Here is a 288,358-nt window from a genome sequence, read left to right as displayed (position 1 = left end):
GTTAAGGGTAACCAAGGGTTATACAGGGGGTGACTGGGCTGCTTCCAGGGTACAGGCTCATCAAGGATTAATGCTGAGACATGAAGTCAGCAGCCAGGGGTTAGGGGATGGTTGGTACTCAGCCATTTTTCAGGGCCATGTGGCCTCTCTTCAGGGTGCAGCTCCCATGTGTCTCATTGCAGACCAGGAATCCAAGAGAGAGCATGTCTGCCCTGCTGGGGGCTTTATAGCACAAAAGCAGCCCCCCTCCTCCTTCTTCAACAGGAGGGTGATGACATCATCGTGGGGTCGTGTGACGGAATGCTAGAGCTGAAACAAAGGACTTCCTGCACAAGCTGTAAGCCCCCAGCTGCCACATAACATCACACACTCTCACGTCATAAACGAACCAGGCTGATCTATATATATATATATGTACACACACACATACTACCCAACCTGGGGGCACTTAGGTATATTCACCCATATAGATGTTTGGGGCACATCTACATGCATGTCCATATACACAATATCATAAATGGGCAGTAATAAGCCCACCTGCATATGGATATATTATACATAGAGATGTATGCTGACAAGGGGGCATACATACATCTCTATGTATACACCCATACCACCTGGACCGGCCCATGCAAAAGGGCCAATATACATGCATATATGTATGGGCATATATACATATATATTTAAATCCAAACTTCCCTCAACAATCCCCCTGTTGTCGCAATTCGACAATAAACTTTGGGGAAGTGTTGGGATATATTTGCCCCCTCAACCCCCCTCTTGGTAACAGTTCAAGAAGGACTGAAGTAATATGGCCCTTAGGTACCTAGTCATCACCCATCGTGCACTAACACCTCCGACCTGCCCTTCAACGTAACCAGGCGTCTCCATCCACAGAATACACAGTCTTCTTCTCTGGAATTTACTTGCATCTTACATTATGATCCTCAGGTGTCAGCCACTCCCTATGTAGTCTATTTCTGACTCGGGAATGGCTTCACCTTCGCCGTTTTTATCACGCCACTCAGCGACCGTGTTCTTTCTCTTTGCCAGTGTTGTTCTTCTGGCGTCCGTCACCCCCAATGTCAGTGCCAGTCTTTCGGTGTCAGTCACTCCCAATGATTCCAGATTGACTTTACCCTTAATCCATGTAGCACCTCCTTATGGGGTACGGACGGCCGTAGGCTGACCTTTTAACACAAGTACAACTTTAGGCTCAGTTGTTGGAGAGGTTCTCCCATGGACAGATACGTAGGTCTTTACAAGGCAGGTCAGAATTTCTGGTAAGAGGTGATGTCATAGTACCTAAATTCTAACTGCGGGAAAGAACACCGCACTCACTGACATTCAGTCCAACCCTTACAAACGTCACCGTTCTTGGGGTTAAAGTGGCAAATGAACTTGGTAAAGGAGGGGGGGGGCCTGTCCCTAAGGAATCTACTCTTCCCCATTCACACAGAAACAGGTCACATCTCTCCCAACACCACCAAATTCCATTAAATGTGTGTACCCATAGAGACTCATGCAACCTGGCATATCTCTACACCTCCAAAGACACAGGTAGGTTGCAGACCCCTGTGTCAATGGGAAATGACTATAGGATGCAAATGTGTACAGCCAAATAATAACTCACCACAGTGTGTTGGGAGAGTTTCCTTGGGTGTGGGCTGTCACACATTTGTACCTAGAGTGTCTATGGGTACACCATCGAACAACAAACACAATCAATAAATGTACAATACAATGTGCTATGGGGTTTCAGGGTAGTACAAGTTATACGTCCCGAACCCTCATAGGAAACAAAGTGTGTCCATACAATATTTGGCTACAGGAACAATGTTTGAGTTATGTCCTGAGCCTCCCCCTCCGGATAGTTCTGTAAAGTTCTGTCTGGTTCTGTTGTATTTGGTCAATAAGTCCCTTGACCCTCCGATGACGATGACCAGAACCAGAAGAAGTTTCACTGGGTGAAACAAGTGATAGTAGGTTCTTCCACCCGAACGTCTCCCAAGTCTTCCTCCAGAGCCTTAAATAATGCTCCCGCTGGATTGTGGCAGTCTTCCATCTCTAGAACACCTCTAGGCAGAGCTCGCTTAGTAGCCAAAATCCAGTGGGATCCTCTGGAGCTTCACAACAGTGTCAGGGGGAATAGCTGGTCTCTGTGGCGTCATCTGGGTTTTTCCTCTGCTCCATATAAACACACCTATGGCAGAAGAAAATACCAGGCGCTCCTGGGGGATTTCTCCCCTCACGGTGCAATTAAATGTCAAAAATCCCAGCACCAATACCTTTGACCCATGAGTAGAGAAAGGTATTGGGCTGCCCATTATCTCACAGGACCCCTCGTCATCCTAACACTGGTGTCTGAACACCCTACCTTCAGAGGATTGCGTCCTCTGCTATACATCCCTCTGCACCAACAGATAAGGATGGCCACCCTACTAGGTTAGGATAACTGAAGTGCTGTGGACAAAGCACCATCTTGTTATTGATGGCACCGCATCCCCGTCCACCCATGTGTACCCAGGCTGATTTCCCCCTGTGATCCCGTCTTGTGGGGGCCCGCAGAACCAATGGCATAATCATGCCCTGGCTCCCAAGGACCCCACAACACAAGAACACAGTCCACACTCTGCTGCCAAACACTCTGCGTCCAATCCCTATCAGAGCTGTGCTACCTGACCGGACTAGAATCAAGTGCGCAGCACAACATTACACCAATGTTGTCTGTCCGCCCCAGTCCCCAGCGCAACACAGCCCTACCAAAAACCTTGAGCACAACAGCGCTATCTGTATCGATCCGAGACCCTGGCTGCCCAGAATAATATCACATCATCCTTTGTGTAGGATTTCCCGTGTGAAATTATCTGCTCGCGAGCCTATACGTTCTCGATCCACAGTATAACACTGTTCCACTGCAAGGGGACACAGAATGAAACAAACACAGCAGCGACTGGACTTACAGCAAGGAATGTAAACTACAAAAATCAGCATGGTGGAACACATCCGTAGACAAGGACTACCACCACCAACATCAAGAAAAACTTACAAACAGATAACAAAAACACACAACATGGACATACACAGGGAACAAACGGTGTAACAAATCGTACAGGGGTGTCAAATGTTGCCTAGCCTAGCTTGGCCACTCTGACCCCTCAGCAGCTGGTGATGCTGCCGAGAGGTAACCCCGTTATGGCCAGGCTGACTAGACCCCACTGCACAATTTGTTACCTGGCTGATACTGTTGGACACATTGCAATTACTTGCACAAGGGCAATTCCTTGCAATGTGTCCTTTGTTCCCACACCTGAAACACGTGACTTGGTTTCCTGTCCTGTGTGTTATGTTCCTATCTGTTTTGCAGTGTCTCGCTATGTGACCTAGGCCACCACATGCAAAACATCTGATGTTTGCTCTGCATGGCCCAGGTCCATCTACACTGCAGCCGTGCTCCCTTCTCCTGAATTGTTCCATCCTCAGGGACGCACTCTTCACCACAGTTCTTTTTCCCAAAGTCAGGGAAAAATCTCTGTTAGTCTGGACCGGCTTGACCTGATGATTAGACTGGTCACAGACTACTCTCCCCCCTTGTGGCCCTGCACAGGACAACATTTTGGGAGATTCCGACCCTGGCTTTATGGAAAAAGAAAGGGCCGGCACCAACTTGGTGATAACCTGTTGCATGCCAGACATTAGCTGGGACCTTACAGCAACCTCAGCCTTCAATTTGGCTACTGTCACGTCAGTAGAGGCAGTCCGCTCCTTGAAGGCCTTGACCTCAGTATAAGACTGAGTCAACTTAGCCTCAATTTCCTCCTTCTGCCTCTGCAGCTCTACTAACAGTGACTCTATCCTAGCCACCTGCGCATCTCGGTCAACAGTAGACTGCACATTCTCTGCCAGCTGTGCCCGCAATGCCGAAACCTGGTCCGAATTACTGGTACAGCACTGGCAGTGAATGGCCGGAGGAATTGTCTCCATTGACTGAGACACCAGCGCCACTTCCTTTGGCTTACAGATGCTAGCCTCAAACGTATGAATGAGTTTGGCCAGCATCCGAAGCCGTTTGGTGGCCTTGTTCAAAACCGTCCGTTTGTTAACACATAGCTTGTCGTAACTACAAGCCTGTGCTAACAAATCAGACCACAGCATTTCTGCTGACTTGTAAGTGGTGGAAAGGATGGGGTTAAATGTGCTGTGTTTAGCTAGCTGGTGTAGTGTGGAGAAGTCCATACTCACGTTTTGATGAGAGGCCATCTTCCTTGGTGCTGTCCTTTGTTGTCCCTTGTGTGCTGCGTAGAGGAGGTCCTGTAGTATCAGGAACGCCTTCTCCCGCTCAGCCGGACTTCTCTGTTCAGCTCCAACGGCGATGGTCCTCTCTTCAGTGACGTATGCGACGACTTCTCTCCAGTGTTCAGTGGGCGTGCAAGGCAATCAGAAAATCGTTAATACACAAATCAGAAAGATTTAAATTCTCTGCTGTAGAGATTGCTCTGTGTTTGGTTCTGATTGAACAAAATGCCTTACCTGTACGAACTATCAGACAATGGACGCTCAGAATCCACTGAACGCGTCCCTCCCGCCTGACTAGTTCACAGCGTAAACAATTTTTTTCACCAAAAACAAACACAGAAAACAAATTCCTAGCAGTGGGCCTGGCTCGCCAATGTTATGGGGGAATATTAATCACCAATATTTATGCAAATATCGATAGTTAATATTCATAAATGGGAGGAGCCGTCTATTGATGACTCCGCCCATTTATACCTAAATAAACATAAAACACTACTGATTACTTCTGATTGCCTATACACTACACTGAACTACACTACCACATTCCCAAGTCCTCCCCAACATCTAACTACAATTGTACTAATACACATGCATACACTTTACCAGCAGCCCACCCAATCCTGACAATATACTATCCCTACGGGGAATAACCAGGGGTTATCACGGAACAGGGGATATGAGGGATCTACAATCCTGGGGGAACACAGGGGATATATGATTATAGGGGGACTCAGGGCAGGAGAGGTTAAGGGTAACCAAGGGTTATACAGGGGGTGACTGGGCTGCTTCCAGGGTACAGGCTCATCAAGGATTAATGCTGAGACATGAAGTCAGCAGCCAGGGGTTATGGGATGGTTGGTACTCAGCCATTTTTCAGGGCCATGTGGCCTCTCTTCAGGGTGCAGCTCCCATGTGTCTCATTGCAGACCAGGAATCCAAGAGAGAGCATGTCTGCCCTGCTGGGGGCTTTATAGCACAAAAGCAGCCCCCCTCCTCCTTCTTCACAGTCTTCTTCTCTGGAATTTACTTGCATCTTACATTATGATCCTCAGGTGTCAGCCACTCCCTATGTAGTCTATTTCTGACTCGGGAATGGCTTCACCTTCGCCGTTTTTATCACTCCACTCAGCGACCGTGTTCTTTCTCTTTGCCAGTGTTGTTCTTCTGGCGTCCGTCACCCCCAATGTCAGTGCCAGTCTTTCGGTGTCAGTCACTCCCAATGATTCCAGAATGACTTTACCCTTAATCCATGTAGCACCTCCTTATGGGGTACGGACGGCCGTAGGCTGACCTTTTAACACAAGTACAACTTTAGGCTCAGTTGTTGGAGAGGTTCTCCCATGGACAGATACGTAGGTCATCGTGGGGTCGTGTGACAGAATGCTAGAGCTGAAACAAAGGACTTCCTGCACAAGCTGTAAGCCCCCAGCTGCCACATAACATCACACACTCTCACGTCATAAAGGAACCAGGCTGATCTATATATATATATATATATGTACACACACACATACTACCCAACCTGGGGGCACTTAGGTATATTCACCCATATAGATGTTTGGGGCACATCTACATGCATGTCCATATACACAATATCATAAATGGGCAGTGATAAGCCCACCTGCATATGGATATATTATACATAGAGATGTATGCTGACAAGGGGGCATACATACATCTCTATGTATACACCCATACCACCTGGACCGGCCCATGCAAAAGGGCCAATATACATGCATATATGTAAGGGCATATATACATATATATTTAAATCCAAACTTCCCTCAACATCCTCCAAGAATCTATCTCTCAAGGTAACTTCTAAAAAATTTGCTCCTCGTTTTATTGGACCATATAAGATCACGGAAGTGATTAACCCGGTATCTTTTAGGTTGGAGCTGCCCGAGTCATTCCACATTCATAATGTGTTCCATAAATCTCTGCTTAAAAAATATTTTGAACCGGTAGTACCATCAAAAGCCTCGCCTCCGCCGGTTCTTGTTAATGATGCTGTCGAGTATGTGGTGTCTAAAATAGTGGATGTCCGGAAGGTGCGTAATTCCTTGCAGTACCTGATTCACTGGAAGGGGTATGGACCTGAAGAGAGATCTTGGGTACCTGCCAGGGAGGTTCATGCTCCTAGACTTGTTCGTAAATTTAATTTAGAACACCCTGAAAAGCCATCGCCTGAAGTCTTGTGGCCCCTCGTAAAAGGGGGGGTACTGTCACGGGGTTCCGAAGGTGCACTCGGTCCCCCATCGCCCGCAGACCTGTTGCTTAGCTTTGGGAATGAGGATTTGTGTTTGACCTCATTCCCAGGGCAGCTTTACTAGCTAGTTGGCTCCCTGCTCCTAAGTCTGCCTTGAGCGCCGAGCTGATCACTCAGTGCTCGACTGGTTGGTCTGTCGGTCATGTGACGCTGGCCACGTCACATGACCCTCACTCCCCACTATAAATACAGGCAGCCTGCTGGCTACAGGTTGCCTGTTAATTTCTAGGTTCCTGGCTATCTGTTGGACTGCTGAATACTTACCTGATCCTGTTCCTTGACCATCCTTTTGCCTGATCCTCCTGTACTGCGCATCCGTCCTGGTATTGTGACCTCGGCTCCCACCTGACTACTCTCTTAGGACTCCTCTTGTACTTCTCTGCTCTCCTGGTATTTGACCCCGGCTTCTCCTGACCATTCTTTGCTTAATCCTTTGTACTTTGTAGCTTTCCTGGTATTGACTCGGTCTGTTCACGTCCTGTTGTTTGTCTGTCTGTCATCCCTGCACTTATTCCAAGTTAGGGATTGCCGTCCAGTTGTCCCCTGTCATTAGGACTCGCGAGGCAAGTAGGCAGGGCCAGGGGTAAGGGTGGAGCGCAGTGGTCACTTCCCTCCCCCCCTGTGTGTGTGTGTGTACGTGACCGTTACAGTTACGTCCCATATCAGGGATTGCTTTTTGTGAAAAAAATAAATAAAATGGCCGGGTACCTTCGACTGCCTTCACAGTGACACCAAACTGAATTGATTTTACGAACCGGGAGATGGAAAAAGCAGCTTGGTCGGTCCTCTTACTCCCAAGTTGGGGCGCTGCACGTAAACGGAGCAATGTGCTGTGACACCCTATATGAGTGGTGTCTTAACTAGTACTATTCCTATCAGTTTAATCCCTGTTACGTCCCCTATCTGGGGAAGTGTGTCGAATTGATTAACCATTGTCGAATTAACGAACCATTACGACATCCTGAAATAATTTAGTTCTGAGCTCTGTACTTGCTTTGTATTGGAATTGATGGGGATTTTTAAAATTGTCTGCATTATTTCTAATAAACTATTAAGAGACTTTATTATGATTTTTTCATTTTATGTATTAAAAACCCATACAACGCAAAAAAATAAATAAATTAGGGGGGCGTGGTTTGCCAGCCGAGAGAGATGGCCGCTCGAGCTGTGAGCTCCCGAGCCCTACCAAGCGACTTGCAAGCTACAACAAGCTGACACCCGACTTATTCATTCGGTACCGGAGCAGAAGTCTCCCGCTTCACACCCATGATGAAAAGGGGGAAAATATCCGTCAAGAAGCAAGGGAAACTAGACTTCTTTGTAGAGAGACTGAGAGACCAAGATGGCGCGGGCTCGCCTGCCTCCACGCGCTCCTCAAGCTCCGCGGAGCATGTCTCCCCAGCGACTACTCCACTCCAGCAAAGAAGCTCTCCTGCCTCCCGTCCTCTACTTACACATCCTGCTTCGCCGGCTGAGTCTCACCTTACCATGCCTATGACGATTACACCGGACCGATGCAGCCCTCCTGATCTCCAGGCCCGTGCTCTTGAATCCCCCAGCCAAAGCCTGCTAAAGCAGAGACCTCGACTTCAGGAAGACGTGCAGGTACAAGCGGGGGTGAGCGATCGGGGTACCCCATCTCTTGCGAACTTTCCCACCACAGATGACCTAGCCACAGGCAACATGATTAAAGAGATGTTGGTGGTGTTTAGCCGCTCCATGCATAATGAGATTGCGGCCCTCCTGTCAACCCTGCAGGCCTCAATTACTGAGGCAGACAAACGGCTCACCCATGTTGAAACTAAAATGGGAGACTTCGCGGCATCTCATAATCATCTAGTGGATGCGCATGAGGAATTATCCTCTGAAGTGGAGAGGCTCAAGAACAAAGTGGTGGACCAAGAAGATAGGTCTCGCCGCAATAACATTAAGCTACGGGGCATACCTGAAGAAATATCGCCAAAGGAGCTAGAAGCTTACATACTGGACCTTATGCGATCACTTTTACCAAACATGAGCGAAAAGGATCTCACCCTAGACAGGGCACACAGAGTGGCCAGACCGAAACATCTCCCAGACGCAATTCCCAGAGATGTACTTGCTAGAGTCCACTTTTTCCATATTAAAGAGCTGCTCATGAATGCCTCCAGGAAGAAAGGCCCCCTGCCGGCTCCACATGAAGGGGTTAAAATCTTTGCAGATCTGTCTGCCCCTACTCTCCAGCAAAGAAGAAACCTGGCCCCTTTTACTGCAGCCCTACGGGACCATAACATACCATATCGCTGGGGTTTTCCTACTAAAGTGCTAATTCATCACCTGGGCACTCTACATGCAGTTCACTCCCTGGACTCAGGAAAAAAGCTACTAGCAGATTGGAACATTCCCATCAAAGAAACCCCTGATCTTCAATCAAGAGGTCCGGTCCAGATTGTATCAGACTGGCAGACGGTCCCACCCAGGCATAAACCTCAACATTGACCGGTGAACTGTCAGAGTACTCAATAGTATTTTCATTTGTGTAGGGCTCGAGTGGTCAGTCGGGCAGAAACTGCCTCGTAAGCCCACACCATAGTGCCTGATGGCTATCAGGTGCCTTTTCACTGTGTTAGTTCTACTATCCCTTTTACGTTTATTCCTTATGTTTTTCTTTTGCTGTTACTTTAATATGTCCTGTATTTGTCCTCCTCATGTACCTTTGGGGTAAATTCCAAAGAGATATGAACTAGGGTTTAGACATGCTGAAACCTTGAATTGCCCTTTCAGTATATGTAGATTTGATCTTGCAGATTCACCATTCCTCCCACAAACATGGTTCTCAAAATTTCTGCTCTAAATGTTAAAGGGCTGAATAGATCTATGCTGTGGAAGTAAATTTGTGAACTGAAATGTGACATCTTTTGCACCACTGAAACTCATTTACTCCAATCTGATGGTCATAGAATTCATCACCCTAAGTTCCCACATATCTTTCAATCCCACCATGTTAAAAAACAGAGAGGTGTATTAGTGGCCATAAGCCATTCAGTAGCCTTTGCTTTGAAATCCTCGGTCCTAGACCCTGGAGGTAGATATGTTATCCTAGTGTGCTCTATTAATAATGTTGATTATACGTTAGTTTTTCTATATGCTCCTAATAAGCATCAGCTATCCTTCTTTAGGCATCTGGCTTCTAAGGTACGAGGGTTACGATCTGGCCATGTGATCTGGAGTGGCGACTTCAATTCTATTATGGACCCAAGCGTAGACTCCACAAATCCCTCCAGAGATACTCCGGGAGCTATCTCTTCTCTTTTCCTACAAGAAGATCTGTATGACATCTGGAGGATCCAACACGGTACAGAAAGGGACTACTCCTTTTTTTCACCAACAGGCCAGTCCTATTCTAGAATTGACATGTTTTTAACTAGCAGGTCAGTGATTGTTAACGCGATTGTATCATCCATTCATACGATCACATGGTCAGATCACGCCCCGATTTCCCTATCCCTGAAGGAGTCCCATGTAACCAAACCGTATTCTCCTTGGCGAAACAACACGTATGTTATAGATCACCCTCAACTATTTCAGGAACTTAAAGCCGCATTGAAAGAGTTCTTCTTTTTAAATGACGGTTCTGTCACCAATCCTTCCACCCTTTGGTGTGCCCATAAGGCGTATATCAGAGGTGTATTTATAAAGATAGGTAGTAGACTCCAGAGAGAACGTAAGGAAAAAATAGGGGAATTATTAAACAAGATCCAGAGAATTGAGACCCTTAATAAAGCTTCTGTATCCCCTTCCTACTCAGAGGATCTCAAGTCTCTCAGATCTCAACTATCCGCCTGTCTCCTGTATAAACACGAATTAAGATTGAAACGGACACAGGCCTCTTTCTATTCTCAAGATAACAAAGCAGGTAAACTGTTAGCTAACCATTTAAAACAAAGAGCAGCAAAGTCTAAGATTCCCGTTCTCTGGGACTCATCATCAGGGAAGAAATTAATATCCCCAACAGACATAGCAGACGCTTTTGGTGATTTCTATGCCTCCCTCTATAACCTGTCTCCAAACAAGGTGGTCATACCACCACAACCAGAACTTATTGATGCCTTCTTGGACAGATTAGGTCTCTCACAGTTGACTGCTGCCCAATTACAAACCGTCAATGCCCCCCTGACCGTTGAAGAACTCCACGCCATTGTTAAAAAATTACCCCCAAATAAAGCCCCAAGTCCAGATGGCCTGTCCAATTCTTATTATAGGGCGTTCTTTGACCAGCTCTCCAGCTGCATGCTACAATCCTTCCGATCCGCCAGAGAAACGGGTTCATTCCCCAGAGAAATGCTTGAAGCTTTAATAGTGACCATTCCCAAACCCAATAAGCCGACAGATGACCCGAAACACTTCCGTCCCTTATTCCTTCTGAATACAGATATAAAGATATTTGCCAGAATCTTATCAACTAGACTAGCCACCCTCATTCCCTCGCTAATACACTCTGACCAGGTCGGCTTTGTTAAAGGCCGTCAAATTCAGGAAAACTCTAGAAGGATTCTAAATATACTCTCTCATCTTCAACGTAAAAAAAAAAACAGAGCTTTTTGTGACGCTAGATGCCGAAAAAGCGTTCGGCCGCATTTGCTGGTCCTTTTCCTTCTCGGTTCTCTCTAAGATGGGAATAAGTGGCCCTGTACTAGCCTCTATCCAGGCACTCTATAAAGATCCTTCTGCCAGAGTCTGGGTAAACGGGTCCCTGTCCAAGTCATTCGACATATCCAACGGGACCAGACAGGGATGCCCCTTCTCCCCTCTCATGTTTATTCTATCTATTGAACCCCTTGCCCAAGCCTTGCGATTAGATAGTAAAGTGTCCGGGGTCCAGATCGCTGATCACACCCACACTCTGAGCCTATATGCAGACGACGTGATACTCACACTCACTGACCCTACATCCTCTCTATCCTCAGCCTTAGACATTATCGCCCAATTTGGCCAACTTTCCTATTATAAGCTGAACTCATCTAAATCCCAGGCCCTGCCCCTAAACCTTGCCCCCTCAACAATTAAACCCCTCCAAGATAAATTCACGTTAGATTGGCAATCTGAACAAATCCAGTACTTAGGCATTAACCTCACCTCCTCAATCCATAAGCTATATCTAGCCAATTACCCTCCTTTACTCTCAGGTCTGAAAAAAGAACTGGAACAATATAATAAGTTTGAAATTTCCTGGCTTGGTAGACTAGCTACTTTCCAGATGTTTGCTCTACCTAAACTTCTCTACCTTTTTAGAGTTCTCCCCATAAAGCTTCCAGTGTCATACTTCTCTACTACTAAACACCTTTCTCTGGCGGGGTAAGAAACCCAGAATTGCTACAAAAATCTTGCAGGTCAAGAAACAATTAGGTGGTATCAGTTTACCAAATGTCTATGACTATTACCTGGCGACACAAATAGCCCAGCTGGAGAGCTGGTGGAGGATGGACCTTTCCAAACAATGGACCCATATTGACTCCTTGGAAATCTCAGGGGGCAATCTTAGAGCATTATTGATAGCCTCTCTAGGGAAGACATTTGTAAAACCAAGCTTATCCTTCCTGGCCTCCAATGCCTTAGATTGTTGGATTAAGTATCACACTCTCACGGTCAATGGAACTCTTCCTTCTCGGGGCCCCATCCCGTTAGCTGTCCTAGATCACCTTATCCCAGACCTAGGAGTGGAAGCTTGGAGTAAATATAGTATCACAAAAACTGTACAACTTTTTCAAAAGGATAGCTTAGTCACTTTTGAAAGCCTTCACCTTACCTTTAAGGTCCCCAATGTGGACTTTTATAAATACCTTAGGATAAGACACTACCTAGGGGAAAACCCATCCATTCCTGCAATTAACGGACGGCTATTAGAGATGTGATCACCACCAAAACAGACTACTTAAACCCTTCGTCCCTTATATTCTCAGCTTAATTGTAAAGACACTTTCACTTTGTCTGCACCGCTGTTATCTTGGGAACGAGATCTAAAAGCAAAGTTTACACCTCTACAATGGCAGACAGCTTTTAAGTTTGTCACAAAAAATATTACCTGTGTAACTTAATATGAATCATTTGTCAAAACCACATTAAGGTGGTATTTCACCCCTGAAAGGCTACATCTCATATACCCGTCCGTTTCCCCCCTTTGCTGGAGGAATTGCTGTCACAAAGGCACGTTGTTCCATGTCCTGTGGGATTGCCCAATAGTCAAACCCTTTTGGGTAGAAGTCTTCTCCCTAATTGCTCAGTTCTCGGGTTCACAACCGACTCTGTGCTCCCCCTCTCCCTCGTTGGCATTGCTTATGATTGGGATTTCTAATTTACCCGTAGCATGTAGGGGTTTGGTTTGTTATATCCTCCTATCAGCTAAACTAGCCATCACCTCAAAGTGGAAATCCCTGCACCCACCTACGATATTAGAGGTAATCCAAAGGATTAACAGAACCTGTCTCTTTGAACAAATTATGGCTTCTGCATCTGGTAATGCAACCTGCAATACCGCAAAATATGAGAAAACATGGAGATTATGGAAGTCCTCAAGATATATATCCCCTTCCTAATTTTTACAGCTGAAACAAGGCTTATAATAACCTATACCCATGTACTCCCCCCTCTTTCCTTCCTCTCCCCTATTGGTACACTTTGAGGAATTGCTAATGTATTGTGTTCTATTATTTGTCATTTTACTTTACCATTTGCTTTGATCCTTGTTTTAAACTCCCCTGTTTGGGAGATTTCATTCTATGCATGCCTGTGCTCACCTGCGTGTGTTGTACAGCATTATTTGCCTTTATGATACACTTCAATAAAAATTTATTGACTCTAAAAAAATGAAAATTAATGTTTTTTCTATGAAAAATTATACAGCCGATCGCTTTTAGTCTGATCATAATGAAGCAACGGCCTTATCATATGGGGTGCCAACACACTCATAGAGGTGATGATCGCTTCATTGTGATAACCCCTTCACCACGTCAAGGTAACGATCACGAAGGGGAATTGACACATGTATGTGCCTTTTTTTTGTTTTGTTTTTGCAGCCACAGTGCAGCACCAGAGGCCAGAAAAATTAGGCATGTCCACAAGCGTGAAAAATAATGGTATTGTTGCAGCTGCTGTTGTAGCAGCGGCCGGAAAAATTTATGTTTTCCAGGCAGAAAGGTGACTAAAACATTGCGGCTTGAACCCTAGTTGGTGGCGGAGAATTCACGAAAGTCATCCGGTATGCAGACATTAAATACAGCAGCGTGGGGACCATTTTGAGGCCAAGGCATGTCATCAGGCCTTTTGTTAGTCAAACGTAACCCCCACTGTCAGTCCCTTCGGGATCCATGCCTCATTCATCTTAATGAAGGTGAGGTAACCAACACTTTTTTGACCGAGGCGACTTCTCTTGTCAGTGACAATGCCTCCTGCTGCACTAAAGGTCCTTTCTGACAGGACACTTGAAGCAGGGCAGGCCAGAAGTTCTATCGCAAACTGGGATAGCTCAGGCCACAGGTCAAGCCTGCACACCAAGGGGTTCATCGCTCCTCAGAGTGTCGATATCTGCAGTTAAGGCAAGGTAGTCTGCTACCTGTCGGTCGAGTCGTTCTCTAAGGCTGGATCCCAAAGGGCTGTGGCGATGTGTAGGACTGAAAAAGCTCTGCATGTCCTCCATCAACAACACATCTGTAAAGCGTCCTGTCCTTGCCGCCGTGGTAGGAGGAGGATTACTTTCACCTATTCCCCAGTTAGATTCCCGTTGTGCTGTGACATCCCCCTTATAAGCTGTGTAAAACTTGTTTTGGAACTGCTGCATCCTTTCCGACTTCCGGTAATTCGGTAACATTTCTGGCACTTTCTGCTTTTACCAGGGGTCTAGTAGCGTGGCCACCCAGTACAGGTCGTTCTCCTACATCCTTTTTATACGAGGGACCCTCAACAGACATGACAGCATGAAAGACCCCATTTGCACAAGGTTGGATGCCGAGCTACTCATTTCCCGTTCCTCGTCCTCACTGATGTCATTGACGGTCTGTTCTTCCCCCCAGCCACGTACAACACCACGGGTCCCAGATAGATGACAACAATGAGCACCCTGGGTTGCCTGCTGTGGTTGGTCTTCCTCCTCCTCAAAGCCACATTCCTCCTCTGACTCCTCTTCCACATACTCCTCTTGCAGCGTTGCCGCAGGTCCGGCAAGCGATGATGACAAGGCTGTTTCTGGTGGTGATGGTTACCGCAACTCTTCCTCTTCCTCTTCACGCTCATCTACAGCCTGATCCAGCACCCTTCGCAGGGCACACTCCAGGAAGAAAACAAATGGGATGAGGTCGCTGATGGTGCCTTCGGTGCGACTGACTAGGTTTGTCACCTCCTCAAAAGGACGCATGAGCCTACAGGCATTGCGCATGAGCGTCCAGTAACGTGGCAAAAAAAATTCCCAGCTCCGCAGAGGCTGTCCTAGCACCCCAGTCATACAAATACTCGTTGACGGCTTTTTCTTGTTGGAGCAGGCGGTCGAACATTAGGAGTGTTGAATTCCAACGTGTCGGGCTGTCGCAAATAAAGCGCCTCACTGGCATGTTGTTTCGCCGCTGGAGATCTGAAAAGTGCGCCATGGCCGTGTAGGAACGCATGAAATGGCCACACACCTTCCTGGCCTGCTTGAAGACGTCCTGTAAGCCTGGGTACTTAGACACAAAGCGATGTACGATGAGATTCAACACATGTGCCATGCACGGCACATGTGACAACTTGCCCAAATTCAATGCCGCCAACAATTTGCTTCCATTGTCACACACCACTTTGCCGATCTCCAGTTGGTGCGGGGTCAGCCACTGATCCACCTGTGCGTTCAGGGCGGACAGGAGTGCTGGTCCGGTGTGACTCTCTGCTTTCAGGCAAGTCAACCCCAAGACATCGTGACACTGTCGTATCCGGGATGTGGAATAGCCCCTGGGGAGCTGGGGGGATTCAGTTGATGTGCAGCCAGACGCCGCAGCAGAAGAGGACTCAGCCGAGGAGGTTATCGAAGAGGATGGAGTAGGAGGAGTAGAGGAGGTGGCAGTAGGCCTGCCTGCAAGTCGTGGCGGTGTCACCAACTCCGCTGCAGAGCCACGCATTCCATGCTTGTCAGCAGGTTGACCCAATGCGCAGTGTAGGTGATATACCTGCCCTGACCGTGCTTTGCAGACCAGGTATCAGTGGTCAGATGGACCCTTGCCCCAACCCCAGAGATGCCATGACTTCCTTTTCAATTTCAGAGTAGAGGTTTGGGATTGCCTTTTTTGAAAAAAAAATTTGTCCGGGTACCTTCCACTGTGGTGTCCCAATAGCGACAAATTTTTTGAAGGCCTCAGACTCCACCAGTTGGTATGGTAAAAGCTGGCGGGCTAAGAGTTCTGTCAAGCCAGCTGTCAGACGCCGGGCAAGGGGGTGACTTTGTGACATTGGCTTCTTATGCTCAAACATGTCCTTGACAAACACCTGACTGTGGGCAGATGAGCAGGAACTGCTCAAGGTGAGAGACAGAGTGGCGGATGGTTGAGAGGGGGCAAGGAGGACAGGTTGACGTGGCTGAAGATGCTGGATCAAAAGGAGGATGGCGGCTTTGAGTTTGTGTGCTGCTTGTACTCATGTGTTGATCCCATAGGCGTTTGTGATGTGCGATCATGTGCCTTCACAAAGCAGTTGTACCGAGGTGGGTGTTGGACTTCCCACGACTCAGTTTCTTTTGGCACAGGTTGCAAATGGCATTGCTGTTATCAGAGGCAGACACACAAAAAAATGGTGGCAACAGCATGCGTTGATTGGCGTGCTGTCTGGCTGACCCCGGGTGCCGATACATGCTGTCTGACTCTGCCACTAGCTCCTTGCGATGACCTCCCCCTGCTTCCAACTTGTCTCCTCCTTCTCTTTGTCTCCCCTTCTGAACTTTCCCCCTCTTCTTCTATTCTTCGAGCAGGCACCCACGTGGCATCCACGGACACATCGTCATCATCAACCACTTCACTTGTATCTGACACCTCAGCAAAGGAAGCAGCAGCGGGTACAACATCATCATCATCATCATCACACTGTACGTCCATGTGTGTAATCCTGCCTGACTGAGACATATCCCTGTTATCTACATCCTCTGGCAATAATGGTTGCGCATCACTAATTTCATCCAACTGATGTGTAAATAACTCCTCTGAGGGATCCATTGAAGCGGCCGTGGTGGCTGTGGTGGTAGTGGTGGTGGTGGCGGCGGGCGGGAGAGTGGTAACTTGAGACCAGGTGACCGAAGCTGAGCTGTAAGAGGATGGTGCGTCAAGGTTCTTAGCGGAAGCTGTTGAAGATTGGGTGTCCTGTGTAAGCCAGTTAACTATTTTCTCCGAATTTTTCGGATTCAGGGTACGTGGCCTCTGAACACTGGGCATTATTCCACTGCCTCTGCCTGTCATTTTTTTTTAGATACGTGGTACTATGTGTGCAAGGTACTGTGCCACCCTATATAAGTGGTGGGCAGTGGGCACAGTACAGTCTTTGTGGACCTGACACACACTGGCTTGCAACTGCGATTATATTTATTACAGAAAAATAATACATTGACTTTAGTTTTATCTGCAAGGTATTGTGACACCCTGTAACGGTATGAGTGGTGCCCTGCCCAGTGGACACAGTACAGTCTGTGAGCCTGCAGCCTCTCACTGTCTGGCAACTGCGATTATATCACAGAGAAAAAATAAAGTGGCTTTTTTTTATCTGCCAGGTATTGTGAGTGTGACACCCTGTAACGGTATGAGTGGTGGCCTGGCCAGTGGACACAGTACAGTCTGTGAGCCTGCAGCCTCTCACTGTCTGGCAACTGCGATTATATAAAAAAAAAAAAAAGAATTTACTTTTTTTTCTGCAAAGTACTGTCTGTGACACCCTGTATGAATGGTGTGCACACAGTACAGTCTGTGAGCCTGCAGCCTCTCACACACGGGCAGGCAACTGCAATATATATATATATATATATATATATATATATACAGTACAGACCAAAAGTTTGGACACACCTTCTCATTCAAAGAGTTTTCTTTATTTTCATGACTATAAAGGCATCAAAACTATGAATTAACACATGTTGAATTATATACATAACAAACAAGTGTGAAACAACTGAAAATATGTCATATTCTAGGTTCTTCAAAGTAGCCACCTTTTGCTTTGATTACTGCTTTGCACACTCTTGGCATTCTCTTGATGAGCTTCAAGAGGTAGTCCCCTGAAATGGTCTTCCAACAGTCTTGAAGGAGTTCCCAGAGATGCTTAGCACTTGTTGGCCCTTTTGCCTTCACTCTGCGGTCCAGCTCACCCCAAACCATCTCGATTGGGTTCAGGTCCGGTGACTGTGGAGGCCAGGTCATCTGGCGCAGCACTCCATCACTCTCCTTCATGGTCAAATAGCCCTTACTTTCAAAGTTTTCCCAATTTTTCGGCTGACTGACTGACCTTCATTTCTTAAAGTAATGATGGCCACTCGTTTTTTCTTTAGTTACCTGCTTTTTGCTTGCCATAATACAAATTCTAACAGTCTATTCAGTAGGACTATCAGCTGTGTATCCACCTAACTTCTCCTCAACGCAACTGATGGTCCCAACCCCATTTATAAGGCAAGAAATCTCACTTATTAAACCTGACAGGGCACACCTGTGAAGTGAAAACCATTTCAGGGGACTACCTCTTGAAGCTCATCAAGAGAATGCCAAGAGTGTGCAAAGCAGTAATCAAAGCAAAAGGTGGCTACTTTGAAGAACCTAGAATATGACATATTTTCAGTTGTTTCACACTTGTTTGTTATGTATATAATTCCACATGTGTTAATTCATAGTTTTGATGCCTTCATAGTCATGAAAATAAAGAAAACTCTTTGAATGAGAAGGTGTGTCCAAACTTTTGGTCTGTACTGTATATATATATATGAAAAAGCAGACTGATGTACCAGCCCTAAAAAGGGCTTTTTGGGGTGCTGTCAGGACGCTGTACTTACAGCAGATGAGTCTGCGGACACAGAACACTGCCCTAGCTAACGCTTTCCCTATTAAATCAGCAGCAGCAGCACTGTCCCTCCTCTCACTAAGAATGCAGCTTCCGAATGAATCTAAAATGGATGCTGTCCAGGAGGTGGGAGGGTCTGGGTGGGAGGGTCTGCTGCTGATTGGCTGGAATGTGTCTGCTGACTGAGGTACAGGATCAAAGTTTACACAATGATGACGAATAGGGGGCGGACCGAACATAGCATATGTTCGCCCGCCGCGGCGAACGCGAACAAGCTATGTTCGCCGGGAACTATTCGCCGGCGAACTGTTCGGGACATCTCTACTTCCCACATGCCTATTTTAATAGCTTAATGCATTCTGCATGTTATAACAATTCTGGAGTATCTATTCTTATGGCTCTATGATGTGCCAATCCTTTATTATTTCTACTAGAAGTTATGAATGAATTGCTAGCAGTCTGCAGTAAGGGTACAGAGGGGTGGTAACCATTTGGGGGGGGGTGTAACTGCATAGTCTAAAAATGACAGCACTGATTGGATAGAGTCAGTCTGTGCAGGTACACCCCCCCCAACTTGTTGATATTTTGATCAACACACATCTGTGCCCGCCTACCAAGCGCCAAGGTGATCTCAGGTCAGGCGGGTCCTACGCTAAACCTACCTAAGCCATTGGGCTTCTATGTTCAGGAGTGCAGATCCCGCACATATGGTGTGCTGCTCCTAGTCACCTCCATGTGCATCAAGCAACCACTGCTAGGAGAAGCAAGCACACCTATATGTACCACCTAATCAAAGCGGTCTATTAGATAGGAAGGGCAAAAGTGCAAAGGAATGCTCCTCCCAAGATAAAGTAGGAGCGCATTCACACTTGAAGGTGACACTCCCTCAAGCATATACTTCATAAGCAACGAACAAAAACAAAGGCCTGACCTGAGACCACCTTGGCACTGGCTAAGTGTCTCAGATTTTATCACATCAGAGTGAGGACTTTGTCCATATACAGTTACAAGAAAAAGTATGTGAACCCTTTGGAATTATATGGATTTCTACACAAATTGGTCATAAAATGTGATCTGATCCAAGTCACAACAATAGACAATCACAGTCTGCTTAAACTGATAACACACAGAATTAAATGTTACCATGTTTTTATTGAACACACCATGTAAACATTCACAGTGCAAGTGGAAAAAATATGTGAACCCTTGGATTTAATAACTGGTTGAACCTCCTTTGGCAGCAATAACTTCAACCAAACGTTTTCAGTAGTTGCAGATCAGACGTGCACAACGGTCAGGAGTAATTCTTGACCATTCCTCTTTACGGAACTGTTTCAGTTCAGCAATATTCTTGGGATGTCTGGTGTGAATCGCTTTCTTGAGTTAATGCCACAGCATCTCAATCGGGTTGAGGTCAGGACTCTGACTGGGACAATCCAGAAGGCGTATTTTCTTCTGTTTAAGCCATTCTGCTGTTGATTTACTTCCATGCTTTGGGTCATTGTCCTATTGCAACACCAATCTTCTGTTGAGCTTCAGCTGGTGGACAGATGGCCTTAAGTTCTCCTGCAAAATGTCTTGATAAACTTGGGAATTTATTTTTCCTTCGATGATAGCAATCCTTCTAGGCCCTGAAGCAGCAAAGCAGCCCCAAACCATGATGCCCCCACCACCATACTTCACAGTTGGGATGAGGTTTTGATGTTGGTGTGCTGTGCCTCTTTTTCTCCACACATAGTGTTGTGTGTTTCTTCCAAACAACTCAACTTTGGTTTCATCTGTCCACAGAATATTTTGGCAGTACTGTTGTGGAACATCCAGGTGCTCTTGTGCAGCAATGTTTTTTTTTGGACAGCAGTGGCTTCCTCTGTGGTATCCTCCCATGAAATCCATTCTTGTTTAGTGTTTTACGTATCGTAGATTCGCTAACATGGATTTTAGCATATGCCAGAGACATTTGTAAGTCTTTAGCTGACACTCTAGGATTCTTCTTCACCTCACTGCGCTGTGCTCTTGCAGTTATCTTTACAGAACGGCCACTCCTAGGGAGAGTAGCAGCAGTGCTGAACTTTCTCCATATATAGACAGTTTGTCTTATCGTGGACTGATGAACAGCAAGGCTTTTGGAGATGCTTTTAAAACCCTTTCCAGCTTTATGCAAGTCAACAATTCTTAATCGTAGGTCTTCTGAGAGCTCTTTTGTGTGAGGCATCATTCACATCAAGCAATGCTTCTTGTGAAAAGCAAACCCAGAACCGGTGTGTGATTTTTATAGGGCAGGGCAGCTGTAACCAAAACCTCCAATCTCATCTCATTGATTGGACTTCAGTTGGCTGACACCTCACTCCAATTAGCTCTTGGAGATGTCATTAGTCTAGGGGTTCACATACTTTTTCCACCTGCTCTGTGAATGTTTACATGGTGTGTTCAATAAAAACATGGCAACATTTAATTCTTTGTGTGTTATTAGTTTAAGCAGACTGTGAGTGTCTATTGTTGTGACTTAGATGAAGATCAGATCACATTTTATGACAAATTTGTGCAGAAATCCATATAATTCCAAAGGGTTCACATACTTTTTCTTGCAACTGTATAATGCTTGCAGCTATTTTATTAAGTGCATTATTACCTTATTTCTGTTTATTTCGTGAATGTGGCCAGGCACATTCGCACATTTATTTATCATACCGTGCAGGATGTTTTTTCTGTGATATTTTTTGTTTATGTAGTACAGTCCTGATCAAAAGTTTAAGACCACTTGAAAAATGGCAAAAAATCATATTTAGCATGGCTGGACCTTAGCAAGGTTCCAAGTAAAGCTTCAACATGCAACAAGAAGAAATGGGAGTGAGACAAAACATTTTTTGAGCATTTAATTTAATGAAAACAATGAATAAACTGAAACAGGCTGTTTTTCAGCTGATCAAAAGTTTAGGACCACACCTCCAAAAAAAAAGAAACCCCCCCCAAAACAGAAATCCAACTTCCAAACATGAACTCAGTAATGAGTAGCTCCGCCGTTATTGTTTATCACTTCCAAAATTCATTTCGGCATGCTTGATGCAAGCGTTTCCATGAGGTGAGTGGGAACATTTCTCCAAGTGGTGAAGACGGCCACACGAAGGCCATCTACTGTCTGGAACTGTTGTCCATTTTTGTAAACTTCCCTTGCCATCCATCCCAAAGGTTCTCAATTGGATTTAGATCAGGGGAACACGCAGGATGGGCCAAAAGAGTGATGTTATTCTCGTGGAAGAAGTCCCTTGTCCTGCGGGCATTGTGTACTGTAGCGTTGTCCTGTTGAAAAACCCAGTCGTTACCACACAGACGAGGGCCCTCATTCATGAGAAATGCTCTCTGCAACATCTGGACATAGCCAGCGGCCGTCTGACGCCCCTGCACTTCCTGAAGCTCCATTGTTCCACTGAAGAAAAAAGCACCCCAGAAGATTATGGCGCCCCCTCCACTGTGGCGCGTAGAAAACCTCTCAGGTGGGATCTGCTTGTCATGCCAGTAACATTGGAAACCATCAGGACCATCAAGGTAAAAAAAATTCTCAGAGAATAAAACTTTCTTCCACCTTTGAATGTCCCATGTTTGGTGCTCTCTTGCAAAGTCCAAACGAGCAGTTCTGTGGCGTTCAAGGAGACGAGGTCTTTGAAGACGTTTTTTGTTTTTGAAGCCCTTCAGTCTCAGATGCCGCCTGATGGTTATGGGGCTGCAGTCAGCACCAGTAAGGGCCTTAATTTGGGTTGAGGATCGTCCAGTGTCTTGACGGACAGCCAATTGGATCCTCCGGCTCAGTGCTGATGAAATTCTTTTGGGTCCTCCTCTTGACTTTTTTGTTCCATAACCCTCAGGATCATTTAAGAAATTCCAAATGACTGTCTTACTGCGTCCCACCTCAGCAGTGATGGCGCGCTGTGAGAGACCCTGCTTATGCAGTTCAACAACCCGACCACGTTCAAAAAGGGAGAGTTTTTTTGCCTTTGCCATCACAACGTGTGACTACCTGACAGAAAATGACAATCAATCCACATCTTTGCACAGATTTGGCCTTTTAACGGCATGTAGTCCTAAAATTTGGATCAGCTGAAAAACAGCCTGTTTCAGTTTAATCGTTATGTTCAATTAATTAAATGCTCAAAAAATGTTTTGTCTCACTCTCATTTCTTCTTGTTGCATGTTGCAAGCTCTACTTGGAACCTTGTTAAGATCCAACAATGTAAAATATGATTTTTTATGCCATTTTTCAAGTGGTCTTAAACTTTTGATCAGGACTGTATATGCTTGAGGGAGTGGCACCTTCAAGTGTGAATGCACTCCTATTTTATCTTGGGAGTAGCATTCCTTTGCACTTTTGCCCTTCCTATCTAATAGACCGCCTTGATTAGGTGGTACATATAGGTGTACTTGCTCCTCCTCCCATTTGTTGCTTGATGCACATGGAGGTGACTAGAAGCAGCACACCATATGTGCGGGGTCTGCGTTCCTGAACATAGAAGCCCAATGGCTTAGGTAGGTTAAGCGTAGGACCCGCCTGAGTTGAGACCACCTTGGCGCTTGGTAGGCGGGCACAGATGTGTTTTGATCAAAATATATTGGCTAAATGTCTCAGATTTTATCTCATCAGAGTGAGGACTTTGTCCATATATAATGCTTGCATCTATTTTATTAAGTGCATTATTACCTTATTTCAGTTTTTTTCATGAATGTGGCCAGGGACATCCGCACATTTATTTATCATACCGTGCAGGATGTTTTTTCTGTGATTTTTTTTTTCCCTATGATAGAAATACCTATTCTTGTCTGGGATTGCGAACAAGAATAGGACATGCTCTATCTTTTTTGACGGGCCGTGGAACGTAACTAAGGATTCGGACAGCACACCGTGTGATGTCCGCTTCTTTTGTTGCCCCATTGAAATGAAATGGGTCCGCACCTGTTCCACAAAATTGAAACCTCTCCTGACATGTCGGTTTAGTAATTACTTGCATTCCCCATGTAATAAAAATTCTGGAACATTTATTCATAGGTTGTGTACGTTGTTCCATTCCTCAGTTATTGCTTTTAGAACAGGTCATCTTTAAAAAGGTGGCATTCCATTGCTAAGGACTTGGACTAAGACTGTCATTTGAGAATTTTTTTTTACAAAACACTTCTATATGTGGGGCCAGCAGACCCGACACATTTATCTTAATTTACGCCAGTTTTCTGACAGAAATCTAGACAGAAATCTAAAGCAGCTCTGCCTAGGTGGGCTCATGGACTACAGGAGATGTGCCTAATTTATGCTGAGGCCTGTGTCTGATACTTTAGGCATATCTTCTGGCAGCACAGGGGAGATCATAGACCGGTGTAAAATTAGGGTTGCCACCTTTTCTTCAAGCCAAACCCGAACACTTTAGCACCTCGCGGCAATTTTTTGGTATGCATATTTTTTTGTAAGTATACACTATGCACATATTTTGTAATGAAATAATAGATGCCCCCCACAAAAGATGTTACTGGTTACCTGTGGCATTTTTTTATGGGGGCATATTTTATGTGCAATAATAACAAGTGCCTTGCTCGGGGCGGGCAAGGCACTTGTTAGTATTGCACCTAAAACATGCCCCCATAAGAAAATGCCACAGGTAACCAGTGACATGTTTTGTGGGGGGCATCTTATATGTGCAATAATACATATCATCCAATACAGACATCCAAATTTCATGTTAGTGCAAAATTCATTTTATTGATAGTTGTCGTCCAATCAATTAATATTTTTTATTAAAGGGTTTCTGTCATCAGAAAAAAACGTTATGTTATGTAGCTGACTGACATTAGTGATGTGCTGATGTCAGCAGTACATAACTCCCTGCCTGCCGCCGTTCTATTAAAATAAAGACGTATAATATGCTTATGAGCCTCTAGGTGCTATGAGGGCGTTGCTGCAGCACCTAGAAGCTCCGTCTATTCACCCTTTGGCAGTGGCACCCCCATGTCCAGTTGATTGACGTCCGAGTTCTCCTCTTCGTCCCGTAAATCCCGCGCCTGCACCGAATACTAAACGGGACGGCGCAGGCGTGGGATTTACGGGATGAAGAGGAGAACTCGGACGTCAATCAACTGGACATGGGCGTGCCACTGCCAAAGGGTGAATAGATGGAGCTTCTAGGTGCTGCAGCAACGCCCTCATAGCACCTAGAGGCTCATTAGCATATTATAAGTCTTTATTTTAATAGAACGGCGGCAGGCAGGGAGTTATGTACTGCTGACATCAGCACATCACTAATGTCAGTCAGCTACATAACATAACGTTTTTTCTGATGATCGACAGATTCTGAATCAGAAACCTGTTTAAACACTGTTACATTACACACTTCAAATGTTTTATATTTATACCTTTTTAGAAGTGACAGACTAGGACAGGTGTCAGCACACAGGAGTCAGGACTGTCTTCTTGGTCACAGTTGAAAAACGAAAAACCACTGTGCAAGCACTGTCTGCAGGCAGGGCACAGGGCTGGGCAGTGGGCACTACTGTCTACTTGGGCAGGCTGCTGGACAGGACTAGTCTGGAGAAGAAGAATGATTTCAATTCTCCCACGGAGCTCTGCTCCCTGCCTCTCTCTCTGATGTCACTTCCTGTGGACCTGACTTCCTTATCAGAGAGAAGGAGGGAGGGACTGGGAGGCAGAGGAGGAGCGAGGGAGACTGAAGTGAACTGAAGCTGCTGAACAGCGAGTGAACACAGGCAGCGCTCTGACTGACTGACTCTGAGGCTGCGCAGTGCGCACGCTGCCTGGCATCACTCAGGGAGCTCTGCGCTCAGCTGATCACCCGGCCGCCGCAGTGAGTGACAGCTTATGCGATCGGACACACTGCAGTTTGAATGAATCCTGTGCCCGGGTCTAAGAAAGGCTTGTACCCGGGCACAGGATTACAAACCCGGACTGTCCGGGTGAATCCCGGACGGGTGGCAACCCTATGTAAAATGCTGGTCTATGATAACTATCCCCCTATAATTTTATTATCCAGAACGTTGGGGGATGTGCATGCCCACAGTTGCTAGTGGTTGGGAGAGATTTCTGTTCAAAGTAGGGGCATAGCAGTCACTAAGACCCATGGAGGAACTGGGTAAGTATAAACAAAGTGGATAATGTGACCCAAAGAGAAACACCACGCTGGGGCAGGTAGTTTGAGTGGATAGCCCCCGAGGTCCACAGTGGCACTGTAGGAAGGGCAAAAGCAAGCAGCCACTTTGATCAGAACCTGAGTATCGGTGGACCAGTGGAATACCAAACAGTTCCCCAGCCCTGGAGGCGAACCACTCAGAACTGACATATTGCAACCTTCAAGTGTTTGTATCACTAGTACCTTGTAAATACAAAACATATTTTGCCACCTAGTATGATATGTAACCGTCAAGTGTGTGTAAAACAAACAGTAGTGTCAGCTCAACACTTTTGCTGCAAAATATCCATGTGCATGGCAAGCTGGACATACAGGCACCACATGCAGTATAGCAAACAGAGATCCAGCACCAAAGGGGTCTTATCTTGACGAAATGTCCAATTTTATTTATCATCCCTTACAAATCATCCCTTACAAATCGCACACAGAAGACCCGGGCAGCAGGCTTACGTGCTTTAAAATAGCTTCTCACTCATGGCCTGTGTGCCTCTGTCATGCAAAGTCATCTGTTTAACCGTTTTTTGTTTCATATAGTGGAGCGCACCTTACAGGTTCTTCTCAGTCATTACACAGTGCTATGTGACGTATTAGACAAGAAGCAGCTACAAGATTAATGGCTAGAGAGAACAGTCTATGCTGGGGTGCGGAAGGGAAACATCCTATTTGCCTGTTATTACTGTATATACAATATATAAGCCAATTGGAAGAGCAGAGCAGTGGTGCACTGCAAAAGGGTTAACAGGTGTGTTTTACATGGTATAATGCGTTTCATGTATTTCTGCACACATTGTATTAATAGGCCATATTAACAGCCACTGCTAGATGGGGCTGGTGTCACCCTCTCTACATACAGATGAGGAACATTCTAGAGACAGTTCAGTCTAGTCAGTGACAGCAACGAAAACAGAAGAAAATTTGCAGAAGCTGACAAAGGAGCTAGCCAGGGCCAGGCCAAAAAAGAACTTTACTGTAGGCAGAGGAAAAAGAAAGAAAGAGAGGTGCAGAGTAAATGTTCTGTAGAGGTGAACTGCATTACACGAAGCTTATATACTCTTCAGCCATATTGTTTAGTAGTGTAAAGGCTTCCAGCCCTGGCCAAGTATCAGAGACAGAAATCCGGATCTGCCCACTGTTCCAGCCGAGGACACAGTGGAAACCTAAAAAGTCTGACATTTAGGGTCCGCCCTATGGTACTAGAAAAAGGTTGCAGCCTCGTTCCTGGATGCTTATGTCAAAGTAAACTAGAGAAGCGCAGTGTAAGGAAGATAGATCCAAACAGACACGTTGGCCTATTAGCTACCTGTGCAGCCGTGTCACCTGTGAGATTTGTGAAATTACATTTTGTGAAAGAACTGACAGTCCATTGCACGCTGAGAACTGTAACTGATGTGCTTCAACTTAAAAAGGTTTTGTGGAATTATTACGTTGATGACCCCTCCTCAGGATAGGTAATCAATATGATATCGGCAAGGTCATACTCCTGGGACCCCCACTGATAAGCTGTTTGCACTGTGCCGTCCATTTGATAGTGGCTGTGCTTGGTATCGCAGCTCAGCACATTAAGGCCTCTTTAACACAACAGTATGTCTTTTTCAGTGTTTTGTGGTCCGTTTTAAACGGATCCGTTGTTCCGTTTTTTGTTTCCGTTGTGTTTCCGTTTCCGTTCCGTTTTTCCGTTCCGTTTTTCCGTATGGCAAATACAGTATACAGTAATTTCATAGAAAAAATTGGGCTGGGCATAACATTTTCAATAGATGGATCCGCAAAAAACGGAACGGATACGGAAGACATACGGATGCACTTCCGTATGCATTCAGTTTTTTTGCGGACCCATAGACTTTAAGGAGCCACGGAACGTGATTTGCGGCCAAATATAGGACATGTTCTATGTTAAAACGGAACGGAAAAACGGAAATACGGAAACGGAATGCATACGGAGTACATTCCGTTTTTTTTGCGGAACCATTGAAATCAATGGTTCCGTATACGGACCGCAAAAAACGGCCCGCAAAACGGGAAAAAAAAACGGCCGTGTGAAAGAGGCCTAACTTGAATGGGACTGAGCTGCTCCTAAACCATGTAATCTATGAACGTGGTGTCACATCGCCTAGGAAGAGGACAAATTGCTAACTAAGGGCTCATGCACACGACCGTATGTATTTTTCTGTCCGCAAAAAACGATCCGCAAAAAACTCGGATGACGTCCGTGTGCAGTCTGTATTTTGCAGAATTAAACAGCTGGCCCCTAATAGAACAGTACTATCCTTGTCCATAATGCAGACAATAATAGAACATGTTCTATTTTTTTGCGGAACGGAAATACGGACATATGGAAACGGAATGTACACGGAGTAACTTCCATTTTTTTTGCAGACACATTGAAATGAATGGTTCTGCAAAAAAAAACGGAATGGACACGAAAGAAAATATGTTTGTGTGCATGAGGCCTAAGTGCCACAGTCTCTGCACACTGATTGCCAGGGGGAGATGGACCCGGCCAATCTCATATTGGTGACCTATCCGGAGAGGATAGGTCACCGATGATTGTTTCAATTCTCGGCCCATGTAAAGGGCCCATTAGATTGAGGCCTCAAAATTATTTTACTGGGGAATTTCTTTAAGCCTCTATTAGGGCTCATGCACACGGCCGTTGTGCAGCCATTCCTTGCATTAGGGACCGCAATGCACAGGCAACATCTGTGCGACGGCCAGGACGGATCGAGACCAATTCAACTTGAATGGATCTGTGATCCGTCTGCACCATAAAAAAATAGAACATTTTTAGGGTTGTGCGAACCTGAACTGTAAAGTTCGGGTTCGTACCGAACTTTAGGATTTTGAGACCCCGGACCCGAACCCAAACATTTCCGTAAAAGTTCGGGTTCGGGTTCGGTGTTCGCCGCTTTCTTGGCGCTTTTTGAAAGGCTGCACAGCAGCCAATCAACAAGCGTCATACTACTTGCCCCAAGAGGCCATCACAGCCATGCCTACTAATGGCATGGCTGTGATTGGCCAGAGCAGCATGTGACCCAGCCTCTATATAAGCTTGAGTCACGTAGCACTGCATGTCACTCTGCTGTTACAAGTGTAGGGAGAGGATGCTGCAGGACTTGTGATTTCAGGGAGAGCATAGGAGAGAATCTAACTCAGCGATCTACAGACAAATAGTTGTGTGGGTGTAGGGCACTATCGTTTTACTCTGCCCTGAGCTCATTGACCATAAATACTAACTTTTAGAATTCTGTTAGATGGGTGGCGGCAGCGGCGGCCATTTTATGCATGCTCAGTGCACCAGCACTGCATCTGAGCTTTTGGGACATTGCAAATCACCATTTTTTGGGGGCAAACTACAACATCTGTATTAGTCAATGTGCAATTTAAGGAAGAAATACACCCATCATTTTCTGGGGTTTTAAAAACACAATTTTTTTCAAAAAACAGTACAAACCGGATTCCAAAAAAGTTGGGACACTATACAAATCGTGAATAAAAACTGAATGCAATGATGTGGAGGTGCCAACTTCTAATATTTTATTCAGAATAGAACATAAATCACGGAACAAATGTTTAAACTGAGAAAATGTACCATTTTAAGGTAAAAATATGTTGAATCAGAATTTCATGGTGTCAACAAATCCCCAAAAAGTTGGGACAAGGCCATTTTCACCACTGTGTGGCATCTCCCCTTCTTCTTACAACACTCAACAGACGTCTGGGGACCGAGGAGACCAGTTTCTCAAGTTTAGAAATAGGAATGCTCTCCCATTCTTGTCTAATACAGGCCTCTAACTGTTCAATCGTCTTGGGCCTTCTTTGTTGCACCTTCCTCTTTATGATGCGCCAAATGTTCTCTATAGGTGAAAGATCTGGACTGCAGACTGGCCATTTCAGTACCCGGATCCTTCTCCTACGCAGCCATGATGTTGTGATTGATGCAGAATGTGGTCTGGCATTATCTTGTTGAAAAATGCAGGGTCTTCCCTGAAATAGATGACGTCTGGATGGGAGCATATGTTGTTCTAGAACCTGAATATATTTTTCTGCATTGATGGTGCCTTTCCAGACATGCAAGCTGCCCATGCCACACGCACTCATGCAACCCCATACCATCAGAGATGCAGGCTTCTGAACTGAGCGTTGATAACAACTTGGGTTGTCCTTGTCCTCTTTGGTCCGGATGACATGGCGTCCCAGATTTCCAAAAAGAACTTCGAATCGTGACTCGTCTGACCGCAGAACAGTCTTCCATTTTGCCACACTCCATTTTAAATGATCCCTGGCCCAGTGAAAACGCCTGAGCTTGTGGATCTTGCTTAGAAATGGCTTCTTCTTTGCACTGTAGAGTTTCAGCTGGCAACGGCGGATGGCACGGTGGATTGTGTTCACTGACAATGGTTTCTGGAAGTATTCCTGAGCCCATTCTGTGATTTCCTTTACAGTAGCCTTCCTGTTTGTTGTGCAGTGTCGTTTAAGGGCCCGGAGATCACGGGCATCCAGTATGGTTTTACGGCCTTGACCCTTACGCACAGAGATTGTTCCAGATTCTCTGAATCTTCGGATGATGTTATGCACAGTTGATGATGATAGATGCAAAGTCCTTGCAATTTTTCGCTGGGTAACACCTTTCTGATATTGCTCCACTATCTTTCTGCGCAACATTGTGGTAATTTGTGATCCTCTACCCTTCTTGGCTTCTGAGAGACACTGCCACTCTGAGAAGCTCTTTTTTACCCAATCATGTTGCCAATTGACCTAATTAGTGTTAATTGGTCTTCCAGCTCTTCGTTATGCTCAAATTTACTTTTTCCAGCCTCTTATTGCTACTTGTCCCAAATTTTTGGGATTTGTTGACACCGTGAAAATTGGAATCAACGTATTTTTCCTTTAAAATTATACATTTACTCGGATTAAACGTTTGATCTGTCATCTACGTTCTATTACAAATAAAATATTGACATTCACCATCTCCACATCATTGCATTCAGTTTTTATTCACAATTTGTTTAGTGTCCCAACTTTTTTGGAATCTGGTTTGTATTTTCCAGATCTGCAAGTGTTAAATTTAAGTTTAATATACACTCACCTAAAGAATTATTAGGAACACCTGTTCTATTTCTCATTAATGCAATTATCTAGTCAACCAATCACATGGCAGTTGCTTCAATACATTTAGGGGGGTGGTCCTGGTCAAGACAATCTCCTGAACTCCAAACTGAATGTCAGAATGGGAAAGAAAGGTGATTTAAGCAATTTTGAGCGTGGCATGGTTGTTGGTGCCAGACGGCCGGTCTGAGTATTTCACAATCTGCTCAGTTACTGGGATTTTCATGCACAACCATTTCTAGGGTTTACAAAGAATGGTGTGAAAAGGGAAAAACATCCAGTATGCAGCAGTCCTGTGGGCAAAAATGCCTTGTGGATGCTAGAGGTCAGAGGAGAATGGGCCGACTGATTCAAGCTGATAGAAGAGCAGCGTTGATTGAAATAACCACTCGTTACAACCGAGGTATGCAGCATAGCATTTGTGAAGCCACAACATGCACAACCTTGAGGCGGATGGGCTACAACAGCAGAAGACCCCACCGGGTACCACTCATCTCCACTACAAATAGGAAAAAGAGGCTACAATTTGCACAAGCTCACCAAAATTGGACTGTTGAAGACTGGAAAAATGTTGCCAGGTCTGATGAGTCTCGATTTCTGTTGAGACATTCAAATGGTAGAGTCCGAATTTGGCGTAAACAGAATGAGAACATGTATCCATCCTCTGATAGCTACTTCCAGCAGGATAATGCACCATGTCACAAAGCTCGAATCATTTCAAATTGGTTTCTTGAACATGACAATGAGTTCACTGTACTAAAATGGCCCCCACAGTCACCAGATCTCAACCCAATAGAGCATCTTTGGGATGTGGTGGAACGGGAGCTTCGTGCCCTGGATGTCAAATCTCCATCAACTGCAAGATGCTATCCTATCAATATGGGCCAACATTTCTAAAGAATGCTATCAGCACCTTGTGGAATCAATGCCACGTAGAATTAAGGCAGTTCTGAAGGCAAAAGGGGGTCCAACACCGTATTAGTATGGTGTTCCTAATAATTCTTTAGGTGAGTGTATACAGCTTTCATATTCTGTTAGCAAAAAAAGACTTTTTTGGCAATCTACAACATCTGTATTAGTCAGTGTGCAATTTAAGGTAGAAATACACCCATCATTTTCTGGGGTTTGAAAAACACACTTTTTTTTTTCTTCAAAAAAAAGTATTTTCCAGATCTGCAAGTGTTAAATTCAAGTTTAATATATACAGCTTTCATATTCTGTTAGCAAAAAAAGACTTTTTTGGCAATCTACAACATCTGTATTAGTCAGTGTGCAATTTAAGGTAGAAATACACCCATTATTTTCTGGGGTTTGAAAAACACACTCTTTTGACAAAAAACACTATTTTCAGGCCTTGCAGCATCAGCACGTGTGAAATTACAGGCTTATATACTGCTGTCAAATTCAGTTTTTAAACAAACACTCATTTGGGCACAAAATTTTTTGTTGCCAGCCTTTGATGCAGATGTCATTGTCAGATACACCCTTAATACATTTGGGTTACATTCAGAGATTTGAAATACCGCCATTTGGTGCACCAATATTGAATTCAGGCCCTGTGAGATACCCCCTCTACATACAGGGGTATGAATTAGGCATTTGAAATACAGCCATTTGAAATACAGCCATTTGAAATACAGCCATTTTGTGCAAAGATATACACACTACTGAGCCTCATTTTGACTTGTTTTAAGGACATTATATCAAAGTTGGATCAGCCTGTAGTGTGTTTTTCCACTTTAATCCAGACCTCCATGGGTTGAAAAATTTGATTTCCATTTTTTAATTTTTGTGTGATTTTGTTGTCAGCACATTCAACTATGTAAAGAACAAAGTATTTCAGAAGAATATTAAATTAATTCAGATCTAGGATGTGTTATTTTTGTGTTCCCTTTATTTTTTTGAGCAGTGTACACTGGTTCAGAGCGTGTGTGATCCCCCCTATACATACAGGGGTTTGAATTAGGCATTTGAAATACAGCCATTTGGTGCAAAGATATATTTACTTCAGGCCTACAGAGGTTCAGGCCCTCTGAGATACCACCTCTACATACAGGGGTTTGAATTTGGCATTTGAAATACAGCCATTTGAAATACAGCCATTTTGTGCAAAGATATATTTACTTCAGGCCTACACTGATTCAGGGCGTGTGTGATCCCCCCTATACATACAGGGGTTTGATTCAGCCATTTGAAATACAGCCATTTTGTGCAAAGAAATCTTTACTTCAGGCCTACACTGATTCAGGGCGTGTGTGATCCCCCCTATACATATGTAACATCCCAGAGTATGTCACTAAACTCTTTCGCCCTGCTGCATCATGTCAGGTGTATATTGATTGCCATCTTGTGTATTCTAACAATGCATTTTCTATTTTATGCATTTTCCAGGCCTGTATAATGTATTTGCTGTAATTTCTATGTACACCAGCAGGTGGCAGCAATATGTTCAGCAGACTTTAGCCAGTTTAGTATTGCTAGATTGGAATAGTTCATTCCAGTCTAGCTCCCCCCCCCTCTTTGAGGAGGAGTGGAATGTTCCCACATCCTACCTCATGGGAAGGAGAGGAAGTTAGATCGAGTGTGTTCAAGCCCCCTGCTTGGGGAAGGCTGTGTTAGTAGGAGCTCCCAGAAACAGGGATCCCAACCTAGGATCCAGCCTCGGCTGAGGCCAAGGATCATTCTTCCCAGCCTGAGTCATCTACCTCAGCTGGTGACAAGCAAGCAGCACCTCCAAGACTACAGATCTCCAGGAAGCCATTCCCTGCGAGCAGTCCTGTGAGTACTTATCCAGAGTCCAGGAGAAGCCAAATACCTCATCAGCTAGTCAGGCCCATATCAAGCAGACTACAGACAGAGCAGAAGATAGATACCTGCCAGATTCACTAGGCATATAAATAGAAGCAGAATACATATTGATTCCTGCCACATATTGCCAATACCTGCTGGGAGCCAAGAGTATTGCTGTAACTTGTATGGATCAATGCTGCCATTCACTAAGTAAAGACAAGTTGGATTATATTCCCTGTTTGGATCTCAATCATTCCTCAATTACTCCTACTGACCACACTCAATTTATTGCAAGTGAGCCAGGATCCAGGAGTCCAGCCATACCAAGGTAGGAGACACCGTGGACACAATACCTACTATACAGAGACATTATCCCCAATGGCATTCCTCACCTGGTACGAGAGTTATAACATCTTAAAGGGCCCTGCTACAGTACCTGCGCAAGCTGCAATTGGCGCCACAAACTACTACATATATATCCTGACCCACTGCATAGCTGAACCACTGTACCAGTGTCCTGCTCATTGCATTAAGTGGCGTCACGAACAGGATCGGATTGAATTGTGTGTCCATCCCTGACAACAGAACCGGATCCAATTGTGCGCTGAAACGGACTTAATCGCATGTTCCACAGTATTGCCAGAGCTGCAGATTGTGCAAAAACCATTGAAAATGGATCTTATTACTTTTATTGCTGGACCAGAAAACACTGCATTGTGCACATCGGCACTACAAGCGTTAATCGGCCATGTTTTCCTCATGGCGCAGCAGCTCATCCATGATTTCCAAGATGGCGAAGCTAGCGAATCCACGCCCCCTCAAGAGCGCAAAACTATCGAATACGCCCCCCAGAAGCGGGAAAACTTAGTAACTCCCCCTCAAAGGCGCGAAGATGTCAAATACGCCCCCCTGGGAGCGGGAAAAATAGAGACTGCCCCCAGTGAACTTTCTATCATGAGCCGAGGGGATAAAGACTCCTCCCTCTGGGCTACACCCCTAGAACTGGCAGTCTGCTGGATGGAAGAGGTAGTCAAGATGGCATTTCCCCAACCCCGGTGGAGCCAGATGTCGTTTGATGATGAGCCAGTCTATGAAGAGCGCCCATCGGAGATCTATGTCTCCCAAGTCCTGAAGAAGAGTGGGCCTTCTCTATCTGCTACTATGCCGGAGGCTGTGGATTCCTCCCTGAGCAAGAGGTCTGTGCCACCTACCTTGGCCAGCGTCCCGGAGGTGCCAGAAGAGACCACTGCTGAGATCCCGGTTCCTGCGTCAAAGAGCCCGGACTTGATGGAGTTCCCGGAGGCCGTGGATCCCTCCGCCTTGTCAAGTTCCCCCGCGGAAGATGACGCGCCTGTGAAAATGGAGGTTGACGTCAAGTCTGTTCCCATGGAGGACGCTGCTGACGCACTCACCTCAGCCATGGATGAGCCAGTGACACTGATGGCGCCATTGTCCCATGATGACCACCAGGTGGCACTGGAACCGGCTGCTCGGCCGCGACAACAGGTAGGAGCTGTCGCGCTCCCTGAGGCCCCAGCCCGGTCTGTTTCCGCCCCTGCACCGCATCCTGAGACCCCAGCACCTGTCACCAGGCCTAGGTCGGCACCGCGACCGTCACCTACTGGTGCGGCAGAGGCGGCCAGTGTTTCCACTCCGCCGCCCAGCTACACTCAGCTTAAGAGCCTGAACCCCGACGTCCCCCACGAGATCACTGCATTTGCCCAGACGGCCTGGGAGTATAAATCAGCCGTCGAGGAGTGGGTGAAGCAGGTGATTGATGATCCCCAGCCAGGGGACCCCACATTAACCAGACGCATCGGGACTGTATTGTGGTTTTCCGTGGAGCTAAGAGTCGGATTCCTGCAGGACAGCAGCAGCAATTTAAGGTAGAAATACACCCATTATTTTCTGGGGTTTGAAAAACACACTCTTTTGACAAAAAACACTATTTTCAGGCCTTGCAGCATCAGCACGTGTGAAATTACAGGCTTATATACTGCTGTCAAATTCAGTTTTTAAACAAACACTCATTTGGGCACAAAATTTTTTGTTGCCAGCCTTTGATGCAGATGTCATTGTCAGATACACCCTTAATACATTTGGGTTACATTCAGAGATTTGAAATACCGCCATTTGGTGCACCAATATTGAATTCAGGCCCTGTGAGATACCCCCTCTACATACAGGGGTATGAATTAGGCATTTGAAATACAGCCATTTGAAATACAGCTTTTTGAAATACAGCCATTTTGTGCAAAGATATACACACTACTGAGCCTCATTTTGACTTGTTTTAAGGACATTATATCAAAGTTGGATCAGCCTGTAGTGTGTTTTTCCACTTTAATCCAGACCTCCATGGGTTGAAAAATTTGATTTCCATTTTTTAATTTTTGTGTGATTTTGTTGTCAGCACATTCAACTATGTAATGAACAAAGTATTTCAGAAGAATATTAAATTAATTCAGATCTAGGATGTGTTATTTTTGTGTTCCCTTTATTTTTTTGAGCAGTGTACACTGGTTCAGAGCGTGTGTGATCCCCCCTATACATACAGGGGTTTGAATTAGGCATTTGAAATACAGCCATTTGGTGCATATATTTACTTCAGGCCTACAGAGGTTCAGGCCCTCTGAGATACCACCTCTACATACAGGGGTTTGAATTAAGCATTTGAAATACAGCCATTTAAAATACAGCCATTTTGTGCAAAGATATATTTACTTCAGGCCACACTGGTTCAGGGTGTGTGTGATCCCCCCTATACATACAGGGGTTTGAATTAGGCATTTGAAATACAGCCATTTGAAATACAGCCATTTGAAATACAGCCATTTTGTGTGTGCAAATATATATTTACTTCAAGCCTACACTGATTCAGGGCATGTGTGATCCCCCCTATACATACAAAGGTTTGATTCAGCCATTTGAATTACAGCCATTTTGTGCAAAGAAATCTTTACTTCAGGCCTACACTGATTCAGGGCGTGTGTGATCCCCCCTATACATACAGGGGTTTGAATTAGGCATTTGAAATACAGCCATTTGAAATACAGCCATTTTGTGCAAAGATATATTTACTGCAGGCCTACACTGATTCAGGGAGTGTGTGATCCCCCCTATACATACAGTTGTTTGAATTAGGCATTTGAAATACAGCCATTTGAAATACAGCCATTTTTTGCAAAGATATATTTACTTCAGGCCTACAGAGGTTCAGGCCCTCTGAGATACCACCTCTACATACAGGGGTTTGAATTTGGCATTTGAAATACAGCCATTTGAAATACAGCCATTTTGTGCAAAGATATACTTCAGGCCTACACTGATTCAGGGCGTGTGTGATCCCCCCTATACATACAGGGGTTTGATTCAGCCATTTGAAATACAGCCATTTTGTGCAAAGAAATCTTTACTTCAGGCCTACACTGATTCAGGGCGTGTGTGATCCCCCCTATACATATGTAACATCCCAGAGTATGTCACTAAACTCTTTCGCCCTGCTGCATCATGTCAGGTGTATATTGATTGCCATCTTGTGTAATCTAACAATGCATTTTCTATTTTATGCATTTTCCAGGCCTATATAATGTATTTGCTGTAATTTCTATGTACACCAGCAGGTGGCAGCAATATGTTCAGCAGACTTTAGCCAGTTTAGTATTGCTAGATTGGAATAGTTCATTCCAGTCTAGCTCCCCCCTACCTCATGAGAAGGAGAGGAAGTTAGATCGAGTGTGTTCCAGCCCCCTGCTTGGGGAAGGCTGTGTTAGTAGGAGCTCCCAGAAACAGGGATCCCAACCTAGGATCCAGCCTCGGCTGAGGCCAAGGATCATTCTTCCCAGCCTGAGTCATCTACCTCAGCTGGTGACAAGCAAGCAGCACCTCTAAGACTACAGATCTCCAGGAAGCTATTCCCTGCGAGCAGTCCTGTGAGTACTTATCCAGAGTCCAGGAGAAGCCAAATACCTCCTCAGCTAGTCAGGCCCATATCAAGCAGACTACAGACAGAGCAGAAGATAGATACCTGCCAGATTCACTAGGCATATGAATAGAAGCAGAATACATATTGATTACTGCCACATATTGCCAATAACTGCTGGGACCCAAGACTATTGCTGTAACTTGTATGGATCAAGGGCGCTGACCTGGTGCAGCGTATCTGGGATAACCAGGATAGTCCATAATGATAATAATAGAAGATGCAAATATAACATAAGTTCCTGGAGGCTCAAAATAACAAAATGAGTCCGTACCCGGGTCTTGTAAATAGTTAAACAGGGGTTTCCCGGGAGGGGCTACTTTGGCCCACAATGTAGTCTCCGAATCTCACAGGTGGGTTCCCCTTAGTAGACCGTGTGGACCTTCTTACTGGCAGAAGTTCTTCCTGCCTTGGTTCAGGAGGGTCAGAGGAGTCCACAGGCTCTGGAGCTCTTTCAGGTACACTCTGGGACAAGTCGTCCTGGGGTTGAGGACTAGCAGGAACTGGAGCTGGTACCACCAAGTTCAGCCAGGGTGTGAGGAACCAATGAAGTGGCTCTTTGTCATATATCAGGTTCTCAACAGCCTGCATAGGATCAGCAGGTTGGGCTGGCAACCCGGGCTCAGGAGACTCTGTCTCAATGTCTTCTGCTGCAATTTCTCCTTCTATGCAGGGTTTTAAACAATTCCTGTGTACAATTTGGGAGCCTTTATCTTCTTTGGAAATTTGATAAATGTGGGCCTCAGCATTAGGGATAGCAGAAATGACATAGGGAATCCTTTCCCACTTACTGTCCAATTTACTGGTTCGGTGGTTATTTTTCAACCACACCATGTCTCCAAAAGCTAGAGGTTCCGCATGAGCAGCCAGGTCATAGTCTCTCTTCTGTCGCTCTCGGGCATTTTCCATGCGCTGCTGACCAATCTCCTTAGCATTAAGGAGACGTCTTTGATGCTCCACCACCCAATCAGTTTTTGGTAGTGGATTGATGACATCAGGCACCTGTACATCCAGGGAGTGGTCAGCAGGTAGCCTCCCTTGACGGCCGAACATCAGATAGAAGGGCGTGTACCCGGTGGAGCAGTGAATTGTATTGTTATAGGTATACATGAGTTGTGGCAGCAGAGTAGGCCAATTACCTATTGTCTCAAGGGGCACTGCTGTCAACCTTTCAATGAGAGTTTGATTCATCTTTTCGCAGAGTCCATTACCTTGCGGATGATAGGCGGTGGTCCGGACTTTCTGGCAATTATGCAGCAGGCACATCTCTTGGAACAACTGTGATTCAAATGCAGACCCCTGGTCAGTGAGGATCCTCTCTGGGCAGCCGTACGGCATTAGAAAATGCTTCCAGAACGCCTCCGCCGCAGTCTTGGCTGTCAGGTCTTTCACAGGCACTGCTACGACAAACTTAGTGAAGTGATCAATAATGGTCATGGCATAAGTATACCCTGAGCGACTTGGCTCCAACTTCACATGATCAATAGCAACAAGTTCTAAGGGAGTTTTACTCACGATAGGATGGAGAGGCACCCTCTGGTTATGGCGTTCACTTCTCCCCATGGCACAGGCAGTACATTCCCGGCACCATTTCTCAATGTCTTCTCTCATCCCGATCCAATAGAACCTCCTGCGAATGGTGGCCTCAGTTTTCTGCACACCGAAGTGTCCGGACTGGTTATGATACATCTCTAACACCAGACTGGCGTCTTGACATGGTATGAGGATCTGGTATACCCTCTCGCAGGACACTGGATCCAGGCTCCTTCTAAGCAACAGGCATTTTTGAAGGAAGAGTTGGTGGCGATGTCTCCACAGTCTCAATAGCTCTAGGTCTGCACTCTTCCTGCGGACTCTCTCAGGAGTTCTCCCACTAGTAAGGAAGTCGAGCAGTTCACCGAGGACTCTACTTTCTGACTGGAGCTTAATCCACCTTTCTTGTTCGCCCCTGGACTCAGGAATATTTGATGAAGAGGAATCAGCAGCTGAGTGATTTTCAGTGCGAACATTATCTTGCTGAGCAAATTTGTTGTTAAACGCCAGCATCTCCACTTATTCCCAGGCATCTTTTGCTTCATCTGGTGCTTCTGTAGTGGGGAGCCGAGACAGGGCATCAGGTTCTTTGGGGTATGCATCTTTATATGCAGGCGGGAGCCTTTGAGGAAGGGGGCTTTCATCTTCTAGTAACAATGGTCTCTCTCATTCCTCTATTTTCCTGCACACCTTCTCCAAGCTCTTAGTGAGATGGTTTACTTGCTCCATTAATGCCGCCACCACATCTGTTACTGGAGCCTGAGTGGCTTGGCTGGCTCCAGCCGGCCTCACATTAACAGTTTTTGACTGGCAGGCCTGAGGTTCAAGGGAGGCCGCTGGCCCCGTGGCCGGGTTTTGGCCTAAGATACTGATGGCCAGCTTCTTAAAGTCCAAAAACGCACAATTGGGGTGTTGGGCCGACAGCATCCTCAGCTGGCCCTTTAAATGCTCAGTGTTTACACCCGCAAGGAACTGCTCTCTTAGAGTCCGGTCCTGGTCCTCAGCCTCCCGGGAGTCCACTTGGACCACAGCCCTCAGGGTCTCTTGCAGGGACAAAGCAAAATCACTGAGTGACTCACCAGGCTGTTGTTTCCTGCTGAAAAATTGCATCTTAACTTCAGACACTGTTCTGGCCTCAAACGTGGTGCCGAGGCGATCAAAGATCTGTTCCAGGCTATTCTTTTCAGAGCTGGGCTAAGACATGATTTCCCTGCGGGCGGCCCCTTTTAACTGTGCTAAGAGGATCTCCATTTGTTGCTCAGTGGAGATGGGGTAGAGCCGAAACAGGGCCAGTATCTGGTCCCTAAAGTCTTTTAGCTTGTGGCTCTCCCCGGAATATCGCGGGAACCAGGGGGCCCTGAAATAATATGGCATGGTCAGTGGCATCAGGCTACATGCTGCCGCAGCGGCGGGTGCCCTGTTATCAGTGACGTACATTTCAGGAGGCACATCGGGGACCGCCCGCTCCGCTTCTTCAGGTGCGGAAATTGCCTGGTCTCTGGTGGCCAGGACTATAGGCAGACACACGCTGGCCTTTGCTTGCTTAAACGTTGCTAAGGGCACCAACGGAGTGGGTATGGCCCTTTAAGGAGCGACGGAGCACGTCGGATCTAAGTTGGGCGTACTTCCCCCCCGGGTTAAGTCTTTTGCTAATAATGAGGGACCTCTCCCAGTCTCTTTGCAAGGATCGGAACCTCCCTGGTGCTGATATATAAAGGGGCCAGTGAATACGAAAGTTTTTACTTACTCCGGCGATGCTCGGTCCAAATCTCGCGAGGAACGTGGTTACGTCGTGCGGAGGTCCCACGCGCAGAGTCAGAAGATAGGCGTGGCCTCTTGGAGCTCCGAGATTCAAGGTAGGTGGTATCTTCCTTACAGACAGGGCGGTGTCTCTCCTTTTTCTTCTTCGCGCCAAACCGACACAACGAGGCGCACCAATAATCCAGTCACTTAGGCGGCCATCTTTGAGCAAAACGCTGTCTATTCACAGACAGCAAGCGGTGACTTAAATAAGCGGCAAACAGTCCACAAAATACGATTTTAACACTGCAGTTTTTACAGTTCTTTGACCCAGCAATTTTCCAAATAAACGGATAGGGCTTTATCAATTTATGGGCAATATTGGCACACAGTTTATATTCCACAATGGCGCAGGAATGATCGCATCCTGTTCGTGATGCCAAAATATGCAGTATGCAGCCCTGCAGGGTATTGCGATAGTGAGGTCACGGTTACTAGGCAAACGAGGGTTGCTCTTGGTTACTCACAGTTTATAGGATGACCCTGGGCAGGCATACAGCAGTGATGGAGAGGCTGGCACAGGGGTCCTCTGGGGCACTCTCTGTGTATAGGGACCAGGCCGGTGGTAGGTGAGGTGCCCTGGGTGTTGCAGGATTAATGTGCCGGCGGCAAGATACCTTTAAGATTTGTGCCGTTAACGGTGGCACACCTATTTATAATAGGAATAAGTCAGGAACACAGTTTGCAGTGAACCAAAACTTTCTTTACTGGAACAGTTAACTATTTACAGTTCTTTTAGGTTCAGTTCCATATGACAGAAGCAGTCTTAAGCAGGCTTATACAATGATGGCAGGCAACAATGTTCTTGCAAGATACTCAGAGGGTTAAATACACTCACATATCAGGCTGCACCTTTTCCTCAGAAATCCTGTGCACTATTCCTCAGAACTCCTGTCTGTCTTAATCCCAAGGCCCGTATGCCCTATTGTTGGCTTTATCCTTGGTAAAGAAACTTCCTCTCGTATATATCTCCTTGCATTGAATAGACTCTTCTGCCCTTCAGCTCTCTTGTTTGGCTGGAAACACTTCTGCTCTGCTCTGTACTGTACTTTGTAGGAACTGCAGGTTTCTCAGGAGGTAACTCTTCCCCTGGTAACAAACTTCTGAGCTAACTCTGGCTCAAGAACCTCTGGCAGGCTAGACTGCACTCACTAGCCTCCTGGACTACACTGCCCTTTTCCTGTCTGGGCCTAACTATATATATTAGGGGTTTCCTAACTCCCTCTACTGTCTAGGAGGAGGAACTACACCCTAACAGGCCTGATACACAGATAAACAGGAAAATGCACATAAAACATCATATAAATTACAATGGTCATATTAGCCCTTGTGTAGTGCCCACATTTACCTAGTGGGACACTACACATGAACCCCCTTTTGCCGTGAATGAACTCCTGCTGTGCGTGGGTGACATGGGCCTAAATCTCTCAAAATCCTCAGTTCTATTGCTGGGTGACATGAACCCCCTTTTGCCGTGAATGAACCCCTGCTGTGCCTGGGTGACATGGACATAAATCTCTCAAAATCCTCTGTTCTATTGCTGGGTGACAAGAACCCCCTTTTGCCGTGAATAAACTCCTGCTGTGCCTGGGTGACAGGGGTCTAAATCTCTCAAAATCCTCTGTTCTATTGCTGGGTGACATGAACCCCCTTTTGCCGTGAATGAACCCCTGCTGTGCCTGGGTGAAATGGGCCTAAATCTCTCAAAATCCTCTGTTCTATTGCTCGGTGACATGAACCCCCTTTTGCCGTAAATGAACCCCTGCTGTGTCTGGGTGACAGGGGCCTAAATCTCTCAAAATCCTCTGTTCTATTGCTGGGTGACATGAACCCCCTTTTGCCGTGAATGAACCCCTGCTGTGCCTGGGTGACATGGGCCTAAATCTCTCAAAATCCACTGTTCTGTTGCTGGGTGACATGAACCCCCTTTTGCCGTGAATGAACCCCTGCTGTGCCTGGGTGACATGGGTCTCGTTCTCTCAAAATCCTCTGTTCTATTGCTGGGTGACATAAACCCCCTTTTGCCGTGAATGAACCCCTGCTCTGCATTGCTGACAGGGAACTAAATTTAGTGAAATCATCTGTTACTGATCACAAGCGCACGCTGATGATGGCATTCCCACCTGACAGCGGGGGCACAGTGGAAGCACAAGGCAAAGGCAGAGGAGGAGGAAGAGGTCGCCAATGCAGCTAGGGCACCGCCAGCACCTGAGAAGGAAGGGGTTAGCATGGGCAAAATGTGGAAAAGCTTTGTCAGCCTTGGAGGTGCTGACCTGCCCTGCAGCCAGTGTATAGTGTGAACTTGTGTTTAGCACGGCAGAGAGCATTATCACAGGCCGCAGCCAATGTGGACAAGCTTACGTTTATTAAAATGAACCAGGCATGGATCCCACAGGACTTGTCCGTACCTTGTGCAGAATAGACATTTATACCAGCCTCAACCATCCATTCTTGTACTCAAGTGCACTTATTCTTTGTTTTATTTTGTTATATGTCCCAATATTTGGGGGGATACCCCAATTTAAAAAAAAATAATAACACAAATCAGTGTTGGCTACCTATTCCTCCTTTACCGCCGCTTCCACCTACACCGCCACATCAACCTACACCGCCACATCCACCCTTCCACTGCCTCCTCAACCTCCTACTCCTAGATCCAGATTGTTATTTTAAATTTTTCTGTATTTTATGTTATTTTAAGTCATTTCCCTATCCACATGTGTTTGCAGACCAGTTGCCATGCTCTTGTAATGACCGGCGTCACGCACAGGGAGGGAAAAGGGAAAGCCCTGCCCAAGGGAGAGGGAAAGGTGGTGACTCACCTTGCGGCTGGCACCTGACTGCCCTGACGTCCCTAGACGGGTTCCTCACCCGTGCGGCGATCACGTGCCTAAACCCTGGCTTTCCCTAAAATGAGCCCTAGATAGTGAACGGGTCGGTGGGATCGCTAGTCCGCACCACTGACACTAAGAGGGAAACACCAGGGAGAGGACAGACAATACAGACAAACACATACACCCAGGTGGGCGACCACAGCAGACCACAAAGGTCCAACAGGGATCCGGAGGGTAGCGTTCTGGACCAACAACCAGAGAACGCAGCAACACAGCTCCAGAGGGTCAGAATAGATGTCCAGGCAGGAAGCTCTATATCTGGCAACCAGAGAAGAGTGAGAGGGGAATATAAGGGGGTTGGGAGTGCTGGACAAGGAACAGCTGAGGAGAAAGAGCTACGGATCCCTGAGTGAGCCAAAAGGGTTGCAAAGCAAACCCAGAAAGCTACCATAAGAAAACAGCCCTATCTTACATAGAGCACGCAGCCAACCGCTGCGACTTCCTGACCCCGGGTATAACGGAGTCAGACGTGGTTCTGACACCCTCGTGACAGTACCCCCCTCTCTACGAGGGGCCTCCGGACACTCAGGACCAGGTCTATCAGGATGAGAGGCATGAAAATCCCGAACTAGCCTGTCGGCGTTTACCTCAGACGCAGGAACCCACATTCTTTCCTCGGGACCGTAACCTCTCCAATGCACCAGATATTGAAGAGAGCGGCGGACCCGACGAGAATTAACAATTTTGGATATCTGAAATTCTAGATTACCATCCACAACAACAGGAGGGGGTGGCAGCAATGACGGTTCTAGAGATGGAACATATTTTTTGAGTAACGACTTATGAAAAACATTATGGATTTTAAAAGTCTGAGGTAACTCCAGGCGAAAAGCCACGGTGTTGATGATGGCTACAATTTTGTAAGGACCAATAAACCTAGGACCCAGTTTCCAAGAGGGAACCTTCAATTTAATATTCCTAGTAGACAACCACACATAGTCATTCACTCCTAGGTACGGACCTGGCGACCGTCTCTTATCAGCCTTGCATTTGTATTTACCTCCCATATTTTTCAAGTTAGCTTGCACCTTCTGCCATACTGATGAAAGAGATGACGAAAACTGTTCCTCTTCGGGAACCCCAGAAGACCCCCCCTCTTTGAAAGTACAGAATTGGGGATGAAAACCATATGCACCAAGAAATGGTGACTTGCCAGTGGACTCCTGACGACAATTATTTATGGCAAACTCAGCTAACGGTAAATATGATGATCACAACTCTTGGTTTTCAGACACAAAACATCTTAGATATGTCTCCAGGTTTTGGTTGGTACGCTCAGTCTGTCCATTCGACTGAGGATGGAAAACTGAGGAAAAGGACAAGTGTACCCCCAAACGGGAACAAAAAGCTTTCCAAAATTTAGAAATAAACTGGGTACCCCAATCCGAAACAACATCGGAGGGGACCCCGTGAAGCTTCACGATTTCACTGACAAATACCTGAGCAAGAGTCTTAGCATTAGGTAGTGCGGGTAACGCAATGAAGTGTACCATTTTGATAAACCTGTCCACTACTACCAAAATAACTGTTTTACCCGCAGACAAAGGTAATTCAGTGATAAAATCCATAGACAGATGTGTCCATGGTCTATTGGGAATGACGAGTGGTAATAGAGACCCTGCAGGACAAGTATGTGAAACTTTTGCGCGCGCACAGGTAGAACAAAAAGACACAAAATCCAATACATCCTGACGCAACCTTGGCCACCAAAAACGCCGAGAAAATAGCTCCAAGGTTGCTTTACTACCCGGGTGCCCAGCAAGTGCCGAATTATGATGTTCCTTTAATAACTCGAAACGCAGGTTCAACGGTACAAACAATTTCTCTGAGGGGCAAGGGACCGGGGCGTCCCCCTGGGCCTCTAACACCTTCCCCTCCAGAACAGAGTGTACCGCAGAAACAACCACTCCTCTTTGAAGAATGGGCACCGGATCACTCACATTACCCCCTCCAGGGAAACAACGAGATAGTGCATCAGCCTTGGTATTCTTTGCCCCAGGATGATAGGTAATCACAAAGTTAAACCTGGTAAAAAATAGCGACCACCTAGCTTGTCTAGGGGTGAGACGCTTAGCTGATTCGAGGTACAGAAGATTTTTGTGGTCCGTAATCACAATGACGGGGGTGGACTGCCCCCTCCAAAAAGTGACGCCATTCTTCAAACGCTAGTTTAATAGCTAATAGTTCCCTATTGCCAGAATCGTAGTTCTTTTCTGCTGCAGATAGTTTTTTAGAAAAGAAAGCACAAGGACGCCATTTGCCAGGAGACGGACCCTGAGACAGCACCGCCCCCACTCCCACCTCTGACGCATCGACTTCAACAATAAAAGGCTGAGAGACATCAGGTTGGACTATTACAGGTGCTGAGGTAAACCTCTCTTTTAGAGAGGAAAAAGCAACTTTAGCGGCGTCAGACCATTTAGAAAAATCAGTCCCCTTCCTAGTCATGTCAGTAAAGGGTTTTACAATCACCGAATAATTTTTAATGAATTTCCTATAGAAATTCGCGAAGCCCAAGAACCGTTGCAGTGCTTTGAGGTTCTCAGGAAGATCCCAATCTAAAATTGCCTGGACCTTCCTGGGATCCATACGTAAACCTGAAGCAGATAAAAAATAACCTAGGAATTGTATCTCCTGAACGGCGAAGACACATTTTTCAATTTTAGCATATAATTTATTCGTCCGTAGGACCTGCAGTACTTGTCTGACATGCACCTCATGTGTTCTCAGATCAGACGAATAAATTCAAATATCATCTAGGTATATTACCACAAACCTGCCGATTAGATGACTAAAAATGTCATTAACGAAATGTTGAAAGACGGCAGGAGCATTGGTCAGACCGAAAGGCATAACTAGATTTTCATAATGCCCCTCAGGGGTGTTAAAAGCTGTCTTCCACTCATCCCCCTCCTTAATACGAATCAGATTGTAGGCCCCCCTAAGATCAAGCTTGGAGAACCACCTAGCACCCGCAATCTGGTTAAACAGGTCAGGAATGAGAGGAAGAGGGTATGGGTCTCGGATGGTTATCCGATTTAATTCGCGAAAATCTAGGCAAGGACGCAGGCCCCCATCTTTCTTTTTAACGAAGAAAAACCCTGCAGCCACGGGTGAAGAAGAGGGTCTGATGTGTCCCTCGGAGATATAATCTTTCATGGCTTGTCTCTCTAGACCTGAAAGATTATATAACCTGGTCTTGGGTAATTTTGCGCCGGGAATAAGGTTAACCGGGCAATCATAAGGACGATGAGGTGGTAACTTATGACAACCCTTTTCAGAAAAAACATCCTCAAAATCCGAAATAAATGTAGGTAGGGTAGTTATGGAGGCGACTAAGCAATTGCTATTTAAGCAATTTTCTCTGCACTGCTCACTCCACTCCAATATCTCCCTGGCCTGCCAATCCACCACTGGATTGTGCGCTACCAACCAGGGAAGACCCAGCACTACCGGAGTGGGAAGCCCCTCCAGAACATAACATGAAAGCATCTCGTTATGGTGGTCCCCTACCCGAAGGTGTAAATTATGAACAATGTGGGTGAGGTTTCTCTGAGACAGAGGAGCAGAATCAATAGCAAATATGGGAATAGGTCTCTGTAGCGTACAGAGAGACAAACCCATAGTGCGGGCAAAATGGGCATCTATCAAATTTACCCCTGCTCCACTGTCTAGAAAGAAAGAAATAGTCTCAGTCTTATCACCAAAAACAATAACCGCTGGCAACACAAATTGCGATGTACGTATGGAGGAAAAAAGAAGGACAGACATTAATGAAATGACCCCTCTCCCCACAAAAAAAACAAACCCCACGCCTACGGCGAGCCTCAGTAGGACGGACCTGACGAGTAGCTCCTCCTAGCTGCATAGGCTCGTCTAAGTCCGTACAGACTAACTGCTGCTTGGGAGGGGTTACCAATTGCTCCGGTTTTTTCAACCTGTCCCTAAGGCGTCTATCTATTCGGATAGAAAGGGACATAACCGCGTCAAGGGAAAAGGGGGTCTCATATAATGCAAGCGCATCCTTAACCCTTTCGGATAACCCAGAGCAGAACTGACTCCTGAGAGCCGGGTCGTTCCATTGGGTATCCGTAGCCCACCTACGGAAGTCAGAGCAATACTCCTCTAACGGCCGCTCTCCTTGTAGGAGTCTCCGTAATCTTGATTCAGCCAGTGCGACTCGGTCAGGGTCGTCATATATGAGACCCAAGGCCCCGAAAAACTCATCCACTGACCGAAGAGCCTGGGAATCAGTAGGTAAAGAGAACGCCCAGGACTGCGGGTCCCCCTGCAGCAGGGAAATAACAACCCCCACCCGCTGTTCTTCATTACCAGAGGAGTAAGGGCGCAGTTTAAAATATAATTTACAGGCCTCACGGAATGTCAAAAACTTGTCCCTTCCCCCAGAAAATCTGTCAGGGAGAGGGACCTTGGGTTCCGCAACAACCTGGTTACCAGTAGCAACCGCTGGGCTTGCGGTCTGTTGTAATTGCTGCTGTTGCTGGAGGACCGACGCCTTCAATTCTGCCACCTCCAAAGACAGGCCATGAAATTGTTTGGTCAGAGCAGCAATTTGATCCATACTGGATTCTAAGTAGGTAAAAAAAATATATATATATTTTTTTTTTACCTACACAAAATAAGGGCCAGATACAATGTAATGACCGGCGTCACGCACAGGGAGGGAAAAGGGAAAGCCCTGCCCAAGGGAGAGGGAAAGGTGGTGACCCCTGACTCACCTTGCGGCTGGCACCTGACTGCCCTGACGTCCCTAGACGGGTTCATCACCCGTGCGGCGATCACGTGCCTAAACCCTGGCGTTCCCTAAAATGAGCCCTAGATAGTGAACGGGCTGGTGGGATCGCTAGTCCGCACCACTGACACTAAGAGGGAAACACCAGGGAGAGGACAGACAATAAAGACAAACACATACACCCAGGTGGGCGACCACAGCAGACCACAAAGGTCCAACAGGGATCCGGAGGGTAGCGTTCTGGACCAACAACCAGAGAACGCAGCAACACAGCTCCAGAGGGTCAGAATAGATGTCCAGGCAGGAAGCTCTATATCTGGCAACCAGAGAAGAGTGAGAGGGGAATATAAGGGGGTTGGAAGTGCTGGACAAGGAACAGCTGAGGAGAAAGAGCTACGGATCCCTGAGTGAGCCAAAAGGGTTGCAAAGTAAACCCAGAAAGCTACCATAAGAAAACAGCCCTATCTTACATAGAGCGCACAGCCAACCGCTGCGACTACCTGACCCCGGGTATAACGGAGTCAGACGTGGTTCTTAACACCCTCGTGACAGCTCTTAAGCACATTTTGATGCCTTTTGCAGCCCTCTAGCCCTTTCCAGGACTATTTTAGAGCCAATTTAGTGCCCAAAAGTTCAGGTCCCCATTGACTACAATCGAGTTCGGGTTCGGGGTCAAGTTCGGGTCCCGAACCCGAACTTTTTTTTTAAGTTCGGCCGAACTCGTCGAACCCGAACATTCAGGTGCCCGCTCAACTCTAAACATTTTCTATTTTTTTCCGATGCGGAAGCACAGACAGAAACACCACGAAAGCACTCCGTAGTACTTTTGTGGGCTTCCGATCCGTGCTTCCATTCCACACCGCACCACATCCCCCGGATTACAGACCCATTCAAGTCAATAGGTCCGCGGGGTACACACGACCGGTGCCCATGTTTTGCGGGCCGGGCAACGGCCATGTGCATGAGCCATTACACTGCACTATATTTGGGCCAGTTTCTGGTAACAAGTGTCCATAGGAGCACTGATTCCATATCTGGCCTGTATAATCCTGCCGCTTATCAGCCAATAAACGAGCAATCACTCGTTTGTTGGCTGATTTGCATATTTTATCAAAATGAGAGATGCATGATAACCGTCAGCACATCTCCCTGTGTAATCACGGATGTGCTACCGATAATGAGGGAACTGTGGTTTGAATGACTGTGGTAGTGACCATTCCTCAACCATTAATTTTGCATCGGCTTGTGTAATAGGCCAATGCAAACGAACGCCGATCAACATATATATTTTTTTGCAACCCTTTGAAATAGACCGATGTGACAATGCAGCCCTCAGACCAAAAAAGGTTGTGCACCCCTGCACTATAAGGTCTTTGAAAATCAATGGAGACAAGTGAAGGAGCACAGCTCATACTCAGGACTTCAAAGCTTTCAGAATGCATCATATAGTCCCCTATATACCATTTGGAGATGTTCTGCTCCCTCTTCCAAATTGCAATTGGTTAAGACTATTTGGTTCCTGCTACTTCAAATGTTCAAAGACATCTAGAAGAAGCTCTTGATTCACAGTGAAACAGTATAGTAATAAACTGCCTTGTATAAACCATACAATTCTTTTCAAAGTTCTTATGTTCCAAGAAACACACACACTTGAAATAATTAATAGAATAAAACTGCACTGTTCCTTGAAATACATTTTACTTTTGCTGAGTATGTTTGTATCGCCAACAAAACTCCTTGTTCTTGGTCCGCAGACCATCAAATATTCTCTGTGCAGGTGCTAGGACTCAATGCTTCCACAGAACAAATGAACGCTGCAGTAAAAATGTCCCCTCAAGTTCATTTTTATTTAATGTAATGGTGTTAGCAAGAAGAAAAAAACGTTATTTAACTGGTTCTTAAGCTTCTAAAATTGGCAAGTGACTAATGCATTATTTTATAAATGTTAAGACTAAGAAGGAACACATAATTCTGTAATATCCTTGAGTATATACTCTAAGCTGTAACATCCAGTTGATTAATATTCTCACGGTCTGCTGAGCAAGGCTATTTGGCTAAACAATTTAAGTTTCTTCTTTATGACTGTCTACAATGCAGATGCTCTTTTCTAAATTTATTTCTAAACACATATTAAACTGTTGTAAGGAAAGAGGTTACAGGCGAGGATTACAGAATGTTCACTTGAATCTGATACTTTTGGTTCTAGTATGGATATTAGGACCAATTCATAGGTCTATATTACAGATACGTGTGGTGCACAGATCCATTATATGGCTTCGATAGCCTGCTATTGTCCATCCTATACCACTGTTTTCTACAGCAACACACTGACTTTTTTTTTCATGGATTAATATGAAATAAAAGCATAATTATATATTCCTCTTCATAATTATTCTCTCTTTTCATTTCATTTAGAGAAGAATAAAATACCTCGCAGATTATGTATAAGGTTGGACATGAAGGCATACAGGCTCCATATGGTATCATGCAGCACATTTGCCCACAAATGTTGTAGCTGTACGTGAAGATCCTGCACACTTGTAGGTTGCAGAAGCTAGTGTCCCAGCTGGTCTCATAAATGCTTGATTGCTGAGAAATCTGGTGACCTGGCAGGTCAAGGATGTGCTGCAATCTGGTGGAGATATTCCTGGGAAACCCTTGATGTGTGTGGGCGAGCATTGTCCTGCTGAAAAATACTAGTTGATAGTCCTACCATGAGATCCAACACATGTGACTACAGGATTTCCCGCACATATTGCTGAGCTCTTTGTGTCCCTCATATCCCCACAAGGGGTGACTGATTGTTGCATGAGATGGCTCTCCAGATCACGAGCAGTTGGGGCAATGTGTCAGCCCATAGCAAAAGCACATTTAAGCGTTCACCATGAGGACTCTATACTAGTGTTGGATGAGCATGCTCGGCCGAACCCCATTTTGACTCTAGCATCGCGATGCTCGGCACATTGCGGTGTTCGGCCGAACACCCCGTATGCTCAAGCGCGATGCTCGAGTCTCCTCGAGCCATGTTGGTTACTCATGCAGTAGCCATGTTGGTTACTGGCATTACAGTGATTGGCTGGCCGGAACGCATCATTGGGTGCTATATAGCACGCGATGACACGTGGTTCGGTTCAGTCTTAGGCCTCATGCACACGACAGTTCAGTTTTTTTGAAGACCGCAAAAAACGGAAGCCTTCCGCAATTTGCAGAACAGAACGGGTGGCCCATTGTAGAAATACCGATTCTTGTCCGCAAAACGGACAAGAATAGGACATGCTATATTTTTTTTGCGGGGCCACTGAACGGAGCAACGGATGCGGACAGCACACCATTGAAGTGAATGGGTCCACACCCAAGACGCAAAAACTGCGGTTCGGATGCGGACCCGAACAATGGTCGTGTGGATGAGGCCTTAGGGTACTTTCACACTTGCGTCAAAGTTTTCCGGTATTGAGTTCCGTCCTAGGGGCTCAATACTGGGAAAAAACTGATCAGTTTTATCCTAATGCATTCTGAATAGAAAGCAATCCGATCAGGATGTCTTCAGTTCAGTCCTTTTACGGTATTTGGATGGAGAAAAAACTGCAGCATTCTGCATTTTTCTCTCCGGCCAAAAATCCTGAACATTTGCCGGAATGCTAGATCCGGCATTTTTTTCCCATTGGAATGTATTAGTGCTGCATTGACGGATCAGGACTTCCGGTCTGCGCATGAGCAGACCTGCAAAACTGTAAAATAAAGAAATACCTGATCCGTTTTTCCGGATGACACCAGAAAGCCGGATCCGGTATTGCAATGCATTTGTAAGACCGATCCGCATCCATCTACAATTGGTTTCTGTTTGCATACAGACTGCCTGCGGAATCCAGCAACGCAAGTGTGAAAATACCCTTAGGCGTCTTGTACACGACCATATGGCTTTTTCAGTATTTTGCGTCTGCAAAAAACAGATCCGCAAAAAATACGAATGACGTCCGTGTGCATTCCGTTTTTTGCGGAACGGAACAGCTGACTCCTGATAGAACAGTACTATCCTTGTCTGTTATGTGGACAATAATAGGACATGTTATATCTTTGAACAGAACGGAAAAATGAAATACACCATCGGAAGGCATACGGAGTACCTTCCGTTTTTTTTGTGGATCCATAGAAATGAATGGTTCCGTATACGGTCCGTATACGGAACGCAAAAAACGGAACGTAAATGGAAAAGATGCCTTAGTCAGGGAGAGCTGCAGCAGAAGGGGAAGATAGTGTAGGGACAGGAATAGCTTTTTTTTTTTAGGCAGGGTTTAGCTGCAATATATATTATTAGCGCAACCTGCGCTAAATTGTGTACAATTGTTTGGCCGCTGCTGACAGTGACACAACCGCTGCTACATCTGTTGTGGTACATTTGCGCATCCTAAATATCTGTGACATTCGGCACAATTTTTTGGCCGCTGCTAACAGTGACATTACCTGCGCTACATCTCCCGTATAACGTTTGCGCATCCTGAATATCTGTGACATTCAGTGTAATTTTTTCTTAGCCGCTGGTTACAGCGACATTACCTGCGCTACATCTCCTGTATAACGTTTGCGCATCCTATATATCTGTGACTTTCAGTGTCATTTTTTCACCACTGGTGAAAGCAACATTACCTGCGCTACATCTCCTGTATAACGTTTGCGCATCCTAAATATCTGTGACATTCAGTGTCATTTTTTCTTAGCCGCTGGTGACGACATTACCTGCGCTAAATCTCATGTATAACGTTAATGCATCCCAAATATCTGTGATATTTAGTGTCATTTTTTCTTAGCCGCTGGTGACAGCGACATTACCTGCGCTAAATCTCCTGTATAACATTTGCGCATCCTAAGTATCTGTGACATTCAGTGTAATTTTTTCGCCACTGGTGACAGCAACATTACATGTGCTACATCTCCTGTATAACGTTTGCGCATCCTAAATATCTGACATTCAGTGTAATTTTTTCACCACTGGTGACAACAACATTACCTGCGCTACATCTCCTGTATAACGTTTGCGCATCCTAAATATTTGCAACATTCAGTGTAATTTTTTCTTAGCCGCTGGTGACAACGACATTACCTGCGCTACATCTCTTGTATAACGTTAGTGCATCCCAAATATCTGTGACATTTAGTGTAATTTTTTCTTAGCCGCTGGTGACAGCGACATTACCTGCGCTAAATCTCCTGTATAACATTTGTGCATCCTAAATATCTGTGACATTCAGTGTAATTTTTTTGCCGCTGGTGACGGCGACTGTAACGGCACCCCGTGCATAAAAGGGGGTAAAAGCTGTTTAAGATATATTCCCTTTCCAGATGCAAAGGCAGCTACTAAAGACACCAATCTCCTGAACTGGAAACCACATGAATGCTGCATACAGCCGAATAGGAAAAACCATATGAAAGGTTTACACTCCTAGCAGTCGAATTGGAACAGCATACAATAAATCCCCCCAAGAACGAGACAAGGCGCCGTGTTGAGGGTCAAGCAGTGGAAAGCCAGAGCTGTGTGTTTATTGTTCTTATATACACATTCTTACACATTAGTACCACCCACAGTGTTTTGTAAAACAATCAGTAACCACGTACAATACACTCAGACACTCCCACACAGCATCCTCCCCTCTGCCTGTGATACAATTACCCTACACAATGGGTTAATGTAATTATCACAGGCAGGAGAATACACAGTTTTACACAATGTCTTCTGTCCTGGAGACAATTGGGAAGTAATCCAATTTATCTCCAAGGGCAGAGGCAAAACTCCATTAGCCACATGGTAGCAAAAGACAATAAAAGACATAAGAATATTTAACTCTGCAGCTATTGCATAATACATAGACATTTAACATATCCCCAGATAGCTCAGGTCTGAGTGCATTCAATTATTAGGTGAATGGCACTCAGACTACACGAATACAGTTCAATTGCCATGGAGCCAAATTCTTTCACATCATTTTTTGCAGGGGAAAATCAAGTGTTTCAACATATGGCCATAGTCTAAGGCCCCTTTCACACGGGCGAGTATTCCGCGTGGGTGCAATGCGTGAGTTGAACGCATTGTACCCGCACTGAATCCTGACCCATTCATTTCTATGGGGCTGTGCACACGAGCGGTGATTTTCACGCATCACTTGTGCGTTGCATGAAAATCGCAGCATGCTCCTCTTTGTGTGTTTTTCACGTAACGCAGGCCCCATAGAAATGAATGGGGTTGCGTGAAAATCGCAAGCATCCGCAAGCAAGTGCGGATGCGGTGATGATCGGGATGGGGACCCGATCATTATTATTTCCCCTTATAACATGGTTAAAAGGGAAAATAATAGCATTCTGAATACAGAATGCATAGTAAAATAGGGCTGGAGGGGTTAAAAAAAATCAAAAAATAATTTAACTCACCTTAATCCACTTGTTCGCGCAGCCGGCATCTCTTCTGTCTTCATCTGTGAGCAATAGGACCGCAGTGACGTCATCAAAGGTCCTATTGCTTACAGATGAAGACAGAAGAGAAGCCGAGCTGCGCGAACAAGTGGATTAAGGTGAGTTAAATAAATAAAAATTAACCTCTCCTGCCCTATTTTACTATGCATTCTGTATTCAGAATGCTATTATTTTCCCTTATAACCTTGTTATAAGGGGAAATAATACAATCTACACTACAACTAACCCAAACCTGAACTTCTGTGAAGAAGTTCAGGTCTGGGTGCCACAGTCGGTTTTTTATCACGCGCGTGCAAAACACATTGCACCCACGCGATAAAAACTGAACATCGGAACGCAATCGCAGTCAAAACTGACTGCAATTGCGTTCCTACTCGCTCGGGTTTGCCACAATGCACCGGGACGCATCCGGACCTAATCCGGACACGCCCGTGTGAAAGAGGCCTAAAGGAAGCAGGTGGGCAACCAGGCTTCTCCAATGCAATGTGGCGAGATTGGTCTCGTCACATCTCTCCCCTTTTCCAAACAGACTTAGGCCCCTTTCACACGGGTGAGTATTCCGCGCGGGTGCATTTTTCACGTAACGCAGGCTCCATAGAAATGAATAGGGTTGCGTGAAAATCGCAAACATCCGAAAGCAAGTGCGGATGCGGTGCGATTTTCACGCACGGTTGCTAGGTGACGATCGGGATGGGGACCCGATCATTATTATTTCCCCTAATAACATGGTTATAAGGGAAAATAATAGCATTCTAAATAAAGAATGCATAGAAACAATAGGGCTGGAGGGGTTAAAAAAATATATAATAATTTAACTCACCTTAATCCACTTGTTCGCGCAGCCGGCATCTCTTCTGTCTTCATCTGTGAGGAAAAGGACCTTTGATGACATCACTACGCTCATCAAATGATCCATCACCATGGTGATGGATCATGTGATGGACCATGTGATGAACGCAGTGACTTCATGAAAGGTCCTATTGCTCTCAGATGAAGACAGAAGAAAATCCGGGCTGCGCGAACAAGTGGATTAAGGTGAGTTAAATTATTTTTTTTATTTTTTTTAACCCCTCCAGCCCTATTTTACTATGCATTCTGTATTCAGAATGCTATTATTTTCCCTTATAACCATGTTATAAGGGGAAATAATACAATCTACACTACAACTAACCCAAACCTGAACTTCTGTGAAGAAGTTCGGGTCTGGGTACCACAGTCGGTTTTTTATCACGCGCGTGCAAAATACATTGCACCCACGCGATAAAAACTGAACATCGGAACGCAATCACAGTCAAACTGACTGCAATTGCGTTCCTACTCGCGCGGGATTGCCGCAATGCACCGGGACGCATCCGGACCTAATCCGGACACGCCCGTGTGAAAGAGGCCTAACAGGGTATCTGACTTCCTGCCAGTCAGTGCCCTTGTTAGTCCAGCAGCCCACCCACAAAACAGAAACAGCAGTACAGCCCACTCACAATAAATGGTTACTACACCTGAGCAAGGTAGAAACCTGTCCATGTCCATGTGCCTCACTACGGCTGTGGGGGGGACTGGTAGACTGCCTTGGTGGGTTGCTGAGTGGGCAGAGACCAGTGGTACTTTGCCCTGGTGCCAGCGCTACCACGGAAGAAGCCTGGTTGGAGCCTGATTGTTGGAGGGGGAGACCGACTGTCTCCCCTTTGGATACCCAGCTCTGCTGCTGGAGGGGGAGACCGACTGTCTTCCCTTTGGCTAGACAGCCCTGTTGCTGGGGGACAGGACCGACTGTCCCTACCCCCTGTGCTGTAAGTGCAGAGACCACGGTCCCATCTGCACTGTTGTGGGGCTTACTGTCTCCCCCTGGTACGTTAAGCTGCCTCTGGAAAGAGGGGGTAAAAATCTCCTCTCCCATACATACTTTCAGCCACTGTGGAGGGCGACCGACCATCTCCGCTCCCAATACAGTGTCCTGCTGCTGGGGAAAGGAGACTAGGCTCTCTATTCCCTGCTGGACACTCTGCCGCTGGGGTGGGAGGATAAAGCTCTCCTCTCCCAATAAAACACTCTGCTGCTGGGGGACAGGACCGACTGTCTCTACCCCCTGTAACTCAGCCTGCCGCTGGGGAATGGAGACTGGGCTCCCAATTCCCAATAAATCACATTGCCGCTGGGGAGAGGGGGTAGCAAGCTCCTCTCCCATACATACTTCCAGCCTCTGGGGAGGGAGACCGACTGTCTCTGCTCCCAATACAATGTCCTGTTGCTGGGGAAAGGAGACTGGGCTCTCTATTCCCTGTAGGACACTCTGCCGCTGGGGGACAGGACCGACTGTCTCTGCCCTCTGTAACTCAGCCTGCCGCTGGGGAATGGAGACTGGGCTCCCAATTCCCTGCAGGACTAGTGGAGAGACCTCGGTCCTATCTCCACCGGCCCACCGGGGTTCTTCCCAGTAAACCTCCACAATATCTTCCCAGCTGAAGGGGTCTGGCTCTGGGTCTGTCACTCTGCTCTCCTGCTAAGCATTCTTACTGGAGTGGAACAGCTGCTGGTTGCCCTGTTCCAGCTCCATCTCCCGGGTCACCAAGTGGAGCAGGTCCTGCTCAATCTCATGAGTGTCATCCCAGTCATACCTGCTCTCCCTCCATTCAAAGAGATCAATGAACCGGGCTTGAGTAGGGCTCCCAAACTCCAGCTCTGAAAAAGTCTCCCATAACAAGCGAGGACCATCAAACTCCTCTCCCTCTGGCTTGTCATGCTCAGCTGTCCTGGGTAGGTACTGTGCCCCATACCACCAGAGCGCCTGGTAGGCATCTTCCAGCCACAGCTCCTGCCATACTAGGTGTTCCAATTTCTTTACCCATTCCTCCCGGGGCTGCTCTCCCAGGAAGGTCATCCGCAGGGCTATTCGTTTCTAAAAACCGCTGGTCTTGCGTGGGGAGTCTCTCGTCCCGCAGATACTCCACAATACCCAGTGCCTGGTACCAGATGCCTTTGCGGACTGCATCTTGGTCATCCATGACACCCTCATCGTACTCCACTGCTGTTTCCATTCTGTTGATCTTAGGGTCGCTGTACTGGGACATGCGTTGCCCCCAACTTGTAAATCCACAAAATGGTGTCTCCTGTAGCTGTCCCTCTGGCTGTGGGAACGATCCCGCTGCTTGCCACCAATTGTAACGGCACCCCGTGCATAAAAGAGGGTAAAAGCCGTTTAAGAGATATTCCCTTTCCAGGTGCAAAGGCAGCTACTAAAGACACCAATCTCCCGAACTGGAAACCACATGAATGCTACATACAGCCGAATAGGAAAAGCCATATAAAAGGTTTACACTCCTAGCAGTCGAATTGGAACAGCATACAATAAATCCCCCCAAGAACGAGACAAGGCGCCGTGTTGAGGGTCAAGCAGTGGAAAGCCAGAGCTGTGTGTTTATTGTTCTTATATACACATTCTTACACATTAGTACCACCCACAAGGTTTTGTAAAACAACCAGTAACCACGTACAATACACTCAGACACTCCCACACAAAATCCTCCCCTCTGCCTGTGATACAATTACCCTACACAATGGGTTAATGTAATTATCACAGGCAGGAGAATACACAGTTTTACACAATGTCTTCTGTCCTGGAGACAATTGGGAAGTAAACCAATTTATCTCCAAGGGCAGAGGCAAAACTCCATTAGCCACATGGTAGCAAAAGACAATAAAAGACATAAGAATATTTAACTGTGCAGCTATTGCATAAAACATAGACATTTAACATATCCCCAGATAGCTCAGGTCTGAGTGCATTCAATTATTAGGTGAATGGCACTCAGACTACACGAATACAGTTCAATTGCCATGGAGCCAAATTCTTTCACATAGTCTTTGCAGGGGAAAATCAAGTGTTTCAACATGGGGCCATAGTCTAAAGGAAGCAGGCGGGCAACCAGGCTTCTCCAATTCAATGTGGCGAGATTGGTCTCGTCACAGCGACATTACCTGGGCTACATCTCCTGTATAACGTTTGCGCATCCTAAATATCTGTGACTTTCAGTGTAATTTTTTCTCCACTGGTGACAGCAACATTACCTGCGCTATATCTCCTGTATAATGTTTGCGCATCCTAAATATCTGTGACATTCAGTGTAATTTTTTCTTAGCCGCTGGTGACAACGACATTACCTGCGCTACATGTCGTGCATAACGTTAGCGCATCCCAAATATCTGTGACATTTAGTGTAGTTTTTCCTTAGCCGCTGGTGACAGCGACATTACCTGCTCTAAATCTCCTGTATAACATTTGCGCATCCTAAATATCTGTGACATTCAGTGTAATTTTTTTGCCGCTGGTGACAGCGACATTACTTGCGCTACATCTCCTGTATAATGTTTGCGCATCCTAAATATCTGTAACATTCAGTGAAATTTTTTCGCCACTGGTGACAGCAACATTACATGTGCTACATCTCCTGTATAACGTTTGCGCATCCTAAATATCTGTGACATTCACTGTAATTTTTTCGCCACTGGTGACAGTGACATTACCTGTGCTACATCTAACGTATAACGTTTGCTCATCCTAAATATCTGTGACATTCAGTGTCATTTTTTCTTAGCCGCTGGTGACAGCGACATTACCTGCGCTACATCTCCTGTATAACGTTTGCGCATCCTAAATATCTGTGACTTTCAGTGTAATTTTTTCTCCACTGGTGACAGCAACATTACCTGCGCTATATCTCCTGTATAATGTTTGTGCATCCTAAATATCTGTGACATTCAGTGTAATTTTTTCTTAGCCGCTGGTGACAACGACATTACCTGCGCTACATCTCGTGCATAACGTTAGCGCATCCCAAATATCTGTGACATTTAGTGTAGTTTTTCCTTAGCCGCTGGTGACAGCGACATTACCTGCTCTAAATCTCCTGTATAACATTTGCGCATCCTAAATATCTGTGACATTCAGTGTAATTTTTTTGCCGCTGGTGACAGCGACATTACTTGCGCTACATCTCCTGTATAATGTTTGCGCATCCTAAATATCTGTGACATTCAGTGAAATTTTTTCGCCACTGGTGACAGCAACATTATATGTGCTACATCTCCTGTATAACGTTTGCGCATCCTAAATATCTGTGACATTCACTGTAACTTTTTCGCCACTGGTGACAGCGACATTACCTGTGCTACATCTAACGTATAACGTTTGCTCATCCTAAATATCTGTGACATTCAGTGTCATTTTTTCTTAGCCGCTGGTGACAGCGACATTACCTGCGCTAGATCTCCTGTATAACGTTTGTGCATCCTAAATATCAGTGACATTCAGTTTAATTTATTTACGAATACACTTATAAAACCTTCGCTAATGTTCGTGTGACATACTTGAAAGTATATATATAGAGTTGAGAGGACACCTGGATGTTCGGGTTCGGCAGGTTTGGCGGAACTTGAAAAAAAAGTTTGGGTTTGGGACCCGAACTTCACCCCGAACCCGAACCCCATTAAAGTCAATGGGGACCCGAACTTTTGGGCACTAAAATGGCTCTAAATAGTCCTGGAAAGGGCTAGAGGGCTGCAAAAGGCATCAAAATGTGCTTAAGAGCATGACAACTGTTCTGCAAACAAATGTGGATAGGGAAATGACTTAAAATAACATAAAATACAGAAAAATTTAAAATAAAAATCTGGATCTAGGAGTAGGAAGTTGAGGAGGAGGTGGATGGGTGGATGTGGCGGTGAAGGAGGAATAGGTAGCCAACACTGATTTGTGTTATTTTTTATTTTTAAATTGGGGTATCCCCCAAAATATTGGGACATATAACAAAATAAAACAAAGAATAAGTGCACTTGAGTACAAGAATGGATGGTTGAGGCTGGTATAAATGTCTATTCTGCACAAGGTACAGACAAGTCCTGTGGGATCCATGCCTGGTTCATTTTAATAAACGTAAGCTTGTCCACGTTGGCTGCGGCCTGTGATAATGCTCTCTGCCGTACTAAACACACGTTCACACTATACACTGGCTGCAGGGCAGGTCAGCACCTCCAAGGCTGACAAAGTTTTTCCACATTTTGGCCATGCTAACCCTGCCTTCTCAGGTGCTGGTGGTGCCCCAGCTGTGTTGGCGACCTCTTTCTCCTCCTCTGCCTTCGCCTTGTGCTTCCACTGTGCCCCCGCTGTCTGGTGGGAATGCTATCATCAGCGTGCACTTATAGTCGAGCATCTTCCGATCAGTAACAGATGTTTTCACTAAATTTAGTTCCCTGTCAGCAATGCAGAGCAGGGGTTCATTCACGGCAAATGGGGGTTCATGTCACCCAGCAATACAACAGAGGATTTTGAGAGATTTAGGCCCCTGTCAGCAAGCAGAGCAGGGGTTCATTCACGGCAAAAGGGGGTTCATGTCACCCAGCAATACAACAGAGGATTTTGAGAGATTTAGGCCCCTGTCAGCAAGCAGAGCAGGGGTTCATTCACGGCAAAAGGGGGTTCATGTCACCCAGGAATAGAACAGAGGATTTTGAGAGATTTAGGCCCCTGTCACCTAGGCACAGCAGGGGTTCATTCACGGCAAAAGGGGGTTCATGTCACCCAGCAATACAACAGAGGATTTTGAGAGATTTAGACCCCTGTCAGCAATGCAGAGCAGGGTTTCATTCACGGCAAAAGGGGGTTCATGTCACCCAGCAATAGAACAGAGGATTTTGAGAGATTTAGGCCCCTGTCACCCAGGCACAGCAGGGGTTCATTCACGACAAAAGTGGGTTCTTGTCACCCAGCAATAGAACAGAGGATTTTGAGAGATTTAGGCCCCTGTCACCCAGGGACAGCAGGGGTTCATTCACGGCAAAAGGTGGTTCATGTCACCCAGCAATAGAACAGAGGATTTTGAGAGATTTAGGCCCCTGTCACCCAGGCACAGCAGGGGTTCATTCACGGCAAAAGGGGGTTCATGTCACCCAGCCATAGAACAGAGGATTTTGAGAGATTTAGGCCCCTGTCACCCAGGCACAGCAGGGGTTCATTCACGGCAAAAGGGGGTTCATGTCATCCAGCAAAAGAACAGAGGATTTTGAGAGATCTAGGCCCCTGTCACCCAGGCACAGCAGGGGTTCATTCACGGCAAAAGGGGGTTCATGTCACCCAGCCATAGAACAGAGGATTTTGAGAGATTTAGGCCCCTGTCACCCAGGCACAGCAGGGGTTCATTCACGGCAAAAGGGGGTTCATGTCATCCAGCAAAAGAACAGAGGATTTTGAGAGATTTAGGCCCCTGTCAACCAGGCACAGCAGGGGTTCTTTTACGGCAAAAGGGGGTTCATGTCACCCAGCAATAGAACAGAGGATTTTGAGAGATTTAGGCCCCTGTCACCCAGGCACAGCAGGGGTTCATTCACGGCAAAAGGGAGTTCATGTCACCCAGCAATAGAATAGACGATTTTGAGAGATTTAGGCCTCTGTCACCCAAGCACAGCAGGGGTTCATTCACGGCAAAAGTGGGTTCTTGTCCCTCAGCAATAGAACAGAGGATTTTGAGAGACTTAGGCCCCTGTCACCCAGGCACAGCAGGGGTTCATTCACGGCAAAAGGGCGTTCATGTCACCCAACAATAGAACAGACGATTTTGAGAGATTTAGGCCCCTGTCACTCAGGCATAGCAGGGGTTCATTCACGGCAAAAGTGGGTTCTTGTCACCTAGCAATAGAACAGAGGATTTTGAGAGAACAAGGCTCATGTCACCCAGGCACAGCAGGGGTTCATTCATGCCAAAAGGGGGTTCATGTCACTTAGCAATAGAACAGACGATTTTGAGAGATTTAAGCCCCTGTCACCCAGGCACAGCAGGGGTTCATTCATGGCAAAAGTGGGTTCATGTCACCCAGCAATACAACAGAGAATTTTGAGAGATTTAGGCTTCTGTCAGCAATGCAGAAAAGGGGTTAATTCACGGCAAAGTGGGTTCATGTCACCCAGCAATAGAACAGAGGATTTTGAGAGATTTAGGCCCCTGTCACCCAGGCACAGTAGGGGTTCTTTCACGGCAAAAGGGGGTTCATGTCACACAGCAATAGAGCAGACGATTTTGAGAGATTTAGGCCCATGTCACCCAGGCACAGCAGGGGTTCATTCACGGCAAAAGGGGGTTCATGTCACCCAGCAATAGAACAGAGGATTTTGAGAGATTTAGGCCCCTGTCACCCAGGCACAGTAGGGGTTCATTCACGGCAAAAGGGGTTCATGTCACCCAGCAATAGAACAGACGATTTTGAGAGATTTAGGCCCATGTCACCCAGGCACAGCAGGGGTTCATTCACGGCAAAAGGGGGTTCATGTCACCCAGCAATAGAACAGACGATTTTGAGAAATTTAGGAACCTGTCACCCAGGCACAGTAGGGGTTCATTCACGGCAAAAGGGGGTTCATGTCACCCAGCAATAGAACAGAGGATTTTGAGAGAATTAGGCCCATGTCACCCAGGCACAGCAGGGGTTCATTCACGGCAAAAGGGGGTTCATGTCACCCAGCAATAGACTAGAGGATTTCGAGAGATTTAGGCCACTGTCACCCAGGCACAGTAGGGGTTCTTTCACGGCAAAAGGGGGTTCATGTCACACAGTAATACAACAGAGGATTTTGAGAGAATTAGGCCCATGTCACCCAGACACAGCAGGGGTTCATTCACGGCAAAAGGGGGTTCATGTCACCCAGCAATAGACCATAGGATTTTGAGAGATTTAGGCCACTGTCACCCAGGCACAGCAGGTGTTCATTCACGGCAAAAGGGGGTTCTTGTCACCCAGCAATAGAACAGAGGATTTTGAGAGATTTAGGCCCATGTCACCCAGGCACAGCAGGGGTTCATTCACGGCAAAAGGGGGTTCATGTCACCCAGCAATAGACCAGAGGATTTCGAGAGATTTAGGCCACTGTCACCCAGGCACAGTAGGGGTTCTTTCACGGCAAAAGGGGGTTCATGTCACACAGCAATACAACAGAGGATTTTGAGAGATTTAGGACCCTGTCACCCAGGCACAGCAGGGGTTCATTCACGGCAAAAGGGGGTTCATGTCACCCAGCAATAGAACAGAGGATTTTGAGAGATTTAGGCCCATGTTACCCAGGCACAGCAGGGGTTCATTCACGGCAAAAGGGGGTTCATGTCTCCCAGCAATAGAACAGAGGATTTTGAGCGATTTAGGCCCATGTCACACAGGCACAGCAGAGGTTCATTCACGGCAAATGGGGGTTCATGCCACTCAGCAATAGAACAGAGGATTTTGAGAGATTTAGGACCCTGTCACCCAGGCACAGCAGGGGTTCCTTCACGGCAAAAGGGGGTTCATGTCACCCAGCAATAGAACAGACGATTTTGAGAGATTTAGGCCCCTGTCACCCAGGGGTTCATTCACAGCAAAATTGGGTTCTTGTCACCCAGCAATAGAACAGAGGATTTTGAGAGAACAAGGCTCATGTCACCCAGGCACAGCAGGGGTTCATTCACGGCAAAAGGGAGTTCATGTCACCCAGCAATAGAATAGACGATTTTGAGAGATTTAGGCCTCTGTCACCCAAGCACAGCAGGGGTTCATTCACGGCAAAAGTGGGTTCTTGTCCCTCAGCAATAGAACAGAGGATTTTGAGAGACTTAGGCCCCTGTCACCCAGGCACAGCAGGGGTTCATTCACGGCAAAAGGGCGTTCATGTCACCCAACAATAGAACAGACGATTTTGAGAGATTTAGGCCCCTGTCACTCAGGCATAGCAGGGGTTCATTCACGGCAAAAGTGGGTTCTTGTCACCTAGCAATAGAACAGAGGATTTTGAGAGAACAAGGCTCATGTCACCCAGGCACAGCAGGGGTTCATTCATGCCAAAAGGGGGTTCATGTCACTTAGCAATAGAACAGACGATTTTGAGAGATTTAAGCCCCTGTCACCCAGGCACAGCAGGGGTTCATTCATGGCAAAAGTGGGTTCATGTCACCCAGCAATACAACAGAGAATTTTGAGAGATTTAGGCTTCTGTCAGCAATGCAGAAAAGGGGTTAATTCACGGCAAAGTGGGTTCATGTCACCCAGCAATAGAACAGAGGATTTTGAGAGATTTAGGCCCCTGTCACCCAGGCACAGTAGGGGTTCTTTCACGGCAAAAGGGGGTTCATGTCACACAGCAATAGAGCAGACGATTTTGAGAGATTTAGGCCCATGTCACCCAGGCACAGCAGGGGTTCATTCACGGCAAAAGGGGGTTCATGTCACCCAGCAATAGAACAGAGGATTTTGAGAGATTTAGGCCCCTGTCACCCAGGCACAGTAGGGGTTCATTCACGGCAAAAGGGGTTCATGTCACCCAGCAATAGAACAGACGATTTTGAGAGATTTAGGCCCATGTCACCCAGGCACAGCAGGGGTTCATTCACGGCAAAAGGGGGTTCATGTCACCCAGCAATAGAACAGACGATTTTGAGAAATTTAGGAACCTGTCACCCAGGCACAGTAGGGGTTCATTCACGGCAAAAGGGGGTTCATGTCACCCAGCAATAGAACAGAGGATTTTGAGAGAATTAGGCCCATGTCACCCAGGCACAGCAGGGGTTCATTCACGGCAAAAGGGGGTTCATGTCACCCAGCAATAGACTAGAGGATTTCGAGAGATTTAGGCCACTGTCACCCAGGCACAGTAGGGGTTCTTTCACGGCAAAAGGGGGTTCATGTCACACAGTAATACAACAGAGGATTTTGAGAGAATTAGGCCCATGTCACCCAGACACAGCAGGGGTTCATTCACGGCAAAAGGGGGTTCATGTCACCCAGCAATAGACCATAGGATTTTGAGAGATTTAGGCCACTGTCACCCAGGCACAGCAGGTGTTCATTCACGGCAAAAGGGGGTTCTTGTCACCCAGCAATAGAACAGAGGATTTTGAGAGATTTAGGCCCATGTCACCCAGGCACAGCAGGGGTTCATTCACGGCAAAAGGGGGTTCATGTCACCCAGCAATAGACCAGAGGATTTCGAGAGATTTAGGCCACTGTCACCCAGGCACAGTAGGGGTTCTTTCACGGCAAAAGGGGGTTCATGTCACACAGCAATACAACAGAGGATTTTGAGAGATTTAGGACCCTGTCACCCAGGCACAGCAGGGGTTCATTCACGGCAAAAGGGGGTTCATGTCACCCAGCAATAGAACAGAGGATTTTGAGAGATTTAGGCCCATGTTACCCAGGCACAGCAGGGGTTCATTCACGGCAAAAGGGGGTTCATGTCTCCCAGCAATAGAACAGAGGATTTTGAGCGATTTAGGCCCATGTCACACAGGCACAGCAGAGGTTCATTCACGGCAAATGGGGGTTCATGCCACTCAGCAATAGAACAGAGGATTTTGAGAGATTTAGGACCCTGTCACCCAGGCACAGCAGGGGTTCCTTCACGGCAAAAGGGGGTTCATGTCACCCAGCAATAGAACAGACGATTTTGAGAGATTTAGGCCCCTGTCACCCAGGGGTTCATTCACAGCAAAATTGGGTTCTTGTCACCCAGCAATAGAACAGAGGATTTTGAGAGAACAAGGCTCATGTCACCCAGGCACAGCAGGGGTTCATTCACGGCAAAAGGTGGTTCATGTCACCCAGCAATAGAACAGAGGATTTTGAGAGATTTAGGCCCATGTCATCCCGGCACAGCAGGGGTTCATTCACGGCAAAAGGGGGTTCATGTCACCCAGGCACAGCAGGGGTTTGTATACGCCAAAAATGGTTAAATGTCACCCGACTATTGAAAATAAGAATTTTTTCAATTTAGGGCACTAAAATTGGCACTTTTTTGCATTAAAATGGCTCTAAAATAGTCCTTGAAAAGGCTAGAGGGATGTAAACGGCAGTAAAATGTGCTTAAGAGCATGGCAACTGTTCTGCAAACAAATGTGGATTGGGAAATAACTTAAAATAAAATAAAATAACTAAAAATGACAAATTATTAACCTGCAAGTCAGAGAAGGAGGTAGATATGGAGTCGGAGGTTGAGGAGGCGGTGAATGTGGTGTTGTAGGTGGAGGCAGCAATAGAGGAGGAGGAGGTAGCCAACAATGTTTTAATCTTATTTTTTATTGGGGTATGTAGCCCCCAAAATATTGGGACAGATAAAAAAAAAGAAAAAAAAGAATCATTGCACGACTTGAGTACAAGAATGTATGTTTGATGGTGGTATAAATGTCTATTCTGCACAAGGTACAGACAAGTCTTGTGGGATCCAAGCCTGGTTCATTTTAATGAACGTGAGCTTGTCCACGTTGGCTGTGGACAGACGCCTGCGCTTGTCTGTGATGACGCCCCCTGCCGTGCTAAACACACGTTCAGATAATACACTGGCTGCAGGGCAGGCCAGCATCTCCAAGGCGTAAAGGGCAAGCTCAGGCCATGTGCCCAATTTGGAGACCCAGAAGTTGAAGGGGGCAGACCCGTCATTCAGTACGTGTAGGCGTGTGCACACATACTGCTCCAGCATGTTGGTGAAATGCTGCCTCCTGTTAAGACGTTCCATATCAGATGGTGGTGCTGGTTGTTGTGGCATGCTGACAAAGCTTTTCCACATTTCAGTCATGCTAACCCTGCCTTCTGAGGTGCTGGCGGTGCCCCAGCTGCGTTGGCGACCTCTTCCTCGTCCTCTGCCTTCGCCTTGTGCTTCCACTGTGCCCCCGCTGTCAGGTGGGAATGCCACCAGCAGCACGTCTACCAGCGTGCGCTTGTACTCGCGCATCTTATGTTAATGCTCCAGTGACGGAATTAAGGACGGGGATCCAGCAGCGTGGCCATCCAGTAATCAGCACAAGTTAGAATGTGGGCAACTCGGCGGTCGTTGCGGAGTCACTGCAGTATGTAATTGCTCATATGTGCCAGGCTGCCCGCACTTTATGCAGCAGCTCTGACATGTCGGGGTAATTTTTAAGGAATCTCTGCACCACCAAATTCAGCATATGCACCAGACAAGGGATGTGCGTCAAACCGGCTAGTCCCAGAGCTGCTACGAGATTTCGCCCATTATCGCACACCACCAGGCCGAGCTTGAAGCTGACTGGCACAAACCACTCATCGGTCTGTTGTTCAAGGCCCGTCCACAGCTCCTGCGTGGTGTGGGGTTTGTCCCCCAAACAGATAAGTTTTAAAACTGCCTGCTGTCGTTTACCCCTGGCTGTGCTGAAGTTGGTGGTGAAGGTTTTTTTACGCTGACCTGATGAGGAGCTGATAGAGGATGAGGAAGCAGAGTAGGAGGAGGAAGCAACAGTAGGCAAACTTAAGCGCCCTGCAATCCTCGGTGGTGGAAGGACATGCGCCAAACTGCTATCCGCCTCAGGCCTAGCTGCCACTGCATTTACCCAGTGTGCTGTTATGGAGATATAACGGCCCTGACCGTGCTTACTGGTCCACGTATCAATAGTCAGGTGCTGTGGGACAGCCACCACCATAAGGCAATGACAGCATTTCAAAGGCAAGTAATTTAGAAATGCTGGCATTCGGGGCTAGGGATCGCGAGTGGGTAGGGGGGTACTTCCTCTTCCTCTCCAGTGTTTGGGATATGGAGAGCTGAACGCTTCCGTGTGACATTGTGGATATGCTTGGTGACCCAGGTGTTGGTGTTGCTGGCAGATCCTCTGTTTGTGGGGTGCCAGGTGGCACTGTCACTCCAGAGGTGGATCAAGAGGCCGCGACTGCAGCAGAAGAGGAAGCATGAGGAGCCAGAGACCTTTCTTGGTTTTTGAGGTGTCTACTCTACTGCAGCTCATGCTTTGCACTTAAATGCCTGGTCATGCAGGTTGTGCTTGAGAACGTTTATGCCTCGCTTCAGGCTCTGATTGCACAGCGTGCAAACTACTCATGTCTTGTCGTCAGCACATTGTCTGAAGAACTGCCACGCCAGGGAACTCCTTGGAGCTGGGTTTGGTGTGCTCGGTCCTTTGCTGCGGTTGGCAGTAGGAGGCGTACTGTCTAGAGGAAGGCCACTCCGCTTTTGCACCCTGCTCCCTCTTCTGCTGTGCTGGTGGCTCTGTGTGACCTCCGCCTCTTCCTCCGAACTACATTGGTCACTCGCATGACCTTGATTCCATCAGTGTAGGCCTGAAGTAAAGACTTATTTGCACAAAATGGTTTTATTCAAATGGCTGTATTTCAAATGGCTGAATCAAACCCCTGTATGTATAGGGGGGATCACACACGCCCTGAATCAGTGTAGGCCTGAAGTAAATATATCTTTGCACAAAATGGCTGTAATTCAAACCCCTGTATGCAGAGGGGGTATCTCACAGGGCCTGAACCAGTGTAGGCCTGATTTCAATATTGGTGCACCAAATTGCGGTATTTAAAGTCTCTGAATGTAACCCAAATGTATTAAGGGAGTATCTCACAATGACATCTGCATTAAAGGCTGGCAACTAAATTTTTTGTGCCCAAATGAGTGTTTGTTTAAAAACTGAATTTGACAGCAGTATATAAGCCTGTAATTTCACACGTTCTGATGCTGCAAGGCCTGAAAATAATGTTTTTTGTCAAAAGAGTGTGTTTTTCAAACCCCAGAAAATTATGGATCTATTTCTACCTTAAATTGTTAGCAAAAAAGTCTTTTTTTGCTAACAGAATATGAAAACTGTATATATTAATCTTTAATTTAACACTTGCAGATATGGAAAATACTGTTTTTTGAAAAAAAATAATGTGTTTTTAAAATTCCAGAAAATGATGGGTGTATTTCTACCTTAAATTGCACACTGACTCATACAGATGTTGTAGTTTGCCCCAAAAAATGGTGATTTGCAATGTCCAAAAAGCTCAGATGCAGTGCTGGTGCACTGAGCATGCATAAAATGGCCGCTGCCGCCACCCACCTAACTAACAGAATTCTAAAAGTTAGTATTTTTTGGTCAATGAGCTCAGGGCAGGGTAAAACGATAGTGCCCTGCACCCACACAACTATTTGTCTGTAGATCGCTGAGTTAGATTCTCTCCTATGCTCTCCCTGAAATTACAAGTCCAGCAGCATCCTCTCCCTACACTTGTAACAGCAGAGTGACGTGCAGCGCTACGTGACTCAAGCTTATATAGAGGCTGGGTCACATGCTGCTCTGGCCAATCACAGCCATGCCATTAGTAGGCATCGCTGTGATGGCCTCTTGGGGCAAGTAGTATGACGCTTGTTGATTGGCTGCTGTGCAGCCTTTCAAAAAGTGCAAAGAAAGCGGCCGAAATGTTCGGGTTCGGGGTCCCAAAATCCTAAAGCTCGGTACGAACCCGAACTTTACAGTTCGGTTCGCTCAACCCTATTTAAGACCACTTGAAAAATGGCAAAAAATCATATTTAGCATGGCTTTATCTTAACAAGGTTTCAAGTAGAGCTTCAACATGCAACAAGAAGAAATGGGAGTGAGACAAAACATTTTTTGAGCATTCAATTTAATAAAAACAACGAATAGACTGAAACAGGCTGTTTTTCAGCTGATCAAAATTTTAGGACCACATGTCTTTAAAAGGCCAAATCTGTGCAAAGATGTGGATTCATTGTCATTCTCTGTCAGTTAGTCACACGTTGTGATGGCAAAGGCAAAAAAACTCTCCCTTTTTGAACGTGGTCGGGTTGTTGAACTGCATAAGCAGGGTCTCTCACAGCGAGCCATTGCTGCTGAGGTGGGACGCGGTAAGACAGTCATTTGGAATTTCTTAAATGATCCTGAGGGTTATGGAACAAAAAAGTCAAGTGGAAGACCCAAAAAAGTTTCATCAGCACTGAGCAGGAGGATCCAATTGGCTGTCCGTCAAGACACTGCACAATCCTCGACCCAAATTAAGGCCCTTACTGGTGCTGACTGCAGCCCCATAACCATCAGACGGTATCTGAGACTGAAGGGCTTAAAAAACAAAAAACTTCTTCAAAGACCTCATTTCCTTGAACCCCACAGAACTGCTCGTTTGAACTTTGCAAGAGAGCACCAAACATGGGACATTCAAAGGTGGAAGAAAGTTTTATTCTCTGATGCCACCTGAGATGTTTTCTACGCGCCACAGTGGAGGGGGTGCCATAATGGTCTGGGGTGCTTTTTCCTTCAGTGGAACAATGGAGCTTCAGGAAGTGCAGGGGCGTCAAACGGCCGCTGGCTATGTCCAGATGTTGCAGAGAGCATTCCTCATGACTGAGGGCCTCGCCTGTGTGGTAACGACTGGGTTTTTCAACAGGACGCTACAGTACACAATGCCCGCAGGACAAGGGACTTCTTCCAGGAGAATAACATCACTCTTTTGGCCCACCCTGCCTGTTCCCCTGATCTAAATCCAATTGAGAACCTTTGGGGATGGATGGCAAGGGAAGTTTACAAAAATGGACAACAGTTCCAAACAGTAGATGGCCTTCGTGCGGCCGTCTGTACCACTTGGAGAAATGTTCCCACTCAACTCATGGAAACGCTTGCATCAAGCATGCCGAAACAAATTTTTGAAGTGATAAACAATAACGGCGGAGCTACTCATTATTGAGTTCATGTTTGGAAGTTGGATTTCTGTTTTGGTTGGGTTTCGTTTTTTTTTGGAGGTGTGGTCCTAAACTTTTGATCAGCTGAAAAACAGCCTGTTTCAGTTTATTCGTTGTTTTCATTAAATTGAATGCTCAAAAAATGTTTTGTCTCACTCCCATTTCTTGTTGTTGCATGTTGAAGCTCTACTTGGAACCTTGTTAAGACCCAACCATGCTAAATATGATTTTTTGCCATTTTACAAGTGGTCTTAAACTTTTGATCAGGACTGTACTAGTCTCTAATGCAGCTCCGAATGCTATGAGTGCATGTTAATTTATTCTCAATATATATTTAATGCTTCCGGCTAAGGCTTTTTTTAACAAAGCACCTTAAAATCCAGATATCACGACAGGAGAGCCACCACATTTACCATATTAACCCTTACAAATATTCATGATTCACAAACATGATCATGCACCAAGAACATTATTATTCAGTGGAACACAGGGCAGGCCGCTTACAGGGAAATGCAGATGTCCTGTCTCGGGTACACTGTCTGGCAAGTGTTCACCCCCTCAGGGTTGAACAAAGGGGGAGGTATGTAGGAAGGCGCAAGGGTCCGTCATTGACGGAAGGTATGTGTCACCGAGATTCCTGGCCTCGGTGAGGGAAGAGCCGGTAACTTCATGTGTCAGCAAGCCTGCCTACCAAAGGAAATCCCCACACTGCACTAATATCATTTAGTGGCCTACTTCAATACAATACAAGAAATATATACGGAGGTCACTTTTGTTCTTATTTACGCTAAATTCATTTGCTTTCATTTCTGGTTAAAGAGTATAGGGCAGTATTTTAGTAATACACAAAAATTTAAACGCACTGCACGGTTCCATTCATTTCTGGTGAAAGAGTATAGGGACTTATTTCATAAAAAATATATATAATATACACATACAGTGCTGCCCATAATTATTCATACCTCCGGCAATTTTTTTAAAACTTTTATTCAACCAGCAAGTAATTTTTTGATGAGAAATGACATAGGTGTCTCCCAAAAGATAATAAGACGATGTACAAAAGGCATTATTGTGGGGGAAAAAAACAATTTCTCAGCTTTTATTAACATTTGAGCAAAAAGTGTCCAGTCCAAAATTATTCATACCCTTCACAACTGTCACAGTCTGTGGGAAAATCAAAAGTTCTATACCATTCCAAATAGTCCAAGCTGTTCTAAAGCATCCTAATTACCCTGATTAATTGGGAACAGCTGTTTTAATCAACTCAACAGGTGAAAAACAGCAGCTCTCTGCAGTTGGTTTGTGGACAGTCATGAATAAGGCTGCTCACAAGTCAGGAAAGGGCTACAAGGACATTTCTAAATGTTTTCAAGTTCCAGTGGCTACAGTGTATTATAAAAAAATACAAGATGTTCCGCACTGTAGAAAATCTCAGAGGACATGGTCGGAAGCCAAAAGTGACACCTGTGCTGGCCAGGAGGATAGTTAGAGAGGTGAAAAAGAATCCAAGGATCACCACCAAGGCCATCCTGGTGAATCTGGGCTCTGCTGGTGGTAATGTCTCAAGGCAGACAAACCAACGGACACTGCACACTGCTGGGTTCCACGGATGCAGACCAAGGAGGACGCCACTTCTCCAGATAAGGCACACAAAAGCTCGCTTGGCCTTTGCAAAAGCTCATCTGGACAAAGAAGAATACTTCTGGTCTTCTGTGTTATGGTCAGATGAAACAAAAATGGAATTGTTTGGTCACAATGATGTTTCCTTCATTTGGCGTAAAAAAGGAGAAGCCTTTAACCCAAAGAACACCATCCCCACTGTCAAACATGGTGGTAGGAACCTAATGGTTTGGGGGTGTTTTTCAGCCAATGGACCAGGGAACCTAATCACAGTAAACGGCACCATGAAAAAAGAGCAATACATGAGGATTCTCAACGACAACATCAGGCAGTCTGCAAAGAATATAATATAACAAAAACAAAGCCAGGTGCACTCTGCGGTATTACTAAGCCCTCAAACTGGTGTTAAAATTGAGAGATTAGCCAACATGTCCTACGTGAGGACATGTCTGAGCCCGAGCACCGCGCCAAGGTTTCTCAAGTAACTCGGGACCTAACGCTAAACCTACCTGGGGCGTATGGGCAATATCAGGAGCCAGTGGGCAAATTACAGGAGCGCAAGGTCCGACTCAAAGCAATCTCCCAGTAACCTCCAGCATGTGACCATGCATACAATGGGAGGAGGCAGAGAGCTCTGAGCCCCACCCAAGACTGGCTGATATAGCCCGGGCCTCACATGTGCACCAGAATGCTGCCTGTAGATGGAAATAAAGGCACATTCAGACTAGGAGTTTCTATACCTCCAAAAAATTCAAAATACAAACTACAAATTGGCGTGGTATTAAAAAGCAGGAAGTGCTCAACCCCATATGCAGTGGTGCATCTATACCGGGGGGGGGGGGGGCAGATCCTGCACCACAAGTACCACAATGGACATCCTACACAGGATAGCAAATGTGTGGATGTGATAAACAGTATATATAATGTAACAAAAACAAAGACAGGTGCACTCTGCGGTCTTACTAAGCCCTCAAACTAGTGTTAAAATTGAGAGATTAGCCAACATGTCCTACGTGAGGACATGTCTGAGCCCGAGCAGTTTGTATTTAGAATTTTTTGGAGGTGTAGAAACTCCTAGTCTGAATGTGCCTTATTTCAGTAATACAAGAAAAATATATACCCACTGCACTGTTGCAGTTATTTCTGATGAAAGCGTATAGTTGCCTTATTTCAGTAATAAAAGAGAAATATATACCCACTGCACTGTTGCAGTTATTTCTGTTGAAAGCGCTATATGGGCCTATTTCAGTTCAACAAGAAATATATTTACTTAGGTAACTTCTGCAGTTATTTCATACACACAGTTGACATTTGATGTTATTTGCATTTATTGCCAGTTCAGTACAATAAGAGAAAAATATACGCAGTTCACATTTTGGTGTTATTTGCGCTAAAAGGGTTTATTGCCATATATAAGAAACAAAAGCGCAAAATATACGCAGTTAACTTTTCCTGTTATTTACGCTAAAATCATTTATTGGCCTTTTTCAGTCGAAACGAGAAATATATATGCAGGTCACGTTTGTTTTTATTTCCGCTACAATAATTTAGTGACCTATTTCAGTCCAAAATTAGAAATATATAGGCAATACACGTTTACTTGTATTTGGGCTAAAAGTGGTTAGTGGCCTATTTCTGTCCAAAAAGAGAAATATATTCTGGGCTTTTAGGGTTGTTTTAATTTGCTTTTAATTATTTTAGTTCAGATAAAAGTATGTCAGACAGAGAATTGCCAGGACATGCACAGAGGAGTGGCAGAGGCATAAATGTTTCTGGCGCAGGCAGAGGTGGCAGCAGATTAAGGGGCCGTAGCAGCAGTAGTCGCAGCGAGAGGCCTGAGCTCCCGGTGTCATCTACTGTTCATGCTGTGGTATCATGCTGCTGCTTTTGCTGCCATCTCCACAATATGTCACCTTGCCACTCTGTGGTATCATGCTGCTGCTGTTGCTGCCTTCTCCACGCTATGTCACTGTGCCACGGTATCATGCTGCTGCTGTTCCTACCATCTCCACACTATGTCACCTTGCCACTCTGTGGTATCATGCTGCTGCTGTTGCTGCCATCTCCACACTATGTCACCGTGCTACTCTGTGGTATCATGCTGCTGCTGTTGCTGCCATCTCCACACTATGTCACCGTGCTACTCTGTGGTATCATGCTGCTGCTGTTGCGCCATCTCCACACTATGTCACCTTGCCACTCTGTGGTATCATGCTGCTGCTGTTGCTGCCTTCTCCACGCTATGTCACTGTGCCACGGTATCATGCTGCTGCTGTTGCTACCATCTCCACACTATGTCACCTTGCCACTCTGTGGTATCATGCTGCTGCTGTTGCTGCCATCTCCACACTATGTCACCGTGCTACTCTGTGGTATCATGCTGCTGCTGTTGCTGCCATCTCAACACTATGTCACCATGCCACTATGTGGCCTCCTAATGCTGCCATCTCCACACTGTCACCTTGCCACTCATTTTTATCATTATGCTGCTGCTTAAAAGTTCTTAGACTAATCACCCGCCCCAAAATCTAATTTAGGTTTTGGAACCGACAAACCCAACTTGCTTTTGAGGGCTGCATTAATCTGTAGATAACTTTCCATCTGCATATTTCTCAACAATCTGTGCCCTCAGTCTTTTATCCAGACTCTGTCAATGTGCCACTCTGTAGCCTCCTGATGCTGTCACCAACTCCAGACTCTGTCATTGTGCCACTCTGTGGCCTTGTCATACTGCTGCGAACTTCACACTGTGTCATTGTGCCACTCTGTGGCCTCTTCATGCTGCCGCCACCTCCAGAATCTCTGTCATTGAGCCACTCTGTAGCCTCCTGATGCTGTCACCAACTCCAGACTCTGTCATTGTGCCACTCTGTGGCCTTGTCATACTGCTGCTAACTTCACACTGTGTCATTGTGCCACTCTGTGGCCTCTTCATGCTGCCGCCACCTCCAGACTCTGCCATTTTGAGTTATTTGGTCAGTTTTGGCCCCATGACTGCCCAAATAAGTGAAGTGTACAGTGATTCTAATAGCGACGCCTGTTGTCTGCATGTCATCCTCACTGATAGTATTATTTCACTAACCCAGCACACTCCCTATGCGTGTTACTGCAAGGCACAGTGTTCTACATGCATATAAAGGCTCTCTGCATCCCGGAAATAGCAATTTTTTAACACAATTCGCCGCAAATAAATTCGGATCAAAGCAAATTTTTTCGGGAAAATTCGGCGAACTAGCCAAATAGAATTTTTGAGAAATGCGCTCATCTCTATTACACACCCTCACTGATCAGCTTTTCCTTGCAGCCCCTGGTGCTGGAAATAGCACTGTGAATAAAGCAATGGCTGGACTGAGGGGGGGCGGAGCCCCCTTTAGGGGAGGCCCCCGTGACGGGGGTTTGGTTTAGTGAGCTGGGGGGGGGAGTGGTCGGGCTAGGAGAGAGGGAGGGGGCTATGGCAGGGAGAAAGGTTAGGATAGGTTAGGTTGAGTGAGGGGGTGGAGTTAAGGGGTTAAATAGGCAGGGAAGAGGAAGGCAGGGGCCATTTTGGGAAAGAGAAAAAGCTCCCACCCACCCTTCCCCTTTTTTTCTGGTTTTGGAGTCGAAGGGATTGGGGTTGTGGTATTGGGAGATTTGTGGGGATTGGTTTTGTCACGGCGGCTTGTGGCGGTGGGGGGGGGGTCCTTGGAGTTGGGCACGGTGGAATCTGAGGATAACTGGGGGGCCCCATGGTGGGGGCTGGACTCCCAGGTGGACCGAGCGGTTGTGGTGAATCGAGGGGGGGTCATTCGGTGGTGCCTTTGAGCTGGGCGTTACGGCTGGAGGCAAGAATGGCTCACCCCGGTTCGACAGCTCGATGTTTTTGGGGCTTTAAGGACCTTCCCCCATTGGGGTTTACAGTATTATGTTATGTTATTGTTGTAATTGTTATTTAATAAACGGCTGCTGTGGCCATTACATTTTCCACCCAGCATAGCCACTGCTTACTGTTCAATTTGTAGCGCTAGTTCCAGAAAAAGTTAATCGGCAGGGTGCGATGGAATATTAAAGGGGTTGTTTCATCTCAGACAATGGGGGCATATCTGTAGGATATTTGTAACAAATGAGGTAGGGGGCGGCACCAATCACAGCGGCTAGGCGCACTAAGATCCAGTGCTGTACGTGGCTGGAGAGGACACACACAGCGGCGGTGCTCAGCTATGCAGGTGCGATGCAAGTACGAGGTAATGTAGAACAAAAGAAAGTAGCGGCACTCACCAGTGTGTAGTCAAGATATTCAGCTTTATTTAATCCAGGGTAACATCAGGCAGGGGGCAGACGATTCAAGACACGCATTGATCAGCGGCGGCCGTTTCGCGCTAAATGCGCTTCATCTGGCTGTGCGTCAATGCGTGCTAGCACACCGCTCCTTTTAAATGCTGGCGTGGACCGTTGCCATGGAGACTGACAACCCGGGCCGCGTCAGCAAAGAGGAGGTGGCTAAAGCGAAACACATATATAAAAACAATGTAAAAACAATAACAAATGCAATATCCAAGGAATGAACATAGATTGTGCAGTAGAAAAATGTGTACATATGAGGACATCACAGAAAAGGACTCAGATCGTTTCTATCGTTGAGTCCTAATTCACCTAGGGCATGGGTACGTAATATCCAATTAGCTTCTCTCCGCAACAAGAGGCGGTGTCTGTCTCCCCCTTGGGGGGGGGCAGACACAATCTCCAAGCCAGAGAAAGAGATACAGCTGGTATCACCATTGTGGAAACTTCTAATATGTTCTATCAATCTAGGACAACCTTTACCTGTCTTGATAGAATTAAAGTGTTCTCTCACTCGTTCAAAAAGACATCTGATAGTTTTACCAATGTAGAAACGTCCACATGTGCACAATAATAAATAAACTACATAAGTACTACGGCAGTTAATGAAGGCATTGACTGTATGCCGGATACCGGCAAATTCAATGCTCTTCTTCTGCGAATTATTAGTGCACAGTGAACAGTTCCCACACCGGTAATTGCCTTTGGGTAGACTACTCTTGAGCCAGTTCTTGCTGCTGTCTTTTTGGAGCCTACTCCTGACGAGTTTGTCCTTAATAGTGTGACTCCTTCTGAATGAGACGAGAGGTCTCTGTCCAGTCAGCTCACTCAGAGTTGCGTCCCTCCTCAAAACATCCCAGTTCTTAAATATGACTGATCGGATACGATCAGCCATGGGGCTGTATTTGAAGGAGAACGCAAATCTGTTGCCCTTAATCGGATCCGCACCATTACCTTTTTTCTGGTTATCACCCCTTAAAAGAAAATCCTGTGAGAAATTCTCCTCCACTCTTTCCATATCCTTATTTAAAGCCTCCTCAGGGTAGCCTCTTTTTACTAGACGTTGTTTGAGGTCTCTGGCCTGTCTATGATAGCCGCTGTCTTTGCTGTTTATACGTCTAAGTCTAATGAACTGTCCGTATGGTACGGCTTTTTTGACACTGCCTGGATGAAAGCTGTCGTGGTGGAGCAAGGAGTTGGTCACCGTGGGCTTACGAAAGCCCTCCGTGACCAACTCGTCGTCTACCACCAGGACAGCCACATCCAGAAATTCCAACTTATTTCCTCCAAAATTCATGGTGAAGGTCATGCCCATGTCATTCTTGTTCATATAGTTAACAAATTCATTGCACTCATCTTCTGTACCTTCCCAGACTATAAATATGTCATCTACAAAACGTAAATACGTTTTCAATTTAGAGAGGAAAGGATTGTTAACAGAGTAGACATATCTATCCTCTAGTCTGGAAAGGTACATATTAGCAAAGGTGCAGGAGACGGGGGTCCCCATAGTCGTGCCCAGCTTCTGCCTAAACCACTCGTCACCAAACTGAAATACGTTATTGGTTAAAATAAACCTGAGAGCCTCCCCTACGAACTCGCAATAAATAGGGCTTTTACCTAGGTTCGCCACGATGTCAAGGATCGCCTCCACACCGGCATCATGAGGGATGCGGGTGTAGAGGCTCTCCACATCGAGGGATACCAGTTGGTAATCTTTCTGCCAATAGATCTCTTTCAGGGCCAATAAGAACTCATTGGTATCCCTGAGGTAAGCGGGGGCGCTGCTGAGTACAGGTCGAAGGAGCCAATCCACATATTTGGATAAAGGTTCAGTCACTGAGCCAATCCCCTGGTTGGGAACTTATGTAGTTTATTTATTATTGTGCACATGTGGACGTTTCTACATTGGTAAAACTATCAGATGTCTTTTTGAACGAGTGAGAGAACACTTTAATTCTATCAAGACAGGTAAAGGTTGTCCTAGATTGATAGAACATATTAGAAGTTTCCACAATGGTGATACCAGCTGTATTTCTTTCTCTGGCTTGGAGATTGTGTCTGCCCCCCCCCCCAAGGGGGAGACAGACACCGCCTCTTGTTGCGGAGAGAAGCTAATTGGATATTACGTACCCATGCCCTAGGTGAATTAGGACTCAACGATAGAAACGATCTGAGTCCTTTTCTGTGATGTCCTCATATGTACACATTTTTCTACTGCACAATCTATGTTCATTCCTTGGATATTGCATTTGTTATTGTTTTTACATTGTTTTTATATATGTGTTTCGCTTTAGCCACCTCCTCTTTGCTGACGCGGCCCGGGTTGTCAGTCTCCATGGCAACGGTCCACGCCAGCATTTAAAAGGAGCGGTGTGCTAGCACGCATTGACGCACAGCCAGATAAAGCGCATTTAGCGCGAAACGGCCGCCGCTGATCAATGCGTGTCTTGAATCGTCTGCCCCCTGCCTGATGTTACCCTGGATTAAATAAAGCTGAATATCTTGACTACACACTGGTGAGTGCCGCTACTTTCTTTTGTTCTACATTACCTCATATCTGTAGGATATGCCCCCATTATAGGTGCGGGTCTCAATGCTGGGACCCGCACCTATATAGGTGACAGAGCCATGCAAGGTGTTGGCTGGAGGACTCCGGTCTGGCCACCACCAAGCCCTATCCCTATAGAAGTGAATGGGAGCACACTGGGCATGACCGACCACTGCTTCTATTCACTTCTATGTGCCCGATGTAAATAGTTGAGCCAGCACTCGGCTATTTTCAGCGGCCCCATTAAAAATGAATGGAGGCCGGCTGCGTATGCACAATGTGCCCTCCACCACTTTCGGGGCTTCGTTCTGCATATAGGTGCCCGCACCTATAAGACAAATGGGGGCATATCCTAGCAAGATGAGACAACCCCTTTAAGGGCCTATCCTGAGGATAGGTCATGAATATCAGGAGCCTGGAAAACCCCTTGTAACAGATCTCCTGGCACCCCGACTGGGTACCTCTGTTGATGGATGCTCCTAGTGCTTCCCAAGGACTCCAAGAACTCCGCTCGGCACCGTAACCACCACAGGAACAAGGAACAGGAAGAGCTCTTACAAGAGCTAGGGGTTATAGCCAGGGAGTATACAGCGTATAGCAATCCCCACACACATGAGACGAGGCTCTATGTTGAATGTAAAACAGGAACTCTTTCTTGACCACACAAGCCTTGACTTTTATACACATTTTCCAACAAGGGTACCACCCCGTGGACCTGGTTGGGAACTGAGGACATAACATAGCAGCCAATCATTTGCAGTTTTACAGTTTAAACACAAAAACTATACATTCAACAAACACAATGGCATTGCCTGTGACGCAATCAATAACAGAATAGGCATTGCCTGTGACGCAATTAACAACACAATGGCCTTTGCCTGTGATATATTTAACAAACACAATGGACTTAATTACTCACAGGCATAATGTCACGGATGGTGTTGCAGAAAACTGGAAGTTATAAATAAACATCCGACTGACTTGATCTCAAACTAAGGAACATATGGATGAGCCCTATAAAACCCCTAGAGCTCTCCCTGACTGCTAAGCCCATGCAAAGATCTTTATGATAGAAGATTGCATGCCCTCGTACCTAGACTGTGTGACACCTGAAAACCCTATAATAGTGAGGGGACACGACCACCGGCTCCCTGCACTTAATACGGAGGGAGTCAGGGTCACCTAGAATCAAGCCAGCATGGAAACACAAATAAAGGAAAAAGACTTATCTGAGGAACCAGCAGTTGCAGGCTCTAGCAGTGAACACAATCCAGGAAGTAGTATAAACCGCAAAGTGAGGCAGTATGGGAGGGAATATAAACGGAGGAAATCAGTGTAAATAGATGACAGCTGGGAGAAGGAAAAGAGATGACAAAGTGAAACCAAAACAAAGAACATCATGCAAGAGCTACAGAAGAACGTCTGCCAGCGCTTCTCAGAGAGCTGGCGGTGACAGTACCCCTCCCTCTACGAGTGGACTCCGGACACTCAGAGCCCACCCTCTCAGGATGGGACCTATGGAAAGCCCTAATGAGACGAGTGGCCTTAATGTCCGCCACTGGTACCCACATCCTCTCCTCAGGACCATAACCCTCCCAATGAACGAGGTACTGGAGAGAACCACGGATAATGCGAGAATCAACAATCCTAGAGACCTGAAATTCAAGATTACCATCAACAACAATCGGAGGAGGAGGCAAAGAGGAGGGTACAGTGGGTTGGACATACGGTTTTAATAGGGACCTGTGAAAAACATTATGGATCTTCCAAGTCTGAGGAAGATCAAGACGGAAGGCAACAGGATTGATGACGGACAAGATCTTGTAAGGCCCAATAAACTTAGGACCCAACTTCCAGGAGGGAACCTTCAATTTGATATTCTTTGTAGACAACCACACCAGATCACCCACATTCAGGTCCGGACCAGGCACACGTCTCTTATCCGTCACACGCTTATATCTCTCACTCATCCTCTTCAGGTTACCCTGAATCTTTAATCCTGGCGATGGTTATTTAAAGCAAACTCAGCAAGGGACAAAAAAAGAATACCAATCCTCCTGATTCTCTGCCACAAAACAGCGCAGATATGTCTCCAGATTCTGATTGACGCGCTCGGTCTGGCCATTCGACTGCGGGTGAAAAGCAGAAGAGAACGACAACCGAACCCCCAAGCGAGAACAGAAAGCCTTCCAAAATCTGGAAACAAACTGCGTGCCCCTATCAGAAACTATTTCTGAAGGAATGCCATGCAATTTGACAATGTGATCAACAAATGCTTGCGCCAGCGTTTTAGCATTGGGTAACCCAGGAAAGGGAATGAAATGCGCCATTTTGATAAAACGGTCCACTACTACCAGAATCACAGTCTTCCCCGAGGAACGAGGCAGGTCCGTAATAAAGTCCATGGACAGATGCGTCCAAGGACGGGAAGGAATGGGTAACGGGAGGAGAGAACCCGATGTCCGTGAATGAGGGACCTTGGCACGAGCGCAAGTCTCGCAGGCTGCCACAAAACCCTCAACCATCTTACGAAGAGCCAGCCACCAGAATCTCTGAGCAATGAGATCCACTGTGGCTCTACTCCCCGGGTATCACGGTCGGCGTGGCTATCACATACGTGACACAGAGGGAGGGAACGAGGAAGGCCCTGCCCAAGTGAGAGGGAAGATGGTGACCCCTGACTCACCTGGCGGCTGGCACCTAGCTGCCCTGACGTCCCTAGACGGGTTCCTCACCTGTACGCCGATCACGTGGCTAAAGCCCTGTCTTTCCCTGAGCTGAGCCCTAGGTAGTGAACAGGGCGATGGGAACACTAGTCCGCATCACTAACTCTGAGGGAAAACACCAAGGGGAGGACAGACAACACAGACTCAACATATATTCCCAGGTGGGCGACAACAGGAGACAACAATAAGCCAAACAGGGATCCGGAGGGTAGCACACAGGAACGACAACCAGGATTAACCACTCCAGTGGGTCAGTATAGATGTCCAGGCAGGAAGCTCTATAACTGGCAACTAGAGAAGTGTGAGGGGAGAATATAAGGAGGTAGGGAGTGGCAGACAAGAAACAGCTGAGGAGGAGAAGCTACGGATCCCTGAGAGAGACAAAAAGGATAGCAAGGCAAACACAGAAAACAATCATAAAGAAACACCGTGATCTTAAGATATAGAGCGCGCAGCCACCCGCTGCGACTTCCTGACCCCGGGTATAACGGAGTCAGACGTGGCTCTTGATACCCTCGTGACAGTACCCCCCCTTTCACGAGGGGCCTCCGGACACTCAGGACCAGGTCTCTCCGGATGAGAGGCATGGAAAGTCTGAATTAACCTGTTGGCGTTTACCTCTGACGCTGGAACCCACATTCTTTCCTCGGGACCGTAACCCCTCCAATGCACCAGATACTGAAGAGAGCGGCGGACCCGACGAGAATCAACAATTCTGGCTATTTGAAACTCCAGATTACCATCCACAATAACCGGAGGAGGTGGCAGCGGCGATGGTTCTAGAGGTGGAACATACTTCTTGAGTAACGATTTATGGAAGACGTTATGGATCTTAAAAGTCTGAGGTAGCTCCAGGCGAAAAGCCACAGGGTTAATGACGGCTACTATTTTATAGGGACCAATGAACCTAGGACCCAGTTTCCAAGAAGGAACCTTCAACTTAATATTCCTAGTAGACAACCACACATAGTCATTCACTCCTAGGTTCGGACCTGGCGACCGTTTCTTATCGGCCATGCATTTATATTTACCACTCATCTTTTTCAAGTTAACTTGCACCTTCTGCCATACCGATGAAAGAGATGAAGAAAACCTTTCCTCTTCGGGAACCCCAGAAGACCCCCCCTCTTTGAAAGTACAAAATTGGGGATGAAAACCGTATGCACCAAGGAATGGTGACTTGCCAGTGGACTCCTGATAATGATTATTTATGGCAAACTCAGCTAACGGTAAATATGATGACCACAACTCTTGGTTTTCAGACACAAAACACCTTAAATATGTTTCTAGGTTTTGGTTGGTACGCTCAGTCTGTCCATTCGACTGAGGATGGAAAGCTGAGGAAAAGGACAAGTGAACCCCCAAACGGGAACAAAAAGCTTTCCAAAACTTAGAAATAAACTGGGTTCCCCGATCCGAAACCACATCGGAAGGGACCCCGTGAAGCTTCACGATTTCACTGATAAACACCTGAGCGAGAGTTTTAGCATTAGGAAGTGCGGGTAGCGCAATAAAGTGTACCATTTTGCTAAACCTGTCTACTACTACCAAGATAACTGTTTTACCCGCCGACAACGGTAAGTCAGTGATGCAATCCATTGACAGATGTGTCCATGGCCTATTGGGGATGAAAAGTGGCAATAAAGACCCTGCTGGTGTATGAGAGACTTTCGCGCGTGCACAAGTAGAACAAGTAGACACGAAATCCATTACATCCTGACGCAACCTTGGCCACCAAAAACGACGAGATAAAAGCTCCAAGGTCGCTTTACTACCCGGGTGTCCAGCAAGTGCCGAATTATGATGTTCTTTTAATAATTCAAGACGCAGGTTTAACGGTACAAACAATTTCTCTGAGGGGCAAGAGGCCGGGGCGTCCCCCTGAGCCTCTAACACCTTTCCCTCTAGAACAGAGTGTACAGCAGAGACAACCACTCCTCTTTGTAAAATAGGTACCGGATCACAAACATTACCCCCTCCAGGGAAACTACGAGATAATGCGTCTGCCTTGGTATTTTTTGCCCCAGGACGATAGGTGATTACAAAGTTAAATCTGGTAAAGAATAGCGACCACCTAGCTTGTCTAGGGGTGAGACGCTTAGCCGATTCTAGGTACAGAAGGTTCTTGTGATCCGTAATCACCGTGACGGGGTGGATTGCTCCCTCTAAGAAGTGACGCCACTCTTCAAGCGCCAGTTTAATCGCCAACAGTTCCCTATTTCCAATATCATAATTCCTCTCCGCAGAAGATAATTTTTTGGAAAAGAAAGCGCAAGGACGCCATTTGCCAGGAGACGGACCCTGAGACAATACAGCTCCCCCTCCCACCTCTGACGCATCTACCTCGACAATAAAAGGCTGGGAGACATCAGGTTGAATTAGAACAGGTGCCGAGGTAAACCTCTCCTTTAGAGAGGAAAATGCATCTTTAGCGGCGTCAGACCATTTGGAAAAATCCGTCCCCTTCCTAGTCATGTCGGTAAGGGGTTTAACGATCACTGAATAATTTTTAATGAACTTTCTATAGAAATTAGCGAAACCCAAAAACCGTTGTAGGGCTTTAAGGTTCTCAGGAAGATCCCAATCTAAAATTGCCTGGACCTTCCCAGGATCCATGCGGAAACCTGAAGCAGATAATAGATATCCCAGGAACTGTAATTCCTGAACAGCGAAGACACATTTTTCAATTTTCGCATATAATTTATTCGTCCGTAGGACCTGCAGTACTTGCCTGACATGCACCTCATGTGTTTTCAGATCAGCCGAATAAATTAAGATATCATCTAGGTATATGACTACAAACCTGCCGATGAGATGACTAAAAATATCATTAACGAAATGTTTGAAGACAGCAGGGGCATTGGTCAGACCGAAAGGCATAACTAGATTTTCATAATGCCCCTCAGGGGTGTTAAAAGCTGTCTTCCACTCATCCCCTTCCCTGATACGAATCAGATTGTAGGCCCCCCTAAGATCAAGTTTGGAGAACCACTTAGCACCCGCAATCTGATTAAAAAGGTCAGGAATGAGAGGAAGAGGGTATGGGTCACGGATGGTTATCTGGTTTAACTCACGGAAATCTAAGCAAGGACGCAGACCCCCATCTTTCTTTTTAACAAAGAAAAACCCTGCAGCCACGGGTGAAGAAGAGGGTCTGATGTGTCCCTTAGCCAGACTCTCGGAGATATAATCTTTCATGGCTTGTCTCTCGGGACCCGAAAGATTATACAACCTGGACTTGGGTAATTTTGCCCCGGGAATCAGGTTACCGGGCAATCATAAGGACGATGAGGTGGTAGTTTCTGACAACCCTTTTCAGAAAAAACGTCCTCAAAGTCCGAAATAAATGTAGGTAGGGAAGCTATGGAGGCGATTAAGCAATTGTTATTTAAGCAATTCTCTCTGCAATGCTCACTCCACTCCAATATCTCCCTGGCCTGCCAATCCACCACTGGATTGTGCGCTACCAACCAGGGAAGACCCAATACCACCGGAGAGGGAAGGCCCTCCAGAACGTAACATGAAAGACACTTATTATGGTGGTCCCCTACCCGAAGGTGTAAATTACGAACAATGTGGGTGAGGTTTCTCTGAGACAGAGGAGCAGAATCTATAGCGAATACGGGAATAGGTCTCTGCAGCGTACAGAGAGACAAACCCATAGTGCGGGCAAAATGGGCATCAATCAAGTTTACCCCTGCTCCACTGTCTAGAAAAACAGAAATAGACTCTGTCTTAACACCAAAAACAATGACCGCTGGTAACACAAATTGAGATGTTCGTATGGAGGAAACGTATACCCCCCGGCTGACATCCTCCGCACAGCCCGGGGTTAGTAGTTTTCCGACGGTCTTTTGTTTTTGAGAAAGGAGGGACAGACATTAATGAAATGACCCCTCCCCCCACAGAAAAAACAAGCCCCCCCCCTACGGCGAACCTCGGGAGGACGGACCTGACGAGAAGTTCCGCCTAGCTGCATAGGCTCATCTAAGTCAGTACAGGCTGACTGTTGCTTGGGAGAGGTAACCAATTGCTCCGGAATTTTCGATCTCTCCCTAAGACGTCTATCTATTCTGATAGAGAGGGACATAACAGCATCAAGGGAAAGGGGGGTCTCATACAGCGCCAGTGCATCCTTAACCCTTTCAGATAACCCAGAGCAGAACTGACTCCTGAGAGCCGGGTCGTTCCACTGAGTATCCGTAGCCCACCTACGGAACTCTGAGCAATATTCCTCTGCTGACCGATCTCCCTGTAGGAGTCTCCGTAACTTCGACTCAGCCAGGGCGACTCGGTCAGGGTCATCATATATGAGACCCAACGCCCCAAAAAATCCCTCCACTGACCGAAGAGCCTGAGAACCAGGGGGTAACGAGAACGCCCAGGATTGCGGATCCCCCTGAAGCAGGGAAATGACAATCCCTACCCGCTGTTCTTCATGACCTGAGGAGTAAGGGCGCAACTTAAAATATAATTTGCAGGCCTCACGGAACGTCGCAAATTTGTCCCTTCCCCCAGAAAATCTGTCGGGAAGAGCAACCTTGGGTTCAGTGACAACCTGGTTACCCATAGAAACCGCTGGGGGTGCGGTCTGCTGCATTTGCTGCTGTTGTTGGAGAACAGACGCCTTCAATCCTGCCACCTCCAAAGACAGGCTTTGAAGCTGTTCTGCCAAGGCATCAACAGGATCCATATTGGATTCTAAGTAGAGAGAGAGAGAAAAAAAAAAAAAAAACAACAAACAAAAAATTAAAAAAAATATATATATTTTTTTTTCTCAAAAAGTAAGGGCCAGTTATAATATCACGGTCGGCGTGGCTATCACATACGTGACACAGAGGGAGGGAACGAGGAAGGCCCTGCCCAAGTGAGAGGGAAGATGGTGACCCCTGACTCACCTGGCGGCTGGCACCTAGCTGCCCTGACGTCCCTAGACGGGTTCCTCACCCGTACGCCGATCACGTGCCTAAAGCCCTGGCTTTCCCTGAGCTGAGCCCTAGGTAGTGAACAGGGCGATGGGAACACTAGTCCGCACCACTAACTCTGAGGGAAAACACCAAGGGGAGGACAGACAACACAGACTCAACATATATTCCCAGGTGGGCGACAACAGGAGACAACAATAAGCCAAACAGGGATCCGGAGGGTAGCACACAGGAACGACAACCAGGATTAACCACTCCAGTGGGTCAGTATAGATGTCCAGGCAGGAAGCTCTATAACTGGCAACTAGAGAAGTGTGAGGGGAGAATATAAGGAGGTAGGGAGTGGCAGACAAGAAACAGCTGAGGAGGAGAAGCTACGGATCCCTGAGAGAGACAAAAAGGATAGCAAGGCAAACACAGAAAACAATCATAAAGAAACACCGTGATCTTTAGATATAGAGCGCGCAGCCACCCGCTGCGACTTCCTGACCCCGGGTATAACGGAGTCAGACGTGGCTCTTGATACCCTCGTAACACCGGGTGCCCAGCAAGGACAGTATCGTGGTGCTCCTTAAAAACCTTGTGTCGTAAAGCGAGAGGCACAAACAACCTCCCAGGAGGACAAAGATCAGGAGCCTCTGCCTGGGGTGCCTGAACCTCTGCCTCCAAATCAGGATAAAGAGCAGAGACGACCACCCCTTCAGCCAAAATGGGACCCCCCTCCCGGAAAACAACGTGACAGTGCATCAGCCTTCACATCTTTAACCCCAGGGCGGAACGTGACAACAAAATTAAACCTAGAAAAAAATAAAGACCATCTGGCCTGTCTCGGGTTCAGACGCTTGGCTGATTCCAAGTAGGCCAGATTCTTATGGTCGGTAAACACGGTAATAGGGTGTCTGTCTCCCTCTAGCCAATGGCGCCACTCCTCAAAAGATAATTAGATGGCCAACAACTCCCTATTTCCCACATCGTAATTTCTCTCTGCGGAGGAGGGTTTCCTTGAAAAAAAAGCACACGGTCGCCATTTGGCAGGAGAGGGACCCTGAGACAAGACCGCACCCACACCCACCTCCGAAGCGTCCACCTCAACAATGAAAGGCAGAGAGACATCAGGTGTTACCAAGATGGGAGCGGAAGCAAAACTCTCTTTGATACTAGAAAAGGCCTTAAGCGCATCTACCGACCAGGAGGAAAAATCTACCCTCTTTTTAGTCATATCAGTGAGTGGCTTAACAACAGAGGAATAATTGAAAATAAACTTCCTGTAATAATTGGCAAAACCCAAAAACCGCATCAGCGCCTTCTGATTCTCAGGAAGCTCCCAATCAAGCACAGCGCGGACCTTCTCAGGGTCCATGCGAAAACCAGAAGCGGAGAGAAGAAAACCCAGAAATTGAATCTCTGGAACCGCAAACACACATTTTTCCAGTTTAGCGTACAATTTATTCTCCCGCAGAATGAGCAAGACCTGACGTAGGTGGTCCCTATGAGTTTTGAAATCAGGAGAAAAAATCAAAATGTCATCTAGATACACCAGTACAAATTTCCCCATTAAATGATAAAAAATGCTGTTCACAAAATGTTGGACGACGGCTGGAGCATTCATCAAGCCAAAGGGCATAACCAAATTCTCGAAATGGTCCTCAGGGGTATTGAAGGCCGTCTTCCATTCGTCCCCATCCCTGACCCTGACTAGGTTGTATGCCACTCTTAAATCCAACTTAGAAAAAACTTTAGCCCCCACAATCTGGTTAAACAGGTCCGGGATCAGAGGAAGCGGATAAGGGTCACGAATTGTGATACAGTTTAGCTCCCTGAAATCCAGACATGGTCTTAAAGAACCATCTTTTTTCTTAACAAAAAAAAAAAACAGCGGCAACAGGTGACTTCGAGGGTCGGATGTGTCCCTTTCTCAAGCTCTCAGAGATATAAGTACGCATAGCGACTCTTTCAGGTTGGGAGAGATTATATAAACGTGATTTTGGCAGCTTGGCGCCTGGGATGAGATTAATAGGGCAATCGTACTCCCGGTGAGGGGGCAGCTCCTGGACACCACTCTCTGAAAACACATCCGAAAATTCAGAGAGAAAAGATGGTACAGTCTTGGTAGAAACCTCTGAAAGAGACGCCGTGAGGCAATTCTCTCTGCAAAAGTCACTCCAACCATTTATTTGCCTTGCTTGCCAATCAATGGTGGGGTTATGTTTAGTGAGCAAGGATAGCCCCAACACTAGAGGAGTAGGTAATCCACTTAGGACGAAACATGACATATCCTCAACATGAGCATCACCCACAGTCAAACGGATATTGTGAACTATGCCCTTTAACGATTTTTGAGAAAGTGGAGCGGAATCGATAGCAAAAACAGGTACCGTATTTTTCGCTTTATAAGACGCACCTGATGATAAGACGCACCTAGATTTTTGAGGAGGAAAATAAGAAAAAAACATTTTTAACCAAAAGGTGTGCTTTTGGAGGGGTTTTGAACTAATGGTGGTCAGTGGATGACGCACTGTTATGGGGGGAACCTGTGGATGACGCACTGTTATGGGGGGACCTGTGGATGACGCACTGTTATGGGGGGACCTGTGGATGACGCACTGTTATGGGGGGACCTGTGGATGACGCACTGTTATGGGGGGACCTGTGGATGACGCACTGTTATGGGGGATCTGTGGATGACGCACTGTTATGGGGGATCTGTGGATGACGCACTGTTATGAGGGGGATGTGTGGATGATACACTACTACGGGGGATGTAGCATCATATATAGCATCTTATGTGATGGGGGTCACTATTCACACAGGGACAATATACTGTGACACATATGATACTGTGACCAGCATAAGATGATCTTATGCTGGTCACAGTATCATATGCATAAGATGATCTTATGCTGGTCACAGTATCATATGTGTCACAGTATATTGTCCCTGCGCGAATAGTGACCCCCATTACACCACAGGGCACACAGTAGACTTTATATGTAAAATCTTTTAATGGCTCTGCTTTCTTCTATACCAGTACTCACTATAAAAGCAGCAGTCCAGCCAGCACGTGACGTCACTCACTCAGTCAGTCACGCTCCTGCCAGCTTCATTAATGAAGTGGGAGGAGCATGACCGAGTGAGTGACGTCACGTGCCGGCTGGACCGCTGCTTTCATAGTGAGTACTGTTATAGAAGAAAGCAGAGTGTAATGAAGCAGTTTTCATATGTAAAGTCTATAATCTTCAAGCAGTATTTCTTCTTTAAACTACTAGGGCAATCCTCTGTAGTAGTACAACTCACTATGTAAGCGGCAGGCAGGGCGGCAGCGTAACCTCGCGATTCTAACTCATTCACGCTCCTCCCACTTCCTTCTCATGAATGAAGTGGGAAGAGCGTGAATGAGTGAGAATTGCGAGGTTACGCTGCCGCCCTGCCTGCCGCTTACATAGTGAGTTGTACTACTACAAAGGATTGCCCTAGTTTAAAGCAGAGATACTGCTTGAAGATTATAGACTGTACATGTGATAATTGCCGTGAGCAGGGCCCGATGTATTACAGTACAGTGACTGCACCGGGCCCCGCCGCGAGTGTTGCCAGCCTCCGTCCCCTCTTCCCACCCCTCTGATACATTGCGGCTTGCGATGTATCAGCGTCACCAAAGTAAACATGGCAGTGTTCGCTTTATAAGACGCACTGCCATTTCCCCCCCACTTTTGGGGGGGAAAAAGTGCGTCTTATAAAGCGAAAAATACGGTATATCCTTTCCCAAAGTGCATACCTGGAAACCATGTGTTATAGCAAATTGATTATCAATGAGATTGACAGCTGCTCCACTATCTACAAAAATCTCACAAACAATGTTCTTGCTATTTAGCGCCACCCTGGCAGGTAGCACAAAACGGGAACTACAAGCAAACGGCAAACCTTCAATTTCCGCATCAACCTTGCCAATAGTAACAGATGGAAAGTTTTTAGAGGGTTTTTTTCTTTTTGTTTCTTTATTACCCTCCTAGAGGGGCAAACATTTGCCAAATGATTTATACCCCCACAACAGAAACAAACCCTCCTCTGAGAGCTGAATCCTCTACTATCAGAGGCAAGCAAACCCAGCTGCATGGCCTCCTCCTCAGAGGAGATTGAGAGAGACTGAGACAAGGTCCGGTCATTCTGGTGAACTCAAAAGGATTCAAATTCAATAGAATTTGAATCCTTTTGTTCTAATTATCTGCAGCCCTGCTGGAGATAATTAAGCATAATAGAGACAGAGGAGATACCTCCGCTCACTCTATTAAGCGCATTCTGGCATCGCAATTACCATTGCGATGTCCGGAATGCTGAGAGCTACAGGCGGGAGATCAAAGGATCTCCCGCCTGTCAGCAAGTGCACGCGGCCCTGCGGCGCGCGTGCAGGGAGGCGTGGGCAGGCGCGGTGACGTCATCTCACCGCGCCGGCCCACGTGTCCTTCACTGTGGTGCGCGCTCGCGCGCCGCTGTGTGGGCGGTACGGCAGTGCGGGCGGCCGGACATATAAGTCCGGCAGGCCCTGCACTAGGTGGTAGAGAGCCGGCCGCCCACCCAGACTGAAGGAGACCCCCTGGACGAACGAGCATCCCCTAGACGAACGAGCATTATACCCTAAGTATCTTGATCCCCTGTTATATCTCTCTCTTGAGATATACCCTCCTGCTATCCCCTGGTAACCCTCACTATATACCCTCCTGCTATCCCCTGGTAGCCCTCACTATATACCCTCCTGCTATCCCCTGGTAACCCTCACTATATACCCTCCTGCTATCCCCTGGTAACCCTCACTATATATCCTCCTGCTATCCCCTGGTATATATCCCCTGGTAAACCTCACTATATACCCCCTTGCTATCCCCCTGCACTATATACCCCCTTGCTATACACCCCTGGTAACCCTATATACCCCTGGTAACCCTACCCTACATACCCCTGGTAATCCTACCCTACATACCCCTGGTCTACATACCCCTGGTAACCCTCTGTATCCCTACCCATTTACCCCTATCACCCCTGATAACACCCCTGGTACACCCCTTGTTGCCCTGATCCCTGATTTACCCTAATCACCTCCTGTGGTATATTTGTGCTTTGTGGTCGGCTTACACCCTTGTAAGACCACCGTCAACCTTCGTCTACCCCATAGGGATAGTATATAGTACTAGGTGGATGGGCTGTTAATATTGAATGTGTGTATCGTATAGTTAGTTGATGGGTGGAATTGGGAACGTGTAGTGTAGTTTAGGATTGTATATGTAGTGCTGTGTATTTACTGTTTTGCGTGCGTAGTGTTTAGTATTAATAAATACTGTGTTTAGTTTATAACTATCTGTGTGGCGTGTAGTTATTGGCGATAGTTAGTTAGTAAGGCGCATGCAGCTAGTGTAGCGATCAGTGTAAAGCATAGCGAAAGTATTGTTATTATATAAAGGCATAAATAGGCGGAATCATCAATAGACGGCTCCTCCTATTTATGAATATTAATTATTGATATTTGCATAAATATTAGTGATTAATATTCCCCCTTTACACCTGTCAATACGAACAGCTAGAGACATGGCAGACTCCAACGAGGCAGGTCTCTCATGAAAGGCAAATGCATCTTTCAATCCCTCCGACAGACCATGGCAAAATTGACTTCGGAGGGCAGCATCATTCCAACCAGTATCAGCTGCCCATCTCCGAAATTTTGAACAATATATCTCTGCGGACTGTTTACCCTTGGCAAAAAAGACGCAGTTTAGATTCAACCAGAGAAATATGATCCGGGTCATCATATATCTGCCCCAGGGCTACAAAAAAATCCGATCGGAGGGGCCATGCCCCCACCGGCAGCGAATAGGCCCAAGACTGAGCGTTATCCCTGAGCAGCGAGATGATGATCCCCACCCTCTGCTCCTCATCACCAGAGGAATGGGGAAGTAGGCGAAAATGGAGTTTGCAAGCCTCTCTAAAACGAACAAAATTCTCACTACCCCCGGAGAACATATCCGGAAGCGAGATCTTAGGCTCGGAACAAACTCCATGAACGCAAGCAGAACCGGTCACCTGAAACTGAGACACAGTTTTACGGAGATCTGCTACCTCCAGTGAAAGACCCTGCATGCGGTCAATCAAGGCTGAAACCGGATCCATGCTTAAGACGGATGGTGTTGCAGAAAACTGGAAGTTACAAATAAACATCCGACTGACTTGATCCCAAACTAAGGAACATATGGGTGAGCCCTATAAAACCCCTAGAGCTCTCCCTGACTGCTAAGCCCATGCAAAGATCTTTATGATAGAAGATTGCATGCCCTCGTACCTAGACTGTGTGACACCTGAAAACCCTATAATAGTGAGGGGACACGACCACCGGCTCCCTGCACTTAATACGGAGGGAGTCAGGGTCACCTAGAATCAAGCCAGCACGGAAACACAAATAAAGGAAAAAGACTTATCTGAGGAACCAGCAGTTGCAGGCTCTAGCAGTGAACACAATCCAGGAAGTAGTATAAACCGCAAAGTGAGTCAGTATGGGAGGGAATATAAAGGGAGGCAATCAGTGTAAATAGATGACAGCTGGGAGAAGGAAAAGAGATGACAAAGTGAAGCCAAAACAAAGAACATCATGCAAGAGGTACAGAAGAACGTCTGCCAGCGCTTCTCAGAGAGATGGCGGTGACACATAAGATACACATTTTTCCCAACCACAGAAAACACTGCAAAACACCACATATCCCCATAAAAGTTACATCCCCTGATAGCCTCGATCTGGGTGAACAACCTATCCAAAAATCACCCAGATTGGTTCAGGGGTTCAGGAATTTCCTGGAAGTCTTATTTTTGCCCCACTGTGCACATGGTCACATGCCCCAAATAGTTCCAGTAAAAAGTCCACGGGGCAGAAACAGAGCCTTTGAAATCCAATATGCCCAAATAGTGTCCCAGGGGCCATAGTCACAGGGCAAGAGGCTGGCAAGCAGGCCTCTCCAACTCCCAGTGATCAAGGTGCTATCATCACACCCCTTTAAAAGGATTGTTTCATTACAACAGTGTATCCCTGTCTGCTCTGTCTGATCTGTGGGGAAGGGGGCTTCAGAAGGAGAGTCCAACCACTGTGGCCTCCTGCCAGTCACGAGAATGGGGGCCCATATTCCAAGAGATCTATGGGGCTCCCAGATATAGCCAGGTGCTTGTACTCAGCTAGCTCTAGCAGTCCCTTAAAATGAATGGAGGGGAGGACAATTCCTTTGGTAAATAGTAAGGAAATTAGATATAACCATTCTACTATTATGTATATGTTTATTTTTCTGCATATTATACATATTTCTTATTCTACATACAGTATGTACAGCTTTCTGACAAATAAAAGGAAATTCAGTTGTCAATAATGTACCCTGCATAAAGTAGGTTCTAGTAGTATACAAAATAATTCCTGCAGTATGCAATAAAACAAACTTTTTAGCATTTTTATTTGAATACATTACTTTACATTGTTTTATTACAATAAGTCACATGAATGTAAAGAAATACTGAAACCCTCCGAGGGCTCCTACTGCCACTGCTGTTTTGTGGCTCAGGCATACATCTGTGGGCAAACAGAAAATGTATTAGTACAATCTAGAAAAAAAAATGCATTAATTATCAGTGGCACAAATACAGTACATAAATGAATAAACTAGGCAATGACTAAAGATGAGATTCATTTACAACTTCCCAAAAATTTGGCTTTTGTAATTCGATTCGGGTGAACGGCTCAAAATTGCATTTGCCATTTTACTGAACAAAAGTCAAAAGATCAAGACATCTGCACCAAAATCAGATAATTTTGGGACTTTTTTACTTTTAAAAACATACAGAATCTGACACTGCTACCCATGCATTTACCCATAGCCAAATATTGTTTGTCACCGTGACATTACTAATGTTGTCTTTGAGTTAAAGTGCCTGAAAAGGATTGGATACACTTCTGCCCCAGATACATGACTTTTCAGGGCAATCTGAGCACTTTTAATTTGGATCATCAATTTATCTGTACCTGAATCAAATCTGCCAACCAATTTGTATGAATTGGACCTCAAGAAATTCACTTATCTCTAGTGTTGACTAAAAGTACAAAAAATACCATGTAGAATAATGATCACATACATAGGTTACTTGTTTTGAGCAGTTGTTTGCTGGGAGCCTTATGGAGGCACACAAAGTACCAATGTGCCTGTAGGCACTCGGTGTATCTCCATATGGTACCTCCATGAGGTATAAGAGCTCATTCACATGACTGAGTCCATATTTTTTTTATATACAAATAGATCCATGAAAAACTGATAGCAAACGTATGTGTTCCATGAGCTATCTGATTTTTTTCAATAAATTGGCAAGTCTGATCGGCAAACATGGGTCAGAATATGATCTACTTTCAGTTTCTTGGATTGGGCACATGAGTCCATTCAAATTACAAATGTGTTAATAGCTCCAATGACTTTTACAGTTCAGTGTTCTATCCATTTTTAAAATAAATAGCACACTGAAAAAAAACAATTGTTTGAATATGATATTCTCCTCTTAATGTCATATGCAATATATCATGGCCCTGTACAGCATGGAAGTTGTATGGAGTGTGACACAGTAAAGGGTATGGTCTGGGAGGACAGGTATTTTCCTCCCAGTGTGTGCTGCTAGGCTGATTTGCAGCCAGGTGGTGTCAAACACCGGATTGGATTTTAAGTGCCGGTCCGGGCTTTGACAACACCTAGCTGTCCTTAAAAGACAGCTGGGCTCAGCAGCAAGTTGTCTCTGTTTTGGGATCTGAGGCATGGTGTCGTGCTAGAGGACTGAGAGCCGCATGTGGGGAAACAGGCCGCCTAAAGTCTGTTGTGGACCACTGAAAAAAACTGCTAACAAGGTGACGGTTTTGTTCTTTGGACTTTCCTTTGTGTGAACGAACACCAAGACTGAAAAATGTCGCTTTGTTTTTGCCTTGTGTGTGAATAAACACTGAAGTTTTGTTTTACAAACTGTTTTTTTGCCTCTGTTCTACGTCCGCTTACCCTGCCTACCAGAGCGAATCCCCACAATTTGTGGCTCAGAGCGGGCACACGCAGTGACGCTGGCCTGAAGGCCGAAAAGTTTTTGTTTTTTCCAGGCATGGGTGTATGTCTTATATCAAGCCGTCAAGGTTACGACCCGGGTCCCCTGACAAAATGGAGGCGGTCGTGAAAGCCCCCATGGAGGCTAACTTGCAACAGCGGGAGGCTAACAAGTAGCAGCAGGAAACCAACCAGCTGCTATTACAGCATGTGATGGCGTTACAAGCGGCAGGGGCATCCCAGAACGTCCACGATGCCCGGAAAGCTGTCCGTGCTGCGATCCTTAAGATGACCCCCTCGGACGACGTCGAGAACTATATGGCGGTATTCAAAAAGGTGGCCGTGAGGGAGAAGTTACCCTGAGACCAATGGGCTGAGGTCGTTGCTCCGTTCCTGGCATCTGGATCCCAGCAGGTGTTTTTCGACATACCAGATGATCAAGCGGCCGACTACCCGACCGTAAAGAGTGAGATTCTGGCAAGACTAGGGGTGAATGTATTGGTCTGGGCCCAGTTGGTGCATCAGTGGGATTTCAACCCGGCTGAACCTGCCAGACTGCAGTATTATGATCTGCTACACCGGTTGCAAAAATGGCTGCAGCCTGACATACTGAGTTCCACTGCTATGCTGGACCATCTGTTGTCTGATGTGTTCTGGAGGGCTTTGCTGTACCCTCTCCAGCACTGGATCGGCCAGGTGTCCCCTGGTAATGCCCTAGAGATGGTTGACCTGGTGGAGCGCTATGAGGCCACCAGAAATCTACAGGGGGGTTCTTTGGGGGGGGCAGTTAAACCCCGGAAATATCCACCCTCAACCAGGCGGCTATGGGCAGCAAAACCTGCTCGGGATATACTCCCTACAGACCCAGCTCCAATGGTCTGTTGGCGGTGTCAAGAGCCTGGTCACCTAAGGGCCGACTGTCCCCATCGGGAAAAACCCATGGACACTAACTATGGCTACCACCCCTCAATGTATGCCAGGAGGCTATGTGAAACCGATACCCCAGAGACAATATACAATAGTCACCTGTGCCAGGTGCAAGTGGGAGATACCCTGGCGGTGGTGCTGCTGGACTCAGGGAGCCTGGTGTCCCTGGTAAGAGCTGCCCTGGTGCGGCCCGCCGAGTATACTAGCCAAAAAGGTGACTATTGTATATTGTCTCTGGGGTATCGGTTGCACATAGCCTCCTGGCATACATTGAGGGGCGGTAGCCATAGTTAGTTTTGTTCTTTGGATTTTCCTTTGTGTGAACGAACACTAAGACTGAAAAATGTCGCTTTGTTTTTGCCTTGTGTGTGAATAAACACTGAAGTTTTGTTTTAAAAACTTTTTTTTGCCTCTGTTCTGTGTCCGCTTACCCTGCCTACCAGAGCGAATCCCCACAGGAGCCATATTATATGTTTACGGGGCAAAAAAATAAATAAGGCAAACTGTTAAAGACTACAGTGTGCATCCATGGAGACTTAAAGGACTATCCCACCGCCCCTAGTGTCTCTGGCCGGCAGGTGGACTCATGAGGTGGCCATCGCCATTAAGTTACATTATGAACTAATAATTGGCAGAAACTTCCCGGTTTCCCGTCAATGTGGCCTGAGGCAAGAGTCACCGATACTCATGGGGCAGGAGTAGCCCCAATAGAATGGCCTTGCTCAGGGGGGAAACCGGAACCCTGGGAACCTGAGGCCAAAGGGCCAGCAGTAGGGGTGGAAAGGGGGGGAGCCAACCCCACTGAATGTAATGGTGGGAGATTTGCCGCCGGGTCCGGAGTTGACAGGCCCTTAACGTCTCTGGAGACAATTTTGGAAGAGCACAGCACCAGGGCCCGACTCTATCTCGGGCCTGGGAAAATGTGGTAGTAGTTGAGGGTGAGTCGCAACAACCGAGGGCCGAGTCTATGTTCACCCGTTTTGTGGTTGAACAGGAAATGCTGTACCGGGTAAATCAACTACGGGGTGAGCATATTGAACAGTTGGTGGTGCCCAAGGCGTATCGCAAGCTCGTGTTGGAGTTAGCCCACCAACATGTTCTTGGGGGGACACCTGGACCAGCAGAAAAAGCAGGACCAGATTTTACAGTGGTTTTACTGGCCCAGTGTGTTCAGAGAGGTAGAAGAGTATTGCAAGTCTTGCCCAACCTGCCAGATAACCAGCCCCCAGCCACATTTCCGTAGTCCCCTGGTCCCTCTCCTGATTATTGAGTTTCCATTCGAGCCAATCGCTATGGATCTCATAGGCCCAGTACTTAAGTCCGCTAGAGGACATCAACACATCTTGGTAGTCCTGGACTATGCCACTCGGTACCCCGAGGCGGTGCCGCTGCGACATACCTTCGGCAAACTCATAGCCAAAAAGTTAATTGAGATGCTTTCCCGAATGAACCTACTTAAAGAGATTCTGACCGACCAGGGGACCCCTTTTATGTCAAAAGTCCTGAGGGAACTCCGTAAACTACAACAGATTAAACAGTTAAGGTCGTCCGTCTATCACCCGCAAACAGACGGCCTGGTAGAGAGGTTTAATCAAACCTTAAAGCGGGTGGTCTCATGTTAGCAGTGCGAGAGGTGCCCCAAGTCTCTACTGGGTTCTCGCCCTTCGAACGTCCACGTGGTCTGTTGGACATAGCAAAAGAGGCGTGGGAACAACAACCCACACCGCATAAAAGTGTGATTGAGTATGTCACTCAGATGCAAGAGCGGATGGCGACAGTGTTGCTGCTGGTTAAGGAACATATGGAGGCAGCTCAGCGAGCCCAGAGTAGAGTCTATAATCGCCAGGCTCGGGTTTTGGTTCTGGTACCCACCCTGGACAGTAAGTTCCTGGCCAGGCAGCAGGGGCCCTACGAGGTACTCGAGAAAGTTGGAGAGGTAAATTACAAGGTACATCTGCCAGGGCAGCGAAAGCTGAAGCAGGTTTACCATGTCAATTTACTAAAACCTTGGAAAGATAGGAAGACCTGTACAGCCCGCGGCAGGGTTTTCTAGCGGAAGAGGTTCCAGCCCCTCTGTCTGATGCAAGGGAAGCGGTTGCCACAGTAAAACTTGCTGACACCCTCTCCTCTAAACACGCTCAGGGGGCCAGGGAGTTCATTAGTCGGAACATGAATGTGTTCTCGGACCTCCATGGATGCACTTCCGCAATCTGGCATGGCATAGTCACTGAGCCTCAGGCAAAAGTCTGGTTAAAGCCATACCGGGTACCTGAGGCTCGGCGACAAGCCATCGCGGAGGAAGTGCAGCTAATGCTGCGGCTAGACGTCATCGAGGACTCAAAAAATGAATGGGCCAGTCCAATAGTCTTAATAGCCAAGCCGGATGGGACGTTACGATTCTGTAACGACTTCCGCAAACTTAATGAGGTTTCCAAGTTTGACGCATATCCCATGCCCCGAGCGGATGAGCTTATTAAGAAGATAGGTCAAGCCCAGTATTTCTCTGTTTTGGACCTCACCAAAGGGTACTGGCAGGTATCCTTGACAGAGGCTGCCAAGGCGAAAACGGCTTTCATCACACCAGAAGGGCTGTATCAGTATAAGGTATTACCCTTTGGTCTACATGGTGCTCCCGCCACATTTCAAAGGCTAATGGACATTGTACTCCGTCCACATCATCGGTACATTTTGGCGTACCTGGACGATATTGTTATCCACAGTACCAACTGGGAAAGTCACCTACCTAAGGTACAGGCTGTGGTGGACTCCCGTAGGAAGGCTGGCTTGACCGCTAACCCCAAAAAGTGCGCGATAAGGTTAGAAGAGTCTAAATACCTTGGGTATGTCGTTGGGCGAGGAGTCATCAAACCCTAAGTAAACAAAATAGAGGCAATACAGAATTGGCTCCGACCTGTCACCTCTAGGCAAGTAAAGTCGTTCCTGGGGATGGTGGGCTATTATATGAGGTTCATCCCCCACTTTGCTATGATAGCCGCACCATTGACAGGACTTTTGAAGGGACATAAGTCCATGATGGTTTGCTGGGATGATCAGGCGGAAGAGGCGTACTCCGTTTTGAAGTCGGCCCTGTGTGGGTCCCCGGTTTTGGTGACTCCCGACTTCAAGCGGGATTTTATAGTACAGACGGATGCCTCCGGGGTGGGCCTCAGTGCTGTACTGTCCCAGGAAGTCAATGGGGAGAAGCATCCTGTTGTCTTCCTCAGCTGTAAGCTCACCCCAGCCGAGACCAGTTACAGTACAGTGGAGAGAGAGTGCCTGGCTATCAAGTGGGCACTCCATTCTCTCCGCTATTATTTGTTGGGGAGAACATTCCGCTTGGTGACCGACCACTCCCCTCTCAGGTGGATGATCCAGGCCAAAGACAGAAATGCCCGGGTCACTTGATGGTTCCTGTCCCTAGAGAACTTTACATTTACAGTGGAACACAGGGCAGGCCGATTACAGGGAAACGCTGCTGCCCTGTCCTGAGTACATTGTCTGGCGAGGGGGGGGTATGTGACACAGTGAAGGGTATGGTATGGGAGGACAGGTATTTTCCTCCAAGTGTGTGCTGCTGGGCTGATTTGCAGCCAGGTGTGGTCAAACACTGGACTGGATTTTAAGTGCCGGTCCGGCATTTTAAGTGCCTAGCCGTCCTTAAAAGTTGTCTCTGTTTTAGGATCTGAGGCATGGTGCCGTGCTACAGTGCTGAGAGCCGCATGCGAGGAACCGCTGGAAAAACCTGCTAAGAAGTTGACTGTTTTGTTCTTTGGATTTTCCTTTGTGTGAACAAACACTAAGACTGAAAAATGTCGCTTTGTTTTTGCCTTGTGTGTGAATAAACACTGAAGTTTTATTTTACAAACGGTTTTTTGCCTCTGTTCTGTGTCCGCTTACCCTGCCTACCAGAGCAAATCCCCACAGGAGCCATATTATATGTTTATGGGGCAAAAAATAATAAGGCAAACTGTTAAAGACAACAGTAGGAGATTATTATAATAATGAATATACATTTTTTTCTTTAACTTACCTAAAAACATTCTCTCTCTTCTTTTTACCCTTTTTGGAAAATGATTCTCATTGGCAGCATTCTCTGAATCTAACTCATGTCCTAGGATGAATTTTGAATGACATTACATGGAAACCTTGATTTACTGTAGTCATTTATGTGTTTACTGCTCTTTACTTTGGGTCACAAAAGCAGAATTCTTTTCAGTGCAAGGATTACAGAACACTTGCAGACAGACATTTGTAATAGTTTAACTGCAATCTGACCACACACACAGGAAAAAAAAAACAAATGGAGAAAACATGCATTCCAGGTGCTAAGCAGCAATGATCAAGCCAAAAGCAAGGCGTGTAACAGTCTGCAAGGTCAAAAAGGAACCCAAGAAAAACTCTAAGCAACTAAGACCTTTCTCACATTAGCTAATGTTAATCTTCATGAGTCCACCATCAGGAGGACACAAAACACAAATGGTGTGCATAGCAGAAGAACATTGCTGCCCATCTGCAGTTTGCTAATGATCACTGGAACATGCCAGAAGGCTATTGAAACAATGTTTTGTGGATGGATTGGACCAAAATAGAAGTTTTTGGTATACGCGAGAAGCATTATGTTTGAAAAAAGAAAAACACTTCTTTCCAGCATATAAATGTTGTCATCCCATCTATAAAAAATGGTGGTGGCATCATGGTTTGGGCCACTTTTGCTACATCTGGCCCACTACAACTTGCCATCATTGATGGAACAATGAATTCTAAATTATACCAACAGATTCTGAAGGAAAATGTCAGGACATCTGTCCGTGAGCCGAATCTCCAAAAAAATATGAGCCATGAAACAAGACAATGACCCTAAGAACAAAAGTCATTCTACCAAAGAATGGTTAAAGAACAATAAAGTTAAAGTTTTGGAATAACCAAGTCAAAGTTCTGACTCCAATGCAATATAATGCCTCATTCACGCGTCAGTATTTTTGTCAATGATTTCCATCAGTGATTGTGAGTCAAAACCAGGTGCAGCTCTAAACACAGAAGAGGTACAGATCTTTCCCTTATACCTTATGTTTTATGGAGGCTCCAATCCTGGTTTTGGCTCACAATCACTGATGGAAATCGCTGACCAAAACACTGACGTGTGAATGAAGCTTAAATGTTGAAGTATCTGAAGCGAGCAGTTAGGCCTCATGCACACGACCGTTGTGTGCATCCGTGGCCGTTGTGCCGTTTTCCGTTTTTTTTTTCGCTGACCTATTGACTTTCAATGGGTCCGTGGAAAAATCGGAAAATGCACCGTTTTGCAGCCGAGACCGTGATCCGTGTATCCTGTCCGTCAAAAAAATATGACCTGTCCTATTTTTTTGACAGACAACGGTTCACTGACCCATTCAAGTCAATGGGTCCGTGAAAGAACACGGATGCACACAAGATTGGCATCCGTGTCCGTGATCCGTGGCCGTAGGTTAGTTTTTATACAGACGGATTCGAAAATCCGTCTGCATAAAAGCTAAAACTCAGAACCAACAGTATATTCTAACACAGAGGCGTTCCCATGGTGATGGGGACGCTTCAGGTTAGAATATACTAAAAGAACTGTGTACATAACTGCCCCCTGCTGCCTGGCAGGTGCTGCCAGGCAGCAGGGGGCAGCCCCTTCCCCCCTGTAGTTAACACATTGGTGGCCAGTGCGGCCGGCCCCCCCCCTCCCTCCCCTGTAGTTAACTCATTGGTGGCCAGTGGGCCCCACTCCCTCCCCTGTAGTTAACTCATTGGTGGCCAGTGCGGCCGCCCCCTCCCTCTCCCTCCCCTGTAGTTAACTCATTGGTGGCCAGTGGGCCCCACTCCCTCCCCTGTAGTTAACTCGTTGGTGGCCAGTGGGCCTTCTCCCCTCCCTCCCCCTCCTAATTAAAATCTCCCCCCTATCATTGGTGGCAGCGGAGTGTACCGATCGGAGTCCCAGTTTAATCGCTGGGGCTCCGATCGGTAACCATGGCAACCAGGACGCTACTGCAGTCCCGGTTGCCATGGTTACTTAGCAATTTGTAGAACCATTATACTTACCTGCGAGCTGCGATGTCTGCGATGTCTGCATCTGGCCGGGAGCTCCTCCTACTGGTAAGTGACATAACCTGTCACTTACCAGTAGGAGGAGCTCCCGGCCGGATTCAGACATCGCAGACATCGCAGCTCGCAGGTAAGTATAATGGTTCTACAAATTGCTAAGTAACCATGGCAACCGGGACTGCAGCAGTCATGTACACAGTTCTTTTAGTATATTCTAACCTGAAGCGTCCCCATCACCATGGGAACGCCTCTGTTTTAGAATATACTGTCGGATTTGAGTTTCACGATGTAACTTAAATCCGACGGTATATTCTAACATAGAGGCATTCCTATGGTGATGGGGACGCTTCAAGTTAAAATATACCATCGGATTGGAGAAAACTCCGATCCGATGGTATATTAACTCCTGACTTTACATTGAAAGTCAAGGGGGGACGGATCCGTTTGAAATTGCACCATATTGTGTCAACGTCAAACGGATCCGTCCCCATTGACTTGCATTGTAATTCAGGACGGATCCGTTTGGCTCCGCGCGGCCAGGCGGACACCAAAACGACTTTTTTTTCATGTCCGTGGATCCTCCAAAAATCAAGGAAGACCCACGGACGAAAAAACGGTCACGGAAAAACGGAACCCCGTTTTGCGGACCGCAAAAAAATACGGTCGTGTGCATGAGGCCTTAATGGAAGAAAACTCACCAACATAACAGAGCTGAAGATGTTTTGTACTGAGGAATCGGCTTACATTCCTCCAAGCTGATGTACAGGACTAATCAACAATTACCAGAAATGTTTAAATACAGTTATTGCTGGACAAGGGGTTCACACCAGATACTGAAAGCAAAAGTTCACATACTTTTACCACCTACAGACATTTGATGATTTTCTTTAATAAATAAACGACCACGTCTAATATTTTTGACTTTGGTTATCTTTATCTACTTTTAGAAAATGTGTGAATCTAAGGTAGGTTAAGGTCAAATTTCTGCAGAAATCTAGAAAATTCTGAAGGGTTCACAAACTTTCAAGCACCACTGTATATAATATAATGAATTATGATGAGAGCTTTGTGTAATATCATGACAGTTGCTGAAATCCATTCTGAAATCCATGAATATGCCGAGTTACTTTTTTTAAATTACTCTTTTAAGTGTTCCTGGCCATTTACAATGATGGCAGGTGTTTGCATCTATGCCAAACTATTTAAATGATGAGACTGGATCTCTTAATTGGTTTATATGTGACACTGACTTATAATCAAAAATATAATTATAGAGGATTCTGGTTAAATTGTAATAATGATCAATTCCAAATAACTCAGTGATTATACATTTTCTCTACAAATTAGCTGAAAATAATCCTGCTTCAAGAGAAATTTTTTGTAATAAAAAATAATTGTTACTGGAACCGAATTGCTGCACTGAGTAACATAATGAAACCTATAGATGAACTATCTGTATGCAGAGAGCTGAAATGGTGACTATAAATCTCACCTGTATCACTGAAACATCCAAGGATCGGATCTTGCCAGCTGATAATTTTATTCATCCATTCTAGTTTGTAAAAATCGGAATATCCACATAAACCACATAGCATTACTGCAAGAAAAACAAGGAGACTGTCTGAAAGCATAGAAAATATCTGCAGGCAAGTGATTTCTGAAAAAATAAAATAGACATACTGTATATTAGTTCCCGATATCCCCATAATTTTATGCATGAAGGAAAACTGAATAAAATAAGGGACCATTGTGTCTTCTGATGTAACCAGTGTTCAGTTTTTTGCGGAAAGATTTCAGCCCACATTTACTAATTTATAATTTGACTTAAAATGTGCCAAAATGTGCCTACTGTATATATCCAAAGCCAGTTTTAGGGCTATATGGGATAGGTGAGAGGTAGGGAGGGCAGCAACAGTCAGCCTGGAGGGCATCTCCACAGTCCAGTAAATAGAAGACGGGGAGAGCTGCTAATGCAAAAATGAGCCACTTCAGGGTTATTTTTCTAATAAAAATTAGCAATTTCAGCAATTAAAGCATATTAAAAAATGGTCATTACTAGTGTTGGGCGAGCATGCTCTGCCGAACACTTATTTTACTCGAGCCTCCTCTCACGTTTGTTGGCTACTACACAGCCAATAAACATGCAGGTAAGTACTGCCATTCACTGTAATGCCAGTAGCCATGTTGGCTACTGGCATTACAGTGATTGGTTGGCCGGAACGCGTCATCGGGTGATATATAGCACCCAATGACACGTGTTCGGCTCAGTCTTAGTCAGGGAGAGCTGTGCTGAAGAAGGGACAAATAGTGTAGGGAGTGGAATAGTAATTGTGAAAAAACTTGTTAGAGACCAAAAAGTCCTTTTAAGGACTATTGTTGTATCCGGCAGTAATATAATTATTAGTGCAACCTGCGCTAAATTGCGTGGAATTGTTAGAGAGACCCAAAAGTCCTTTTAAGAACTACTGTTGTATCTGGCAGCAATATAATCATTAGCGCAACCTGCGCTAAATTGCATGGAATTGTTAGTGCCGCTTCTGATAGTGACACAACCTCTGCTACATCTTCTGGATCAACTGGTTCCTCTGGTAGAGTTGAGCGAACACCTGGATGTTCGGGTTCGAGAAGTTCGGCCGAACTTCCCGGAAATGTTCGGGTTCGGTGTCACGGAACCATGAACCAGACGTACAACAAGGGATAAGTGAAAATAAGAAGGCTTTATTGAAAATAAAGCTGTAAAGCAAAAGTCCAAACGGATGGCGAAACCGAAGCAGAGTCTTTGCGAAGCCAGAGGTCAGGAACCAGAAGGGTAGTCAGACGAAGCCAGGATCAGGAACCAGCAGGGTAGTCAGACGAAGCCAGGATCAGGAACCAGCAGGGTAGTCGGACGAAACCAGGATCAGGAACCAGCAGGGTAGTCGGACGAAACCAGGATCAGGAACCAGAAGCAGCAGCAGTCTAGAAGCATGTGAACACAGGAGGACCAAGCGAGGAACTGAAGCCACAGACCTCCTATATATATGAGCTGGGCATCCAGCTCCTCCCAGTGGGAAGGAGGAGCCGCAGGGTGGGAGGCTACAAGAAACCCAGAAACCAAGATGGCCGCCAGCACATGTCAAACGAAGGAGAACAGCAAGAAGGTAAGACCATGACAGTACCTCCCCCTCAAGGGCCCCTCCTCCGCGGAGTAAAGAACGGTTTCTGAGGGAAGCGTGCGTGGAAGGCTCGGAGCAAGGCAGGAGCATGGACATCTGCGGAGGGAACCCAGGAACGCTCCTCTGGACCATAACCACGCCAATGGACCAAAAACTGCACCCGACCGCGGACCAGGCGTGAGTCCAGGATATTGCTCACCTCATACTCCTCACGATTACCCACTTGGACCGGACGAGGCCGAGGAACCGAGGAAGTGAAACGATTACACACCAGTGGCTTCAACAGGGAGACATGAAACACGTTGGAGATCCGCATGCCAGGAGGAAGCGCAAGGGCATAGGCTACCGGGTTTACCCTGCGAAGCACTCAGTAGGGACCAACAAAGCGAGGCGCCAGCTTGGGAGTGGGCACTCGAAGGTTGAGGTTGCGGGTGGACAACCATACACGGTCTCCGACCTGGTAGGAAGGAGCAGGCGCTCGTCTGCGATCAGCCTGGAGTCTCTGGCGCTGCGCAGAGACCTCAAGGGACTTCTGGATCAGTACCCAAGAAGCACGTAGGACGGAAAGGTGATCCTCCACAGCCGGAATATCCTGGGGAGAGAATACCTCCGGTAACACGGCAGGTTGGAACCCATAATTGGCCATGAAGGGAGACGTCCCAGAGGAAGAGTTCACCGCCGTGTTCCTGGCAAACTCAGCCCAAGGCAGGAGGTCAACCCAATTGTCTTGGTGATCGGAGACATAGCAACGAAGGAATTGCTCCAAGGCCTGATTGGATCGTTCTGCGGCCCCATTGGACTGAGGGTGGTAGGCCGAGGAGAAGGAGAGATGAATCCCCAACTGGGAGCAAAAGGCGCGCCAGAACCTGGACACAAACTGACTCCCCCGATCAGACACAATCTCCTTGGGCAAACCGTGCAACCGGAAGACCTCCCTGGCAAAAATCGTGGCCAACTCTTGTGCAGAGGGTAACTTCTTGAGAGGAACACAGTGGCACATTTTGGAAAACCGATCCACAATCATGAGAATGACCGTATGGCCTCGGGATGCAGGGAGGTCCACAATGAAATCCATCCCCAGGTGTGACCATGGGCGCTCCCCGGTGGCTATGGGTTGCAGAAGGCCCAACGGAAGGTGCCGAGGGGACTTACTCTGGGCACAAACGGAGCATGCCGCTACATATGCGGCGATGTCGGAACGTAGGGAAGGCCACCAGAACAGACGTGAAACAGCCCAGGACAGCTGATTCTTTCCAGGATGCCCCGCGGTCTTGGAGTTATGGTAGGTTCGCAACAACCGAGTGCGCAACTCCTCAGGCACAAAACATCTGCCGTTGGGTCTCCCAGAGGGAGCACCAGATTGAGCCGCCAAAATCTGCTCACCCAGGGGAGAGGTCAGGCTGGTGCGAATGGCGGCCAAGATCTGATTCGGAGGTATGACCGAAGTCGGAATCGACTCCTCCCTGGACAGCTCGGAGTACTGCCGTGATAAGGCATCCGCCCTGATGTTCTTGGAACCGGGTAGGTAGGAGACCACGTAATTAAAACGTGACAAGAACAGAGCCCATCTGGCCTGACGTGGTGTCAATCTCTTGGCCTCAGAAAGGTAGGTCAGATTCTTGTGGTCCGTCAGGATGAGGACCGGAACCACCGAACCCTCGAGCAAGTGCCTCCATTCTTTAAGGGCCTGCACGATGGCCAATAACTCCCTGTCACCAATCTGATAGTTGCACTCCGCGGAAGACAGTTTCCGGGAGTAAAACCCACAAGGAAGCAGAGGACCCTCTGGTGTTCTACGCTGAGACAGAAGGGCGCCTACTCCCGTCTCAGACGCGTCCACCTCGAGGACAAAGGGCAACCCAGGGTTGGGATGCGACAGAATCGGAGCCGACACAAAGGCGGACTTTAGAGCCTCAAAAGCTCGGATGGCCTCGAGCGGCCAGACCTGGGAATTACTGCCCTTCCTGGTCAGATCCGTGAGAGGCTTGGCTAGCATGGAAAAGTCCCTGATGAACTTCCGATAATAATTGGCGAAGCCCAAAAAGCACTGCAGGGAACGAAGACCACTGGGCTGGGGCCACTGTAAGACAGCCGAAACCTTCTCAGGATCCATGGAGAACCCCTCAGCGGAAATGATGTAACCTAAGAAGGTTACCTGGGATCGGTGAAATTCGCATTTCTCAAGCTTACCGAACAGCTTGTTCTCTCGTAACCGTTGCAACACTCGTCTGACATCCAGAATGTGGGCCTCCATGGATTCAGAATATACCAAGATGTCATCCAAATAGACCACCACACACTGCTGCAACAGGTCACTGAAAACATCGTTGATGAATTCCTGAAAGACTGCGGGCGCATTGCACAACCCAAAGGGCATAACCAAGGATTCATAATGACCGGTCCTGGTGTTAAACGCGGTCTTCCACTCATCGCCCGCCTTGATCCTTACCAGGTTATATGCCGCCCTCAGGTCGAGTTTGGTAAAGACCGTGGCCCCTTTAAGGCGATCGAACAGCTCGGAAATCAAGGGTATCGGGTAAGCGTTCTTGATCGTGATGCGATTGAGACCCCTGTAATCGATGCAAGGCCTCAACTCACCGCCCTTCTTTTTCACAAAGAAAAATCCAGCCCCTGCCGGGGACGAGGATTTGCGAATGTGTCCGCGTGAAAGCGCCTCCCTCACGTACTCCTCCATGGCCTCATTCTCCGCTACCGACAGTGGATAGACTTTGCCACGAGGAGGAACGGCACCAGATTGTAACTCTATGGCACAATCGTATGGGCGGTGCGGAGGTAGGGCAACCGCGCGCACCTTATCGAATACTTCCCGGTACTCCTCGTATTCAGGAGGCAACAGAGAGTCCGAGGAAGTACACAGCAACTTGACAGACCCATAAATGCAACTAGCCCCACACTGCGGTGACCACGAGAGGATCTCGGCCGATCTCCAATCGAAAGTTGGATTATGCTTCCGGAGCCAGGGGTACCCCAAGACCACCGAGTAGTGTGGAGACGAAATAACCTGGAGGCAGACCGACTCTCTGTGAACGGCACCAATGGCTATCCCCACTGGAAGGGTCTCATGAGTCACGTGTGGCGGCAGAAGGGGTCTGCCGTCTATCGCCTCAAGAGCCAGTGGGGAACCTCGAGCCTGCAGAGGAATGGAATTGGCGGCAGCGAACACATTATCAATGAACAAACCACCAGCACCAGAGTCCACCAACGCCTGGGTCGTCACCGAGCCCCCGACCCAGGAGAGGACAACAGTGATCAGTGGTTTGTCAACACGGGAAACCGGGGACGAGGAGACTCCACCCAAGATCTGCCCCCGACAGGATCTCAGGTGCGAGCGTTTCCCGGACGGTTCGGACATGCCAACCGAAAATGCCCACCGAGACCACAGTACATGCATCGGCCCTCGCGTCTCCGGAGTACCCTCTCCCCCTCGGACAGGCGAGCAAACCCCAGCTGCATGGGTTCACCCCCAGACAAGTCATCCCCAGGAGGCGTGGGAGGAGAGGGAGGCACGGGTGGGACAGCAAACGTAGGCGCCAATCTGTTAGAAAACCTCCGCAGGCTCTCCTTAAAGGAAGGTCTCTCCCTGAGTCTGGTGTCAATCAAAATCAGGAAAGAAATAAGAGACTCGAGCTCCACTGGTAGGTCCTTAGCTGCAACCTCATCCTTCAAGGCATCCGAGAGACCATGAGAGAAAGCAGCGACCAGAGCCTCATTATTCCAGCCCACCTCTGCTGCCAGGGTACGAAACTCAATGGCGTATTCAGCTACGGATCGTGAACCCTGTCTGATGGACATAAGGAGCTTCGCAGCAGAGGCAGCACGAGCCGGCACATCGAATACCTTCCGAAGAGAAGCAACAAAACCGGAAAACTCGGCAACCACCGGATTGTTGTTCTCCCATAAAGGGCTGGCCCAGGCCAAGGCCTTGTCCGAGAGCAGCGAGATCAAGAAGCCCACCTTTGATCTCTCAGTAGGAAAGGCATGTGGCAGCAACTCGAAACAAATGCCCACCTGGTTAAGGAAACCTCGACACTGAGTTGGCTCTCCCCCAAAGCGCTGTGGAAGAGGGGCAGAACCGGTCATACCCCGAAACACCGCAGGTGCAACAACAGGTGTCGGGGTAGACTCTGGCGCAACAACCGGAGCGGCAGTAGGAGCGGGCCCAGGAGCGACAACCGACCCATCGGCAACGGGAGCGAAATGAGGCGTGCGTTCAAGCAGGGTTTGCAACGCCACAGCGAACCGACCCAACAGGTGATCCTGCTGATCAAGTCTGGCAACCAGCGTGGGTAGCGAGGATGGCCCTGTACCGTCAGAATTCATGGCTTGGTCCTAATGTCACGGAACCATGAACCAGACGTACAACAAGGGATAAGTGAAAATAAGAAGGCTTTATTGAAAATAAAGCTGTAAAGCAAAAGTCCAAACGGATGGCGAAACCGAAGCAGAGTCTTTGCGAAGCCAGAGGTCAGGAACCAGAAGGGTAGTCAGACGAAGCCAGGATCAGGAACCAGCAGGGTAGTCAGACGAAGCCAGGATCAGGAACCAGCAGGGTAGTCGGACGAAACCAGGATCAGGAACCAGCAGGGTAGTCGGACGAAACCAGGATCAGGAACCAGAAGCAGCAGCAGTCTAGAAGCATGTGAACACAGGAGGACCAAGCGAGGAACTGAAGCCACAGACCTCCTATATATATGAGCTGGGCATCCAGCTCCTCCCAGTGGGAAGGAGGAGCCGCAGGGTGGGAGGCTACAAGAAACCCAGAAACCAAGATGGCCGCCAGCACATGTCAAACGAAGGAGAACAGCAAGAAGGTAAGACCATGACATTCGGGCTGCAAAAGGCAGCAACATGTAGGTAAATCCCCTGCAAACAAATGTGGATAGGGAAATGAATTAAAATAAAAATAAAAAAAATAAAAATGAACCAATATCAATTGGACAGAGGTCCCATAGCAGAGAATCTGGCTTCACGTCAGCAGAGAATCAGTCTCTTCATGCCATAGCAAAGAATCTGGCTTCATGTCAGCAGAGAATCAGTCTCTTCATGCCATAGCAGAGAATCTGGCTTCATGTCATAGCAGAGAATCAGGCTTCACGTCACCCACCACTGGAACAGGCCACTGTCACACATTTAGGCCCCAGCACCCAGACAGAGGAGAGAGGTCCCGTAACAGAGAATCTGGCCTTATGTCAGCGCAGAATCTGTATTCATGTCATAGCAGAGAATCAGGCTTCACGTCACCCACCACTGGAACAGGCCACTGTCACACATTTAGGCCCCGGCACCCAGACAGAGGAGAGCGGTCCCGTAACAGAGAATCTGGCCTTATGTCAGCGCAGAATCTGTCTTCATGTCATAGCAGAGAATCAGGCTTCACGTCACCCACCACTGGAACAGGCCACTGTCTGTCGGGATTCAAACCCATGACCAGCCACATCCCAGGCGGTAGCCCTGCTTACTAGGCTACCGTCCTCTCTGGACATTCCTCCCTGAAGCCTATTAGTTAACCTCAGTCTTGCCAAGCCTTGCTCATTACCCTTGATTCCCCACACCTGGTACTTCCCTATATAAGTCCAGCCCCTTGCACTCCAGTTTGCTGATTATTGAGCTCCTGAGCCTTGATCAAGCTTCTCCTCATCTGCTGCTCTTGTTACTATTGAAAGTCCACTGCTGACCAGGAATTGCCTACCGACTACTCTTCTGCTTGTCCCTACCTACTGAACTGCTACCACCGTTGCCATCCGGATTGTCTGACTATGCTTACTGCCGCCTGCCCTGACCCACCGCCTGCCTACCGACTACGCCTCTGCCAGACTTCCTGCACCTACTACCTGCCTGCGGTCCTTGCCACTGGGCTCCACTCCTACCTCCAGCCAGCGGTCCTCTGACTCAGGTGAGCCTGTAGGACTGTTACAGAATAATCAGCCAAAACTATGGAGTCCGCAATGGCCACTCTGCGTAAGCAGGTTTCCGAACTTCAAGAATTTGGTACTACATATCAGGAGAAATTTGCCCAGCTCCAAGGCGTAGTCCAAAGCCAACAGAGGGAGATTATTGAACTACAGAGGCAACTCCTGGACGTCCGCGGCGCGCCCGCAGACACCCGCATGCCACTCCCATCAAGATTCAGCGGCGACAGACACCAGTATCGGGAGTTTCTAAACCAATGCCGCATCTATTTTCAGATGCACCCGGCCCCCTTCACCACCGAGAAAAAGAAGGTGCTATTCGTGGTCAATCTCCTGACGGATGAAGCATTAGAATGGGCATCACCATACGTGGAGACTAACAGTCAGCTCCTGGACAACCTAAACAACTTCATCACCGCCATGAGCCAAGTCTTCGATGACCCCAACCGCACTGCGACAGCCGAGGCGCGACTACATGGTCTGCGGCAAGGGAGACGCTCCGTCGCCGAATACACCGCCGAGTTTCGCCGTTGGGTCACGGACACCACCTGGAACCCAGCGGCACAGAGAAGCCAATTCCGGCGAGGCCTGTCAGAATTAATAAAGGACGAACTCGCCAGAGTTGAGGCCCCGGATGATCTGGATGACTTCATTCAGTTATGCATCCGGATAGATCAAAGACTCTCCGAGAGGAAGAAAGAAAGACTCTGGTCCTCGGACCACAGACCCACTTACTCCTTCTCTTCCACCGCCCAGCGCGACCCCCAGTCAGTAACTGAACCTATGCAGGTCGACGCTCTACGTAGGTCTCTATCCACAGCTGAGAAGGAGAGAAGGCTGGCCAAAAACCTCTGCCTCTACTGTGGGGAGCCGGGTCATTTTGCCATCAAATGTCCTCATAAGATTCGAAAGACTATTGCCGTCACGGAGCTAAAGGAGCAACCACAAACTCCAACCCCGCCAGCAGACCCTGAAAATAACAACACGGCGGCTCATGGATCCCACTTCATCATCCCGATCCTCATCGACATTGAGGGGCGACAACTCCCCTGTTCAGCGATGTTAGACTCCGGGGCGGGAGGCAACTTCATGGACCTAACCTTCGCCCGCGAAAAGAACATTCCACGGACAATCAAGGCAGCCCCCGTTGACCTGGAAACCGTCGACGGATCCCCACTCTCCTCGGGGCCGGCCACTCACGAGACCACCGAACTACAACTCCTCATAGAACCAGATCACCGTGAAAAGATCCACTTCTCTCTGATCGCTTCCCCGAAGTTCCCAGTGATCTTGGGCATCCCATGGTTGGCCACCCACAACCCCTTGGTGGACTGGGAAACCCGCTGCATACGATTCCCATCCGAGTTCTGCACGCTAAATTGCTCCCACAAACCCGTCCTTCCACCCGAAGACACCACCATCTCTAAACTATCCGTCAAGGATCTGCTACCCCCTCAATACCGCGAGTTCCAGGATGTCTGCGACAAGAAAAACGCAGACAAGCTGCCACCACACCGACCCTACGACTGCCCTATAGAACTGTTGCCCGGGGCCGAAATACCCTTTGGCAGTATCTACTCCCTCTCAGAGCCTGAACTCAAGGCTCTGAAAGAGTACCTGGACGAGGACCTGAGGAAGGGGTTCATCCGGCCCTCCACCTCCCCCGCGGGAGCCCCCTTTTTCTTCGTAGAGAAAAAAGACTCCTCCCTGCGTCCCTGCATAGACTACAGAAAGCTTAATGACATAACCGTAAAAAACCGGTACCCGCTCCCACTGATTTCCGAACTCCTTGAGAGACTCCGGGAAGCGAAGATCTTCAACAAACTCGACCTTCGAGGGGCCTACAACCTCGTCCGAATCCGCCCTGGGGACGAATAGAAGACCGCCTTCCGGACACGTTATGGTCATTTCGAGTACCTGGTCATGCCTTTCGGACTCTGCAATGCTCCCGCCACCTTCCAGCACTTCATTAACGACGTCCTCAGGGACATGCTGGATCTGTTTGTAGTCGTTTACCTGGACGACATCTTGATCTTCTCTGAAGACCTCGAGCAGCACCGCGAACACGTCCGCAGGGTACTGCAGAGACTCAGACAGAACTCTCTCTATATCAAGCTAGAGAAATGCGAGTTTGAGCGAACCACCACTCAGTTACTCGGATACATCATCTCCCCAGAGGGCCTAAGTATGGACCCGGGGAAGGTCCAAGCTGTGATGAACTGGCCCGTTCCGAAAAACGAGAAGGAGATACAAAGATTCATTGGCTTCGCCAACTTCTATCGGAAGTTTATCCGGAGCTTCTCCAAGGTCATAGCACCAATCACCCAACTCACCAAGAAGGCAGTCCCCTTCTCCTGGACACCCGAGGCCCAGGAGGCCTTCACCAAGCTGAAACTCCTCTTCACTTCTGCCCCAATCCTAATCCACCCGAACTCCGAGCTCCCATTTACAGTCGAAGTGGATGCATCAGACTCTGCGGTGGGGGCAGTTTTGTCACAACGGACAGAGGAGAGGATGCTATTACACCCGTGCGCATATTTCTCCCGCCAGATGTCCCCCTCCGAGAAGAACTATGACATCGGGAACAAAGAACTACTGGCGATCAAGGATGCCTTCTCCGAGTGGAGACACCTGCTGGAGGGAGCCACCAACCCCATAATCGTACTAACTGACCACAAGAACCTCGAGTTCATCCGCAGCGCTAAGAGACTCTCAGCCAGACAGGCCAGATGGAGCCTATTCTTTTCCCGCTTCAACTATCTCATCACCTATCGCCCTGGATCAAAAAACAGCAAGGCTGACGCCCTCTCCAGAATGTTTTCCGAGCCCTCACAGAGTAACAAGGGCCAAAATAACATCTTACCCGAGAGAAGGGTCGTAGGGGCCACCTACTCTAAAGAACTCCTGGGCACAATCAAAGAAGGATATGAAAATGACCCCTTCCTCTCCCACCCCACAGGCAATGTCAGCCTTACGTTTAAGAACGGTCATTGGTTTCATCAGGACCTACAACTATATGTACCAGAAATCGCACGGCTCGAAGTGCTCAAACTCAACCATGACTCCAAGGTGGCCGGTCATTTTGGCACAAGAAAGACCCAGGAGCTTCTCTCCCGCTCCTTCTGGTGGCCAACATACAAGGAGGACATCAAGAGGTACATCTCCTCGTGCACGGTCTGTGCCCGCAATAAGACTCCTCGTTCCTCTCCCGTGGGTCTGTTACAACCCCTCCCGATTCCCTCCCGCCCCTGGGGCTCGATCTCCATGGACTTTGTGGTAGACCTTCCTCCTTCAAAAGGGATGAACACCATCCTGGTCGTGGTCGACCGTCTCACCAAGATGGCCCATTTTATCCCCTACAAAGGCCTACCCACAGCCAAACAGACGGCCGGTCTTATTCTCAGAGAGGTCTTCAGGCTGCATGGGATCCCGGACGACGTGGTCTCCGACCGAGACGTACAATTTGCCTCAAAGTTCTGGAAGAACTTCTGCCTGGCGCTCGGGGTTAAAGTGAACCTGTCCTCTGCTTTCCACCCTCAGTCAAACGGGCAGACGGAGAGAACTAATCAGACCCTAGAGCAATACCTACGCTGTTTCAGCTCCCACCTGCAGGATGACTGGCTGGATCATCTCCCCACGGCCGAGTTCGCCTACAACAATGCTGAGCACAGCTCAACCAAGCACAGCCCCTTCTTTGCTAACACAGGCTCGCACCCGGTGTTCATTCCCCACCTACCCGTCCCCTCCACCCTCCCAGCAGTGGCAGAACGCCTAACAACCCTACAGGAGGCACAAAAGAACATTATATAGACAACCTCCAGCTTGCCCAGAGGCGCTTTAAACAGGGAGCAGACAGACGTCGCAAACCCACCCCGGGCTTCCATGTGGGAGACAAGGTGTGGCTGTCCAAAAGGAACCTCAGATTGAAGGTCCCCTCCAAAAAATTTGCCCAAAGATACATGGGTCCGTTCCGGATCACCGCACAAATCAACGAGGTCACTTTCCGTCTCGACCTTCCGGACTCCATTAGGGTGCACCCTGTCTTCCATTGCTCTCTCCTCAAGCCATACGTGGAGAACACCTTCACAGGCCACCACTCTCCCCCTCCACCACCCGTGAGGGTACAGGGTGAAGAAGAATATGTTGTCGCAAAGATTCTCGACTCCAGGATCCACCGGGGAAGACTACAATACCTAATTGGGTGGGAGGGTTACCCTCCTGAGGATAACTCCTGGGAGCGAGAAGAAAATGTCCACGCCCCCAGACTGGTAAAAGAGTTCCACCAACGGCACCCCGGTAAGCCTGCCCCTGCGGTGCCTGGAGGTCACCTTGGAAGGGGGGGAGTACTGTCGGGATTCGAACCCATGACCAGCCACATGCCAGGCGGTAGCCCTGCATACTAGGCTACCGTCCTCTCTGGACATTCCTCCCTGAAGCCTATTAGTTAACCTCAGTCTTGCCAAGCCTTGCTCATTACCCTTGATTCCCCACACCTGGTACTTCCCTATATAAGTCCAGCCCCTTGCACTCCAGTTTGCTGATTATTGAGCTCCTGAGCCTTGATCAAGCTTCTCCTCATCTGCTGCTCTTGTTACTATTGAAAGTCCACTGCTGACCAGGTATTGCCTACCGACTACTCCTCTGCTTGTCCCTACCTACTGAACTGCTACCACCGTTGCCATCCGGATTGTCTGACTACGCTTACTGCCGCCTGCCCTGACCCACCGCCTGCCTACCGACTACGCCTCTGCCAGACTTCCTGCACCTACTACCTGCCTGCGGTCCTTGCCACTGGGCTCCACTCCTACCTCCAGCCAGCGGTCCTCTGACTCAGGTGAGCCTGTAGGACTGTTACACTGTCACACATTTAGGCCCAGGCACCCAGGCAGAGGAGAGAGGTCCCGTAACAGAGAATCTGGCCTTATGTCAGCGCAGAATCTGTATTCATGTCACAGCAGAGAATCAGGCTTCACGTCACCCACCACTGGAACAGGCCACTGTCACATATTTAGGCCCAGGCACCCAGGCAGAGGAGAGAGGTCGCGTAACAGAGAATCTGGCTTCATGTCAGCACAGAATAAGTCTTCATGTCATAGCAGAGAATCAGGCTTCATGTCACCCACCACTGGAACAGGCCACTGTCACACATTTAGGCCCCGGCACCCAGACAGAGGAGAGGTTCATTCAACTTTGGGTTGCCCCGCAATATAATGGTAAAATGAAATTAAAAATAGTATTGAATGAGGAAGTGCCCTGGAGTAGAATAATATATTGTTAAGGGGAGGTAGTTAATATCTAATCTGCACAAGGGATGGACAGGTCCTGTGGGATCCATGCCTGGTTCATTTTTATGAACGTCAGCTTGTCCACATTGGCTGTAGACAGGCGGCTGCGTTTGTCTGTAATGACGCCCCCTGCCGTGCTGAATACACGTTCAGACAAAACGCTGGCCGCCGGGCAGGCCAGCACCTCCAAGGCATAAAAGGCTAGCTCTGGCCACGTGGACAATTTGGAGACCCAGAAGTTGAATGGGGCCGAACCATCAGTCAGTACGTGGAGGGGTGTGCACAGGTACTGTTCCACCATGTTAGTGAAATGTTGCCTCCTGCTAACACGTTCCGTATCAGGTGGTGGTGCAGTTAGCTGTGGCGTGGTGACAAAACTTTTCCACATCTCTGCCATGCTAACCCTGCCCTCAGAGGAGCTGGCCGTGACACAGCTGCGTTGGCGACCTCTTGCTCCTCCTCTGCCTTCGCCTTGGGCTTCCACTGGTTCCCCTGTGACATTTGGGAATGCTCTCAGTAGCGCGTCTTCCAACGTGCGCTTGTACTCGCGCATCTTCCTATCACGCTCCAGTGTAGGAAGTAAGGTGGGCACATTGTCTTTGTACCGGGGATCCAGCAGGGTGGCAACCCAGTATTCCGCACATGTTAAAATGTGGGCAACTCTGCTGTCGTTGCGCAGGCACTGCAGCATGTAGTCGCTCATGTGTGCCAGGCTGCCCAGAGGTAAGGACAAGCTGTCCTCTGTGGGAGGCGTATCGTCATCGTCCTGTTTCCCCCCAGCCACCCCCAGCCACGCACCAGTGATGGGCCCGAGCTGCTTTGGGTGCCACCCCGCTGTGAACATGCTTCATCCTCATCCTCCTCCTCCTCATCCTCGTCCTCCTCGTCCTCCAGTAGTGGGCCCTGTCTGGCCACATTTGTACCTGGCCTCTGGTTTTGCAAAAAACCTCCCTCTGAGTCACTTTGAAGAGACTGGCCTAAAAGTGCTAAAAATGACCCCTCTTCCTCCTCTTCCTCCTGGGCCACCTCCTCTTCCATCATCGCCCTAAGTGTTTTCTCAAGGAGACATAGAAGTGGTATTGTAACGCTGATAACGGCGTCATCGCCACTGGCCATGTTGGTGGAGTACTCGAAACAGCGCAACAGGGCACACAGGTCTCGCATGGAGGCCCAGTCATTGGTGGTGATGTGTGTCTGATCCGCAGTGCGACTGACCCGTGCGTGCTGCAGCTGAAACTCCACTATGGCCTGCTGCTGCTCGCACAGTCTGTCCAGCATATGCAAGGTGGAGTTCCACCTGGTGGGTACGTCGCATATGAGGCGGTGAGCGGGAAGGCCGAAGTTACGCTGTAGCGCAGACAGGCGAGCAGCGGCAGGGTGTGAACGCCGGAAGCGCGAACAGACGGCCCGCACTTTATGCAGCAGCTCTGACATGTCAGGGTAGTTGCGAATGAACTTCTGCACCACCAAATTCAGCACATGCGCCAGGCAAGGGATGTGCGTCAAACCGGCTAGTCCCAGAGCTGCAACGAGATTTCGCCCATTATCGCACACCACCAGGCCGGGCTTGAGGCTCACCGGCAGCAACCACTCGTTGGTCTGTTGTTCTATACCCCGCCACAACTCCTGTGCGGTGTGGGGCCTGTCCCCCAAACATATGAGTTTCAGAATGGCCTGCTGACGTTTACCCCGTGCTGTGCTGAAGTTGGTGGTGAAGGTGTGTGGCTGACTGGATGAGCAGGTGGAAGAAGAGGAGGAGGAAGCTGAGTAGGAGGAGGAGGAGACAGGAGGCAAAGAATGTTGCCCTGCGATCCTTGGCGGCGGAAGGACGTGCGCCAAACAGCTCTCCGCCTGGGGCCCAGCCGCCACTACATTTACCCAGTGTGCAGTTAGGGAGATATAGCGTCCCTGGCCGTGCTTACTGGTCCACTTATCTGTGGTTAGGTGGACCTTGCCACAGATGGCGTTGCGCAGTGCACACTTGATTTTATCGGATACTTGGTTGTGCAGGGAAGGCACGGCTCTCTTGGAGAAGTAGTGCCGGCTGGGAACAACATACTGTGGGACAGCAAGTGACAAGAGCTGTTTGAAGCTGTGTGTGTCCACCAGCCTAAATGACAGCATTTCATAGGCCAGTAGTTTAGAAATGCTGGCATTCAGGGCCAGGGATCGAGGGTGGCTAGGTGGGAATTTACGCTTTCTCTCAAATGTTTGTGAGATGGAGAGCTGAACGCTGCTGTGTGACATGGTTGAGATGCTTGGTGACGCAGGTGGTGGTGTTGGTGGTACATCCCATGTTTGCTGGGCGGCAGGTGCCAACGTTCCTCCAGTGGCGGAGGAAAAGGCCGAGGCGGCGGCAGCAGCAGAAGAGTCCGAGGCAGCAGCAGCAGAAGAGGTAGCAGGGGGAGCCCGAGTGACTTCTTTGTTTTTAAGGTGTTTACTCCACTGCAGTTCATGCTTTGCATGCAGGTGCCTGGTCATGCAGGTTGTGCTAAGGTTCAGAACGTTAATGCCTCGCTTCAGGCTCTGATGGCACAGCGTGCAAACCACTCGGGTCTTGTCGTCAGCACATTGTTTGAAGAAGTGCCATGCCAGGGAACTCCTTGAAGCTGCCTTTGGGGTGCTCGGTCCCAGATGGCGGCGGTCAGTAGCAGGCGGAGTCTCTTGGCGGCGGGTGTTCTGATTTTGCCCACTGCTCCCTCTTTTGCTACGCTGTTGGCTCGGTCTCACCACTGCCTCTTCCTCCGAACTGTGAAATTCAGTGGCACGACCTTCATTCCATGTGGGGTCTAGGACCTCATCGTCCCCTGCATCGTCTTCCACCCAGTCTTGACCCCTGACCTCCTGTTCAGTCTGCACACTGCAGAAAGACGCAGCAGTTGGCACCTGTGTTTCGTCATCATCAGAGACGTGCTGAGGTGGTATTCCCATGTCCTCATCATCAGGAAACATAAGTGGTTGTGTGTTAGTGCATTCTATCTCTTCCACCCCTGGTGAAGAGCTAGGAGGATGCCCTTGGGAAACCCTGGCAGCAGAGACTGCTGCATAACTTGAGGCTCAGACAGTTTCCCTGATATGCATGGGGGTGATGTGACAGACTGATGGGCTTGGTTTTCATGCGCCATCTGTGCGCTTTCTGCAGAAGACTGGGTTACCATCCTTAGAACGGCATTGGGCCCCACCAAATATCCCTGTAAATTCTGGCGGCTACTGGGACCTGAGGTAGTTGGTACACTAGGACGTGTGGCTGTGGCAGAATGGCCACGTCCTCTCCCAGCACCAGAGGGTCCACTAACACCACCACGACCATGTCCATGTCCACGTCCGCGTCCCGTATTAGATGTTTTCCTCATTGTTCCCGTTCACCACAATTTTGAGAATGGCAAATTTGGGAATAGTTTTTCAACCCAGAAAAAAAAGTGTGCTTTTACGGTCACTACAAATAACTTGAGCAGCTAAAACAGTACAGATTTGCTTGAATAGAAATGTGAGACCTGTTTTTTTTTGCACTGTGTGACAGGGTAAGGTTTAATCTCAGAATCAGTCTTCTATCTGCACGGTAGCGTGTGTCTTAGGTTTTTCTGAATGACACTATCAATACCTTCAATGTAAGATATCCTTTTTGGGATAGATTTCAAGTAGGCCTCAAATACCAGAAACTAGTTATTTTGAGAATGGCAAATTTGGGAATGGTTTTTCAACCCAGAAAAAAAAGTGTGCTTTTACGGTCACTACAAATAACTTGACCAGCTAAAACAGTACAGATTTGGTTGAATAGAAATGTCAGGTCTATTTTTTAGGCGCTGGGTGACAGGCTCAACTTGCCCCTGATGTAATATATGGCCAAAAAATAACCACACTGTTGATGGTTAAATGCACTTGGGTGACACAGGCTCAGCCTGCACCAGATGTAGTATATGGCCAAAAAATAACCAGACTGTTGATGGTTAAATGCACTTCGGTGACACAGGCTCAGCCTGCAGCTGATGTAGGATATAGCACAAAATAACCACACTATCGATGGTTAAATACACTTGGTGATAGCTTGTGCTGGCGCACCACAAGTCACAAAATGGCCGCCGATCACCCCAGAAAAAAAGTGATCTAAAAACGCTCTGGGCAGCCTCAAAAAAGTGAGCAAGTCAATAATAGAACTTCAATGATCCACAGCTGCAGATCGATCACAGAATGAAGTCTTTTGGAGGAGTTAATCTGCCTAATCTCGCCCTAACGTCGCAGCTGCAACCTCTCCCTATACTGATCATAGCAGAGTGACGTGCGGCGCTACGTGACTCCAGCTTAAATAGAGGCTGGGTCACATGCTGCACTGGCCAATTACAGCCATGCCAATAGTAGGCATGGCTGTGATGGCCTCTTGGGGCAAGTAGTATGACGCTTGTTGATTGGCTGCTTTGCAGCCTTTCAAAAAGCGCCAGGAAAGCGCCGAACACCGAACCCGGACTTTTACGAAAATGTTCGGGTCCGTGTCACGGACACCCCAAAATTTGGTACGAACCCGAACTATACAGTTCGGGTTCGCTCATCCCTATCCTCTGGATCAACTTGCAGGATAACAGGCCGAACTGGATGGACAAATGTCTTTTTTCGGCCTTATGTACTATGTTACTATGTTACTATGTTTTTATTTTAAATTTGCGCATCCTAAATATCTATTACATTCAGCGCAATTGTTTGGCCGCTGGTGACAGCGACATTACCAGCGCTACATCTCCTGTATAATGTTTGCGCATCCTAAATATCAGTGACATTAATTCAGGGTAATTTTTTTTTAGCCGCTGGTGACAGCGACATTACTTGCACTATATCCCCTGTATAACGTTTGTGAATCCTAAATGTCAGTGACATTCATTCAGTGTATTTTTTTTATTAGCCACTGGTGACAGCGACATTAAATGCGCTATACCTCCTGTATAACGTTTGCGCATCCTAAAATTATCTGTGACATTCAGTGTACTTTTTTCATAGACGCTGCGGATAGCGATATTATCTGTGCTACATCTCCTGTTTAACGTGTGCACATCCTAAAAAATATCTGTGACATTCTGTACTTGATTTGCGCATACACTCACTGGGCTACTGTACGTGTAACATACTTGGAAGCATATATACCATTTAATATGCGCAAGGTGAGCAGTAAGGGACGGAGAAGTGGCCGTGCTGCTGATGGTGCACGCAGAGGCCATGGCCCTGGGCATAGTGAAACTGTGCCTGCTGCCAGAGCACAAGAAACACACTCATCCCCGATACCTAGCTTCATGTCCCAGTTTGCAGGGTGGCACAGGACATCACTCTCGAAGTCACACCAGTGCGACCAGGTGGTCAGTTTGATTGCAGCAGATAATGCTTCCAGTCGGTTAAGCACCACACTGTCTTCCACAAAGTCCAGTCTCAGTAGACAAGAGTCTGGTCAACAGAATCCTCACCCTGATACTCCTTCCTCCCACCATGGAGAGTCTTGACAAACAAACGAGGAGCTCTTTGATTTGGGCTTCTCGACAAGCCCGCTTGAAGCGGGACATGAGGAGATATTGTGCCCTGATTCCCAAACTCTTGAGCATCCACAGTCAGAAGAAGATGACGGTGTGGAACGGCAATTAGTGTTTCACAAGGTGGATGATGATGATGATGAGACACAGTTGACAATAAGTCAACCGCAATTAGTGTCTCAAGAGATTCATGATGAGGATGAGACACAGTTGTCAATAACTGAGGTTGTTGTTAGGTCAACAAGTCACGAGGATAACCAGAGTGAGGAAGTGGAAGAAGAGGTGGTGGATGATGAAGTCACTGACCCAACCTAGGAAGGTGGCAAGCCGAGCGAGGACAGCAGTACAGAGGGGGAGGGATCCGCAGCACCGCAACAGGCTGGAAGAGGCAGTGGGATGGCAAAAGGGAGAAGGCGGGCCACACCAAACAGGCACCCCCTTGTGGCAATCTCCCTTCCCAAGGTGTAGGTGTTCCACAGTCTGGCGCTTTTTTGATGAAAGTGTGGACGATAAAAGAATTGTCATTTGCAACCTGTGCCGTACCAAAATGAGGAGGGGAGTAAACACTAGCAACCTCACCACCACCAGCATGATCCGCCACATGGCATCAAAGCACCTTAATAGGTAAGCCGAACGCCTGGGTCCACAATCAGTGTCTGCGGGTCACACCACTAACTCCTCTTTCCCTGTGTTACATGCAGGCCAATCCCCTTTCCAAGACGCAGTCCCGGATGCCTCCTGCCATGCACCTGGACCTTCACAAGCACCATCAGCTAGCACATCCACTTCTGTGTCCCAGCGCAGCATACAGATGTCTATACCCCAGGCCTTTGAACAAAAGCGCAAATACCCAGCCACCTACCCACAGGTCATAGCACTAAAAGTGCGCCTTTCCAAATTGCTGGCCCTGGAAATGTTGCTATTTAGGCTTACACCAGCATGTGTCCCGTAACATTACCGGTGCCCTGACCAACGCAGTTATTATGAAGGTCCACTTAACGGCTGACACATGGACAAGTGCTTTTGGCCAGGGACGCTAAATTTCCCTGACGGTACATAGGGTGAATGTTGTGGAGGCTGGGAGCGAGTCGTACCCTGGGATGGCACAGGTGCTACCGATGCCAAGGATTTCTTGACCTACTTCCATCAGGGTTTCCGCCACCACCTACATTAGTGGCTGCAACCCCCCCTTCTCCTCCTCCACTTCCACTTCTGAATTATCATCTTGCAGCACCAGTCAGCCATCAGTCAGTAGCTGCAAGCAGTGTAGCACTGCAGTGGGGAAGCGGCAATAGGCCGTGCTTAAACTGATCTGCTTAGGTGACAAGCAGCACACCGTCACAGAGCTGTGGCTCTCAACACTCAACCTACAACCAGGCATGGTTGTGTCTGATAATGGCCGTAACTTGGTGGCGGCTTTGGAGCTCGGCAAGCTCACACACATACCATGCCTAGCCCACGTGTTCAACCTAGTGGTTTAGTGGTTTCTCTAAACCTATCCCAATTTGCCTGAGCTACTGGTGAAGGTGCACCGCATGTGTGTCCATTTCTGAAAGTCATCGACAGCTTCCGCCGGTCTGGCAACGCTGCAGCAGCGCTTGCAATTGTCAGCTCACCTACTGTTCGACGTGAGCACGCGCTGGAACTACACGTTCAACATATTGGCCAGGCATTGTGAGCAGGAGAGGGAAGTAGTGGAATACCAGCTGCAACATGGTCGTTGCCTTTCCAGTCAGCTTCTGCTCTTCACAAGCGATGAGTGGGCATTGATGTCTGATCACTGACAAGCTAATAGTGGTATGCGTTCCTCCATCAAAAATATAAATCACTGTAGTACGGAACGCTATAGAGATTAGATAAAACTAATGCTTTATTAAATCTGCAAAAATGTGAGGAAAGGAAACCTACTAACTATATAAAAATCCTGAGTAACAAAATCTATCCACAATTCCTGAGGCGGATCGAGGTATCGTTTGGAAAACCACGATCAGCGGTGCCGCTCAGGTGTGGATAAGGTCATCAGGAGATCCACTTCAGGTGCACTACTGATGGTTGCAAAACCATGCCAGCCGGCTGTAGTATTGTGACACAACCAGAAGTGTGCACCGTGGCACGGACAAGGTGCTCAGCTCAAACACCGAGTCTAGATGGCCCTGGACTGAATGTAACAAACAAATCCATTGATAAACATCTATCCATTGGATCCGACCCTGTTCAAGAACCACCCGTTCACAGATATGAACCAGATGTCTGAAGGTTGGCCCTGTGAGCACGAATCAAGGGACACTAACTACCTGGGTGTGAGCTAGACGCTTGAGTGCACCTGTTCACATACTACAGAGGGCTGGATTGACGCAGACCACTTCTGTTGTGTGAACGCAATTCAAGCGACAATTCAAAAACATGGGTTTGCCCCCAATAATCGCTCTACGCATTTCGCCATATTTGGCTCGTCAGGAGCATGAAATGTGGGTAGAAGGACAAATAAACAAATAAGCTGCTGACCTCCGTGACAGAGGCTGCAGCTAACAGCACTGAGTGGCCGTACGCGGCTGCATGGACATGCGTTATATAAGGCGGAGACTCCTCCCCTCATCTGGATCCAGCCCCTGGGGCGGCCAATAAGGAATCAGGAGGCGCGGCAATGCCGCAACAACCAACCCGCCCCACTTACCCGCCCCCTCTGTGAGACGATCACAGACGAATGTCAAAACATTCGTATACTAATGTTAGAGTGACCAACCGGCGGTTAAAATAATTGCGGCAGCAAGGCATTGCAGGAACAGGGATCATGTCTTGTTTAGGTAGGTGGTCAAGTTTAGTAATTGTAGTAATAAACTACTGTAGTTGTTGTCACTGAATGGAATAACTCCAAGACAGGCGGATACGAGGGAAACACACAGCAGTTCCAACAGAGGCAAGGCAACACTCTCCAAGGCCTGGGACAGTTTTATAACACCCCACCAGCACCCTCAATCTGATTCGCGGCCTAGTGTTACAAGGAGGGAAAAATTTGGGAAGATAGTGAAGGAGTGTCATGAGAAAGGACTGCAAATTATCTATGGTCTGAAAGGCGTAACTGAACTTAAACTGTCATTTGAAGATTTTAAACCGCTAATAAAGCTATGATTATTCGCTATCTTGGAGTTGGATTTTTCTTTAATTATCTGCTACACAATTATCGCATCCAGGTGCGCTATCCGGGCTCAGACAGTGGAGGGGAAGGTGAGACCTGCCTTATGCTTCCATAGTGAAGGAGTACGTAGCAGACTGTATCAACGTTCTCAGTGCCTTACAACTATTGGGTGTCCAAGCTGGACACGTGGCACGAACTGGAGCTCTACACCTTGGAGGTGCTGGCCTGCCCCGCCGCCAGCATTTTGTCAGAGCGTGTATGTAGTGCTGCTGGGGGCATAATAACTGATAAGCGCATCAGTCTGTCAACCGAAAAGTCTGACCGGTTGACCCTTATAAAAATGAACAAGGCTTGGATTTCCCCTGACTTCTCTACTTCACCAGAATAAAGCAGCTGAACATAAAGGCACTCTAAATGTGGCTTTTATGGTGTATTAAATACACTGTATTCCCATACACCCCTTCCACCACTAAAGAGGGTATATGGTTCAATCTCCGTTTTCTTGTCCTCCTTCTCCTCCATCATATCAACATGCTTATTAGGCTGCCCTCGCTCCTAATGTTTTTGAGGGTCACCAGCAGTCCCTCGCCCATAATGTTTTTGAGGGTCACCAGCAGGCCCTCACCCATAATGTTTTTGAGGGTCACCAGCAGGCCATCGCCCATAATGTTTAAGAGGGTCACTAGCAGGCCCTTGTTCATAATGTTTTTAAGGGTCACCAGCAAGCCCTCACCCCTAATGTTTTAGATGGTCAGACCAGCAGCAGGCTCTCGCCTCTAATGTTTTAGAAGGTCAGATCAGCAGCAGGCACTCGCCCATAATGTTTTAGAGGGTCAGCTGAACAGCAGGCTCTTGCCCCTAATGTTTTAGATGGTCAGATCAGCAGGCCCTTGCTCCAATAGTTTTTGAGGGTCACCAGCAGGCCATCAATCATAATTTTTCAAGGGTTTGTAGGATGCCCTCCTTTATGTGTAATAAAGGGTGTATTGTAGTGCCGGTTCCTTGTAATTTTTGGCATCCTTTCACTTGGTGCAGAATGGCAAACCTGAGGATCTCCAGCTGTTGCAAAACTACAACTCCCATCATGCAAGAACAGTCTACAGCTATCAGCCTACAGCAGGGCATGGTGGGAGTTGTAGTTTTACAACAGCTGGAGAGCCGCATGTTGGCCATGCCTGACTTAGTGCATAGGCTTTATGAGTCCCACTATCTGAACAATTGTACCACAATGTGAATGAGGCCCTCCTTTATGTGATATACAGGTTGTATCGGATTGCTTCTTCCTTGTAATTTTTGGCAGCACTTGCACTTTATATACAAGTAAATATACAGGAAAGAATGTTTCCTAACAATTTTTCCTCTAAAATCGATTTTATCTTTGGTTTTGTGCGTATTATTGTCAGTCTGGAAAAGTGGCATACTACTCGGACAACATCGTTCCCAGCAGCGACCTGGGAGTCCAAGATGCATCTAGACATCCTCCCCATGCGGTTCCTGAACCATTTCAGTGGTGTTTCCATCAATTTCTGAACTTTTCCTGTGAACCAGACACCCTCCCCTCTTCAGAGCAGGGGCTGCCTGGTTTAATGCTCTGGTTCTCCCATTGACTTCCATTGTGCTCTGGTGCTCTGTAGAGCACCCGAGCATCCCAAAGTGTTCTACTCGAGCACCCGAGCACTTTGGTTTTTGACCAACACTAGTCATTACCACTGCCCCTAAACATTATAAAAATAAAAATGACAGTTACACTTGGCTGACAAGAGGAGATCTTTATCATGCTGGTTGAACTGCCATTGACACTGAGATTCAAAGGGCATCTTCCTGCTGACTGCATATGACCTTGGATGTCAAATGGTCATCTATTTCACTGCCCATAACTGTGGCTAGACGCCAAGTAATTTGCTTTCTGTTGTGGGAGACCAGTTTGATTTCTGCAAGCAACATGGCTGTTGTAAGCAGGTGTAAAATATTCAGGTGAATGGGTCTGTAGGAAAAAAGTAGAGCAGTAATACGGATAAAGTTATGGTTAGTTCTCTGTTTTGTAACTACAGTAGTCTGTTCCAGCAAAGAAACAGACTACTGGAGTGACCATATCTGGCATAGCCCACCTTTTCCTTTCACTTTAATGGGATCCGAGGATGATCAACAAGTTTCTGGCATAAGTTCTTGCCTTCTGAAGTAGAAATACTGCTGTATGCTGTATTTCTCCAGTAGAAAGCTGGCATTCATGTAGCATACCTGCCGAAACTCATTATAGCAAATGGGGATTTGGCGGAGGCTGAAGGGGTCTTGCTATGCCGGATACAGTAAACCTAGCCTTAAAACAGTTTTCTAAATAGGGTTCCCTGAAACCTGGGCCCGGGTTCCCCTAGACACAGTAGCAGAAAAACCTGGCACTTTTATAGCATGGATGGCAACTTTATCAAAGATGTTTGAAAAAATATGCAGCAAATCTCAACCAGAATCTAATAGGTAAGGATTACATTTTTGATTGTTTCACCAGTCCCTACACAAAGCTTCTTTGAGGTAGTAATGGGAATCAAGGTTCCAAGTGAATGCGAAGAATAATCATCATTAGAGGAATATTGTTAATAGGCAATTATACTTATTCCACATTTTACTACTATTTTCTTGCTAGAAACATACTGTAAACTCACTAGAACTTAAATATTATGAACAGGGTGGGGAATAAAATCTAAAATACATGGTATACTTAAAAAATATTTTCACCTCCATACAGAGCCTAATGTGGCCGAATGATTCTTTTATCAGATGCCAAAATGTATGTCTACACAAGAAATCAAAAGACTCTTTTTATTTTAAGTCTGAGCTTTTAAGGATGCATGTTGTTTCAGACAATCAGTATTTCCATACAGTTCTGTTTGTACAATGCTTAGATAATACCGTTTTTATTGTACTCAAAAGAAAATTTTAGATAATTGAGGCTCTCTACTGAATTGTGTTTTTCTGCAAATCATAATAAATTATGTAAAGTAGTCATAGTTTTGCTTCATACTTGTCTGTGATATCTTTTCTAAATCTTTGTAAAATGGAACCCTGGAATTGTACTCGATGTCCTTGTCAAGGAGACCTTGAAGAACTTGTCACATTTACAGTAGTAAAAAGTTTCAATATCTTTCTAATGGAATTTTTTTAGGATTTCATCTAATTTAAAGAGACCATTCAAGCACATCTTCCTTCCAATAAAACAGTACAGTCACATGCATCGCATATTGTAAACCTTTTGTCCAAGTGATATTCTAAAGATGAAAGAGAACTGCAAAAGGATACCGTAGATAAAAAAAATATATATAACCATAAATTGGAGTAATAGAGAAAAACAGCATAACAAAGGCTCAAGTTTTTTCTCTTTAATAGAAACATCTATATGTCAGCTATGTCAGCTCTAGCAGACCCATAGAGTTGAGTAGTAGTGGTGTGCATCCTTCAAGCCCCTGTTCTAGTGATCGACCCCCCGCTGACCAGATGCTTATCCTCTATCCCATTATCCTGTCAATAGGGAATAAGGTGTAAAACATAAGGACAGACCACAGGAACCACGGGTCCCTTAGCAATACCTCTCTTTAAAGGGCTTCTGTCACCCCACTAAAGTCTCTTTTTTTTTTTTGGCTACTTAAATTCCTTATACTGCGATATATCAATCTATAATGCTCTTACTCATTTTCGTTCAGTAGTTTAATCAAAAAACTGACTTTTATAATATGTAAATTACCTCTCTACCAGCAAGTAGGGCGGCTACTTGCTGGTAGCAGCCGCATCCTCCTCTCATAAAGACGCCCCCTCGTCATGTTGATTGACAGGGCCAGGGAACGCGCTCGTCCTCTGACTGGCCCTGTCTGCAATTCAAATCCTGCGCCTGTCTTCATTCGGCGCAGGCGCTCTGAGAGAAAGACGCTCGCCTTCTCAGTGCGCCTGCGCCGATGACGTCTTCTCTTTCGGTGACGTCATCGGCGCAGGCGCACTGAGGAAGTGCTGAGGAGGCGAGCCTCCTTCTCTCAGAGCGCCTGCATTGAATGAAGACAGGTGCAGGATTTGAATTGCAGACAGGGCCAGTCAGAGGACGAGCGCGTTCGCTGGCCCTGTCAATCAACATGAGGAGGGGGGCGTCTTTATGAGAGGAGGATGCGGCTGCTACCAGCAAGTAGCCGCCCTACTTGCTGGTAGAGAGGTAATTTACATATTATAAAAGTCCGTTTTTTTATTAAACTACTGAACGAAAATGAGTAAGAGCATTATAGATTGATATATCGCAGTATAAGGAATTTAAGTAGCCCAAAAAAAATGACTTTAGTGGGGTGACAGAAGCCCTTTAAGCTTGATACAGGACAGGACTTGCCAAAATGTTGATTTACTGCCTTTTTACTGGTGATGTTGGGATACCTTAATAAATTATTGTAATTGCTTCTGAACCTAGAAGTGATGTCGCATTTCTCTGGGGTGTATGCTTGGGCAAACTGATCAGGGACTGCCCTCATTTTAAAGAGGTAGTCACATCTGTGGTCCTCTGCTAGGTGGAAATCTCTGCCTAGCCTACCTCGTTACATCACCGGAAGTAAAGAAAAATGATGCAGCACGGGGCAAGGGGGAGCAAGAAATTCTCAAATGCTCCACTCATATATGCTAAATGAGTGAAGAAGAGGTTATGTCGATGTTCAGCTATGAACCCAGAAAACCACTAACCTTTGTAGAACTGTAGCAGAGGGGATATATATATGAACAATGGCCCTAATTAAAATACAGGAAGTGGAGACAGAAGCGTCCATGAACCACATTTTAACAATAAGAATTGAAAACTGTTTTTGGGGGAATAGAACTGGGTTTTGACTTTACAATGTTCACAATACAGTATGACATGTCAACTTTCTATTCTGTGTGTATGAGTGCAATTATGGTGACACCAAAGTGATATATTTTTTATGTTTTACTACTGTTACACAATAAAACCACTTTTTTAAAACTTAATCATTATTATTTTTCCTCTGATGAACCTGTGTGAGGGCTTGCTTTTTGCAGAATGACTTGATGTCTTCCTGGCACCTTGGCTTTCTACTGCTTTAAACGAAAAATAAATTGGTGCCCCTCTCTCACAAGTGTTGTAGATTTCCAATGTGCATGTCAGAAAATCCAGAGCAAATGCTCTTTATGTTGCAGAATTTTGCTTAAGATCAGGCATTAAATCCAAGCGCCATCATAAACCCAACATGGAAATTTAGACTTTACTGTAAATTGAGGCTTGTCCTCAGCAAAAAAATAAATAAATTGCTAATAGAGCTCACAGGTCCTTCACTCATACCCTAAATGCAATTCACACGGTCACATGACCTATATTAGCCAATAGAAGCTTACTGGTCCTTCAGTATTCACATACACACAGTTTACACCAGGTTTCCATAAAAAAAATCTTCACTGTCACTGTTAAAGGATAACTGTCATATGTTCACTCAAAATTCAATTTTCATATATGTTGTTGCTGCTGTGGTGATAATCCATAATCACTAACTATTGTGTTCACATACCACTTGTTTAATAAGATTCCGTCCATAGCAAACACTCCTCACAAGATTTCTTTCTGACTATCTTCTCAAGATGGCCACCAATGTCCTTACCCTGAGGCTAAGACATCCCTCCCTAACTACCCAGAATTCATTCAGCTCATCTCGGGAACGCGCAGCCTCACCCCCAACCAATCGGCTTTCTCCAGACTTAAACACGCCCTCTTCCTCCTGAGTAGTTGATCACAAATTTTTATTGCAAATTTCATGGGAGCGCGCACGCAGCATTCGGGATTGCCCACTACTACGTCCTACGTCTTCTGTATATAGAAGATAGGATACGGAGGACACCTAGCAATGCTGTTTTAGCCGCACCACTGAAATGCCTGGGGGAGGAAAGAACATGCTGCTATTACTAGGTAATTCAATACCTATACAAAAGTATTAACTAGGGAAGACAAACTTAGTCAGACCAATCCAATTACAAAAAAATATGACAGTTACCCTTCACAGTGCTGTGGAGATCACTGTTAAGGGGACAGAGCACTGTGGGTGTGTCACGCCGCCCTGGAAGGAGAGAGGGAGAGCGTGCACCCACTAGTCTGCCACCCACGCCCCTGTCCCTGCCTACTTGCACTTACCCGTCCTAGGCGACTGGGCGGCGATCCCTAACTTGAGTAAGTGTGGGAGGGACAGAGAAAAGCAGAGACAGGCAACAGGCAGCGTACGGCGACAGGAGCGTACAGCAGTCGAGAAAGGTCAACAAACTAGCAAAGGTCACAACGAGAGGTCACATCAAACTACGAAGGAGATGCAAAGACAATACCAATAATAAGCCGGAGGTCAAACCTGGAGGTCGCATCAGAGTACAAGGGAGAAGCAGGAGCGTGGTCAAATAACTAGCCGTCGGTCAAATACAAGAGCAATGGAGCAGAGTATCAAGAGCCTATATAAATAATATCACAGGCAACCTGTGGCCAGCAGGTTGCCTGCTTATATACTGAAGGGCTAAGGTTATGTGACGTGGCCAGCGCCACATGACCTGTCCCAGGACTGATAGCTGAGTGCCGAGTGTCCAGCTCGGCGCTCAGCCCACACAGGTATCCTGGCAACAGAGGACGCCGGCTGCACATAGAAGGAGCGTGCAGCCGGGTGTGATCCGCCCTCCGTTGCTATGGCAGTGGAGATGCCGAGCGGCTCCCCGCTCTGCGCAGAGGGCGCCTCCTGCAGGCGCCGGAGAGGAACAGGAGGTCGGCGGCGCAAGGGGAAGGCCTCAGGACCCCAGGACCGCGGAAGCGGTTTCTCCAAATGTTGCCGGTGGAACTTTCTAACTGAAGAGGAGGCATGCATCCCATGCGCTGGCACCCAGGACCTCTCCTCAGGTCCAAAACCCTCTCCTCAGTTCCAAAAAAAACTGTGCACTAAGTACTGCAAGGAGTTTCGAACCTTCCTGACATCAAGGACCTTAGATATAACAAACTCATCATGGCCTTCTACTTCTACGGGAGAGGGAGGACCTTGTGAAGGAACTACAGGTGAAATGTACCTCTTTAACAGTGACTTATGAAACCCATTGTGGATGCGGAGGGAGTCGGGCAATTTCAGTCTAAAAGACAATGGATTGAGAATCTCTGTAACCTCGTAAGGTCCTACAAAACGCGGCGGAAACTTCCTGACAACCCCTTTCAGAGACAAATTTTTGGTGAATAACCACACCTTATCACCGACCACGAAGTCAACCCCCTTGGAGCGCTTCCTATTGGCTTGAACTTTTTGAGCCTCCTGGGTCTTCTCCAGGTTCCAGACTGTGCACAGGTCTGATGTGAAGCTATTGGCCTCTGGGTTGAGAGAGGACACAGAAACATTTGAGCTAAAACGAGGATGATAACCCAAGTTACAGAAAAAAGGGAACACTCCCGTGGAAGAATTTACCCGATTATTGATGGCGAACTCTGCCAACGGAAGATATCCCACCCAGCGATGCTGATTATCGGACACATAACGTCTGAGAAACTGTTTGACTGCCTGGTTTAACCTTTCCGTCTGCCCGTTGGTCTCGGGATGGAAGGCTGACGAAAAGGATAAAGAAATCTTACACCTTTGACAGAAAGCTCTCCAAAACTTGGATACAAACTGAACACCCCTGTCAGAAACAACATTCTCAGGAACGCCATGCAGCCATACAATGTGGTCAATGAATAAGGACTTGGCATTGGGTAGTCTAGCCAGCGTGACGAAATGCACCATTTGATTGCCAGTAGTTCCCGGTTACCTATGTCATAATTTCTCTCGGTGAGAGAGAATTTACGAGAAAAGAACGCACAGGGTCTTAAATTTGGTGAAATTAGAAGACCCCTGTGAAAGGATGGTCCCCACCCCATCCTCCGATGCGTCAACCTCAACAACGAATGGTACCTCTGCATCCGGCTGAATCAAGACTGGAGCATTCTGAAAACACATCTTAAGGGATTTGAAGGCCTTGAGAGCCTCAGGTGGCCAGTTAATAAGGTCCGCTCCCTTCTTAGTTAAATCGGTCAAGGGCTTGGCGATAACAGAAATTTTTTTAAATACATTTTCGATAGTAATTGGAGAACCCCAAAAAGCGTTGTAATGCTTTAAGGGAGGATGGTCTCACCCAGTCTTGAATAGCCTGAACCTTCTTAGGATCCATTTTAAATGAGTGTGGAGTAAGAATATACCCTAAATACAAAATTTCCTGTACTCCAAACACGCATTTTTCAAGTTTGACTGACAATTGATTCTCTCTGAGGATACCAAGCACTTGTTTAAGATAGGAGACATTGGGCTCTCCAATCCGGAGAGAAAATTAAGATATCGTCAAGGTAAACAATAAGGAATCTACCAATAAGCTCCCTGAAAATATAATTCATGAAGTTTTGGAAAACTGCCGGGGCGTTGCTAAGGCCGAAGGGCATGACTAAATACTCTAAGTGCCCCTCTGGGGTGTTAAAGGCAGTTTTCCATTCAGCTCCCTCTTTAATGCGTATAAGATTATAAGCCCCTTTCAAGTCAAGCTTGGAAAACCAGGAAGCCCCCAAAACCTGGTTGAACAAGTCAGGTATCAATGGGATAGAATACTGATTCCTAATGGTGATCTTGTTCAATTTTCTGTAATCGATACAGGGCCTGAGACCACCATCTTTCATTTTGACAAAAAAGAACCCTGCACCCATGGGGAGGTGGAAGGCCTAATATGTCCTTTTTCTAAACTCTCCTTTAAATATTCCTTCATAACGTTTCGTTCGGGGCCAGAAAGGTTATAAATACGCCCCTTGGGGAACTTAGACCCAGCCTCTAATTCAATGGTGCAGTCATAGGGTCTATGAGGAGGGAGAGTCTCCAATTCAGATGAGAAGACATCTCGGAACTCTTCTAAATAAGGAGAAATTGACATAACAGAAGAAACCCCTGCCTGGACAAGGGTTAGACAGGAGCTACAATTGGGACCCCACCTTTCCAACTCTCCCATGGTCCAGTTAATGACCGGGTTGTGGAGCTGCAACCAGGGCATCCCTAACACCATCTCCACAGGCAAATTCTCGAGAACGAAGAACGAACACCTTTCTGAATGACATACCCCGACAGACAAGGTTAATTCGGGAGTGCATAATTTGATGGTTCCTCCCAACAAGGGAGTGAACTCAATGGCAACAATACGGATGGAAGTGGGCAGATTCAAGACCGGAATTCCCACCTGACCCGTGAGCCTGAGATCAATAAAACTAAAGGCAGAACTGGAAACAATAAAAGCTCTACCTAACATCTTCTTACCACCTCCGGGAGTACCTTGCTTTTGGATCCCTCAAACTTGGGTGGTCTTCCTGAGGGAGGGATCTTTGGACATTGACTAACCCAATGTTCCAAGTCGCCACAGTAGAAACAGGCACCCAGTAGTCGGCATCGTTCTCTTCGAGTCATACCCAGCTGCATAGGCTCGTCCAAGTGAGACTCCTGGCTAGGTCCCACGGATGCGGGTTCAGGTCTGGAGGGTCCCTGGGAAAAGAAAAGATGTTCTCGCTGTCTCTCCCTGACACGTCTGTCCAATCTAATGGCTAAGGTCATGGTCTCTTCTAAGGTTTCTGGACAGGGGTAACCCACAAGCATATCCTTGAGATTCTCTGCGAGGCCTGACCTGAACTGACTTTTGAGCTCCGGTTTATTCCAGCCAGAGGGTACGCACCACTTACGGAACTGGGTACAGTAGTCCTCAACTGGTCTGTCACCCTGAGTGAGGGACTTGAGATGGGACTCGGCTACAGAAGCTCTATCGGGTTCGTCGTACAGAACCCCCAGCGCCTGGAAAAATGCCTCGACAGATCGAAGACAAGGAGAGTCCGGAGGCAAGGCGAACGCCCACTCCTGAGGGTCGCCTTGGGGGAGGGAAATAACTATCTCTACACTCTGTGGGTCGGAACCTGATGAGTGGGGACGCAAGCAAAAGTACAACTTGCAGCTCTCCCTAAAGGGCTTCTGTCAGCCCACTAAACCGTTTTTTTTTTTTTTGTTTAATAATAATCCCTACACTGCGATCTCTGCATACATAAGTAAAATAATAATTTTCATTTACATATTATAAAAATAGCGTTTTATCAAATTCTACTGAACGAAAATTATTATTTTACTTATGTATGCAGAGATCGCAGTGTAGGGATTATTATTAAACAAAAAAAAAAAAAAAACGGTTTAGTGGGCTGACAGAAGCCCTTTAAAGGCCAAAAAACACTTGCGATCACCAGAAAAACGGTCAGGCAATTTCACATGAGGCTCAACCAGCGGCGCAGTCAGGGCAGCAAGTGGGAAGGTCCGAGTGGATTCCTGGGCCTGTAATATTTCCCCAAGCTCCTGAACTATTTGCGCCAGACTCTGCACGTGGTCGGTAAGGCTTTGCAGAGGGTCCATAGTGAATGTAAGGGCCTGTGATTTTGTCACGCCGCCCCAGAAGAAGAGAGGGAGAACGTGAACCCACGAGTCTGCCACCCACACCCCTGTCTCTGCCTACTTGCACTTACCCGTCCTAGGCGACGGAGCGCAACTGGGCGGCGATCCCTAACTTGAGTAAGTACGGGAGGGACAGAGAAAAGCAGAGACAGGCAATGGGCGGCGTACCGCGACAGGAGCGTACAGCAGTCGAGAAGGGTCAACAAACTAGCAAAGGTCACAACGAGAGAGATGCAATACCAATAACAAGCCGGAGGTCAAACTTGGAGGTCACGTCAGAGTACAAGGGAGAAGCAGGAGCGTGGTCAAATAACTAGCCGTCGGTCAAATACAAGAGCAATGGAGCAGAGTATCAAAAGCCTATATAAACAATATCACAGGCAACCTGCCGCACATAGAAGGAGCATGCGGCCGGGCGCGCTCCGCCCTCCATTGCCATGGCAGCGGAGATGCCGAGCGGCTCCCCGCTCTGCGCGGAGGGCGCCTCCTGCAGCCGCCGGAGAGGAACAGGACGTCGGCGGCGCAAGGGGAAGGACGCAAGTCGCGGGCGTCCTGTGACAAGAGGTCACTGTTAAGAACGCAGAAAGCTGTGTAGGTCACTGTTAAGGGGGCATGGTGCTGTGAACGTCACAGTTAAGGGGGTGGGGTGCTGTGGAGGTTAAAGGGGTTTTCTGAAACCTCAAGATAAGGTCATCAGTATCTGACTGGTGGAGATCCGACACCCAAGATCCCTGCAGATCAACTGTTCAAGAAAGCAGTGGCACGCTCTCAGCTTTTCCCAGGCCAGTGAGAACACGTTCATCCGTCACATGGCCTAGGCACAACTCAGCCCCATAGAAATGAATGAGGTTGTGCTTCAATACCGAGCATATCTATTATGAAATGTACGGCACTGTGCTTTGCGAGCTGTGAGAAGGCAGCGGTGCTCAGGAGCGCCAAAGCCTACTCAAACAGCTGATCGGCTAATCCTGAGGATAGTTCATCAGTATAAAAATCTCAGAAAACCCTTTTAGGTCTCCTAAAGGCACTTAAAAAGTGAAAAAAATAAAGCAAATGTTAAAAAATATATATTTTAAAATTAATCACACAAAAATAAAAATTCAAATGAACACCCTTTCTTAATTTTGCATATAACGATAAACAAAAAAAACTTGCTGCATCCAAAAATGCCCAAACTATTTATAAAAGTACATATTGCCTACTGTAAATGCTGTAATGGAAAAAAAATAATAAAATGACCGAATCACTTCATTGTGGGCACTTTTCATTCCCCCCCCCCCTTCAAGATCCCAAAAACGTGTCAATATAAACTATACCTTGCCCCCCACGAAAACAAGCTCTTTAGACAAATATAAAAAGTTACAGGGATCAGAATATGGCGATGCAAACCTGCATAATGGTGTCACATCATTTTAAGCACATATGGAATCCCAGAAAAACGAAATCCCAAAAACACTGGTGGAATTGCATTTTTTTCAGTTTCATCCCACAAAGCTTTTTTCCTTTTTTCCAATTTTACAATACCATGTGTCACGGTGTCCTGTTTGGTGTGTGGGCACCTTTACTTATGCTCGGGTTCCAGTCATGGTGGCAGTGGCAGGTAAGTGAGTTTTCTGGTGTTCTTACCTGCCGATCCAGACACTGCATATGGTCATTTCCCTTCCACCTGTTACTAGGCAGTTACAAGGAGTCCCTGAGGAATCGGTTGTTTCCTATTCCTGACCCCTATGCCAGGGACCATCAGGGTCAGCAGGATCCAGGTTCCAGTGCATGAGCCTTCCCACCTTCAGGGTTTGCTCATGCGGTCAGGAAATCAGGGTCAGGATTAGGGCGGCTGTAGGTTGTGGCCTGCACCCTTCATTGTTGTCTGGCCTAGTAACAGTTCCCATTATACGGTGGAGGGTTTCCCCCACTCCCCACCGTGACAGTATGTTCCATAAAGTGGCCCTCAAGGACTGGGCTGGAACACCCAGGCAAGGGGCAAAGCTCCAACACCAAGCAAGGCTGTAGTACAACTGCCCCCAGACAGCAAGCCACAGGTTTATTTCAAGCTTGCGGCCACACCCAGGAAACACATTAATCCCCACTAGCCAGAAGATTAACCCATTGCTCACCAAACAGCAGGGAGGCCCACCTTAAAGGGGAAGTGCACGTGCAAACCACAAATAACACGTTGCCCCTGGCAACCAGTCTGCACAGCAACCGCGTCATGGTCAAACACCAATATGACCGTGACAGCATGACATGTTTAACTATATTTTGCCATTAAAAATACGTGTCCTGCAAAAAACAAGTCTTCATATGATTACGTAAATGGTGAAATAGAAAAAATATATGGCTCTTGGTAGGTAGTGGGGAAACAAAAAAATTAAATTTGCCTCATCTTTAAAGAGGTTGTCCTCAGGATAGGCGATGACTATTTGACTGTCCGGGGTCAGACACCCACTCCCCTGATAATCAGTTGTTCTTCAGTAGTTCTGACTATGCACTTGAACTACAAAGCTCCATCTGTTGTGCAATGGACAGACTAGGTTATTCAGTGCTGCTCCATTTCACTTCAACAAAACATACTGAAATAAATCATCATGGGGGTCTATCCCAAATGGAGAATATGAGGAAAAATCTGAAAAGCGGATATAAGCGTTATGTAGTACTATATTCTCCCATATGTTTGGTAGTGCTGAAAGCCCTGTTGGTAGGGCTTGCTAAAGTCTCACATCCTCAGACCCCTCCTCTATATCAACAGTTGGAGGAGGACAGAATGTGGGCCAACACAGATGAACAGCTACTTGGGAAATATTTGGTGTTGCTGGGGCAATATTTTGTGCTGCACTGTGGTATTTTATTCTGCTAAAGTACTATTTGTGCTGCAATGTAATATTTGGTTCTGCTAGCATGGTATTTTGTGCTACTCTATCATATTGCTGACTCCACCTACTTGTTTAGCCCCACCTACTTGTGTTGGCCAAACCATCTGTCAATATGGACCGGTCTTCTACACAGGCCACTTTTAGTTGTATTTTTCCCCCAGGGACACTTTAAGTAAGTTCCGCATCAACATTGATGTTGCTTTATCAGCACTAATACCACCATGACCATTCTGGGGACCATGACCAGGGAATCCCTTAGACAGCGCACCCTAATCTAATCATGGATTGTGGGTTTGAGTATCTACATTTTGGGTATGTGACTATAACAATCTGTTGGGACATACCTACGACATGGCTATGACATGGCGGTCCTTTGTAAGGTCCCCATGCTGTTGACTTACCATGTTTCATCCTGACAATTGCAATTGCCAGGGATAACAGAGGGAAAGCAAAGGGAGCTTCCTCTTTTTGTTTACACCCAGAGGTTCAGCCCATCCACAGTTGATTGTGGTGGAATATATACACTTTTCTTGGACTGCATTGTGCAACCCAATAGAAATCAATATAACTGGTATAAGTAGTGAAATAGGGGTTTTATTGTACACATGGGGATACATACTGTAATGGGCAGTGGGTATGGAACCAATGTACCAACTAATCGGTCTGGCTTTGGGCCATTCCTAAGGTTGTTATCCTGGCAGTCACCTGGTTTTCACACTTTAACCCCCATACAGGGATATGGTCTGCACTGCAGGGGAGCAACCAGGCCACTACCTCTTGGGATAGTCTGAGTATAGTTGGAAGCTGACCCACGGGGGCCAGAGACACTGGTGCAAAGCACCGAGGGATCTGGTAGTATTCATAGTCAGATAACAGGCTGAGGTCAGGGCAGGCAGAATTTGTGAATATCCAAGAGACTAGTCTGAGGTCAGGGCAGGCTTCAGTGCATCAATACGGAAGTCAGGTTAAGGTCAAGACAGGCAGCAGAGGGTCAGAATCGGTAGTACAGGCAGAGTTTCTGTACAGTGGCAGAATAGCACATCTCCACTGGTAACTGGTGACTAGGAAACCTATTGCTCAGGCACCTCTCCCTGGGAAAAGGTGCTTTAAGTACCCACAGATGTCTAGCTATTGGCTGTGAAAGTGAAGAAAAGGTGCACACTGCAGGCCCTTCAAGAGCTGAGAGATGCGTGTGCAGCTAAGTGCAGGCTGCAGCCTCCAGTGGGGGAACCAATGACTTCAGCTATTGACCCTGCCAGAGGAGGGGAGAGGAGGGCTGGCAGGGGTTTGCTGCTGGGCAGCATAAGATAGTGGGATGGAAATGGGAGCGGAGTGGTGCTTTGTCACATCATATAGTCAGTATTTTGGGAAATAGCTGGAAATATGCTTAACTATTTACTGGGCATGAATAAAGTAAAGGAATTGAGATAAATGGCTCATAACTTTATCCAGACATCATTTAGTGCTAATTATATTGCAATTTTACAGTGGCCACTATTTTCTTTTTAAAAACCAAGCAACGTTTTAATAATTATCTGGTAATTTATTAACGACAACCATGGTACCTAAACAGAGAAGATGGGAAATGTTCAACATACAATCTGTTATCACACTATATTTTAAGTTACCCAGCAGGCTGCACAATTATGTCTGTAAATCAAACATTATTCTTTCTCAGCTGAGCATCAATCCAAAAGATCAAATTTACATGTCAATTATGCACAGACAAAAAGCAATTGACGACAATTTAAATCACTGTTAAACTTCTGTCTTATTTATATAAACAAAAGTAGTAAGTGCATAAAAGGCAAGGAAAAATGACATTTTTGGGAGTAATCAATTCTGTTCATTTCCAAAATCATATCAAAACAGAAATGCTCCATAACATGGCTTCTTCCATACATTTGAGGGGAAAAACAAATTTGGGGGATTGTAAATTGTAATGGGTGGAAAAATAATTGATTCCAAGTTTTGTTATTTGAAACGCTCTTACTGTTTTCCATGAAAAGGTCTTGTTGATGCAAGGGGTAACCACTGTGCTCAATATCTAGGTTTATTTTCATCATATTGGAGCAAAATACATTTGTGTAATAGCCAAAATCCTGCACAAACGGATCACTCCTGCAGCGTTTCTGTGGAAAACAAACACAAACAGTGATCTCTCTATATGAATCAGTATATAGTGTATCCAAAAAGGGCTGAAAGGAACTGTGACACTTGGGTTGCACTGGTGTATGTGGAGTCATATGTAAACTCAATGTTATATCATACGAATAAAATAAAATGGAAACTCAAGAAAATATATTACAGGGCGAGCTGTTGGGAAGTAAAGCTACTGTGTCAGCAATCAAACTGATTTAAAGAGTTTATTATGCAATTAAATATTAATTTACTCTGTTAGATCAGGAGAGAAACATAACAACTTTCCAATTTTAATAATTTAAAAGAACTGCTCCCTCATCTAGATATTATAGTCACTTACCAGTTAAGGCGTCCCCCGCTGCTCTTTTTATTCCCTCTCCTAATATCTTCCTCATGTGTTCGGCACTGCTGAGAAGCTGCTTCTGGCCTCTTTCACACGAGCGTGTCCGGATTAGGTCCGGATATGTCCCAGTACATTGCAGCAAACCCGCGCGAGTAGGTACCCAATTACAGTCAGTTTTGACTGAGATTGCGTTCCGTTGTTCAGTTTTTATCGCGCGGGTGCAATGCATTTTGCACGCGCGTGATAAAAAACTGAATGTGGTACCCAGACCCGAACTTCTTCACAGAAGTTCAGTTTTGGGTTCAAGGTTGTGTAGATTGTATTATTTTCCCTTATAACATGGTTATAAGGGAAAATAATAGCATTCTGAATACAGAATGCATAGTACAATAGGGCTGGAGGGGTTAAAAAATAAATAAAAATAATTTAACTCACCTTAATCCACTTGTTCGCACAGCCGGCATCTCTTCTGTCTTTTTCTGTGAGGAATAGGACCTTTGATGACGTCACTACGCTCATCACATGGTCCGTCACATGATCCATCACCATGGTGATCGATCATGTGATGAGCGTAGTGACATCATCAAAGGTCCTTTTCCTCACAGATGAAGACAGAAGAGATGCCGGCTGCGTGAACAAGTGGATTAAGGTGAGTTAAAATATTTTTTTTATTTTTTTTAACCCCTCCAGCCCTATTTTACTATGCATTTAGAATGCTATTATTTTCCCTTATAACCATGTTATAAGGGAAAATAATAATGATCGGGTCCCTATCCCGATCATCACCTAGCAACCGTGCGTGAAAATCGCATCCGCACTTGCTTACGGATGCTTGCGATTTTCACGCAACCCCATTCATTTCTATGGGGCCTGCGTTACGTGAAAAACACACAAAGAGGAGCATGCTGCAATTTTCACGCAACGCACAAGTGATGTGTGAAAATCACCGCTCATGTGCACAGCCCCATAGAAATGAATGGGTCCGGATTCTCGCCCGTGTGAAAGGGGCCTCTAATGCACCAGTTCTTATTGGTTCCCTGCACAAGAGCAGGAATCACTGTTGTCCATGTACAAGAGGAAGCAGCCAGCATGACTGCGCTACTGAGCATGTGTGACCACTGGCACCAAACTCATTAGGTGGATGTTCTGAAAGGGCATTAAAGAACAGTAGAGGGGGTGTAACATGTAAGTAAAAGTAATATCAACACATAGGAGCACTTTTAAAAATGAATCCAAATAAAACACGTTATGGTTTTTGTGATTTAACTGAATAGATTAAAGGGGATGTGCAGGCAGTATATCAATATCTGATCTGCAGGAGTCCGACACCCAGCACCCCCACCGCTCAGCTGTTTGAAGAGGAGAGAGTGCTCCATGCGAGCGCAGCGTCCTTTACAGCATTACACTGCTCATCGTTTCCCTTGTGGCGGCGGGGTGGTGTAATTATAAGTATTCACTACATTCAAATGCGTGGAACTTACATTGCTCTATATCAAGGGGAGAAAAACAGAACTGCATCGCACATCCACAATGCTATGCTTAGATCTAATTAAACTCGCTTCTCAGCGCCATGTTAAAGTGTACTGCCCCCCATACTACATGCTGTACAAGAGGCATTAGTGTACATTTTGATCAAAAGGCATAAGCCTACTCACCACGCCAAGGTCGCCTCTTTGAGTGGGACCTACTCTGACAAAAAGGCGCAGCGCAGTGCGGTGACAAAGCGGTACTGCCCTAGTAGGCGGTGGGACCCAGGAGTCAAACAGCAACCCTGCTGTCCCACAATGCCACCCATGGCACTGGGTGCCACCAACCCACCCTCACAGCGCCACAAAAACAAAGGCCACCACGCAGTACTGCACCATGTGAACAGTTGTCTAACACAACAAGTCCATTGCTATCAGGAACTGCAGGTCAATTACCACTTATATGCAGACTTCTGTGAAATTAAAACCACCCGTGCAGAATGGGAGGAGTGCTGATACCAGTTATAAAGAAGAAAAATTCAACATGCATATATCAAGGGGAGAAAAACAGAACAGGGTCGCACATCCACAATGCTATGCTTAGATCCAATTAAACTCGCTTCTCAGTGCAATATTAAAATGCAGTTCCTGATAGCAATTGACTTGTTGTGTTAGACAACTGTTCACATGGTGCAGTACTGCGTGGTGGCCTTTGTTTTTGTGGCGCTGTGCGGGTGGGACCCAGTGCCATGGGTGGCATTTTCGGACAGCAGGGTTGCTGTTTGACTCCTGGATCCTGCCGTCTACTAGGGCAGTGCCGCTGTCACGGGGTTCCGAAGGTGCACTCGGTCCCCCATTGCCCGCAGAACTGTTGCTTAGCTTTTGGAATGAGGTTCTGTGTTTGACCTCATTCCCAGGGCGGCTTTACTAGCTGGGTGGCTCCCTGCTCCTAGTCTGCCTTGAGCGCCGAGCTGATCACTCGGTGCTCGACTGGTTTGTCTGTCGGTCATGTGACGCTGGCCACGTCACATGACCCTCACTCCCCACTATAAATACAGGCAGCCTGCTGGCTACAGGTTGCCTGTTAATTTCTAGGTTCCTGGCTATTTGTTGGACTGCTGAATACTTACCTGATCCTGTTCCCTGACCATCCTTGTGCCTGCTCCTCCTTTACTGCGCTTCCGTCCTGGTATTGTGACCTCGGCTCCCACCTGACTACTCTCTTAGGACTCCTCTTGTACTTCTCTGCTCTCCTGGTATTTATGACCCCGGCTTCTCCTGACAATTCTCTGCTTGCTCCATTTGTACTTTGCAGCTTTCCTGGTATTGACTCGGTCCGTTCACGTCCTGTTGTTTGTCTGTCTGTCATCCCTGCACTTACTCCAAGTTAGGGATTGCCGTCCAGTTGTCCCCTGTCATTAGGACTCGCGAGGCAAGTAGGCAGGGCCAGGGGTAAGGGTGGAGCGCAGTGGTCACTTCCCTCCCCCCTGTGTGTGTGTGTACGCGACCGTTACAGCCGCTTTGTCACCGCATTGTGCTGCGCCTTTTTGTCAGAGTAGGTCCCACTCAAAGAGGCGACCTTGGCGTGGTGAGTGGGCCTCTTGTACAGCATGCAGTATAGGGGCTGTACACTTTAATATTGCGCTGAGAAGTGAGTTTAATTAGATCTAAGCATAGCATTGTGGATGTGCGATCCAGTTCTGTTTTTCTCCCCTTGATACTTACATTGCTCTGCCGATACTTCCGAGATGACAAGCAGCGAAATGAAGAGTAAGTAGCACTAGCATGGAGCACTCCTTCTCCTTCAAACAGCTGAGAGGCGGGGGTGCTGGTAGTCAGACTCCTGCAGATCAGATATTGATGATCTATCCTGAGGACGGTCAGTGGCTTACCGCCAATATAGGCAGACCACGCCATTGTTATGGCACAGGGGGGCCCGGAGCACATGGAAGGCCCCGCCCCCTATGTATACTCTGCACAAGACACAGTTTAATCACCGGGTATTGAGGTAGCAGGTGGCCCGCCCGCTTGTGTTCTCTCACTATGTCCAGGAACTGACCCTTTTCTACTTATCCCCTGGCGATGCAGAGTCCGGACAGCCAACCTAACCTCCTCCTGTTAGCCCATGCATTCTATTGAACCACCTCCCATTTGTCCATACATTCTATTGAACCACCTCCCGTTTGCCTATACATTCTAGTAAACACCTCCCGTTTGCCCATACATTCTAAACCACCTCCGGTTTCCCCATACATTGAGAATTGAACGACACTCCTCTAGGAGATAGGTGGTGCTCAGTGGTAAGGGGGGTAACAGTATTGATAGAAAACCACGGCACTCTGATGAAATGTTATAATGATTTCTTATTTATTTCAATATTTTTGTTTCATTGTTTTAATCCATCCACATAAATAATAACTGGCCAACGTTTCGTTCCTACATAGACCTTGTTTACGGCCCTAGTTTCTTTAGTAATGTAGATGGCGGATGGCGTCGCCATCCGCCATCTACATTACTACATTACTTAAGAAACTAAGTCCGTGAACAAGGTCTATGTAGGACTGAAACCTTGGCCAGTGATTATTTATGTGGATGGATTAAAACAATGAAACCAAAATAATGAAATAAATAAGAAATCATTATAAAATTTCTTCAGAGTGCCGTGGTTGCCTATACATTTTGTTTGGGGTCAGCGTGACTTTAGGACATGCGCAGTATTACAATCGGCACGGCGTGCTGCCTGGAACAGATAATACATAGTGAGGCATGGACCCTCAGATACCACCTACCTGTGTATGAATTTTGTGTAAGTACTTAGGTGATACATACGTTTCACTGATGTACACATATTTCTGAACTGACAGATGTTTATATTTGCTCATGTTTTTTTCTTGTACATTTATTTATGTACCTCCTGAGTCCTCTATGAGCCTACAGCCCCCCAGCACATCACTCACATCAGAAGCAAGGAGTTATCCAACCCCTATAATGCCCCCTAAAATGCCTGGGCAGCATACTTACTTCATTCCCCGGCACCCGCATTGCTCCTGTTGGCCGCACAGCCGCCACTGCCTCCCTCCCATCACGCAGATTATTGATACCATTTTGGAGTGTGTGTGACTTTTTGATCACATTTTATTATATTTTTGGGGGTAAGATAAGTGATGAAAAAATGGTGCTGGTAGCAAAGGGGTTAAGATGTGGGGGATGGGCTATGTCAGGTTTTAGCACAGTGGACACAGGCAGGAGGAGCGATGTGTATGCAGGCTCCTGCCCTGCACTCGCTCAGGTGTGCTCGCATACATATGGCGCCCTGTGTCCACTGTCCTGTGCCCACTCTGCTAAAGCCTGACATAGCCCATCTATGCCCGGCTTTACCAAAGCAGACAGGCAGGAGCAGAGATGTGTTTTTTAAGTTACTGCAACAAAATTGGTTAATAAAAAAAAAAAGATTTATCCCTAACGGTATCAGTAGGTCATGTATACATGTCTTTATTGGCAAATGGGGGTGTGGCAGGGGAGGAGCAAGGACAGGAGGTGGGATGGGCCAGGGGTGGGAAGTGGGTGAGGTTAGGGGGCCCAATTCAGATTCTTGCTATGGGGCCCAGTTATTTCTATGTACGCCCCCGAGGACGGTCATCATATATACTGCCTGCACAACCCCTTTAATATGTATTCCTAGTATTAATCTAAATACACTAGTAAGTTATATATATCTACATACAGTACAGACCAAAAGTTTGGACACACCTTCTCATTCAAAGAGTTTTCTTTATTTTCATGACTATGAAAATTGTAGATTCACACTGAAGGCATCAAAACTATGAATTAACACATGTGGAATTATATACATAACAAACAAGTGTGAAACAACAGAAAATATGTCATATTCTAGGTTCTTCAAAGTAGCCACCTTTTGCTTTGATTACTGCTTTGCACACTCTTGGCATTCTCTTAATGAGCTTCAAGAGGTAGTCTTCTGAAATGGTTTTCACTTCACAGGTGTGCCCTGTCAGGTTTAATAAGTCGGATTTCTTGCCTTATAAATGGGGTTGGGACCATCAGTGGCGTTGAGGAGAAGTCAGGTGGATACACAGCTGATAGTCCTACTGAATAGACTGTTAGAATTTGTATTATGGCAAGAAAAAAGCAGCTAAGTAAAGAAAAACGAGTGGCCATCATTACTTTAAGAAATGAAGGTCAGTCAGTCAGCCGAAAAATTGGGAAAACTTTGAAAGTAAGGGCTATTTGACCATGAAGGAGAGTGATGGGGTGCTGCGCCAGATGACCTGGCCTCCACAGTCACCGGACCTGAACCCAATCGAGATGGTTTGGGGTGAGCTAGACCGCAGAGTGAAGGCAAAAGGGCCAACAAGTGCTAAGCATCTCTGAAAAATCCTTCAAGACTGTTGGAAGACCATTTCAGGGGACTACCTCTTGAAGCTCATCAAGAGAACGCCAAGAGTGTGCAAAGCAGTAATCAAAGCAAAAGGTGGCTACTTTGAAGAACCTAGAATATGACATATTTTCAGTTGTTTCACACTTGTTTGTTATGTATATAATTCCACATGTGTTAATTCATAGTTTCGATGCCTTCATAGTCATGAAAATAAAGAAAACTCTTTGAATGAGAAGATGTGTCCAAACTTTTGGTCTGTACTGTATATATACTGTAGATAGATAGATACTATATGTGTATACATATGTAAATCTCATATATATATAAATGATTTTCTGTCTGTCTGTCTAGACGTCTGTCTGTCTGGAAGTTCTTTATGCACGACCAAACGACTGGACCGATCTTCACCAAATTTGGCACACAGGTACATCAGGTGTCCGGGAAGGTTTTAGACCGGGTCTCAGTTAACTGACGTATTACGGCACAACTACACTGCTACATGCATAGGGGGGCGCAGGGCCACTATTAAAGGGACAGGCGCTGTGGAGTTCACTGTTAAAGAGGCAGACACTATGAAGGTCACTGTTAAAGGGGTGGTCAATTTTAAAGGAGCGGGCACTGTGGAGGTCACTGTTAAAGGGGCGGGCACTGTGAAGATCACTGTTAAAGGGCAGCCACTATTAAAGGGACGGGCAATGTGGGGCAGTCACTGATAAAAAAGCAGGCATTGTGGAGGTCACTATTAAAGGGGCGGACACTTGGAGGTCACAATTAAAGGGACGGCACTGTGGAGGTCACTGTTAAAGGGGCAGTCACTGTTAACCACTTCAGCCCCCAGTGCTTAAACACCCTGAAAGACCAGGCCACTTTTTACACTTCTGACCTACACTACTTTCACCGTTTATTGCTCGGTCATGCAACTTACCACCCAAATGAATTTTACCTCCTTTTCTTCTCACTAATAGAGCTTTCATTTGGTGGTATTTCATTGCTGCTGACATTTTTACTTTTTTTGTTATTAATCGAAATTTAACGATTTTTTTGCAAAAAAATGACATTTTTCACTTTCAGTTGTAAAATTTTGCAAAAAAAACGAGATCCATATAGAAATTTTGCTCTAAATTTATAGTTCTACATGTCTTTGATAAAAAAAAAATGTTTGGGTAAAAAAAAAATGGTTTGGGTAAAAGTTATAGCGTTTACAAACTATGGTACAAAAATGTGAATTTCCGCTTTTTGAAGCAGCTCTGACTTTCTGAGCACCTGTCATGTTTCCTGAGGTTCTACAATGGCCAGACAGTACAAACACCCCACAAATGACCCCATTTCGGAAAGTACACACCCTAAGGTATTCGCTGATGGGCATAGTGAGTTCATAGAACTTTTTATTTTTTGTCACAAGTTAGCGGAAAATGATGATTTTTTTTTTTTTTTTTTTTTCTTACAAAGTCTCATATTCCACTAACTTGTGACAAAAAATAAAAACTTCTATGAACTCACTATGCCCATCACGAAATACCTTGGGGTCTCTTCTTTCCAAAATGGGGTCACTTGTGGGGTAGTTATACTGCCCTGGCATTCTAGGGGCCCAAATGTGTGGTAAGGAGTTTGAAATCAAATTCTGAAAAAAATGACCTGTCAAATCCGAAAGGTGCTCTTTGGAATATGGGCCCCTTTGCCCACCTAGGCTGCAAAAAAGTGTCACACATCTGGTATCTCCGTACTCAGGAGAAGGTGGGGAATGTGTTTTGGGCTGTCATTTTATATATACCCATGCTGGGTAAGAGAAATATCTTGGCAAAAGACAACTTTTCCCATTTTTTTATACAAAGTTGGCATTTGACCAAGATATTTATCTCACCCAGCATGGGTATATATAAAATGACACCCCAAAACACATTCCCCACCTTCTCCTGAGTACGGAGATACCAGATGTGTGACACTTTTTTGCAGCCTAGGTGAGCAAAGGGGCCCATATTCCAAAGAGCACCTTTCGGATTTGACAGGTCATTTTTTTCAGAATTTGATTTCAAACTCCTTACCACACATTTGGGCCCCTAGAATGCCAGGGCAGTATAACTACCCCACAAGTGACCCCATTTTGGAAAGAAGACACCCCAAGGTATTCCGTGAGGGGCATGGCGAGTTCCTAGAATTTTTTATTTTTTGTCACAAGTTAGTGGAAAATGATGATTTTTTTTTTTTTTTTTCATACAAAGTCTCATATTCCACTAACTTGTGACAAAAAATAAAAACTTCCATGAACTCACTATGCCCATCAGCGAATACCTTGGGGTCTCTTCTTTCCAAAATGGGGTCACTTGTGGGGTAGTTATACTGCCCTGGCATTCTAGGGGCCCAAATGTGTGGTAAGGAGTTTGAAATCAAATTCAGTAAAAAATGACCTATGAAATCCAAAAGGTGCTCTTTGGAATGTGGGCCCCTTTGCCCACCTAGGCTGCAAAAAAGTGTCACACATCTGGTATCCCCGTACTCAGGAGAAGTTGAGGAATGTGTTTTGGGGTGTCTTTTTACATATACCCATGCTGGGTGAGATAAATATCTTGGTCAAATGCCAACTTTGTATAAAAAAATGGGAAAAGTTGTCTTTTGCCAAGATATTTCTCTCACCCAGCATGGGTATATGTAAAATGACACCCCAAAACACATTCCCCACCTTCTCCTGAGTACTGAGATACCAGATGTGTGACACTTTTTTGCAGCCTAGGTGGGCAAAGGGGCCCATATTCCAAAGAGCACCTTTCGGATTTGACAGGTCATTTTTTTCAGAATTTGATTTCAAACTCCTTACCACACATTTGGGCCCCTAGAATGCCAGGGCAGTATAACTACCCCACAAGTGACCCCATTTTGGAAAGAAGAGACCCCAAGGTATTCGCTGATGGGCATAGTGAGTTCATGGAAATTTTTATTTTTTGTCACAAGTTAGTGGAATATGAGACTTTGTATGAAAAAAAAAAAAAAAAAAAATCATCATTTTCCACTAACTTGTGACAAAAAATAAAAAATTCTAGGAACTTGCCATGCCCCTCACGGAATACCTTGGGGTGTCTTCTTTCCAAAATGGGGTCACTTGTGGGGTAGTTATACTGCCCTGGCATTTTCCAGGGGCCCTAATGTCTGGTAAGTAGGTAAATGACCTGTGAAATCCGAAAGGTGCTCTTTGGAATGTGGGCCCCTTTGCCCACCTAGGCTGCAAAAAAGTGTCACACATCTGGTATCTCCGTACTCAGGAGAAGGTGGGGAATGTGTTTTGGGGTGTCATTTTACATATACCCATGCTGGGTGAGAGAAATATCTTGGCAAAAGACAACTTTTCCCATTTTTTTTATACAAAGTTGGCATTTGACCAAGATATTTATCTCACCCAGCATGGGTATATGTAAAATGACACCCCAAAACATATTCCCCAACTTCTGCTGAATACGGAGATACCACATGTGTGACACTTTTTTGCAGCCTAGGTGGGCAAAGGTGCCCAAATTCCTTTTAGGAGGGCATTTTTAGACATTTGGATACCAGACTTCTTCTCACGCTTTGGGGCCCCTAAAATGCCAGGGCAGTATAAATACCCCACATGTGACCCCATTTTGGAAAGAAGACACCCCAAGGTATTCAATGAGGGGCATGGCGAGTTCATTGAAAAAAAAAATTTTGGCACAAGTTAGCGGAAATAGATTTTTTTGATTTTGTTCTCACAAAGTCTCCCTTTCCGCTAACTTGGGACAAAAATTTCAATCTTTCATGGACTCAATATGCCCCTCAGCGAATACCTTGGGGTGTCTTCTTTCCAAAATGGTGTTATTTGTGGGGTGTTTGTACTGCCCTGGCATTTGAGGGTCTCCGCAATCATTACATGTATGCCCAGCATTAGGAGTTTCTGCTATTCTCCTTATATTGAGCATACGGGTAATGAGATTTTTTTTTTCCGTTCAGCCTCTGGGCTGAAAGAAAAAAATGAACGGCACAGATTTCTTCATTCGCATCGATCAATGTGGATGAAAAAATCTCTGCCAAAAAAAGAAAAAGGAGGGGAAAGGCGTCTGCCAGGACATAGGAGCTCCGCCCAACATCCATACCCACTTCAGCTCGTATGCCCTGGCAAACCAGATTTCTCCATTCACATCAATCGATGTGGATGAATAAATCATTGCCGGGATTTTTTTTTTTATATATACAAAGTGTTTGCCAAAGTATATGAACACCGTCACCTCCTCAGCTCATATGCCTCGGCAAACGTATCTTTTACTGCAGAGGAGAAATCTCGTCTTGCAGCGCCGCATACACCGACTTGCGTGTAATCTGACAGCAGCGCAATGCTTCTGTCCGAATGCACATCAGTGCTGCAGCTAGTCGATCGGTTGGTCCACCTGAAAGGTAAAAAAAACAAAACAAAAAAGAAAAAACCAGGCCGCAAAGCAATAACTTTATTAACTGTTGAACAGAACATAGAAACTTTTTTTAAACTTTTTTAACTGAACATTTAACTTTTTTACTTACCGGTATTTTTTTTTTTTGTTTAGTTTTTTTTACCTTTTATAGAACAAACCTCTCCTTCCCCATGGGACAATGTGCAAAGCGCAAATCGCCCAAAGATGTGGCGAAGTACGTTATGCACTTTATCCCAGGTGAAAGGAGAGGTTTGCAGCAGCTGTGAGTGAATGGGCCCTAATAGCCCTGTGTGCCTGTCCTGGTGAGATGTGATCCCTATGCTAGGTGTACCTGTGTGTGGTACTTCCGGAAACACTCTCCATAGCATAGGGCAGGGTGGTCAGCACAGTCAGGACAGAAATAGCGGGTGTCACGCCTTATTCCACTCCTGCTACAGACACGACATCTTTTTCGGGGTGACGGTTGGGTTGAGGTACCAGGAACGACACTTGGGAAATGTCGCTCGTGTAGACGGCTAACTACACTGGTGGATGGGGCCACGGAACCTCCTGGGTAAAGGAGGTTCTCGATGATCTCTTCCTGGAATTTGAGGAAGGATCCTGTTCTCCCAGCCTTACTGTAGAGAACAAAACTATTGTAGAGCGCCAATTGAATTAAATATACAGACACCTTCTTATACCAGCGTCTGGTTCTGCGGGAAACTAAATACGGAGACAACATCTGGTCATTGAAGTCCACCCCTCCCATGAGCGCATTATAGTCGTGGACACAGAGGGGCTTTTCAATGACACGGGTTGCTCGCTCAATTTGGATTGTCGTGTCTGCGTGAATGGAGGAGAGCATGTAAACGTCACGCTTGTCTCTCCATTTCACCGCGAGCAGTTCTTCGTTACACAAGGCAGCCCTCTGCCCCCTTGCAAGACGGGTGGTTACAAGCCGTTGGGGGAAGCCCACGCGACTAGTTCGCGCGGTGCCACAGGCGCAAATCCGTTCTAGAAACAAATGCCTAAAGAGGGCCACACTTGTGTAGAAATTGTCCACATAAAGATGGTACCCCTTGCCGAATAAGGGTGACACCAAGTCCCAGACTGTCTTCCCACTGCTCCCCAGGTAGTCAGGGCAACCGACCGGCTCCAGGGTCTGATCTTTTCCCTCATAGATCCGAAATTTGTGGGTATAGCCTGTGGCCCTTTCACAGAGCTTATACAATTTGACCCCATACCGGGCACGCTTGCTTGGGATGTATTGTTTGAAGCCAAGGCGCCCGGTAAAATGTATTAGGGACTCGTCTACGCAGATGTTTTGCTCAGGGGTATACAAATCTGCAAATTTCAGGTTGAAATGGTCTATGAGGGGCCGAATTTTGTGGAGCCGGTCAAAAGCAGGGTGGCCTCTGGGACGGGAGGTGGTATTGTCGCTAAAATGCAGAAAACGTAGGATGGTCTCAAATCGTGTCCTGGACATAGCAGCAGAGAACATGGGCATGTGATGAATTGGGTGCGTTGACCAATATGACCGCAATTCATGCTTTTTTGTCAGGCCCATGTTGAGGAGAAGGCCCAAAAAAATTTTAAGTTCGGAAACTTGGACTGGTTTCCACCGGAAAGGCTGGGCATAATAGCTTCCCGGGTTAGCGGTTATAAATTGTGTGGCATACTGGTTGGTCTCTGCCACGACTAAGTCCAAGAGCTCCGCAGTCAAGAACAGCTCAAAAAATCCCAGGGCCGAACCGATTTGAGCCGTCTCAACCCGAACTCCAGACTGGGCGGTGAAAGGGGGAACTACTGGTGCGGCTGAAGTTGGTGACTGCCAATCAGGATTTGCCAGCACCTCAGGGACTCTAGGGGCTCTACGGGCCCGTCTTTGCGGTGGCTGCAACGGGGTAACTATTGCACGTGCCACCGTACCAGCTTCAACTGCCCTTCTGGTGCTCGCTACTTCACCATGTTGTACGGCAGTGCTGGTACTAGGTCCAGGAAGGGCTGCGCTGCTGGTGTATGCCTCACCACGTGATCCGGCAGCGACAGCCCCACTCTGCTGCTCTTGAAGCGGATCCTGCGTAACCTGTGGTCTAGCGACATGGGGCCGGGTACGCCTGGTGCTGCCAGGGACCTCCACCTCCTCGTCCGAACTTTGGGTCAGAGAGCCACTGCTTTCCACAGGTTCATATTCTGACCCGCTAGATTCGTCAGATGAGGGTTCCCACTCCTCATCCGACTGGGTCAGAATCCTGTAGGCCTCTTCAGAAGAATAACCCCTGTTTGACATTTTGGACTACTAAATTTAGGGGTATTCCCTGAGACTACCCAAGAAAAAAAGCAAACCTGTCTTACAAAGGGGAGGCTAGCGAAGTACCGGAGGCTGCTGCGGTTGATAAAAAATATCAAAACTGATTTTTTTATCGCCGCAGTGCGTGTAAAATGAATGTGCAGTGATCAAAAAATATATATTTTTTGTCACTGCGGTGGGGCGGGCGTGGGTGAACGCACGTGTGGGCGAGCGATCAGGCCTGATCGGGCAAACACTGCGTTTTGGGTGGAGGGCGAGCTAAGGTGACACTAATACTATTATAGATCTGACCGTGATCAGTTTTGATCACTTACAGATACTATAAAAGTACAAATGCTGATTAGCGATACGCTAAACAGCGAATAAAAGTGACTGCGGTGCGGTGGGGTGGGCGCTAACTGACGCTAACTACCTAACCAAGGGGCCTAAACTATCCCTAAAACCTAACAGCCAATACCAGTGAAAAAAAAAAAGTGACAGTTTACACTGATCACTTTTTTTCCTTTCACTAGTGATTGACAGGGGCGATCAAAGGGGTGATCAAAGGGTTAATTGGGGTGCAGGTGGGTGATCTGGGGCTAAGGTGTAGTGTTGGTGCTACTCACAGTTAAGTCTGCTCCTGTGCTGGATCCAACCGACGAAAAGGACCAGCACAGGAGCAGACAAGCCATATAACAGATCATATTTACTAATATGATCTGTTATATGACTTTGGATTGGATTTTTTGAAAATCGCCAGCCTGCCAGCCAATGATCGTTGCTGGCAGGCTGGTGACGAAATACTTCTTTTAATTTTGCCGGCCCGCGATGCGCATGCGCGGGCCGGCTTTGAGCGAAATCTCGCGTCTCGCGAGATGACGCGTATATGCGTGACTCTGCGCAGCGCTGCCACCTCCGGAACGCAATCCTGCGTTAGGCGGTCCGGAGGTGGTTAAAGGGGCGGGCACTGTGGAGGTCTCTGTTAAAAGGGGGGGCACTGTGGAGGTCTCTGTTAAAGGGGCAGGCACTGTGGAGGTCTCTGTTAAAGGGGCGGGCACTGTGGAAGTCACTGTTAAAGGGGCGGCTACTATGTAGTTTACTGTTAAACGGTTGGTCAATGTTAAAGGGGCGGGCACTGTGAAGGTTACTGTTAAAGGGGCATTGTCACAGTAGGTGAGGGAAGGGAAGTAAACCAAACACAACAAAATTAAACAAAACAGCAGGCTAGGCCCCACAGCTAGGGAACAGGGAAAGGTCACCTCCTGACAATTCCTGAGCCTTTCCCTGACTACTACCAACATGAACAAATCTCGATGGTAGAAGTGTACATGCACCCCAACCTAAGCCCTGCTGCAACTGACACAAACCCTCAGCTAGGGAGAAGGTGAAAAGACAACTGGTTCCTTGCGAAAAGACAACCGGATCCTTGCACAAGATGAAGGAATCAGCGTCTACCTTAGGCCTAGCCAGTACAAACAACAGAAGGGAAGGAAGGAGGACTTAACTGAAGACTGGGAGCAGGAGATCCACCAAACACCAGCAGAGAACTCCAGGAGAAACTATAAACTGTAAGGGCTATAGTGAGAGGCAGATATAAATAGCATCACTAACAAACTAATGAGCAGAACCTGTGAGGAGTAAAAAAGAAAAATGAGTGGGCACTCTTATAAATGGATTCACATAGACTCGATATATAGCATCGCTAAAATTAGTTTATTAAATGGATGTGTGTATCAAAGGTAACTAGAAATATTAAATATATGTATATATAAAATGTCCGTACAGATATCTTCAGGTAAAATAGGAAAAATATAGGAAATATATCAAGAGCAAAGCAATAGCAGCACTGCGATTATTCAATAAAATATGGGTATTAACTCATAGGCTTGTAGGATAGCTACTGAGATGCAAGTTCTAAGGTCCAGGCAGAGTTCATTCCGATCTCAGGCAAAAAAAAAAGTGAATGAATCATCAATGTGATGTGATGAACAAGTTACTTAATACCAAAATAGTGTAAGAAAAAATATATTTCAAATTCAAACTATGACCTATAGGTAAATAAATAAATAGATATCGTCCAAATCTGTGTAAATCGAAAAAATACTAAATATATATAAAAGTGAAAAGATCCAGAGTATTGCAGAGGAGATACAAGGAGTGCAACAGAAATAGAGGTTGTATACTCTAAAGTGTAGACGTGCTCACGGAAAAAAATCTATTGCTCAAAGTGACGATATGGATATGCTGCAAGTTGTATGAAGGAACTCCGCAATAGTGATACCAAAGTCACTTCTCTGAGGCATGTAGCTTATAGTTACTACTTCATGTTCATATACAATGTTACAATCTGGGACTTGAATTCACAGTATGGTCAAAAAAGGGTTCTGTAATAAACAGTGCAGTTTGCCGAGGGTTAGTCCAGTACTCACATGTATGAAGGTGATATCTTATTCGTGGTGTCCCACGTGGGGTGAGTATAGGGTAGGCTTACCTCTCACTTTGTCTGTTGCAAATAGAAGGCTTCAATAATACCTCATTGCCGCAGATGCAGTCTGTTATGACTGGTAGTTCTTCTCTAGTTGTCCCATAATCAGCTTGTGGTAAGGCTCCCTGTATGTCTTTGGCGTCCCTCGTGTCTCCGGCGGTGCCTGTACAGGTGATGGAGCTCAGCTAGCTTCCTGCTACTTCCTGTAACACGCCAATCGCTGCCGTAATGTCTGGACTTGTTTGGGTAAAAGCGCTTTCTTTAACATCAGCTAGGAGAGCGATGTTAGATATCCAGTTGCCGGTTATTATAATGCCAGATTCAGATATGTCTTGTCCTATACGCCAGACGCGTTTTGAAGACTCTACTGTCTTCTTCCTCAGTGGCTCTATTTGATCTGTCTGGCTGACTGGCTTTTATCTATCTGTCTTCTGGGAGGGCTCTATGGTAAATCTGGAATGGATCTAGTGATGTTAAATAGGAATCTTGTTGAGTTGCGGTTCCATTGCGTTTTACATGCGTCTTTTTCGGCATTGATGCGGTTTTGCTAGTAGGCATCTCTGGGGTCGGATATGGTGCTCTGGCAACGGTATATCGACGATGTCATCTTTATCTGGCAGGGGGGAGAAATACAACTACACACCTTTTTAGAAGAAATCAACCATAACTCATACAACCTAAATTTTTCCTCTAATATTAACCAAGACTGTACAGAATTTCTAGACATACTTATCACTACCCAACTAGATTAATATACACTCACCTAAAGAATTATTAGGAACACCATACTAATACGGTGTTGGACCCCCTTTTGCCTTCAGAACTGCCTTAATTCTACGTGGCATTGATTCAACAAGGTGCTGATAGCATTCTTTAGAAATGTTGGCCCATATTGATAGGATAGCATCTTGCAGTTGATGGAGATTTGAGGGATGCACATCCAGGGCACGAAGCTCTCGTTCCACCACATCCCAAAAATGCTCTATTGGGTTGAGATCTGGTGACTGTGGGGGCCATTTTAGTACAGTGAACTCATTGTCATGTTCAAGAAACCAATTTGAAATGATTCCAGCTTTGTGACATGGTGCATTATCCTGCTGGAAGTAGCCATCAGAGGATGGATACATGTTCTCATTCTGTTTACGCCAAATTCGGACTCTACCATTTGAATGTCTCAACAGAAATCGAGACTCATCAGACCAGGCAACATTTTTCCAGTCTTCAACAGTCCAATTTTGGTGAGCTCGTGCAAATTGTAGCCTCTTTTTCCTATTTGTAGTGGAGATGAGTGGTACCCGGTGGGGTCTTCTGCTGTTGTAGCCCATCCGCCTCAAGGTTGTGCGTGTTGTGGCTTCACAAATGCTTTGCTGCATACCTCGGTTGTAATGAGTGGTTATTTCAGTCAACGTTGCTCTTCTATCAGCTTGAATCAGTTGGCCCATTCTCCTCTGACCTCTAGCATCCACAAGGCATTTTTGCCCACAGGACTGCCGCATACTGGATGTTTTTCCCTTTTCACACCATTCTTTGTAAACCCTAGAAATGGTTGTGCGTGAAAATCCCAGTAACTGAGCAGATTGTGAAATACTCAGACCGGCCCGTCTGGCACCAACCACCATGCCACGCTCAAAATTGCTTAAATCACCTTTCTTTCCCATTCTGACATTCAGTTTGGAGTTCAGGAGATTGTCTTGACCAGGACCACACCCCTAAATGCATTGAAGCAACTGCCATGTGATTTGTTGACTAGATAATTGCATTAATGAGAAATAGAATAGGTGTTCCTAATAATTCTTTAGGTGAGTGTATATGCAACACCTACCAGAAAACAGTGGCAAGAAATAGCTTTATCCTCTTTTCCAGCTGCCACTTACCCTCTTGGCTGTTGAACATACCTGCAGGGCAGTTCTGTAGATGGGGTTCCTGTAATGGGGTGGATGCCTTCGGCTCACGAGGGGTCCTAGTCCCCACACCTTCTCATTCAAAGAGTTTTCTTTATTTTCATGACTATGAAAATTGTAGATTCACACTGAAGGCATCAAAACTATGAATTAACACGTGGAATTATATACATAACAAACAAGTGTGAAACAACTGAAAATATGTCATATTCTAGGTTCTTCAAAGTAGCCACCTTTTGCTCCGATTACTGCTTTGCACATTCTTGGCATTCTCTCGATGAGCTTCAAGAGGTAGTCCCCTGAAATGGTTTTCACTTCACAGGTGTGCCCTGTCAGGTTTAATAAGTGGGATTTCTTGCCTTATAAATGGGCTTGGGACCATCAGTTGCGTTGAGGAGAAGTCAGGTGGATACACAGCTGATAGTCCTACTGAATAGACTGTTAGAATTTGTATTATGGCAAGAAAAAAGCAGCTAAGTAAAGAAAAACGAGTGGCCATCATTACTTTAAGAAATTAAGGTCAGTCAGTCAGCCGAAAAATTGGGATAACTTTGAAAGTAAGGGCTATTTGACCATTAAGGAGAGTGATGGGGTGCTGCGCCAGATGACCTGGCCTCCACAGTCACCGGACCTGAACCCAATCGAGATGGTTTGGGGTGAGCTGGACTGCAGAGTGAAGGCAAAAGGGCCAACAAGTGCTAAGCATCTCTGGGAACTCCTTCAAGACTGTTGGAAGACCATTTCAGGGGACTACCTCTTGAAGCTCATCAAGAGAATGCCAAGAGTGTGCAAAGCAGTAATCAAAGCAAAAGGTGGCTACTTTGAAGAACCTAGAATATGACATATTTTCAGTTGTTTCACACTTGTTTGTTATGTATATAATTCCACATGTGTTCATTCATAGTTTTGATGCCTTCATAGTCATGAAAATAAAGAAAACTCTTTGAATGAGAAGGTGTGTCCCAACTTTTGGTCTGTACTGTACATTAAAAGAAAACAGTCTCCAAGACATCCACAGAGAACATATATTCTGTATATATTCTGTATAGCACATATGACAGCGAAAAGTGGCCACATACATTTTCCCAATGAAGCTTATATATGATCTGTGTACACATCAGAATCAATTTCCTACATACGTATACTATGAATAATACTGTGCATCGCAAACATCACTCCATACACCCTCTGGCATGACCAGATGATTATATTAACCTCTGGGGAATATGAGAGGAATAGAAGGGCTACACAAATCCAGGTTGGGCACACCAACATTCATATGAGTAAACACTGTTGTGGGCTACTATAAGAAGAAACATAGCCCTGATTTTGCAAGAAAACTATACAGAAAGATATCTCTTTTCTGATACATATTATCCTTTATATTGCTGTGGGACTGTTGCTGCACTTCTCTAAATCTACGCACTCTGCCAAACCTGTATATATATCTGATGGGATATATGTGACTCCATTTTGTCTTATTTAGCCACGTGTATTATATTTGGTTAGTGCACTACAAAACCTCCCTCCCCCCTATGGAATGTGAGACACTTCCTTAAACTGTTTCATGGAATCCATACAGTTTGAAAGTATGAACAGCCTTCTAGCCATAAAAGGACATCTCGTTCAACTGTATGCTAGCCTATGTGTATATACCTGATTGGTCAAATGCTGTTACTATGAGTCAGCTATTATGTTAAAGCAGAAGTTTATGTGTGACCATACTATTGGTCAAATACTAATGCTAACATATGATTGGATGTAAAGGAAGCTCAACCCCCTCTTTTAAAACTGTTTGCCAGCTGTGAATAAACCAGAATGGGTTAGAACTACACACTCTTCAGTGTTATCTTATTCATTCTCCTGGTACCAGTTAGGGTTAATTCAAGCTGATCACCGAAATCTGAAGACAGGGACAAGTTAGGTAAAAGAGAGTAAATTCTCCTAACAGAATTTGGGGTCTCGGGTCCGGGATTGGGAGGGTCCTCTTCAGGTCTACAGTGAAAGACATCAATTTTTGTCCAACTCTTGGACCTGGAGCACTGACCAAAATCTCATCCAAGTAAGTCGAACCATCTATTTATGATTTCGGTGAATTGCGGTGTCTGGGTACACGCAGAAAGCTATAGATAGCTTTAAAAAAAGTTGTTGATTATAAGAAGCTCCAGGAGCTCATATCAGTATAGTGCACTAAGGATTTCTGTTTAGGAAACAGAAGGTTACAAGCTTGGATTAACTCTTATATATATATAGTATAAGTATTTTAGAAGTGATAAGATTATCTGTTTGTGTGAGATACTGATCGGTTGGTAAGTGTACGGTCGCATCCCACTGTTATTATCAAATTGATGTATTTTGGGTTAACTACTGTTAATGTGTAAAATTGTTTGTGTTGTGGAGGACTGCAAGACGCCCCTGTTTTTCGGCTAGGATCTGTGATCTGTTGACCCGGAAAATTTGAACGCAAGTGGCGGTCCGAAACAACAATAGTCGATAGGGGTTCAAAGAGTATAGAGAGACATTAAGATACGAATCAGCTGATCAGTTGACAGGTCTTGTCGGCGCTATTTCAGTGCAGTACAGCCAGTCCTGACAGTGATTGTCTCACTTATTCTTTGAACTATAAATACTAACATGGGAGGACAAGGGTCTAAAACTAAATTCCCTAAACCAGAACCAGGAGAGACTTGCAAAATCTATGTAGCCCGTGTTAGTCCAACAAACTATTACCTGATCAACCCGTGGGTAGACAATCTAGCAGGCTGGACCGAGGTAATGGATGCTGCAGATCCATTCCCCAGGGACGGTGATAATAGTATTTATCATATGGATATGGTCAAAGGACTATGTCTAGGTGATAAAACAGCCTGGCCGCATTTTGATGCGGATCCTTCCTGGGACATTGATTACATGTCCAGGGGTGCAGAACAATGGCTGGAAATAGCCCCCCACTGGTATGATGCAGGTAATAGCAAGAAGAATAAGAATCTAAAAAGTCCCAAAAATGATAGGTCTCTACATGAAATAGAACAGGAGGTAGGTACAAAGAAGAGAAGTCAGAAATCCCCTCCACCTTATAATAAATCCACCCCCACGGCACCGCTGTATCCAGTTCTGACTCAGATTGAGGAAGATGCTGTAACAGCGGTTATACCATTAAAACTAGAAGAAAAATACCGACCCCCCATGCCAACATTTGGAAACATAATAGAGCGCAGTCTAAATATTGGCACACCGCATACTAGTTATACTACACGCAGTACAAGTAGAATGAAAGATGAAACAGAAAAGGAAGAATCAAAAGAGGAAGTCCAAGTAATCGCTCCCTTTCTGACAGTAGGACAGCACTTAGTAAAAAAGCCCATAGAAATAGAGGATCTCAACAAAATTATAAAGTATTGTCCCAAACCTTCCATAGCCCCACTAGGGACTATTACATACCTAAAAAAGGCCTGTAGAGGGCGCAACTACACACAGGAAGATTTAAGGCTTATCCTGGATGGTATTATAGGAACACACACAACCTGGGATTGGGACAAGGTTAGCTCCATATCTACTATTACACAACGCGGTGATGCTCTAGATTATGTATGTAATACAGAAGTGGGTCAGAAAAGGATATGGGCGGAGATTGAGGAACATATGAATGAGGTATTCAAACAAAAATCTTCATTGCCCGTAGCAGTAGCCTGCAAACAGAAATCTGCTGAGTCGGTCACTGAATTTTGGAAGCGATTTATTGATTGCTGGAAGACCGAGGCGGGTCTACCTGTGCGTGACAATGATAGTTTGATTATCTCCACATTTGTAAACAATCTATCAGATAAATTGATCTTAACTGTAAAACAAAATGTGTCCTCTTGGACTTCAGATACAACTGATGAGTTTGAGAAACATCTCTTTGAAAAGGAAGCAGCTGGATGCTTTGAGATTAGGAAAGCAATTTCCCCCACACACGCATATGCTAGCAGAGGGAGGGGGAGGGGGAGGAGGGGCAGAAATAATAGAACCTACAATGAAAGACAGGACTCATTGCCAAATAATTGTTGTTATAACTGTGGAAAAGAAGGACATTGGGCACGTCAATGCCGTGCGCCAAGACAGAATGGGAAAATTCAAGATTACAGCACACAGAAACCTGACACTCAGTCACAAAATAATCAACCAAGTCAGATAAACCACAGACAAGGTCCACAGAGTCAGCCCAGATTCCCATTAGATTGGCATCAGCAAAACTCATACTGAAGATGCCCAGAGGGACAAAGCCCCGCTTTCACGCAGGTCACCACACATTGGAAGGACACACCAGTAATTCTACTTAGAGTAGGAGGAAGAAAAGTGGGATTCTTAATAGATAGTGGAGCTACTTCTAGTGTGTTAAACAATTCAATGTACAAAGGGCCTTTAAGGAAGTGTGCGCCCTCTATGGGAATAAATGGGGTACTGACGAGGACATACAGAACAGATTCCTTACCAGTAGAAACTATTGATAGGGAACACATTACAAATCATGCTTTTAGCATCATACCTGAATGTCCTGTGAGCCTTCTGGGAAGAGACTTATTCATTAAGTTAGAGTTGCAAATTACTGTTGAGAACAATGGCATCAGTGTATACTCTGATGCTTTGCCCATAATAACCCCCACACCTCTGATCTTTACAAACTTACAAGATCACTCAGAATTAGAGGAAATAGACCCATCATTATGGGCAAGAGGGGACTATGATACAGGATTCATTGACTGCACACCATACAAAGCAACCATCAAAGAGGGCAGTACACCTGTATATCAGAAACAATACCCACTGTCAAAAGAGAAACTTGATGGGCTTAGGCCAATGATTAAGGAATTCCTACAAAAGGGAATCCTGGAAGAGGTGATTTCACCCTACAGCACGCCCGTGAATCCAGTGACAAAGGCAGATGGTACTACCCGCTTTGTGCAGGATTTAAGGGCAATAAATAATATCATTGTGCCTATTGCTCCTATTGTCCCAGATGTCACCTCACTTCTTTCTGCAATTCCTGCAGACGCTGTCTATTTCAGTGTGATAGATCTGAAGAATGCTTTCTTCTCTATCCCAGTTGATAAGGCAACCAGACTACTTTTTGCTTTTTCCTTTGATGGACGACAACTGACCTGGTGCAGAATGCCTCAGGGATTTGCTGATTCACCTGTAGTGTACAGCATAGTCCTCCAAGCCACGTTAAAATCCTGGTACCCCCCCCAAGGCTCTGTGTTGCTGCAATATGTTGATGATTTGTTACTGTGTAGCATGTCAGCGGAGGCCAGCATTCAGGATGGTTTATCACTGTTACAATGGTTGTCAGGATGTGGTCACAAAGTGACACTTAAGAAAATGCAATGGTGTAAAATGCAGGTTGAATACTTGGGCTTTGTCCTCACAAAAGGTGAAAGGAGAATCAGCGCAGAAAGAGTCCAGTCTATTGCGGGTTTGGTCGCCCCGCACACCAAGAAAGAAATGTTATCTTTCCTTGGTATGATAAATTACTGTAGACAATGGATTCCTGATTGCTCTTATTATGACAATGTTTTGAGGCAAGCCACTCTGGATGGTAATCCAGATCTGATTAAATGGTCTTCTGAAATGTACAATGCATTTGATTGTCTAAAATGTTCACTCATGTCGAGTCCAGGGCTGGGCCTCCCTGACTATAATATGCCCTTCCACATGTTTGCACGCCAAAATTGTAAAACCATGGCGGGGGTACTGACACAAGAACACGGAGGCAAGTTGCGTCCTTGTGCGTTTTTCTCAAAGGTTATGCCCACCTCTGTCCAGGGGATGCCGGCATGTCTGCGTTCCCTTGCAGCCTGTGCAATGATGGTAGAATTAGCAACTACTTTCACCCTGGGACATTTAACCTTCTTGCACACTACACATGATGTTGTAGACTTACTCAGAGGTGTACATACACAACATATGTCAGCGCAAAGATTATCTGGATATGAGATCCTGTTGCTCAGTAACCCTTCACTCCAGATTAAATATGCATCCAACATTACAGGACCAGCACCTATTTTGAATGCATTACTAGGGCTGAAAGGAACAGAAGATGCCCTTCCTGACACACATGATTGCCTACAGGTGCTCAATCATGAGACGTCACCTAGGGCTGACTTATCAACTGTTCCCATACCTAATGCACCAGAAGTTTTTGTTGATGGATCATGCTCTCGCCCCACTGATACTATATTCTGTGCAGCATACGCTATTGTTATGCTGCCAGATATAGTCTTGGAAGCAAGCCCAATTCCCATCCAGTCTGCACAGGCAGCTGAACTCATTGCACTCACAAGGGCTTGCATACTACACACCAATAAACCTGTCACTATTTACACAGACAGCAGATATGCTCATGGTGTAGTATGGGATCATGGGATGATTTGGCAGAGGAGAGGATTCACTGCAGCAGACGGTAAGAGAATCTCACATGCACAGCTAGTCACGGACCTCCTGGCTGCAATCAGATTGCCTTCAGATCTAGCTATAGTACATTGCAGGGCACATACAAATGGAAAAGACAGAATTTCAAGAGGTAATGCATTTGCAGATAGTGTAGCTAGAGACACAGCCAAGAGTAATCCAAATAGAATGAATCATGACAATTGGGAAATGGCAGTCCTACACCCACCCTCACCTGATTTGACACACATGCTAACAGACCTACAAAGGTATGCAACTGAAACAGAGGAGAAGGATTGGTGCTATCCAATCTTGCAGAAAAATCCAAAGTCTGGATTGATCTGCAAGGAGGGGAAGCCTTGCATACCTCAGCATAGTGCATCCATCTTCATTGCACACTTTCACGGGGTAGGACACAACAGCATACAAACTACCCATATGTTGTTGAGCCAAAGTTTTTACATCACTGATAGCAAACAGCTAGTCACAGACTACATACACAGATGTATTACGTGCTTGAGAAACAACCCTAACAACCCACTGAAAATACCTCACCAACACCTTGACTACCCCACTACACCATTCACCCACTTGCAGGTGGATTACACGCATATACCTAAAACAAAAGGGAAACAAGAGTATGCATTAGTGATAGTGGACATGTTCTCAAGGTGGCCAGAAGTCTTCCCTACAAAGGCAGAAGATGCTAAAACTACAGCCAAAATTCTGACTCAGCAAATAATCCCAAGGTGGGGCTGTCCTCTGGTTATTGAATCAGACCAGGGGCCAGCCTTCACCTCAAAACTTAACAAGGAGGTAGCTAGACTGTTACAGGTGGAATGGAAATTTCATATTCCATACCATCCACAAAGCTCAGGCATTGTGGAAAGAATGAACAGGACAGTTAAAGACAAACTCAGGAAGGCCACTGCTGGTACATTTGAAAAATGGAAGCAAATCCTACCCATAATACTTGCAGAAATTAGAATGACGCCTAATAAGAAGTTAGGGATGTCACCATTTGAAATTCTCATGGGTAGGCCTTTCCCCACACCATGGGCAAAACGCCCCTTGGTGGTGCAGGAAGGGGACTTGGACCTGATCAGGGAAGAGTATGTTACTAATCTGATCAAAATCCTCAGTAAAACTGAAGAAAAAGTTGCTTGTAAGTCTCCTTCTCTTCCACAGGAACCAACCCATCCATTCCGGGTAGGCGACCAGGTGATGATTAAGATCTTAAAAAAGGGAAAGGAACCAGGAAGCTTCACCTACGGACCACCCACCGAGGTAGTCGCGATCACCAGAACAGCAGTCCTCACTGAACAGTCGCCCACGTGGATCCACGCCACAAGGATTAAGTTGGTGAAGAAAAGAGAGGTACTAACGGGGGCAGACAGCCCTGACCTCCAACGAGGCCCAGAGGTACTAACGGAGGCAGACAGCCTTGACCTCGAAGAAGATACAGAAGGGGTACTAATGGAGGCAGACAGCCTTGACCCTCAACGAGATGACGCAGTCGGGAAATTCCTCGAGATGGCTGAGATGCAGTGCCTTAATAATTGCAGTTTTGTGTCTCCTACTTACTGTCCCATGGCTGTGGGACAGACAGATATACTTGAAAACAGAATGCAGAGGGGAAGACAATTTATGGAAGACAAAGGAGAACTTATGGCTGTACCTGGCCAAAACTCTGAACTTAACTGACTTTTGTCTCCGAACCACTTTATCCGCATCTAACATTTTGGAGACATGTCTGGTAGCAGTCCCCACCCCAGTAGCTGTATGGACGGGGCTCCTACGTTCCCAATGGAATGACACAGACTTGGAGGATCATGATGTTAAATATGGATATGTAAATCCTTATCATGCTTGTTATGACTGTCCTACATATGAGAATCTGCAGAGTAATATGATAGAAATAATTACAGGTCTTGTCACAGCAGCAGAAATATGTTATAACTTCACCTGTGATGAGACACTATTGCCTCCCTGCATACAAGCAAAAATGCAGAATAAGACTAAGCCAAATATTTGTGATAGAGATTTAGGTAGTTGTAAAAAGATAATATCAGGAAAAAATATGCAATGTAATATTACTAAAACAGTACCATCCCTAGACAAACATGTACCTCTACCAACAGGATGGGTATTGGCCTGTGGGAATACTAGTTACACATACATACCGGCCAATATTACAGAGGGACCCTGTACAATAGCCAGGCTGACATTAGCAATGATACCACTATTCCCAGCAATGCAGACACGCCACACGAGAGACACTTCCCTACAGTTACCAGAAAATTGTGATTATAATGTGAATCTCCTCTCTAGATCAGGATATATGAGTTTAGGGATGTCTTTGATAGGAGTACCAGGTTTGGCCGTATATAACCACAGGACAATATCAAAACTTGCCTGTTTTATGGTAAAACAGATAAATATCACTAGTGCAATTCTGCAAGATATGCTGCTGGATATACAATCATATAAAAAGGCTATCTTGCAGAATAGGGCAACTATTGACTATTTATTGCTCCAACATGGTGTAGGATGCTCAGCGTTCGCAGGGATGTGTTGTTTCAATCTATCAGATCACTCCCGTGGAATAAAAGATAAAATAGGCCAATTAGAAGAGATGATAAAACATATAAAACAAGATGTTGACCAAGGTTGGTGGGACTGGCTTTTTGGCTGGATACCTGACTTTGGTCAAATAAGATATGTTGTAGGAGTGGCATTTGCCGTGGTCGCTGCAATAGTGGGTCTCTGCTGTTGTCTGCAGTGTGTGCCCTCCCTTCTAGCCATATGTAAAAATGTGGCCGAAAGAGGGGTACACTCAACATTCCTCTATACTCCGGTAGAGGTAGAAGAGGTGAACCCAACCTCAACAAAGCCTGAGGATTATACTCCTGAAGGGTACATGGAATACCTAAAGGCTTACAAGCAAACCAAGGAAGAGCAGAGAAAGAACCATATAGTATAAGGTATATATATAAGGTTCTAAGAGGGGATTTGATGGGATATATGTGACTCCATTTTGTCTTATTTAGCCACGTGTATTATATTTGGTTAGTGCATACAAAACCTCCCTCCCCCCTATGGAATGTGAGACACTTCCTTAAACTGTTTCATGGAATCCATACAGTTTGAAAGTATGAACAGCCTTCTAGCCATAAAAGGACATCTCGTTCAACTGTATGCTAGCCTATGTGTATATACCTGATTGGTCAAATGCTGTTACTATGAGTCAGCTATTATGTTAAAGCAGAAGTTTATGTGTGACCATACTATTGGTCAAATACTAATGCTAACATATGATTGGATGTAAAGGAAGCTCAACCCCCTCTTTTAAAACTGTTTGCCAGCTGTGAATAAACCAGAATGGGTTAGAACTACACACTCTTCAGTGTTATCTTATTCATTCTCCTGGTACCAGTTAGGGTTAATTCAAGCTGATCACCGAAATCTGAAGACAGGGACAAGTTAGGTAAAAGAGAGTAAATTCTCCTAACAATATCCATATATATATTTTTATTTTTATATATATATATATATATATCTTTTACATATTTGTTTCATATAATCGCTCACACTGAACGATAGTGCAACAAGCCTAACCCAAAATAATCTATAGAAGGCTTTTTACAAGAGCCAGAGATGCCTACTAGCAAAAAACGCATCAATGCCAAAAAGACGCATGTAAAACGCAATGGAACCGCAACTCAACAAGAATCCTATTTAACATCACTAGATCCATTCCAGATTTACCATAGAGCCCTCCCGGAAGACAGATAGATAAAAGCCGGTCAGCCAGACAGATCAAATAGAGCCACTGAGGAAGAAGACAGTAGAGTCTTCAAAACGCGTCTGGCGTATAGGACAAGACATATCTGAATCTGGCATTATAATAACCAGCGACTGGATATCTAACATCGCTCTCCTAGCTGATGTTAAAGAAAGCGCTTTCACCCAAACAAGTCCAGACATCACGGCAGCGATTGGCGTGCTACAGGAAGTAGCAGGAAGCTAGCTGAGCTCCATCACCTGTACAGGCACCGCCGGAGACACGAGGGACGCCAAAGACATACAGGGAGCCTTACCACAAGCTGATTATGGGACAACTAGAGAAGAACTACGATTTACAGCAGAGTTCTGTCTACCGGTCATAACAGACTGCATCTGCGGCAATGAGGTATTATTGAAGCCTTCTATTTGCAACAGACAAAAGTCAGAGGTAAGCTTACCCTATACTCACCCCATGTGGGACGCCACGAATAAGATATCACCTTCATACATGTGAGTACTGGACTAACTGCACTGTTTATTACGGAACCCTTTTTTGACCATACTGTGAATTCAAGTCCCAGATTGTAACATTGTATATGAACATGAAGTAGTAACTATAAGCTACATTCCTCAGAGAACTATAAGCTACATGCCTCAGAGAAGTGACTTTGGTATCACTATTGCTGAGTTCCTTCATACAACTGGCAGCATATCCATATCGTCACTTTGAGCAATAGATTTTTTTCCGTGAGCACGTCTGCACTTTAGAGTATACAACCTCTATTTCTGTTGCACTCCTTGTATCTCCTCTGCAATACTCTGGATCTTTTCACTTTTATATATATTTTGTATTTTTTTCGATTTACACAGATTTGGACGATATCTATTTATTTATTTACCTATAGGTCACAGTTTGAATTTGAAATATATTTTTTCTTACACTATTTTGGTATTAAGTAACTTGTTCATCACATCACATTGATGATTCATTCACTTTTTTTTTTTTTTTTGCCTGAGATCGGAATGAACTCTGCCTGGACCTTAGAACTTGCATCTCAGTAGCTATCCTACAAGCCTATGAGTTGATACCCATATTTTATTGAATAATCGCAGTGCTGCTATTGCTTTGCTCTTGATATATTTCGTATATTTTTCATATTTTACCTGAACATTTCTGTACGGACATTTTATATATACATATATTTTATATTTTATATTTCTAGTTACCTTTGATACACACATCCATTTAATAAACTAATTTTAGCGATGCTATATATCGAGTCTATGTGAATCCATTTATAAGAGCGCCCACTCATTTTCTTTTTTACTATTAGATTTTGGTGAACAGAGTGCGGCATCAGTTTGGAGCACCTTGCCATCACCAACCAGAGGGAGAGCCGCCCTATACCCCTTTTTTCAGAACCTGCGAGGGGCTGGGATCCTGCCCAAAGCCAAAACAAAGCAATCTGTCAGATAGATTCACGTGCAGCAAGTCTGACAGATCTTCTCAGATCACTCACAGGGCAGGGCGTGACAGGCGGCCACTATGAAGGTCACTGTTAAAAAGGTAGTCAATGTTAAAGGGGTGGGCACTGTTGAGGTCACTGTTAAAGGGGCAGGTACTGTGGAGGTCACTGTTATATGAGCAGGCACTGTGGAGGTCACTGTGAAGGTCACTGTTAAAGGGGTGGGCACTGTGGAGGTCACTGTTAAAGGGGTAGTCAATGTTAAAGGGGCGGGCACTGTGGAGGTCACTGTTAAAGGGGCAGGTACTGTGGAGGTCACTGTTATATGAGCAGGCACTGTGGAGGTCACTGTTAAAGGGGCGGGCACTGTGGAGGTCACTGTTAAAAGGGCGGTCACTAATAAAAGGACGGGCAATGTGTAGGTCACTGTTAAAGGGGCAGGCACTGAGCAGGTCAATTTTAAAGGGCAGGCAGTGCAGAGGTCACTGTTAAAGGGGCGGGCACTTTGGAAGTCACTGTTAAAGGGGTGGGCACTGTGGAGGTCACTGTTAATGGGGTAGGCACTGTGGAGGTCACTGTTAAAAGAGGTGGGCACTATGGAGGTCACTGTTAAAGGAGTGGGCAATGTGGAGATCAATATTAAAGGGGTGGCCACTGTGGAGGTCAATGTTAAAGAGGTGCCCACTGTGGAGGTTACTGTTAAAAGGGCAGGCACTGTGGAGGTCATTGTTAAAGGGGCAGGTACTGTAGAGGTCACTGTTATAGGGGAAACTGTTAATATCTTTTTACGACACAATCGGAAATACAAAATAAAAAAGATGAAATATATCCGTGCAAAGCCGTGTCCTTCTGCAAGTACTGTATATATATATATATATATATATATATATATATATATATATATACACACACGTTTCCTTAATCTCTAATACTGTAATCACTTACACAGGGCTGGATTAAAGGGAGGACACCCAGGGCGTAGCTATATGGGAAGCACGGGAAGCAACTGCTTTGGGGTGCGAACTCAGAAGGGGCCCACCCAGGAGGAGAACTAGAAGATTGTATTGTTAGATCCCCCTCAACAGTATTATACAATGACATTATATATAGTGACACTGTAAGAAACCGACGGAGCGGCTGCCAGAGCAAGATCTTGACTAGCCACAGGAGTGGGGGTTGCAAAGAAGTTGCTGGGGGGGAGAACTTGTTCAAAAATTTGCTGTGGGGCTCCAATGTGTAAAACATGCCCCCCCAATGCCCGGGCCCCTCATATATATTATACTTACCCTGCCCGCCAGCACCCGTGTCGCTCCTGATGCCCACACGTCCACCACTGCATCGGGAAGTTGTGGCCTCCACCAGATCTGCAGGTTCAGACTGATGACCCTGGCGAATCTGCAGATGTAAATTCCTTGCAGTAGCAGCAAGGCACTACATGCTAAATTAAGCACTAAATAGGAGCGAGTGGCTGCTGAACCTGTACTCTGCTCACTCCTAACGCCTTATGGGGCCCCTAATAAATGAAATACACAGAGTCTGCCAGAGAGAGACTTCTCTTGTTTTACAGAAGATATATTTTATTGGCCAATAGGTGGTAGCATTACAAAGTAAGGCTGCCCCCTACTGTTACTGAAATCAGAGAAGAGTCTGACAACATGGCTGCATGAACAACTCCTATATTTGGTGAGTGATTGTGCCTATCTGTATTTAGTACAGGCACCAGATTCAGAAGAATGATCTTTCTATGTGTTTCTGTAACCCCTCAAGAGCCCTGACACCCATTGTCTCCCTCTTACTGCCAGAAGTGACTTTACTTTGCACTGTCCCCCCCCCCCCCCCTCCTCGCCCTTCACTGAGTCCTTGACAAATCATGCCTTCCTCCGATGTCAGTTGCTCATGTCCCTTCCCTCAGAGACCGGACCTTTTGGGTCCTCACTACCAATGTTCCCTCTAAACCTTTGCAGTTGCTGAGCAGAGCAAGTAGGTAGCTGGGTAACTACAGAGTAAACCTGCAATACCATGTGACCATCATTTAAAGGGGTATTCCCATCTCTGACTTTTCTGTGGCTATACCATATGTCCTATAAATGCAGACTCAATGTCATGAACAGGACTCTCTTGTCTACTGCCATATACGGAGAGGTGGCTCTACATTTGTGGCTCTCTCCATTTACTTCTATGGAAGGATGGGACCCATGGTGGGACCTGCATTTGGGTTAAGCCAAAAACATTGTCTAAACTAAATATGCCAAACAGCACCACTTTTTGGAGTAATTTACTCCAAAATCTAGGTGATATTGGCTCTGTCTGTTATTGGAGGAAGGACAGAAGTAGAATGTAGGGGGACAGAAGGTCCCATGGGCTTTGAGAGTGGTGGTGGTGGGGGTTCTCTTAGGAGAAGGGGCACAGAAAGTGGTAATGGGTCTTTGGGGGAAAGGAAGTCTATGGGGACTCTGGGGCACAAAGAAGATCATGCTGGCTTTTCGGGGCCACAGATGGTTGCAGGCAATCTGTGGGGAGAGTAGTGGAGGGGCATAGAAGAAAGTGGGGGCCAGAAGGGAGACAATAGGTGACTATGGACTGACTTACCTCTGCATTGACACTAAACTTTGCATTGACTGATCTCAGCGTTTACACTACACTGTGGATTCACACAGCATTTGCATTAGACAACATTAGACTATGGACTGACTGACTGAAGTGTTTATATCAGACTATGGGCTGACCACAGCATTGACACTAGACTGTGGACTAATTGCAGCGTTTACACCAGACTGTGGATTCACACAGCATTTGCATTATACTATGGACTGACTGCAGTGTTTATATCAGACTATGGGCTGACTGACTGCAGCATTTACATTACACTGTGGATTCACACAGCATTTACACTAGACTATGGACTGACTGACCGCAGCGTTTACACTACACTGTGGATTCACACAGCATTTGCATTAGACTATGGACTGACTGACTGCAGTGTTTATATCAGACTATGGGCTGACTGACTGCAGCATTTACACTAGACTGTGGACTAACTGCAGCGTTTACACCAGACTATGGAATGACTGACATTTACTTCAGACTATAGACTGACTGACCGTCCCATTTACACTACACTTTGCACTGACTGACGGCAGAATTTACATCAGACTATGGACTGATAGTGATGAGTGGCATAGGCAATATTCGAAATTGCGATATTTAGCAAATTTTTAGCTGAATATTCACCGAAAAATCGCGATTGCAAAAATCGGCAATGTAATATGCACGTATTGCGCATGCAATTTCATTACCTATAACATATAACAATCACACAAAGGCTATATGCTAAAAGCCGGGTATGTGCAAGCCAACAACCTATCCATGAGACAGGTACAGTCAGCATACCTTATAATGGCAGCCTTGTGCACTATAAGACATGCAAGACCAGCTTTACATTTTTATTATAAAACAAAAAAACTTGCAATCAAACAATTTCATGAAAAGTTACTCAAGAAGCACATTCCACATGTTAATATTCCACAAAGTAGCAGCTCTAACACCTAAACGTTTTCTGTCACGTAAATAGAAAATATAAATCTCACTTAAAGCAATTTTGATGCATTCTTTTTCATCAATCAAGTCTCTCCTGAACAACAAAATATTATGAACTTTCCAGAATGTATTTTTCAAGCAGTTCACCATTGTCCATAATACCTGCTTCTTACCTGTCTGAGGCAGAATACAAAGTCCATACATTACCAGTTCGTGATTCAAGAAGCCCAGATCACAAGTATGCTTCAGCAACACACCCACCCTCCTCCATAAGTTCTGTACGTAATTACAATTCCACATTACGTGGAGAGAGGTTTCATCCATAACACAGTCACTTCTTGGACACTTTGCTGTTGACACCATTCCTCTCCTGTGCTGAAAGACTCTCGTCAGTAGACAATCCTGCATTACCATCCAAACTAAGTCTTTTAAACAGTTCGAGAGGTAAGCACAATTACACAGCTTCCAACGTTACAAAGACTTGGCTTCTGTATAATTTGAGACTGGACAGACTTGTTCCTTATTATTCAGATGTTGTGTTATTTTTTTTAGCATTATCCAAACAGTCTCTTTCCCAATTCTCTAGGGAGCACTGTCAAATGATTTTCTCAATTAACAACACTGGTACTGTTAAAGGAATTTGTATCCATTGGCGTTTCCGGAACAAATGTCCTGCTGCATACTTTAGGAAAAAAGACCAGGAATTTTCAGCTCTTTTAATCATCCTGAAGCACAGGTATAAGAAATGCAGGTATAGAATTTTCTTAATATTAGGTATCCCTTTGCCTCCGAACTTTTTTTCTTTATACATTGTCTCCCTGTTGACTTTCTCAATTTTTGAGCTCCAAATAAACTGAAAGATTACTCTGAAGATATTTCAGGCACTGATCATTTGTAGGGAAAACTACATTCAAGTACAGTAGAATTGCGATTATTAGGGCTTTAATTATCAATTTTTTTGCTTCTATTGATAATTTGCGCAGCTTCCAAAACTCCACTTTCTTTTGGACTTTTGCTTTGACTTCGTCCCTGATGGGTTGAATAGAATAAGCTATATGATCTGTATGAATGACAGGATGTTGGGTGACATCATACTAGAGGGTGAATGTATTTACATTAGCCTTATTTCCATATAAGGAATTGTCTCTACTTAGCACCATTGTAATGTGAGCCACATCTGTTTCCTGTATGTATGGATGTATGTATAAGAGGCTGGATTCTCAGAATAAACTCAGAGCTGTTTCTGATACCATACTGTGTGTGTGTGTGTGTCATTGAAAGCTCTCCAGGCACCTGTCCTTGGGAATGAAGGAGAAATCAGGGTGCATACAGAAGCAGATCTCTTTCAGCTGGGGGCTCTGTCCGGGATAGAACATACAGGAATTCGGTAAGTACGGAAATTCCTGCCTTTAAGGACTGGGGAGATTCTGATTCTTTCCGAAAACTCTGTTGTTTCTATCTTGAATCCACTTCAGACACACTGAAAGGAATAGTATCTATCTTTAGGCAAGATAGACTATAAATAGACTACTGGCCAAGTCTAAAAGATAAATTCTTTAGGGAAGGATTTAAAAGAGGAATTCTTTTGGGAAGAATTTAAATATTGTCTGCACCCTGGTTTATCTTGTCAGCCAATTTCTATCGCTTCTTATTTGTCGCTTTCTTATGCTTTCTTTTATGTTATGATGTTAGGAAGCATTAAGCAATTTTATTTTATGCTGAAGGTAAGCAGCAAATGATACTGTGAAAACTGTACTAACTTTATTGTGTGTGTCCTGGAGAACCGTAAGACGCCCCACCACTCTGGTGAGGGGAAACCCGCTAACCCAGAAACTGGTCAAAGCAAGTGACGGTTTTAAGGGATAATACTAGCAGACAGTTGAGAAGGAAGTTAAGCATAGACATAAGTCCTCTCTAACCAGTTGACAGGAATTGTCGGAGCCTTTACGGTTCAGTACAGCCAGTCCTGGGGAGAGTTCTGCTCTGCCTCCGTCTCAATGAAGTTATAAGAAATGGGTGCAAAGCAAGGAAAGGTCTCTACACCCCCTCCGTATGTAGGAATAACATGTGAGGATTATTATAGTGGTCCAAGAAGGAATGCTGAGCCCTCTGTGGGAATTAATTGGATACTGACCAGATCTTATAAAACTACTCCCCTCTCGATCCAACATCCATACAAGCACCAGTCAATTGCAGTTGGGGATTAGCAAGATGGGACACCTACATGTCACATCCTCAGTTATGCCCATTCATGTACCAAAGGGTAATTGCTTTTTATATTTGGAATGCCAACCTCAGGATCCGCTACTTGATCCGGTTCCTCCTGAGGTTTGGGCAAATACTGACCAAGATGTTGGCCTTATCTCTTGTACACCACATAAGGCAATGCTTAAGCCCGGCGCTGCACCCGTTTATATTAAACAATACCTCCTTTCCCCAGAAAAAGAAAAGGGGATTGAGTCTATGTTGATAGAATTCCTAGAGGCAGGGGTTATTGAGGAAATTATTTCCCCCTATAATACACCTATGAACCTAGTGAGAAAGGCTGATAATACCTTTAGGTTTGCACCAGGATCTTAGAGCGGTAAATGCACAGATCATACCCATAGCCCCTGTGGTTCCAGACGTACCATCTCTGCTATCGGCTATTCCTGCCCATGCAGAGTTTTTCTCTGTTATTGATTTAAAAAACGCATTTTTTTCTGTCCCAGTTGACAAGGAGACACGGCCACTCATTGCCTTCACATTTAAATTTCGCCAGTATACTTGGTGTAGAATGCCTCAGGGTTATGTAGACTCCCCAGTAGTCTACTCCATTGTCCTCCAAGTTACACTGCGCCCTTGGACTGCCCCTCATGGTTCTGTCCTTCTACAATATGTGGACGATCGCCTCATATGTAGTTCTACTCGGGAGGCCTGCCAGGCAGACTGTGTTAGTTTATTACTGTGGTTATGTGAATGTGGTCACAAAGTTTCTAGGAAGAAATTACAATGGTGTATGGAATGTGTTGAGAATTTGGGCTTTGTTCTCAGTAAAGGTGAGCGGAAAATCAGCCATGCTAGAATTACCGCCGTACTGGGTCTGCCTCGCCCACAAACCAAGAAAGACATGTTGACCTTTCTTGGCATGATTGGTTACTGCCACCAATGGATTGCTGATTGTTCCTACTATGATAATATTCTGAGACAAGCCACTAATACTGATATGCCTGACTTCATTAAATGGTCTGATGAAATGTTACAAGCTTTTAGTCATTTGAAATGTGCGATGGTTTCAAGTCCTGGTTTGGGCCTACCCGACTATGGCGTGATGTTTCACTTATTTGCCAGGGACAATTGTAAAACCATGGCGGGAGTCCTGGCGCAAGATCATGGAGGCAAATTCCGCCCTGTTGCTTTTTTCTCAAAAGTGGTTCCCGTACAGGTTCAGTGCATGCCTGCGTGTCTTCGGAGTTTGGCAGCCTGTACTATGGTCCCTGAGATGGCCACGCCTATCACCCTAGGTCATCCCACCACTCTGCATACCTCACACAATGTTCAGGCCCTATTGAAGAACATACATACACAACATATGTCAGCACAAAGACTGAGTGGATATGAAATTTTGTTGCTATCTAATCCTCATATTCAGCACCCACATTCGGTCCAATGGCTATACTGAATGCCCTACTTGGCTACAAGGGAGAGCAGGATGATTTGCCTCCTCCCCATGCATGTACTGAACTTATACATGAACACACCTCACAACACCTCACCTAGGCCTGACTTACAGTCCACACCCATTGGAGGAGCACCTGATATTTTTGTGGATGGATCCTGTTCCCGCCCTAATGACAACATTTATCATGCAGGATACGCTGTGGTTCAACTCCCTGATGTTATACTGGAATCGAATCCTATACCTTTTCAGTCAGCCCAAGCAGCTGAACTGATTGCCCTCACTAGAGCTTGTTGTCTTTTTGAGGGGAGAGATGTAAATGTATACACCGATTCCAAGTATGCCTTTGGGGTTGTACATGATCATGGGGTAATCTGGCAGAGGAGAGGCTTCATAGCTGCAGATGGGAGGCAAATCTCACATTCCACCCTAGTACATGATCTCCTGGCCGCCATCCAATTACCAAGCAAAGTTGCTATTATCCATTGTAAGGCACATACTGGTCTCCAAACGCACATAGCTAAAGGGAATGGCCTAGCTGTTTAGGCAGCAAAAGAGGCTGCTATTAGAATGGCAGCAACAGTTCAAATGCCCTCCCTAGTTCCAGACATTACCCTTACTGACAATCTATTGCTAGGCCTCCAGGATTTGACTACCAGTAGTGACAAAATAGAATGGCAGTCGGTAAGTGCAGTACAAGACTCTGATACGGGTCTTATCTGCAAAGAGGGGTAACCATGTATTCCAGTTGCAAGCGCCTCGATTTTAATTGCACAATATCATGGTCTTAGCCATTTTAGATCCAATTGAACGAGATGTTGCTCGTGCCTCTCCTTTCTCTCCACAGGAACCTACGCATACTTTCCAACCAGGAGACATGGTGATAGTCCAGCGCCTGGCAAAAAGAAGGAAAACAGACTGAGTTCCCGTTTGGACCACCCACCCGTGGGGTAGCAGTCACCAGAACAGCGATTCTCAAAGAAGAGGCTCCAATCTGGATTCACGCTAGCAGAGTGAAAAGGGTCCCTGAGGCTTCTTCTCCGGTGACGGACAAAGACAAAGAGGGTGAAGCAGGTGTGAAATCCCTAAACAAAGCGGGGAGCTCAGAAGAAGTTTCCCTGAAAAGTGCCTTGCCACAGGCTGAAGATGATGACCCCACAATATTCTGGGAGATTTGTTTGTCTGTTGATAATTATTAATCTTTGTGTTTACTTGCCAGTCTGGCTTATTACTACACGTATTTATCACCCAGAGGAGATGAGTTTCTTCTGCGGTGCACCAAATAATCAGTCAGTATATAAAAGAGTTCAGGAGCAAGATTCCTTTGCTCCCGTCCTCTTTTATTCTGAACAGAATAGTATAGTCAGGATGGCAAATGCCCTAAATGTTAGTTCATTGTGCCTTAAAGACTTACACTTACCTAAAGAATTATTAGGAACACCTGTTCTATTTCTCATTAATGCAATTATCTAGTCAACCAATCACATGGCAGTTGCTTCAATGCATTTAGGGGTGTGGTCCTGGTCAAGACAATCTCCTGAACTCCAAACTGAATGTCAGAATGGGAAAGAAAGGTGATTTAAGCAATTTTGAGCGTGGCATGGTTGTTGGTGCCAGACGGGCCGGTCTGAGTATTTCACAATCTGCTCAGTTACTGGGATTTTCACGCACAACCATTTCTAGGGTTTACAAAGAATGGTGTGAAAAGGGAAAAACATCCAGTATGCGGCAGTCCTGGGGGCAAAAATGCCTTGTGGATGCAAGAGGTCAGAGGAGAATGGGCCGACTGATTCAAGCAGATAGAAGAGCAACGTTGACTGAAATAACCACTCGTTACAACCAAGGTATGCAGCAAAGCATTTGTGAAGCCACAACACGCACAACCTTGAGGCGGATGGGCTACAACAGCAGAAGACCCCACCGGGTACCACTCATCTCCACTACAAATAGGAAAAAGAGGCTACAATTTGCACGAGCTCACCAAAATTGGACTGTTGAAGACTGGAAAAATGTTGCCTGGTCTGATGAGTCTCGATTTCTGTTGAGACATTCAAATGGTAGAGTCCGAATTTGGCGTAAACAGAATGAGAACATGTATCCATCCTCTGATGACTACTTCCAGCAGGATAATACACCATGTCACAAAGCTCGAATCATTTCAAATTGGTTTCTTGAACATGACAATGAGTTCACTGTACTAAAATGGCCCCCACAGTCACCAGATCTCAACCCAATAGAGCATCTTTGGGATGTGGTGGAACGAAAGCTTCGTGCCTTGGATGTGCATCCCTCAAATCTCCATCAACTGCAAGATGCTATTCTATCAATATGGGCCAACATTTCTAAAGAATGCTATCAGCACCTAGTTGAATCAATGCCACGTAGAATTAAGGCAGTTCTGAAGGCAAAAGGGGGTCCAACACCGTATTAGTATGGTGTTCCTAATAATTCTTTAGGTGAGTGTATATAGCCCACGGGATCTTATACAAACATGTGTTATTGCTGTGCCTACACCCGATGAATCCCTCCTTGAAGTCTGGTCGAAGGCTAACAATACACAATCTTTTATTCCCTTGTATGACTTCTGTGGGGAGTGTCAGAAATTAGGAAATAGCAGGGATAATATTAGAATAATTACTATTAATGTGACTACAGCAGAGACTTGTTTTACCTTTTCCCAGGATATGACTTAATATTGTGATAGTAGAGACATAAAAAGTGGATTACCTAAGAATAATGTATATGATTATATTGATGACACTGTAAAAAGAACAGTAGGCTTGCTAGCTCCCTGAATAATTCCATGAGTTGTAATAAGATCATTGTGACTCCCAGTTTTATCTATAATATAATGCTCCCTAAGGGATGGTTTTGTTTTGTGGTAACAGCACTTACAATTACATTCCTGCCAATGTTATTGGAGGTCCCTGTGCGTTATCCAGACTTTGGCCCTTCCCAGTCAACCCCCTATCAGGAGAGCTTACAGATCGGTTACCAAGACTTTATCAGAAGACTGTGACTCTACTTTACCCCTTCTCAGCCGCGCATTATATAGTATGGGCGCCTCTATAGTATGGGCGCCACTATATTAGGAGTGCCTGGACTGGATATATATAATACTCGTACTATAAATTCTATTGCATGTGATTTGGCTAAATCTCTGAATCATACCTCTATCGCCTTATCAGACATGCTTTTTGATCTACAAGGCGTAAGAGGAGCAGTGCTAGAAACTAGATTTGCTGTGGATTATCTGTTACTTAAACATAATATAGGATGTCAAGATTTTAAAGGAATGTGTTGCTTTAATTTATCTGACCATTCCAGATCAATCCAGTCCCATATTCAAGCGTTACATGAAATTGCTAATAATATCAAGAAAGATGTTGATTCATCCTCTTGGTGGGACTGGTTATTGAGCTGGCTGCCGGATTTGAGTTGGTTAAGAACATTATTTATCAGTATTATAATTATAATTGCTTCCTTGATTATCATATGTTGTTGTATCCAATGTATCCCTTCCCTCATACAGATTTTTTGTGTAATGTGTCCAAAACCCACAGATCCTGGACAATCATATGCTACTTACCTCTCTATGAGAGAAAGAAGATAAGTCATATTCATGACTTAAAGAGGACCTTTCACTGCTGTACAAACTAAAAACTAACTATATCAGTGGGCAGAGCGGCGCCCAGGGGTCCCCCTGCACTTACTAGTATGTCTGGGCGCCGCTCCGTTCGCCCGGTATAGGCTCCGGTGTCTGCGCTCCCTCTGACAGATTTTTTGTATGAGGCGTGTCCCTTGCTGCAGCGCTGGCCAATCGCAGCGCACAGCTATAGCCAGGCTATGAGCTGTGCGCTGCGATTGGCCAGCGCTGCAGCAAGGGACACGCCTCATACAAAAAATCAGTCAGAGGGAGCGCAGACACCGGAGCCTATACCGGGCGAACGGAGCGGCGCCCAGACATACTAGTAAGGGCAGGGGGACCCCTGGGCGCCGCTCTGCCCACTGATATAGTTAGTTTTTAGTTTGTACAGCAGTGAAGGGTCCTCTTTAAGAGGGGATTGAAGGGTTAAATAGAATAAGCTATATGATCTGTATGAATGACAGGATGTTGGGTGACATCATACTAGAGGGTGAATGTATTTACATTAGCCTTATTTCCATATAAGGAATTGTCTCTACTTAGCACCATTGTAATGTGAGCCACATCTGTTTCCTGTATGTATGGATGTATGTATAAGAGGCTGGATTCTCAGAATAAACTCAGAGCTGTTTCTGATACCATACTGTGTGTGTTTTTGTGTGTGTCATTGAAAGCTCTCCAGGCACCTGTCCTTGGGAATGAAGGAGAAATCAGGGTGCATACAGAAGCAGATCTCTTTCACTCTCAACTCTTTTGACCGTTGTTATTGTCATCAAAAATTACTCCAAGTATTTTTATCTGCTCTTTTTGTATATTTAGATCTGGGATATTTGCTTCTCTCCAGTCTCCTATGGCAAAGCAATCACACTTCGTTCTATTAAGACGAAAGCCAGAAGCTTTGCAAAAGTATTCCGTAATTTGTACGTCTCTTCTCAATGCAGGTATTGTTGTACACAAGATTGTGACATCATCCATGTAGGCCCCTGTTTTAACAGTAAGTCTATTACCACCAGGTATAAAGACACCCTTGATTACCTTGTCTTTTCATAGTTTCGAGAGTAGTGGCTCCAAAACACAAATAAACAGAATGGGTGACAAGGTACAACCTTGCTTGATGCTTGAAAACAAAGTGACTTTTCCAGACAGAAAAACCATTAATAAGAATTTGGCTGAAGGATTCTTTGTAGAGCAATGATCTGTTTTATTACAACATCTGGAAAGATCATTTGCTTCAGCACCAACCACAGAAACTCATGTGACACTCTGTCATATGCTTTGAAAAAGTCCATGGATATCGTGGCTAGATCTTGTTTTCTCTCATTCTGATAGCAGATCCAGTCTTTTATTATGTTGAGATTTTCCCATACTCCTCTACCTGGGACTGCACATACTTGGTCTTTATGTATTACTTTGTCAATTACTTTTTTAATCCGGTTCACAAGCAACTTGGTTATTACTTTGTAATCTGTATTTTCTAAGTGCGATTTGTAGCCTTTTTTGTATAGTAATGTCACGATACCTTTCCTCCAAGATTCTGGCAACACTTCTGTATTTAAAGCTTCCTTGAATATAGCCATCAGGTCTCCTTTCAATACATTCCAGAGAGATAAGTAAAATTCTACTGTAAGTCCATCAGTCCCTGGCTTTAAGTTTTTTGCGAAACCTTTAAAAGCAGCATGCAATTCTTCTAGCGAGATGTCCTTGCAGAGCATTTCTTGCTCCTCTTTTTCCAGTTTGTTTTCTAAAAAGTTTAAGGCATCTTCAACAAAGGCTTTATCTATTTGTTTTTATTAAGCAGCTCTTGATAGAATTGTATGACTATTTTAAGCAATTTATTATTTCTTTGTTTCATCACCGATCTTTGATATTACAGTTTTTTGCCCAGTTGTTTTTTTTAATAATCTTGTACATTTTTCATCAGCTTCAAGCTGCTTTTATTAAATATTATTTCTTTGCCTTTATGGTAAATTGCCTTTTTAATTTCTCTTTTTGTTTTCTCTAACAGGTCTGAGACATCGATGCCTCCATTTCTCAGCTTCAGGTAAGTCTGTAGTTTGGTATTAAGATTTTTGAACCACTGTTTTTTTCTCTTTTGCTTTTTTAATTCCAATTTTGAGTAAAAAGTCTTTAGTTTTGGTTTTTACATATTCCCACCATAGCAATATTGATGTGAACTTTTCTTTACAACAAGTCCATTTCTTGTGGTTTTGAATAAATACCTTCTTTACACCTTCATCATTCAATAGATCCACATTTAGCCTCCATACGCCTTTGCCTTTTCCACCATCAGTTACTTGAATTTGCGCTAGAAGCTACTTATGATCAGAGAATTAATTAGCCTCTAGGGACATCGTCACAGGCTTCAGGACTTTTGAAATGAAGAAATAATCCAGTCTTGATTGAACTAAAGAGTTACTCCTCGTGTATCCTGGGTCATTGTCCTTTACATTACTCCAAATGTCAATTAAATTAAAGTCCAAAATCATATTTTTAAGTTGCTGCACTGTTTTGTCCCTTCTTCTTACTTGCTCACCAGTTCTGCCTTCCTCTTTTAGGGCACAATTCTCAAGTCTCTGGCCATAATCACTGGTGATTGCCCAGCTAAGAAAGGTTGTATTTCCTCTAGCATCTCAGCTCTTTCATGAAGTTCTGCTGAAGCATATACATTTAGCAATTTGATTTCTGACATTAAAGTTGATATTTACTAATAAAACTCTCCCTGAAATCAATTGTATGTATGAAATGATTTGGCAACTACCGTATTTTTCGCCTTATAAGATGCACCAGCCCATAAGACGCCCCTAGTTTTTAGAGGAGGACAATAAGAAAAATATATTTTTTATTAAACCTCAGGTCAGACCAGCAATCAGACCCCCATTGTTAATCAGACCTTAGATCACAGCTCCAATCAGATCCCCAATGTTAAAAAGATCCCAATAAGACCTCAGATCAGACCCACAACCAGACCTCAGCTCACACCCAAAAGTGAATGACCCCCAATCAGACCTCAGATATGAGCCCCAATGTAAATAAGACCCCATTCAGACCTCAGATCAGACCCCCAGTCTCAAATCAGCCCCCCTGCCTCTTTTGGCTAGCCCTAGTCTCATATCAGCCCCCATTGCCTCTTTTTATCAGCCCCACTGACTCTTTATCAGCCCCATTGCCTCTTTATCAGTCCCATTGCCTCTTTATCAGCCGCCATTGCCTCTTTTTATCAGCCGCCATTGCCTCTTTTTATCAGCCCCACTGACTCTTTATCAGCCCCATTGCCTCTTTATCAGCCCCATTGCCTCTTTATCAGCCGCCATTGCCTCTTTATCAGCCGCCATTGCCTCTTTATAAGCCCCCATTGCCTCTTTATAAGCCCCTATTGCTTCTTTATCAGTCCCATTGCTTTTTCATAAGCCCCATATTGCCTCAGATGAAAAAAATATATAATCACTTACCTCTCCTGCTCATGGACGCCGCCACTCCTCACCGCCTGCGCTCTGGCTTCCTCCTGCTGTCGGCTGTGCTATGAACTGGCGCGCACAGTGTGAGCTCACAGAGCGCCCTCACGCTGTGCGCAGCCTTCATAGCCGACAGCCGAGGACCAGGAAGCGGTAAGCCATCACCGCTTCCCGGTCCTCCAGTGCTAATGAGCGCTTCCATAATGGAAGCGTTTATTGGTATTCGCCCCATAAAATGCAGTGGTATTTTTTCCCCACTTTGGGGGGGGGTGTGTCTTATGGGGCGAATAATACAGTATTTCCTTTGAATAGTATTTCAACTCCAGCAGCTTTGTTATTGTTGTTCCAGACCACAATGAAGGGCCCTGTGTCCAACTTTCCCTTAGGTCTGCGTAGGTTGGAGAGTTTTCTATTCCACATTCTTGTAAAAAGATGACATCGCAGTTCACTGTCTCCAGATAAGCCAAAATAGCAGCTCTCTTAGTTGTTCGCTTAATACTCCTTACATTAAGGAAGGAAATTTTTAGCGTATTAGACATTGTCCATTAAGAAAAACTTCAAATAACAGAAAGTCTCTTTGCATATAAAAGCAGCTCTCTTTGTTGAGCTCTCTCGAAATTTCTCCCTTTCTCTGAGATGAATTTGTAGGAAAGCATTGCGCATCAGGTCATTTCATCAGATGAACTACTTGACATAAACGGAACTAATGGCCCTGGTGATGCTAACCTTTAAAACTGAAGGATGTGCATAGGATCAGATAAGGTCCCGAATGGTCTTAAGCAACTGTCGCTCTCATCTCATCACCACTTTGACGGGGTGCTCTTTGACACTGAGAACCTGTTCTTCATGACTATGACCATTTATTTTTGTTTCTTTTGTCTGTAGGTCCATGACTTTGTCTCCTGCAATTGTCCCCTTCATTCCTGCGTCAGTAGCAGGTTCCCCTGCCACCTTTCCAACAGCAGATTTTCCAGGAGCACTCTTCACAGGATCCACCATTTTCTCCTTCATCAGCACTCTGGATGTTCCAGGTGCGCTCGTAGCGTCAGGTTTCTCCGGTTCTTTCATAGCGGGTGCAGCTCCAGCCTTTTTGGGGGCCTCCGGTTCTTTTGTAGGTCCCTTGTCTACGGCAACATCTGCATAGGACTGAGCTCCATTCCGCTTTGGACAGTCTTTAAAGGCATGGCCTTCCATCCTGCACAGGTTACATATAATCACATTCTGACAGTTGGCGTTTTTATGCCCTGCTTGTTGGCACTTCCTGCAAAATCCTGCCTCCTCTTTACAGTCGGCTTGTTGGATGGCTTGGGGGACCTGTTCACCTAGATCATTATCATTAGGGTGACAAAAATAATAAATGTTGGATCATGTGACGGACCATGTGATGAACGCAGTGATGTCACCAGAGGTCCTTTTTCTCAAAGAAGAAGACAGAAGAGAAGCCAGGCTGCGCGAACAAGTGGATTAAGGTGAGTTTAATTTTAATTTTAATTTTTTTAACCCCTCCATCACTATTTTTCTAAGCATTCTGTATTAAGAATGCTATTATTTTCCCTTATAACAATGTTATAAGGAAAAATAATAAAATCTACAGAACACCTAACCCAAACGCGAACTTCTGTGAAGAAGTCCGGGTTCGGGTCTGGGTACCAAACATGCCGATTTTTCTCACGCGCATGCAAAACGCATTAAAACGATTTGCACTCGCGGGGAAAAATCTAGCATTTTCCTGCAACGCACCCGCATCTGTTCCCGCACATCACCCGCAACGCCCATGTGAACCCAGCCTTAGACGCTGACAGTTGCCTAGGAGACCCTGCCTGGATCTCCTGGGCTCTTCAGTAGCCGGCAGGCCCCGATGCCTGTGTAAGGCATTGGGGCTGCCATGGCAATAATCGGGTCCCCGCCACCACAGCACAGGGACTCAATGGCTAAGGAGAGGAAGCGCAAATCTCCCATATGCCGCGGTCAGCGCTGACCACGGCATATGAGGGGTTAATCCACCGGCATTGGCATTATCACCGATGCTGGTGGATGCAGCACGGATCCGGCTATCAGTAACAGCCGGATCTGTGCTGCTGATCGCAGCAGCACACATGGGTGGGAGGAAGGACTGCAGGACGAGAATGCTTGATCTGGGGCGAAAAGTACCGGCCATTTAGGACAAGCATTCTCATCCTGAGTCGTTAAGCTGTTAAGTGAGATTTATGTTTTCTATTTACATGACAGAAAACATTTAGGTGTTAGAGCTGCTACTTTGTGGAATATTAACATGTGAAATGTGCTTCTTGAGTAACTTTTGATTAAATAGTTTGATTGTAAGTTTTTTAGTTTTATAATAAAAATGTAAAGCTGGTCTTGCATGTCTCATAGTGCACAAGGCTGCCATTGTTAGGTATGCTGACTGTACCTGTCTCATGGATAGGTTGTTGGCTTGCACATACCCGGATTTTGGCATACAGCCTTTGTGTGATTGTCTGTTATATGTTGTTTATTGTGAGTTATAGGTAATGATTTATGTTAAAAATAAAATAATATAGCATCTATAAAAAGAAATTATTAATGATAAGTAAGAAAATACTTACTATAAAAGTAAATTAATGATAGGTAAAATAATAATTATATAAAAAAATAGGTATGGATGATAGCGTAATAAGGATTGAGAATAGCTATATACAATAAGAAGTGAGAAAATATTATAGGTTTATCTAGTGATAAAAAAAAAAAATCGAGAATATTCGCTATTATGAAGATATAGCAATATATTCTAGACCTTTGCGAATTCTCGAAGTGCCGATATTTGCAATAAAAATTTGCGATTAGAATATTAACGCTCAACACTATGGACTGACAGACTGCAGCCTTTACATTGACCGTGGACTGACCAGTGGCAGCCTTTATACCAGACCTTAGTATGGCAACAGCAGACATGTATGTAGTTCAGGGACACCACGTCCACCCCCCACCCCCCCCAGCTAAGTTAAAAATGTATGTTATGTCCCCCCACGTGATTTTTTGCCCAGGGGCCTCCACCAAGCTTAATTCTGCCCTGCACTTACATACATCATTAGATTCCTACAATTCCATTCCTACAACTCCTTCTTGGTGCATAATTTTTTTTCAATGAATGTATTTATTTACCACACTTACCATTCTTCCAGCAATGAAAAACAGTAATTGATGGGACAAGGAGTAGCCAGTACACCCCTTCTTCTTCATCTTCTTCCAGCAAGGTGCAGTCACAACACATGGCTCCTTGTTTTCATTGCTTTAGAACAAAATTAAGCAAATATAGTTAAACCATTTTATGTATTACACAGGACTTCAGGCTGGCAGTTTAATACCTACGTATACCTTACCTACGTGCTGTTTATGTGACAGCCTTAAAAACATTGGACGCAGCACTCCCTGCTGCTACAGTTAATGAGCTCACTTTGAAATAAATCTGTTCGAAATTAGGGATTTCATTTTTATTAATTTTTATGCTCTTTTCAATTTTCAGTGGCCACTTGTTTTAGTTTATTGTGCTGTCACCTTTTCACCTCTATTACATTTTTAGACATGCAAAAAAATGAATGAGTATTTTATAGACAATTTAACCCATAAAGTTATTATCAGAGACAATCGTTTCTATACAAATCAAATTTGTTAGGAATTTCCCAAAATATTTTAACTCAAAATGGTGACCACCAGATGTCAGAGAGGAAGAAATTTGCCACCTAAATGGGATACTTGTTAGGCTGTTTTTAAATAAAAAAAATATCAGACAATGCAGTGTGTTATTAACCAGGCTGTTTGTTACCAGAGGCTACCATCTGCTTACCCATAGTCATATATGTCACAGTCACTTTTACATTACTAATGTTGTCTTGGCATAAAGTGCTTGAGAGTGGTTGGATACAGTCCTAGGAGACCTTAACATCTCATACATGACTTTTCATGGCATCTGGGGCACTTGCGATTTAGATCAAATTTATTTGGCATTGAATCTGACATCCAAGTCGTTAGAATTATAACTGAAATGAATTTTGGGTAATTTGCTTATCTCGTGTTATCATACTAGTTAAGCCTTTAAACCAGGGATGCTCAACCTGCGGCCCTCTAGCTGTTGCAAAACTACAACTCCCAGCGTGCCCTAATATCTGTAGGCTGTCCAGTCATGCTGGGAGTTGTAGTTTTGCAACACCTGGAGGGCTGCAGGTTGGGCATCACTGCTTTAAACCATTGAAGGCACAGTTGTCCGTCAGGTCACAAATGTCTCAGGTTACAATATTAACTAACAATGACCTTTCCTGAGCCATGGTAACAGACAATGGCAATCTGCGGCAGAAGTCATAGGCTTCCTAGCCAGCCTGTTTTTAATGTTTTATTTTGGAACATTTCAATCAAAAGGGGACAAGAGTAAATGCCATACCTGGAGCATATTGCATTTTTCATTCAAATATTTTAAAAAAACACTAAATACACTCAACCACAATACAAACACCGCTCCTCCCAAAATGCTCTGTATGTACTGGGTTTCATAAAGCACTGTAGTTTTTACAGTAATGCATGGCTAAAGAAATACACAGTTAAAAATGCTACTGAAACATGGCAAATCACCCCAAATGATATGTCAGGCAATACGAAAACATTTGATTGGGGGCACCACTCAGAATCTCATTGGTTTTGACCTACAGTACAGACCAAAAGTTTGGACACACCTTCTCATTCAAAGAGTTTTCTTTATTTTCATGTCTATGAAAATTGTAGATTCACACTGAAGGCATCAAAACTATGAATTAACACATGTGGAATTATATACATAACAAACAAGTGTGAAACAACTGAAAATATGTCATATTCTAGGTTCTTCAAAGTAGCCACCTTTTGCTTTGATTACTGCTTTGCACACTCTTGGCATTCTCTTGATGAGCTTCAAGAGGTAGTCCCCTGAAATGGTTTTCACTTCACAGGTGTGCCCTGTCAGGTTTAATAAGTGGGATTTCTTGCCTTATAAATGGGGTTGGGACCATCAGTTGCATTGAGGGGAAGTCAGGTGGATACACAACTGATAGTCCTACTGAATAGACTGTTAGAATTTGTATTATGGCAAGAAAATAGCAGCTAAGTAAAGAAAAACGAGTGGCCATCATTACTTTAAGAAATGAAGGTCAGTCAGTCAGCCGAAAAATTGGGAAAACTTTGAAAGTAAGGGCTATTTGACCATGAAGGAGAGTGATGGGGTGCTGCGCCAGATGACCTGGCCTCCACAGTCACCGGACCTGAACCCAATCGAGATGGTTTGGGGTGAGCTGGACCGCAGAGTGAAGGCAAAAGGGCCAACAAGTGCTAAGCATCTCTGGGAACTCCTTCAAGACTGTTGGAAGACCATTTCAAGGGACTACCTCTTGAAGCTCATCAAGAAAATGCCAAGAGTGTGCAAAGCAGTAATCAAAGCAAAAGGTGGCTACTTTGAAGAACCTAGAATATGACATATTTTCAGTTGTTTCACACTTGTTTGTTATGTATATAATTCCACATGTGTTAATTCATAGTTTTGATGCCTTCATAGTCATGAAAATAAAGAAAACTCTTTGAATGAGAAGGTGTGTCCAAAATTTTGGTCTGTACTGTACATAGCCATAGGCACTTTGGGGCACATTTATTAAGACTTATATGGAGGTGCAGGCCTCTACATAACTTTGTAGCTTCCTCCAGCAGATCGTGCCACAACCTAGAATCTATACAAGCTCCCTTGCTAGTGGTGTATATCAGTTAATAAATGAGCCCCTGTGTGTGTTGCCATATGTTTCTACATAAGAGACTGTGTTACTGTAGGATAGATTTGTAAAACTTGAATAAAATTTTAACAAAAATTCAAATTATATTTACATCCTTTATGGACATTAATATGTTGGGGCAGCGCACTGCTTACTTACAGGTTTCCCAAAAGAGAGGAAATACATTCATCACTAAATTGCTCAGTAAAGCACAAAGATGTATCAGATAACGACTGTCTGTAGACCAGCCCTGAGGTAGTCTGGTTCCAAGAGGTAGGAAGGGTCCAGAATTGGTCTCCAAAAAAGGCTTGAAATTCTGACCATTAAAAAAAAATGTAGTTGATTTTTTTTCTACATATAGGAACATACAGAACTGACTGATTCATTAATTTGTCAACTGTTTCCATAATTAAAATTTAAAGGCTATGTACTTGCTTTGGGGGCATTTTTTTGTTATTGCATTGTACTCATTTTGAGCAAAAAAAGTTTTTTTCAATTGGTCTTTATAAAAAAATCTTTTTTTTCTATACAGAGCTGACATGCTCTAGTAGCACCCTTTGGATTTGCTGTCTTTTCTGTCAGACCAGGAGCAGAGGGACTCTATCTCTGCTCTCTGACACTAGAAACACTCATTAGAACTCAGTTTTTATCTTACTGATAAAAATGTGGTTTAAATAAGTGTTTATGGCCTCTTAGTTGTTTAGAGATAAAGTTTATTAGATGACCGGCACAAAGTGAAAATGAAAGTACAAATCACACAGCTAGAAAAACAGTTAACCCTTTTGTGACAGAATGGCTCAATATTTTTAATAAAGGCCAATGGAAAAAATCATTTTTAGACAAAAATGAGTAAAATGCAATCATTGAATTTTTTTTGCTGTACATAGCCTTTAAGCTAATAGTTTATATAAAACTACATTAGACTTGGTTCACACCATGTTTTTGTATACTGTTGAAATGTTTGTTGTTGGACAAATATACAATTAAAAAATTTAAATAGGATGCAACGGAACCTGACATCCTGCAGCATAGGTATTCTGCTGCATCATAGTATAAAGTTACCCTTTTTCAGATCTTTGGGGGAAAAAACAGTCCCTTCAAGAGAATGCAATAACATGGAGAATTCACAGAATATTCTCGGCTTGACCCACCATTTTTGGTATAGCTGGCTAACACCATGGGTCTCTCCGGTCTCTCCCTTGATAGATGATGTTGGAGGAGAGAAGCATCATTGGCATTGAGGTTCAATACCTGATTCTTTTGTTCTCCCGGGAGATGGGTCTGACACAAACGCTCTCCTCTTTCCAATTGACAACACATATACAGTCGTGGCCAAAAGTTTTGAGAATGACACAAATATTAGTTTTCACAAAGTTTGCTGCTAAACTGCTTTTAGATCTTTGTTTCAGTTGTTTCTGTGATGTAGTGAAATATAATTACATGCACTTCATACATTTCAAAGGCTTTTATCGACAATTACATGACATTTATGCAAAGAGTCAGTATTTGCAGTGTTGGCCCTTCTTTTTCAGGACCTCTGCAATTCGACTGGGCATGCTCTCAATCAACTTCTGGGCCAATTCCTGACTGATAGCAACCCATTCTTTCATAATCACTTCTTGGAGTTTGTCAGAATTAGTAGGGGGTTTTTTGTCCACCCGCCTCTTGAGGATTGACCACAAGTTCTCAATGGGATTAAGATCTGGGGAGTTTCCAGGCCATGGACCCAAAATGTCAACATTTTGGTCCCCGAGCCACTTCGTTATCACTTTTGCCTTATGGCACGGTGCTCCATCGTGCTGGAAAATGCATTGTTCTTCACCAAACTGTTGTTGGATTGTTGGAAGAAGTTGCTGTTGGAGGGTGTTTTGGTACCATTCTTTATTCATGGCTGTGTTTTTGAGCAAAATTGTGAGTGAGCCCACTCCCTTGGATGAGAAGCAACCCCACACATGAATGGTCTCAGGATGCTTTACTGTTGGCATGACACAGGACTGATGGTAACGCTCACCTTTTCTTCTCCGGACAAGCCTTTTTCCAGATGCCCCAAACAATCTGAAAGAGGTTTCATCGGAGAATATGACTTTGCCCCAGTCCTCAGCAGTCCATTCACCATACTTTCTGCAGAAGATCAATCTGTCCCTGATGTTTTTTTGGAGAGAAGTGGCTTCTTTGCTGCCCTTCTTGACACCAGGCCATCTTCCAAAAGTCTTCGCCTCACTGTGCGTGCAGATGCGCTCACACCTGCCTGCTGTCATTACTGAGCAAGCTCTGCACTGGTGGCACTCCGATCCCACAGCTGAATCCTCTTTAGGAGACGATCCTGGCGCTTTCTGGACTTTCTTGGACGCCCTGAAGCCTTCTTAACAAGAATTGAACCTCTTTCCTTGAAGTTCTTGATGATCCTATAAATTGTTGATTGAGGTGCAATCTTAGTAGCCACAATATCCTTGCCTGTGAAGCCATTTTTATGCAACGCAATGATGTCTGCACGCGTTTCTTTGCAGGTCACAATGGTTAACAATGGAAGAACAATGATTTCAAGCATCACCCTCCCTTTAACATGTCAAGTCTGCCATTTTAACCCAATCAGCCTGACATAATGATCTCCAGCCTTGTACTTGTCAACATTTTCACCTGAGTTAACAAGACGATTACTGAAATGATCTCAGCAGGTCCTTTAATGACAGCAATGAAATGCAGTGGAAAGTTTTTTTTGGGATTAAGTTAATTTTCATGGCAAAGAAGGACTATGCAATTCATCTGATCACTCTTCATAACATTCTGGAGTATATGCAAATTGCTATTATAAAAACTTAAGCAGCAACTTTTCCAATTTCCAATATTTATCTAATTCTCAAAACTTTTGGCCACGACTGTACACTCAGCCAAACTGAGTATCTATGTGAAATGGGGGGCGAGTAAGTGCATAGTCAAAAGCTTTAGGTTCCATGTATAGGACAGAGCATTCTAGAGCATGTGCTCCCAATATATAATGTGCCTAACAAAGTGCATATAGCATAAAAGGAAGGCAAAAGAGAGATTCCATAGCACTCCTCAGGTTGACTAATTTGTTAAAAAATATATGTAAAATAAAAGTGCAAACAGTGCTACTCGTTTCGAGAGTGGACCACTCTTTTCCTTAGGCCTCATGCACACGATCGTTGTGTGCATCCGCGTCCGTTCCGTCATTTTTCACAGTTTAGCGGAGGTCCCATTTATTTCTATGGAGCTGTGAAAAAAAACTGATAGTCCTCAGTTTTTTCTCTGCGCCCGTGATCCGTGATTCCAGTCCGTCAAAAAAATATAACCTGTCCTATTCTTGTCAGTGGAAAACGGAGGACGGACCCATTAAAGTCAATAGGTCCGTAAAAAAAAACGGATGCACAACTGGTATGTCATCCGTGTCCGCGTCCGTGTCTGTTTTTTTCTACAAGACCTTGGTGCAATAAAATTGCACTTTTAATTAACCTTCCTTTTTTTTCCCCTGTCAGACAAAAAAAAGGAAGACACAAGGAAACACAACTGAAGCAAAATCGGACACGGACCACTGAAGCCAAGTCACTGACAGTGAAAAAACACTCGTGTGCATGAGGCCTTAGGCACATGTCAAACAGATCCACTGAGATTAAATGACAAGAAGTGACATTATTACAAACACCAGATGAATAATTATAATTTAACATGATCAATGGTTTCTTTTAACACAAAAGGTACCATGGTGTTCAATCTAAAAATCCAGAAGGATTCACGGTTTATGAATGTATGAAATCTGTCCTTAGTTGAATCACTGATTTGTTCCAAAATAATCTATTGAAGATCTGCTATTTCTTTATTGTGAACTGATGTTTAACCACCTCAGCCCCCCTAGCTTAAACCCCCTTAATGACCAGACCACTTTTTACAATTCTGCACTACACTACTTTCACGGTTTATTGCTCGGTCATACAACTTACCACCCAAATGAATTTTACCTCCTTTTCTTCTCACTAATAGAGCTTTCATTTGGTGGTATTTCATTGCTGCTGACATTTTTTCTTTTTTAAATATTAATTGAAATTGACCGAAATTTTTGTCAAAAAATGATATTTTTCACTTTCTGTTGTAAAATTTTTCAAATAAAACTACATTTCTATATACATTTTTCTCTAAATTTATTGTTCTACATGTCTTTGATAAAAAAAAAATGCAATAAGTGTATATTTATTGGTTTGGGTAAAAGTTATAGCGTTTACAAACTATGGTGCAAAAATGTGAATTTATGCACTTTGACTTTCTGAGCACCTGTCATGTTTACTGAGGTTCTACAATGCCCAGACAGTAGAAACACCCCACAAATGACCCCATTTCGGAAAGTAGACACCCTAAGGTATTCTCTGATGGGCATAGTGAGTTCATGGAAGTTTTTATTTTTTGTTACAAGTTAGCGGAAAATTATATATATTATTTTTTTTTTTTTCTTGCAAAGTCTCATATTTCACTAACTTGTGACAAAAAATAAAATTTTACATGAACTCACCATACCCCTCACGGAATACCTTGGGGTGTCTTCTTTCTAAAATGGGGTCACTTGTGGGGTATTTATACTTGCATTTCAGGGGACCTAAAGCGTGAGAAGTAGTTTGGAATCGAAATGCGTAAAAATGCCCTGTGAAATCCTAAAAGTACCGATTGGAATTTGGGCCCCTTTGCGCACCTAGGCTGCAAAAAAGTGTCACACATGTGGTATCGCCGTACTCAGAAGAAGTAGGGCAATGTGTTTTGAGGTGTATTTTTACATATACCCATGCTGGGTGAGATAAATATCTCTGTAAAAGACAACTTTTCCCATTTTTTTATACAAAGTTGTCATTTTACAGAGATATTTCTCACACACAGTATGGGTATATGTAAAAATACACCCCAAAACACATTGCCCTCCTTCTCCTGAGTACGGCGATACCACATGGGTGACACTTTTTTGCAGCCTAGGTGCACAAAGGGGCCCAAATTCCAATGAGTATCTTTAGAATTTCACAGGGCATTTTTTACGCATTTGGATTCCAAACTACTTCTCACGCTTTAGGGCCCCTAAAATGCCAGGGCAGTATAAATACCCCACAAGTGACCCCATTTTGGAAAGAAGACACCCCAAGGTATTCCGTGAGGGGCATGGCGAGTTCCTAGAATATATATTTTTTTGGCACAAGTTAGCGGAAAATTTTGTATTTTTATTTATTTTTCTTACAAAGTCTCATATTCCACTAACTTGTGACAAAAAATAAAATTTTACATGAACTCGCCATGCCGCTCACGAAATACCTTGGGGTGTCTTCTTTCCAAAATGGGGTCACTTGTGGGGTATTTATACTGCCCTGGCATCTTAGGGGATCTAAAGCGTGAGAAGTAGTTTGGAATCCAAATGCAAAATAAATGCCCTGTGAAATCGTAAATAACGTACTCATTGGAATTTGGGCCCCTTTGCACACCTAGGCTGCAAAAAAGTATCACACATGTGGTATCGCCGTACTCAGGAGTAGTAGGGCAATGTGTTTTGGGGTGTATTTTTACATATACCCATACTGTGTGAGATAAATATCTCTGTAAAAGACAACTTTTCCCATTTTTTTATACAAAGTTGTCATTTTACAGAGATATTTCTCTCACCCAGCATGGGTATATGTAAAAATACACACCAAAACACATTGCCCTACTTCTCCTGAGTACGTCGATACCACATGTGTGACACTTTTTTGCAGCCTAGGTGCGCAAAGGGGCCCAAATTCCAATGAGTACCTTTTAAGGAGGGCATTTTTAGGCATTTGGATTCCAGACTTCTTCTCACGCTTTAGGGCCCCTAAAATGCCAGGGCAGTATAAATACCCCACATGTGACCCCATTTTCTAAAGAAGACACCCCAAGGTATTCCGTGAGGGGCATGGCGAGTTCCTAGAATATTTTTTTTTGGCACAAGTTAGCGGAAAATGTTTTTTTTTTTTTTTCTCTTACAAAGTCTCATATTCCACTAACTTGTGACAAAAAATAAAATTTTACATGAACTCGCCATGCCCCTCACGAAATACCTTGGGGTGTCTTCTTTCCAAAATGGGGTCACATGTGGGGTATTTATACTGCCCTGGCATTTTAGGGGCCCTAAAGCGTGAGAAGAAGTCTGGAATATAAATGTCTAAAAAATTTTACGCATTTCGATTCCGTGAGGGGTATGGTGAGTTCATGTGAGATTTTATTTTTTGTCACAAGTTAGTGGAATATGAGACTTTGTAAGAAAAAACAAAAAAAACAAAAAAAATCAATTTCCGCTAACTTGTGCCAAAAAAAAAATCTTCTATGAACTCGCCATGCCCCTCAAAAGTGATCTTTATAGCGCCGCAGTGATTTTACGGTGTTTTTGCAGTGATCAGAAAAAAAAAATTTCTGTCACTGCGGTAGGGCGGACTGAACGCAAGTGTGCGCACAAGATCAGGCCTGATCGGGCGAACACTGCGTTTTTTGTAGAGCCTATAGAACATGTCCTATTCTTGTCCGCAATTGCGGACAAGAAAAGGCATTTTCTATATAGTTCTGGCAATGTGCGGATCCGCAAAATGCGGAAAGCACATTGCCGGTGTCCTTGTTTTGCGGATCCGTGGTGTCCGTGTTTTGCGGATCCGTGGATCCGCGGATCTGCAAAACACATACGGACGTCTGAATGGAGCCTTACAGGGGGGTGATCAATGACAGGGGGGTGATCAGGGAGTCTATATGGGGTGATCAGGGGTTAATAAGGGGTTAATAAGTGACAGGGGGGGTGTAGTGTAGTGTGGTGATTGGTGCTACTTACAGAGCTGCCTGTGTCCTCTGGTGGTCGATCCAAGCAAAAGGGACCACCAGAGGACCAGGTAGCAGGTATATCAGACGCCGTTAACAAAACAGTGTCTGATATACCTTTCAGGGGTTAAAAAAATCGCATCTACAGCCTGCCAGCGAATGATCGCCACTGGCAGGCTGTAGATCAGCTCATTTACCTTCCGATCCTGTGAATGCGCGCTCCTGCGTGTGCGTGTTCACAGGTAATCTCGCGTCTCGCGAGATGACGCGCCGATGCGTCTACGAGGAACAAACCGACCGCCCACAGGATGCATCCCTGCGTTAGGCGGTCGGGAGGAGGTTAATCTGTGTTTATTCATGCTGTGCATGGTGCAGCCCACGTACTGGAGGCCACGCCAACATTGCAGGACATAAATTACAATGGCGCTAGCACAGTTTAAAAAACTTTTTATCTGAAAAATTTCACCTGTGGACTGTGAATAAAAGAAGTTAGCACCATGGCTAATGTTAACACAACACAGGCAATGTTTACCCCCGCATTTTAATAAGCCTACCAAGCCTACCAAGTTTGGAAAAAGAAACAGAGAGGGTTGGGTAACAGATGTTTTTTTTTTGTTGCTGTTTTTAGTTGGCTGGATGCCAGAATATGTTTCAATGTCCTGGCCCTTCTATAAATCACTTTTGGTTCTGGAGGCACAAGCTTCCTCAAAATCGGATCACTGAACATAATAGGCCAATGTTTACCCAGTATCCGTTTAATTCGTGTATGTGTAATAAAAGTCATAGAGTATTTTTTACACATCTCGGGCTTAGTTCTCCAAGGGCACAGCCAATCTTCCTGATCTAATGCTTTTGCCTTGTTGTATGCTGCTGATATAATTTTTTTAGGGTATTTTTTCTCTGGGAATCAAGCGGATTTGGGCCTGTTCTTTGAAATCCGCATCAAGAGTAAAAAAAAATCGTATTCGTACAATTTTAAATACTATATGAATTTTTAATTTTTTTTATTGTTTTATGGACAAGGATAGGACTGTTCTATAGATGGCAGGAAATTCCGTTCCACAACCTGCAGAATGTACATGGCCAGTATCTGTGTTTTGCGGACCACAGAAACAGCAACGGCTGTGTGCATGAGCCCTAAGGATGAGTTACACATAACCATATAGCTTTCTGGTCTTCTGATGCATCAAAAGAACAGAAAAAAAACAAAACAGATCTGTTATTTTTGACCATCAGTTGTGCTCTGTTTGCATTGGTTTTGGTCAGTTCTCTCAGACAACAGAAACTTTTGACGGGAATCGTTAATTTCTAACGATAATTTGTTTTCCCTTAGTCCTAACAGCAGCACAGATGGGGTTAACTGCCCCTGTGGACTGGTAGGACCGGCGGAATTTTTAATGAGCCCAAGAACCAATAAACGATCTTCGGCTCCCTGAAAGGGAGGAGATCACCCCCCAGCCCACCGTGTTTTTAACAAGCAAAATGTATTTAGGGTGGGATATTTGTGTGCTGCTGTTAGGACTAAGGGAAAACAAATTATCGTTAGAAATTAACGGTTCCCTTACGTCCTACCAGCAGCACAGATGGGGAGATAGCAAGAAGAATCCCCTAGGGAGGGTCCTCATGCCTGGCAGAACTAAGAACTGTCTGCCCAAAAGCCGAAAACTCTGCCACCCTAGCATCTATCCTATAATGGGAGATGAAGGTTGACTCAGAGCTCCAGGAGGCCGCCTTACAGATCAACTCTAAGGGGAGAAGTCTTCTCTCCGCAACAGAGGTGGAGACAGCCCTAGTAGAATGGGCTCTCACAAACTCCGGAGGATCTAGGGATTGGGAGACGAAAGCCTCCCTAATGGCCTCCTTGATCCAGCGACTAATGGTAGCTTTAGACGCTTTACGGCCTTTAGACTTACCGGCAAACAGGATGAGGAGATTCTCATCTATCCTGAACTCTCTGGATCTATCCACATAGACCTGGAGGCACCTTGAAATATCCAGCGGATCTCTTGCTGGAGTATCAGAGGAGGAGGCTGAAAATAAAACTGGTAAAGAGATTACCTGGTTGATATTATGGAAGGTAGGCACCTTAGGCCTGAAGTAGGGTAAAAACTTCAGGAGTATTCTGTCCTGTAGGAAGATAATATAAGGGTGAATTGCAGAGAAGGCCTGCAATTCAGAGATTCTTTTGGCTGAAGCTACAGCCAGAAGAAAAACCATCTTTAAAGTCAAAAATCTGAATTCCACCTCCTCCCAAGGCTCGAAGGGGGGAGATGCTAGCCCCCTGAGTAATACTGAAAGATCCCACTGGGGGATAGGTTTCAGTATAGTAGGCTTTAGTCTTTCAGCTCCCTTCAGGAAGCGTTTGATGAGTGGGTCCCGAGAATGTGGCCTGTTGAGACAGGCCGAGATGGCACAAATCTGTACCTTCAAGGTAGCTGGAGAAAGGCCTTTATCTAATCCATCTTGAAGGAATTGTAGTATCGCAGGAAGGGGCGGATCTGCGGACGCCACCTGTTTGGAATCACACCATGCCACGAAGATTCTCATGATCCTGGAGTAGGCCTTCTTTGTAGACTCTGCTCTGGAATGCGACAAAGTTTTCAGGACCGACTCGGAAAGCCCTTCTATGTTGGGAAGGGACTGATCAACCTCCAGGCTGTCAGGTTGAACCTGTGCAGATCTGGGCAGAGGTGAGTGTCCCACGACACCAGGGTCTGCTCCGGGGGGAGTCTCCAGTATTGTCCCCGACTCATCTGAATGAGCTGGGTAAACCAGGATCTCCTGGGCCAGAACGGTATGATGGCTATTACCGAGGCCTGATCCTGACGGATTTTCATCAATACCCTCGGTATCATGGAAAATGGAGGGAAGATGTAAGCCAGCCTGAACCTCCACGGTATTGACAGAGCATCTATCACCAGGGGGTTGTCTTCCCTGTACAGGGAACAGAACCTCAGCACCTTGGCGTTGAACCTGGTTGCCATGAGATCCACCTCTGGCATACCCCATCTGTGAACTAACTGCCTGAAGATCTCCGGATGCAGAGACCACTCCATGGTCGGTAATCCTTGACTTAAGCGGTCCGCTATCATATTGAGGGAACCTCGAATATGAGTGGCAGATAGATGGGAAAGGTTCGTCTCTGCCCACCGAAGAATTACCCCGATCTCTGACAGAAGGGGCAATGATCTTGTGCCTCCCTGCTTGTTTATATAGAGAACCGCAGTCATATTGTCTGACTGGACTTTCACTGCTTTGCCCCGGATCTGAGGGGCGAAGTGAAGGAGGGCTAGCGGGATAGCTCGCATCTCGCGAAGATTGGAAGAAAGACGCCGCTCCAGAGGAGACCAAGATCCCTGTACTGGGGATCCGTCCAGGTGAGCGCCCCAGCCTACAAGGGACGCGTCTGTAGTCAATATGACCCAAACTGGTTGGGTCATAGACTTCCCTGCTGGTAGCTGAAACCACCATCTGAGGGAATTCCGGGTTTGACCGGACAGGGAGCACAGGGAATCTAGCCCCGCAGGGCTGCCGTTCCATAAGTGTAAGACCTCCGACTGAAGGGGACAGAGGTGCCATAAAGCCCAAGGGACTGCGTCCGCAGCCGCTGAAATGAGCCCCAGCATCTTCATGAGAGTCCGGATAGAGACTCGACGAGGGACAAAAAGGACTCTAGCTAGGTCCTGGATCCGCGCTCTCCTTTCTAGAGTCAACCGGAGGGACATCTCCACAGAGTCGACCACGAATCCTAAATAATGGATTGAAGTCGATGGGCTCACATTCGACTTCTGCCAGTTAATAATCCAGCCCAGGCGGAGGAGAAAGGAGATTGCGATCTGAAGATGGTGGGTAAGAACCGGAACTGAAGAGGCTATGAAGAGCCAATCGTCCAGATAAGGGATAATAGCCAGTCCTTGAAGTCTCAAAGCTGCCACCACCAACACCACCACCTTGGTGAAGATAAGGGGGGCGGAAGAGATTCCAAAGGGAAGCGCGGTGAACTGAAAGTGCCTGCGAACCCCTAACATCTGGACCTCGATCCTGAGGAATTTCCGGGAGGCGGAATGGATCGGGATGTGAAGATACGCATCCTTGAGGTCCAGAGTAGCCATGACGTCCCCAGGGTTGAGGATATGGCTGACTGACCTTATGGTTTCCATCCGAAACCTGGTTTTCCTTATAAATTGATTGAGATATCTCAAGTCAATGGTCATCCGGAGATCTCCCGTCTTCTTGGGAACCAGGAACACTGGAGAATAAATCCCTAGGCCTCTCTCCCCTGCCGGCACCTCCTCTAGGGCTCCCTTGGAGATATAGTCCTGAATATAAGATTCTAGGATCTTTTGTTTGGCAGACCCGAAGTTTCGTGTGGCGATGAATCTCTCTGGGTGGAGGGAGATAAGATCTACCTGGTGCCCGGCAGAAACTATGTCCTGAACCCAGGGGTCTGGGATCAACTGGGCCCAAGGGTCTTTGAAATAGGAGAGACGGCCCCCCACGGGAATCTGGGGGAGGGGTACGGGAAAGTCTAGAGGAGATACTGCAGGGGCAGCAGGGCTTATCCAAGAGCCTCGAGGAGGTCCATAGTCAGGAGGGTTTTGCCTCCCTGGTGGGTTTGCGGGAGCATCTCGAAAATTTACGAGACGGCCCCCCCCCAATCTCTGCGCCTAGCCTGCTGCCCTGGACGAAGGAGGAGGAGGAAGCCCCGCCCACAGGGCGGGCCCTCGATCGAGACCAGCCCAGAGAGGTAATAGAGCCTATACTGCCTCAGCTTGACCCTATGTGTCTCCCCCAAGCTACCCTGGAGTTCAGGATGTCCATAAGGAGACAGATTAAATAAAGCGGTGAGGTTTAGAAACCTCACCGCATCGATACGGAAAACCGGAAGTGATGTAGCGCACCTGGTGCGCGTCACTTCTGGAAGATGGCGGCGCCCACAGCACCGCACACATGCGGCAATGGAGAGAACGGGACACCGCAACCATCTGGAAGAAGAGGGGAGGGGGACACCCCCCCCCCGACGGTACCCTAGAGAAAAAAATAGCCACAATAAGGACTATAATAAAGGCAATAAGAGCAAAAAAAGGGCGATCCTAGATTAATGAAAGAAAGAGCCCCTAAGCACTCTTCAGCTCCCTGAGGGGGAGCGACACGCCAGTCCACCTGTCAAAAGGACAGAAAAAAACACGGTGGGCTGGGGGGTGATCTCCTCCCTTTCAGGGAGCCGAAGATCGTTTATTGGTTCTTGGGCTCATTAAAAATTCCGCCGGTCCTACCAGTCCACAGGGGCAGTTAACCCCATCTGTGCTGCTGGTAGGACGTAAGGGAATAAGTCCTGCGTGCAAGTCTATTCTGGTGTGGAGCATTCCACATTTTTGGTCCAGCCTTGAATAGAGCAGTCCTATCCTTGTCTGTGATATGGACAAGAATAGGATATGTTCTATTTTTTTGCAGGACCTCAGAACGGACGTGTGGATGAGGACAGCACATGGAGTGAAGTGAATGGGTCCACATTACGGCTCGGGTGTGGGCCCAAACCACACTTGTGTGCTTGAGGCCAAAGATTTGCCTCCTCCTGAGATCTGACCATTTTTGGAGGAATATTCTCAAATCTTAATGCACGTAACAGAACAGATGGCCATGTGCTGACCGAGCTTCCACACCTGGGCAGATTTTCATTAGTCAGGCTTCAGAGCATGTCAGATGGACATTTGCATCATATCCTACTGAAGAGTGAAGTAGAAAATATCATTACACTTCTATCTGAGAAAGGGGATTTTAATGAGTGTATGAAATGTCGGCCAATATTAAAAATGTAGAAAAACTTTGCACTCAGTGTTCTTGTCAGGGTTCCTAGCCATTGTGCGCCACATGCACACATTTTATACATAATCCCTCAACTCATATATAGATGTTAAATATTATTAAAGCCAGTCTTACCTTCAAAGTATTCCGGGTCTCTTTGCTTGGTAAAGCAAGATAGCTTATTAAGTGTATCCTTTAATACATTCTTTAACCTCTTTATCAGTATGTAAATGTGCGGGGCCTTCTTAGTATCACACCTTTCAAGTGTGCCTTTAATCTGCTCTGCAATACAAGAACAAACAGAAACCTGCTGGTATTACAGGAACTTCATCACTACAATTAATGGGAATTGAAAGGAATATATGATTACATTCGCCAGGCATCTTATTGGTGGCTGCATAGCCGTAGGTGGTTTTCTGAACACTAACTTTTCTCAAATGGCATTGATCATGTAGAGAAAGTTAATACAAGGCTCTTACTAATGTATTGTGATTGCCCATATTGCTTACTTTGCTAGCTTGATTCATTTTTCCATGGAAACGAGCAATGTATAATGTGATGGAAAAACGAATCCAGCCAGCAAATGAAGCAGTATGGACAATCACAATACATTAGTAAGGGGCTTGTACTAACTTCCTCTACATGATGAATGCAATTTGCTGAAGTGACAAATAGTGATGGACGAACATCAGCCCGGACGGTTCGCGAACGCAATCAAACGAACGCGATCAAATGTTCACAAACCGCAAGTTCGAGGCGAGCCCCATTCACTTTAATGGCAGGCGAACCTGAAAAACCTTCAGGTCATATTTGCAGCCACCAAATACTTACAAGAAGTGTACAAATCGTCCCACAACATGGACAGTGACATACCAGAGGGGGATCATTGGCAAAAATTCCCACAAAAAATATGTATTTTAAGCAGGGGCCATTTTTATGCGTCTTAAATTGAAACTCTCAAAAATGTGTCGGAGCCTACAAAGATTTTATTTTAGGCCACGGGAGTTCAGGCCCCAAACATTAGGCATTCACCGGACAGAAAACATCAAGTGATTATGTGGCTGGAGGTATATTAGACGGTCAATTTTACTGCAGGTCAGTGGAGTACAGGCCCCAAAAATTATTCATTCAATGTACAGAAAAGAACAAGCTTTGTCTTCTTCTCATTGTCTGTCAGTAGTAGAGGCCTAAGCATGGCAGGCAGGTTCCCCCAGAAGTATCTTGCTGGATGAGCAGCCAATACTGCACTTGCATCAATCTTGACAGGATTCGGCTCCATGTGTAGAGGAATTGTTTTTTTGGAATGCTTTCTCCATCGCAACACCCTCCACGTTGTTGAATAAACTGAAGACTGGCCGATTCTCTCCTAAGAATTTTTTTTAATGTTATTATTACATTTATTAAACATTTTATTATCAAAATTTATTCCATATATATTATAAAATTCGGTGTCTCCATGATTAATCTGCAGCGTGGGGGTCCCACTTCCAAAATAAAGTGGGGCGAATAGATGGCGGATGATCGGGACGCTCCATGATCTTCCCAGGAGCTGATTTTGGAAGCCGCGGTTCATTTCTGAGACGTCTGTGTGGGAATCCGAAGACCATCTCCATCTCCGTGCACCACAGGATGTCCTCCTCCTCCTGTGTTAGGAAAAAAGAAATTTTTATTATAAAATGTATTAAACATTTTATTATTAAATGTATTAAATATAATAAGGATGCCCTCCTTTCCATTCCATGATGACTGGGAACCCCTGACGAAGAGATTGGGCCTTGGTTGGTTTGAATCGTGATTAAATTCGCAACTCTTCTGGGCTCCAAGCAATCTTGAAGCTTTGTCTTCTTCTCATTGTCTGTCGCTAGTAGAGGCCTAAGCATGCCAGGCAGGTTCCCCCAGAAGTATCTTGCTGGATGAGCAGCCAATTACCGCACTTGCATCAATCTTGACAGGATTCAGCTCCAGGTGGAGAGTAATTTTTGGGGGGAATTCTTTCTCCACCACAACACCACGTCGTTGAATAAACAGAAGACAGGCCAATTCTCTCCTGTCTTACGCAACATTTAATTTTTATTATTAAATGTATTAAATATTTTAACAATAATTTTAACAAGCCAAAACTTGATTTAAATGATAAGAAACTATACTTAAATTTGCCAAAACTGGCCTAAAAACTCAAGAATGAACTCTGCCTTATAGGTCGATGTTAGTGTCAAGAAGAAGTGCACTCCTTTTACACCCTTGTCAGCTGATTCCACATAGATGTCTACAGAACCTGTTCTATTACACGCTTATATAAGTAGAGCCCCCCTGACAGAGTGGAGAGGACGTCAGTAGTAAGTTTGTGTTGACGTCACAGATAAATTTGCCCTTCCTCTGATCCGTCAGAACAATAAACCACAAAAAACGGATCCTGTCTGTGGAGTATACACCTTCACTTGGTCAGCATTTGCTCATCAGTATTGCTAAAGCCCAAAAACAACAGGAGTGGATGTAAAACAGAGATGACACGTGAATGGAATATTTGCATGTCTTCTGTGTTTTGTACCTACTCCTGCTTTTGTCTACCAAATCACAATCCAATTCTGATGGTACCATACAGGCCTTACAGCTGCTACACAGACAGGATCTGTTGTGCGTCTCATTTTTCCTTCCTTCTGACAGATCAGAAGAAAGGTCAAATAAATGATGATGTCAGCCAGGCCGAAAGCCAAAATAGTGGCCCAGGCATGAAGTGGGGAGGGTGTGAACAGCATGAGAAGTCCACAGAGTGTCCCAATGACAGAGTGGTGAGGTGGCGGCAGCATCATGAGGCGACAGAGTGGCACAATGACTGTAGAGGTGGCAGCAGTATGAGGAGGCCACCGAGTGGCACAATCACAGAGTATGTAGTTGGCAGCAGTATGTGGAGGCCAGCGAGTGGTCAGGTTACATAGTGTGGAGATAGCAGCATCAGGAGGCCAGAGTGACAAGGTGACATAGTGTGGACATGGCAGCAGCAGCATGATACAGCAGAGTGGCACGGTGACATAGTGTGGACATGGCAGCACCAGGAGGCCACAGAGTGGCAAGGTGACATAGTGTGGACATGGCAGCATCAGTAGGCCACAAAGTGGCAAGGTGACATAGTGTGGAGGTGGGTGGCAATACTAGTACTCACTAAAGATGGTGGGTGAAAGAAGAAGCACTTGGCATCAGATGTGTGGCATCAGGCAGGTAACAGCATAAGAATAGTAGCTGAAGCAGGTAGCCAGAAGAAAACGGTCTCTATTATCAAAATGTTGTGGCACCATGGATGATCTAGTCTGATGCATCAGGCATTGGTGTGTTAAAATCCTGGCTGATCCACGCCTGATTCATCTTGATGCAGTGTCCCACTATGTGCTATATGTCGGCACTTTAAACTCTTGCTAAGGGTCCATTCACACGTCCGTAAGTGTTTTGCTGATCCGCAAATTGCGGATCCGCAAAACACGGACACCTGCAATGTGTGATCCGCAATTTGCGGATCCGCACATCACAGAAACTAATAGAAAAAGCCTTTTCTGGTCCGCAATTGCGGACAAGAATAGGACATGTTCTATTTTTTCCAGGAACGAAATTGCGGATTCCGAAAAAACGGATGCGGATCCCGAAAAAACGGATGCGGATCCAGGAAATGTGGATTTGCATCCATTCAAAGTGAATGGGTCCGCAAATTGCGGAACGAATGCGGACCCAAATTACGGACGTGTGAATGGACCCTAAATGTCATATCAAATGTATTGTGGTATGCTGTAGTTCCCTTTAACAGGCTGGCAGTATCATTTACTTTTATTCGCTCCTTGGTGGTGCAGGAACCACTTAGATATATAGCTTGGGGGGGGGTGTAAAGTTAGTGTGTCCAATGTTAATGAAGAGATGAGGAAGTTAATGGAGGAGGTGGAAATTTTTATTTCTACCTAAATAATTCACAAAAGATTTTACCGCATATAAGTGCAGTGCTTAACACGGAATACATGTTTTTTTTTCACCCAAATATTTCAAAAGATATTTTAGCGCATATCAGTGCAGCGCGTAACGCAGAGTACAAGATTTTTTCTGAAGTGAACGGGACGTAGCGGAGGAAGTAGGTCTGCGCTGGAAGAGCGAGACGCGAACCTCGTGCGGTTTCTGCGCTGCAGAAAAGTCCCCGTAGTGTCCAGTAAGCAATACCGTAGATAGATGCGGACTGGTGTGAATTATTTCGCATTTTTGTCCAGGGTTAGTGCATAGTGAATTCACCTGTATTGGTGCGCCGCTCTTATGGACGTCGTCACATAACTGTGCAGTGTATGAAACGTGAATACAAAATTTCAGCACAATGTAATTCAGTCCATACCATTCCCACATATAACTGCAGCGCTGAACACTGAATATATCTTGATTTTTGTACAGAAATACGCCAATAAAAGCTTTACCTCATATAACTGCAACAGTGAACGCTGAATATATTTTTATTTTTCTACTGATATACGTCAATAAATGTTTTTCAAGATATAAGTGCAGCAGCAAATGGCGAATGTATATTTCTTTTTCTACTGATATACGTCAATAAAGGTTTCTCTACATATAAGTGCACCAGCGAATGGCGAATGTATATTTCTTTTTATACTGCAATACGCCAGTAAAGGCTTTACCAGATATAACTGCAACAGTGAACTGAGAATATATTTTTCTTGTAGTACTGAAACACAGTGGGATGCAAAAGTTTGGGCAACCTTGTTAATCGTCATGATTTTCCTGTATAAATCGTTGGTTGTTATTATAAAAAAATGTCAGTTAAATATATCATATAGGAGGCACACACAGTGATATTTGAGAAGTGAAATTAAGTTTATTGGATTTACAGAAAGTGTGCTATAATTGTTTAAACAAAATAAGGCAGGTGCATACATTTGGGCACTGTTGTCATTTTATTTATTCCAAAACCTTTAGAACTAATTATTGGAACTCAAATTGGCTTGGTAAGCTCAGTGACCCCTGACCTACATACACAGGTGAATCCAATTATGAGAAAGAGTATTTAAGGGGGTCACTTGTAAGTTTCCCTCCTCTTTTAATTTTCTCTGAAGAGTAGCAACATGGGGGTCTCAAAACAACTCTCAAATGACCTGAAGACAAAGATTGTTCACCATCATGGTTTAGGGGAAGGATACAGAAAGCTGTCTCAGAGATTTCAGCTGTCTGTTTCCACAGTTAGGAACATATTGAGGAAATGGAAGACCACAGGCTCAGTTCAAGTTAAGGCTCGAAGTGGCAGACCAAGAAAAATCTCAGATAGACAGAAGCGACGAATGGTGAGAACAGTCAGAGTCAACCCACAGACCAGCACCAAAGACCTACAACATCATCTTGCTGCAGATGGAGTCACTGTGCATCGTTCAACCATTCGGCGCACTTTACACAAGGAGATGCTGTATGCGAGAGTGATGCAGAGGAAGCCTTTTCTCTGCCCACAGCACAAAAAGTGCCGCTTGAGGTGGGCTAAAGCACATTTGGACAAGCCAGCTTCATTTTGGAATAAGGTGCTGTGGACTGATGAAACTAAAATTTAGTTATTTGGCCATAACAAGGGGCGTTATGCATGGAGGAAAGAGAACACAGCATTCCAAGAAAAACACCTGCTACCTACAGTAAAATATGGTGGTGGTTCCATCATGCTGTGGGGCTGTGTGGCCAGTGCAGGGACTGGGAATCTTGTCAAAGTTGAGGGACGCATGGATTCCACTCAGTATCAGCAGATTCTGGAGACCAATGTCCAGGGATCAGTGACAAAGCTGAACCTGCGCCGAGGCTGGATCTTTCAACAAGACAACGACCCTAAACACTGCTCAAAATCCACTAAGGCATTTATGCAGAGGAACAAGTACAACGTTCTAGAATGGCCATCTCAGTCCCCAGACCTGAATATAATTGAAAATCTGTGGTGTGACTTAAAGAGAGCTGTCCATGCTCGGAAGCCATCAAACCTGAATGAACTAAAGATGTTTTGTAAAGAGGAATGGTCCAAAATACCTTCAACCAGAATCCAGACTCTCATTGGAACCTACAGGAAGCGTTTAGAGGCTGTAATTTCTGCAAAAGGAGGATCTACTAAATATTGATTTCATTTATTTTTTGTGGTGCCCAAATTTATGCACCTGCCTAATTTTGTTTAAACAATTATAGCACACTTTCCGTAAATCCAATAAACTTCATTTCACTTCTCAAATATCACTGTGTGTGTCTCCTATATGATATATTTAACTGCCATTTTTTATCGTAACAACCAACGATTTATACAGGAAAATCATGACGATTAACAAGGTTGCCCAAACTTTCGCATCCCACTGTACGCCCCTACACGCTTTCAACAGAAATAACTGCAGAAGTGACCTGTAAATGTATTTTTCTTGTTGGACTGAAATAGGCCACTATAACCTTTCAACAGAAATAACTGCAGAAGTGAACTGAGAATATATTTTTCTTTGTTTACTGAAATACGTCTCTATACGCTTTCAACAGAAATAACTGCAAAAGTGAACTGAAAATATATATTTCTTCTTGGACTGAAATAGGCCACTATACGCTTTCACCAGCAGTGCGTATGTATTTTTAATTTTTTAATGAAACAAGGCCCCTATACTCTTTCACCAGAAATGAATGCAACTGTGCAGTGTGTTTAAATGTTTTGTGTATTACTGAAATACCACCCTATGCTCTGCAAATGAGTGCAAATGATTTTAGCGTAAATAACAACGAAAGTGACCTGCGTATTTTTTTTCCCTACACTGGTAAAATCGCATCTTTACTTTTTTTTTTAAACAGTTTTTCTTTCACTCTCCCTGAACAATGTACGATGGTGAATGGCAGCATCTAAGATTGCCACCGTATTTATAGGGCTGTGACATCAAAGGGCTGGCTGGTGATTGGCTGCATGCCTGGCATTATGGGTCATCCCGCCTTCCCAGAGTTCCTTGCCCCATGTCCTCATACGTGTAGCAGCCATTTTAGATGCCATTTTAGAAAATAATGCGATTCGTTACCACGAAGTGAGGAAATTTGCATTCGTTCAGAATCAAATTTTTCCTGAAATTCGGAACAAATTCGACTTCGTCAGCTTCGATTCCCTCATCTCTAATCACAACAGTTGCAATTAGTTGTTCCAATATCATTTTTCCCTCTGTATAGCTGCGGTATCTCAGCAGAACCGCACACAACTCCTGCACAATACACTATATATAAATTATTATTATTATTATAGGTATACCACACCCCTGCCTCACTCAGTTTTTTTGGAGGGCAACTGGTATATCACACCAGTAGAAATTATTTGTTCCAATGGCATTTGTCACTCTGTGTAGCTGCGGTAATGCAGCAAAACCACAAAAAAATGCTGCACTACCCAAATGCACTATATAGAAAGTATATAATTGGCATATAACACCCCTGCTTCAATCAATTTTTGTGGGGGCAACTGGTAAATTATTTGTTCCAATGGTGTTTGGCACTCTGTGTAGCTGCAGTATTGCAGCAGAACCGCACACAACTGCATCACAATACAAATGCACTATAATATATGTTCTATGTTAGAAAGTATATTACAGTATAAGTATATTACACCCCTCTGTACTGCACACCTATCAATAGTACTTCTATACCAGTCCTTAAAAGGACTTTTGTGGCCCTATTAGATAGCGTTTGGTGTCCCTAACAGTCTGTCCCTGCCCCACACAGCAACCTCTCCCTACACTGGCAAAAGACTGAATATAAAATGGCGGCCAGATCAGGTCTATTTATAAGGTAGGGGGTGTGTCCATGTGCTGAAACGTCTCAATTGGCTGTCCTGTACCACCTGATAGATGTGTCATGGGTCAAAGTTCTTCACAATGTAAAAGAATATGGTGCCGGCGGAAATCGCCATATGTTCACCCCGTTCGGCGAACCGCAAACTAGCAAAGTTCGCCGCGAAATGACCGCCGGGCGAACCGCAAGGCCGTCTCTAGTGACAAAACCCCTTTAACTTTCTACTTGGTTTCAGATGTCCTGAGATGAGTGGCACAAGATGACCAACCTTTAAAGCGGCTATGTCACCCGGATCAACCCTACCCTCCCAGGCATACAGCCTGGTAGGGTGGATGATGCTGATTAATACGATACCTGTCTTATGTCTGTCTGCGGAATCGTTGCGTAGAAAAATGAACTTTTACACTTATGCAAATTAACTATTCTAGCGCTGTCAATCTACAGTATATGCCTGGTAGAAAAGGGTTGATCCGGGTGACAGAGCCGCTTTAAAAAATGTTCATGCAAGTAAAGTTATATTTTTTTTTTTTTTTTGCGGCCCATATGCAGAGCCATTCACTTCTATGGAGCTGCATAAAAAATGGAATATACTCCGTGTGCATTCCGTTTCCATATGTCCACATGGCGGTTCTGCAAAAAAATTATGTCTAATTATAGTCCACATTACGGACAAGGATAGGACTGTTCATTTAGGGGACAGACATTCTGTAACACAAAATGCGAAATGCACATGGCTGGTATCTGTGTTTTGTGGATCCGCAATTTGTGGATCACAAAACAGGCAACAGTCGTGTTCATGAGCCCTAATACATCGGTGCAGGATACCCTATAACAGGGGTGGGCAACCTGCGGCACGTCAGCTGTTGTGAAACTACAATTCCCAGCATGCTCCATTGATTTCTATGAGAATTCTGAGATGCTAAGAGTTGTAGTTTCACAACAGCTGGAGTGTTGCAGGTTGCCCATCCCTGCACCAATGTGCTAAACCAGGTTTTATCATGGCACTTCGCTGCTCTTGTCTGTCCTCAATCAACTCCAAAACCTGGTGGATCTCATTATAGTCAATTATGACTTGTCTAGCACTATTACTGTCGGTTATGGGCCGGATCTGGCACTTCCGTTATTTCTTGTTCTGTTCACATATCAGACAGTTGAAATGTCTGTACATATCCCTTTAAATTCACTTTTGAACAGCTGAAATACTGGTTCTTTTTGGCAAGCAATGTAATCATTAAATGATCACATCGATTTTCTTTCCTTCAACACCAAATCACCATGTGACTGATCAATGCAAAGATACTAAAGTGATCAAAGAAAAGTGATTAGTGTTGAATATTCAAAAAGCAAATTTTTATCTTGAATATCGCAACTTTGAGAATTTGCGAATATTTAGAATATAGTACTTAATATTAGTTTTTCGAATATTCGTCATTTTTTTTCCATCTGAAGTCATGATTCCTCCCTGCTTCTTGCTTGTGGGCCAATGAGTCATTCTAAAAAACGAATATATAGCTCTATATTCAATATAGTGCAATATATTAGTTTTTTAGAATATTCGTCATTTTTTTCCATCTGAAGTCATGATTCCTCCCTTATTTGACGTTCACCCGCGAAACTAACAGATGGTTTATGTCAGGCAACAATGTAACCACCAATAGTCAACAATTAAGTTCACTGACAGTAAGGCGGTGCCGGTGTCATAAAGAGGAAAAATTTCTTGAGGTCACACAACAGTGTGACAGTTGAATTTAATACAAATACTTCACTGTCAAAAAAAATTTGAATTTGTGAAACAGCATGGTAACAGCAGTATTGACTGGTTGTATTTGACTGCCAGAAATGCAGTGCAGGCTGCAAATGTACCATCTAGCACAAAAAGTGTTATTTCTTCAACCAACAATGTAACATCAGTAATTAATGGTTTAATTGGACTGGCATAAATGCAGTGTAGGTCGCAAATATACTTTCTAGCGCAAAAGATAAGAGTTTGTCACCCAACAATGTAACAGACGAATTTGTGAAATGCATTTCTCTGTCCGCTATGTAGAGTAGGGGTATATCACAGCCAAAAATTGGTCAATGTCACCCAACAATGTAACAGACGAATTTTTGAAAGTTATTTCCCTGTCCACAATGTAGAGCAGGGGATATCACAGCCAAAAATTGGTGAATGTCACCCAACAGACGAATTAGTGAAATTTATTTCCCTGTCCGCTATGTAGAGCAGGGGTATATCACAGCCAAATATGCAAATATAGTATATAAATTTAAAAACAGGCACTCACCATCTAACAGTTTAAGTAATACAATAAAATTTACCCCTTTAATATTCTGTGATTAAAATATTTGCAATATTCGGCGATAATAATTATTCTGCGATTATTTCAACTTCAAATTTCAACTCTTTGCAATAAAATAAAATAAAAATTGCAGTTATATAAATAAAATGTGCAATGTGAATAAATTAGTATAACAAATATTCGACAAGGTGTTAAAATATTCGACAAAGTGTTTAAATACTTTAGTATTGTATTATTTATGCATCACCAGGTTAAGGCCTCATGCACACGACCGTTGTGTGCATCCGCGGCCGTTGTTCCATTTTCATTTTTTTTTTCGCGGACCCATTGACTTTCAATGGGTCAGTGGAAAAATCGGAAAATACACCGTTTTGCAGCCGGATCACCCGTGTTTCCTGTCTGTCAAAAAAATATGACCTGTCCTATTTTTTTGACGGACAACAGTTCAAGTCAATGGGTCCGTGAAAAAACAGGGATGCACACAAGATTGGCATCCGCGTCCGTGGCCGTAGGCTACTTTCACACAGATGGATCCGCAGATCCGTCTGCATAAAAGCTTTTTCAGAGCTGAGTTTTCACTTCGTGAAAACTCAGATCCGACAGTATATTCTAACACAGAAGCGCTCCCATAGTGATGGGGATGCTACTAGTTAGAATATACTTTATACTGTGTACATGACTGCCCCCTGCTGCCTGGCAGCACCCGATCTCTTACAGGGGGCTGTGATCCGCACAATTAACCCCTCAGGTGCTGCACCTGAGGGGTTAATTGTGCGTATCATAGCCCCCTGTAAGAGATCATGTGCTGCCAGGCAGGAGGGGGCACACCCCCCTCCCTCCCCAGTTTTAAATTCGTTGGTGGCCAGTGGGCCCACCCTCCCTCCCTTGTATTTAACACATTGGTGCTCAGTGCGGCCGGCCCCCCCTCCCTCCCCTGTAGTTAACACATCGGTGGCCAGTGCGGCCGGCCCCCCCTCCCTCCCCTGTAGTTAACACAATGGTGGCCAGTTCGGCCGGCCCCCCCTCCCTCCCCTGTAGTACTTTAGATTCATTGGTGGCCAGTGGCCCCCCCCTCCATCCCCCTCCTAATTAAAATCTCCGATCGGTAACCATGGCAACCAGGACGCTACTGCAGTCCTGGTTGCCATGGTTACTTAGCAATTTTTAGAAGCATTATAGTTACCTGCGAGCTGCGATGTCTGTGACTGGCCGGGCGCTCCTCCTACTGGTAAGTGACAGGTCTGTGCTATAAGCAATGCGCCGCACAGATCTTTCACTTACCAGTAGGAGGAGCGCCCGGCCGGTCACAGACATCTCAGCTCGCAGGTAAGTATAATGCTTCTAAAAATTGCTAAGTAACCATGGCAACCAGGACTGCAGTAGGAGGGTGGGGGGGTCCACTGGCCACCAATGAATCTACAGTACTACAGGGGAGGGTGGGGGGGCCGGCCGCACTGGCCACCAATGTGTTAACTACAGGGGAGGGAGGTGGGGGCCGGCCGCACTGGTCACCGATGTGTTAACTACAAGGGAGGGAGGGGGGAAGGCCATACTCGCCACCAATGTGTTAACTACAGGGGAGGGAGGGGGAGCCGGCCGCACTGGCCACCAATGTGTTAACTACAGGGGAGGGAGGGGGGCCAGGACGGATCCGTTTGGCTCCGCACGGCCAGGCGGACACCAAAACGACTTTTTTTTAATGTCCGTGGATCCTCCAAAAATCAAGGAAGACCCACGGATGAAAAAACGGTCACGGATCACGGACCCACGGACCCCGTTTTTGCGGACCTTAAAGAAAAACGGTCGTGTGCATGAGGCCTAAGGCTGAGGTCATGCTTGATTTATTTGGTCGGCTCTGGCCCCGTGACTGCCCAAATAAGTGAAGTGTCCCGTGATTCTAAGTGCGACGCCTGTCATCTGCATGTCATACGGACTCACAGTATTATTTCACTACCAAAGCAGACTCCCTATGTGTGTTTTTCCCCAAAAATTATGTTCTGAAGCAACTGAGGTGCGTATTATGAGGTTCTGCAGAAGTTGAGGTGTGTATTATCATGTTCTGCAGCAGCTGACATGTGTATTATGATGTTCTCTAGCAGCTGAGGCATGTATTATGATGTTCTGCATTTTTCTTTCTTTCTTGTGAAACATCAAAAGGGTTAGCATAGCTTGTAAAATCAGTTTTGAATAAGTGGAGAAGTGTATTTCCTAAAATGGGGTCACAAAGTGACTTCATAACGGAATTGGTTCTTAAAAAAGACAGATTTGGATTTATTTATTTTTTATGTAAAAAATAGCTTCTATAGTGATCACAGGAGAAATTGTACATGCATACTTTTATTATTGTACCTTTTTTCAATAAAAAAGACAATTAAACAAAAAAAAATAGCTTCTAAAATTCTAAGTCATTTAATATAATAATAATAATAATTGACCTTTACAAAATGATTCCAACATAAAGTAGACATATGGTGAATGGTAATTAATCATTAATTTGTACAGTATCACTATCCATCTGACATATGCCAGAATTGCAAAATTTGGCCGTATCAGGAAATTGAAAAATGGCTGTGTCTGGAAAGGTTTAAGCTGTCCTAGATCATAATTAATGAGAAATGTTCTAGTAGATAAGGTTCAGTTGAGAAGATCTGGTTTCCTTGGATACAATACTCTACAAATACCAGAATCATCTCTGCACCTGCAGAGTGCATCTTTTTTACACTGCTCTCATAATTTTTCCAATAGAGGGTATGGCAAGGGTGGAGAAAGGGTGTGGCCAACAGCCAAGACAAATTAATCTTTATTTACGCCAGTTTTCTCATGCAAATGCAGCCAGAAATCTATGGCAGCTCTGAGCTGCTGCAGATTTCTGTTTAGGAGCATGGACTGCCGGACCACCGCCTCGTCATAAATCTGGTGCATCCTCCGGCAGTAAGGCCTCTTGCACACGACCGTATGGCTTTTTCAGCATTTTGCGTTTCATTTTTAACTGATCCGTTTTTCTGGGTTTTTGTTTCAGTAGAGTTTCCGTTCCATTTTGCCTTTCCATTTTTCTGTTTGGTTTCCGTTTGAGATCACAAATGGAAGCATACAATAATGTTTAACCTCTTGGGGACACATGACGTACCAGTACGTTATGATGTCCCGTTACTTCAGGACACATGACCTATCACCCGCTGTTCTGTTGTGGCAGCGAGTGATGGTTACCATGGCAACCGGATGCCTTCACAGGCTTCCGGCTGTCCATGGTGCTGATCCGACTTCTGCTAAAGGCAGAAGTCTGATCAGACTAAGTGAAAATACAGTTCAGTACACTATATAGTGTACTGTATTGTATTATACATACATCAGACCCACTGGTCTCTGATTAAAAATGAAAAAAAAATAATTCCCTACACATGTTTGATATCACCGCGTCCGTAACGACCTGATCTATAAAATGGTCATGTTACTTTCCCGGCACGGGTAACGCCATAAAAATATAAAAATAAAAACTATGATGAAATTAAAATTTTGCCCACCTTACTTCCCAAAAAAGGTAATAAAAGTGATCAAAAAAGTTGTATATACGCAAAAATAGTACCAATCAAACCGTCACCTTATTCCACCAAAAAAATGAGCCCCGACATAAGACAATGTCCCCAAAAAAAATAAAAATATGGCTCTCAGACTAAAACACGATTTTTTTGTTTCAAAAACACTTTTTTATGTTAAACGTAAAAATAAAAAAAAGTAGACATATTAGGTATCGCCGCATCTGTAAAAACCTGCTCTATAAAAATACCAAATGACCTAAACCCTGAGGTGAACACCGCAAAAAATAAAAACGGTGTCAAGAAAGCCATTTTTTGTCACATTACATCACAAAAAGTGTAATAGCAATCGATCAAAAACTCGTATGCCCCCCAAAATAGTGCCAATCTAATCGTCATCTCATCCCACAAAAATTATACCCTACCTAAGACAATCGCCTAAAAACAGAAAAAACTATGGCTCTCGGACTATGGAGACACTAAAACATGATTTGTTTTGTTTCAAAAATGAAATAATGGTGTAAAACTTACATAAATAAAAAAAAGTAGACATATTAGGTATCGCCGCATCCGTAATAACCTGCTCTATAAAAATACCACATGATCTAACCTGTCAGTTGAATGTTGTAAATAACAAAAAATAAAAACGGTGCCAAAACAGCTATTTCTTGTTACCTTGCCTCACAAAAAGTGTAATATAGAGCAACCAAAAATCATATGTACCCTAAAACAGTACCAACAAAACTGCCACTATCCCATAGTTTCCAAAATGGGGTCACTTTTTTGGAGTTTCTACTCTAGGGGTGCATCAGGGGGGCCTCAAATGGGACATTTCCTTCTGCGCCCTGCCGTGTGCCCGTACAGCAGTTTACGACCACATATGGGGTGTTTCTGTAAACTAAAGAATCAGGGCCATAAATATTGAGTTTTGTTTGGCTGTTAACCCTTGCTTTGTAACTGGAAAAAAATTGATTCAAATGGAAAATCTGCCAAAAAAGTAAAATTTGGAAATTTTATCTCTATGTGTTCCACAAGAATTAATGGAAAATAAAGGGTTAACAAAGTTTGTAAAATCAGTTTTGAATATGGGGTCATTTTTGTGTGGTTTCTAAAGCCTCACAAAGTGACTTCAGACCTGAACTGGTCCTGAAAAAGTCGGTTTTAGAAATTTTCTGAAAAATTTCAAGATTTGCCATATGCCCTGGAGCGGCATTGATCGTGCGCACGGAAGCACACAGCATCAATAGATTACAATGATGCTGTGCACGTCGGGCCGCCCACAGGACTACTGTCCCGCATTAATATGCTCCCGTGCGCATGATCAATGACGCTCTGGGACATATGGCCTGCTCACGGACCGTATGTCTCAGACGGCATACAGTTGTGTGCAAGGGCCCCAATTGTGAGTCCCCTCTTACTTAAAGGTAATTTGCTATAAGTTTTATTCTGTGCCTGCTGCTGATTGACATCTTTTTACCTGTTGCGAACAGCTGAAGGGGCATGAGGAGAGCACATGAACATGAGCATGAATATGAGGGCTCCTTGGTGCACACTCTGTATAGAACAGCTCCAGCACTTCAATTTGCTGCAGCTACAATACAGATTCAACTAAGTGACCCAGTGTTCACACGTGGCAGATTTTGTGGCAGAAAAGTCAGCAACTGAAAATCAGTTCCATTCACCTTAATGGAGCTTGCAAAAATCCATGTGCTTGCTGCCTCATTCAAATGAATTGAACTGATTTTCAATTGCGGAATTTTCTGCCACAAAATCTGCCGCATGTGAAGGCACTCTAACAGTGGTGACAGATTTATTTTACGAAAGAAAGGCACAGTGATCAGTGGAGCACCTCACTCGTTCCTTTTTGTAAATGTAGCATGCTATGTTCTTTAAAAGACCATCAATAGGTCTTTATTTAAATGATTACTCATTGTATGCTCTACCTAGCCTTGTTGCTTCAGACGTTCATTTATTTTTTATGTTACATTATGTTTCATGATACTTTTCATTAAATGGTAACTGCCGTTTCATTTTTTATACTGTAATGGTATAGTGCACCCTACAGTATACCGTATTTTTCGCCCTATAAGACGCACCTGCCCATAAGATGTGTAGTGTCCCACTAGGTAAAGGTGGGCACTACACAAGGGTCAATTGGTGTGCGCGTTCCTCCTACTCACAAGGGACAGTAATGTTATATTTAAGTGTGCATTTAATGTATTTTCTAATGTGTTTTTATATGCAATGTTCCCCTGTATGATGCAATAGCAGGCCTAGTTGGGTGTAGTTAGACATCCCAGACACTAGAGGGAGATAGGGAGCCCCTAGTATAAATGTCCAGGCCCAGACAGGGAGAGGGAGTTCAGAGTCAGGAGTCTGCAGAGACAAGTTAGAAGGCACCAGCCAGTGATATGCTGAGGGCCTCCTCCTGACATGCAGCTAGACAGCCCAGGCTTCTAGTTGTTACCAGGGGGCTAGTAGAGGGATCCTAGCCTACCTGTGGATCAAGTGAGCCTCAGTTAGCTCAGAAGATTACCCCAGTAGTAGGAATGGACCTCCTGGGAGAAACCTGCAGCTTCCCAACCAAGCAAGGATAATACAAGTCAGATAAGTAACCTGATGGGCAGAGGATCTATAAAGTAAAGAGCAAGGGTCAATACTGGAGAGAGAATTTATATACCAAGGATTAAAGCCAGTATTTAGGCATCCGGGCCTTGGGATCCAGCCAGCTAGAATAGCTGAAGGGGATAGAGCAGCATTGCACTGCAACGCATTAACCGTTGTGTCCTCCAAGTATCTTGCATGATTACTACCTGCCACCATCTAAAGTCTACCTGCTTGTGAAGTATTGTCCAAGGGACTGCATTATCATCACTATCAACTATAACTGTATGTACAAAGTTGGACTGTGTTCACCAAGTAAAGAAACGTTTGGTTTATCCATCTGTGTACCTCAATTATTCCCACTACAAATCGGTGTGCCACCGTCACAGGCACTGGCGTCACGAATCCAAAAGGGACCTTGCCCCAGGCACTCAAAATACCTGTAACATCCAGGGCACCTCACACAACATCAGGCCTGGTCCCCACATACCGAGTGTGCCCCAGAGGAACTGTGTCTACCTCTCTTTCACTGCTGCATGCCTGCCCAGGGTTCTCCAAATACAGTGAGCAACCCTCGATTGCCCTTAACTGTGACCTCGCTTCGCTATACCCTGCAGGTCTGGCGTGCTGCATAAATTGGCGTCACGAACAGGATTTACGGAACATTCCTGCGCCATTGCGGATATAAAACTGTGTGCTAAAAATCATCTTAAAGTGACCAAGCCCCAATTGTTTTATTAAAAATTGTTGGGCCAAAGAACTGTCATAATTAGCGGTGTGAAGATAGTGTTTTCTGGACTGTTTTCTGCTTATTTAAGCCACCGCTAGCTGTCAGTGAATAGACAGCGTTGTACTAAAGATGGCCGCTGAGCTTGCTTGAATTTACTGCTGCGTCATCTTCATCCTGAATTGGCGGTAAAAGTTGGCGCCTTTTTGCTGAACAGAGCGGGAAAGGCTCAATGTCAGCGCCACCGCCCTGTCTGGACATTTGCATGTCTGCAGAAATGGACTCCGCCTCCCCCATACTGGAGTACCTGGGGGGCGGCCTCCCAGTGCAATGGGAGGATCTGTCTGAACTTATTGGCGCCACCCTGTCGCTCTCCAGAGAAGGATCGAGCATGTTGCAGAGTGAAGACTGCTCTGCTGGGATGTCTGCGCCTGATTTGCTGGAAATGGATGATGTTGGTGTAGAGCCAGAGGACGCTCCACCGGCCTACTCTCCGGGACCGGAGAAACCCGCCTGCCCGCCACCGAGGACGCAACCGGAGACCTACTATGGCTCCTGGAGAGATTTCTACCAGCCCTCGTTCAAGTGGTCAGCGTTGATGGCAGAGATCCGGGAGGCCGCCATAAAGAAAAATACAAAGTCAAAGATATTCTACGAAGAACTGGCAAAGACCGTTCACGAGCGCCACACTGACACCCAACCCCGCCTGGAAAGGAGAAAGGGGTTGGTTGTGGCCTTCGACAAGAACCGTGGCTACGGTTTCATACAAGACTATACCACCGGCAGAGACTTATACGTAAACCGGAGATCCGTCAAGCGGGGTTACCTCCCAGAGCATATGCATAACCTCCACGAGGGAGAAGAAGTGGAATTCACCCCTGCCGAGGGCCTGCAAGGCCCATATGCTACTGCCGTGACCCGTCCCAAGAAAGAACCGGAGGACTGGGAGACAGATGAGGACTACTCTGGCTGCGAGCGCAAACCAGCGCGCTCTCCAGAACCGGCCCATCACGCATTCCAAGAGCGGGGCTCTTTCATTGGCCCTAACGTATTTTGGCAGCCAACCGTGTTGGAGAAATGGGTGAGTCCCTATCCATCCCCCGAGCTGCCTCGCCGGGAGAAAACGATCCAAGAAATGGAGAATCTGAAAGGACTCCGCATTACCCTGGATAATATCCGGAAGGGTAAGAGACCTGATGCGCCACCGGAGCCTGCAGCGGCCGCGTCCGATGCACCATCTACTGTACCAGTGCCGGCGGCGACAGCGGAGGACAGCAATCCTGAGACCGAGAGCATAGACGACCAGATCGTCCATCTGGAGGAAAAGTTGCGGGAGTTACGCAGAATTACCACCGCCAGGATCCAGACGCCACCTAAGAAGGAAGAGGTAAGGGTACCTGTCCCTACCCGCCGGCCACCTTCTGCTACCACAGCTGCGTTGAGACCCCCAAGAAGGTCCTCTCATCCTGTGACTTGCTGCGCAGAGCCCACCGGACCGCTTGCGGCGGCGGTACCTAGGCAAGCACAACCTGCAATTGTTATCCCTGCACCGGTGCGGTCAGCAACTGTCATCACCCCTAGGCCCATGGGGCCAATACCTATTAGGGGTCCCTTCATGCTGCAGCTGCCCCCTAATACCGTGTTGTGGGCACATCCGCCTGTGGAGGATTATTACCGGCCTCATTTGCCAGCAGAGCCAGGTGATTATGATATGCCCCTGTGAATTAGCCTGCTAGGCCCTTGATTTGTTTGCTTTGCCAAGGGATTACTTCTGAAAATGTAACCCTTTCAGGACAGGAGTCTTTTGTTTTGATCCTTTGTTGCTGCTGCCAGTTACCCACGGCTCAGTGGTAGTGGTCACCCACTGAAATAAAAATGTCAGCAAAACCATCTTGTTTACAGGACCTCCTGCCTGCTTCTACGATCTCACACCAAGTTGTGCCTATTTTTGTTGCACCTTTAACCCTTTAACCCCCTTTTCAGGTTGATTAAGGGTATTACAGCACTTGTTTTTATATTATGCCATTTGAAAAGTGTGGGCTATCTTTTATGTGCTGTCATTTTATTGTGCAACTGAATTCTAAGGACATGTGCCCAGTGATAGACTCAAAAGTACCTGAGCCTCTGAGATATTGCTCTTTTAAAGAAATGTGCCCAGAGATGGACTCCACTGTAAGCGAGCCTCTGTGATTTGCTACCTTGCCTTGCTGGTGAAAGACACTCACTCAAAATAAGAAAGGAACCTGGGTACGGACTCATATTTGTTCCTTGAGCCTCCAAGAACTTTTAAATTGTTTACATTTTTCTGCTGTTCTATTAAGGACAATTTGCACTTATGGACTATCCTGGTAATAATGCTACGCTGCGCCAGGTCAGCGCCCCTGTTCCCTCACACTATCCTGAGAGAAGAGAATGACGCCCTTTTCACCGTCACTTGTTCCTAAGCCAGTGGAACTGCCTGATTTATACATATAATGTATTTCTGCAAATGTAGATGTATTTTTCCTGCTTTGCATTATTTTCTCTTTTTTCAGGTGCAGTATCCAGCTGGGCAGGGCCCCTCCATGTTGCGCCGAGGTCGGGCAACGTTATAGTGTGGTGGTATGTAGTGTCCCACTAGGTAAAGGTGGGCACTACACAAGGGTCAATTGGTGTGCGCGTTCCTCCTACTCACAAGGGACAGTAATGTTATATTTAAGTGTGCATTTAATGTATTTTCTAATGTGTTTTTATATGCAATGTTCCCCTGTATGATGCAATAGCAGGCCTAGTTGGGTGTAGTTAGACATCCCAGACACTAGAGGGAGATAGGGAGCCCCTAGTATAAATGTCCAGGCCCAGACAGGGAGAGGGAGTTCAGAGTCAAGAGTCTGCAGAGACAAGTTAGAAGGCACCAGCCAGTGATATGCTGATGCTGAGGGCCTCCTCCTGACATGCAGCTAGACAGCCCAGGCTTCTAGTTGTTACCAGGGGGCTAGTAGAGGGATCCTAGCCTACCTGTGGATCAAGTGAGCCTCAGTTAGCTCAGAAGATTACCCCAGTAGTAGGAATGGACCTCCTGGGAGAAACCTGCAGCTTCCCAACCAAGCAAGGATAATACAAGTCAAATAAGTAACCTGATGGGCAGAGGATCTATAAAGTAAAGAGCAAGGGTCAATACTGGAGAGAGAATTTATATACCAAGGATTAAAGCCAGTATTTAGGCATCCAGGCCTTGGGATCCAGCCAGCTAGAATAGCTGAAGGGGATAGAGCAGCATTGCACTGCAAAGCATTAACCGTTGTGTCCTCCAAGTATCTTGCATGATTACTACCTGCCACCATCTAAAGTCTACCTGCTTGTGAAGTATTGTCCAAGGGACTGCATTATCATCACTATCAACTATAACTGTATGTACAAAGTTGGACTGTGTTCACCAAGTAAAGAAACGTTTGGTTTATCCATCTGTGTACCTCAATTATTCCCACTACAAATCGGTGTGCCACCGTCACAGGCACTGGCGTCACGAATCCAAAAAGGACCTTGCCCCAGGCACTCAAAATACCTGTAACATCCAGGGCACCTCACACAACATCAGGCCTGGTCCCCACATACCGAGTGTGCCCCAGAGGAACTGTGTCTACCTCTCTTTCACTGCTGCATGCCTGCCCAGGGTTCTCCAATATAGTGAGCAACCCTCGATTGCCCTTAACCGTGACCTCGCTTCGCTATACCCTGCAGGTCTGGCGTGCTGCAGATGCACCTAGGTTTATGAGAAGGAAAATAAGGGGGGAAAAAATTGAACCAAAAGGTGTGCTTTTGGTGGGTTTTGAACTAATGGTGGTCTGTTGATGACGCTATTATGGGTGGGATCTGTGAATGACGCACTGTTATGGGGATCTGTGGATGGCACTGTTAGGGGGGGGATCTATGGATGGCATGACACTGTTGGGGGGGAATCTGTGGATGGCACTATTAAGGGGGGGATCTGTGGATGGCACTGTTAGGGGGGATCTGTGGATGGCAAGACACTGCTTTGGGGGGTATCTGTGGATGACACATAAATAGCATCCACAGATTCCCCCCACCCCATAACAGTGTCCATGTGTAGTGTGAATGACCCCTAATACAGGGGGTGGGGGCCGGCATCTAGTTTTGTAATGGCAGCGGGGCCTGGTGCAGTCACTGTATTCTATTGCACCGGGGGCCCCCGCTCACTGTAGTAATCTTATCAAAGTGTAGGCATTGTTAAACAATAAAATTAATCTTCATTCCAGCAGCCTGTAGTACTGTACTTACTAACTTCCGTAGCAGGCAAGAAGCAGGAGGCCGGGCAGTAGGGCGGCTGTAGAGTAACTCACTACGTCACGCGCCCCCCCGCCTGCTTCATTCATAAAGTGGGAGGAGCAGGCACGTGACATAGTGAGTTACGCTACAGCCGCCCGCCCTCCAGCCTGCTACGGAAGTTAGTAAGTACAGTAGTACAGGCTGCTGGAATGAAGATTAATTCTATTGTTAAACAATGCTTACACTTCGATAAGATTACTACAGTGAGCGGGGCCCCCGGTGCAATAGAATACATTGACTGCATCGGGGCCCGCTGCCATTCCTAAACCAGATGTCGGCCCCAAGCCCCTCCTCCCTCCCCGCTGATACATCCTCCGGCCGCACTGTGCAGCATGCGGTCGGCGGTGTATCAGTGTAAACTGCAGCATTCGCCCCATAAGACGCACTGCCATTTCCCCCCCACTTTTGGGGGGACAAAGTGCGTCTTATAGGGGGAAAAATACTGTATGTGCATTTGTGTTTTAAAATGTAATAATTTTCTGTTTTACATTATAAAAACTCCCAAAAATGTGTGCCACTTTACCATTGTGCAGCCCTCTCCTCAGTGCTCTGGGAGGAGGAGCTCAGCCCTGGATGTGCGTTCACAGTGTTGTAGGACACTGGTTCCTCCTCTCAGCCTTCATGCCTGGAGTCTGTGATGCCTACCATGGCATATTGATAACGTACCCTAAGTGAAAATGCTTTATACACATTGCGCTGCTGGAGGGAATCGGAGAGCTGTGTTGGAGCTTGCTAGGAGGAATTGTGTTACTAAAGTATAGGGGGCACATGGCTGCAAAAATATAGTCTGGGGGCACTGGCTGCAAAAATAGGATCTAGGGGGCACCTGTATGTGAGGATACACACTGCTCTTGGGTAATGGAAGAGGTTGTCTGCATTCTGATTGGTCCTGCTTGTGTGCTAGTGCATGGGGGAAGAGCAAGGGAGGGAAATATGGTTGCTAAGGGCTGAATACAGATATCAGAAAGGTAAAATTAGGTGAAAAATGCAGATTCATGAATATCTTCCCTTTAGCATCACATATGTTAGGAATTTCATTTTTTGTAGTGAAATGGCAGTTACACTTTAAAGGCACTGATTTTGGATTTCAGAATGATACATTTTAACCTACTGCTAACATCTTTACTGGAGCTCACAGAGCATTGCCCAGACTGGATGCAACTGTATCATGTTCTAAGCTTACTGCTGGATTTGCTAGGTATGGGTTTTCAGCATCTACTATACATTTAAACAGGGTTCTCATTGCCGGACAGCAAACAGGTATCTTTAAAGGGTGAGAAATTGAAAAATGACGTACTGTATATTAGAAAGCTGCATAACATTACATTTACCTGGAAAAAAAAAGTCCTAGCCTTCCAGGAGTGTTCAATCGAAAAAGGTGGTTTATTCACCCTGTCTTGAAGCTGCTGGTACTCCGGCTGAGTACCCATTCGTACAAATCCTTTCTGCGCCTTGAAATACGATAGCCCATCCAATAACTAGCTGAAACTTAGTTAAAAGTGAATCAGACGGATTTTATCAACAGTGCCTGCACCAGGCCTTATATACACCTGGACCTCACAGGGGGTCCAGGGACAGAACAATGGGACACAGCTCTGGCGCCGCTGTGTCTGGGAGATAGGGATAAGATTTGTCTGACTCACCTTATCTCCCAGACTACAGGGTGCCCATACAAACAGGACACTTTTTACATGGTTACACACCTTTACCCTTTGACACAATATATATCCCTCAGATAGCTCTGGGGATGGGGAACACTTGGGGAAAATAGCGCTCGGATTGGAGCTAGGGGGCCGGTACAATCGTTGAGCGAAATACACCAGTGGGTGGCTTGTCTCCAATCCGAGGAGCAGATCCATGGGCTTAATCGTGTTAGTCTGCCGGATCGCAATATGGCACCTAAACTCGAGCTGTGCGTGGCTGGCCAATCAGCTTAGTCATGGAGAGCGGCGTCTCGGGGATTAGAGAGTTCAAAAGTAAACAACCGTAGCTCTCCTGCTGATTGGCTGGCACTCTCCTCTGGCGGACCAGTGGATCAGGTTGAAACTTGTAGCTCGCCCAAGGCTCCATGAAACTGCGGCAAAACCTACCTGGGTACTCGCGTCTCTTTTTAGGAGGATATCTCCTTGTAGGTAGTACCTGAGAGAGCGCTTTTCCCAAGGTGAAAAACAAAGGGGGAAAAGTACAACTGGACCAAAGAGCACCCTCCTGAGATGAGGCAAATAAACAGAACGGGGCAAACACGAGGGGGGGCTGTCCCTAACTGTCACACACCCATTAAAAGACCAACGTTTCAGAAAACCAGAACAAGAAATGTTATACATTATATATACACTGCTCAAAAAAATAAAGGGAACACAAAAATAACACATCCTAGATCTGAATTAATTAAATACTTTGTTCTTTACATAGTTGAATGTGCTGACAACAAAATCACACAAAAATTAAAAAATGGAAATCAAATTTTTCAACCCATGGAGGTCTGGCATTGGAGTCACACTCAAAATTAAAATGGAAAAACACACTACAGGCTGATCCAACTTTGATGTAATGTCCTTAAAACAAGTCAAAATGAGGCTCAGTAGTGTGTGTGGCCTCCACGTGCCTGTATGACCTCCCTACAACGCCTGTGCATGCTCCTGATGAGGTGGCGGACGGTCTCCTGAGGGATCTCCTCCCAGACCTGGACTAAAGCATCTGCCAACTCCTGGACAGTCTGTGGTGCAACGTGACGTTGGTGGATAGAGCGAGACATGATGTCCCAGATGTGCTCAATTGGATTCAGGTCTGGGGAATGGGCGGGCCAGTTCATAGCATCAATGCCTTCGTCTTGCAGGAACTGCTGACACACTCCAGCCACATGAGGTCTAGCATTGTCTTGCATTAGGAGGAACCCAGGGCCAACCGCACCAGCATATGGTCTCACAAGGAGTCTGAGGATCTCATCTCGGTACCTAATGGCAGTCAGGCTACCTCTGGCGAGCACATGGAGGGCTGTGCGGCCCTCCAAAGAAATGCCACCCCACACCATTACTGACCCAATGCTAAACCGGTCATGCTGGAGGATGTTGCAGGCAGCAGAACGTTCTCCACGGCGTCTCAAGACTCTATCACGTCTGTCACATGTGCTCAGTGTGAACCTGCTTTCATCTGTGAAGAGCACAGGGCGCCAGTGGCGAATTTGCCAATCTTGGTGTTCTCTGGCAAATGCCAAACATTCTGCACGGTGTTGGGCTGTAAGCACAACCCCACACCTGTGGACGTCGGGCCCTCATATCACCCTCATCGAGTCTGTTTCTGACCGTTTGAGTAGACACATGCACATTTGTGGCCTGCTGAAGGTCATTTTGCAGGGCTCTGGCAGTGCTCCTCCTGTTCCTCCTTGCACAAAGGCGGAGGTAGCGGTCCTGCTGCTGGGTTGTTGCCCTCCTACGGCCTCCTCCACGTCTCCTGATGTACTGGTCTGTCTCCTGGTAGCGCCTCCATGCTCTGGACAGACACAGCAAACCTTCTTGCCACAGCTCGCATTTATTTGCCATCCTGGATAAGCTGCACTACCTGAGCCACTTGTGTGGGTTGTAGACTCCGTCTCATGCTACCACTAGAGTGAAAGCACCGCCAGCATTCAAAAGTGACCAAAACATCAGCCAGGAAGCATAGGAACTGAGAAGTGGTCTGTGGTCACCACCTGCAGAACCACTCCTTTATTGGGGGTGTCTTGCTAATTGCCTATAATTTCCACCTGTTGTCTATCCCATTTGCACAACAGCATGTGAAATTGATTGTCACTCAGTGTTGCTTCCTAAGTGGACAGTTTGATTTGACAGAAGTGTGATTGACTTGGAATTACATTGTGTTGTTTGTGTTCCCTTTATTTTTTTGAGCAGTGTATATATACAGTACAGACCAAAAGTTTGGACACACCTTCTCATTCAAAGAGTTTTCTTTATTTTCATGACTATGAAGGCATCAAAACTATGAATTAACACATGTGGAATTATATACATAACAAGCAAGTATGAAACAACTGAAAATATGTCATATTCTAGGTTCTTCAAAGTAGCCACCTTTTGCTTTGATTACTGCTTTGCACACTCTTGGCATTCACTTGATGAGCTTCAAGAGGTAGTCCCCTGAAATGGTCTTCCAACAGTCTTGAAAGAGTTCCCAGAGATGCTTAGCACTTGTTGGCCCTTTTGCCTTCACTCTGCGGTCCAGCTCACCCCAAACCATCTCGATTGGGTTCAGGTCCGGTGACTGTGGAGGCAAGGTTATCTGGCGCAGCACCCCATCACTCTCCTTCATGGTCAAATAGCCCTTACTTTCAAAGTTTTCCCAATTTTTCGGCTGACTGACTGACCTTCATTTCTTAAAGTAATGATGGCCACTCGTTTTTCTTTACTTAGCTACTTTTTTCTTGCCATAATACAAATTCTAACAGTCTATTCAGTAGGACAATCAGCTGTGTATCCACCTGACTTCTCCTCAATGCAACTGATGGTCCCAACCCCATTTATAAGGCAAGAAATCCCACTTATTAAACCTGACAGGGCACACCTGTGAAGTGAAAACCATTTCAGGGGACTACCTCTTGAAGCTCATCAAGAGAATGCCAAGAGTGTGCAAAGCAGTAATCAAAGCAAAAGGTGGCTACTTTGAAGAACCTAGAATATGACATATTTTCAGTTGTTTCACACTTGTTTGTTATGTATATAATTCCACATGTGTTAATTCATAGTTTTGATGCCATCAGTGTGAATCTACAATTTTCATAGTCATGAAAATAAAGAAAACTCTTTGAATGAGAATGTTTCCAAACTTTTGGTCTGTACTGTGTATATATATATATATATATATATATATATATATATATATATATATACTGTATATATATTGTGACACAGTGAGAGGTTTGGTCTGGGAAAACAGTTTTTTTCCTTCCAGCATGTGCTGCTGGGCTGTTTTACCACCAGGTGAGGTCAAATACCGGACCGGATTTTAAAGGCAGCTGGGCTCAGAAGCCAGGTCCTGTGTTGGGATCTGGGAGCCTTGTGTCTGAACGAAGGTTTGCTACCTGTTTGGCATAAAAACAGGTTGGTGCTGCTATCAGCAAGGACTCTTTGAGGCAGAAATGCTGCATGGTGTGAATTACCACCAACACCGCAAGGTGACTTTTTGTTTGAATATGACTGCTTGTTTTGTCACTTGCCTAAAGTGTGAATAAAACACTGAACTGTTTGATCCAAAGAACTTGTTGTTGCCTCTATACTGCGTTCGCTAATCCTGTCTACCAGAGCGAGTCCCCACAATATATATATATATATATATATATATATATATATAGCATTTCTTGTTTTGGGTTTTCTGTTAGGACTGAAACTTTGGTCTTTTAATGGGTGAATAAACCACCTTTTTGGATTTTCCCCAAATAAAGTAAAAAGAAAAAATTGGTAAAAAATAAGGGAAAAAAGAAAGTATACAAATTAGGTATCGCCGCGTCCGTATAGACCGGCTCTACAAACATATCACATGACCTAACCCCTCAGATGAACACCGTAAAAAATAAAAAATAAAAACTGTGCTAAATAAACCATTTTTTTGTCACCTTACATCACAAAAAGTACAACAGCAAGCGATCAAAAAGGTGTTTGCCCACTATAATAGTACCAATCTAACCGTCACCTCATCCCGCAAAAAATTAGCCTCTATCTGAGACAATCGCCCAAAAAGTAAAAAAAAACTATGGCTCAGAATATGGAGACACTAAAACATCATTTATTTTGTTTTAAAAAAGCTGTTATTGTGTAAAACTTACATAAATAAAAAAAAAGTATACATATTAGGTATCGCCGCGTCCGTATCGACCAGCTCTATAAAAATATCACATGACCTAACCCCTCAGATGAACATCGTAAAAAATTTAAAATAAAAACTGTGCTAAATAAATCATTTTTTTCACCTTACATCACAAAAAGTGTAATAGCAAGCGATCAAAAAGTCACACGCACCCCATAATAGTTCCAATAAAACCGTCATCTCATCCTGCAAAAATCATACCCTACCCAAGGTAATCGCCCAAAAACTGAAAAAATTATGGCTCTCAGACTATGGAAACACTAAGGCCCCTTTCACACGAGCGAGTTTTCCGCGCGGATGCGTTGTGGGAGGTGAACGCATTGCATCCGCACGGAATCCTGACCCATTCATTTCTATGGGGCTGTTCACATGAGCGGTGATTTTCACGCATCACTTGTGCATTGCGTGAAAATCGCAGCATGCTCCTCTGTGTGTTTTTCACGTAACGCAAGCCCCATAGAAATGAATGGGGTTGCGTGAAAATCGCAAGCATCCGCAAGCAAGTGCGGATGCGGTGCGATTTTCACACATGGTTGCTAGGAGACGATCGGGATGGAAACCCGATCATTATTATTTTCCCTTATAACATGGTTATAAGGGAAAATAATAGCATTCTGAATACAGAATGCATAGTAAAACAGCGCTGGAGGGGTGAAAAAAATAAATAAATCATTTAACTCACCTTAATCCACTTGATCGCGATGTCGGCATCTCCTTCTGTCCCCTTTACTGAATAGGACCTGTGGTGAGCATTAATTATAGGTCAAGGACCTTTGATGACGTCACTCCGGTCATCACATGGTACGTAGTGATGTCGCGAACATAAAATTTTCAGTTCGCGAACAGCGAACGCGAACTTCCGCAAATGTTCGCGAACTGGCGAACCGGGCGAACCGCCATAGACTTCAATAGACAGGCGAATTTTAAAACCCACAGGGACTCTTTCTGGCCACAATAGTGATGAGAAAGTTGTTTCAAGGGGTCTAACACCTGGACTGTGGCATGCCGGAGGGGGATCTATGGCAAAACTCCCATGGAAAATTACGTAGTGGACGCAGAGTCGGGTTTTAATCCATAAAGGGCATAAATCAACTAACATTCCTAAATTGTTTGGAATAACGTGCTTTAAAACATCCAGTGTGTGTATACGATCAGGTATGATGTTGTATCGATCAGGTAGTGTAAGGGTTACGCCCGCATCACAGACATTGACAGACCAAACTCCCCTTTTAATGCACCGCAAACAGTTCATTTGCACAACCGCAAACTCCCCATTTGCACAAGGTTGGATACCAAGCTAGCCACGTCCCGGTGATGTCATTGAAGGTTTCTTCCTCCACCCAGCCACGTACAACACCAAGGGTCCCCGAAAGGTCAATTGAATTGATTTTTCGAACGGGGAGATGGTTAAAAAAACGCTGGCTCCCTCCCCTTTGTTTTTATCCACGGTGACTGCGTCTGCGCCGTGCAATTTACTGTCACACCCGATATGAGTGGTATTTTCTGTAGTACTATTCTCATCAGTTTAATCCCTCTAACGTCCCCGACTCCCCAATCTGGGGGCCATTTATTAAACAGATTTTTCGGACGGGGAGATGGTTAAAAAAACGCTGGCTCCCTCCACTCTGTTTTAATCCACGGTGACTGCGTCTGCGCCGTGCAATTTACTGTCACACCCGATATGAGTGGTATTTTCTGTAGTACTATTCTCATCAATTTAATCCCTCTAACGTCCCCAATCTGGGTGCCATTTATTGAATAGATTTTTCGAACGGGGAGATGGTTAAAAAAAACCTGGCTCCCTCCACTCTGTTTTAAACCACGGTGACTGCGTCTGCGCCGTGCAATTTACTGTCACACCCGATATGAGTGGTATTTTCTGTAGTACTATTCTCATCAGTTTAATCCCTCTAACGTCCCCAATCTGGGTGCCATTTATTGAATAGATTTTTCGAACGGGGAGATGGTTAAAAAAACGCTGGCTCCCTCCACTCTGTTTTAAACCACGGTGACTGCATCTGCGCCGTGCAATTTACTGTCACACCCGATATGAGTGGTATTTTCTGTAGTACTATTCTCATCAGTTTAATCCCTCTAACATCCCCAATCTGGGGGCCATTTATTAAATAGATTTTTTGAACGGGGAGATGGTTAAAAAAACGCTGGCTCCCTCCACCGATATGAGTGGTATTTTCTGTAGTATTATTCTCATCAGTTTAATCCCTGTTACGTCCCATATCAGGAATTGCCTTTTATGAAAAAAAATTTAGGCCGGGTACCTTCGACTGCCTTCACAGTGACAGACCAAACTCTCATACACTAAACTGAATTGATTTCAGGAACCGGGAGATGGAAAAAGCAGCTTGGTCGGTCCTCTTACTCCCAAATTGGGGCACTGCGCGTGCACAGAGCAATGTGCTGTGACACCCTATATGAGTGGTGTCTTAACTAGTACTATTGCTATCAGTTTAATCCCTGTTACGGACCCTATCCGGTCGAATTGATTAACCATTGTCGAATCCCCCATTGACATCCCCCTTATAAGCTGTGTAAAGCATATTTTTTAGTTTGGTTTTGAACTGCTGCATCCTTTCCGACTTTTGGTAATTTGGTAACATTTCTGCCACTTTCTGCTTATACCGGGGGTCTAGTAGCGTGGCCACCCGATCGCTTTTGGTCTGACCATAATGAAGCAACGGCCTTATCATCTGGGGTGTGGCAACATTGCCAACACACTTTTATAGAGGTGATGATGATTGCTTCATTGTGATACGCAAGCCCCTTCACCACAACAAGGTAACGATCACGAAGGGGAATTGACACTTGTATGTGCCTTTTTTTTTTGGTTTGTTTTTGCAGCCACAGTGCTGCACCATAGGACAGAAAAATTAGGCATGTACACATGCCTGAAAAATAATGGCACTGTTGCAGACGCTATTGTAGCAGCGGCCGGAAAAATTTATGTTTTCCAGGCAGAAAAGTGACTAAAACATTACGGCTTGAACCCTAGTTGGTGGTGGAGAATTCACGAAAGTCATCCGGTATGCAGACATTAAATACAGCAGCGTGGGGACCATTTTGAGGCCAAGGCATGTAATCAGGCCTTTTGTTAGTCAAACGTATCCCCCACTGTCAGTCCCTTCGGGATCCATGCCTCATTCATCTTTATGAAGGTGAGGTAATCAACACTTTTTTGACCGAGGCGACTTCTCTTGTCAGTGACAATGCCTCCTGCTGCACTGAAGCTCCTTTCTGACAGGACACTTGAAGCAGGGCAGGCCAGAAGTTCTATCGCAAACTGGGATAGCTCAGGCCACAGGTCAAGCCTGCACACCCAGTAGTGAAGGGGTTCATTGCTCCTCAGAGTGTCGATATCTGCTGTTAAGGCGAGGTAGTCTGCTACCTGTCGGTCGAGTCGTTCTCTAAGGCTGGATCCCGAAGGGCTGTGGCGATGAGTAGGACTGAAAAAGCTCTGCATGTCCTCCATCAACAACACATCTGTAAATCGTCCAGTCCTTGCCGCCGTGGTAGGAGGAGGATTACACTCACCTCTTCCCCTGTTAGATTCCCGTTGTGCTGTGACATCTCCCTTATAAGCTGTGTAAAGCATATTTTTTAGTTTGGTTTTGAACTGCTGCATCCTTTCCGACTTTCGGTAATTTTGTAACATTTCTGCCACTTTCTGCTTATACCGGGGGTCTAGTAGCGTGGTCACCCAGTACAGATCGTTCTCCTTTATCCTTTTTATACGTGGGTCCCTCAACAGACATGACAGCATGAAAGACCCCATTTGAACAAGGTTGGATGCAGAGCTTCTCATTTCCCGTTCCTCGTCCTCACTGATGTCATTGACGGTCTGTTCTTCCCCCCAGCCACGTACAACACCATGGGTCCCAGATAGGTGACAACAACGAGCACCCTGGGGTGCCTGCTGTGGTTGGTCTTCCTCCTCCTCAAAGCCGCCACATTCCTCCTCTGACTCCTCTTCCTCATACTCCTCTTCCAGCGTTGCTGCAGGTCCGGCAAGCGATGATGACAAGGCTGTTTCTGGTGGTGATGGTGACCACAACTCTTCCTCTTCCTCTTCACGCTCATCTACAGCCTGATCCAGAACTCTTCGCAGGGCACGCTCCAGGAAGAAAACAAATGGGATGAGGTCGCTGATGGTGGCTTCGGTGCGACTGACTAGGTTTGTCACCTCCTCAAAAGGACGCATAAGCCTACAGGCATTGCGCATGAGTGTCCAGTAACGTGGCAAAAAGATTCCCAGCTCCGCAGAGGCTGTCCTAGCACCCCGGTCATACAAATACTCGTTGACGGCTTTTTCTTGTTGGAGCAGGCGGTCGAACATTAGGAGTGTTGAATTCCAACGTGTCGGGCTGTCACATATCAAGCGCCTCACTGGCATGTTGTTTCGCCGCTGAATATCGGAAAAGTGCGCCATGGCCGTGTAGGAACGCCTGAAATGGCCACACACCTTCCTGGCCTGCTTGAGGACGTCCTGTAAGCCTGGGTACTTAGACACAAAACGTTGTACGATGAGATTCAACACATGTGCCATGCACGGCACATGTGACAACTTGCCCAAATTTAATGCCGCCAACAGATTGCTTCCATTGTCACACACCACTTTGCCGATCTCCAGTTGGTGCGGGGTCAGCCACTGATCCACCTGTGCGTTCAGGGCGGACAGGAGTGCTGGTCCTGTGTGGCTCTCTGCTTTCAGGCAAGTCAACCCCAAGATAGCGTTACACTGTCGTATCCGGGATGTGGAATAGCCCCTGGGGAGCTGGGGGGAATCAGTTGATGTGCAGCCAGACGCCGCAGCAGAAGAGGACTCAGCCGAGGAGGAAATTAAAGAGGATGGAGTAGGAGTAGAGGAGGTGGCAGTAGGTCTGCCTGCAAGTCGTGGTGGTGTCACCAACTCCGCTGCAGAGCCACGCATTCCATGCTTGTCAGCCGTCAGCAGGTTGACCCAATGCGCAGTATACGTGATATACCTGCCCTGACCGTGCTTTGCAGACCAGGTATCAGTGGTCAGATGGACCCTTGCCCCAACACTGTATGCCAGAGATGCCATGACTTCCTTTTCAATGACATGGTAGAGGTTTGGGATTGCCTTTTTTGAAAAAAAATTTCGTCCGGGTACCTTCCACTGTGGTGTCCCAATAGCGACAAATTTTTTGAAGGCCTCAGACTCTACCAGCTGGTATGGTAAAAGCTGGCGGGCTAAGAGTTCCGTCAAGCCAGCTGTCAGTCGCCGGGCAAGGGGGTGACTTTGTGACATTGGCTTCTTATGCTCAAACATGTCCTTGACAGACACCTGACTGTGGGCAGATGAGCAGGAACTGCTGAAGGTGAGAGATGGAGTGGCGGGTGGTTGAGAGGGGGCAGGGAGGACAGCAGTGGTTGACGTGGCTGAAGATGCAGGACCAGGAGGAGCATGGTGGCTTTGAGTTTGTGTGCTGCTTGTACTCATGTGTTGATCCCATAGGCGTTTGTGATGTGAGATCATGTGCCTTCGCAAAGCAGTTGTACCAAGGTGGGTGTTGGACTTCCCACGACTCAGTTTCTTTTGGCACAGGTTGCAAATGGCATTGCTTTTATCAGAGGCAGACACACAAAAAAAATGCCACACTGCTGAGCTTTGCAATGACGGCATTCTAGTGGTGGCAACAGCATGCGTTGACTGGCGTGCTGTCTGGCTGACCCCAGGTGCCGATACATGCTGTCTGACTGTGCCACTAACTCCTTGCGACGACCTCCCCCTGCTTCCAACTCGTCTCCTCATTCTCTCTGTCTCCCCTTCAGAACTTTCCCCCTCTTCTTCTCTTCGAGCAGGCACCCACGTGGCATCCGTGGACACATCGTCATCATCAACCGCTTCACTTGTATCTGACACCTCAGCAAAGGAAGCAGCAGCGGGTACAACATCATCATCATCACACTGTACGTCCATGTGTGTAATCCTGCCTGACTGAGACATATCCCCGTAATCTACATCATCTGGCAATAATGGTTGCGCATCACTAATTGCATCCAACTGATGTGTAAATAACTCCTCTGACGGATCAAGTGAAGCGGCTGTGGTGGCTGTGGTGGTAGTGGCGACGGGCGGGTGCGTGGTAACTTGAGAGCAGGTGACCGAAGCTGAGTTGGAGGAGGATGGTGCGTCAAGGTTCTTAGCGGAAGCTGTTGAAGATTGGGTGTCCTGTCTAAGCCAGTCAACTACGTCCTCTGAATTTTTCGGGTTCAGGGTACGTGGCCTCTGAAAACTGGGCATTATTCCAGGGACAGTGGAAATCACAGCACCACGACCACGACGGCCCCTGCGGGGTGGCCTGCCTCTGCCTGTCATTTTTTTTTTAGATAAGTGGTACTACGCGTGCTAGGTACTGTGCCACCCGGTATGAGTGGTTGGCACTGGCAGTGGGCACACTACAGTCTGTGGAAGTGGGCCTGACACACACTGGCAGCAGGCAAGCAACTGAATTTAGACTACTGTCTAAAAATTAAATGCCTTATTTATCGGCAAGCTACTGTGCCACCCGGTATCAGTGGTTGGCACTGGCAGTGGGCACACTACAGTCAGTGGAAGAGGGCCTGACACACACTGGCAGCAGGCAAGCAACTGAAATTACACTAAAGTGTAAAAATTAAATGCCTTATTTATCGGCAAGCTACTGTGCCACCCGGTATGAATGGTTGGCACTGGCAGTGGGCACACTACAGTCAGTGGAAGAGGGCCTGACACACACTGGCAGCAGGCAAGCAACTGAATTTAGACTACTGTCTAAAAATTAAATGCCTTATTTATCGGCAAGCTACTGTGCCACCCGGTATCAGTGGTTGGCACTGGCAGTGGGCACACTACAGTCAGTGGAAGCGGGCCTGACACACACTGGCAGCAGGCAAGCAACTGAAATTACACTAAAGTGTAAAAATTAAATGCCTTATTTATCGACAAGCTACTGTGCCACCCGGTATCAGTGGTTGGCACTGGCAGTGGGCACACTACAGTCAGTGGAAGCGGGCCTGACACACACTGGCAGCAGGCAAGCAACTGAATTTAGACTACTGTCTAAAAATTAAATGCCTTATTTATCGGCAAGCTACTGTGCCACCCGGTATCAGTGGTTGGCACTGGCAGTGGGCACACTACAGTCAGTAGAAGCGGGCCTGACACACACTGGCAGCAGGCAAGCAACTGAAATTACACTAAAGTGTAAAAATTAAATGCCTTATTTATCGGCAAGCTACTGTGCCACCCGGTATGAGTGGTTGGCACTGGCAGTGGGCACACTACAGTCAGTAGAAGCGGGCCTGACACACACTGGCAGCAGGCAAGCAACTGAAATTACACTAAAGTGTAAAAATTAAATGCCTTATTTATCGGCAAGCTACTGTGCCACCCGGTATGAGTGGTTGGCACTGGCAGTGGGCACACTACAGTCAGTGGAAGAGGGCCTGACACACTGACTGGCAGCAGGCAAGCAACTGAATTTAGACTACTGTCTAAAAATTAAATGCCTTATTTATCGGCAAGCTACTGTGCCACCCGGTATCAGTGGTTGGCACTGGCAGTGGGCACACTACAGTCAGTGGAAGCGGGCCTGACACACACTGGCAGCAGGCAAGCAACTGAAATTACACTAAAGTGTAAAAATTAAATGCCTTATTTATCGGCAAGCTACTGTGCCACCCGGTATCAGTGGTTGGCACTGGCAGTGGGCACACTACAGTCAGTAGAAGCGGGCCTGACACACACTGGCAGCAGGCAAGCAACTGAAATTACACTAAAGTGTAAAAATTAAATGCCTTATTTATCGGCAAGCTACTGTGCCACCCGGTATGAGTGGTTGGCACTGGCAGTGGGCACACTACAGTCAGTGGAAGAGGGCCTGACACACTGACTGGCAGCAGGCAAGCAACTGAATTTAGACTACTGTCTAAAAATTAAATGCCTTATTTATCGGCAAGCTACTGTGCCACCCGGTATCAGTGGTTGGCACTGGCAGTGGGCACACTACAGTCAGTGGAAGCGGGCCTGACACACACTGGCAGCAGGCAAGCAACTGAAATTACACTAAAGTGTAAAAATTAAATGCCTTATTTATCGGCAAGCTACTGTGCCACCCGGTATCAGTGGTTGGCACTGGCAGTGGGCACACTACAGTCAGTGGAAGAGGGCCTGACACACACTGGCAGCAGGCAAGCAACTGAATTTAGACTACTGTCTAAAAATTAAATGCCTTATTTATCGGCAAGCTACTGTGCCACCCGGTATCAGTGGTTGGCACTGGCAGTGGGCACACTACAGTCAGTGGAAGCGGGCCTGACACACACTGGCAGCAGGCAAGCAACTGAATTTAGACTACTGTCTAAAAATTAAATGCCTTATTTATCGGCAAGCTACTGTGCCACCCGGTATCAGTGGTTGGCACTGGCAGTGGGCACACTACAGTCAGTTGAAGTCGGCCTGACACACACTAGCAGCAGGCAAGCAGCTGAAATTACACTAAAGTGTAAAAATTAAATGCCTTTTTTATGCAAAGTCCTGTGCCAGCCGGTATGAGTGGTGGGCACTGGCAGTGGGCACACTACAGTCAGTGGAAGTCAGCCTGACACACACTGGCAGGCAACTAACCTTAGATTAAAGTGTAAAAATTAAGTGCCTATTTTTTAAGCAAAGTCCTGTGCCACTCGGTATGACAGGGGTGGGCACTGGCAGTGGGCACACTACAGTCAGTTGAAGTCGGCCTGACACACACTAGCAGCAGGCAAGCAGCTGAAATTACATTAAAGTGTAAAAATTAAATGCCTTTTTTAAGCAAAGTCCTGTGCCAGCCGGTATGAGTGGTGGGCACTGGCAGTGGGCACACTACAGTCAGTGGAAGTCAGCCTGACACACACTGGCAGGCAACTAACCTTAGATTAAAGTGTAAAAATTAAGTGCCTATTTTTTAAGCAAAGTCCTGTGCCACTCGGTATGACAGGGGTGGGCACTGGCAGTGGGCACACTACAGTCAGTTGAAGTCGGCCTGACACACACTAGCAGCAGGCAAGCAGCTGAAATTACACTAAAGTGTAAAAATTAAATGCCTTTTTTATGCAAAGTCCTGTGCCAGCCGGTATGAGTGGTGGGCACTGGCAGTGGGCACACTACAGTCAGTGGAAGTCAGCCTGACACACACTGGCAGGCAACTAACCTTAGATTAAAGTGTAAAAATTAAGTGCCTATTTTTTAAGCAAAGTCCTGTGCCACTCGGTATGACAGGGGTGGGCACTGGCAGTGGGCACACTACAGTCAGTTGAAGTCGGCCTGACACACACTAGCAGCAGGCAAGCAGCTGAAATTACATTAAAGTGTAAAAATTAAATGCCTTTTTTAAGCAAAGTCCTGTGCCAGCCGGTATGAGTGGTGGGCACTGGCAGTGGGCACACTACAGTCAGTGGAAGTCAGCCTGACACACACTGGCAGGCAACTAACCTTAGATTAAAGTGTAAAAATTAAGTGCCTATTTTTTAAGCAAAGTCCTGTGCCACTCGGTATGACAGGGGTGGGCACTGGCAGTGGGCACACTACAGTCAGTTGAAGTCGGCCTGACACACACTGGCAGGCAACTAACCTTAGATTAAAGTGTAAAAATGAAGTGCCTTTTTTTTAAGCAAAGTCCTGTGCCACACGGGATGACAGGGGTGGGCACTGGCAGTGGGCACACTACAGTCAGTTGAAGTCGGCCTGACACACACTAGCAGCAGGCAAGCAGCTGAAATTACACTAAAGTGTAAAAATTAAATGCCTTTTTTATGCAAAGTCCTGTGCCAGCCGGTATGAGTGGTGGGCACTGGCAGTGGGCACACTACAGTCAGTGGAAGTCAGCCTGACACACACTGGCAGGCAACTAACCTTAGATTAAAGTGTAAAAATTAAGTGCCTTTTTTTAAGCAAAGTCCTGTGCCACACGGAATGACAGGGGTGAGCACTGGCAGTGGGCACACTACAGTCTGTGGGCCTGCAGCTCCTCACACACAGGCAGGCCAGGCAACTGCAATATGTATATAAAGGAAAAAAAAAAAGCAGACTAATGTTGCAGCCCTAAAAAGGGCTTTTTGGGGTGCTGTCAGGACGCTGTCCTTACAGCAGAGATCAGATGAGTCTTTCAGGACTGGAGTGGACACTGAATTCACTAGCCTAGCTATCGATTTCCCAATTAAATCAGCAGCAGTTACAGTCTCCCTCCTCTCACTAAGACTGCAGCTTCAGAATGAATCTAAAATGGATGCTGTGCAGGAGGTGGGAGGGTCTGGGAGGGAGGGTATGCTGCTGATTGGCTGGAATGTGTCTGCTGACTGTGAGGTACAGGGTCAAAGTTTGCTCAATGATGATGTATAGGGGGCGGACCGAACATCGCATGTGTTCGCCCGGCAGAGGCGAACGCGAACAAGCTATGTTCGCCGGGAACTGTTCGCCGTCGGATAGTTCGGGCCATCTCTAATGGTACGTCACATGATCTTTTACCATGGTGAATCACCATGGTAAAAGATCATGTGACGTACCATGTGATGACCGGAGTGACGTCATCATAGGTCCTTTACCTATAATTAATGCTCACCACAGGTCCTATTCAGTAAAGGGGACAGAAGGAGATGCCGGGCCGCGATCAATTGGACTAAGGTGAGTTAAATAATTTTTTTTTTTTTTTTTAATATGTATACTTTTTTTTATTTATGTAAGTTTTACACAATGATTTCATTTTTGAAGCAAAAAAAAATCATGTTTTAGGCCCCTTTCACACGGGCATTGCGGGAAAATCAATACAATCTACAGAACACCGATCCCAAGCTCGAACTTCTGTGAAGAAGTTCGGGTTTGGGTACCAAACATGTGCGATTTTGCTTGCGCGAGTGCAAAACGCATTACAATGTTTTGCACTCGCGCGGAACAATCGCGGGTGTTCCCGCAACGCACCCGCACATTTTCCCGCAATGCCCGTGTGAAAGGGGCCTAAAACATGATATTTTTTTGCTTCAAAAATGAAATCATTGTGTAAAACTTACATAAATAAAAAAAAGTATACATATTAGGTATCGCCGCATCCGTGACAACCCGGTCTATAAAAATATCACATGATCTAACCTGTCAGATAAATGTTGTAAATAACAAAAAATAAAAATGGTGCCAAAACAGCTATTTCTTGTTATCTTGCCTCACAAAAAGTGTAATATAGAGCAACCAAAAATCATATGTACCCTAAACTAGTGCCAACAATACTGCCACCCTATCCCGTAGTTTTAAAAATGGGGCCACTTTTTTGGAGTTTCTACACTAGGGGTGCATCAGGGGGGCTTCAAATGGGACATGGTGTAAAAAAAAACAGTCCAGCAAAATCTGCCTTATAAAAACCGTATGGCATTCCTTTCCTTCTGCGCCCTGCCGTGTGCCCGTACAGCTGTTTACGACCACATATGGGGTGTTTCTGTAAACTACAGAATCAGGGCCATAAATATTGAGTTTTGTTTGGCTGTTAACCCTTGCTTTGTTACTGGGAAAAATGGATTAAAATGGAAAATTTGTCAAAAAAGTGCAATTTTGAAATTGTATCTCTATTTTCCATTAATTCTTGTGGAACACCTAAAGGCCTCTTTCACACGGGCGTTGCGGGAAAATGTGCGGGTGCGTTACGGGAACACCCGCGATTTTTCCGCGCGAGTGCAAAACATTGTAATGCGTGCATGTTATAAGGGAAAATAATAATGATCGGGTCTCCATCCCGATCGTCTCCTAGCAATCATGCGTGAAAATCGCACCGCATCCGCACTTGCTTGCGGATGCTTGCGATTTTCACGCAACCCCATTCATTTCTATGGGGCTTGCGTTACTTGAAAAACGCACAAAGAGGAGCATGCTGCGATTTTCACGCAACGCACAAGTGATGCGTGAAAATCACCGCTCATGTGCACAGCCCCATAGAAATGAATGGGTCAGGATTTCGTGCGGATGCAATGCGTTCACCTCCCGCAATGCATCCGTGCGGAAAACTCGCTCGTGTGAAAGGGGCCAAAGGGTTAACAAAGTTTGTAAAATCAGTTTTAAATACCCTGAGAGCTGTCGTTTATAGAATGGGGTCATTTTTGGGTGGTTTCTATTATGTAAGCCTCGCAAAGTGACTTCAGACCTGAACTGGTCCCTAAAAATTGGGTTTTTGAAAATTTCTCAATAATTTCAAGATTTGCTTCTAAACTTCTAAGCCTTGTAACATCCCCAAAAAATAAAATATCATTCCAAACATGAAGTAGACATATGGGGAATGTAAAGTAATAACTATTTTTGGAGGTATTACTATGTATTATAGAAGTAGAGAAATTAAAACTTGGAAATTTGCAATTTTTTTAAAAATTGGGGTAAATTTGGTATTTTTTTATAAATAAAAATTTATTTATTTTTTACTTAATTTTACCAGTGTCATGAAGTACAATATGTGACGAAAAAACAATCTCAGAATGGCCTGGGTAAGTCAAAGCGTTTTAAAGTTATCAGCACTTAAATTGACACTGGTCAGATTTGCAAAAAATGGCCCAGTCCTTAAGGTGAAATAGGGCTGAGTCCTTAAGGGGTTAATACAGAATGCTTAGTAGGTGGTCAATTGAGGGTTAAAAAATAAAAAATAATTAACTCACCTTCTCCTCTTGATCACGTAGCTGCCGGTCTCTTCTTACTTCTTTAATCATGAGCTGCCGGCTAAAGGACCTGTGGTGACATCAGATCACATGGTCCAATCACATGGTCCATCACCACCTACTAAGCATTCTGTATTAAAGAATGCTATTATTTTCCCTTATAACCATGTTATAAGGGAAAATAATAACATCTACACAACACCGAACCCAAACCTGAACTTCAGTGAAGAAGTTCGGGTGGGGGTACCACAGTCAGTTTTTTATCACGCGCGTGCAAAAAGCATTGCACCCACGCAATAAAAACTGAACAACGGAAAACAATCGCAGTCAAAACTGACTGCAATTGGGTACCTACTTGCGCGGGTTTGCCGCAACGCATCCGGACCTTATCCGGACACGCTCGTGTGAACTCAGCCTAACTTGACCAGCATGCACTTCATATAATACTAGTGTCTTCTTATGTGGCACAAGGGTCTTTTATTTTTTTCAGCTTAGTTGTAGGTTTTTTAGGAACTATTTTGGGGTATATATTGTGTATTAAATAACTTTTATTATTTCATTTTTAGGGGGAAATATTAAAAAACAACTATTTTTACATTATTTTGCTGAATTTTTTACAGCATTCACTATGTGGTAAAAATAACATTATTTTATTATCTGGGTCACTACAATGATAATAACACATTTCTATATATTTTTACAATTTTTCTCTCCTCCTGCAGCCTGTCAGCTCCCTTAATCTCCTCCACACTGACGTGGAACTGCTTTATCAGCTGATATCTCTGGTTTGGTACCAGCTAGAGATATGGGCTTTGTATTGTTTGAAAGTAGAGTTGAGCGAACCCGAACTGTAAAGTTCGGGTTCGTCCCGAACTTTAGGTTTTTCGGCACCCGGACCCGAACATTTACGTAAAAGTTCGGTGTTCGGCAATTTCTATGGCGCTTTTTGAAAGGCTGAAAAGCAGCCAATCAACAAGCATCATACTACTTGCCCTACTATTGGCATGGCTGTGATTGGCCAACTGCAGCATGTGACCCAGCCTCTATTTAAGCTGGAGTCACGTAGCGCCGCCCGTCACTCTGCTCGGTTTAGTGTAGGGATAGGCTTCAGCTGCTGTGAGGGAGAGATCAGGGAGGAATCTTATGAAGAACTGCTTCTTTACTCACCGATCTACAGCAAATGTGTTTTGTGGGTGCAGTGCACAATTGTTTTAAGCCTGCCCTGAGCCAACTACTACTGAAAACGAACTTTTTTTTCCCTTCAGTTAGTCAATACATAATTGGCAGACATTTTATGCAACAATAGTGCACCAAGACAGGATATCTGCATGTCTGCAAGTCCAGAAATACTGCTTTGAGACACTGGGGTTAAAAAAAACCTCTGTTTCATATAGTGCACATCTAGGATTATCGCTGCATAAGTGACTGTTCAATTTAGGCCAGAAATACGGCTTTCTCATACTGGGGTGGGAAAAAAAACTGTTTCATATAGTGCACATCTGTGATTATAGGTGCATAAGTGAGTGTCACATTTAGGCCAGAAATACAGCTTTTTGGTTAGGGTGAAAAAACCCTCTAATATACTGCACATCTCTGATTACACATGCATAAGTCACTGTCACATTTAGGACAGGAATATAGCTTTTTGGTTACTGGGGTGAAAAAACCCTCTTTTCTACGGCACATCTGTGATTACACGTGCATAAGTGAGTGTTACATTTAGGCCAGAAATACGGCTTTGGCATACTGGGTGAAAAAGAAACTGTTTCATATAGTGCACATCTAGGATTATAGGTGCATAAGGGACTGTTCATTTTAGGCCAGAAATACGGCTTTCGCATACCGGGGTGGAAAAAACACTGTGTTTTATATACTGCACATCTGTGATTATAGGTGCATAAGTTACTGTGAAATTTAGGCCACAAATACGGCTTTTGCTTACTGGGGTTAAAAAAAAAAACTCTGATATACTGCACATCTCGGATTAGAGGTGCATAAGTTACTGTGAAATTTAGGCCACAAATACCGCTGTCATATAGATTTAAAAAATAAATAAATTTGTGCAATACCCTACATCAGGGTTTTTATTGGCGGATAATTATTTTTAACAGACTCAACCACTTTTTACTTTGCTTGGTGAACGCTAACTATGAGGCAAACATCTAATAAGGGACGCGGTCATGGTCGTGGTGGTGATGTTAGTGGAGCCTCTGGTGCAGGGAGAGGACGTGGCCGTTCTGCCACAGCTACAAGTCTTACTGAACCTACTACCTTAGGTCCCAGTAGCCGCCAGAATCTACAGCGATATTTGGTTGGGCCTAATGCCGTTCTAAGGATGGTAAGGCCTGAGCAAGTACAGGCGCTAGTCAATTGGGTGGCCGACAGTGGATCCAGCACGTTCACATTATCTCCCACCCAGTCTTCTGCAGAAAGCGCACAGGTGGCGCCTGAAACCCATGCCCATCGGTCTGTCACATCACCCTCGTGCATATTGGGGAACCTGTCTGAGCCTCAAGTCATGCAGCAGTCTCTTATGCTGTTTGAAGACTCTGCTGGCAGGGTTTCCCAAGGGCATCCACCTAGCCCTTCCCCAGAGGTGGAAGACATAGAATGCACTGACGCACAATCACTTATGTTTCCTAATGAGGACATTGGAATACCACCTCAGCACGTCTCTGATGATGACGAAACACAGGTGCCAACTGCTGCGTCTTTCTGCAGTGTGCAGACCGAAAAGGAGGTCAGGGAGGAAGACTGGGTGGAAGACGATGCAGGGGACGATGAGGTCCTAGACCCCACATGGAATGAAGGTCGTGCCACTGACTTTCAGAGTTCGGAGGAAGAGGCAGTGGTGAGACCGAGCCAACAGGGTAGCAAAAGAGGGAGCAGGGTGCAAAAGCAGAGCAGCCGTCCCCAAAACAGTTCACCTGCTACTGGCCACCTCCACCAAGGACCTAGCACACCAAAGGCAGCTTCAAGGAGTTCCCTGGCATGGCACTTCTTTACACAATGTGCTGATGACAAGACCCGAGTGGTTTGCACGCTGTGCCATCAGAGCCTGAAGCGAGGTATTAACGTTCTGAACCTTAGCACAACCTGCATGACCAGGCATCTACATGCGAGACACGGGCTGCAGTGGAGTAAGCACCTTCAAAACCAAGAAAGGGCTCAGGCCCCTCCTGCTTCCTCTTCTTCTGCTGCCTCGGCCTCTTCCTCTGGAGGAACGTTGGCACCTGCCGCCCAGCAAACAGGGGATGTGCCACCAACACCACCACCTCCGTCACCAAGCATCTTCACCATGTCACATGGATGCGTTCAGCTCTCCATCTCACAAACCTTGGAGAGAAAGCGTAAATTCCCACCTAGCCACCCTCGATCCCTGGCCCTAAATGTCAGCATTTCTAAACTACTGTCCTTTGAAATGCTGTCATTCAGGCTGGTGGAGACGGACAGCTTCAAACAGCTCATGTCGCTTGCTGTCCCACAGTACGTCGTTCCCAGCCGCCACTACTTCTCCAGGAGAGCCGTGCCCTCCCTGCACAACCAAGTATCGGATAAAATCAAGTGTGCACTGCGCAACGCCATCTGTGGCAAGGTCCACCTAACCACAGATACGTGGACCAGTAAGCACGGCCAGGGACGCTATATCTCCCTAACTGCACACTGGGTAAATGTAGTGGCGACTGGGCCCCAGGCGGAGAGCTGTTTGGCGCACGTCCTTCCGCCGCCAAGGATCGCAGGGCATCATTCTTTGCCTCCTGTTGCCTCCTCTTCCTACTCGGCTTCCTCCTCCTCTTCTACCAACTCCTCATCCGGTCAGCGACAGACCTTCACCACCAACTTCAGCACAGCCAGGGGTAAACGTCAGCAGGCCATTCTGAAACTGATGTGTTTGGAGGACAGGCCCCACACCGCGCAGGAGTTGTGGCGGGGTATAGAACAACAGACCGACGAGTGGTTGCTGCCAGTGAGCCTCAAGCCCGGCCTGGTGATGTGCGATAATGGGCGAAATCTCGTTGCAGCTCTGGGACTAGCCGGTTTGACGCACATCCCTTGCCTGGCGCATGTGCTGAATTTGGTGGTGCAGAAATTCATTCACAACTATCCCGACATGTCAGAGCTGCTGCATAAAGTGCGGGCCGTCTGTGCGCGCTTCCGGCGTTCTCATCCTGCCGCCGCTCGGCTGTCTGCTCTACAGTGTAACTTCGGCCTCATATGCGACGTGCCCACCAGGTGGAACTCCACCTTGCACATGCTGGAGAGACTATGCGAGCAGCAGCAGGCCATAGTGGAGTTTCAGCTGCAGCACGCACGGGTGAGTCGCACTGCGGAACAGCACCATTTCACCACCAATGACTGGGCCTCCATGCGAGACCTGTGTGCCCTGTTGCGCTGTTTCGAGTACTCCACCAACATGGCCAGTGGCGATGACGCCGTTATCAGCGTTACAATACCACTTCTATGTCTCCTTGAGAAAACACTTAGGGCGATGATGGAAGAGGATGTGGCCCAGGACGAGGAAGAGGCGTCATCTCTAACACTTTCAGGCCAGTCTTTTAGAAGTGGCTCAGAGGGAGGTTTTTTGCAACAGCAGAGGCCAGGTACAAATTTGGCCAGCCAGGGCCCACTACTGGAGGACGAGGAGGAGGAGTATGAGGAGGAGGATGAGGATGAAGCATGTTCACAGCGGGTTGGCACCCAATGCAGCTCGGGCCCATCACTGGTGCGTGGCTGGGGGGATACGGAGGACACAGACGATACGCCTCCCAAAGAGGACAGCTTGTCCTTACCTCTGGGCAGCCTGGCACACATGAGCGACTACATGCTGCAGTGCCTGCGCAACGACAGCAGAGTTGCCCACATTTTAACGTGTGCTGACTACTGGGTGGCCACCCTGCTGGATCCCCATTACAAAGACAATGTGCCGTCCTTAATTCCCTCACTGGAGCGTGATCGGAAGATGCGCGACTACAGGCGCACGCTGGTAGACGCGCTCCTGAGAGCATTCTCGACTGACGCCGGGGGACAAGTGGAAGCACAAGGCGAAGGCAGGGGAGGAGGAAGAGGTCGCTAACGCAGTTGTGTCAGCGCCAGCACCTCAGAAGGCAGGGTTAGCATGGTCGACATGTGGAAAAGCTTTGTCACCTCGCCGCAACAGCCGGCCCCAACTGCTGATATGGAGCGTGTTAGCAGGAGGCAACATTTGAACAACATGGTGGAACAGTACCTGTGCACACGACTACACGTACTGACTGATGGTTCGGCCCCATTCAACTTCTGGGTCTCCAAATTGTCCACATGGCCAGAGCTTGCCCTGTATGCTTGGAGGTGCTGTCCTGCCCTGCAGCCAGTGTACTATCTGAACGTGTATTTAGCACAGCAGGAGGCGTCATTACAGATAAGCGCAGCCGCCTGTCCACAGCCAACGTGGACAAGCTCACGTTCATTAAAATGAACCAGGCCTGGATCCCACAAGACTTGTCTGTACCTTGTGCAGAATAGACAGTTCTAACAGCCTCAACCATCCATCCTTGTACTCAAGTGCACTTATTCCTTTTTTTTTTTTTTTTTATATGTTCCAATATTTTGGGGTATACCCCTATGTAAAAATGCAAAATAACACACATCTGTGTTGGCTTGCTATTCCTCCTTTGCCGCCGCTTCCACCTAGACCGCCACGTGAGCCTACACCGCCACATCCACCCATTCACCGCCTCCTCAACCTCTTCCTCCTACATCATTCCTAATTTTTATTTTTTTTAAGGTCTTTTATGTTTTTTAAATTCATTTCCTTATCCACATTTGTTTGCAGAGCATTTGCCATGCTTTTAAGCACAGTTTGCTGCTTTTTGCTGCCCATTTTAGTGGCCAAAAGTTTGGGTCCCCATTGACTTTTTTTTCAAGTTCGGCCGAACCTGCTGAACCCGAACATACAGGTGTCCGCTCAACTCTATTTGAAAGCTTTCAGACAATACCATAATTACAGCAATCTGTTCAGTATAGGGGAAGATATCACTTATAGAAATCGTGATGAATACTGCTGAAAGTAAAAGTAGGTTTATCCGGCAATTATTCCCTACTCGATTTCTCCTTTGTTGCTTGGAGTTTAGCTGTCATTTTGTGTCGGCTTTCAAACAAGACCAGTTGCATGTTTCTAGCTGCTACCATTCAGGAGATATCAGCATCTAAAGCAGCCCTTCCCCCTCCACTCTCTGCCCGAGCTCAGCTCGGGCAGAACAGTTAGCTACTTTTCCCACTGCCAGAGCTGGACTCGGGGAAAACAGGTGGTTAAAGGGGTTTTACATTACTTAGATATTGATGACCTATTATCAGGATGGATCATCAATATCAGTCTGGTGGGAGTACGACATCCCCACCGCTCAGCTGTTTCAAGCAGCCAACAGCAACATTTCAGTAGACAGAAGCACAAGGCTCCATCCACTGTGTAGTGGCATTACAGTTGCCGTATACTGGCAAGTGGCTGACATTCCCGGCTCTTCTGATGATGTGTTTTATTAACTATGTTGTTATAATAGCACAATTTTCATTATGTTTGTAATAGTGTGGTCATTATAAATATGCACTGGAGAACTTTATATATGGATATACACACAATATGACACTTTACATATGCATTGTAAAATGAATTCTGATTATCTACCAACATCCATTTACACTTGGGTTGTATATATGCTGGTCATTTCTTGCACAATATTGCTTAAGAAAGGTTCTGTGATAGGACTGAAATGTTGCTGTCTTTGCATGAGTGAATAACCCACCATTGAGGATTGATCATTGCTGGAGTGCTGCGACATTTTCTTTAGTTGTATCTTCTTGGAACCTGGATCTTGATACTGGTTGCTTGCTGGCACCCTCCTTTCAACTTTTTGATGTGATGTGCTGCTTTTTACATTGGGTTTTCACTTACATAGTGATTAATAAGGTTCAGGGGGGTAGTGTTAAAAAAAAAAAAAAACACAAGAACAAGGGGGCGCAATCTTAAATCAGGCAGTTTTCGGGGGGGGGGGGGGGGGGGGGAATCAGAACCAATGTCAGAAAATATTACTACCCTGAAAAAGTAGTTGAGGCTTGAAACAAACTAGCATCAGAGGTGGTTGGGAAGTCAACACTAAGTGAATTTAAACATGCCTGGGATAAAGATGTCTACCCTAAGGTAAATACGAAATATGCACCATTGACACACCCAGATAGAAATGTTGGATTGCTTTAAGGATCTGGATGCCTGTTTCAGGCAGATATGTAACTGAATACAGGTGTGGTCTGATTAGACACTGGGTCTTGCTATAAGAGGAGATAAAATTACTTTCCCTGCTTCCCTATAAAAAGGCTCTCAGAGGATACTTTTGGGTAGTGTACCTCTTTGTAAGAAATCATTGACTGCTAGATATGCCTCTGCGATGCACTCAAAGGCATTTTGCCCAGTTGACAGACTTTAAGAGGGGCGCATCAGAATAAGAGAAGCAGGGTGCCCGCCGTCTAGGCTGTTGGAAGAAATGATGATGTTGGAAGAAATGGTTACATGAGGCCATGCACTCATGGCGACAGAAAACCCATTGCAATCTCTTTTTGTCTGTAAATATTGAGGGCTGCATTTGGCTCATCAAGTTAAATAATAAAAGATATGTTTTTAGTAATCTTCAAAAGACAGCAGATGACACCTATAACCAGAGATGAGCGAATTCCCGCTTATGAACTTTGTTCACACTTCGTTTGTTGGTAAAAGGTGAATTGCGTCATGGATTCCAGTACCACGGACAATAGCGCAATTCTATGACGAAATGCATAACAGAATGCCTTTAGAGTCTATGGGCTGCAAAACTGATCCGTCCCGTTTCCATTATGCAGGGGAGTCCTCCACTGCATAACGGAAATGGGACAAATCCTTTTTGCAGCCCATAGACTTCTATTATGATGGAATGAATAAACTGAATGCCTCTAAAGGCATTCCGTTATACATTCCGTCATAGAATTGTGTTATGGTCCGTGGAAACGGAATCCATAACGCAATTCACCTTTTACCAACAAATGAAGTGTGAATGAAATTCTAAATATTAAATTCACTCATCTCTACCTATAACCCTAGCACATTGCTCTACTATTCCACCCTTAATACATGCATTCATTGAAATAGAAAAATAGACATATACTGCCACTAGGTGGTCAAAATTGGTACTACAACATCCTCAGTTTTGTTTTCTTCCTAAAGTGACCATGTTGGAGATTTATAATAAATCTTTTTAATAAAGTACAAATAAAATATTTAAATGCTATTTATCAAGGTAACAAAAGTTCTGATTCTATTTATGTAATAGATTTGCAATTCTTACATTGTGGTCCTCTGCGCTCCAAAAATAGAAACAATGGAAATTGCATTGCAGTCACCATTTGCATTGCAGTCATTTGCCTTGACAGTTTTGAAAAGTGTTTTACATAAGCTAAGAAAAGTCATAAAATATGCCAAATCTATGACACCATTATTTTCTATTTGTCCCTAAATACAGTACAGACCAAAAGTTTGGACACACCTTCTCATTCAACGAGTTTTCTTTATTTTCATGACTATGAAGGCATCAAAACTATGAATTAACACATGTGGAATTATACACATAAAAAACAAGTGTGAAACAACTGAAAATATGTCATATTCTAGGTTCTTCAAAGTAGCTACCTTTTGCTTTGATTACTGCTTTGCACACTCTTCGCATTCTCTTGATGAGCTTCAAGAGGTAGTCCCCTGAAATGGTTTTCCAACAGTCTTGAAGGAGTTCCCAGAGATGCTTAGCACTTGTTGGCCCTTTTGCCTTCACTCTGCGGTCCAGCTCACCCCAAACCATCTCGATTGGGTTCAGGTCCGGTGACTGTGGAGGCCAGGTCATCTGGCGCAGCACCCCATCACTCTCCTTCATGGTCAAATAGCCCTTACTTTCAAAGTTTTCCCAATTTTTCGGCTGACTGACTGACCTTCATTTCTTAAAGTAATGATGGCCACTCGTTTTTCTTTACTTAGCTGCTTTTTTCTTGCCATAATACAAATTCTAACAGTCTATTCAGTAGGACTATCAGCTGTGTATCCACCTGACTTCTCCTCAACGCAACTGATGGTCCCAACCCTATTTATAAGGCAAGAAATCCCACTTATTAAACCTGACAGGGCACACCTGTGAAGTGAAAACCATTTCAGGGGACTACCTCTTGAAGCTCATCAAGAGAATGCCAAGAGTGTGCAAAGCAGTAATCAAAGCAAAAGGTGGCTACTTTGAAGAACCTAGAATATGACATATTTTCAGTTGTTTCACACTTGTTTGTTATGTATATAATTCCACATGTGTTAATTCATAGTTTTGATGCCTTCATAGTCTTGAAAATAAAGAAAACTCTTTGAATGAGAAGGTGTGTCCAAACTTTTGGTCTGTACTGTATGTAAAATAAAAAATAAAGCAACTTTAAAATAGGTTTGGAGTTAAAAATGCCCATCATTTTCTCTTTGCAGCAGATTTCCATGGTAACAGACAACAAACTGTGCGGTCAGATGGAAGGAAATACGGCGGCAGGATCACACTACACAGTATTTTGTCCATTATCATAGGGATGCCTAGGTTTGCAAAGGAGCTGTAGAGACAATGATGGGACTGTTCAATCAAGGCCCATTTATTTATTTATGCAGTGTCCCACTACGTGATCGTGGGCACCGCAAACTAGTTTTATTGTGTTTTATTGTCATATATTATGCCTGTATGCTGTACTTCATCTCATGTCATATTCTCCCATGTCACTATGTGGTTCTATGTGTAAGATCCTTTACACAGGCCTAGTTAGGGTGCACTACACTAGTTTCTCCACTAGATGGGGCAGTGTTACAGTGTATATATAGCTTAGCTCAGGCCTAGTTAGGCAGTTTAGACTAGTTTAGTCAGTGTGCAGCCATGATGTAGCTGCCTGCTGGAGGGAGGCCTCCTGCCTCTCTGCTCTCTCCCTGTTGGCTCCACAGTCCAGGATTAAAGCCTACAAGATTCAGCCCAGAGGTGAGAAATCTACTTCTATAGCTCGCTCCTCCGGGGTGACCAGTGATAAACTGCAAACAGCAAGTATTCAAGGGGATTAGTATATTTTATTCAAGTCAAAGGATAGCAAATGGCCGTACTCAATGGCTTCTCAGGCACCTTTGCAATTAGGTGTAGGACACAGCTTCCGGCATCCACACCTCCAGTTTAAACCCTGAGGACAGTTAGGCCATCTGTAAGAAAAGCACTGAAAAATAGAGGTTAAAGGATTCTGAAAACCACCCTTAATTCAGGTTAGAATAAGGCAAGAGTTAATACCAGCCTAAGGCCTCTATCACACTGGCGTGTGCGGGCCGTGGGGCAGCCGCAGCGGATCGCGGACCCATTCACTTGAATGGGTCCACGATCGGGCCGTTGCGCAAAAAGATAGGACATGTTCTATCTTTTTGCGGAACGGAAGTACGGGACGAAACCCCACAGAAGCACTCCGTAGTGCTTCCGTGGGGTTCTGTTCCGTGGTTCCGTTCCGCACCATTCTGCATCTCCGGATTTGCAGACCCATTCAAGTGAATGTGTCCGCATCCGTGATGCGGAATGCCCATGGAACGGCGCCCGTGTATTGCGGCCCGTGATTGCGGCCCGTGTGAAAGAGGCCTAAGACTTTTTATACTTCAAAAGCCTAGTCTGAAGCAGTAGCTTTCATATATATATATAAAAGACAAAGAGCCTGTTTTATCTGAGGACTTACAATATCCTACCCCCGTATGCATGAGACTGGATTTCATATCTGGATGTACTAGAGACTGTTTTATACTTGGATGTAACCGTTACCAGGAGCAACGTTCAGTAAAAGTTAGGCCCCTTTCACACGGGCGAGTATTCCGCACGGGTGCAATGCGTGAGGTGAACGCATTGCACCCGCACTGAATCGGGACCCATTCATTTCTATGGGGCTGTGCACACGAGCGGTGATTTTCACGCATCACTTGTGCGTTGCGTGAAAATCGCAGCATGCTCTATATTGTGCGTTTTCCACGCAACGCAGGCCCCATAGAAGTGAATGGGGCTGCGTGAAAATCGCAAGCATCCGCAAGCAAGTGCGGATGCGGTGCGATTTTCACGCACGGTTGCTAAGAGACGATCGGGATGGAGACCCGATCATTATTATTTTCCCTTATAACATGGTTATAAGGGAAAATAATAGCATTCTGAATACAGAATGCATAGTACAATAGCGCTGGAGGGGTTAAAAATAAAATATATATATAATTTAACTTACCTTAATCCACTTGATCGCACAGCCCGGCTTCTCTTCTGTCTTATTTTTTGCTGTGTGCAGGAAAAGGACCTGTAGTGACGTCATGCCGGTCATCACATGATCCATCACCATGTGATGACCTGAGTGACATCACCACAGGTCCTTTTCCTGCACACAGCAAAGAAGAAGACAGAAGAGAAGCTGGGCTGTGCGATCAAGTGGATTAAGGTGAGTTAAATATTTTTTTCATTTTTTAACCCCTCCAGTACTATTGTACTATGCATTCTTTATTCAGAATGGTATTATTTTCCCTTATAACCATGTTATAAGGGAAAATAATACAATCTACAGAACACCGATCCCAATAAATTTTCTTCTGTATGGCCATACAGTATTATCGGAGGCTTTTCAATGCAGGTACATCGCTTGTTTCACCATACGCGTTTCGGGTAGATTCACTCTACTGAGGAAGGGAGAGTAAATCTACCCGAAACGCGTATGGTGAAACAAGTGATGTACCTGCATTGAAAAGCCTCCGATAATACTGTATGGCCATACAGAAGAAAATTTCTACAGTAAAGGATTAACTATTCTTATCGTCGAAAGCTGCACCAAAGGAAATTGCGGAACAGAGTGGCAACTCCCGCGATCTTTGGAACTCCCGCAAAATTTAAACCAGCTTGCTGTATGGAGCGACTGAATAAGCCGGCAAATATTTACAGCTCCATTGAAGCAATAGGGAGACAGCAGACGCTAGACGGTAAGCCAAATATCGATTTAAAGTTTTCTTCGATTCAAAGCTCATATCGACCTTAAAAGGATATGCTATAAGAGACTTTTCACATTATCAGGATTCCTGTGGACACTTTATGAACATATTGCGCTCCCAGTGAATACACCTACAACATTTTCAGTGACATTCAGTTTCCCAAATTGGGATAGAGCGCTAGAAGATAATACCTCCTCTTTCCCAAATAACAGCATATACTTGAAGTTTTTTGGTGTGATATATATTATTGAATTTATCGACACTATTGAGTGGTATCGAATATTCTATCAAATATTTCAACATTGAATTTTCTATCGAATATATTTTTATCGAATATAGTATCGATCATATCTACCACAATATATGTGATTGTAATGTTGTATATTATTGCTACATTCAGGGGCGTAGCTATAGGGGGTGCAGAGGTAGCAGTCGCTCCCGGGCCCAGGAGCCTGAGGGGCCCAAAGACCCTTGTGCCACATAAGAAGACACTGGTATTATAGAAAGTCTATGCAAGTTACACCTCTGGCTGGACAGAAGGGGTTAGGTTAAGAATTTGGTATGGAGGAGAGGGGGAACAGTTTCAATTTTTGCCTCATGCAGCACGAAGGTTTGAGGGAAGGGGGGCCCAAGCTGAATTCTTGCACCAGGGCCCATGAGCCTTTAGCTACGCCCCTGGCTACATTGTTCTTATAAATTGTATTACTTGTATTTTATGGGGATTTAATAAATATTTTCTGCACATGTCAATCTGGTTGCCAAGTGTATGAGTGCTCGCTCATTTTCCTATTACTACATTTGCCTTTTAAGAGAGGGTGGAGTGATTCCCTCTATATGAGCTTGCAGCACCATACCTTAACTACTTGCTAGTGAGCTACCACAACCTACCACTATTTTTTATCACAGAAATTTGTTTGTCATTAAAGGGCCCTTTACTCAGGCCAAGAATCTGCTAGATAATCGGTAACGATCATTGATAGGAATGCTCGTTAAACTGCCGATGTAAAGGTGCTGCCGATTACCCCATAAACCAGCAAAACGTTCATTCGTCGTGTAATTGAATTGTTTGTGTAGGCACCTAAATCGTCCTATGCCGGCAGCAGATTGTGCCATCTAAACATGTAAATGCAGCGGTCTCCTCCACTGACGAGCAGGCGATTGCTTCCTTCCTGACAATCGCCTGCTTGTTTGCCCCATCTAAAGGGACCTTTATACTCAGCAAGATATAATCGCTTTGCAGTCATTATTCTTTCCATTCTCTTCCCTCTTCTGTCCCAACCTGCTTGCCAAACATTATAATGAAATCCTCCCAAGTGCCCTGGAAAAATCTCCAAAGACAAACAGAGGCAACCCTGGCACACACCACAAACACATTTTCTTCTAAAAAAATAAAATAAATTCACAACTCAGTCCTACTCTGCTACACTTACATTTCATCTTACACACAGGCATTAAAGGGGTTGAGTTATTTTTTTGTCCTTTGTATGTTTCTAACTAATCAAATGTAAAGGCTTTACCAAGCACTTACTGCATCTGCAGTTGCTGCTTTCTCAGATTTCACTGAGGGTCACATGATGTCACGGCCTATGGTGTACGCTGTGACACTGTTGCCACACTTGCGGTTGCCCGCGGCAACATGTTGCTGTGAGAGCATGCGGTGGCAGTGTCTTGGCCTTCTGGGTGATTGTCGTGACATGGTTGCCACGCATGCTGTTGCCGGTGGTAACGTGTGGTTTTGTTTGCTTGTGTGGGCACTTCCCCTTTAAGTGGCTTCTTTCCCCTGTCTGGTGTTGGAAGGGTTAACTCCCTTCCTAGGGTTTTGTGAACACTGGGTTTGTGTGTGGGTGTGGCTGCTCCTGGCTTTACCATCTTTCCAGTGAGGGCCACCCTTGTGGTCATAGATGTTCTTATGGTGTCTCACGTTATTGCAGCTATGGTGTCCTGGGTTCCTGTGTGGTTTGTGGTGTGTGCTGTGTCCTTTTATGTTGGTGTAGACATCAGCACTTGTGCACGGGTTCCAGTCAGTGTGTCTGTGGCAGGTAAGTGTGTTATGGGTGTCGCTTACCTGCCATCTCCATATGCTGTATGTGTTCCCCTCTCCTTGCAGCCTGGCCTTAGATAGAGACTCCTGTTCCTCCATTCCTGGGATGAACAGGTCGTCTCTCCCCTGCTCCTAAGTGAGGGATTTCCAGGGCGACTCAGGATATTAGGTATCCAGGGTATGAGCCGTCCCACCATCGGGGTCCGCTCATACGGTGAGGAGTCAGGGAGAGGATTAGGGTTGTTGTAGGAGGTGACCTGCTCCCTTATTACTCCTTTTTGGCCTGGCTGATCCCCTTTACCCTTTGTTTTGTGCACAAGCCTGAGAGAGCAGATATGTCTGTATACGAGACGTCACTGTGTTGGCCACGCCCCCTGCACTGCGATCACTGTGCTGGCCACGCCCCCTGCACTGCACTGGCTGAGCTGCTGTCTTCTCTTTCCCTGGACTTTTCAGCAAAAATGTAACCCAGGGCAGCACTTATATTCACTCCCTTAGCAGTGCAGGGGGAGGTACAGAGATTGTTATTGCTGGTAAACAAAGGGCCAGAAGAGAACCAGGGAAATTAGGAAATATAGATTGTTTTGCCTAAAACTTACTTAGCTTAGTTATATATTGCTGCCCATCAGATTTACAGTGCTATATCTTTTTTTTTTTTTTTTTCATAACTCGGACAACCCCTTTAAGTTTGCTAACATCACAAATTAGTTAAATATACAAAAGAAAAATGTGCCCACAAATACATGCTATAAAATACAAATATAATTGCATTTTATAACTTCCTACAACATATTACATGTTGTTTTCATAAATACATCACCTAATATTCAGAGATAATCCTGGATATCTCTGTATGCACTACAATGAGTGTTGGAAGCACTAAAACATCAAAATAGGTTTAAATTGGGGAATAAATCTGCAACAAATTATAATGTAGAAGAGCAAAAATTGCAGGAAAATAAAAAAAAGACAAAGGAATTTTCTGATTAAAGTAGATTTCATTGTATAAATTCCACACTGTACCTAATAAGATCTTGTAGCCTGCCATGCCGTCCAGATTGAATTCCTCATATTCCTTCTTGAGGAGTAGTACAGCTTTCCAAATGGCTGATAGAGCACTAAGAGCCGTCTCATTACTGGCTGTACATGGAGTCAAAAGGGCTAAGGGAACAAGAAGAAGTAGTAGTCGCATTGTAAACTGAGAATGAAGTATACCCGCACCTGCCTTACACAAATCCGGGTGTAAGGCGTCTTCTGCTTGCTTAATAGCTTAAGACCTGTATGTAGGGTGTAACTAAAATTAAGTTAGTTGTGGGAGGGATCTCTCTAATGGCTTACTATTAACCTCTTCCTATAGAGCAGAGTGGCAATGGAATCAATAGACCAGTTCAAGTCAGTATTACAACATCACTATTAATATGCACAGCACCAGCTTATAATTATTGGCACTGGCACCTATGTGAGTCAGACAACAGGTACATTAGGTTCAGGAGCAGGGCTGCCAACCAGAACTTTTCTTTTTTCTTGACAACTTATCCCAAAATCACGGGCATCCATCATTTTTTACGGACAAACTGGAAAACAATAATAAATGATAAAGATTATAAGAAATACATGTTTATGACTCAATATACTGATAAGAACGTGTTACCAGCATGTGCTGTGAGCAGTAAAACGATGATAACTAGAACCAAGATAATCTAGTCAAGAACCACCAGCCTAAAAAAATCACGGACACATGTATTTTTTTTCACGGACACTGGAAAAAAAATCATCATCTATTTTTATGGACTGTCCAGAAATTTCTGGACTGTTGGCAACCCTATTAAGTAGGGAGTAGAATGTGTAGAAATTGATGGTATCTGTACTTCGTATGTTTTTTTTCACCTGCACTTTACATGAGATTCAGAGCACCAAGTTTGATCTAGTTTTACCCCAAGCTCAGTTCATGTGTGTGTGAAAACAGAATAGTTTAACCTCTTTAGGTGGATTTCACAAACAAGTGTTTGCTGGCGTTTTTTTTGGGACTTTACAATTTTTAGTGGCATTTTTGCACCTGTGTTTTTTTTTTGGTGGTAAAATGCCAGTGTCATGTGTTTCCTGTTAAACAGGCAACTTCTGGCATTAGTAGCCCGTGATATGTCTTGTCTCACATACTTAGGGCTCATGCACACGAACATGTGCCGGCCATTCCATACAATGCATGGGCAACAGTCATGCGGTTTCCACAGATGGATGCAGACCCATTCATCTTGAAAAGGTCCGTGATCCATCCGCACTTGTAGTGCAGAGGCATGGCGGGAAACACCACGGAAGTGCTTCAGTGGGGTTCCGTGCCACCTTTCTGCAAAGAACCTTCTGGATTGCGGATCCAGCTGGCACACGATCATGTGCATGAGGCCTTAGTTTGTGTTTCATGGGGGATTCCTGGATTTGTGACCTTCTGCCTAAGGTACAAAAAGACTAATAAGAAAAAAAAACGCTGTCGCAGCCTGCATTTCATATTTTTCATAGACCTGCAAAAAATGTAACTGAAAATGTAAAACTGCAAGAAAACACCTCTAAAATAGTATGCATGAATGCAACCTTAGGACACATTCACACGTCTGTGTCAGTGGTATGTCTGTGACGGCGCAGTTCCTGTTTCATCCATGCCACTGTTCGTGATTCATTTCTGATTTTCAGTCTGTGTATCACCCATATTTCCAGGACACTGCTAGGCTGCAAATGAGTTTCCACATCATTTTCTAGCAGTGATCCGTGAAGACCACAGACTAAACACGAATGTCATCCATGCCGTGGCTTTCATGGACTCAGACTATAATATACGTGAGGGATTTGTAATCCTGGACAAAATAGGGCATGTTTCCGGGGTATAACTAAGGACCTACAGTCTGTGGAAAAACACACATTAAAGTCAAATGGAACTTGTGCTGTCCCGGACAGCCTGTCCGTACACGAATCACTAAAATGTAAAAGAGGCCTTAGCGTGGTGTTAAACACAGCTACTTTTGGCAGTTTTTGATGTACTTTTTTGAGCCAAAGCCAGGAGTGGGTTGGGAGAGAATGAGAAATGTAAAGAAAGAACTTCGGATCCTACAACATATGGCACAGGCCTTTTTTAACTACGAAAAAACATGTAGAGGGAAGGGTGAGATTGGAATATATATATGTATATATTTCTAATACATACATATACACTCACCTAAAGAATTATTAGGAACACCTGTTTTATTTCTCATTAATGCAATTCTCTAGTCAACCAATCACATGGCAGTTGCTTCAATGCATTTAGGGGGGTGGTCCTGGTCAAGACAATCTCCTGAACTCCAAACTGAATGTCAGAATGGGAAAGAAAGGTGATTTAAGCAATTTTGAGCGTGGCATGGTTGTTGGTGCCAGACGGGCCGGTCTGAGTATTTCACAATCTGCTCAGTTACTGGGATTTTCACGCACAACCATTTCTAGGGTTTACAAAGAATGGTGTGAAAAGGGAAAAACATCCAGTATGCGGCAGTCCTGTGGGCAAAAATGCCTTGTGGATGCTAGAGGTCAGAGGAGAATGGGCCGACTGATTCAAGCTGATAGAAGAGCAACGTTGACTGAAATAACCACTCGTTACAACCGAGGTATGCAGCAAAGCATTTGTGAAGCCACAATACGCACAACCTTGAGGCGGATGGGCGACAACAGCAGAAGACCCCACCGGGTACCACTCATCTCCACTACAAATAGAAAAAAGAGGCTACAATTTGCACAAGCGCACCAAAATTGGACTGTTGAAGACTGGAAAAATGTTGCCTGGTCTGAGTCTCGATTTCTGTTGAGACATTCAAATGGTAGAGTCCGAATTTGGCGTAAACAGAATGAGAACATGTACCCATCCTCTGATGGCTACTTCCAACAGGATAATGCACCATGTCACAAAGCTCGAATCATTTCAAATTGGTTTCTTGAACATGACAATGACTAAAATGGCCCCCACAGTCACAAGATCTTAACCCAATAGAGCATCTTTGGGATGTGGTGGAACGGGAGCTTCGTGCCCTGGATGTGCATCCCTCAAATCTCCATCAACTGCAAGATGCTATCCTATCAATATGGGCCAACATTTATAAAGAATGCTATCAGCACCTTGTTGAATCAATGCCACGTAGAATTAAGGCAGTTCTGAAGGCAAAAGGGGGTCCAACACCGTATTAGTATGGTGTTCCTAATAATTCTTTAGGTGAGTGTATATCGGCCCTGTGTGGCCAGTAAAGGCCCAGTATATATATATATATATATATATATATATTGCTCAAAAAAATAAAGGGAACACAAAAATAACACATCCTAGATCTAAGTTAATTAAATATTCTTCTGAAATACTTTGTTCTTTACATAGTTTAATGTGCTGACAACAAAATCACACAGAAATAAAGAAATGGAAATCAAATTTTTCAACCCATGGAGGTCTGGATTTGGAGTCACACTCAAAATTAAAGTGGAAAAACACACTACAGGCTGATCCAACTTTGATGTAATGTCCTTAAAACAAGTCAAAATGAGGCTCAGTAGTGTGTGTGGCCTCCACGTGCCTGTATGACCTCCCTACAACGCCTGTGCATGCTCCTGATGAGGTGGCGGACGGTCTCCTGAGGGATCTCCTCCCAGACCTGGACTAAAGCATCTGCCAACTCCTGGACAGTCTGTGGTGCAACGTGAGGTTGGTGGATAGAGCGAGAGATGATGTCCCAGATGTGCTCAATTGGATTCAGGTCTGGGGAACGGGCGGGCCAGTCCATAGCATCAATGCCTTCGTCTTGCAGGAACTGCTGACACACTCCAGACACATGAGGTCTAGCATTGTCTTGCATTAGGAGGAACCCAGGGCCAACCGCACCAGCATATGGTCTCACAAGGGGTCTGAGGATCTCATCTCGGTACCTTATGGCAGTCAGGCTACCTCTGGCGAGCACATGGAGGGCTGTGCGGCCCTCCAAAGAAATGCCACCCCACACCATTACTGACCCAATGCCAAACCGGTCATGCTGGAGGATGTTGCAGGCAGCAGAACGTTCTCCACGGCGTCTCAAGACTCTGTCACGTCTGTCACATGTGCTCAGTGTGAACCTGCTTTCATCTGTGAAGAGCACAGGGCGCCAGTGGCGAATTTGCCAATCTTGGTGTTCTCTGGCAAATGCCAAACGTCCTGCACAGTGTTGGGCTGTAAGCACAACCCCCACCTGTGGACGTCGGGCCCTCATATCACCCTCATGGAGTCTGTTTCTGACCGTTTGAGCAGACAGATGCACATTTTTGGCCTGCTGGAGGTCATTTTGCAGGGCTCTGGCAGTGCTCCTCCTGTTCCTCCTTGCACAAAGGCGGAGGTAGCGGTCCTGCTGCTGGGTTGTTGCCCTCCTACGGCCTCCTCCATGTCTCCTGATGTACTCGCCTGTCTCCTCGTAGCGCCTCCATGCTCTGGACACTACGCTGACAGACACAGCAAACCTTCTTGCCACCGCTCGCATTAATGTACCATCCTGGATAAGCTGCACTACCTGAGCCACTTGTGTGGGTTGTAGACTCCGTCTCATGCTACCACTAGAGTGAAAGCACCGCCAGCATTCAAAAGTGACCAAAACATCAGCCAGGAAGCATAGGAACTGAGAAGTGGTCTGTGGTCTGCTCAAAAAAATAAAGGGAACACTTAAACAACACAATGTAACTCCAAGTCAATCGCACTTCTGTGAAATCAAACTGTCCACTTAGGAAGCAACACTGAGTGACAATCAATTTCACATGCTGTTGTGCAAATGGGATAGACAACAGGTGGAAATTATAGGCAATTAGCAAGACACCCCCAATAAAGGAGTGGTTCTGCAGGTGGTGACCACAGAACACTTCTCAGTTCCTATGATTCCTGGCTGATGTTTTGGTCACTTTTGAATGCTGGCGGTGCTTTCACTCTAGTGTCAACAAATCCCCAAAAAGTTGGGACAAGGCCATTTTCACCACTGTGTGGCATCTCCCCTTCTTCTTACAACACTCAACAGATGTCTGGGGACCGAGGAGACCAGTTTCTCAAGTTTAGAAATAGGAATGCTCTCCCATTCTTGTCTAATACAGGCCTCTAACTGTTCAATCGTCTTGGGCCTTCTTTGTTGCACCTTCCTCTTTATGATGCGCCAAATGTTCTCTATAGGTGAAAGATCTGGACTGCAGACTGGCCATTTCAGTACCCGGATCCTTCTCCTACGCAGCCATGATGTTGTGATTGATGCAGAATGTGGTCTGGCATTATCTTGTTGAAAAATGCAGGGTCTTCCCTGAAAGAGATGACGTCTGGATGGGAGCATATGTTGTTCTAGAACCTGAATATATTTTTCTGCATTGATGGTGCCTTTCCAGACATGCAAGCTGCCCATGCCACACACACTCATGCAACCCCATACCATCAGAGATGCAGGCTTCTGAACTGAGCGTTGATAAAAACTTGGGTTGTCCTTGTCCTCTTTGGTCCGGATGACGTGGCGTCCCAGATTTCCAAAAAGAACTTCGAATCGTGACTTGTCTGACCACAGAACAGTCTTCCATTTTGCCACACTCCATTTTAAATGATCCCTGGCCAAGTGAAAACGCCTGAGCTTGTGGATCTTGCTTAGAAATGGCTTCTTCTTTGCACTGTAGAGTTTCAGCTGGCAACGGTGGATGGCACGGTGGATTGTGTTCACTGACAATGGTTTCTGGAAGTATTCTTGAGCCCATTCTGTGATTTCCTTTACAGTAGCATTCCTGTTTGTGGTGCAGTGTCGTTTAAGGGCCCGGAGATCACGGGCATCCAGTATGGTTTTACGGCCTTGACCCTTACGCACAGAGATTGTTCCAGATTCTCTGAATCTTCGGATGATGTTATGCACAGTTGATGATGATAGATGCAAAGTCTTTGCAATTTTTCGCTGGGTAACACCTTTCTGATATTGCTCCACTATCTTTCTGCGCAACATTGTGGGAATTGGTGATCCTCTACCCATCTTGGCTTCTGAGAGACACTGCCACTCTGAGAAGCTCTTTTTATACCCATTCATTTTGCCAATTGACCTAATTAGTGTTAATTGATCTTCCAGCTCTTCATTATGCTCAAATTTACTTTTTCCAGCCTCTTATTGCTACTTGTCCCAACTTTTTTGGGATTTGTTGACACCGTGAAAATTGGAATCAACGTATTTTTCCTTTAAAATGATACATTTACTCGGATTAAACGTTTGGTCTGTCATCTACGTTCTATTACAAATAAAATATTGACATTTGCCATCTCCACATCATTGCATTCAGTTTTTATTCACAATTTGTTTAGTGTCCCAACTTTTTTGGAATCCGGTTTGTAATAATAATCTTTATTTATATAGCGCCAACATATTCCACAGCACTTTACAATTCAGGAATTCTTGTACAGACAGACATAAATAACATAGCAACAGACAAGTCAATAATTAGAACAAGAGGAATGAGGGCCCTGCTCGCAAGAGCTTACAATCTATAAGCAGATAGGGGGTGACACAAAAGGTAAAAGTGCTTGCTTTGTACAATGGTCCAGCCATCCTGGGAAAATAGGGGAGTAGATATAAAGCTGCATGAGCCGGTCACCAGCCGATATTTGAAGTGTTTCTGGGTGAATGGGCGCGGTGGACAGTTTGGTTGATAGATCACCCGAAAAAGATGTGTTTTTTAGCGAGCGTCTAAAACTGTGTATATTGTGGTTTAGGGCTCATTTAGTTGTCCGCATCCGTAGTTCTGTTCCGTGGCCCCACAAAAAAGATAGAGCAAGGTCATTTTTACACGAGCGAGTTGTACACTCCGGACTTGGAGCGTGAGTATAAGACAGCTCCCGTCCTGAACTTCCAGCACTGCCAGGGTCGCATAGCATTGTATTGATTTATGATGCTATGTAACCCTTACAGTTCTGGAATGCATTGTATAACACTAACAGCGTTATGTCAGTGTTATCCAATACATTCCAGACCTCTAAGGGTTACATAACATCATAAATCAATATATTGCTATATGACCCCGGCAGTGCTAGAAGTTCAGGAAGGGAGCTGTCTTGTACTCACGCTCCGAGTCCGGAGTGTTCAACTCACTCATGTGAAAGCGGCCCATGTCATATTCTTGTCCACAACACAAGAATAGGCATTTCTATCATAGTGCCGGCCATGTGCGGTCCATAAATTGGTATCGCAAAACACTACAGTCTTCTGAATGAGGCCTTAACCCAATTTCTTGGGGTAGGACATTCCATTGTGCTTCCTGTTAGTGGTAAATTTTTGGTTGATATATTTTGTTTTTGTTTATTAAAAAAATCTAAAAAATATCCCGCATGCAGCACTTTTTTTCCCCGTCAAAAATAACGGATTTCAGACGCAAATGGATAAAACGGATGCAAAATGTGCATAACTGAGCATAACGGATGCTTAAAATACAATCCGTTTTTGTTTTTGTTTACTTTTCTGTTCTTTAGATCAGAAGATAATAAAATTAAACGGTGACATGACCCCGGCCTAACCGGTATTCACGTTTCTTGCTTAGTAGTGTTGTAGACTGAGGGGTTTTCAGAACAGGTTTACTTATACTCATATTATGTGACAGATCATGTGACACTTTGATTGCACAGGGGGGCAACTAATGTGATTCCAGAAGTTATTTAGTTTCGAGATTTCTTAGCAGACAGGGTGAATACAGTACTTATGCACTTACTATTCTTTAAACCAAATATTTTTGGCTATTCTACTTTAACAATTTGCAGTATTTTGTCAGATCAATTACATAAAATTTAAATTTAAATTCTTTTTAATTACAGGTTGTAATGCAGTCACAATCTAACACCCCCACCCACTGACTTTAGAAATGAAAAGAAAAGGAACTTTCTATCTCAAGAAGCAAAGTTGCTATTCACAGATATCTTCTAAATCCAGTTTTACATATGTACATAACATAAAATAATTAGTTTTATTGTTCCTATTTCCCTTCTTTTTTTATTCCCCTGCATTTGGTATTGTATAGAGCCTTTTATGTACAGTAATGAATGTTCTGTATTTAAAGCTAGTTTATATTACTACTTACTGAAAAATAGATGTCATTAGATAATGGCATTAGGATCGTGGATGACATGACAATTAACAAAGCTGGGAAATTTACTGTAAATGGCCATATTATTATATTATCCTTCCACTAACTGATGCTTACTTGAAATGACATTAGATGTAACCCTTAATCCTTCAAGTTTGAAAAACATTCTACCATACATGCTGAAGGTAAACTCAATTTAAGGAAAGACCAGGTCTGGGTATGTTGGCAACAGGAGTTGCTGCTCCGAGTGCTCCAGAACCATGAAAATCCAGTCATTCCCTGAACAGCAGAAGTCTTGGTTAATGTGTACCCACAGCTCTTCAGCCACACCAGCTGTAGGATATGTTCCCAGGGGGTGGATACACTGGAGATTTCCCCACCACAAAATGGTGGTCTTTTACAAAATCTTGTCCAAATTCAGAGGAAACAAAAATAGTACAGGTTCTGCATAGAAATTGACCTGCAGTGTGGATTTGAAAGGGTAACTATCATATTTTTTTTATTTTCTAGTTTATTACAGCCAGGCATGTATACCTGAGTTAGTCTGTCAATGATTGTCAAAAGATCTGTAATCACCTTATAATGACAGCTTTCATTAATGTCCCCTGTCCCTTTCCACTGCTCCCTTGAAAGACTGTTGCTATGGCTTTTATGTCCTCCTTTTAGTATAAACAGAAGACAGAGGGGCGGTCCTTCACACTGCATGCCTGCATTATGCTTCAGAATGAGGAGGCGTGTCTCTCAGTAATCCAATCTGATTGGCTGGCAGGAAGCTGCTGGCTACAGCAAGTGTGTATAGGAAGTGAGGGAAAGCAGTTTTGGCCTCAGAGAACTGGCAGAGGAGCCGTCTTGAGAAGGTCCTCATATTGTAAATGTTTAAACAGCCGTAACTAAGGGAAAAACTCAAGGAAAACAGTGGTATGTGAAGAAACTAAAGATTGATTTATGCATAATGCTGCTGCAGCAGTAACATATGCTAAAATAGATTTTTTTAATGAAAACATGACAGTTACCCTACTAACAAGTTTATTTCCAAAATGGATGACACCCCTTACAATGCAGGGTGTGAAATCTGTGCAACAAATCGTGTCGCAGATTCATTGCAAATCTTTCTGCTACAATGAAACAACCCAAAGGGTATGACCACATGGCGGTTGAGTCAGTCATGATGCTTTGAGTAGCGCATGGCCAAGGGGGTCGCAGCAGGCTGTAAATTAGCTAATGAAGACCGCACTGTTCAGTGAGTCTGTATTGTTGAAGGGGTTTTGTCACTTCAGCAAATAGCATTTATCATGTAGAGAAAGTTAATACAAGGCACTTACTAATGTATTGTTATTATCCATACTGCTTCCTTTGCTGGCTGGATTCATTTTTCCACCACATTATATACTGCTGGTATCCATGGTTACGACTAGTGATGAGCAAAGTTATGAGAAATTCGGTTCGTGACAAACTAATTTGTACGGAAGTGTACTCATTTGGGCTTTTCAACACGATCTGATGCCGTGTGTGGAATCCGCTGCTTGAAAGAGTGCAACGCCCCGCTCTGGACAGCAGAGACACGGAGCACTAACATGACTGATAATGCTCCGTGCCTCTCTCTGATCTTTTTACTACAAAATCACGGTGACCACTTTATCTCACTGTGATTTTGTAGTAAAAAGGTCACAAAGAGGCACGGAGCATTATCAATCATGTTACTGCTCCGCGTCTCTTCTGTCCGGAATGGGGCTTGGCTGTCTTTCACGCAGTGAATTCCACGCACGGCATCCGCTTATGTGAAAGAGCCCTTTGAATGTAGCGGGTGCAATGATTGGGAATGGCGAATGCACCCCCCCCCCCCCCCCATCATTAAACCCTTCAGATGCCATATTCTTTGCTGATTGCAGCATCTGATGCTACAATTGTAGGCTTTTAGGGGTTAAATAATACATACTCACCTTATCCATTTGCTTGCGGAGAGGCAGTCACGGCCATCTTGAGTGAAGACATGTGGCACAGTGACGTTACACATGACCCCGTGTGAAATGTTGAGTGGTATCTTCAATCAAGGTGGTCGTGACTGCCTCTCTCCAAGTTTTGTGCCGCCATTTCAGGAAAAATTGATTCGTTACCACGAAGCGCGAGTAAATTCAGGTTCACAGCAAATCAAATTTTTCCGGAAATTCAGATCAAAGTCAATTCATTTGGCTTCAATTCCCTCAACACTTGTTACAACCACCCTGCAATCCAGCAGCATGGCTGTGCTTGTACACTATAGGAAAAAGCACCAGCCTATGTGCGCTCCCACGGACCTGGCCACCAGAGAGGCTGATGCTTTTTCCTATAATGTGCAAGCACGGCCACCACTGATGGATTGCAGGGTGGTCGTAACCATGGAAACGAGAAGTGTATAATGTGCTGGAAAACTGAATCCACCCAGCAAAGGGAGCAATATGGATAATCACAATACATTAGTAAATGCCTTGTATTAACTTTCTCTACATGATATATGCCATTTGCTGAGGTGAGACAACCCCTTTAATGGCCGCTCTGCACCTTCAATACCGCGTGGCCATTAACAATACAAACCCACTGTACTGTTCATTAGTTAAATTAGAGCCCACTGTGGCCCTTTTGGCTGGGCGGTACTTAAATGCAGCATGGCCACATCACAGCCGTGACACAACCACATTGTGTGGTCATACCCTTATACAGGTAAGTTGGTTAGTATTCCTTAGGAATTACAAAGCTAGTATAGTTGAAAAAAGACATGCCCATCAAGTTCAACCAAGGGATGGGTTGGGATGTGAATTCAAAAAAGAGGAGTGGGACCCAGACTTCCTCACATTTTCATAAGCATTAAAGGGATATTCCGATTGTTTGAAGTTATCCACAGGATAACAGATAACTATTAGATTAGTGTGGTCCTACCGCTGGGACCCCCACTAATCACGAGAATACCCCCTGCAGCCCCCTGAAATGAACAGAGCGGCCGATCTGATGCCCCTAGTGTTAGATAAGGTCAGGTACCTCCAGTATGTACCAGGCTGGCAGCTGCAGGTGCCCTCTTGAATTTAAAGGAGTTAGCACTTATTACAACTGTGAAGAAAGTAGGGAGATATTACACTTACTAATATATCTTCTTAAGTAGATCTGCCTGGTTTTCCTGCTATTGGCAGCCACGCCCCCTCCTGTCCTGCTCTCACCACGCCCCCTCCTGTCCTGCTCTCACCACGCCCCCTCCTGTCCTGCTCTCACCACGCCCCCTCCTGTCCTGCTCTCACCACGCCCCCTGGTGCTCTCACCACGCCCCCTCCTGTCCTGCTCTCACCACGCCCCCTGGTGCTCTCACCACGCCCCCTCCTGTCCTGCTCTCACCACGCCCCCTGGTGCTCTCACCACGCCCCCTCCTGTCCTGCTCTCACAGCTGCCTGTCTCATCCATAGCTGCATGTGCCATGGAGGAGCAAACTCGTCCATGCCTGAAGGAGTGTGCTGCTCCCTGGGTCCTAAAGAACCCTGCTTGTATCAGATGTGCTTTCCTTCTGTGACTGGCACTCCTGGCTGTGCAGGGCTGGAGGGGCTTAGCAGGAAGATTCAAGCAGAAATAAAGAAACTTTTGCAGGAGAAAGGGAGACTGAGGAGAAGCTGTGATGGCTGATGGAAGCTGACTGTCTGTAGACTCCATCTCTGTCTCCTGTACTGAGAGGCTACTGCTGTATGTGAGGATGTAGCAGAGCCAGGAAGGTGCTGTGGAACACAAACTGTGAGCAATCCCAGTGTCTGTCCTGTTTATGGCCCCTCTGCTCTGTGATCTTATCACAGACATGTTTATTACAGCCAGACCAAGAGTTTAACCCCTTCTGAGCTGTCAATATGGCTGAGGTCAGTGATAGCAGCAGTCACTGGTCTCATCTGTAAATGTGTGCCCTCTCCTTCCTGCACACTGTATATAGTGATATGTGACCCCCCCATACATTGATATGTGACCCCCACCACTGTATACAGAGATGTGTGACCCTCTGTATACTGCATGCAGTGATATGTGACCCCTACCCCCACCACTGTATACTGTATATAGAGATGTGTGACCCCCTGCACTGGAGGATCTCATTATTATCATAATACACAGTGTACAGGGAAGGGGGTGTCTCTATATACAGTGTACAGGTAGGACACATACAACGATATACTGTTTATAAGGTACCAGTGTACACTGGTAATTTGTGACCCCCTGTACACTGTATATACAGATGTGTGACCCCCCCGTACACTGTATACAGAGATGTCAGACTACACTCATTTCTCTTTTTCCCCAGGTGAAGGGCAGTCATATACTCATAGATGATTTCTAGGCTGTCAGCTGGGAGCAAGTCGTGTGATGATAGACAGGATGCTCCTCTCTGTGAGCAGATCAATTTGTACTTCTGGCTTCATTTGAGTCAGAAAACTGGCCATTGTCACCCCCCCCCCCCCTTTTTTTTAAAGGCACAGTTGAAAAGTCGCAAACACATAGTTTGCAACTTTTTAACGCCACATTTCAGAAACAAGGCAGATGATAAATCTCCCCTTCTATTCATTCCGGTCATGGCTTACATCCAGTGGCACAACTAGAAATTACTAGGCCCCACAGCAAGTTTATGAACAGGGTAACTCCCCCAACAACAAATGTGTGATACATGGTAGTGACTGTGTGGGACGGGCAGTGACCTCTCTTTATTGCTTCAAATAAGTAGGCCACAGCACTCTTTTCAAATAATGGCAGGGGTGGGTGAACGTCCGAGTTGTGTTCTGTAGCTCCACCTCAAGAACTGTAGATATCACACAAATATTTAGACAGCACTCCGTGATGATGATAAATAGTGATTTATTTCATATTATTTCAGCCGGAGTCAGTGGTATATCAGTTGCGTGCAACGTTTCAGGCTAACATACGCCCTTCATCAGGAACTATCGAGACCACAATGAATATACAGCCGGCGCTGGCTGTATATTCATTGTGGTCTCGATAGTGCCTGATGAAGGGTGTATGTTAGCCCGAAATGTTGCACGCAACTGATATACCACTGACTCCGGCTGAAATAATATGAAATAAATCCCTATTTATCATCATCACGGAGTGCTGTCTTTATTGCTGGGACTGGGGGGTTCTTCCTATTACTATGTCTGCAGTTATTCACTGATGACTGAGTTATTTATAATGTCGGAGGGGCTCTTGTCTCCATGGGAACACAGGTGGGTGGGGATGTCATGTGACTGCTCCTCTGAAGATACTTGCTGCAGTGCATGCTGGGATTGTTACTTTCACTTTACAGCTGCTCCTCCCACACAGGCTGTCTGAGGAGCTCCTCCAGGGAAGTGTGCCATGGGGAACAGGTTAGAAAAATGACATATAGCCAGTACATTTCACATTATATAAATACTTCATGGTTTTGGCTATTGTCTGGGGCTTTTTGGATTTTTTATACTTAGGGTGGCCAACCCCTTTAACTGTATTGCCGTCCTCAGTCCAAATGTATAATTTCAAACAATTTCGGTATGGCTACTGCAAAGAAAGAGAATGGCACAGGAATTATTTCTTTGGTGTTCAGTTTTTCCACTGTGTTCTACCCAGGAAAGTCATCTGCACCTGTGTTTTATGTTTTTAAAACCTAAAATGACATTTTATACCTGCAGATGAAGATGGACGGCTGTCCTAAGTTTTCCATTGGCAGACTGAAGAGTTCTACACAAGCACTGGAGGATAGATTCAGAGATAATAGCCGAAAGGTTAATTGATTTATTTATGGTTTTATTGGATAGAAAATGCATTTCTGTAAAGGGTTAACAAACATATGGTGGAAACAAAGGGCTTACATATAAACACTCCTAGAGCATTACTGCTTTCTAAGGACTATTCATACTCTTTCTGAAGAGTTTAATGCTGCTCTCCACACAGAACATGATCAGCTCTATAAAAGGGGAACATGCCGCTTGCTTTCAGTACAAATTCTAGAAGCTTTTTGTCTGCGAATATCAGCATTCGTGTAATAAATACAGCATCTCATACAAATACAACACATCACATGTCCAAGGAGCTTCATTTCTGAGCAAAGAAAAATGATTTGATTAATACGTTCTGTAACGTAACATAAAGCAATTGTTTGCTTCTAAAAATCATAAAGAAATCTATTAGCAGATGAAATCTCTGACGTATGCATCTATGGCCTCAAGATATGGCCGGACTAGAGGTGGAGCCTTAGGGGGAGGCCGACATGACGGGGGGGTCGGGTTCAGGTGGACCCCTTGATTTCGGTGGCCGCCCCTCCTCTCCTCCCCTTTCCACTGCGTTCCCCTCGGCCAGGAGTTGGTAGGGGGGAGGCTGGTGTTGGTGGGGGGGATCAGGGATTGGTTAGGTTGAATGTAGGGGTGGGGTTAAGGGGTTAAATAGGTGGCGTTTGGGGGAGAAAGGGGCCATTTTGGAGAGGAAAATCGGGAAAGTGGACAGCGCAAGATGGAGCTGGAGGAAGCCGTCGCGCGTTTGAGAGCAGAGGCGGAGGTGCGGGGACCAGGCTGGGTCCAGGAGCAATTGCAGCAGTTGTTAGGGGGGGCGGCTCAGGCTACAGCTTTGCCTCAGCCCTCCAGAGGACCCTCCACGCAAGGGATCGGCCAAGAAAACTCCTTCCCTTGGTCCCCGGCGTGGGAGGAATCCAGCAGACAGGTGGAGCCCGCGAGGTGGCCTGGCGCGGTCACCTCGTGCGACTTACCGATGCAACATGGGATCCGGACCAGTTTCGGCGGGCTCCTTTCCTTGTCCAGGGGAAGGGGGGCCCCTCAGCGCGGCCAGGCAATCTGGACGAACGGGGCTGCTGCCATCCAAGGGGAGCCAGGCAGCAGGCCTTCATCACCAGCATCAGGATGGCAGTCTGGTAGAAGCTCCGCCCCCTCTGAAGACCTCGTGGTGGAGAGCGGCCATAACGCTCCTGGTGGGAGTTCAGCCAGGGAGCAGAGTGCGGCACAGGGGGCGTCAACACTGAGGACCGGACCTCTGGATTCAGGACCTTCGGCTGATGGGGACACAGCACCCAGGCAGCCAGGTGAGTGCGCATGGGGACCCTTAGCACAGTTGGAGGCAGGTAACGGGGGAGGAGAGGGATCCCAGAGGGATTTAGGTAGAGGCGTAGGGCAGTTGTTGGGGGGTTTAGCGGGTTTATTAGCGGCGTGGGGTATGGGGGACGCATCCCCGTTACCAGCTTGGGGGGTGGCGGGAGACCCAAGGGGGCTCAGTCTGGCAAGAGGGTGTGACCAGGGGCCAGCTAGTTCGGGGGTATCAGTGCAGACGTAGGCAGGGGGAGTGGCGGAGGTCGATGCGGTACGGTTAGATGACCGGGCAAAAGGGGAGGTATACGTGGGTTTTGAGGGCCCGCTGGGGGCCCATTTGAAACAGGACGTTAAGGACCGCTTATGGAAAGGGGAGTATGTGTAAATATTTTCCTGCTTCCACTGGATAGATTTAACTTGGATAGGACACGGAAGGAGGAGGGAAAAAAGGAGGGTTTTCAAATTCCGTTTATACCAGGGGAGGCGGTTTTGTTGGAAAGGAACTTACGGTCGGCCAGGGAACATTCGGATGTGGTGGCGGAGAAACTAAGGAAGGAGGTAGGGCTGGGCAGGATGTCGGGTCCGTTCGCTGTTCCGCCGTTTGAGAATTTGCGCGTGTCTCCGCTGGGGGTGGTTCCCAAAAAGGAGGTGAATAAGTTTCGGCTTATTCACCATCTGTCCTTCCCGAAGGGTTCGTCGGTTCGATGGTATTGATCCGGCCCTGTGTTCGGTGGTATATACATCATTTGACGCGGCGGTGGCATGGGTGAAGAAGTTGGGTAGGGGGGCGTTAATGGCAAAGACAGACATTGAAGCGGTGTTTAGGTTACTGCAAGTACATCCGGACTGTTTACACTTGTTGGGCTGTTTTTGGGACGGGGTTTTTTTTTGTGGACCGTTGTTTGCCAATGGGGTGTTTGTTGTCATGCGCGTACTTTGAAGCGTTTAGTTCGTTTTTAGAGTGGGTGGTGGCTGATTTGGCTGGGTGTGATTCCATCATTCATTACCTAGACGATTTTCTGTGCATAGGCCCCCCGGAGTCAAACGTTTGTGCTTTGTTGTTACGGAGTTCCGTTGGCGACGGTAAAGACGGTGGGTCTGGCAGTGGAGTTGAGCTTCCTGGGGATTGTCATCGACAGGCAAATTCTGGAATGTAGGCTGCCACAGGACAAGTTGGACAATTTGAAAGCGGAAGTGGGGAGGGTGGCTCGGTTGCGAAAAATTAAATTGCGGGAGTTGCAGTCCCTTTTGGGGAAGCTTAACTTTGCATGCCGCATCATGCCTATTGGGAGGGCGTTTAGTAGATGGTTAGCTGGGGCAACGGCGGGCGTGACTTCACCACATCATTACATTCGTTTGGGGAGGGAGTTGCGAGCAGACTTGCAGGTGTGGAGTTCATCTTTGGTCCGGTACAACGGTCGCTCGCTGTTTATGGATGATGTGGTGAATGCATTTGATTGTGAATTGTTTACGGATTCTGCAGGGAGTGGGGGATTTGGGGCTTATTGGGGAGGCCAGTGGTGTGAAGGGAGTTGGCCGTCAGGTTGGGCCGAGAAAAGCTGGTTGCGGAACCTGGCTTTGCTAGAACTTTTTCCCATTGTCTTGGCGTTTTTTTGTGGGGGGAGGCTTTTCGGGATAAGAAGGTGCGGTTCCACTGTGACAACTTAGGGGTGGTGCAGGCGATAAATGGGCTATCGGCATCATCGCCATTGGTAATAAAGTTGCTTCAGCGATTGGTGTTAGAGTGTTTGGCACTGAATGCTTGGGTGGTGGCGGTGCATGTACCAGGTGTGAATAACGAAATCGCTGCCGCTCTTTCTCGTTCACAGTGGGATCGTTTCCAGCTGCTAGCCCCGCAAGCGGAAGAGGTAGAAAAGGAGTGTCCGAGTGGGTTGTGGGAGATTCTGGAGGAACGATAGCAAGGCTCATACAGGCTTCCTTGGCGCCCAGTACGTGGGCAACATATCTACCAGCATGGAAATGTTGGGAGGAGTGGTGTAGTAGTTTGGGAGGCAGGATTGAGGAGGCGTGGTGGCGTTATTGTCGTTTTTGGGGCATTGCAAGGATGAAGGCTGGTCAGTGGCGAAGATTAACTGGTACATGGCAGGGTTGGCATTTGGCTTTAAGTTGCAGAAGGTGGGGACGTTACCAAATCCTTTTTAGTCACCAGAGCTTTGAAGGGTTGGCGGCGGTTAGGGGTGCGGGTGGATGGTAGGAGTCCGATATCATTTGAGTTGCTTTTAAAACTGGAGAAACAGTTACGGGGGGGTTTGTAGTTCTGAAGGGGTGGGGAGGTTGTTTAACCACCTCCGGACCGCCTAACGCAGGATCGCGTTCCGGAGGTGGCAGCGCTGCGCACAGTCACGCATATACGCGTCATCTCGCGATGGCCGAGATTTCCTGTGAACGCGCGCACACAGGCGCGCGCGCTCACAGGAACGGAAGGTAAGAGAGTTGATCTCCAGCCTGCCAGCGGCGATCGTTCGCTGGCAGGCTGGAGATGTGTTTTTTTTAACCCCTAACAGGTATATTAGACGCTGTTTTGATAACAGCGTCTAATATACCTGCTACCTGGTCCTCTGGTGGTCCCCTTTGTTTGGATCGACCACCAGAGGACACAGGTAGCTCAGTAAAGTAGCACCAAGCACCACTACACTACACTACACCCCCCCCCCCCGTCACTTATTAACCCCTTATTAGCCCCTGATCACCCCTGATCACCCCATATAGACTCCCTGATCACCCCCCTGTCATTGATTACCCCCCTGTCATTGATCATCCCCCTGTAAAGCTCCATTCAGATGTCCGCATGATTTTTACGGATCCACTGATAGATGGATCGGATCCGCAAAACGCATCCGGACGTCTGAATGAAGCCTTACAGGGGCATGATCAATGACTGTGGTGATCACCCCATATAGACTCCCTGATCACCCCCTGTCATTGATTACCCCCCTGTCATTGATTACCCCCCTGTAAAGCTCCATTCAGACGTCTGCATGATTTTTACGGATCCACTGATAGATGGATCGGATCCGCAAAACGCATCCGGACGTCTGAATGAAGCCTTACAGGGGCATGATCAATGACTGTGGTGATCACCCCATATAGACTCCCTGATCACCCCCCTGTAAAGCTCCATTCAGATGTCCGCATGATTTTTACGGATGCACTGATAGATGGATCCGATCCGCAAAACGCATCCGGACGTCTGAATGAAGCCTTACAGGGGCATGATCAATGACTGTGGTGATCACCCCATATAGACTCCCTGATCACCCCCCTGTAAAGCTCCATTCAGATGTCCGCATGATTTTTACGGATGCACTGATAGATGGATCCGATCCGCAAAACGCATCCGGACGTCTGAATGAAGCCTTACAGGGGCATGATCAATGACTGTGGTGATCACCCCATATAGACTCCCTGATCACCCCCCTGTAAAGCGCCATTCAGATGTCCGCATGATTTTTACGGATGCACTGATAGATGGATCCGATCCGCAAAACGCATCCGGACGTCTGAATGAAGCCTTACAGGGGCATGATCAATGACTGTGGTGATCACCCCCCTGTCATTGATCAACCCCCTGTAAAGCTCCATTCAGATGTCCGCATGATTTTTACGGATGCACTGATAGATGGATTGGATCCGCAAAAACGCATCCGGACGTCTGAATGAAGCCTTACAGGGGCGTGATCAATGACTGTGGTGATCACCCCATATAGACTCCCTGATCACCCCCCTGTCATTGATTACCCCCCTGTCATTGATTACCCCCCTGTAAAGCTCCATTCAGACGTCCGCATGATTTTTACGGATCCACTGATAGATGGATCGGATCCGCAAAACGCATCCGGACGTCTGAATGAAGCCTTACAGGGGCGTGATCAATGACTGTGGTGATCACCCCATATAGACTCCCTGATCACCCCCCTGTCATTGATTACCCCCCTGTAAAGCTCCATTCAGATGTCCGCATGATTTTTACGGATGCACTGATAGATGGATCGGATCCGCAAAACGCATCCGGACGTCTGAATGAAGCCTTACAGGGGCGTGATCAATGACTGTGGTGATCACCACATATAGACTCCCTGATCACCCCCCTGTCATTGATTACCCCCCTGTTATTGATTACCCCCCTGTAAAGCTCCATTCAGACGTCCGCATGATTTTTACGGATCCACTGATAGATGGATCGGATCCGCAAAACGCATACGGACGTCTGAATGAAGCCTTACAGGGGCGTGATCAATGACTGTGGTTATCACCCCATATAGACTCCCTGATCACCCCCCTGTCATTGATCAACCCCCTGTCATTGATCAACCCCCTGTCATTGATCACCCCCCCCTGTCATTGATCACCCCCCCTGTCATTGATCACCCCCCTGTCATTGATCACCCCCCCTGTCATTGATCACCCCCCCTGTCATTGATCACCCTCTGTAAGGCTCCATTCAGACATTTTTTTGGCCCAAGTTAGCGGAATTTTTTTATTTTTTTCTTACAAAGTCTCATATTCCACTAACTTGTGTCAAAAAATAAAATCTCACATGAACTCACCATACCCCTCACGGAAACCAAATGCGTAAATTTTTTTAGACATTTATATTCCAGACTTCTTCTCACGCTTTAGGGCCCCTAGAATGCCAGGGCAGTATAAATACCCCACATGTGACCCCATTTCGGAAAGAAGACACCCCCAGGTATTCCGTGAGGGGCATATTGAGTCCATGAAAGATTGAAATTTTTGTCCCAAGTTAGCGGAACGGGAGACTTTGTGAGAAAAAAATTAAAAATATCAATTTCCGCTAACTTGTGCCAAAAAAAAAAAATTTCTATGAACTCGCCATGCCCCTCATTGAATACCTTGGGGTGTCTTCTTTCCAAAATGGGGTCACATGTTGGGTATTTATACTGCCCTGGCATTCTAGGGGCCCCAAAGCGTGAGAAGAAGTCTGGTATCCAAATGTCTAAAAATGCCCTCCTAAAAGGAATTTGGGCCCCTTTGCGCATCTAGGCTGCAAAAAAGTGTCACACATCTGGTATCGCCGTACTCAGGAGAAGGTGGGGAATGTGTTTTGGGGTGTCATTTTACATATACCCATGCTGGGTGAGAGAAATATCTTGGTCAAATGCCAACTTTGTATAAAAAAATGGGAAAAGTTGTCTTTTGCCAAGATATTTCTCTCACCCAGCAAGGGTATATGTAAAATGACACCCCAAAACACATTCCCCAACTTCTCCTGAATACGGCGATACCACATGTGTGACACTTTTTTGCAGCCTAGGTGGGCAAAGGGGCCCACATTCCAAAGTGCACCTTTAGGATTTCACAGGTCATTTACCTACTTACCACACATTAGGGCCCCTGGAAAATGCCAGGGCAGTATAACTACCCCACAAGTGACCCCATTTTGGAAAGAAGACACCCCAAGGTATTCCGTGAGGGGCATGGCGAGTTCCTAGAATTTTTTATTTTTGGTCACAAGTTAGTGGAAAATGCTGATTTTTTTTTTTTTTTTTTTTCATACAAAGTCTCATATTCCACTAACTTGTGACAAAAAATAAAAACTTCCATGAACTCACTATGCCCATCAGCGAATACCTTGGGGTCTCTTCTTTCCAAAATGGGGTCACTTGTGGGGTAGTTATACTGCCCTGGCATTCTAGGGGCCCAAATGTGTGGTAAGGAGTTTGAAATCAAATTCTGTAAAAAATGACCTGTGAAATCCGAAAGGTGCTCTTTGGAATATGGGCCCCTTTGCCCACCTAGGCTGCAAAAAAGTGTCACACATCTGGTATTGCCGTACTCAGGAGAAGGTGGGGAATGTGTTTTGGGGTGTCATTTTACATATACCCATGCTGGGTGAGAGAAATATCTTGGCAAAAGACAACTTTTCCCATTTTTTTATACAAAGTTGGCATTTGACCAAGATATTTATCTCACCCAGCATGGGTATATGTAAAAAGACACCCCAAAACACATTCCCCACCTTCTCCTGAGTACAGAGATACCAGATGTGTGACACTTTTTTGCAGCCTAGGTGGGCAAAGGGGCCCATATTCCAAAGAGCACCTTTCGGATTTCACAGGTCATTTTTTACAGAATTTGATTTCAAACTCCTTACCACACATTTGGGCCCCTAAAATGCCAGGGCAGTATAACTACCCCACAAGTGACCCCATTTTGGAAAGAAGAGACCCCAAGGTATTTCGTGATGGGCATAGTGAGTTCATAGAAGTTTTTATTTTTTGTCACAAGTTAGTGGAATATGAGACTTTGTAAGAAAAAAAAAAAAAAATCATCATTTTCCGCTAACTTGTGACAAAAAATAAAAAGTTCTATGAACTCACTATGCCCATCAGCGAATACCTTAGGGTGTGTACTTTCCGAAATGGGGTCATTTGTGGGGTGTTTGTACTGTCTGGCCATTGTAGAACCTCAGGAAACATGACAGGTGCTCAGAAAGTCAGAGCTGCTTCAAAAAGCGGAAATTCACATTTTTGTACCATAGTTTGTAAACGCTATAACTTTTACCCAAACCATTTTTTTTTACCCAAACATTTTTTTTTTTATCAAAGACATGTAGAACTATAAATTTAGAGCAAAATTTCTATATGGATCTCGTTTTTTTTTGCAAAATTTTACAACTGAAAGTGAAAAATGTCATTTCTTTGCAAAAAAAATCGTTAAATTTCGATTAATAACAAAAAAAGTAAAAATGTCAGCAGCAATGAAATACCACCAAATGAAAGCTCTATTAGTGAGAAGAAAAGGAGGTAAAATTCATTTGGGTGGTAAGTTGCATGACCGAGCAATAAACGGTGAAAGTAGTGTAGGTCAGAAGTGTAAAAAGTGGCCTGGTCTTTCAGGGTGTTTAAGCACTGGGGGCTGAGGTGGTTAAGTTGGCCTTCTCGTTGGTGTTTTTTGGGGCATTGCGGTTAGGGGAATTGGTTTGTCCGACGACCCGGCAGGTGGGAGGTTTGCTTAGATCGGACGTAGAGCTGTGTCAGGATCGGGTGGAATTTGTTATTCGGCGGTCGAAAACAGATGTGGAAGGGAGAGAGAAGAGAGTGGTGTTGTTCAGTGTACCGGGCTGCTCAATGTGCCCGGTTCGTTGTATGCGGGATTATGGGTCAGTGGAGTTTGAGGGTCGCCCGTTATTAGTGCATGAGAATGGCTCCTTTTTTTTTCGGTTACACTGCCGTTTTTGATAGATGTCTGTTTAGGTTGGGTTTAAAAGGGGTGGGGTATTCCAGCCACTCATTTCGGATTGGAGCGGCCACCGAGGCAGCTCGGTGGGGTTTAGGGGACGAGGTAATAAAAAGGATAGGTCATTGGGAGTCGGTCCGTTTTAGGTCATATGTCCGGTTCAATCGTTTGTAACTAGAAGGGGCTGTGGAGTGAGGTGTTGTGGGTATTGTAAGTGTAGAACGAGTTAGGTGAGGTTGTATTGTTTCGTTTGATTTCTCGTTTCAGGTGCGGAGCCTGCCCTGGTATGGATACTGGGGCATTCGTATGTTTTCTTGGGAGCCGCCCGGGCAGCAGTTCGGCCGGACGGCGAGCAACTTGGTTTCCCGCGGTCAGAGGAGGTGGTAAGGTGGATAGGGCGAAGGGGGATGGTATGGAGTGGGGTGCTGCCAGAGGTGCACCGATTTGTCAGATTGGATAGGGCGCCGGATATCTTGGTGCTGCATGTGGGCGGCAACGACTTGGCGGCACGGCCTTTGCGGGAGATCCTGGGTGATATGAAATTTGATTTGTTGAGATTATGGGCCCTGTTTCCGCGGTTGATAACGGTGTGGTCGGATATTGTTCCGAGGAAGGTTTGGAGGGGGGGCCGTTTAGTTGAGGGAGTGAAAAGAGCAAGGGTGAAGTTGAACCGAGCGATGGGTCGGTTTATGGCTAGGAATGGGGCAGTGGCGGTGAGACATAAAGAGCTGGAGAACGGAGTGGGTGCATTCTGAAGGGCAGATGGCGTGCATCTGAATGGAGTAGGAATTGACATGTGGAGCTTTGCGCTGCAAGACCGCATTGAGATTGCACTTGGTGTGTGGAGGGACGCGGAAGTCTTAAGTCTGCGTGTCTGTGGCGGGGGGAGGTCCTTGAAGTCGGTGTTGTTCTATGATAATGAGGATGGGAGGGCTCCGTGGTGGGGCTGGACTCCCAGTTTGGGCCGAATTGTTGGGGGGCCATTTAGTGGTGCTTCCGAGCTGGTGGGAACAGCTAGGAGCAAGGTGGCACCCCAGCGGGGGAAATTTGGGGATTTTGAGGCTTTAAGGACCTCCCCTTTGCAAGGAATCAGATATATATATATATATATATATATATATACTGTTATATATATATCTTACTTGTTGTATTGTTTAATAAACGGCTGCTGTGGCCAATAAATTCCAGCCTGGTGTCTGTGTGGTTCTTAAGGTGAAGGTCCGGAAGAGAAGGGTGGGGTAAGTGACTTGGGTCCAGGTGGGGAGTGTGGTTTAGTGTAGGTAGTGTTGGTTGGGGTATTGGGGGTGGAGCAGGAGGTAACTCGTACCCCCGTCAAGATGCGGCCTGACTAGAGGCGGAGCCTTAGGGGAAGGTCGACATGACGGGGGGTCGGGTTCAGGTGGACCCCTTGGTTTCGGTGGCCGCCCCTTCTCTCCTCTCCTTTCCACTGCGTTCCCCTCGGCCGGGAGTTGGTAGGGGGGAGGCTGGTGTTGGAAGGGGGGAAATCAGGGATTGGTTAGGTTGAATGTGGGGGTGGGGTTAAATAGGTGGCATTTGGGGGAGAAAGGGGCCATTTTGGAGAGGAAAACGGGAAAGTCGCCCGCCCACCCGTTATTGGTACGAGGTAAATTTCTCTTTATTATGGTCATGGGTGCAGTCGGGTGAGGTGGGTGGTAAAGTACGGGGTTAAGTTGGTTCAAGGGTGCAATTGTCACGGCTAGGGATGAGCGAACCCGAACTGTTACATTTTTGTAAAAGTCCGGGTTCGGTGTTTTCTGCAAGGTTGCAAAGCAGCCAATCAACAAGCGTCATACTACTTGCCCCAAGAGGCCATCACAGCCATGCCTACTATTGGCATGGCTGTGATTGGCCAGTGCAGCATGTGACCCAGCCTCTATATAAGCTTGGGTCACGTAGCGCTGCACGTCACTCTGCTGTTACAAGTGTAGGGAGAGGTTGCAGCTGCGACGTTAGGGCAAGATTAGGCAGTGATTAACTCCTCCAAAACACTTAAGACAGTGATCGATCTACAGCTGTGGATCATTGAACTGCTGCTATTCAATTGCTCACTGTTTTTAGGCTGCCCAGAGCGTTTTTCAGTCACTTTTTTCTGGGGTGATCGGCGGCCATTTTGTGGCTTGTGGTGCGCCAGCACAAGCTGCCACCAAGTCCATTTAACCATCAATAGTGTGGTTATTTTTTGGCTATATCCTACATCAGGGGCAAGCTGCCACCAAGTCCATTTAACCATCAATAGTGTGGTTATTTAAATCTATCCCTTTAAAGGGTATATTAGATTCAAGCTGCTGATAGGGTCATTCTCAATAACTTCACACACACGCTAATGTGCATATCCAAGTCTAATTCTGTTCGTAAACGTATACCTGTCACCCAGCGCCTAAATAATAGGCCTCAAATTTATATTCAGCTAAATCTGTCATTACTGCTGTGCCTGTATTAGTGTAATACGGTACCTAAATAGATAGCCAGACAGTGTTAGGTGTCTGTAAAAAAAGGCCTGAATTTGAATTCAATACATTGGGCCAAATAATATTTTTCTTATTGTGGTGAATGGTAACAATGAGGAAAACATCTAGTAAGGGACGCGGACATGGTCGTGGTGGTGTTAGTGGACCCACTGGTGCTGGGAGAGGACGTGGCTGTTCTGCCACAGCCACACGTCCTAGTGAACCAACTACCTCGGGTCCCAGTAGCCAGCAGAATTTACAGCGATATTTGGTGGGGCCCAATGCCATTCTAAGGATGGTAAGGCCTGAGCAGGTACAGGCATTAGTCAATTGGGTGGCCGACAGTGGATCCAGCACGTTCACATTATCTCCCATCCAGTCTTCTGCAGAAAGCGCACAGATGGCGCATGAAAACCAAGCCCATCAGTCTGTGACATCACCCCCATGCATATCAGGGAAACTGTCTGAGCCTCAAGTTATGCAGCAGTCTCTTATGCTGTTTGAAGACTCTGCTGGCAGGGTTTCCCAAGGGCATCCACCTAGCCCTTCCCCAGGGGTGGAAGAGATAGAATGCACTAACGCACAACCACTTATGTTTCCTGATGATGAGGACATGGGAATACCACCTCAGCACGTCTCTGATGATGACGAAACACAGGTGCCAACTGCTGCGTCTTTCTGCAGTGTGCAGACTGAACAGGAGGTCAGGGATGAAGACGATGCAGGGGACGATGAGGTCCTAGACCCCACATGGAATGAAGGTCGTGCCACTGACTTTCACAGTTCGGAGGAAGAGGCAGTGGTGAGACCGAGCTAACAGCGTAGCAAAAGAGGGAGCAGTGGGCAAAAGCAGAACACCCGCCGCCAAGAGACTCCGCCTGCTACTGACCGCCGCCATCTGGGACCGAGCACCCCAAAGGCAGCTTCAAGGAGTTCCCTAGCATGGCACTTCTTCAAACAATGTGCTGACGACAAGACCCGAGTGGTTTGCACGCTGTGCCATCAGAGCCTGAAGCGAGGCATTAACGTTCTGAACCTTAGCACAACCTGCATGACCAGGCACCTGCATGCAAAGCATGAACTGCAGTGGAGTAAACACCTTAAAAACAAGGAAGTCACTCAGGCTCCCCCTGCTACCTCTTCTGCTGCTGCAGCCTCGGCCTCTTCCTCCGAGGAGGAACGTTGGCACCTGCCGCCCAGCAAACATGGGATGTACCACCAACACCACCACCTGCGTCACCAAGCATCTCAACCATGTCACACGGCAGCGTTCAGCTCTCCATCTCACAAACATTTGAGAGAAAGCGTAAATTCCCACCTAGCCACCCTCGATCCCTGGCCCTGAATGCCAGCATTTCTAAACTACTGGCCTATGAAATGCTGTCATTTAGGCTGGTGGACACAGACAGCTTCAAACAGCTCATGTCGCTTGCTGTCCCACAGTATGTTGTTCCCAGCCGGCACTACATCTCCAAGAGAGCCGTGCCTTCCCTGCACAACCAAGTATCCGATAAAATCAAGTGTGCACTGCGCAACGCCATCTGTGGCAAGGTCCACCTAACCACAGATACGTGGACCAGTAAGCACGGCCAGCGACGCTATATCTCCCTAACTGCACACTGGGTAAATGTAGTGGCGGCTGGGCCCCAGGCGGAGAGCTGTTTGGCGCACGTCCTTCCGCCGCCAAGGATCGCAGGGCAACATTCTTTGCCTCCTGTCTCCTCCTCCTCCTACTCAGCTTCCTCCTCCTCTTCTCCCACCTGCTCATCCAGTCAGCCACACACCTTCACCACCAACTTCAGCACAGCCCGGGGTAAACGTCAGCAGGCCATTCTGAAACTCATATGTTTGGGGGACAGGCCCCACACCGCACAGGAGTTGTGGCGGGGTATAGAACAACAGACCGACGAGTGGTTGCTGCCGGTGAGCCTCAAGCCCAACCTGGTGGTGTGCGATAATGGGCGAAATCTCGTTGCAGCTCTGGGACTAGCCGGTTTGACGCACATCCCTTGCCTGGCGCATGTGCTGAATTTGGTGGTGCAGAAGTTCATTCACAACTACCCCGACATGTCAGAGCTGCTGCATAAAGTGCGGGCCGTCTGTTCGCGCTTCCGGCGTTCACATCCTGCCGCTGCTCGCCTGTCTGCGCTACAGCGTAACTTCGTCCTTCCCGCTCACCGCCTCGTATGCGACGTGCCCACCAGGTGGAACTCCACCTTGCACATGCTGGACAGACTGTGCGAGCAGCAGCAGGCCATAGTGGAGTTTCAGCTGCAGCACGCACGGGTCAGTCACACTGCGGAACAGCACCACTTCACCACCAATGACTGGGCCTCCATGCGAGACCTGTGTGCCCTGTTGTGCTGTTTCGAGTACTCCACCAACATGGCCAGTGGCGATGACGCCGTTATCAGCGTTACAATACCACGTCTATGTCTTCTTGGGAAAACACTTAGGGCGATGATGGAAGAGGAGGTGGCCCAGGAGGTGGCCCAGGAGGAAGAGGGGTCATTTTTAGCACTTTCAGGCCAGTCTCTTCGAAGTGACTCAGAGGGAGGTTTTTTGCAACACCAGAGGCCAGGTACAAATGTGGCCAGACAGGGCCCACTACTGGAGGACGAGGAGGTGGAGGAGGATGAGGATGAAGCATGTTCACAGCGGGGTGGCACCCAACGCAGCTCGGGCCCATCACTGGTGCGTGGCTGGGGGGAAACACAGAACGATGACGATACGCCTCCCACAGAGGACAGCTTGTCCTTACCTCTGGGCAGCCTGGCACACATGAGCGACTACATGCTGCAGTGCCTGCGCAACGACAGCAGAGTTGCCCACATTTTAACGTGTGCGGACTACTGGGTTGCCACCCTGCTGGATCCCCGGTACAAAGACAATGTGCCCACCTTACTTCCTACACTGGAGCATGATAGGAAGATGCATGAGTACAAGTGCACGTTGGTAGACGCGCTACTGAGAGCATTCCCAAATGTCACAGGGGAACCAGTGGAAGCCCAAGGCGAAGGCAGAGGAGGAGCAAGAGGTCGCCAACGCAGCTGTGTCACGGCCAGCTCCTCTGAGGGCAGGGTTAGCATGGCAGAGATGTGGAAAAGTTTTGTCACCACGCCACAGCTAACTGCACCACGTGTTAGCAGGAGGCAACATTTCACTAACATGGTGGAACAGTACCTGTGCACACCCCTCCACGTACTGACTGATGGTTCGGCCCCATTCAACTTCTGGGTCTCCAAATTGTCCACGTGGCCAGAGCTAGCCTTTTATGCCTTGGAGGTGCTGGCCTGCCCGGCGGCCAGCGTTTTGTCTGAACGTGTATTCAGCACGGCAGGGGGCGTCATTACAGACAAACGCAGCCGCCTGTCTACAGCCAATGTGGACAAGCTGACGTTCATAAAAATGAACCAGGCATGGATCCCACAGGACCTGTCCATCCCTTGTGCAGAATAGACATTAACTACCTCCCCTTAACCATTAATTATTGTACTCCAGGGCACTTCCTCATTCAATCCTATTTTTATTTTCATTTTACCATTATATTGCGGGGCAACCCAAAGTTGAATGAACCTCTCCTCTGTCTGGGTGCCGGGGCCTAAATATGTGACAGTGGCCTGTTCCAGTGGTGGGTGACGTGAAGCCTGATTCTCTGCTATGACATGAAGCCAGATTCTATGTTATGGGACCTCTCTCCAATTGATATTGGTTAATTTTTATTTATTTTATTTTTATTTTTATTCATTTCCCTATCCACATTTGTTTGCAGGGGATTTAACTACATGTTGCTGCCTTTTGCAGCCCTCTAGCCCTTTCCTGGGCTGTTTTACAGCCTTTTTAGTGCCGAAAAGTTTGGGTCCCCATTGACTTCAATGGGGTTCGGGACGAAGTTCGGGTCGGGTTTGGATCCCGAACCCGAACATTTCCGGTTAGTTCGGCCGAACTTCTCGAACCCGAACATCCAGGTGTTCGCTCAACTCTACTCATTACCTTAGTGCTGCTATTGGCTGGCCTGTCGCCCGTCCGCTATACCACACCTGAACTAAGTAAAAGTGGTGAGTGCTAGTTAAATGGCGCCCGGCACTCCACCATGAACGCTGAGCCCGCGGACCCGCCCAGCCGGTCCGGAGGAGGAGGATCACGCGAGAGTCGCGTGATCATCGTCATCGAGGAGCGGCGGGATGGGCCCAAGCCCGGCGCATGTGTGGACAGTCGGGCACACCGCAACCACCATGTCAGGTGAGGGCAGGTTGGGCTGGCAGATCCTATGAATATAAAACAATGAGACCGACCTTAAATCCCAAAAGGTTAAATATGAAATACACATCCTGTGGGTATAAAACACTAAGGTTTTGGCCAAATTTGGATGCCAATACAATTAGAATATAAGTGCCACACGTAATGAGAAGGGGGAGGGGCGAAAAAAAAAAAAGGGGGGGGTGGGAAAAAGAAAGGGAGCCTTGTGCTTCTGCAGCTTAACCGCAGCTGGCGTCACGTTTACTTGCTCTATAAGAGGGACATATTTCGTAGAAACCTCCTAAGGGGCAAGGGATACCCCAGGCGTGGCCCTTTAGTGGGACATTGCAAAATCCACATGTAAAATATCTGTAGCAGGTAGGATTGGGTGCCGTGTAGTTAGTGCAGAATCTGCAGCGGGTAAACA

At 45.8% G+C, this 288,358-nt stretch overlaps 1 protein-coding gene across 1 annotated transcript; it reads right to left on the bottom strand.

The window, feature by feature from the left end:
- Nucleotides 1–95,180: 95,180 nt before the first annotated feature.
- On the bottom strand, nucleotides 95,181–259,064 carry C7H16orf89 (chromosome 7 C16orf89 homolog). The gene is made up of 6 exons (XM_040440635.1): nucleotides 258,858–259,064; nucleotides 188,688–188,805; nucleotides 142,140–142,278; nucleotides 105,284–105,388; nucleotides 101,756–101,836; nucleotides 95,181–95,300 (listed from the first exon to the last, which is right to left on the bottom strand). Exons 2-6 carry the CDS (start codon nucleotides 188,754–188,756, stop codon nucleotides 95,224–95,226), a joined length of 471 nt encoding a protein of 156 aa, XP_040296569.1. The 5' UTR covers nucleotides 188,757–188,805; nucleotides 258,858–259,064; the 3' UTR covers nucleotides 95,181–95,223.
- Between the last annotated feature and the right edge of the window lie 29,294 nt (nucleotides 259,065–288,358).

This window comes from Bufo bufo, chromosome 7 (genome assembly GCF_905171765.1).
Source record: "Bufo bufo chromosome 7, aBufBuf1.1, whole genome shotgun sequence".
Taxonomy (NCBI): Eukaryota; Metazoa; Chordata; class Amphibia; order Anura; family Bufonidae; genus Bufo; species Bufo bufo.
Note: the sequence above shows the minus strand (reverse complement) of the source record. Positions and strands in the feature narration are given on the sequence as shown.

Coding starts and splice junctions, on each gene's coding strand:
- C7H16orf89 (XM_040440635.1), bottom strand. CDS start 188,756: ATGAAGAAGAAGGGGTGTACTGGCTACTCCTTGTCCCATCAATTACTG. Junction 101,837..105,283: donor TGGATGTTTCAGTGATACAG/GTGAGATTTATA, acceptor AATTCATCCTAG/GACATGAGTTAGATTCAGAG. Junction 95,301..101,755: donor AAGAGAGAGAATGTTTTTAG/GTAAGTTAAAGA, acceptor GTTTGCCCACAG/ATGTATGCCTGAGCCACAAA.